General features: G+C 51.0%; 60 protein-coding genes across 60 annotated transcripts; 39 read left to right on the top strand and 21 right to left on the bottom strand.

Moving 5' to 3' along the window:
• Window positions 1-3,439: 3,439 nt before the first annotated feature.
• On the top strand, window positions 3,440-4,447 carry CGCS363_v014478 (uncharacterized protein; the record flags this gene model as incomplete). Its single annotated transcript, XM_036646327.1, has 1 exon — window positions 3,440-4,447. The coding sequence occupies one exon, from the start codon at window positions 3,440-3,442 to the stop codon at window positions 4,445-4,447; it is 1,008 nt and encodes a 335-aa protein (XP_036488723.1).
• A 626-nt stretch (window positions 4,448-5,073) lies between these two features.
• On the top strand, window positions 5,074-6,594 carry laeA-2 (Secondary metabolism regulator laeA; the record flags this gene model as incomplete). The annotated part of the gene is made up of 4 exons (XM_036646326.1): window positions 5,074-5,509; window positions 5,722-5,751; window positions 5,861-6,071; window positions 6,123-6,594. The coding sequence occupies 4 exons, from the start codon at window positions 5,074-5,076 to the stop codon at window positions 6,592-6,594; spliced, it is 1,149 nt and encodes a 382-aa protein (XP_036488728.1).
• A 10,645-nt stretch (window positions 6,595-17,239) lies between these two features.
• On the top strand, window positions 17,240-24,782 carry CGCS363_v014476 (Cell wall alpha-1,3-glucan synthase mok13; the record flags this gene model as incomplete). The annotated part of the gene is made up of 8 exons (XM_036646325.1): window positions 17,240-17,737; window positions 17,806-18,209; window positions 18,268-21,162; window positions 21,216-21,457; window positions 21,512-21,849; window positions 21,901-22,245; window positions 22,301-23,430; window positions 23,480-24,782. The coding sequence occupies 8 exons, from the start codon at window positions 17,240-17,242 to the stop codon at window positions 24,780-24,782; spliced, it is 7,155 nt and encodes a 2,384-aa protein (XP_036488727.1).
• Window positions 24,783-25,013: 231 nt separating this feature from the next.
• Window positions 25,014-26,375, bottom strand: psiD-0 (L-tryptophan decarboxylase; the record flags this gene model as incomplete). The annotated part of the gene is made up of 1 exon (XM_036646324.1): window positions 25,014-26,375. One exon carries the CDS (start codon window positions 26,373-26,375, stop codon window positions 25,014-25,016), a length of 1,362 nt encoding a protein of 453 aa, XP_036488237.1.
• A 926-nt stretch (window positions 26,376-27,301) lies between these two features.
• On the bottom strand, window positions 27,302-28,772 carry hmgA-0 (Homogentisate 1,2-dioxygenase; the record flags this gene model as incomplete). The annotated part of the gene is made up of 2 exons (XM_036646323.1): window positions 27,302-28,628; window positions 28,705-28,772. The coding sequence occupies 2 exons, from the start codon at window positions 28,770-28,772 to the stop codon at window positions 27,302-27,304; spliced, it is 1,395 nt and encodes a 464-aa protein (XP_036488729.1).
• Window positions 28,773-30,090: 1,318 nt separating this feature from the next.
• Window positions 30,091-30,824, bottom strand: CGCS363_v014473 (uncharacterized protein; the record flags this gene model as incomplete). Its single annotated transcript, XM_036646322.1, has 4 exons — window positions 30,091-30,243; window positions 30,299-30,482; window positions 30,560-30,611; window positions 30,704-30,824. The coding sequence occupies 4 exons, from the start codon at window positions 30,822-30,824 to the stop codon at window positions 30,091-30,093; spliced, it is 510 nt and encodes a 169-aa protein (XP_036488724.1).
• An 8,061-nt stretch (window positions 30,825-38,885) lies between these two features.
• On the bottom strand, window positions 38,886-40,090 carry CGCS363_v014472 (Kelch repeat-containing protein; the record flags this gene model as incomplete). The annotated part of the gene is made up of 4 exons (XM_036646321.1): window positions 38,886-39,005; window positions 39,130-39,292; window positions 39,343-39,672; window positions 39,738-40,090. The coding sequence occupies 4 exons, from the start codon at window positions 40,088-40,090 to the stop codon at window positions 38,886-38,888; spliced, it is 966 nt and encodes a 321-aa protein (XP_036488945.1).
• A 2,165-nt stretch (window positions 40,091-42,255) lies between these two features.
• On the bottom strand, window positions 42,256-42,813 carry CGCS363_v014471 (uncharacterized protein; the record flags this gene model as incomplete). The annotated part of the gene is made up of 1 exon (XM_036646320.1): window positions 42,256-42,813. The coding sequence occupies one exon, from the start codon at window positions 42,811-42,813 to the stop codon at window positions 42,256-42,258; it is 558 nt and encodes a 185-aa protein (XP_036488726.1).
• Window positions 42,814-43,834: 1,021 nt separating this feature from the next.
• Window positions 43,835-44,764, bottom strand: CGCS363_v014470 (uncharacterized protein; the record flags this gene model as incomplete). The annotated part of the gene is made up of 1 exon (XM_036646319.1): window positions 43,835-44,764. One exon carries the CDS (start codon window positions 44,762-44,764, stop codon window positions 43,835-43,837), a length of 930 nt encoding a protein of 309 aa, XP_036488471.1.
• Window positions 44,765-47,548: 2,784 nt separating this feature from the next.
• Window positions 47,549-48,845, bottom strand: tea3 (Tip elongation aberrant protein 3; the record flags this gene model as incomplete). The annotated part of the gene is made up of 2 exons (XM_036646318.1): window positions 47,549-48,647; window positions 48,697-48,845. The coding sequence occupies 2 exons, from the start codon at window positions 48,843-48,845 to the stop codon at window positions 47,549-47,551; spliced, it is 1,248 nt and encodes a 415-aa protein (XP_036488773.1).
• A 1,320-nt stretch (window positions 48,846-50,165) lies between these two features.
• On the top strand, window positions 50,166-51,971 carry CGCS363_v014468 (uncharacterized protein; the record flags this gene model as incomplete). The annotated part of the gene is made up of 1 exon (XM_036646317.1): window positions 50,166-51,971. The coding sequence occupies one exon, from the start codon at window positions 50,166-50,168 to the stop codon at window positions 51,969-51,971; it is 1,806 nt and encodes a 601-aa protein (XP_036488434.1).
• Window positions 51,972-52,580: 609 nt separating this feature from the next.
• CGCS363_v014467 (Vegetative incompatibility protein HET-E-1) lies at window positions 52,581-55,826 on the bottom strand (the record flags this gene model as incomplete). Its single annotated transcript, XM_036646316.1, has 6 exons — window positions 52,581-52,600; window positions 53,101-53,784; window positions 54,917-55,217; window positions 55,288-55,360; window positions 55,415-55,562; window positions 55,631-55,826. 6 exons carry the CDS (start codon window positions 55,824-55,826, stop codon window positions 52,581-52,583), a joined length of 1,422 nt encoding a protein of 473 aa, XP_036488175.1.
• A 1,542-nt stretch (window positions 55,827-57,368) lies between these two features.
• On the top strand, window positions 57,369-58,625 carry JLP1-1 (Alpha-ketoglutarate-dependent sulfonate dioxygenase; the record flags this gene model as incomplete). The annotated part of the gene is made up of 3 exons (XM_036646315.1): window positions 57,369-57,536; window positions 57,593-58,328; window positions 58,378-58,625. 3 exons carry the CDS (start codon window positions 57,369-57,371, stop codon window positions 58,623-58,625), a joined length of 1,152 nt encoding a protein of 383 aa, XP_036488176.1.
• Window positions 58,626-60,006: 1,381 nt separating this feature from the next.
• On the top strand, window positions 60,007-61,964 carry CGCS363_v014465 (putative transporter; the record flags this gene model as incomplete). The annotated part of the gene is made up of 6 exons (XM_036646314.1): window positions 60,007-60,282; window positions 60,353-60,445; window positions 60,503-60,550; window positions 60,604-60,797; window positions 60,850-61,014; window positions 61,067-61,964. The coding sequence occupies 6 exons, from the start codon at window positions 60,007-60,009 to the stop codon at window positions 61,962-61,964; spliced, it is 1,674 nt and encodes a 557-aa protein (XP_036488373.1).
• Window positions 61,965-70,916: 8,952 nt separating this feature from the next.
• CGCS363_v014464 (uncharacterized protein) lies at window positions 70,917-72,295 on the top strand (the record flags this gene model as incomplete). Its single annotated transcript, XM_036646313.1, has 3 exons — window positions 70,917-71,237; window positions 71,288-72,110; window positions 72,162-72,295. The coding sequence occupies 3 exons, from the start codon at window positions 70,917-70,919 to the stop codon at window positions 72,293-72,295; spliced, it is 1,278 nt and encodes a 425-aa protein (XP_036488374.1).
• Window positions 72,296-72,785: 490 nt separating this feature from the next.
• Window positions 72,786-73,968, top strand: CGCS363_v014463 (uncharacterized protein; the record flags this gene model as incomplete). Its single annotated transcript, XM_036646312.1, has 3 exons — window positions 72,786-72,959; window positions 73,284-73,641; window positions 73,709-73,968. 3 exons carry the CDS (start codon window positions 72,786-72,788, stop codon window positions 73,966-73,968), a joined length of 792 nt encoding a protein of 263 aa, XP_036488179.1.
• Window positions 73,969-75,126: 1,158 nt separating this feature from the next.
• Window positions 75,127-76,564, top strand: FUB8-4 (Oxidase FUB9; the record flags this gene model as incomplete). Its single annotated transcript, XM_036646311.1, has 6 exons — window positions 75,127-75,220; window positions 75,276-75,309; window positions 75,360-75,697; window positions 75,758-76,290; window positions 76,357-76,433; window positions 76,489-76,564. The coding sequence occupies 6 exons, from the start codon at window positions 75,127-75,129 to the stop codon at window positions 76,562-76,564; spliced, it is 1,152 nt and encodes a 383-aa protein (XP_036488180.1).
• An 852-nt stretch (window positions 76,565-77,416) lies between these two features.
• Window positions 77,417-78,316, top strand: dapA-1 (4-hydroxy-tetrahydrodipicolinate synthase; the record flags this gene model as incomplete). Its single annotated transcript, XM_036646310.1, has 1 exon — window positions 77,417-78,316. One exon carries the CDS (start codon window positions 77,417-77,419, stop codon window positions 78,314-78,316), a length of 900 nt encoding a protein of 299 aa, XP_036488177.1.
• A 279-nt stretch (window positions 78,317-78,595) lies between these two features.
• On the bottom strand, window positions 78,596-80,445 carry CGCS363_v014460 (Arginine metabolism regulation protein II; the record flags this gene model as incomplete). Its single annotated transcript, XM_036646309.1, has 2 exons — window positions 78,596-79,567; window positions 79,624-80,445. The coding sequence occupies 2 exons, from the start codon at window positions 80,443-80,445 to the stop codon at window positions 78,596-78,598; spliced, it is 1,794 nt and encodes a 597-aa protein (XP_036488178.1).
• A 1,248-nt stretch (window positions 80,446-81,693) lies between these two features.
• On the top strand, window positions 81,694-83,317 carry CGCS363_v014459 (putative aldehyde dehydrogenase-like protein; the record flags this gene model as incomplete). Its single annotated transcript, XM_036646308.1, has 3 exons — window positions 81,694-81,824; window positions 81,881-82,080; window positions 82,134-83,317. 3 exons carry the CDS (start codon window positions 81,694-81,696, stop codon window positions 83,315-83,317), a joined length of 1,515 nt encoding a protein of 504 aa, XP_036488671.1.
• A 917-nt stretch (window positions 83,318-84,234) lies between these two features.
• Window positions 84,235-85,140, top strand: CGCS363_v014458 (Meiotically up-regulated gene 14 protein; the record flags this gene model as incomplete). The annotated part of the gene is made up of 1 exon (XM_036646307.1): window positions 84,235-85,140. The coding sequence occupies one exon, from the start codon at window positions 84,235-84,237 to the stop codon at window positions 85,138-85,140; it is 906 nt and encodes a 301-aa protein (XP_036488670.1).
• A 1,023-nt stretch (window positions 85,141-86,163) lies between these two features.
• Window positions 86,164-87,828, top strand: prnB-2 (Proline-specific permease; the record flags this gene model as incomplete). The annotated part of the gene is made up of 1 exon (XM_036646306.1): window positions 86,164-87,828. The coding sequence occupies one exon, from the start codon at window positions 86,164-86,166 to the stop codon at window positions 87,826-87,828; it is 1,665 nt and encodes a 554-aa protein (XP_036488253.1).
• A 1,853-nt stretch (window positions 87,829-89,681) lies between these two features.
• Window positions 89,682-90,556, top strand: SID5-1 (putative acyltransferase SID5; the record flags this gene model as incomplete). The annotated part of the gene is made up of 2 exons (XM_036646305.1): window positions 89,682-90,081; window positions 90,144-90,556. 2 exons carry the CDS (start codon window positions 89,682-89,684, stop codon window positions 90,554-90,556), a joined length of 813 nt encoding a protein of 270 aa, XP_036488669.1.
• Window positions 90,557-91,645: 1,089 nt separating this feature from the next.
• Window positions 91,646-93,103, top strand: fer8-1 (Fe-regulated protein 8; the record flags this gene model as incomplete). The annotated part of the gene is made up of 3 exons (XM_036646304.1): window positions 91,646-92,491; window positions 92,549-92,851; window positions 92,906-93,103. The coding sequence occupies 3 exons, from the start codon at window positions 91,646-91,648 to the stop codon at window positions 93,101-93,103; spliced, it is 1,347 nt and encodes a 448-aa protein (XP_036488668.1).
• A 5,120-nt stretch (window positions 93,104-98,223) lies between these two features.
• On the top strand, window positions 98,224-99,096 carry faeB-0 (Feruloyl esterase B; the record flags this gene model as incomplete). Its single annotated transcript, XM_036646303.1, has 1 exon — window positions 98,224-99,096. One exon carries the CDS (start codon window positions 98,224-98,226, stop codon window positions 99,094-99,096), a length of 873 nt encoding a protein of 290 aa, XP_036488667.1.
• A 165-nt stretch (window positions 99,097-99,261) lies between these two features.
• CGCS363_v014453 (putative transcriptional regulatory protein) lies at window positions 99,262-101,311 on the bottom strand (the record flags this gene model as incomplete). The annotated part of the gene is made up of 3 exons (XM_036646302.1): window positions 99,262-99,987; window positions 100,043-100,309; window positions 100,358-101,311. 3 exons carry the CDS (start codon window positions 101,309-101,311, stop codon window positions 99,262-99,264), a joined length of 1,947 nt encoding a protein of 648 aa, XP_036488252.1.
• A 5,237-nt stretch (window positions 101,312-106,548) lies between these two features.
• CGCS363_v014452 (uncharacterized protein) lies at window positions 106,549-107,320 on the top strand (the record flags this gene model as incomplete). Its single annotated transcript, XM_036646301.1, has 2 exons — window positions 106,549-107,040; window positions 107,093-107,320. The coding sequence occupies 2 exons, from the start codon at window positions 106,549-106,551 to the stop codon at window positions 107,318-107,320; spliced, it is 720 nt and encodes a 239-aa protein (XP_036488666.1).
• A 355-nt stretch (window positions 107,321-107,675) lies between these two features.
• BFR2 lies at window positions 107,676-109,549 on the top strand (the record flags this gene model as incomplete). Its single annotated transcript, XM_036646300.1, has 3 exons — window positions 107,676-107,724; window positions 107,777-107,879; window positions 107,938-109,549. 3 exons carry the CDS (start codon window positions 107,676-107,678, stop codon window positions 109,547-109,549), a joined length of 1,764 nt encoding a protein of 587 aa, XP_036488665.1.
• A 3,466-nt stretch (window positions 109,550-113,015) lies between these two features.
• THS3 (Stilbene synthase 3) lies at window positions 113,016-114,461 on the top strand (the record flags this gene model as incomplete). The annotated part of the gene is made up of 3 exons (XM_036646299.1): window positions 113,016-113,149; window positions 113,206-113,840; window positions 113,896-114,461. 3 exons carry the CDS (start codon window positions 113,016-113,018, stop codon window positions 114,459-114,461), a joined length of 1,335 nt encoding a protein of 444 aa, XP_036488664.1.
• Window positions 114,462-116,543: 2,082 nt separating this feature from the next.
• On the top strand, window positions 116,544-118,087 carry fba (Fructose-bisphosphate aldolase; the record flags this gene model as incomplete). Its single annotated transcript, XM_036646298.1, has 8 exons — window positions 116,544-116,657; window positions 116,779-116,849; window positions 116,906-117,064; window positions 117,126-117,232; window positions 117,285-117,371; window positions 117,425-117,590; window positions 117,650-117,889; window positions 117,943-118,087. 8 exons carry the CDS (start codon window positions 116,544-116,546, stop codon window positions 118,085-118,087), a joined length of 1,089 nt encoding a protein of 362 aa, XP_036488141.1.
• A 509-nt stretch (window positions 118,088-118,596) lies between these two features.
• Window positions 118,597-119,875, top strand: CGCS363_v014448 (D-xylose 1-dehydrogenase (NADP(+)) 2; the record flags this gene model as incomplete). Its single annotated transcript, XM_036646297.1, has 2 exons — window positions 118,597-118,709; window positions 118,759-119,875. 2 exons carry the CDS (start codon window positions 118,597-118,599, stop codon window positions 119,873-119,875), a joined length of 1,230 nt encoding a protein of 409 aa, XP_036488142.1.
• A 207-nt stretch (window positions 119,876-120,082) lies between these two features.
• CDC31 (Cell division control protein 31) lies at window positions 120,083-120,693 on the bottom strand (the record flags this gene model as incomplete). The annotated part of the gene is made up of 2 exons (XM_036646296.1): window positions 120,083-120,535; window positions 120,604-120,693. 2 exons carry the CDS (start codon window positions 120,691-120,693, stop codon window positions 120,083-120,085), a joined length of 543 nt encoding a protein of 180 aa, XP_036488137.1.
• Window positions 120,694-121,431: 738 nt separating this feature from the next.
• Window positions 121,432-122,547, top strand: IND1 (Iron-sulfur protein IND1; the record flags this gene model as incomplete). The annotated part of the gene is made up of 5 exons (XM_036646295.1): window positions 121,432-121,497; window positions 121,551-121,677; window positions 121,739-121,858; window positions 121,908-122,132; window positions 122,192-122,547. The coding sequence occupies 5 exons, from the start codon at window positions 121,432-121,434 to the stop codon at window positions 122,545-122,547; spliced, it is 894 nt and encodes a 297-aa protein (XP_036488138.1).
• A 343-nt stretch (window positions 122,548-122,890) lies between these two features.
• spf30 (Splicing factor spf30) lies at window positions 122,891-123,886 on the bottom strand (the record flags this gene model as incomplete). The annotated part of the gene is made up of 3 exons (XM_036646294.1): window positions 122,891-122,976; window positions 123,029-123,773; window positions 123,833-123,886. 3 exons carry the CDS (start codon window positions 123,884-123,886, stop codon window positions 122,891-122,893), a joined length of 885 nt encoding a protein of 294 aa, XP_036488139.1.
• A 1,020-nt stretch (window positions 123,887-124,906) lies between these two features.
• On the top strand, window positions 124,907-126,670 carry CGCS363_v014444 (uncharacterized protein; the record flags this gene model as incomplete). Its single annotated transcript, XM_036646293.1, has 1 exon — window positions 124,907-126,670. One exon carries the CDS (start codon window positions 124,907-124,909, stop codon window positions 126,668-126,670), a length of 1,764 nt encoding a protein of 587 aa, XP_036488140.1.
• Window positions 126,671-127,745: 1,075 nt separating this feature from the next.
• PAN2 (PAN2-PAN3 deadenylation complex catalytic subunit PAN2) lies at window positions 127,746-131,850 on the top strand (the record flags this gene model as incomplete). Its single annotated transcript, XM_036646292.1, has 11 exons — window positions 127,746-127,766; window positions 127,926-128,033; window positions 128,087-128,262; window positions 128,317-128,443; window positions 128,493-129,079; window positions 129,133-129,549; window positions 129,600-129,990; window positions 130,039-130,146; window positions 130,284-130,686; window positions 130,738-130,951; window positions 131,007-131,850. The coding sequence occupies 11 exons, from the start codon at window positions 127,746-127,748 to the stop codon at window positions 131,848-131,850; spliced, it is 3,396 nt and encodes a 1,131-aa protein (XP_036488133.1).
• A 1,891-nt stretch (window positions 131,851-133,741) lies between these two features.
• On the top strand, window positions 133,742-134,512 carry CGCS363_v014442 (uncharacterized protein; the record flags this gene model as incomplete). Its single annotated transcript, XM_036646291.1, has 1 exon — window positions 133,742-134,512. One exon carries the CDS (start codon window positions 133,742-133,744, stop codon window positions 134,510-134,512), a length of 771 nt encoding a protein of 256 aa, XP_036488134.1.
• Window positions 134,513-141,828: 7,316 nt separating this feature from the next.
• Window positions 141,829-142,879, top strand: mic-33 (putative mitochondrial 2-oxoglutarate/malate carrier protein; the record flags this gene model as incomplete). Its single annotated transcript, XM_036646290.1, has 2 exons — window positions 141,829-142,772; window positions 142,831-142,879. 2 exons carry the CDS (start codon window positions 141,829-141,831, stop codon window positions 142,877-142,879), a joined length of 993 nt encoding a protein of 330 aa, XP_036488135.1.
• A 754-nt stretch (window positions 142,880-143,633) lies between these two features.
• On the bottom strand, window positions 143,634-144,649 carry SAT3-0 (Short-chain dehydrogenase/reductase SAT3; the record flags this gene model as incomplete). The annotated part of the gene is made up of 3 exons (XM_036646289.1): window positions 143,634-143,851; window positions 143,917-144,489; window positions 144,547-144,649. 3 exons carry the CDS (start codon window positions 144,647-144,649, stop codon window positions 143,634-143,636), a joined length of 894 nt encoding a protein of 297 aa, XP_036488136.1.
• Window positions 144,650-145,038: 389 nt separating this feature from the next.
• bud22 lies at window positions 145,039-146,548 on the top strand (the record flags this gene model as incomplete). The annotated part of the gene is made up of 2 exons (XM_036646288.1): window positions 145,039-145,227; window positions 145,292-146,548. 2 exons carry the CDS (start codon window positions 145,039-145,041, stop codon window positions 146,546-146,548), a joined length of 1,446 nt encoding a protein of 481 aa, XP_036488633.1.
• Window positions 146,549-147,235: 687 nt separating this feature from the next.
• Window positions 147,236-149,709, bottom strand: CGCS363_v014438 (uncharacterized protein; the record flags this gene model as incomplete). Its single annotated transcript, XM_036646287.1, has 3 exons — window positions 147,236-147,334; window positions 147,405-149,060; window positions 149,119-149,709. 3 exons carry the CDS (start codon window positions 149,707-149,709, stop codon window positions 147,236-147,238), a joined length of 2,346 nt encoding a protein of 781 aa, XP_036488632.1.
• Window positions 149,710-150,823: 1,114 nt separating this feature from the next.
• Window positions 150,824-152,024, bottom strand: CGCS363_v014437 (putative mitochondrial 2-oxodicarboxylate carrier; the record flags this gene model as incomplete). The annotated part of the gene is made up of 6 exons (XM_036646286.1): window positions 150,824-151,532; window positions 151,592-151,672; window positions 151,724-151,753; window positions 151,809-151,819; window positions 151,888-151,910; window positions 151,979-152,024. The coding sequence occupies 6 exons, from the start codon at window positions 152,022-152,024 to the stop codon at window positions 150,824-150,826; spliced, it is 900 nt and encodes a 299-aa protein (XP_036488625.1).
• A 2,160-nt stretch (window positions 152,025-154,184) lies between these two features.
• Window positions 154,185-158,969, top strand: btb1 (BTB/POZ domain-containing protein 1; the record flags this gene model as incomplete). Its single annotated transcript, XM_036646285.1, has 1 exon — window positions 154,185-158,969. The coding sequence occupies one exon, from the start codon at window positions 154,185-154,187 to the stop codon at window positions 158,967-158,969; it is 4,785 nt and encodes a 1,594-aa protein (XP_036488624.1).
• A 3,833-nt stretch (window positions 158,970-162,802) lies between these two features.
• ATG13 (Autophagy-related protein 13) lies at window positions 162,803-165,718 on the top strand (the record flags this gene model as incomplete). The annotated part of the gene is made up of 3 exons (XM_036646284.1): window positions 162,803-163,033; window positions 163,088-163,189; window positions 163,253-165,718. The coding sequence occupies 3 exons, from the start codon at window positions 162,803-162,805 to the stop codon at window positions 165,716-165,718; spliced, it is 2,799 nt and encodes a 932-aa protein (XP_036488627.1).
• A 2,248-nt stretch (window positions 165,719-167,966) lies between these two features.
• On the top strand, window positions 167,967-170,358 carry hse1 (Class E vacuolar protein-sorting machinery protein hse1; the record flags this gene model as incomplete). Its single annotated transcript, XM_036646283.1, has 6 exons — window positions 167,967-168,009; window positions 168,070-168,230; window positions 168,307-169,080; window positions 169,143-169,215; window positions 169,267-169,491; window positions 169,547-170,358. 6 exons carry the CDS (start codon window positions 167,967-167,969, stop codon window positions 170,356-170,358), a joined length of 2,088 nt encoding a protein of 695 aa, XP_036488626.1.
• A 739-nt stretch (window positions 170,359-171,097) lies between these two features.
• On the bottom strand, window positions 171,098-174,482 carry CGCS363_v014433 (putative ATP-dependent helicase; the record flags this gene model as incomplete). The annotated part of the gene is made up of 2 exons (XM_036646282.1): window positions 171,098-171,478; window positions 171,549-174,482. The coding sequence occupies 2 exons, from the start codon at window positions 174,480-174,482 to the stop codon at window positions 171,098-171,100; spliced, it is 3,315 nt and encodes a 1,104-aa protein (XP_036488629.1).
• A 3,907-nt stretch (window positions 174,483-178,389) lies between these two features.
• SUP35 (Eukaryotic peptide chain release factor GTP-binding subunit) lies at window positions 178,390-180,636 on the top strand (the record flags this gene model as incomplete). Its single annotated transcript, XM_036646281.1, has 3 exons — window positions 178,390-178,699; window positions 178,771-180,518; window positions 180,580-180,636. The coding sequence occupies 3 exons, from the start codon at window positions 178,390-178,392 to the stop codon at window positions 180,634-180,636; spliced, it is 2,115 nt and encodes a 704-aa protein (XP_036488628.1).
• A 7,466-nt stretch (window positions 180,637-188,102) lies between these two features.
• CGCS363_v014431 (Phosphoenolpyruvate carboxykinase) lies at window positions 188,103-190,937 on the top strand (the record flags this gene model as incomplete). The annotated part of the gene is made up of 7 exons (XM_036646280.1): window positions 188,103-188,167; window positions 188,229-188,254; window positions 188,338-188,387; window positions 188,440-188,481; window positions 188,541-188,665; window positions 188,773-188,806; window positions 189,594-190,937. The coding sequence occupies 7 exons, from the start codon at window positions 188,103-188,105 to the stop codon at window positions 190,935-190,937; spliced, it is 1,686 nt and encodes a 561-aa protein (XP_036488631.1).
• Window positions 190,938-191,500: 563 nt separating this feature from the next.
• Window positions 191,501-192,445, bottom strand: CGCS363_v014430 (uncharacterized protein; the record flags this gene model as incomplete). The annotated part of the gene is made up of 2 exons (XM_036646279.1): window positions 191,501-192,326; window positions 192,393-192,445. 2 exons carry the CDS (start codon window positions 192,443-192,445, stop codon window positions 191,501-191,503), a joined length of 879 nt encoding a protein of 292 aa, XP_036488630.1.
• A 1,103-nt stretch (window positions 192,446-193,548) lies between these two features.
• CYP94A1 (Cytochrome P450 94A1) lies at window positions 193,549-195,303 on the top strand (the record flags this gene model as incomplete). The annotated part of the gene is made up of 4 exons (XM_036646278.1): window positions 193,549-193,655; window positions 193,751-193,995; window positions 194,050-194,279; window positions 194,350-195,303. 4 exons carry the CDS (start codon window positions 193,549-193,551, stop codon window positions 195,301-195,303), a joined length of 1,536 nt encoding a protein of 511 aa, XP_036488089.1.
• Window positions 195,304-195,900: 597 nt separating this feature from the next.
• On the bottom strand, window positions 195,901-196,953 carry JMJ30 (Lysine-specific demethylase JMJ30; the record flags this gene model as incomplete). The annotated part of the gene is made up of 1 exon (XM_036646277.1): window positions 195,901-196,953. The coding sequence occupies one exon, from the start codon at window positions 196,951-196,953 to the stop codon at window positions 195,901-195,903; it is 1,053 nt and encodes a 350-aa protein (XP_036488090.1).
• Window positions 196,954-197,648: 695 nt separating this feature from the next.
• Window positions 197,649-198,777, top strand: ckb-1 (Casein kinase II subunit beta-1; the record flags this gene model as incomplete). The annotated part of the gene is made up of 2 exons (XM_036646276.1): window positions 197,649-197,807; window positions 197,905-198,777. 2 exons carry the CDS (start codon window positions 197,649-197,651, stop codon window positions 198,775-198,777), a joined length of 1,032 nt encoding a protein of 343 aa, XP_036488097.1.
• A 1,963-nt stretch (window positions 198,778-200,740) lies between these two features.
• Window positions 200,741-201,794, top strand: CGCS363_v014426 (Non-reducing end alpha-L-arabinofuranosidase BoGH43A; the record flags this gene model as incomplete). The annotated part of the gene is made up of 7 exons (XM_036646275.1): window positions 200,741-200,943; window positions 201,004-201,088; window positions 201,145-201,226; window positions 201,254-201,367; window positions 201,439-201,487; window positions 201,533-201,712; window positions 201,791-201,794. The coding sequence occupies 7 exons, from the start codon at window positions 200,741-200,743 to the stop codon at window positions 201,792-201,794; spliced, it is 717 nt and encodes a 238-aa protein (XP_036488098.1).
• Window positions 201,795-203,315: 1,521 nt separating this feature from the next.
• Window positions 203,316-204,211, top strand: trt5-2 (Methyltransferase trt5; the record flags this gene model as incomplete). The annotated part of the gene is made up of 2 exons (XM_036646274.1): window positions 203,316-203,471; window positions 203,522-204,211. 2 exons carry the CDS (start codon window positions 203,316-203,318, stop codon window positions 204,209-204,211), a joined length of 846 nt encoding a protein of 281 aa, XP_036488095.1.
• Window positions 204,212-204,582: 371 nt separating this feature from the next.
• Window positions 204,583-205,234, top strand: Y212 (putative 21.2 kDa protein; the record flags this gene model as incomplete). The annotated part of the gene is made up of 3 exons (XM_036646273.1): window positions 204,583-204,764; window positions 204,819-204,901; window positions 204,966-205,234. The coding sequence occupies 3 exons, from the start codon at window positions 204,583-204,585 to the stop codon at window positions 205,232-205,234; spliced, it is 534 nt and encodes a 177-aa protein (XP_036488096.1).
• Window positions 205,235-205,694: 460 nt separating this feature from the next.
• Window positions 205,695-208,572, top strand: rhp41 (DNA repair protein rhp41; the record flags this gene model as incomplete). The annotated part of the gene is made up of 2 exons (XM_036646272.1): window positions 205,695-206,453; window positions 206,512-208,572. The coding sequence occupies 2 exons, from the start codon at window positions 205,695-205,697 to the stop codon at window positions 208,570-208,572; spliced, it is 2,820 nt and encodes a 939-aa protein (XP_036488093.1).
• An 8,060-nt stretch (window positions 208,573-216,632) lies between these two features.
• ABCA3 (ATP-binding cassette sub-family A member 3) lies at window positions 216,633-221,528 on the top strand (the record flags this gene model as incomplete). Its single annotated transcript, XM_036646271.1, has 1 exon — window positions 216,633-221,528. One exon carries the CDS (start codon window positions 216,633-216,635, stop codon window positions 221,526-221,528), a length of 4,896 nt encoding a protein of 1,631 aa, XP_036488094.1.
• A 360-nt stretch (window positions 221,529-221,888) lies between these two features.
• CGCS363_v014421 (Satratoxin biosynthesis SC1 cluster protein 4) lies at window positions 221,889-223,329 on the bottom strand (the record flags this gene model as incomplete). Its single annotated transcript, XM_036646270.1, has 5 exons — window positions 221,889-222,417; window positions 222,483-222,856; window positions 222,931-222,998; window positions 223,065-223,101; window positions 223,162-223,329. The coding sequence occupies 5 exons, from the start codon at window positions 223,327-223,329 to the stop codon at window positions 221,889-221,891; spliced, it is 1,176 nt and encodes a 391-aa protein (XP_036488091.1).
• A 2,824-nt stretch (window positions 223,330-226,153) lies between these two features.
• bphB (Cyanobacterial phytochrome B) lies at window positions 226,154-230,710 on the bottom strand (the record flags this gene model as incomplete). Its single annotated transcript, XM_036646269.1, has 2 exons — window positions 226,154-226,570; window positions 226,631-230,710. The coding sequence occupies 2 exons, from the start codon at window positions 230,708-230,710 to the stop codon at window positions 226,154-226,156; spliced, it is 4,497 nt and encodes a 1,498-aa protein (XP_036488092.1).
• A 5,306-nt stretch (window positions 230,711-236,016) lies between these two features.
• CGCS363_v014419 (Uncharacterized protein) lies at window positions 236,017-237,236 on the bottom strand (the record flags this gene model as incomplete). The annotated part of the gene is made up of 3 exons (XM_036646268.1): window positions 236,017-236,988; window positions 237,045-237,111; window positions 237,205-237,236. 3 exons carry the CDS (start codon window positions 237,234-237,236, stop codon window positions 236,017-236,019), a joined length of 1,071 nt encoding a protein of 356 aa, XP_036488601.1.
• Between the last annotated feature and the right edge of the window lie 4,417 nt (window positions 237,237-241,653).

Below are 241,653 nucleotides of genomic sequence, written 5' to 3'. Positions count from 1 at the left end.
GTGCGTGCGTTCTGTCTGTCTGTCTGTCGCCTGTCGCGTCGTGTGTGACGGTGTCCTGTCCTGTCCTGTCCTGTCGGCCGCCTGTTGCAGGTTCACGCTTCATAGCGGTCCATCCCGGCAGCTTGGGTCGAGACAGAATAGAGTTTTCATAGAGCATTCGACCCTGCCCTGTCCTTCCGCGCCCTCATGTCGTGGTTTGCTTCGCGCCCCAATAGTTCGCAGGCGTTTGATGATGGAATGGGGCCAGCTTGGGTTAAGTTGAAGCATGAAGCCAGTCGGGTCTGCGGTCTGGATCGTCGTCGCTCGCCCGGTCTACGGATAGGGTAAATACCTAGACAGCAGGCAGAAGAACGGCGCAGAGGTTGTTTGATAAACGGACGAGACGTCGTGGGGAAATCGTCCGTTCCAGGCAGACTTCGGTGTTTGAACGAGACGTGGAATCTGTGTCCGTAAGGTACCTACCGTCCAGCCAAAGTGGAGAAACGGAGGAACCTGACGGATTAGATAAGCACCCAGACCCAAGACGGTCGGGGTTGCTTACGGAATACGGTGAAGTACTGCATACAAGCACAAGTACAAGCACAAGCAAGTACCCTGCCTGCCGGAAGAGCATGCAGGAGTACCTTACCTTACCTACCTACACCCTGCTGATGAGCTGAGGCACCTTCCTGTCCCAGGCTCTCTCTCTCTCTCTCTTTCTCTCCTCCTCACTGTGTGTCTCTGAGAAGGTACATCCTTCATTTACAGGGCGCATAGCAGGCCCAACACGGACACACAACAAGCCCGCTGGAAGTGGAAGCGCAGTGCAGGGCGGGCAGTTGCAGGTGCGGTTGCAACTCCAGGGCATGGCTGGGTCGAAACAGGGCTCTATCCTGCTGCTGCTGCTGCTGCTGCTGCTGGATGAACTCACGCTTTCCCACTCAGTTGGGACCGGCCGGAACACTAAGTGGAATCATCAGCAACCACTGACAGCGAGATGGACTGCTTTGAGTCCCGATATCCCCGAGGAAGCCCCAAATTACTGCTGGGGGGCCCTCCTTCAGTGGCAGGTAACTCCCTCTAGGCTCTCTTTCCCTGCAGAGAATGGTCAATGGATGGTCCTCCGTGATGCCCTGCGGCGGGTAAGTGTTCACTTCATCCATCTTTCCGTACCTACATCCATACATCCATCCACTTACATGATACATACCTCTTTCTCTCCTCCATGACAGGCTCTGCTAGTCATTTCTCCTTTTCCGCTCATCGGATTCCAGTCCGGCAACTGTGCATCCCGCCCCGGTGTCCACCTTCTCTGCAACTCATTGAATCACTAAAGGCTGGTTATCCTGACTCTCCCATCTTCTCTCTCCTCTCTTTCCCTAGGCCCTGTACAGAGCACGCATACAGCCCATCATTTTGCCCCCCTTCAAGGTGATATGCGCGCATATGATAGTCGCTGCAGAAGCGGGCTCCTGACTGATTGACTGACAGACTGAGGCTCCAGTCTCTGTTGATTACGCACTCTTCTTCTTGGCTCGTCGCAATCTCTTCACATACCCAGCACCTCAAGACGTCAACGCAAACCAAACATCTCCACCAGCATCCTTCTTGAAGCCACCTGCGCAACACAGAAACGACGTCTGTCTGTCTGTCTTTCGCGGTTCGCCACGCCTTAGCGCACTTACTTATCCTGCACTTACAGTCGCTTGTCTCATCCAGGGTCTTGACAGCTCCTGACTCGCCCTGCCATGGCCCATGGTCGCAGCCCTAAGGCAAGCCATGTCTGCCAGCTCATCGGCGTCCAGCCCTCTCAGACCGCATCGCATCGCATCGCATTTCGGGCAACAATGGACTTGAGGCCAAGGATGCTTCTTTGCAAGACATCCCGTCGTTGTCCATTGCTTCACTTCACTTCCTACCTCAGTACCAACCTAGGGCTTGCTTTCCTGCGGCCATCCTCCGTACCTTACTGCACAGTACCACGGCCAAGGTATCCATCCGCAAGGTAAGAGGAAGGCATATGATTCTGGCCTTACCTACTGCATAGGTACATAGCTAAACCGGCACTCTCCACTCCAGCTGCAACTCTGCAGTATCCCACCTTCCCCCTCCAACCCCTCCTTTGAGTCTCTCTTGACTCCTCAACTCCCGTCGCCTGCTTGCTTGCTTGAGTGTGCTTGTCGTCTCCTCTCCCCCGCCCGCCTCATATCTCTCCCGGCTTCATTCCTGCTTTTTGCCATCTCCTTCTCCGCCTTCGGGGCAGAAAATCGACGATACGAACAGATGACACAGCCGTGACTGAGAGCCAGACGAACAGGGCTTTCCCTTCTCCTTCATTCACACTCACTAACCGCACACACCCCTTCCTCTGGCTCCCAAAGTACGGATACTTGGACGCAGGCAGGACGAGGTACGTTTGTGCCGTGTGCCACCTCTGGCGCAAAGCAGAGCACACGGCCCCTGGGTCTACCCAATGATGAGGCGGCATCGACGCCTTCGTTCCTCTCTCCCGGGTCCCCACCAACCCACGTCGTCAGGTTTGACCCGGCAGAGCGGGCGAAGGATTCCTCCCCCTCCCCTCCGACGCCGACGCCCTTGCCCTCTCCCGCTGCCCGCACCACTGATGTGCGCAGCCACCCCACTGACGCTGGACGGTCAGCGACTAGCATACCTAGGAGGTATCCGTACTTGCAGTGCCTTCGCCCTGTCTTGCTTGCCGTTTCTTTCCCGTGTACTGCGTAGTAGTGTACTCTGGTACATACTGCGGTACGGTCTGCGCTGGATCTGGATCCAGGGGCAGCAGGCCCATAGGCACCATGATGAGCCAGTGAGCTCAGCCAGCGAACACAGTCCAGGAGCCCTTCTCACGTCTCTGCACCAATACCCTCCCATCACATCGCGGACTTGCCTCCGTGATGATCTGCCTGCGCATAGAAATGTTCTAGGACGAAGGGCCATCTCCACAGTGGAAACAACCCACCATCTGACTTCCTCTTCCAGATCACCAGCAGCAGACACAAAGCCCTCTCGCCATTTTGCTCGTGGAAAGACAGCGGCACTATCAGTTGTGATGCATGTATCCGTCCACATATCCGTACTCTTGCCTGATAACTGGTCTGTCCCATCTATCGAAAAGTGTGATATGGGCAGAAAGATATGCGAGACGCCTCATTAAGCCTCGAGCGCTGGCTGGCTCCCATCCATCTGTAGGTGCTCTCTTGGACCGGGCTGGCGCCATGTATCCGCGCTACCTAGCCCATGGGCAGTCATGTACCTTGACTACCTTACTTGCCTACGGTCTACCTACTGACTGAGGAGGTGCTTCTTAAGTTCTTAGGTTCTCGTCCACGCTAGAGAGGGCCACAGCGACCCGTGCAGGACAGGGACTCGGGGGGCATAAGGCACCATGACCTTGCCATTCATTCATCCATCCACATCCCATCCATCTCCATCTCCATCCATGCCTTTCACATTCTGCTGCCCGTCTCCCTTCCCCTTGCTACAACCCTCTTCACTTATCGTCGCCGCTGCCGCCGTGCTTGTTGTTGTCGTTGTCGTTGTCGTCGTCGTCGTTGATCAACGTCCTCATCATCGTCGTCGCAAAACGAACGTCACTGCCCTGCCTGCCCCGCGGGCTCAGCCAAAGTTCCCTCCCTCAGCGTGCTGCGCCCCAGCTCTGCGTCGCTTGCGCGCGTTGCCGCTTCGGTCCCCTGTCACCAACGACCGTCGGAATCACCACCTTGCGACACCGTCGCCGAGAGATAGAGACAACTCTTTGAGAGCAAAGCGTCTTCTCCCCGCACAGGTCACCCGCCGAACAGGACGGTTTCTCTCACGCTACAACCTGAGCTTCATCCTTTTGTCAGCAACATCTTTTCTAGTATCTTCACCTTCCAGGAGCTGGAGACGAAGACGAAGACGAAGCTCTACTACGTCGGAATCTGGTTCCGCTGCACTTGACAGACAATCGGTCGTCCACAATTACGCCATACTTGACAGACGCCGGCAGCGTTACACAAGCAACCTCACCTCACTCTCTTCTCCTCGATACCAGACAGTCAAACTTGGATCAGACTCGGACGACTTGCCAGTGTGCCTACCTTGCCTACTACCATTCCTCGCCGTGGCCAGGTCCCCGGTGGTCCCCAATTATCCAGCCGGTACGTATCCTCTGCGACGTTCTTCAACTTTGCTCTACACATCCCTTCCCCAACCCTTGTTCTTCTTGATATCCTTAGTCTTTCGTGGTGGTGGTGTGCCTTCACAGCCACCAAGCGGCGGCGGCGACGGCGTCCAGACACCACCATCAGACACAACCACAACCCTTTCATCCTTCATAACATGGGCTAGCCCCCCGTCACGACGCATGCCAGAGATCCCCCAAAGGAAGTTGAATCGAACTCTGATCCGCTTCTTCGAGGCTTCTTTTGGCCGCTCGCGGTCGCGACTCTCTGCCCATCCCGATTAAAGCACTCTGCACTGCCCAGACATCCTCCACCAAATAAACCCTCGCCGTTGTCTCGGGTCCCTCCTTGTCGCCCGCTCCAGTTTATTTTTTTTTTCTCTTCATTCTCCCTCCCGTCTTCTCCAAATCTCCAAGACACACGGCGGACACACTTTGTTCTGCGCCCTCCGTCATTCGTTCTCGCCTCCCCTTCCCACCCCTCCAGATCGACGTTTTCGTCCAACTTTTTCCTTATTCAGCCTGTCTCTTACCCACAAGCGGCTCGCCCGCTTCCCGTGCCGCTTCGGGACTTTTATTTTCTGACGGTTGGGATCAGAAGCGCGATTGCCAATCAGGGACGTCATCGCCGGCATTTTGGTCTTGGTGGAGGGGTCCCTGATTTGATTTTTTCGCTCTCTCTACCCCCCTCGACGCCCCCTCCGAACGTTGGGGAGCCAAGACTTGAAATCGCCTCGCATTGCCCTTGCGCATCACAACACCCTTTGCGCCCAACTTTGAATATCGCCGACATACTTGCTCATCCCCGACTCCGAAGCTCGACTCCCCCCGGCTTTGAATCCCCATCTGGTAATACACTCACATGTGTTCGCCGGTCACGCCTCAACTTTGCCTGTAACTATTAGCTCACGATGAACTCGCCTCCGAACTCATTCCACCAAGTATCACCTGAACATCTTACAACGCATCTCACCTCAGTCTTTAGCGACCCCTTAGATCACCAAAATCCCGGAAAGAGGCGCAAAGTCGACGGTCCTCCTTCGCCGGAAGACTATGCCCCTGCAGCCATGTCACCACCCAGCTCAACCGATACTGCCATCACCGTCGGATCTCACAATGACGAGGGGCGCGAAACCGAGAGCTTGTCCGAGAGCGTGCTAGAACACATGTATGAACATAGACTGCGATACCATGCATACCGCGCTGGAAAATACGCCTTTCCCAACGATTTGGTCGAACAGGACCGCGACTTCATGAAGCATCTCATCAGCAACCTTCTTTGTGACAGATGGTATCTGTCACCTGTGGACGACGTATTAGCAAGAGGTGGCGAAGTGCTTGACCTTGGTATGTCTGCGATATCAAATAAGTGAGGAGGTGTCGGGGTTGGACGTGCTACCGCTGCTGGCATTTGCTGAACTTCCTCGCTTGGGACGTACCATGAGATTTGCCATGGCTAGTTCCAAACGGCGGGAAGCATCGTTGTGATGCCGGCAGTGGATCAGCACCGTCGCAATCAGCCTCGATTTGGGGTTGTTGACTGACCGTATGGATTGCAGGTACCGGTCCTGGTCATTGGGTTCTTGAAGGTGAGCATTGTTCGGCTCTTCTGCGCAGGCCTTGTTCATCACGCACGCAGCTGCTGCTGGATATGTGATGCGCCATCATGTTGAAGCATACTGACAAAGCTTGGCACAGTCGCGGAGTGGTTTCCTGACTCAACGTTCCTCGGTATCGACCTGTCACCTATTCAGCCCTCGGAGGTGCCTCCCAACGTTCATTTCATGGTGGATGACTTTGAGCACGAGAACGGATGGGCACTGGACGAAGAGTTTTACGACTTTATTCACCTCCGTCACACACTTCACTCAGTGCGAGATCGCATGGAGCTCATGAATCGAGCCTACCGGTGAGTCATGGCAAATCAATATGACTGTACAACATGCTGAATGCCATTCAGACACCTCAAGCCCGGTGGCTGGTTCGAGATTCAAGAACTCGAGTTCTCCCCCCTCTGCGACGACGGCACAACACCCGAGGGTGATGGCTACGGCTTCCGTGTTTTCACTAATTACTTGGAGGCGGGAATGAGAGCATTGGGATCGGAAATGCACGGTATCCGATACGCCGCCGACGAAATGCGATTGTCGGGCTTCGAAAGCGTCCACGAGGACAGACGAAAGTGTCCGATCGGCGACTGGGCCGCTAAGCCTGAATTACGTGAGGCTGGCGGTTTAATGCGGAGGACAATCGAGGACGGCCTGAAAGGTCTGGCGACACGGCCTTTCAGAGCTCTACAGTGGACGGAGGTGCAGATCGAAATTTTCCTCATGAACGTGAGGCCACACGTTGCCAACAAGGGATTCCACGCTTACCTCAACCACCGAACTGTATACGGACGAAAGCCGCTGAACGCACCGAGACGAGCCTGAGTCTAACGGACGATGAGGGGATGAAAGATGGTACAAAAGGACGACGTTTTTGGTGATGGGACATGGCGTGCCCGCGAGGGTGACGCAGAGTCGCGTACTGGGGCTTTCTATCATCTTTTTCCCGGGATTGGACGCTTCCTCTCCCATTCTGTACTTGCTTTGCACACGGGTGTATCAGGGGCATTGCATCAGGGGTCCAGCTGGCGGGCTGGCAATATCATCATCACAAAGGGCACTGCATCGGCCAAGGAGGGATGTCTCAGCGGAACGGCGGGCGGCGGGCGGCAGCTTCGGCTTTTGCATTCCTTGGATTCAAATCGCAGCGGGGCGATGGTGGAGTTTTTTGATATTTTCTTTTCCCAGCAGAGGTCATGAGATTATGAGGACTATGGCGGCTTATCACGTCTGCATGGCTCGGTCCGAGCTACTTCAAGTGCTTAACTTTCCAGTACGTCTTGCCGACGCAGAAGTCCTCTCGTACCGGATGGACGATGCCTGGCAGGGCTCGTATGAGGAGGATGGGGTTCATAGGAGAATGCCACACCCAACCTACTCGGTTGATCATGTTCTCCAATGTTGGTCTTCTAATGATCATGACTGTTGCTCTACGCTAGCTCGGTGCGGCTCCTAATATGGACACATGGACCTCGCCCTCGTGATGGCAGCTTCTGACCGCCTATTAGCTAGCGACCACCGTAGCACAACATGTCATCATCGAAAGCTCACGCCTCGGCCCTACCTCCGATTCGTCCCATGTCATCCCACACCCCCTAAACCTCGGTGCCTCGGGATGCAAGCCCCCTTATTCAGACGATTAAGGTTTTCAACCGGACCCGATCGTTCATCGCATGGCTATTTTAGGCCGAACGCATCACCGCGCGCTAGTCCTAACATACAATCGTGCAATCGCCCAAACACAGCAAAAGAGAAGAATGGGGCAAAAGATTTGACCAGCCTGGGGGTCGAACCCAGAATCTCCTGATTGCACGATGAATCGTAGTCAGACGCCTTGCCATTGGGCCAACCGGCCAGGTTGTTTTTCCGCAGAAGCGGAAGTGGTGATGGGGACGAACGGAGGTGGAGTGGGATAACTAGCGCTGGTAGGAAGGGGGACCGGGACCCCCCATCGTGTGAAAATTCTGCGCGGGGATGGGGCTGGTCATTGGTGTCTGGGTTGAAGCCCAACAAGATTTGTGTAACTTTGATGGAAGTATGTTTGCGTTCAGAATCTTGGAGAAGATTAGTGGTAGTTGGACTTATGGGATAGTGGTGTGATTTACTCTTCTAGGCTGTAGTTGCGGGAACCATTAGGGATTTGCGTCGATGATCCGTGAACACACATCATATTACAACAGGTGATTCGTTTCTAAAGCCACCAGATGCAGGTCTCTTTGACAACGTTGAGTTACCGCTGGAGGTTTGTCTTCTCCTCAAGCACTGAACCCTGCGTCTGAGGTCAGGTATGTCGCGACGTTTCGAGGGCACCACTAACTACATGAGACAAGCGAGCAGAAATTCAAAGGGCAGCAGGAGACCTTCGAGTCTCGGGGCATTGTTCCACGCATATCTGGAGTTTGAGAGGTTCAATTACAGAATACCTCCAAATCGCACAAACTCGACCTTGTAGGACGTCGAGGGTTGATTGGTCTGAGTAAATTATGGACGTGGATGTGTCCAGCTGTAGATATAGCGGTGGAGGCTTCAACGAAATTGTGTTTGCTCCAAATCTGAGGGGCGTGACGATGGGCTGCTCCAAGATTCTGCGGGTGGTCTCGGGTTGGGAGTTTCCAAGCGCGTGGGTGGAAGAGTGATGACATTTGCAACACCATGAATGAAAGCTCGTTGGAATATACATGTCCCTGTTATGTAGGTAACATGCTTGTGCTACCTTCGGCGAAGTGCCACAAATAGCAAGGTAATAGGATAGCCAAAAGTCATGCTGCAGGGGAAAGAGGGACGATTCCAAGTCCTCTTTTGAGGTTCTGTAATAGTAATCAAGTCTCAGCTTGTTGACATGAAATCGGGTAGGATGATGAGGAACGCTCAGAACCTCTGCCTATTAGCACATTCCGAGAGCATCGGTCCTCGATCGTTGCGCCTCGTAGTTCTCAGTTATCAAGCATCACTCTTTACGTAGCCTCGCAACGGCAGGTTCGACAGAAATATCAAGGACGGCTAAGAAGACTTGTGTGTGCCCGCCGATGGCACCCGCAGGCTTCGCAAGCCTTACCGTTGCGGCTTGGTGGTAATTATTCATCAAACCCTAGGTGGACTTATATCAATGTAGCAAAGATTGGAGGATGTAAGACGGCATTTCATTTGGTGTATTTGTATTTTTTTGTGTCACGTTTCCTTATTGTCAGAAGACTCATATAAGCCGGGTGCATTTTTGACAGATAGTGTAGGCATTTTGGGTGAACTCGGGAAGAATCTCCTGTGTGTTTACGTTGATAATCATTCACTATCGCTGAAGGCTAGTACTATGATCAAGGCCATACTTACAACGATAGCGTTTGTGAGGCAATGAAATTATGGGTTAGATAAAGCATCGAGAAGATGTACTTATTCCACTGGCATGCTACATGTACAACGGGACAGTTCTGAAATGCAACTTTACCTTATTCAAAACTCAAAGTCAGAGGCTTTTCAGAAATGACTACCCACGACAGACAGTGTAATAGCCATTAATATCTTTCTATTTCCATTCACCTCGGAGAAACCCAGTCGTTTGCGCGTCAGATGCCAAAGAAGAGTTTTCTCCACCGTAGAGATTTCGTTCCCAAGCAGAACCAGTTGGTGTCAGCTCTAGCGTTTCCCACGAACAGCTTTTAGGCCCAGCGATGAGTGCGGCTTGTTACCTTCAAGGTATGAAGTCGTACGAAATCTCCGAGACAAGAAAGTTCAACGCTCGTGATCATACAGCAGGTCAATAGACAGCTCCGTGAGTATGCGTTGAGCTCGCTCATTGGACCTTCGAGTTCCGCCGCTCTCACTGAGAGGCGGTGTCATTGGGGATGTTAGATCACAATTTTTGTCAAAGATTCAAGTGCAAATTCAAACACATGATATGAATAAGGAACACAACGTGAATGGAGACTCAGTGTATGAAAGAGGCTGTCTGCGAGATAGCATGGCTCTTGTTCATAGGAGATAAACGGATATCAACTCCGTACGTAATTCATTTGTGATCAGTACGTTTTTCATGATCTGTACTCATGCTCAATCAATTACAGACATCGGAGGCTGTGGCACTTGAGTGAGCATATAGCTTACGGTGGAATTTCGCTCCCGTAACATCTGCATCGGGGGATTCGCAGAGCCCACTCGCAGAGCCCACTCGCAGAGCTCAAGCGGCTACTCTAGGCTGTGTGGACTCAAGAACAATCTATGCAATAAGCGCAGTGAAGCTGACTAGCCTTCACTCTGAACACCACTCTCTAGATTCACTAGCGATCATAGTTCCATTTCTGCCGAACTACAAAGTGCCTTGGGCATGTCTCAGGCCTGTTACGCAACGTCTTTTTAATCAACATCAGAGAATTGATACCACAATTAGCCATTGGTAGTAGAGAAAGCCAAAAAGGCAACGAGAGCTTCTGGTTGAGTATTCGACATACCTAGATAGTTATGTTACCTAAAATATGTTGAAAAAGTCTGTTATCAACCCTCGTTCAATATGATGGAGATATTAGCAGAGACATTAAACATACTTGACAGAGGTTGCCTTCACTTATGCAAAGTAATTGATGTTCACAATACCATATACACCAGGCGTACACTTGCTGTTGGTATGGCTTTCGAGCTACAATATGATTCATGTCGATCGTCAGAACGCACCATAGGAACCTGACTTTCTTTTTCCTAAAATCCTTTAGCGCACGACACGTGGTGCTTTTCAGCTCATCTTGGCTTTGTGGCAGAGTCGAACGAGCTGGAATCCTATTTCACTAGCCTGTCCTCGTTTATATGACTGAGTTGATGAGAGCTGACCAAGCTAGGTTTTGAGTTGACTCTCAACCGAGACACAATCCTACAAATAGCACTGCAATCACGGCATTTTCAAATGAAACTATTCCAATCGCAAAATCGCGGCATGTCTGTTGCAACAGTCATCTATCCATCAGTCAGGGCTAAGATATGTTGTCTGCTTGAAGTGTCGTTGAGTTGTGTGGGACTAGTACCTGAAGCTAGACGTTTTCAGCCAGCCTCCATACCAGCGATCGTGAGCTTGTTCCCGTTGATCGACGCTACGGAGCTGTCTCACAGCTAAACAGCGGTGCTGGGAATTTTCCTTTGTCCTCCACGAGATCATGAGGGGCGTTGCGAGGCTGTTCGGAAACCGCATGAATCCAGTTTTGTTTCTGCCGCCTTCCCCTGATTGCATGCAGAATTTCGCAACGTTTTTCTCCGCCATCCCTTTTCAGCTGTGTCATTTAGGAACACCGACTCAGATACCCCAAGAAATCACTCATACACGCAAGATGCTTACGCAGGCGTGAGCCCATATTCAATAGTGAGCCGCCTAGTCAGCGCCGCTTGCTCATGCTTACGAGTAACTACTTTGAGGTGATGCATCGCGGGTCTCTATTGGCTGCCTTCACCGAATCCTCTGCAGGGTTTAGTGGCGCAGCTCCGTCGGCGGGAACGAAACACGCCTCAGGAATTTGAGCCGCGCGGGAAGGAGTCGAAGGATTATTGAAATTGCCCGTAAGCAATAAGACGACATCTCATCGTTAGTCGTTCGTCGTTCGCCCATTGCGGAAAAGAAGGGAAATAACAACGTCCAAAAAGATAACGACGAGACATCCCGAAAAGGATGTGGTGCCTGCCAAGAACAGCAATCGAGGTGCAAAGACCCCGGTCGGTCGGGTCGCGGCCCAGATACAAAGGTAACATCTTCACCTGAGACTCCCGCCCTCACCGTACGGTCATCACAGTGCAGGTGACGAAACAATCAATCATCACTATCGAAGAAAACCGCCCATTGGATCCCGTTACGCAGCAAACAAATCAGCAACCGGCCGATGACGCCCGCTAAGCCGCAGATGCTTGCGCGGTCCGCCGTCCGGGTCGTTTTTTGACACGAAACGGGGATAATTAGGATGGGTTTGAGCAGGATTGATGGGATGGGGATGGGGATGGGGATATGGATAGGGGTTGGAGCTGCGGATAAGAAGAAAAATCGAACGGTACGCGCCCACTCACACACATCAATCACTTTGCGCGGTACTTTGAGACGGCGCCGGGCCATGAGTTGGGCTTGGCCGCCACCATGAAAGGGCCAAGCCATCAAGCCAAACCCGCGTGTCCGTCCGCGCGCCGCCCGCCCGCGGAAGGCCAATTGATGAAGGGAAGACCCCCACTTCGCTTCGTTGCGAAAAAAAAAAAAAAGAGAGAAGGGGACGGGGGACGTGGGCTGGGCTCTGCCGTGACTCGTCCCGTCGGGGATAAAGGCCCGCCGATTCAGTTGCTTTGTCTGTGTGTGCCCTGCCAGTCTCCAGTCTCCAGAGAGAGCGAGAGTGAGTTGAGTCCTGACTCCGTTGTCTCTGCTGAGTAAGGACCCACGCTTCGTTCGATCCAGCCCGCCTCCTTTGTCCCAGGTGTCTGCGATAAGTGGAGGTATCTCCATCGGGTCCATTGCGAACATTGCGGAGAACTCGGCTGGGGGTGTGTGGTGGTGGTGGTGGTGGTTGCGCGGTGGCTGGGGAATTTTTGCGTGTTATCTTCCAGGCAGCATCTCTCAAAATGACCAAGTGGCTTTTATCAATGCTGTGATAGAGGGGGAACATGCCGTTAAATGTGGAAGGACGTTGAAAAAGGCCCGAGAAACATGTGCACCGTCTGGGCTTTTGGGTTAGTTCGGAATGCAATATCTCGTCCGTTAAGAACAGGTTCAGCAAACAGACTGGACCGACGCATCGGACGGCAGGCAAGGCTTGGCGAGTCGCGGCGACGACACTTTGACATTCTGGAGACTTTCTCGTCTGTGATGGGTATTACCTTGACGGCCGCGGTTGGCTTTGGTTTACTATGTACCTAGGTTCGGCGCAGTTAGTGGCGGTCCCAGAGGACCGGGTTTGACTCGACCCTGAAAAAAGGTTAGGGAAATGAAGAAAATTCCAGAAGGAATATACATGCAGTTTAAAGTGCGGAACATAACGAGATGCGGCCAATATTGCAACACTCGTTGACAATATTGACAATAAACGGTCGCCAAAATGTCCGACCGCGGATGGGAAACCCCATCATCTGTGCATCGTCGTGGAGACTGCCAAATCTCCCGCACAGTTATGCCGCGGCATCTCTCCATCCAAGTCCTGCACAAAGCCACAAACTGTGATAGAGACAACTGGATAGGAGAAATAGGGGCAGAAACTCTGGGCACTCGAGGCCATTTTATTTACCACATCAATTTGCTTCTGCTACTTCGCCTAACGCATCCGCACGGGTTGGCGGTATCAGATTGATCGGGATCCGTCTTCCTGGGAAAGATGTGAGGTTTCGCTGCGGAACGGGAACATGGGCAAGAAACCGCCGCCGTGTCCCGACTTCAGCTCCCAGCAGCTCCAGTCCCAGTTCCCAGCTCAAGCTCCAGCTTCTCCTCCCAGGCTCCCAGGGCCAGCATCACCCGGAGTGGCACCATGTCAATGCCCACCACGGAGACATGGGGAGGTTGTTTGGACTTTTGGAGCAAATCCAGTTTTCCCCCCTCCCGGCGGCCTGTCTGCTCCGCTCTCAGTGCCTCGTAAAGCGCGCCACACCGAGATTGAAGATGGGGATTGTCTGGAGATGAAGGCACAGTCACTGAGCCACACGCACAACCTGAAGCCTCCGTATCGCATCACGCCCGCGGAACGACTGGAAGGATAAAAAAGTTGGCAGAGGGGGATCTCGGGAGCGCACCAATGGGCGACGATCCAAATGGCAACGACGGTTCCTTGTTGAGCGTCACCCAATACTAGAGATAAATATAGCAACGATCACCACAGGGGGGGCCAACGGATCTTAGGTTGGAGCTACGGCAGAATACCACTGCTTCGGTCTCGGGCAAAAAATGACGAGATTTTCGGGCTTCGTTACCAGAGACATGACATCCCACGGGCAGGACGGCACCTACGGGCAGCGCGGACGGCACCCAACCGATGGGATTTCTCAGCCTTCTTTTCCAGTTGCCTAGTGTGCTACCTCAGCTACTAGTATAGCGTACCGCGTACCGCCAGTACGGGCTGTGAATCAACAGGGCCGCATTTTGGTTCACTCTGCGCCCTAATGCCTTTCCGCTTCGGGTAGGCCGGAAGTCAATAGTTCACCGAAGGTTGGCCAATGAAGGAGGCATCCCCCATGGGTGTTGGCCAGCACCTCCGGGCTGATTAGTGGGCAGCGGACATGCCGATACGGCGATATTCTTCTAGACCGATTAGACGGGAGTTGGATCGATAATCGGTGAAGGAGCCTGCACTGTTCAGGGCTGAGGGCAGGCTGAAGCACAGAGCACAGAGCAGGATACGAACGGTGGGAATAAGAAAAGAAATATGAGTGCTGCTCGAACGTTGTGCTTTCTTCTCGGGGCTCGGGGTGGCTTGTTACCGGGAGATAGCTATGCACATGTGCCTATGCATGCAAACCGCTGCTGGCCTGTTTGGCCTGTGCCTGTGTGTTTGGCATGTTGGCACTGCAGGAACACCAGTCGGTGGCTGTGTGTGTCTGTGTATGCACAAAGTCGCTCCACCAGGGCACCGTATTTTCTCTCATAGCCGCGTCATGCAAACCCATGATAGGGGGTGACTAAACAAGCTTCGGCATGCCTTGGCGAATTCATCGCGAAAGCAAGACGGGCCCTGCTAACAGGAACTCCTGAATCTCCACTACGGGAGTTATTACAAGTGAACTTCCATACGGGATGAGGTTGAAGACATGTCGATTCATGTTGCTGTACACTACATAGTACATATGTGTGTCTGTTAGATTTGAGAACAAAAGAGCTGGCTACTGACTGGTGCGTTTGAGCAGAAATGAGGCTTGAGTTCAAACGAACCGAGACCAGCCTCCTTTGGCCAGTTTTTTGAGTTTCAGCTTGCAAGGACAGCACTTGCGCAGTTCCGCCAGCTGTTCGGACGAATACGAACATCAGACGAGCGAGGAACACTTGACAAGCACTGGACACCGCCCGCCGTTTGATTTCCTCTGTGCACTAGCCGCTGCGGCCTCTGTGCACTGGTTGACATGCACTAGAAACTTACTACGAAGTACCTAGTGTAGCGCTGGCCGGCTGCCTGTCTGTCTTGATTGCTAGCGCGGGATGCTCCATGTTCGGTTCCCTGGAAGCGAAGCGCCTTCGTGTTGCAGATTTGGATGATGGACGTGGCTGACGGTAAAATGAGCAGAGCAGCAGAAGAAGGCTGATTGATGGATGTATGGAAGAGGACGGGCGTTGAAAGATAAGAGATGTTGGTTGATGATGATCCGACCTGGGCCTGATGCGTGGCATTGGACGGGAAAAAAGGAAGGTTGCAGTGCAACTCTGTAGCTCAATTGAGCGTTCTGCGCCGACGAAACACGCAAAAACAGGCAAAAACAGGACAAGCAGATTGCCCGAATCAACTGAGACTCTGCCCGCTCCGCGTTGAGTTTACCTAGAGTACTTACCTGCACCGTTGCAAATCCAACGTCCGTCCTGTCCGTCCGTTTGTTTGCCACTTCGGCTCTGCAGTCTCTGCAGTCTGTAGTCGGCACCAAGCAAGCAAGCAAGCAAGCCTAAGCCTGTGAGGGGGAGGGCGGCCGGCACATCTGCCACTTTATTAGTGCACAAACCGTTCGAGCCGGGCTAATGCCGTGACGTCAAAAACGATGCGCTGTCCGTCACTTTCTACCGAGTCCTAGCAGCAGAAGAAGAAGAGCCCACAATCACGCTCAGTCCGTGACCCGTTCCATCATCCCTCCTCATCCCAACCCATCCCATCCCATCCCATCACCATGATCCCATCCCGTCCCATCCCATCCTGAGCCGTGTGCTGTGTCCGTGTGTGGTGGACCCCTCTCCTGACTCGCTTGTCTCCTTATCGAAGTCTTCCCGAAAATTCTTCCCACACTTTTTTCTGCTGCGTACATCCACACACACATGGATCCATGTAGCGCGTATATGCTAAGCCTAGGCAAAGACACTGCAAAAACAGCGAACAATGAGACAGACAATCGAAAAAAGGGGACCATGTCGCCAACGCGACCAACCAACGCAGGTTGCTTACCGTGCCATAAGACGCCATATGGTGTCGGCGGCTGGCAGCGGGCACAACACGAGAAATATGCAATGCAATGCACGAATGGCCTTGTCCACCGCCCCAGGCCACCGCAGGCAAGCGAGCCAAACCCCCAACCTCACCCCCAAGAATAGGCTCTCTAGCCGCGTTCTGGACCTCGCTTCTGCCTCTCGTGACTGGAACATGCTGATTGTTTCCATCAGTTCTATGCAGCACCTACGGCGATGCCCACTCGCCATCGTTGAAGCTTTTGCTCGGCAGGCTTAATGCTGTCTTGGGATTTGCTTGAAGCTGGCTCTGGCGTGCCCGAGCACAAGCCAAAATCATCCCCCCCCAAGCACCCAAGCCCAACCATCCTGGACCAGTATCCCTGGAGGATCCAGGATCGATTGGCTTCCCGGGAACCACCCTGGTCGGAAAATGTCCAACTTGTCGACTTTTGAGGCTCCACTCCCCTTGCCCGGGTCCGCTTCTTCCAAGCCGGGCACAACGAGCCTCGAACAGTGGCCCGCCGGCGTCAAGGCCCTCAAGGCAAAAAGCCAGACGAAGGACCGCCTTCTGGCCCTCCGAGGCCTCAGAACCTGGACTTGGGCCCCAAGTCCCGAAGATCTGCATTGTTGGCCAGTCCACCGCGGCGGACTGGGGGGGCCCCTTTAGCACCTTAGGAAGGAGGATATTCATAGTACCCAATCGGCCAGCCTCCGGAACCCTGCTCTTTTCGACAGCCGAACGAAGGCCACCCGAGGGAAGAACGAGCAGGAGGGAAAGAAAAGGTCACCGCTATGATGCAGACATGAGTAAACCTCGAGCTCGTATCCTAGAATGGTGGGCTCCGCTGTCGACGGGCATGACGGGCTTTGGTGACCCTTTTCGTGAGGCGATGCCTGGTATACCTGCGGGTCTGCGTCTCTTTACCATGTATCCCATGTATCGATTCCCGCCCCCTTAGTTCAAAGATTTCTGTCTCCATCAAAGGATGTAGATGTCCCTCCCTCCCACCCCCCCTCTGACGTATCTTGGTCCTGGTTTTCTTGCTCTAGCTTCTGCTCTGCGTGTTTGTGTGGGAACTGGAGATCTTTACAATCGCTCAAGCCTCCTTTCCATACTTTCGTCTTTCGTTCAATCAAGCAAAACTGGCATCACTCGCTTTTGGCCGGTTTATGAGTATTGTTACATCGCTTTTCACTTTCGTTATCTGATTTTTATCGGTTTTTAGCCCCCCGTATCCCTCTGATTGTGTGTGTGTGTGGTCTCTCTGGCGTCATATCATCAGTTGGCTTGGATATTCACTCCCATACAACCAGAAGCAGTGGTCGGTCGCTTCAACCCACGCTCGCTTCGAGGAGCTCTCGGGCGTCCCTCACAACACCACATACCAAGCAGCCAAGATGTGGTTTGGGAGTTCGCTCCTATTACTGGGTTGCTTAACCCATAATGTTAATGGCTACAAGTACGACCCGGACTATGTCGACTTCAACCTCAACACAAATAAGGATGCGCAAGATCCTATACAATATGACGGAAAATGGGAGAACCACGACTTCCACCCGTCACCAGACAACTGGCGGTTTCCCTTTTACACTATCATGCTCGACCGCTTCGTAAATGGCGACCCAGCAAACGATAACGCAAACGGAACCGTCCTCGAGCAGGATATCACGGGTACGCAGCTGCGATTTGGTGGTGACATCGCCGGCTTGGTGGACACACTGGATTACCTCCAGGGAATGGGCATCGAGGGATTGTATTTCGGAGGATCTATGCTCATCAACGCGCCCTGGAACTACGATAACTACTCTCCTTTGGATCACACCCTTCTGGATTTCCACTTTGGCAACATCACGATATGGAGAACCGCGATCGAGGAAATCCACAAGCGTGGAATGGTAAGTTTCTACGATGATGGAGGAAGATTCCGGATGGGACATGTTGTAAGCTGACCTGTCGGACTTAGTACATCGTCTTCGACAACACGGTCGCGACACTGGGTGACTTGATCGGTTACAAGGAATACCTCAACACCACGGCGCCGTTCGAGCCCCACGAGATGGAGGCCATCTACAAGACCGACCGACACTACTTGGATTGGACTTTCCCGACCGGATACAACAAGACTTGCGAAAACTTCCCGAGACTGTACTACGAGTCCGGTTACGAGGTCGGCGAGGAGGTTTACGGCATGTTCGAGGGCTGCTACGATGGTGACTTCGACCAGTTCGGTGACACAGAGGCTTTCGGCGTTTACCCCGATTACCGTCGTCAGTTGACCAAATTCGCTTCCGTCCAGGACAGATTGAGAGAATGGGTCCCCGCCGTCAACCAGAAGCTCGGTCACTTCTCCTGCATGCTGATCAAGATGTGAGTTCGAGAAATCCTCGCGAGGAAACTTGGCAGAAAACTGACAAATGCCCTGCAGGTTGGACATTGATGGCTTCAGATACGACAAGGCGCTGCAAGTTACGGTCGATGCCCAGGGTGAATTCTCCAAGATGATGCGTGACTGCGCCAGCGACCTTGGCAAGAAAAACTTCTTCCTTCCTGGTGAGATTACAGGTGGTAACACCATGGGTTCCATCTACATCGGTCGCGGACGCCACCCGGAGCAGTGGTTCAAGGACATCAACACCGCCTACAGCACGAACGAAACCGTCGCGGAGGATCAGGACATTTTCATCCGCGACAAGGGCCACCAGGCCTTGGATTCGGCCGCCTTCCACTACTCCTTCTACCGTTTCCTGGTCATCTTCATGGGTATGGACGGTACTGGTGTCGCCGGATACGATGTGCCCAGTAACTTCGTCGAGGCCTGGAACGAGGTCCTCCGAGCCAACGATCTGATCAATGCCAACACCGGCGAAGTCGACCCTCGTCACATGTACGGCGCCATGAACCAGGATACCTTCCGCTGGCCCGCCATCGAACTCGGCCACGAGCGCAGTCTGATGGGTCTTTTCGTCACGACGCTTCACCTGCCCGGAATTCCCATGCTCACCTGGGGCGAGGAACAGGGCTACTACGTGCTCGACAACACCGCGCAGAACTACATGTTCGGTCGTCAACCTCTGTCTTCCGCTCCCGCCTGGCAGCAGCACGGATGCTACTCCATGCCTGCTACCCTCTACTTCCAGATGCCTCTGTCAAACGCGCGCGAGGGATGCCGTGACGACACTGTTTCCTGGGATCACCGCGACCCCGCTCACCCCATGAGACTCGTCCTCAAGCACATGTACACCATGAGAAAGGAGTACCCTGTTCTCCAGGACGGCATGTGGCTCGTTCAGCTGTCAAACCACACCGAGGAGCTCTTCTACCCCGGTAACTCCGGAATGGCCACTGTGACCGGTCTTTTCAGCGTCATGCGCTACCAGCTCGGTGTCCAAGATATGGGTGAAGACCTCGTTCCCGTCTGGTTCCTGTACAACAACTGGAACGTCACCAAGTCGTGGACCTTCGACTGCACCAACGAGGACGAGGCTCTCATCTCTCCCTTCGAGGATGGAACCACTGTCAAGAACTTGTTCTTCCCCCACGACGAGATCAAGCTCGAGGCCTCCCCCAAGAAGCTCGGCTACGCCGGCAACACGGGCTTCAACGGCTGCACCAAGAACATCACCATGGCTCCCTTCGAGTTCCGCGCCTACGTCCCCAAGGCCGACTTCAAGAACCCCCCCGTCATGCTCACCAAGTTCAGCCCCGGCCACGACTACCGCATCCTGGCCAACGACACGAGCAGCACCGTTCCCATCGAGTTCCAGTCCAACGCCGAGCTGAACTGCGAAAAGTTCAAGGACTTTGTCACCTTCAGGGCTCACACCGACGACAACAGCGTTCCATCCATTGACGAGAGCTCCATCAAGTGCTCCAACATTTCCGAGCGCCCGCAAGAGTGGACCGGTGTTTTGCCCTCAGTCTGGTCGTGGAAGGCTAACCTCATCAACGTCAAGCACGGTGTCCACGAGGTGACTGTCTCCAACGCCACTACCGCTACTGGAAACTCAACCACCGGCGCAACTGACCACTTCTTCTTCCGCATCGGCGCGGCCGAGAACCCGATTGTGTTCCCCGCGACCGCCAACTACTCCACCACCCTACTCTCTCAGGACGACGACGGCACCCTCAGAATCAAGCACAGCGCCGCCGGTGCCTCCAAGTTCCGCTACTCGACCAACTTCGAGTCCTCCTGGAGCGACTGGGTCAACTACGAGACTGAGACGAAGGTTGTGAAGCAGGAGTGGAACGGAACCAAGGAGCAAGAGTGGGACGGAGAGCACATCATCGTCCAGTACTGGTCCCAGATCCTCGGAACCAGCGCCTACAAGGTCCACGCCGATCTCGACTACGACATCCCCCGCCGCATCCCGCACATGTTCGCCGTCGGCAAGTTCAACCAGTTCGGTTACGACAGCGGTCTGACCAAGTCCCTGTCGCACAAGGCGGAGTCGCTTTGGCAGTGGCACTACATGGACGAGTGGCCCAACTACTTCAAGTTCAGCATCTGGGGCATGAACCCTGACAAGATGCCCGATCAGTCGTTCGTCTACGGTGACGTCGACGGCGACAGCGTCGTTGAACGTCTGCCTCCCTCCTCGCTGTTCGAGAACGCCGTCAACATCACTTCCGCGCCGCCCAAGCCGTACCTCGCGTACAAGGTCATCCTCAACGACGCCACGCTGCAGTACCAGCTCATCCCTGTTGGCAGCATGTGGGTGCAGTTCTTCCTGTGGCTGTTCCTCTTCATCCTCCCCATCGTTGGTGGTCTCGCTGCCGTCCAAGCCTTCAAGCGCTCTTTCTACCAGGTCAAGTTCAACGAGACCGGTGTTGGTGCCCAGTCCAAGTTTGGCCAGATTGTCGAGAAGACCCGCAACGTTTTCATCGGCGCGGCTGGTGCCATTCCTCTGAAGATGAACAGCTCGACCGACCTCGTTTCTGCCGCTGCGGCTGCCACCACTGCCAACAAGCGCCGCAGAGTGCTGATTGCCACCATGGAGTACAACATCGATGACTGGAACATCAAGATCAAGATTGGTGGTCTGGGTGTCATGGCCCAGTTGATGGGCAAGGCGCTCAAGCACCAGGACCTCGTTTGGGTCGTTCCCTGCGTCGGTGATGTCGAGTATCCCGAGGACCAGCCTGCCCCCAGCATGTTCGTCAAGATTATGGACCAGATGTACGAGATCAAGGTTCAGTACCACATTGTCGATAACATCACCTATGTTCTGCTGGACGCTCCTGTTTTCCGCAAGCAGACCAAGTCTGAGCCCTACCCCCCTCGCATGGACGACTTGGAGTCTGCCATCTACTACTCTGCCTGGTAAGTTGAAGACCTCATTCAATCTCTTTCAACACGTGCTGACATACATCCAGGAACCAATGTATTGCTGAAGCAACCAACCGTTTCCCTATCGACCTTTACCACATTAACGATTACCACGGAACCATCGCCCCGCTCTACCTGCTCCCCAAGACTATCCCCGTCGCTGTCTCCCTCCACAATGCTGAGTTCCAGGGTCTCTGGCCCATGCGCACACCTGAGGAGAGCAAGGAGGTTTCTAAGGCGTACAACTTGGATCTTGAGATCATCAAGAAGTACGTCCAGTACGGTTCAGGTAAGCATGCATTCGCCCCCGCGGATCGCCGATCAGACTCCTAACATCACGCAGTTTTCAACCTTCTCCACGCTTCCGCTAGTTACCTCCGCATCCACCAGAACGGCTTCGGCGCTGTCGGTGTCTCCAAGAAGTACGGTGACCGTTCGTTCGCCCGTTACCCTATCTTCTGGGGTCTCTCCAAGATCGGCCAGCTGCCCAACCCCGACCCCACGGATACCGCCGACTGGGACAAGGAGGATTTCATGAAGCAGAAGAAGCCCGAGGTCGATCCCGCGTGGGAAGCCAGCCGTGGTGATCTCCGTAGACAGGCTCAGGAATGGGCCGGCCTGAAGGTCGACCCTGAAGCCGAGCTTTTCGTCTTCGTCGGTCGTTGGTCTCTGCAAAAGGGCGTAAGTCATGAATCGGTCTACTGGCTCGAAAACGTTGCTGACATTTTCTAGGTTGATCTTATTGCCGATGTGTTCCCCTCTGTCCTCGAAACCAACCCCAAGGTTCAACTGATTACCATCGGTCCCGTTATTGATCTCTACGGCAAGTTCGCCGCCTTGAAGTTGAGCAAGCTCATGGAACTCTACCCCGGACGTGTTTTCTCCAAGCCTGAGTTTACCGCTCTCCCGCCCTACATCTTCAGTGGTGCCGAGTTCGCTTTGATCCCCTCTAGAGATGAGCCCTTCGGTTTGGTCGCTGTCGAGTTCGGAAGAAAGGGAGCCCTGGGTGTCGGTGCCCGTGTCGGTGGTCTCGGTCAAATGCCCGGATGGTGGTTCACGGTCGAATCGACCAAGGCTGTAAGTCACGGATACTTCTTTCTATTCACCCACAAGCCGCTAACAAACTTCACAGGCCCATCTTACCAAGCAGTTCAGACACGCCATCCAGTCCGCTCTCAAGGCCGATACCAAGACTCGTGCCGAGATGCGTGCCTACTCCGCCAAGCAACGTTTCCCTGTCGCCGAGTGGCTCGAGAAGCTCGAAAAGCTCCAGGCTGGCTGCATCAAGTCTCACGCCAAGTACGGTAAGAAGGGTCTCGGCAAGGGTAACGTCCTCGTCAAGCGCAGCCGCGCCAGCTCCAACGTTGGCCTCCGCGAGGAGGTCGAGCTCGTCGACCGCTCCCCCGCCTGGATGAGACAAGTCTCCGACTACGACGATGATGCCACCACTCTCAACACCGGACGCAACACCCCCGCTGGCATGCAGACTCCTCACGGTTACTACTCTAGCACCCCCGGATCGCCCATCATCTCGCCTTCTCCCGCCTATGTCGACTCTCCCGGTGGCTCTCGCGCTGCTTCTCCCGGACCTCACAGCCGCAACATCTCCGGCAACGAGCTTACCCACTCCCGCAACTACTCTGGTTTCTCCACTCACGATGTCAACAACCACAGCCGCAACGTCTCCGGTTTCTCCATGGCCGACACGCTTCCTCTGCCTCCCCCAGGTGGTGCTCTGGGTATCCACGACAACTCCTCCCGTGCTTCCATGCTTAGTGTCGAGGATGTCGTCGGTGACCGCCATGACTACAAGCTCCAACAAGTCGACCCTTTCTTCACCGACCAAAAGGGCGAGTTCTACCAGGAATTCGAGGAGAGACTCAAGAACCTCAACGCGCAAAACTCCATTTCTGATCTCTGTATTGAGGACTACCTGATGAAGAGTGAAAAGGAGTGGTTCGACATGTACCTCGACGCCAGGCTGGGTCGTCCTTCGCGCCCTTCGTCTCCCTCCGGCTCCGGACGACGATCCATGTCTAGAACCCGCTCCCCGTCCAGATCTCCTCTCGGCATGCTCAAGAACCTGTCCAGCTCCAAGCTCAGCTTGCCCATGGAGCGCGGCCGCGCTGCCAGACGTTCCAACCTGATGAACAGCACCAACGCAGATGGCTACGGTGACCAGACTCCTCCCGACTCCCCCGGCTATGACCGCGCCCAGTTCGCCCTTCCCGACGACTACGTTCCCCCCACTGGTGTCAAGAAGTAGGTCCTCATCTTTTGGCTCACCTGTATCAGAACTAACATCACCTAGGTACCTCCAGTACAAGGTCGGCGATTGGCCCGTCTACGCGATGCTCCTGGCTCTCAACCAGGTTATCGCCACCAACTCCTACCAGGTCACCCTTCTTACCGGCGAGGTCGGCCAGACGGCTTCCAAGCTCTATGTCATCGCCTCCATCTACCTCTTTGGCTCTCTCGTCTGGTACACGCTGTCCCGCACCGTGCCTCTTCTGTACCCGCTCTCGGTGCCTTACATCGTCTACGGTATCGCCTTCCTGATCCTCGGCTGCTCCCCCTTCGCCGCGGACAACAACACACAGGTCTGGCTTCAGAACGCCGCCACCGGCATCTATGCCTTCGCCTCCGCCTCCGGATCTCTCGCGTTCGCCTTCAACTTCGGTACCGACGGTGGCTCTACCGTCCCCAAGTGGATCCAGCGTCTTGCCATCATCCAGGGCTTGACCCAGCTGTACACTCTCGGTCTCTGGGCCTGGGGTTCTCTCGTCTCCGATGCCGAGGCCAACTCTCAGCCCAAGCCCACTCTCGCCGGCTCCCCCGCCCTCCTCGGCATCTGTCTCCCCGTGTGCCTGCTCCTGTGGGCCATCGGCGTGCTCCTCTACCTTGGTCTCCCCGATTTCTACCGCGAGTCCCCGGGTCCCGTGCCCAAGTTGTGGGCGTCCCTCGTCAGGCGCAAGACCATCGCCTGGTACCTCCTCGCCGTCGCCATCCAGAACTACTTCCTGTCCCCGCTCTTCGGCCGCAACTGGTTCTTCCTCTTCTCGTCCCAGCACGTGCCCGTCTGGAGCATGGTCATCCTCGCCCTCTTCTTCTTCATCTTCGTCTGGGCCTTCGTCCTCTGGGGCCTGGCCAAGGCCAGTGCCAGCCATCCCTGGCTGTTCCCCATGTTCGCCGTCGGTCTCGGTGCTCCTCGCTGGGCCCAGATCTGGTGGGGTACTTCCCGCATTGGTGTCTGGATGCCTTGGGCCGGCGGCGCCGTCGCAGGTGCCGTCCTCAGCCGCATCCTCTGGCTCTGGCTCGGTGTCCTCGACGGTCTCCAGGGCGCGGGTATCGGTATGATTCTCATGCTGACGCTCACCCGTGTCCACGTCGCGGCCGCCTGTGCCGCGGCGCAGGTCGTCGGATCAATCTTCACCATGCTCGCGCGTGCGACGGCGCCCAACAACGTCGGTCCCGGGCCCGTCTTCCCCGACGTCAGCGAGGGTGTTGGCGTGGCGCTTGCGAGCGCGTGGTTCTGGGTGGTTCTTTTGTTGAACCTGTTTATCTGCATTGGTTACTTCAAGTTCTTTAGAAAGGAACAGGTTAGCAAGCCTTAAAGGGAAAGGGATATATACCACAAGGCTATGATTGTGCTTTTCTGGGATTAGACATGGATAGAAAGTTTTTGTTTGTTTTGGGTAGCATATGATCCTCAGTAATGACCACACACTTACTACTGTTAATAGAGATAATGAACAATTAGATATCTCTCAATATGTTTCCTCCGTCTCAGTAAAAGTGAACCCTGCCCTCATGTAACAACTCAATACCATCCTAGCAGCAACTGCCTAACAATTCGATGGGTTGACTGTAGCAAGCCTACTCAAAACATGAATAGGAGAGCCTGGATTCTGCACGCCTGGATTAGGGATCGCATCTAGGTTGAAGGACAGCTTGACGTTGGGTCCAAAGATGAGGCAGTGAGTTGAGCCTCCGAAGTGGAAGCGCCCAATCTTGTCTCCCTTCTTGAAGCCGTCTGGCTTATCAAAAAAGTCAACGGAGGAAACCTCAGCCATACCAATCATGACTACAGCCATGAGACCGATGTCAGGGTTGTCTGCCTGGATGTAAGCAACACCGCGCTTAGCGACTGCGGAGATGTAGCTTTGTGACAATTCGTCGGCACCAATGTCTGGATGTGCTATTCCCTTGTCCGGACTGAAACCCCACATGAGAGGCTCTGAGTAATATGCGCCGTTGATGATCTTGGGGCGTTCCGTATAGGAGCCAGAGACCGGAGCGTGCCAGTTGTGGTAGCTATCCGCGCTCAGAAATGCCTGATAAACAGTGCCTCCGACGAATTGCCGGGCCTTTTCCTCGTCGCCGAGCATATCCGCGAGGCTGTAGTTTGATCGGCCGTCGGGGTTCTTCACCCAAAAGGTGTCTCGAAGCTGGACGTTTCTTCGGATGTAGAAAGGAGTTGATTCGGTGGCACTGACAATGACATTGTCATCGTGAGGACATGCGAGCGGTCGGAGGCCATGCTTGAAGTCGCGCGTGAAGAATTGGTCCCAGGAAGTGAAGCCGTAATGAATCGGGTCTTTGGGATCAGGAACGATGTACGTATCCAAAAAGTTGCTTAGCCCAGCCTCCTGGATCTGAGCATCTCGCGATAGCCAACCTCCTGCATCGGTCGTCACGGGCTGAACTGACTCCCGCGTTTTGAGATAGTGGCCCCAGTATTCCAGCATATGTTTGAATACCTCGTTAACATCGTCCCGAATGAATGCGGCAAAACCAGCCTTCGTAGCCATAGGCCAGTCTAATATGGCGTTGATAGGGGTGCCGATCTGAGGGGAGTCGTTATACAAGATTGGATGTTGAATTTGGTAGTTCAGTGCTTGTATGAGTGTCTCAAGGTCTCTGATTTCTGGGCCGCCACCCGGGATGGTGTTGTACGGAGGCCTTGTCGGCACCTCAGTCAACATCTCTGTCAAGAGCATGAAGACATTGGGGTTCTTTCCAAGAAGTTCCCGAAGCTCTTTGATGGGCGGGGCATCGGGCAAATTTGCATTCTTCGCCCGTCTAAGGATTTTCTTAACATGACCTTGAACCGATTTAGGATCATGGGGCAACCATCCACCGATTCGGTGTGCTAGAGACGGACTGGGAACGCGTCCAACTCTCGCTTCTTTCGACTGAATAGCCATGATGATAGGATCTGATGAAAAGGGTGAAGAGAATGAACTGGCTTCAGGTGTTTGAGATAATCTGGAAAGCAGGCATCATGTACCGGGGGCAAGAATTCTCACTTTTATATGCCAGGGGTCAGCCATTATTGAGCCAACAACACTCTATGCTATCACATCATCGTCGTCGGTTTCGGTTGAGTTGATTCACACTGGTGGCCCGGTGTGGTAAGTTGGTCTGAGTCGAAAAGTGTGCAGAAGTAGCATGATACGACTGACCTTAGCCATACATGCCGTTTTCGGTCCAAGTGCACTAACAGCGCAAGCTTCCCCCCTCGCAACAGGCACTCCATCGTCTCAAAATCATACCCTCGAACGATTGAATGCCTCAAAGTAGAAGGGTTACCGTCTGCATTGCCCGACATTCGCGGGGTTGAAACTTCCAGCCGAGCCCAGAACGCGACAGGAGCGTGGCTTAGAATTCAACTGCCGGCAATCGGGGTGATACCGTTCTGCCAATATCGTTTTCGTCCACGTGGTTCTAGTTTGGTTGCTGAATGCGGCAGTCAAATATCAGCCGCACGCCACGCAGAACACCGGTAGTTAAGGTGCTGCAAGAGACTGTTCCGGCCCGACCCTAAACTGAAGGTTGAAGACATACCTCAACGCGGGCCAGAACCCGAACGGGTCCATCACATGGCCTTGCAAAAGCAGCAAGAGGGCTGGTTTCCTCTCATGCTCTATGAAATCAGGTAAGCCATGAGCATTGAGTGGGTTTCTTCTCTTTGGGCGACATCAAGTCTCGATCTACGCCGGTGAAGTGCCCAAAATCGCGTCAAGACACTTCTGCAAGAACCAACACGCGATGGTTGCATGTTAACGTCAATATATTTTGTCTCGAACCTTTGTACTGTTTTTCTCCAAGCCAAGACACTCATAATCTTCTCTCACTTCAACAAGTGCCCCTCCGTGTCGGCACCCTGCGGCCTCTTCCAATGCACCGGCAGCTCCCCCCAGCTCTCCTCATTATACTTCTCCTGCACCTTCTGACACGTCCTCAGCCCCCACTCCGTCACCCCGACCATGGCGCAGCTCTCAAACATGAACGCGCAGCTGCCGGCGCCCACCTTGGCCGGCTTCAGCTCCGCATTCCTTGCCCCCTCACCGCTCTCCGCGTCGGGACCGTGCCCGCTCATCGTGTTGTGCAGGCTCGCGCCGCCGGGCACGAACCCGCCGGAACCCCCGCGCTTCGCGTCGTACCCGCCCGTGATCAGCCCCATGAACTCCGACATGGTGTTGCGGTGGAAGTACGGCGGCCGGAACGTGTCCTCGGCCACCAGCCACCGCGGCGGGAAGATGACAAAGTCCGCGATCGCCGTGCCCGGCACCCCGCTCGGCGCCGACAGCACCGTGAAGATGGACGGGTCCGGGTGGTCGTACGAGATGGTCCCGATCGTGTTGAAGCGCCCCAGGTCGTACTTGTAGGGGTAGTAGTTGCCGTGCCACGCCACCACGTCGAACGGGCTGTGCGCCTGCTCCGTCTTGAAGAAGTCGTTGTTGAACTTGACTCGCACCTCGTACTTGCTGGGTCCCTCGTGCGCCGTTGCACCAAAGTCCTCGTCGAAGCACGCCACGGGAGCCTGGAAGTCCCGCGCATTCGCCAGCCCGTTAGTGCCGATGGGCCCCAGCTCCGGCAGCACAAAGTGGCCCTGGTACAGCTCCAGTGCGTACCCCCTCGCGGGGCCACTCGGCAGGTGGACCTGGTACTTGATCCCTCTCGGGATGACGGCGATCTCGAGCGGGCGGACGAGCAGCCAGCCCAGCTCGGTGCGGATATCTAGCACGCCCTCCTGCGGGACGATGAGCAGGTCGCCGTCGGCGGAGTAGAAGGCGCTCTTGGTATCCATGCTGCGCCCGGCGGCGTATACGTACATGCCGATGCCCTGCTTGAGGGTGGGGTCGCCGGCCCCGGCGACGAGCCGCATGCCCTCGACAAAGTCCCAGCTGCGCGCCTCATCGTGGTCGAAGGGGTCCCAGCGCAACTGATTGGGGATGTAGCGCAGCTTCGACGGCTCGGCCTTGGGTTCCGGGGTCGTGGTCGGCGCGTAGGGCGGGTGGGCGCACGAGGGCAGGATGCGGTAGAGCCAGGCCTGCTTCATGTCGTGGCGGGGCGCCGTGAAGGAGGTCCCGGAGAGCTTCTCGGCATAGAGGCCGTGGGGGGGCTTTTGCGGGGAGTTTTGGCCGATCGGGAGGGACCCGGGGACGGCTTCGGACCTGTGGGCGGAGAGAGGTTGCAGGTTAGTTACGGGGATGGCCTCTTGATTGGGTGTCAGGCGATGGGGATACGCACTCGAGGTGAGAGTCGAAGCCGACCTGGTACCGGTACTTCTCCTTGAAATCAAACGTTGTGACGGGCATTGTGACGAACGGCTTCAAAGCAGCTATGTGTCGAAGCTTATAGTGGCCGATGTGATGGATTGTCGAAACAAAGACGCTGCATGGAACGAAAATCGGTCCATGGCTTAAGTTCTATATCACATCCCCCAACAGCGGCGGCGGAATAGGGTTACTCGCTTTGGATGACGTTGGATGGAATTGCGTCCCTCCCAAAGCCGACAGCTTGTTCTCGATTCCGCGGTCGTCGCAAGGACCGTAAAGTCGGCGTCAAGCGGCGTCTGCCGACGTTAGCCGGGGCCGCCGGATGTGGTGCTTCTCACTAGGCCTTTCAATTCCGAATTTCCGCTGCCTTTGGGGTTTGGGGGTTCAATTGCTCCAAGAGGGGGCCGTGCGACCTGGCCCCGTCTCACCCCGCGGCGGAGGAGGAGCCTGAGGGGAAATCGGCAGTATCCGTTCAGATCCGAAATGGAGACATTGCTGACTGATGACGGGGGAGATTGAGGGGTGCAGACGTTCAAGGTTTCGGACGAGGGAGACGGTCTATGCCGTAGACTGAGGCCATGGCTTTCCGGAGCTTGGGATCTTTGAGGTCCGGCACGGATTGTTTGGCTTGGCTCAGACAACAGCTGGAAGGGTACCACACTAACAGCACTACACATAAAGTAAGTGAGACTATGTTAACACAGCATCAATTACCCCGCCATTTTCGTCACCATATGAGGGGTCGACGGTGAGTGATCACGGAAAGTCACAGCTGGGGCTGGATGCTCACGCAAATGTTAGAGTTGCAGAAGAAGCTGAGGTTTGGCCATTTGAAGCTTCGAGAATAGCATACTTAAGCATCTACAAACTATTCAACCTAAATAGATCAATCCACAGCCCGCTCGGACGGCAGACCCTAGTTCCCCGGGGAGTGGGTCACGATGCAGGACAGCCGGTGCACAGCTCCCTCATATCCACCCACCATTGACGACATGCCTTTCTCGACGCTGACGAGATCAGGGGGAGATGATCTCTTTGCAATAACTCAGGATTCAGACATACATACACCAAAGTCACAAGCGAATGAGAATGTCATGACTGTCAACGTGTCTATTCAAGCGACCCAAGGCTGTTACCACCTCGAGCCCGCCGAAGCACCGTCAACGTCCCGGGATTTCCTAGCTAATACACCTCGAGGCTCCGAGCCTGAGAGAAGAGATCCGAACCGATGAACCCATCCGACGATATCTATCGCAATATCCCATTGCGCCAAGTCGCCATACGAGCCAGAGCGAAGCAAGCCAGTGTTGTGATCAGGAAGTATTGGACAAGATACGGGAAAGTGGCGTGAGATTCATTACTCCTCGTCCTTCTTGTTCTTCTTCTTCTTGCCGCCGCTGGACATTGCCTGTGTCGAGTTGGGTGACAGGTGGACGACGAGGCGGGTCCATGACTCCTCCTTGTCCCACTCGAAGCCCATCAGGTAGGGCTTGTCAAGCTCATCGTCGGACTGTGGGTAATGTCAGTGGTGTTGGTCAAAGGGATGCTGCGGGGTAATGGCTCACCCTCTTCTTGTATGCCTTGTGGATGGCGTCCATGGCGTCCTTGATTGTGACGCCCTTCAGGTTCCTTGCTGTTACTTCCATGCCGAGAGGGAAGTGCAGGTCAATTCTCTTGACTGGGGGTTCTGTCAGGTGCTTCTTGAGGATCTCCTTCTCCTCTATTGTTGAGGGGGAGGTGTTGATCTTCCTGTTCGGGTACTATCAGCCATTGTTGCAGGCGTAGTTGTCTACGTGAGAGACACGATTATGATAGGGGTGACTTACCATCCTGTCTTCTGTGTCTCGATAGCTATTTGAAGATCAATGCCTTCTGCCTCTGTATAGGAACATGACAAGTTAGCAGTGCTCCGAGGTACCCGAGCGAGTGCGGGGTCATGGGAGAGTGGTGGTTTCGGGGCAATGACATACCAAGGTCGTTGACGTTCTTGACGCCAGGAGCGGCGGCAGAGCTCTGTCTGCGCTTCTCCTTGGGAGGGGAGGTGGCGAGGCCCTGGACGGCAGAGTCGACTTTGGAAAGTGGTTCCGACATGATGGTGTTGTGTTTGTGGTGTGACTAGATCTAGATGATCGAGTGATTGTATCTGGCAACAGGTTTCAAGTAAGCTCCTGAGCTGTGTATCTCGCGTGACAGGTTAAGCTCGTGTGCAGGACGGGAGCTCTTGACTGTCCAAGGAGGGGGAGGAAGGGGTACCTTTGGAAGCTGGTTGGGTTAATGGATGGATGGTTGGTTGATGAGTGGGATGAGGGCGAGAATAAGAAGGAAAGGAAGATGAGGGGGAGGGACGAGGTAGATAGATGTCGATCGGGACGGGGCGCCTGACCTGACCTGGCCTGGCTGTGCCCTGGATGAGACTGGCCGTGCTTGAGCTGGTGCTTGGAGCAGGAGCTGGCGTGAGGAGAGGGGAAACATCCATTGTCCAGGGCTGGTCCCGTCTGGTAAGGTGAGGTAAGGTGCCTTGGTTGGAGGAGCAGTGGGCAATGGCCAATGGTCAATGGTCTGTCACTCCAGTGCGTGAGTGCGTAGTCGGTCCATGTTCCCCCATGGACGAGTCGGGTGTCGAGGCAGAGAGCTCCCTGCATCGGCCGTCGCCTGGCTGAATGGCTGGTGCAGATACATTGGGAGTAGGCGATGTGTGCAAGAGAAGAGAGGTACCGCAGCTAGCAGCTAAGATTGATGATGCATTACGGTTTCGTCAGACCGGGCGGGGTAACTGCCCATCAATGGCGCCGCCAGACGATCGCGTGACTGGGAAGCTCATGAGATGCGCGGGCGACCTGAGGCGAGGGGAGAGGGCGGGCCACCCGTCACCTGCCACCACAGCTGCAGGGGAAGAAGTGACATTCCACCTACCTAGGTAGGTATTACTAAGGTAAGGTTCCGTATCTATCTTAGGTGCCTTAGGAAAGGAGGAAAGCAGAAGGAAGGAGCTACCGAAGCTGCCAGGGAAAGTACCTGCCTCTGCCAATGTTGCTGTTGCAGCAGGAGCACAGGAGCAGGAGCAGGAGCAGCAAAAGCAGGAGCAGCAGGAGCAATGACTGATTATCCTCTGCTACTGCCGTAGACAGGAGACATGGAAGAGTGGTCTGGTTGGCTGATCATCCGAAACGGGCATGGCGCGTCAGGGAGCAGAGGACCCTCTTGCCCAGGCGTGGTCACTGCAGCTGCTCCTCTCGTGTGGAAAGTGGAAAGAGGGGACCGGGAAGCTGCGATGGGCGCAGGGGCGGCAGTCGGCGTGGGATGTGTGTGAGCTGGTACAGGTACAGGTGCAGGTGCAGGTGCAGGCACCGCCTGGCGCCATCGTCCAAGGTCCACGGGTCGACGATGAATCGGCTTTAGTGCGGTCTCCGACACGGGAGAAGAGTCTGGGGTAAAAATCTGGGGAAGCAGCAGGAGCCCCACCCTGACGGCCCTATGACGGACGCTATGCCGTTTGCTGGCTGAACTGCTGTTGCCCGTCATGTCAGTCTTGACACTTGAGTTTACTGAGCTGGAGGTGTGTGTGCTTGTGTGGGAGGGCAGAGGATGGGGGAGGGGAGGGGAGGGGGAGAGGAAGCATCTCGAGATCCATCTTGGTGTCTCTTTCTTGGAAGATTCGAATGCAAGATCTCGCTCCCGACCGAGAAACAGCTCTGCACAGCTCAGCTCAGGGGGTATGGAAGGTATGGAAGGTCGGCGTTTGTCACTGCCCATCGGTGCAGCGAGCCCTGAATCGGTTTCCGCAGCGCAATACGGATAGTGGAGCTGCACCTGGCGACCGCAACACTGAACGGGTCACGCCGTGCCAGTGGAACCACAAAACAGCAGACGGGCTCGCACCTCACCTGATGCCTCCTCCCGATTGAGACACCAGACAACCACACAAATTGGACCACTGCAATAAGGAAACTGCGGTGCGCATAACGTGATTTCTCGTCCAGCATCCCTCATCACTCTCCCTCCCCGTAGTGTCGTCGCACCAATGCTCAACCATGTCTGATCTGCCGAGCCACCAGAGTGTCACTACTGGAGTTTGTTTGCGAGGGATGGCCCGGATGAGCAACTGATTGGCGATCCGCCTGAAGCCCCTCACTCAGCGCGCAAATCAGCCCAAAGCCACCTCAGACACACCACAGTGACCACACGCAGGCCACTTCTGATCGACCACCACCAGAGAAGCTCACACCACCCCGTCCCTCGTCCGACTCCATATAAGCCACGCGGATCCCTACTCATCTTCTCGGCCTCCCGTCTCGCGACAATCCTCAGCGGAGCTCTTCGAAAATGATTTCCAGCATCTCGCCTTGATTTCGTTTGTCTTGTTCAAACATCGCCCGTCTGTCCACGATGCATCGCGCACACACGCCCGTCCACCACCCCAACCGCCATCACGAACCGCCCCCCAGATGAAGCCACCTCGGCATGCACCTCGTTGACGAAGTCGTTACACCTCTCCCCCGGCTGCAGCAACACGCCAAACACCACACAAACATGCCATGCCATGTCGCCACGTCCCCACATTCCCGCCGTAATTAGTGCCAGCACCAGTACCAGTACCAGTACCAGCAGTCCAGCACCCAGCACCTCCAGTTCCGTCTCGTCCCTCGCGCGCCCTGTCGGCATTCGCATTCCACCTCCCCGCTTTCGCTTCCGATGTGTCCGCTTCGCCTGCGCCTGTCCCGCATGTCCCGTCCGTTTCTGCGTTTGTCTCTACGCTACGCCTGTCCCTACGCCACGCCAGTGATTCCCGTCCGGCATGGGTCATGAAAGAAATGCGTCTTCGAGCTACCGATCGATTTCCTGTTCTAGCCTGCGTCCAACGTGATAGAGTCCAAGTCTCTCAATTATCTGCGTTGCGTTCTTGCTTTTGATCGATTGCACACTTGCTGAAAGGTAAGTCTGGTGGAAATCCTCCGCTAATGGCTCAGTTGGACCCTCAACGTCCCGGCCAAACCGGTCTCAACGCATGAATACGCACGCGACACGGCGATTAATCGAAGTACGGCATGATCCACCCGGATTCTCGGCGACCTGCGCATTGCACCCCCCGCCCCTCCCGTCAGCCCACGCCACTCACCTAAGCGATCCGCTGGGATTCCCTACGCTATTGAAGCATCTCTTGAAGAAGCCAGACATGCCGCGGAGTTGACTTGTTACGTGAGGTGCTCGTCGTCCTGAACTGCTGAGTCTGGCTGACAGCTGTGTCCAGAAGCAACTCCCGTCACCGACTGTCGACTTTGCGATCGAACGAAGGAAGCTTTGATGCATGGATGGTCAATGGGCTGTAATATGTAAATCGAGAGCGCGCAGTATGGGGTTAGCAAGGGCGATAAAGCATGGCGAGCATGGCAGTGGTCTTGACGATGAAGAGTGAAATCTGCCGGTCGGTCTGTCTGTTGTTGCTGGAGCTGGTGCACGGATTGGCGGGGTACGCGCGGGGTCAACGCCAGGGACGATCAATTCACCTCCGCGGATTGGCGCTAAAGTACACCGAAGCTTCGAATAACCATCCGCATTCGTCAACCATTAATGGGCTCCAACACTGACAAGACGTCTCATTGCTCGCATTGATAACGGTGATAAGGGAGCAACGATTGCCCATAAACCCTAGCTGTTTCTCGTGAATGCACAAGTCTGATTGTGCATACGGGAGACGTAAAACCCCCAGACAACAGTCATCTATCTACCGGCATCAATCACAGCCCTTGTTCGGCCAGATTGTAGGTAGATTGTCAAAATCGTATGTCTGACCATCATCATCCGTGAAAACAACCTCTTCCATGACCCCAACCGCAGTTAGTACCGATGCGCAGTGTTCCTTGAAATCTTTGGGCTGAGGGTTTTGGGGAAGGCCATGCACCCCAGCAGCCTTGCTGAGAAGGCAGTCTGCAGAGCAGTGGCAGTTCCCATTGGTTGTCTGCTCACCTACGAGGGCCTCGTCGTTACAAATTTCCCATAGGATGATTTCAATATCGTTGCACTTGCATCCCGAGTCCGCAGATGAATGTCGGAACCAGAAAACATCATCGATGACTCCCATCAGACGAGCGGACTGTTCGTGAGACACCGCAACAACTCCCGAACGGACGGGACCATAAATGGCCAGAACCTGCCCAAAGGGGGCGGCGGATTTGACAGCGGCGACGTTGACCAGAGACTGCAATGTTTCAACACTTTCCGAACATGCTAGGATAGGTATGTGGCGTTTGACAAAATCTATCAGGCGTTGAATGATGACATCTCCTCGAAGGTAAAAGATGACCATCTTTTGCACTGAAGTGTTCGTATGCAACGGAATATAACTTGTGAGATTGACGACCAAAAGGTGCTTCGGCTCCGAAAGCTTCGCCAACCTGAAGAAAATGTTCTGTGATAGGTTTGCGCCTCTTCTGACGAATACACATATGGTTTCGAGAATATGTTCGTAAAGTTGGTGCTCAGCTTGGGCGAGGGTTTGCCCCTCCAACCTGCCGATATTCGAAGGCAATCGCGTCGGTAGCGATGCTATAGAACCTAACAAAATGCTAAAGGATGTTGTAGTGAGGAAACGTGGTTTGAAGCGATGTCCGCCCCAGCACATGCCTTTCAAGTTGACATCGATTGAACCATAGGTGTCCAATGCTGCTCTTACCTCTTGTAGTATGTGCGTTTGGCGAATCCGCCAGATGGCGAAGTCTTCACCAGATTCAGAATTGAGAGGCACACCGGAAAGGTATACCAGGCAACGGGAGAGAAGTATGCCGGATAATTCCTCAACGTGTGTATCGGTGCCGTGAAGCTTATATATAGCTTCGAGACTCAGATAACGCCCGCAATACTCTAGGAACTCTCTTCTGCTACTTGCCCCAGAGACCCTTCGCGAGAATTCATTCTTGAGTTCTCCAGATACTGAAAGCATTTCGCAGCTTCCCAACATTGCTGTCATGCTAGGTGGCAGTTCTGCGCTATCATTGTTTACGTCGGAAATCATTTCCAAGAATTCATCGACCTCATTCCATAGTAAGTACCGGTATCTTGAGGCCGTAAACCCCCGTTCGTTTCCGTATTCTGCAGCAAGTTGAAATCTGTTTGCAAGGCGAGCCGCGGCTAAGGAGCCGGAGATGAGGCGGACTGAAAGCTCGATATCAAACGTCGCTTCGAGACCAAGAATGTCCCGGCCTTCGACAGTGTCTAGCAAGAAGTCCCGAGCGCTACGATGAATGAAGCGTACTGTCCTGTCCCGATCGACGTATCGCTGCAGCTGAAACCGATAGTCGCCGGTCTCGCCTGCACTTTGCGCATGATCGGTGCGAGACACTTCAAGTAGACCAGCACATCCGAGTAGCAAGCACCTCTCTGTTTCTTTGCAGGCTTCTAACAACGTCTGTGGATCGACGATTCCAGGACCCTCGTTCAAGATCCGCTCTCCCCATTCCGTTGCTGAGAGCATGATGTTGACTACGGTATCGGTGTTGAGGTTATGGTTCGCCGTCGAGCTTGCCAAGACAAGTTTGAAATACAAAGCCGCCATCCCGCTGTAGCCAGTCGTATCCTGCATGGCTCGATGCCACATGTCTTTGTAAAGATGATGGATACCTCTTGGTAGGTTATCGACTCTCACACTTATTTGAGGAAGAGAATCGCCTTGTTCAATTCCTCGTATGACGCTGCTGATTGATAAGGCTAGCCAGAGGAAGACGCCCTCCGCTTTGTGAACAAGCTGAACAGCAAACTGCGCGCAAGCCTCGAGGTTGCTTGTGAAGCCAGGCTCTACAGTAATGAAACAAGAGGCCAGTAGATCTACCGTGTATCGTCGAAGGTCTCTTTTAGTGAGGTCTTGTAGGCGAAGATGTGGCAGAGCACCCAGTCGTTTCGACAGCAGTGCCTCAGGTCGACTTGTCAGCAGCATCTTTACTTTGTACTGTGAGCGAAGTCTTTGCAGCAATGCAAGTAGATCGAGGACGCCGTCGTCTGGATGAACTTCGTCGAGCCCATCAAGGACAATCAGAACTGGCCACTGAGAGTGCGATAAGGCCCGCATCAAGGTCTTTTCGATTTCGTTTGGTGACCAATCGCTACAAACACCATCGTGTCTCTTTGATTCCGGATTGTCCGTCGCTAACATGATGGCCCCTAGACAGGAAGAATCCTTTTGTAAGAGCTGCCGAAGAATCGAACATAGCATTCCCTTGATGTTTTGCTGCATTGGACTCCCGGGACGCCAGAAAAAGTGCGATACCAGAATCACATTCGGGCGCCAGATTTGGAGAAGACTCTTTGTCTTTGGATTGTCCAGTATAAATTTGGTCAGCGTAGTTTTTCCAGACCCGGGTTTCCCACTGATCCAATATGCAGGTTCGTTGGACCGAAGCCAGTCTGCGAAGTTGTCCCATGGTTGCTTGTCTGACTCGATTTCAGAAAAGATCCACTCAGAGGTGCCGCTATGAGAGTCGCAAGCCTGGTTTCGCCGCTCATTCATCCCGTGGTATGAGAGACTCTCAATGAAACGATTCCTCCGTTCTGATGTCTCTCTCTCTGATTGCTGAGTGTCTAAGTGCAAGGTGACTTGTGCAGCTGAAGCTTGACCGACCCGGTCAACACGACTGGAGAGTGTTGAATGAGATCTCTCGGTATATTCGACGATCTCGCGGCGGAGCTTCAAACCCTCCTGAGAAATATGCTGTCGCGTCTCGACTCCATCTTGAAGAATGAGATCTGACGCCTGCGTCTTCCCGGATTGGAATTGCTGCAGCAGATGTCGGACGTCTTGAGACAACGTTTCTTGGACGGTTTGTGCGATGTCCATTTTGTCACTACGTGAGATCTTAGTACAAGTTGGGGCTAAGCAAAAACATTGACAAACTTACCAAAGACGAGCAAGAAGCCCACTCTGCATTTGTTTCTCAAGGTCCCTCAGCTGCTTCTCAAACCTATCAAGGCGTCGCCTTCTCCACGTCGTCTTAGCCACCGTCTTCAGCGTCTTGATCAAGTCTCCCTTGGCCTTTTCTGCTAAGAGAAAGTTGATCTCCTCACCAAGATCTCTGGCAACTGCATGACATTTTGCCGCGTTGTCTCTGAGCTGGACTTCGTGCTTTCGTGGTTTTTCTGGCATTTCGATGGCATTGATATGAGTCGCTACATCTCTCAGAGTCACAGCGTACTCAGACAAAGGCGCTTCGATGGATCCTTTCCCATACACATCTCGTACGAGGTTTATCGTGTCGAGGCCGAAGCTGATGACTTGGAAAACGTTGCAGGCTAGACCCAAGGCTGCGGTTGATTCCATGATGACCAAAAAAGGCGGTAGAACAACAAAAAACCTCCGACAAAGAGAACAAAAGGGTTCGACCGAGTTCTTCGAGTTGCCGTCGAGTGAGGTCGGTGAAGACGTGACAGGTACGGATCCGACTAAAAATGGGGTGGCGATAAGTAGAACCAAAATGTCAGCCGACATATCAGACAAATACTACATACAGTCTACAGGTCAGATGCATGCCTGTCACCAGCCTGACTGGCATGCCAAACTCCACACCACGTAAGCCAACCGCCCAGTCAACGCCACAGATGTTACTTTACCATGCAACAGGCAAAGCGTTAGGATACGGTCATATAAACACAGAAAAGACAGTAAAACGGCTTCGGGTTCAGGTCATTAAATCGTTGCAAATGAACGAGCCGTTGCCAGTCTGCATTTATTGTTCAGTCTTGCTCGCCGCTCAACATTTCCTCAGTATTGAGCCTTCAAATACATTGATTAGTCAACTTCGCAGCCATTTTCTCGCGGCGAAAGCTGATGGTTTAGAAACTGTAACGGCGAGGCCCAAAATTGGACGGGCCCTATGAGCAAGCGACGTGATGCGAACCTAGTAGGTATGCGAACCTAGTAGGTATTTCGTCGTGCTGAGGACTAACGTGGTTCGCCATGCTTGATTTTATGACGGTCCAGCGGGCAGTAAAGATGGGAGGACTGTCGAAACTTCACCAATGAGGAAGCTTTTGTCATATTCCTTGACGAAATGGCCAGCCGTTTGGTGATCGATAGGCGTCTGTTTTCTTAGCTTATCTCTGTGTCCTGCTCTGGCCCCTCTCGCAATCTCTTCTCAGCGGTACATCTTCTTTCAATTGCTTCAACCTCTACCGCGCACTGGTGAGGGTCTTGAGAGTCCATCTCGACTTTACTTTGATCTCCGTGGAGCTCCGTAATATCATAAAGAGGGTCTCTCCCATGTAGTTCAAGAGGCCTTTGCCCAGCCGCTAGCTCTGGGCAGTCAGGTTCCGTAGCAGGCTGTTTTCTAGACTGGCGTTTTCTCGTTCGCCGCCTCATGAGCAGAAAGATGACTGCACCGGCTACAGCGGCCGCTAGAATGCTACCACCAACTATACCGCCCATCGCAGCAGGATATAATGAGTTCTGGTGATCTCCCATGCTAGTACTGTTACCGTCGCCACCAGCTCCGTTCCCAAGACCCGGGAGTTCAAGACTGAAAGAAGAACTCATTAAGTCCTCCACGCCCGTGTCGTATTGTACGGATGCAAGATTTCTGCTACCATGTGAGGACTGCTATGACCACAAGCTTTACTAAGAACTTACCCCTCGTTGTACCAAGACTTGACTACGTCTGAAGATTCATACGCAGCCGCCGATGAGTCGTACTCATCTTTCCATTCAAGACTTGTCAAGTCGAGAACTCCTATGCCTTGATTGAATGTATCGGGGTTCTCCATCAGCTTTCCCTGTAAAGAACGCGGTTCAACGCCCCCGACAGTGATCATCTGACGCCTCCCGGCGACAACGCAAGACATGTAAGCCCGGGGTGCCTGCTGCTTGGTATCCGCCTGTATCCAAACAAAACCTGGCAGACTCAGAATCCAGACATCACCGAAACCCACCCGGTTATTGGTCAAACCGCCAAAAAGAAAACTTCACATCATACCTATCAGCTGAAGCCTGAAGAAGGGCTCTCCGTGAAGTCTTCAGACACTTACATATCGTACGTGTTGTCTAGACTCTGCACACCAACTACACAAGCCCACCTGCGTGGCTGAGGCGCTTCCCCGATCGTCTTCTGTGAATACCACCTCTTTGTGACAGGGTCGATAAACCAGACATCTTCCATACTAAGGTTTCCAGGCTCCTGATTCGTAGAATTGTACTCAGCGCCTGCTAATATCATGACCAAACCCTGTGACCCATACCTAGGGATGTAGTGGGCAGTTGCTGCGTAGAGTGTGCCAGATGGGGAGTATGGTGTATCCGTACGGTTCGTCCACGCTGGTAGCCCCGTTGGTGTTGTGTAGTTGAACTGAAGATAGCCCGGGACATACCCGCCAAGTGGCATCTTGGGGTCAATATTAGTCTTCGTTTCCTCGAAGCCTCCAAAATAAAACCCCGAGTCTGGCGTGCTGGCGAATGCTCCACCGTGAGATCGACGAAGGCTGGACAATTCTTGGGAGTATTTATCCTCGACGCTCCAAACCCCGCTGCCATTGCCATCGGCGGTGAATCTCCACAACTGGGTTGGGGATCGAGTGGCGTTGGGAACAAAACCTCCCCAAGTGAAAAATGAATTGGAGTCATATTCCCTGAAGTAATTTTGATTCTTTATTTTCGGGGCATCTTTCCGAATTTCCATCATTTCCACATCAATCGACCTCCACGAATGAGATAGGTCCAGAGATAAGGTGCTGTTAACTGGATTGACTCGATATTAGCCTTTTAGTATGAAGTGCCCCGCTGAGAAGAGTCGACGAACCCCTGCTATTCTGAAATTCGCCTTGATAACGTTGAGATATCTCACCACTATCAATGTATAAATGATTCCCAACAATAAACGCTAAGATAATATCATCATGTCAGTGCTTTGTGACAAACGGGTAAAGGTAGTCCGACAAAATTGTGTTTTTTAGGCAAGACATACATCGGTTTCCGAGTCTTCGGATGAAATTGCTAGGTGCAGGCGCATCAGGCATATCAACTTCCTCGTCTGCATGGCAGAGGATGGCCATGTACCCAACAGCCAACATGGGCGCCTTCCACAGTGACAACGTCATCGTCGGAGGCGGCTATATTGTGAAGGTGGCGATCGATTTTCGTTCGTTCAAAACAGTGATTTGGAGTACGGGCGCGAAGAAGCCAATATCTGCGAGGATGTAACGGAAGCCATGTGGATGGAGTGATTGACACCAATAAGATGCCAGAACCAAGGAAGGAGATACAGGCTTGAAGGCGATATTTATCTTTTGAGTTGCGAAGCGACCAGGTTGGATCTACAAAAGCCATGCCCAAAGAGGTTGAGAGACATATGCTCGAAGTGAGACAGCGTGGCCGTCACCTTTCTTCTCTGAAATTCTTACCCTCGCAGCCGAGGCATTCTGTCTTGCGGATATTGCCTGAAGCTTGGAACTGTGAGTTGGCGAAAGGGAGGTGGCTAGGCCCACAGCGTTAGCTAGAAAGTAGTCAAGTGCTGCATTCCCGGGGCTGGGAAAAAGCCACCCACCTGAGTCACGTAACACACGAAGTCTTCGATTTATCGAAGGTTTTGTGTGTGTCGCCGAGCTCGTAAAACGTGGCCAATGGCATCTGGCCACCATCGGCAACGTATCTGTTCCTTCTTTATAACATCAAGGAGGGAGAGGAAGTAGGATCAAAAAGAGAAAGTCCTGAAGATTATAGCAAGATTTTCTGGGACGCAGAGATGGCAGGCCGTGTCCGCACGCTGCCACATGTATTGAAGTCTTTCCTCAAAACCGGCCTCTGAATGCTTTCTACAAAAGGCGAAACACTTAAGGCACTACGTATATTGATTCGGTATCACCCAGGTGGCTGCAGTAACAGCTGAGGATTGGTCTCATGGGTAGTCGGTATGGTAATCAGCCTTGCCCGCTACACTTGCGCAACATGCGATTATTATTGTTGTGGCAATTGGGCATTGTTAAGCCTTGTTTGTGTGTGCAAATATGGCAGCAAGTTGCCCAGCGTCTCACTGAATTCGGAGGGCGACTGAGACAGATGATCGCGCCCAGGCGCGTTAGTGAAACAAAAGGAAAAGCTGCCAACGCCTTGGCTTTGAATGAACCTCCGAGCAAACCAGATCTCGTTAGTCGCAGCTGTTTCTGCTGCTGATATCGAAATGAATCGGCGCTTTCAGATGTTAGTGCTATTCTTGATTATTGAAGTCTCATCTGTGCCTATTGAGAGTCTCAATTGATTATGACGTCGGCTGAGAAATTGAGAAAGCGCAGAGTTGCGACGAAGAACATTATGGCTCAAAGTTCGGCATCTTGACAGTTGAATTTGTTAAGTGCCAAAGTGCTTAATTCAAGAGGCATGTATCCGTTCCACCTAGCCACTGTAGTTCACCGTAGTGCTGACGAACAGCTGTTCGCACAAAACATGTCACGTCGCAGTAATCGCGTGTACGAAAAGTCTTTTTACATGGAGGAGTTATAAGGACAATGTTTATGAAGGATCCTAGTGACACGCCGCGTGGAGCATTACACGGTGTTACCTCTTACCCTCCAACCCAGGAATCGGCATATCCTCCTTGAGTTTCTTCCCGTTGACAACCGGCATATCCGCAGTTGTAACCACAATGAATAACCTCGCAGTCACTCCGTCGCTTCTATTTCTCCAACCGTGAAGCGTGCCGCGCTGCACAATAACATCCCCACGCTTCAGAATCTGAGTCTCCCCACTATCGAGGAAAAGTTCCAGCTCTCCCTCCACCAGGACACCAGTGTCGATGCTTTCGGTTCGGTGAAGCGGCGCCTCCTGTCCGGGCAAGAAGTCGATGAATCGTGTGGTGAGGCCTCCAGGGTATGCGATACCCACGTTGTTAGGAAGTCTGGACTTGTAGAACTCCATATCGCTACCGTCGGCGAGAGGTGCAGGCAGGGAGGGCGTGGCGTAAGCGAGCCACAGGTCGGCACCCGGGCCGGCGGTCTTTTTGAGCTCTTGCGGGACACTCTTGTCGATCACTGCCTGGCCGGAGGCATTGTGGGTTGTGACGATCCGCCGAGGGGCGGGGAGGGGTTCGTAGGATGGGGCCGCGTCGGAAGACATGTCTTGTTCTGGGTGGACTGGGCAAGGAAAGGACACTGAGATGTGAAGCTGCGACTTTCTTTTTTCAACGACGGACGAGGTTCCCCTTTATACTGGCATGTCGGTAATGACTAGATCTACAGGAGCTATGATTACCAGGGATTCCCGTAGGATGTGCGCTTTCGTTGGGGTTTTGGGGTCTGGGTCCCACGATTTCAAGATTACGTGGGTACTCGGCTGCGGGTTTCGGCCAGGATGTCATGCATCTAGTGCCATTGAGGAATGGTTCTTCGAATTGCATTTTCCGAACGTGCGAATCACGGCCGAATATTGCTGACCTGTTCTCATCTCGGCCCGACAGGATGGTAAAGGCGGTGCGTTTGCAGATTGCAAATGTTCATCTTCAACCTGTCAGCTTACCGCATCGTGAGATGTAGTTAAATCAGAAGAAATGGGATTAACAAGCAGCTGTCAGCTTGACGTTGTGAGAGGAGCATGACTGAGCAACGTTTTATTTTGCGAGCCTGGCAAATAATGAGAAGACACAGTTCCGTGCCATGGCATTTCCTGTATGTTCTGAGCATCACGGATTTGTCTTGAAGCTCAGGCGTGCGGCTGTGGCTATCTTAGCGTTGAGATCGTCTCGGGCCCCGGGGGCCAATAATAGCCTCATGCCGATGCAAGTGCACGGCCTTTGATGTCCGAAGAATACTTATTCAGACATGCGTCAGTGTCAGCATCTGATATCATCATAGCCGGGGCCTAGATCTAGATCCGAAGTTGCTAGAGCACGCGTAACACCCAAGATATCGATCAGTGACAACACGGCCAAACTATTTGTTCTGCTCCAACAGAAGGGGTAAGGCGTAAGACTGTAACGATTTGAAACGGTAGCTTCAGCTTTCTGATTGGACGATTCAAGATTAACGCTACAAGTGATTGATGATTTGAGCAACCAGGGTCTCACATGTCGGGTTGCCGCTGCAGTCTTCTCCTCTGCACCACCTGCTGACAAACTCCGTCTCCAACCAGAGCGATAGGCCTATTCTGTGGGCACAAAGGGGGCCGGGCGAGGATAGAGGTATGTAAAACCGGGCTGTGGTTGGGGCTGCCACCCGGGTCGCAACAACGGGGGGACTCCATTATAAGCTTCGAATGGGTACGGATTTCCCATTCCTTTTTGATTCATGTCGTCGTTGGCTCTAGGCGTTCCCGCAGGAATTGATGGGTGAATTCGCTTCTCTTTGGGCCACGGCCAGATACCCTCAAGTGGCACGTCTTCATAAATCGTGTTGAAATTGTCTTTCGGATTGAATAGACTGTATCCATAGACATGAAACCCCTCTGGGTTGTAGGCCCAGCTGAAGACAAGCTTAGAAGGCTTCAGATCCGTAAGGCGGAATCGAGCGAGTTCGGCCATCTGGCTGGCGCAAACGTGGAGATGAGCAGTCCACTTCATGTCGGGGTCCTTGAAAATGTAGTGGCGTGTATGCTTCCAATCTCCATAGTTAGGCTCCCCGGGACAGACATTCTGCGCGATGCAGCCCGTGCCTTTGATCTCTTGATCCGTGGAGAGATAGAAGCCTTCATGCATGAGCTGGCCAACATCTCGCGCTTGTACATACAGGTTTGCCTCCCACAGTAACGACTTTTGGGTCTCTGCCCATGATTCTTCAACTTGATTGACCCAGAGAAATCGTACGTTGAACTCGGGAATCATTGCGTAGTTCGCGTGTGTGATTCTCAGGCTCTGGTTGACTGGAGGCCTTCCACAGTCATCATCCTTGTTGTTCTGATTGAGGGAACTGTCCATGCAAGCATCTTCGTCTTCTTTAGTGTTCGTGGGGTTATGGCTGGAAAAGAAAGTGCTATCAGGGTGAAAGTAAATGTCGGTCATATTGCTTGGTGAAGTCGGTGTGATCATGCCGGTGGAATAGGACGATTCGTTCATTTCTTGCGACGAGATTGACATGGTAAGAAGAGTAGTGGGAGTTAGGGATGATGTAAAAGAAAAACTAAGCCACATAACGTAGGTGTTCTTCTGTGAGTTTTATAAATCCTCGCTTGAGGGCTAACACTGATATAATTAGAGAGAACCGCAAATTGGTCTGCTTGCCCACAAGGTTGCGCGACCGTTGGAGTGGACTATGAGCTACACAAGGGAAGTTCCTACATAGATTGGCCCACAACGAATTCACGCATCTCTTCCTCCATCAGAATGAGTCCTCGATGCGACGCGTTGCCAGTTCCTTAGTACGCTGCCGATGTTTAAATACCAGGGGGGAGGACATGTCTAGTTGTTTCACTATTAGCCATGTTTTTCGCAATCAAGTGACATTATCATTCTTTCTATCCAGGTGACTACACAGAGTTTCGTGTGACGCCAAAGTCGTAAGCATCCGCAAACTTTTCATCTTTCTCCACATGGAAATGGAATGGCTACCAGCCTGCACTATCAACCGAATCGACGTGGAAAGTTTCGGCTGCTTCCACTTTGTGCACGGTGGGAAGATGCAAATTCGACCCCGTCGGAACCCCTGCGGTCTGGCTTGTGATCCTGAACCAAGACCACAAACTGCTGCGCCGCTGGTCCTCTTGGATCGTCTGGAAGTTCCCCTCTGAGTAAAATGCGTTGTATCTGTAAACGAGCAGGCTCTCACTGTTCATCATAATGCAGTGCGCTATGCGGGCTGTTGTTAAATCAGAGAGAAGAAATTCCGACAAAGGTCGAATGGACCGCGCCATGACGAAAAGATGGGCAGTCCACGCATGCTCTCCGCGAGAATGGCGGAAAATATAGCGCCGTGTATGACGGACTTGGCGATGTTTAAAGGATTCGGGAAACTTGTTCTCAAGCATCACCCCGGTATTGTTAACTTCGGTGATTGGGGAGATGCGAATGCCGTCTCGCATGAGGCGAGACATGCTTTGCGTCTGAATGTACAGCTCCGCGCTCCATTCGACATCTCCCCACGGGAGCCCCTTTGCAGACTCACAGTCGCTGTAGAACGAAATGCGGACGTTGTGAGGCGGGATCTCTGTAGCGCTTGACCTGGCGATTTTCTCTGGCTGTGACTCGCATGAAAGCTGTGACTTGCTGGGATGATTGCCCATTTTGTAGATCTCTTATACAGTCAAAGTTATGCTGATCGGGAAAGGAACGAAAAGTGTAGCGTCAAATCGTAACAAAATAGAGAATTCCGGCTGCCGTGACCTCTGGGCATATATAACACAGAGGGAAATGCTGTGTTATTCGAGGCATCTCTGCAACTTGGCGTCTTACGAATCGCCATTTTCTATCAAGGTACTCGCAATCGATCATCCGTCCTCTGAGTCATATACAAAGTCCTACTTTTCGTTTTGCATAACAATATTGATAGCCACAACTGCGGAGATGACAATAGCCGAAGTAAAGAGAATGAAAACAATCACAACGATATCTGATAGAGTACGATGACATGTATAATAGGTAGCACGTTGGCCAGATAACGACCTTCTTGCTTTCGAAAAGATCCTTGGCTCATTTGACTACCTATGAGCGAGAGGAGACTGGAAGAGCGACTCTGCCCAGCACAGTGCAGTCTCAAATTTACCAGCAAATCGACAAATGCCGTCGAGGGACATACTGCAGTTTTCATCAACGCGATTGTGTGTTGGAGGCTAGCAGTGAAAACGAGAAAGCTAATCGCAACCATGCCAACCTATGCCCGATCCTTGGTGTTCCCTGTGAGCCGTCTTCTGCTCTCTCTGTTTCTCCACCTATTGTATTTGCTCTCGATCCAACTGGGAGTAATCTGGAAGACAGGTATCATACTCCGTCGAATCTGGAGTTAAACGTCCAGAGGCCTCTCCTTCCGAGTGGTCGTCGATGGTTTCTTTGCTGCTCGCCATATCTTCGTTGTCATCCTGCCCACTCTCTCTACATTCTGCGCTTTTGGGCCAAGGCCACAACCCCTCTAGAGGCATGTCCTCAAGCAGCGTATTGAAATTCTCTTCAGGTTTGAAAGCGTCATAGTTGTAGACCGTAAGCCACTCCGGGTTCCAAGCGTAGCCGTGGGCTATGCGATCGGTCGTAAGGCTCTTCAGGCGAAACTCGGCCAGAGCCTCCATCTCATTTGATCCAACAAACACGTGAGCTGTCCATCCAGCTTCCCAATCTGCTAGAATGTAGCGACGGAGATGTTTCCAAGAGTGATCCCCAAAAGCTTGATGGGGTTGGCAGTTCCGGATGATGCAGCCTGATTGTGGCAGCTCGTTTGCTGGAGAGAGGTGGAACCCCTTCTTCATGAGGCTTGAAACTCGGGAGGCTAGCACGACCAAGCGCGCCTCCCATCGCAAGTTTTCCATAGACTCGTAAGATTCGCCTATTTTGTCGTGGAAGATGAAATAAACATTGTACGGTGGTGTTGTAGTTGCATTTTCCTTAGTGACCGTCTCGGTCTGGACGCTGACGGAACAACCCATGTTGAAGTTGCGGTTAAGGCTTCTGCAAGTGGCTAGCGGCTGGAGGGTGATGCGTAGATGTTGAAGGATGAATGCTCGGTAGAGCCTCGATTTTATCTCTACGTGCCTAGTTTGGTGCCTCCGCCCCTCGGCTATTTGAGTTTTACCTCTGCGACTGAACACGGCACGCCCAGTGAGTGTCAAGTGACAGAGAACGAGTTTAAGCCACATAAAATTGCCTAAATTTTAATCCTTGTGATTGGAAGTTCTGCTCTACTTATTTTGAGTATTCGTCGCCCTCGACTTCCATCTCTCACTGTACCTGAAGAAGCCAGCCATCACCTTCCTTACCCTTCGCGCTGTCACCGCCCCAGAAGATGAGACTCTTCCCGCTTGCGGAGCCAGCGCCGAAGAAACCACGCGGACCCGGATGGGCCTTTCCCTCTGTCTTTACTTCCTCCGTTGGCACGAGCTCCACCTCGGCCCAGCTGAACTCGCCCGACTCTACGCGAGGCAGCTTGTCGCGGATCGCGTCCTTCACAGCTGCCGCGGTAAAGCCGTGGGTTGGAAGTTGCACTGCCCAAATATCGCTGTGGTAGTCCTTCTCGCCCGATCTTTCTTCCTTGCCAAACATGTAGATGAGATAGTGGCGGCCAACTCCGGTGTCGATAGGCAGCAGTGCGCCACCTTCACGGGGGCGAGGTCCAGGGACCAGAGGGTTGGTGGGGAAGTTGACCGTCTTCCAGACCAATGCCTCCGGCTTCTCGCGGTCCGTGGCGTTGGACTTGAGGTCCATGTAGTGAATAGCTCCACTCATATCGGAATCCGTGCCGATGGTGTACAGGACATTGTCCACAAAGGCAGCTGCAGTAGGTGCTTCCGGGGCAGCTGGCAATTCCGTCCAAGCCAGTGTGTCGAAGTTGTACAGCCAGGTCTCCGTGCTGGCCTTCTGATTCGCGGCAGTACGCCCACCGTGGAGGACCAGAATATCTTGGGCGTGATCGAAGAAAATGTGATGATCAAATCTGGGTGTGAGCGTCTTGCCGATCTGGCTCGCTCCCTGGATTTTGGTCCACTTCAAGCTCTCCGAGTCCCATAGCCACAAGCAGGTCTCCTCAATGGGCTTTCCGTTGGCATCAGCACCGCCGTGAATGATTGCAAATTGACCGCGAGCACATGCCGCGTGTTTCGTCCGTGGGGCAGGGATGTAAGTCTTGCCAGTCTCTACATCCTGCATGGCAAAGGCGGGGTAGCAGGCGTACGCCGCCACGGGCTCGCCGTTGGTCACGGCTGGAAGAGACAAGACGTGAAAATCGGTAGTGCACAATTGGCCATCGGCCGTCTCTCCGCCGAATATACAGGCCTTGTGATTGATGACGGTGACTGAGTGATGAGAGCGTGCCAGAGAGAGGCTGTGTTGTTTGTTAGGAGTGGTTATAACAATGGCAATGCTGAACTTACGAGGCATCATCGGTGGGGGTGGTGGCGATCTGAGAAAGAGAAACCTTCAAAGGCTGCGTCGGACGCGCGACGGCAACAGCAGCTCCTGCCTCGAGGCTGGTTGAGACGACCTGCTCAGCGACAACCGCCCCAGCTACTGCCTCTGCCATGGCTGTTGTATGTCGTGGTGGATTGAGTGGGTGAGTATTGGTGAATGTTTGGGGTTTCGGATGTTGTTTGTAGGTGATGAAGGCGGCTGAATTGAAAGTGAAGATTACGAATTCGGCAAGAATAAGGTAGGTAGATGTTGTCAGCAGATGAAGTCGGACCAGTTTTGGCAGTGGGTGAGGCTGGGATGATCTGCGTCTGATTGTCAGGAACGACGGGCGAGAACGTTGAATGACGTAGCTCTGTCGGCGTAATTATGGTATGACGTCACGTGTCTGGGCCCAACACTCCTCCCTTGCGAGAAAAGAGCCCTCCTTTTGCGCGATTGTTTTTGAAAATCACAAAGAAAACGGTGGGATTCATCACTAAAGCGTTCAATTCAACCGTCGTTAGCCAACAGACGAACTCCGACAAGGATGGAGGCCGTCGCGGGCCGAAGCGTGGTGTGTTGGCTGGCTAGTCAGTTGCCCACCAATATGGCCAGGCTTTTGGGACGCTGCTCTGAGCCCTCAACCTGTAGGCAACTGAAAGCTCAGGCATTCAACAACATTTACAAGTTTTCAGCGTCCTCCTCTTTGCGGCGCTCATGCATTCAGTGCCATCTTAAGAACGTCAACCTCTAGCTGGCCCTGGGCCCCGCTCGAAACTCAATCGAGTAGGCGTCTAGATCCCGTTGCAAAGGTCATCAAGAACGGGAATTCGAAGGCACCTGTCGTTTCCGGAAACGTCGTTGGTAGAGGAGAAGCGGCGTCAGTTCGCATCATTGGGCACATTCGCCGGACTGCCACGGTCGACCGGAGCTCGCCAACTGGCTAAAGCGGGCGGGGCCCACACGTTTCGGGCAAGCCCCGGCCTCGGCCCCGGCCCCGATTGGGGTCCGGGGCTAGCTTGCGAACAAGAAAGAGGATGGCACACCAGATCCAGGGGCCTTATCTGAAGGCCAGGCTGAGACCCAAAGCTGAACAGAATCGTCGGCTGTTGCATCCATAGTTAATTGCGATGCTCCTTTAACAGGGGGGGCAAGCAGAAGGCTGCGACCCCTGCGCGCTAAAAGACGAACTCCGATTGGCCTATCACGGTCAACAGCTAGGTTGCGTGCACCAACAAAGCAGCAGATTCCTGCAACTCCATGGGGCTGAGACTGGGTTTTCCAGGATGAAGAGCAGCTGTGCCGCAATTTGGTGGCTATAGTCCCATCTCTGCAGCTCTGCCGCATTCTTCGGCTCTCTTGAACATATTTTGACACAACGCCCGCCTGTTCTGAGGTTTCTGCACTTCAGACAATTCCCCTCTTGCATTGCTAGAAAAAGCAACACCCCGCGATGCGGCAGACCATCCACGAGTCCGAGGCCAGCATGACCGTCTCTACGGCCGGGTCACCGAAAGAAGTGGGCTTCTGGGAGAAGTGGATCATCCCGCTCTATCTGATCATCACCACCGCTTTGAGTTCTGTCTTGATCGTTGCCCACTCTCTGAAGTGGACGGTCAACGGATCTTGGTACGAATCCTCCTTCGCGACGATCACATCTAAGCGCGCAGTCATTCAGTCTGGGATTCAGCTCCTTGCGGCGCTTCTTGCTCTCATTCACACCTCAACAGTCGCCGTCCTCATTCAGCATGGCTCCAGACTGGCCTTCTTCAACTCGGGTGGTTCAACGACACAAAACCTGAAAGGATGGATGAACTTGGGAATTCCACGCTTACGATGGGATCTACGGCTTCGATTTCTCCTACCAATAATTGCATTTTCCGGCCTCGGTCTGATATCCTCAGCTCTGTGGGTTGGCGCAATGACGCCTGTTAGCAGCACTATCGTGGAGCAGGAGATCCTGCGAGTCCCTTCGTTCAAAAACACCACCCTCATCAAAGAATACCCGTCCGAAATTTCACGCGCAGGCCCATCGACCACAACAAAGCAAGGACTTTTCACTTACTCTGTTGGAGTCAAACTGCTGGGTAGTCTCATTGCTTCAGGGTCGTCAGCAACAACCTCCGATGGATCAGTCCGTAGACACGCGAAAATCGACAACACCCAGTACATTTATGAAGGTCGCTCCTACGGTGTTGGATCATCAGTAGGCATTCAAGATACTGCCATCACCAACAGGACCTCGGCGGTAAATTACTCATTTCATGAGGACGGCTACTTGCCGCAAGTCCAGTGCTCCTACAACCGAAGCATGGACTTCGTCATCGGCCGAGAATTCCCTTCCAGGATATTCGGGGTTTCAGGATGGCTTCCCGACAGCGTCGGAAGTCAACAGTACTCCGAGTACGTCGGACACAGCACCGATGCCATCGTCGCGGTTGGTGTGGCACATAGCCCTGAGTCAATTCGTCGCTACGTTTCCATTGCAGCAGGCAAAAGCTACCTCGCCCTGAACGCTACCCAGTGCACCGTTGACTTCACACCTACTCGGTTTAACGTCTCTGTCGGCATTCGCGGCCGAAACATCACAGTCATTCCAGAAGGCCAGATCGACGACTTCGATTCGCAGCGCAACCTCACGCGGACTGTTGTTCGTCAATTCGAGCTCATTTCGAATGACTTGACAAACTTCTATGAGTCCATCCTAGGCAACGCATTCCTATCGAGTATCACCGCATGGAACATATCCTCCAACGAGAACGGCACTGTCCCAGAAGCCGAAGCAACGCTACGTGGACTGGAAAACGCCGTTACTGCAATGACAGAGTCGATGTTTGCTGCATACGGAGCAGCGCAGCTGATGGTCGGGAATTTCTCCGAAGAAAGGGAAGCAAACGTAACAATTGGAGTGTTTGTTATCGGAGAAATTGTCTACGTGGTTGCGATCGCCATTCTCAACGCACTTGTGCTCTTGGCTGTTGTGGTAGAGACCATCCGGACCAGGGGATGGAAGGGCCTGCCGCCTTTTGACTTTTCCGACCCTGAATGGTTGATCACAGCGTCATTCCGAGGTGGCGAGCTGTCTCACACATGGAACCGAGATGCTGAAGGAATCTTGGTGGCTCAAAGCCCTATAAAGGGACCTGTTTCATTTTACACGCCCATAGATCAACGCGGCGACGAAGATCAACATCATGTTGAAGTGATTTCGGAAGGAGAAGGCGGGCGCAGAGTTGCTTTGATGCTGCAAAGTCGCTGATTTGTACAAGCTATGTACTTCGTCCATTAGATTATCTACTTCCAACTAGCTTGTTCAGCAGCAGCATGCAATACCGATTATATATGTCTAATGTTGAACCTAACAGAAAACTCTTTGACATCGTATCCCTTAAGCTTGACAGTTCTTACGTCGACTAAAACCGAAATCCGGTATCGTTGGGTTCCGAGCCCTGCTGTGATAGAGTCATCAAACGAATCAGCTTTGAAACCCTCTGAGATCATGGCATGCCAGTGATCTTCCTCCTCTTCACGATTAATATGACGAAGGAATGCTTGAATCCCAATATCCGTTGTGTCTGATCTTGATGGGGATGCATCCAGTAGCAAGATTCTAGGCCTCCCACTGCTTTGGATATGTCTCCGGTCGCAGAGCATCCATAGCTCAAGTTGAGTCGGCTGAAGATTTACAACCAACTTCAAAGCCTGGACCTGTGTCGAAAATCGAGGGGCGAAAAGAAGCCGACTACAAATATCCCACGATGTCCTTGGTAGAATACGACTGATCTTGATACGCTTATCTATAGGTACGTGCACACTTTTGTGTCTCCCCCAAAGCGTGCTGTCGGGCCTGCGGTACGAAAGTTGGTCCTCAACTATAATGAATGAGGGCTGGTACTCTGTCAGATGGTCGAGCTTGTATGACATCAAAGCCATGGGCAAATTGCAATCTCGCCGAAAAAGGTCCGGCTGGACCTTTTCGAGAAAGATGCCGCAACGGTGAGTTGAAGTGCCAATATCCAGGCGGAGAACGTATCGAATAATTGCTCCGTTATCCTCTTCTGGTAGCAATATAGGTTTGGGTACAATGGCGAGGCCTAAAATACCATGGGGACAAGGTCTCTGGATATCTTTGTCTGACGGGATCGCAACCATGCAAAGATTCCTTCCCATAAAGCGAGGGCCTCTGCTGGTCAGTTCCATCCCAACATCATAATTTCGAAAGCGTGTAATTGCTTGCGTTTTTTCATGACCGGCGAAGTCCGCTGGAGATGACGCGAATGCCACTGAAGTTCGGGAGTGGAGGGGTCTGCGAGAATCCCATGCAAGTAATGAGGTATCGTCGTCCTTTTTGCAAATCTCCTCCTGTAGTCGTCGAAATGCTTTCGGACCTTCTCCGTAGAGCATTGGCATGTTGATGTCGAAGATTCCTAATAACGAATATGCCACATCCTCCTTTCGTCTCGTGCTTCTTGTAGCCGCCCAAGCCATCCGCGTCGCTACGGGGATGTCCCACAGGGGTGTCTTGCCAAGCAGCACGTCGCAGAGAATTCCCGTGATGTCTGAGATGATCTCGACCAAGGATTCTTTCGTACCCAACAGATTCCAGTCCTGATCATAAAACCGCACTTCAGCGGGAGCGAGCAATTCCTGAAGTGTCCAGCCTCTGGTAAACCATCGGCAGTTACGAAGGTGCTTCTCCAAGGATCGTGTGCGGGGCATGTCTGCCAAGTATGCGTAGCAGGCTTGCGCATCATGGTAATATCTGAACATGGAATTGATCGATTCCGAAAGGTCCGCGCTGCTCGTTTTGTCAATGCAGCAGGTGTCTACCCAAGCATAGTCAACTCCACGAGCTCGAGCTAGGCGACATATTTCCTCGATTTTCTCGAACCCCTTCATGTTCTGGGCGACATCGATGTCTTGAAAGTCTTGAAAGCTGACTTCCTCCTCATCCCAAGTATGAGATAGGATGACATAGTTGGGGATCTCTTCGTCAAAGACCTCTTCTATTTTCAGTGTTCTCACATCGATCAGCTTCATCATCGACGTTGACCATTGATGAAGAGCTGCAGCTGGAATCTAATTAGTACGCGTCAACAAGATCCTGGAGGTTGAAAGAGGCTGGAATTAATTTTGGGCCCCAAAATTGGAGATAAGAAATAGCCTAACCTCTTAGTCTGACTATTCTTACTGCATGTGTGAGCTGGCGTGCATGAAGTGCCGCATGACCACCACAAGGAAAGCCGGAGATAAGCCGAGATCCTTACCAAAACTAGTACTGCAATTTTATTCGTTCATTATTTAATACTGCTAGACACCGTCTTTGAGGGTATGCTTTTGCTGAGGCCCAATTTGATCCTGCAGCAAAGCCAGATATCAGATCTCATTCTGCCGCGTTCTTATGTACTGCCCCAGTTCAACCTGCCAGCCGATTGCCGTAATTCTTCGGCCACAGGTAGTCACAATACAGGTATGTAGCTGAAAAACGCCGCCATCGAGAAAGCCCAATAAAAACAAAACTCGACTTGGTATTTATCGGGATGGAGACGATATGTCTTGATGTTGCTCCAATGTTGCTCCTTCATGTAGCTACCTCAGTCTTGCCTCTTGTGACACAACGGCTCAACTACAACGCTTCTACTTCAATTTGCACCCCGGCTGTTCTTAGACGATCAGCCAGAGGCTGTCCCAACGTTGCTGGCGTCAGAATCCCGCCTCCCAATTTGTGTGCGACACAATCCTCCCCAGAGTCGAGTAAAATCATAGCTGCCTCAACCGCCATCATGCCCGAAAACACGTAGGAGTCGCCGTTGTATCTCAACCTCGCCTGCACTCCTCTTTGGAGAAGAGGATTCCTTTGGAAATCCTGCGCATCTTCTTTCAGGTCTGCGATGGCAACGCCGCGATACTCAATGAAATTCTTCTGTCTTTCTTGCTCACTCGGTCCAGAGCCTGGAGGTACGAGCAGCTTTATCAACCATTTCACGGGCGGAAGAATGGCCGGGAGAATGGTCATAACCCAAACAAGAACCCAAAAAGCCCAACCGTGCACTACAGACGGGTATCGCTGAACGCTCCTGAAGTCGAAATTCGGACCGTATGATGTGGATGTAAGGCCGCTATGTTCTGCCTGCTGCAGCAAACCCCATGTTCGTTGAACAATTGCTTGGTCATGCGTTCCCGTCATACCAAATCCGAGCGTACCAAGTTTAAGTCGCTCGATAATGTCTTTGCTGACGTTTCTGCTCTCATCAGCTTGGGGTCTCGCAGAACGGATAGGCGATAATGCCCAAGGCTTTCCGGCTTTCAGAATGTTTCTTAAGCCGTATGATGAGACAGAAGTTACTAAGCCATTCAATGTGCCACCGCTTGCTTGTACTCTCGAGTCATGGACTGATATTAGACCAGCCGATGTTGGGCAGTCGAATGTCTCCTTGACCTTTTCAACCATGAGGCACGTGAGAAGGTCGGCAGGCAGACTGCCGACTCCACATGAAGGTATCATCTTTGAACCGGCCATCAGTATTTAGGCATCTTATCTGAGTGCGTGTCATAATTCTAGAGGAAGGTCTTACCATGGCCCCCGTTGACTTGGCAGTGTCTTCATAGGCTTTGATCATTTCCAGTACGGAAGGAGTCTCGCCGTTACTGGTATGATGTTAGAGAATATTGGTTTAAGGCCATAAAATGTTCTGAACTCACATATCAACATAATGAGTCCCGTTCTCCGCACAGCTTTTGAACACCCAGACACCATGCTGGGGAAAAGGGCCCACCGTCGCAACCAAACATCGGGTCTGCCTAGCCAGAGCGTCAAGCGATTGGGTCGTGAATTCGACGGGAATGACGTCTTCAAGATTCAGGGATCAGCGTGAGTTCACGCCAAAAGAATTAATTTGGCGAATTGACGGTTCTAACCTGGGTTCTGAGAAGTCTTCAGTCTCAGTTCTTCGGCCAACTTAGTCAATTTCGCCCCAGAACGACCTGCGATGGCCCACTTCAGATCACGATCATTTTCCGCGAGGTGCATCGCAGCGAAGCGACCTGTAAATCCTGTTGCTCCGAGAAGAACAACGTCGTACTCGCGATCTGAATTCTTGGTAAAACGAGCCATGATGCCGGCATCGATCGAGTTCATTACTCCATCTATGCAAAAGCGTTCGGAGGTCGTCTATACGATGGGTTGGCAGTATTTAAACGCATGAAGAAGAGCCACGTCTAGAAACAGACAGTTCCTCCGCAGACCGATTATCCTTTGAAATCGTCGCACTCGGAGATATATAGCAATAGTAATTCATTGGTATTCAGTCGGACGAATTCATGGCCCAGATCTGACTCCACAACTTTTCTCTGAGTCTGCTTCTGTGAAGTTCATCTGTCTGTCAAGATGGCGGCGGCGGACAGACAGAGAGGGCCGTCCAAAGTACCTCCGCTCGTCTTTCCTTTTTGTTGGACTAGAAACCGTCGGACATTGAGCCAAATTCCGCTTATGGCGCGTTTCATTCGTCAAAAGTACCGAAGGATTTCCGTCGGTGCAACTGGTTCATCCGCCCATCCGTACGAAAGTGAACGCCCTTCAAACGAGTATTCGCAGCTGAAATAGACTACCAGAAGTCTGTAGGTGAGTAGATGGCATTGTGCACGAAGCGACGGCAATGACCATGACGATGGAATGGTGCAGCGATACAGACTTTTGAACAAAAAGCTCATAAAGTATAAGTCCCGGAGACAACTCCCTATGATAGCACGAATGAGTACAGCATGGTTCTGTCGCATGATGAAACCCTCGGAGTCGTCTCTGCTTTGCCGGCCGATGCCGGAAGCTCTCCGATAAAAACCCCGACGCCGGAACCGGATGAGATGGAGACCACGGCGATGCAACCAAGTGGCGTCACTCCGTTTGAGCTGAGAATCCGACTGCCGAGCCGACTGCCAGATCAGCACCGCTGAGACACACTGCGGAAGACACGGGGGCCGTGGCCTCTTTTGCAAGCCAGATTTCCGGACATTCTCTCCGGTTACCATCGAAGTCGCTTCGGAATCACCATTGCCACTCTCAGGCAAAGTCAATTCCGTTCTCATACTCTTTAAACCTGTCAGACGTATCAAGATAAGATCGGACCAAATAAACGTGAAGCGCTTAAAATTTCCCGGAGGCGAAACGATCATGTGCAGATTGCGGGGTCCCATCTCCAACCAAGTCGTATCCAAGAATTGCGTGCTTAACCCCCAAGATAGCAACATCGCGCAGCCACCATTTCTAATCAGCACCGTCCTTGAGGCCGCTTCATGCCACCATTCGAGTTGCTGACTTCGATATGAATGGCGTCATTTCCCCTCCATCCACAGGACCCGATACCTCCATCTTTCGTCTCATGTACCCCAAGAAGCCAATGGACTGTAGTTTTGTAGCCATAGATCGGGGCCGCGTCGGCTGAATATTGTTTTCTTTGGACGGTCGGGCAGACAACGCAATCCAATCCCTGCCAGCATGCAATTCTTCTGGTTTAGTGCCCCTCATCGGATGAGCTCCGACAGTCATGCCTTTTGGAGGAGTAATCTATATAAGAGCAATCGGACACTTTCCATCAAGCCGCCCTTCTCATAGACAGTACAGCGTTGAGAACAAGTGCAATCATACGCATAATCAGACAAAATGGCACCTTCAGCAACATCGACGTCCACCGTGACGGACCCGGCTAACTTGCCGGTGAACAACCTCCGCTTGTACGCTGACGGCTCTGGCGACTACAAGGAGCTGTCTCCTGTTGTTTACGACAAGGAGGCCGAGTCCAAGGGAGGAGATGGCCATGAGGGCGCCAAGGTTCGTTCTTTCGAGGACCCCATTTCAGCATTCAGCGACTGATCTGTATGATGTAGTATCCTCACTACCTCCCCACGTGGAACCCCGAGCAGAAATACCCCCCTCTGCAACCATTCCAGCATGTAGAACACGGAAAGAACGCAGACCCCAGTTTCCCCAACCTTCTCCCCAAGAGTGAGGCTCAGGTCACTGACCTGACGCCCACCATCGGTTCTGAGGTCAGGGGCATCCAGCTGAGCAAGCTCAGCGACGCCGGAAAGGACGAGTTGGCTCGCTACGTTGCCGAGCGCAAGGTCGTTGCTTTCCGCGGCCAGGACTTTGCCGACCTTCCCATCGACAAGGCCCTCGAGTTCGGCGGTTACTTCGGTCGCCATCACATCCACCCTACCTCTGGATCTCCTGAGGGCTTCCCTGAGATTCACCTGGTTCACCGCGCGGCAGGTGACCGATCAGCGGAGCAGTTCTTCGCCACCAGAACCAGCTCCATTGCCTGGCACTCCGATGTCTCTTATGAGGCCCAGCCTCCCGGTACCACCTTCCTGTACATCCTCGACAAGCCCGAGACTGGAGGCGACACTCTCTTCTGCGACGCCGTTGAGGCCTACAGGCGTCTGAGCCCGCTGTTCCAAGAGAGACTACACGGCCTGCAGGCGGTGCACTCCGGTATCGAGCAGGTCGCTGCCTCTGTGAAGAAGGGCAGCATCAAGCGCCGCGAGCCTGTTGCCAACACCCACCCTCTTGTCCGCACACATCCGGCTACTGGCGAGAAGGCGCTCTACATCAACCCTCAGTGTAAGTCGATACTGAAGACGCCAAAATGCATATGCTGATTCAAAAATAGTCACCCGAGAGATCGTCGGTTTGAAGAAGGAAGAGTCCGACGCTCTTCTTAAGTTTTTGTACGAGCACATTGCTTGGGGCGCAGACTTCCACGCCCGTGTCAAGTGGGAGGAAGGCACCGTTGTCGTTTGGGACAACAGAGTCACTCAGCACTCTGCGCTCGTTGACTGGAACAATGGCTCCCGAAGGCACCTTGCCAGAATCACTCCTCAGGCCGAGAGGCCATACGAGACCCCATTCAAGGGTTAGGTTTTGAGGATGAGTGAGGCTGCGTAAATAACAAGACCAGCGAGGTCATCAAGGGACCATCTGAACCAAGAATGGTGGTGTGTCCGCAGTAAAACACTGCAACAATTATTATGGAGAGACCTGAATCATGATGAATGCCAATTTTACGATTTCTGATAATCTGACCCCCGACTTTTAATCTCTTGATTTCACCTGAGGAGTGTTTTCGTTCCTATTTTGCCACAACAGGCTCAACGATCTCAAGTTGAGAGAGTCACGGTGAAAGGGGTAATTCGAAGACCCTTTCCCATGCAGTCGGGTCGTCTGTCAGTGGCACAGGCCATGTTGCATACCCATTCCCCTGGGAACGACTGTTTCCAACATCGGAATAGCTTACTCTACACGACTTGCCGAACTGAAGCTATTTTAGAACTTTGTCTCCCTGCGCAAGCCACTGATAAGATCCAGACTTGCATCGAACCTTCGGTGACATGGGCAGAAGACAAAGACTAAAGGCTAAGATAAGCCTGAGATAGTAGCAGCGTAGGCTGGACTTCGAGACGTCCGCGCTGCGCCAGGGTGGGCTGTCCATTTGGCTGTTGTCTGATTGGTCGGTTCTTCGACATCGCGCATATTTCTCTGTCGCAATCCCATGGCTAAGATCACGCAATGCCGTTCCCATCCCTTTTTCGTTAACAAAACGTGCCGGCTTGCATGCAACCCACATCAAATGCGAAGAGCCAAGAGTTTGGGTCTGGATTATCCTCGTCTTTCGACGAACTATCCACAGGAGGCAATTCATTCGCCATCTTACCAAGACAGCACTAGCAGAATTTCCCCAGTCGGCATATGCGCCGTCCCACGAATGAGCCCCCCAATGGTCCCAGACGGGATTCCTTCCGCTTAACTGAGCCCTTCGTAAGCTTGTTTGTTAGTCTTCGGCTGCTCCATTACCTGTCACTGATCATTCCCGAAAGCTGGAACCACTCCGGATCCTACTCGACCCCCCCACGGGCCCGTTACGAGTCGTTGACCATTGATGCACAGCGCAATTCCGTGAAGCAATTGCACCATAGATAAGACGGCTCATTCGCTGAACAACTCGAATCGCTTATGGTGCGATCGCCCTGGATCATCGCGACACTGCGGCCTGTATTTTCTCCTCTGCACCCCTGCCATCCGACGTCAAGCCGGAGAGTTGAGATGAATTACGCGTAGAGACCAATGCCCAGATTGCCGGGTTCATGGAGGGCATCTATAAAGGTTCTTGCATCTCCGCGGAACCATACCAAACTGCCGGGATTGCGAGGTTGTGATGCATCTGTCGAGGCTCTAATAACATCTGCAAGGACTGACACAACTGTAACAATTCCCGTTGTTCAGAGTTGCCGGTCATTCAGCCATGGCTTCTACCAACACTGGAGGGCCCTTCAAGGACCATCCCGAGGAGACCAAAGACGTTAGCACCTCCCAGTCGCAGGCCACGGACGCGTCAGTGTCATCGGTGAGGGAAGTGTCCGACAATGCGTACGGCTCAACGGATGAGCATGTTTTCTCCGACCCCAGTATCGCTGAATACTGGCGCAAGGTGTACGAGAAGGCTCAGTACGAGAACCGACACCGTTTCGATCCGAGCTACCAATGGTCGGCAGAGGAAGAGAAGAAGCTGGTCAGAAAGGTACGGTTGACTCACCTGTTGATTACGGGACAAAATGGATTCGAATTGATGCTAACTCGAATGTGTGTAGATCGACAAGCGCATCATGGTTTGGGCTTGGGTCATGTTTTGCGCCCTGGATCTCCATCGTCGTAATATCAACCGAGCGATTTCTGACAACATGGTATGTATGCCCATGGGAAGAGAATTGGATACGAATGCCAACTAACCTGTTCAAAAGCTTCCGGAACTCGGCATGAACACGAACGATTACAACTATGGCCAGACGGTTAGTTCACCCAAAACATTCTGGAACACAATTAGACTCACACTCGGGGGTAGATTTTCCTTCTGACGTTCCTCTCCGCGGAGTTGCCCAGTGGGCTCATCAGCAAGAAGCTCGGTGCCGACAGGTGGATCCCAACCATTATGGTGGGTTGGTCTATCACGGCTGGCTGCCAGGCTTTCTTGTCGAGTCGCGCTGGCTTCTATGCCATCAAAGCCCTTCTTGGCCTGTTGATGGGCGGTTTCATCCCGTGAGTGGCCGTTCGATATCGAGGATTGTTGGACATTGCTAACTCATCTTAGTGACATTGTCCTTTGGCTCACCTACTACTACAAGTCGAACGAACTCCCGCTCAGACTCGCCTGGTTCTGGACGGCGCTCAGCACCGTCAACATTGTGGGATCCTTGCTTGCCGCAGGTGTTCTCCAGATGCGAGGAATCGCAGGATGGTCTGGTTGGAGATGGCTGTATGTAAACCCATCATGCATGATGTGAATTCTCTGACTAACGGTGCAAAAGGTTCCTCTTGGAGGGAATTGTGACCCTGATCATCGGCATCTTTTCGTGGGGTCTCATGCCCCCTGGCCCCTGCCAAACTAAAAACTGGTTCCGGGGTAAGAATGGATGGTTTTCCGACCACGAAGAGTACATCATGGTCAACCGCCTGCTGCGGGACGACCCGAGCAAGGGTGACATGCACAACCGAGAAGCAGTCGGCCCTTCTCAGCTGTTCAAGGTCGTCAAGGACTGGGAGCAGTGGCCTCTATACCTAATCGGCTTGACCACATATATCCCGCCTTCCCCGCCGAGCAACTACCTCTCCTACATCCTTCGCAAGCTGGGATTCTCTGTTTTCCAAGCAAATCTTCTCGCTATTCCCTCGCAATTCCTGTTCGCCGTCAACCTACTCATTATCTCATGGGTCTCTGGAAAGTTCAAGGAGCGAGCCATTGTCTCGTCCATCTCTAACATTTGGATCTTCCCATGGCTCGTGGCGCTCGTGGCTCTACCTGCAAGCTCGAGCACCTGGATCAGATATGCTCTGTTGACTGGTCTGCTAAGTTACCCTTACTGCCACGCCATCTTGGTTGGATGGAACGCGAAGAACAGCAATGCGGTGCGAACGAGAGCTGTTAGCGCGGCGCTGTACAACATGTTCGTGCAAGCGGGCAACATTGCTGCATCCAACATCTACCGAGATGACGATCAACCTTTGTACCGCCGCGGAAACAAGATTCTTCTCGGAATCTGCTGCTTCAACATTGTGCTGTTCTACCTCGTCAAGGCATTTTACATCTGGCGGAACAAGGTTCGCGATCGCGCATGGAATGCTTTGACGAAGGCGCAACAAGAGGACTACACCCTCAACACAACAGACGAGGGCCAGCAAAGACTCGATTTCAGATTCGCGCACTGATAATTGTTTGTTGTGGAGTTAGCCAGGCCAACCGGTTGTTAGGATGAGGCTCGACGACCTGTGGCTGTCAATATGGAGCGCATGAGTAGCGGCTATGGACCTGAACAAGATCGCATATGAGCTTAGAATGGATGAAACTAGACGTCAATATTTGATATGACAACGACCAATTCATTACCATAGACTCGGGGCAACTGGTGATAGGACGTCGATTTCATATTTCGTGAGAAAGGCCAGTTCAAGGAACCAACAGAGACATACATCGTGGACAAAAACGCTCAAACCCCATAAGAGCCCGTGCATATCTTATGCAGGGGTTCCCTCTGAGGTGACACAAAGACCGATAGACGCTTTTAGTGATCGATCAAAAGCTTTTCCTTACCAGCACGCACTTATGATCTATGTGATGCACCTAATTTGGCTGCTCATAAGCAGTATAGCAGCTGTGTAGGTTTCCATCATCATTAGAAACATTGCTGATAATCTGTTTAATTCGCTTAAAGTTGCATATTAGCGATCAGATTCTTATATAGCGCCTCAAACGCAATTAAAAGCTAAGCTTATTAGGAATCAGAGTGCTGCTATTAGATTGCAGGGGTTAAAATAGCGCTTCTTAGCTACTAGGGGGCGGCCTAAATAAATAGATAATCCGCTTAATAAGAGCGATAAGCCTTATAAAAACTACGTATAGAGTTTTTACTTATACTTAGGGATATATAGTTAATATATATCTAAGTAAATTTATTAATTAATAGTCTAATTTATATTAACTAATATACTAATAAGCTATTTATAGTATAAAAGAATAACTTATAAGTATATAATAATACCTCTAAATAGTAAAAAGATCTTTTTAAAAAGTATAAAAGATTAAATTTTTTAAATTAACTAAGTTTAAGCTTTTTATTACTCTTATTAGTTATAATATATTATAAACCTTAAGAAGTTCTCTAAGAGTACTACTTAAGCTTATAAGTCTACTTTTTAGAAGCTTATAGTATTTCTAAAACTCCCCTATATCTCTAACTACTTAGTATAAAGAAATATAACTATAATAATTCTCTATAAGAATAATATAAAAACTCCTTAAATAATAAGACTTATAAATCTCTTTTAAATAAACTATACTCTTTATAATAAACTTAAAATAAACTATAATTTCCTCAAAAAAGAGTAAAATAATATAATAAAAGGTATATAAGAGGTTTAGTAGTTTATAAAAGAGATAATATCTATAAAGTTTCTATAATATTACTATATTACTAATATAAGTATTAATAAGTAGCTCTATAAGCTAAAAACTTATATTAATTATAATAAGGGAGAATAAAAGATTTAAATAATCTCTAAATATATAATAATAATTATAGCTCTTAGTTAAAAGTTCCTCTTAATAAAAAAGGATATAAAAGTATAGATCTCTTAATAAGAAAATATAATCTATAAAGAGTAAAGCTATAAAGTTCTAAATAACTTAAACTCTTTAATTTAGTTTCCTAAATATATTAATATACTTACTTAGAACTACTTTAATATATAAATATCTACTTACTATATAACTAAGCTCTTCTTAGTAACTTAATAAAGCTTTATAGTTAGTAAAATTATCTCTAATACTTAAATATATTTTATATACCTTAAAACTACTCTATAGAAGTTTAAAGTAAGTAGAAGTATATTTAGCTTTATAGTTTAAGATAGAGAATTTTAACTAAATAAATTTAAATAACTTAATAAAATAACTAACTATAGAATAAACTATAGAAGAAGCCCCTAAAGAGAATAAAACTTAAAGTAACTCTTAGTAATAATAAGAACTTACTAAAAGTAAGAAGAATCTCCTTTAAATACTTAAAATATAAAGAAACTATATTATAAGCTATATTATAATATATATACTCTCTCTAAATACTTTTATATTAATACTATAATTTAACTAAAAATATAAGTACTCTAAATAGTTATTTAATATATTTTTAATAGAAGAATAGAGAATAATAAAACTTTTATAAAGTATATCTATAAAGTAATAAAGTATACCTTAAAATTAATATAACTTTATAAAAGAGCTAAAAAGTATACTAAAGTAGTATTTATAATATTAAGAGAATACTCTTTTATAAGATCTATAATATTAAACTTAAGCTTTATAATATATATATTTAATTATATAAAATAGTTTATTACTTTATAAAGCGCTCTAATAGGAGATTTCCTATAAACTAGAATATATAGAGTTCTTATTAAGGTATATAATATAACTAAAATCTTAGTAAGAAATATAAATAATATAATAAAACTATAACTATTTAATATAGCTTTATATTTTAAACTTATTAGTAACTTAGTATTTCTATAAAAGTTATACTAAAGAGGGATATAATAAGATATAAGCTTTAGTAATAACTATTTATAGAAATTAAACTATATATTCTTATACTTACTTAAGAATATTAATAATTAATATATTCTTAATTATAGATTTCTTAGTAAAATAACTTTTATTATAATTATACTTTTATTAACCTCTATATAAAATAAAGCTTTAAAACTAAAAAGAAGATATAACTATATAACTTTAATATATTATAAACTTATTAAAGGATTAATAAAGCTTTAATATTAAAAGTTTAGATACTTAAAGCTAAAAGTCCTCTAATATCTATCTAACTTTATAAGAGAGGTCTAGATATTAAATAAGTACTTAAGAATCTTAACTACTAATTATAATATATATAAGTAAGAGAAGTTATATTACTAAGTATAATATATACTAAGAGAAGTAGTTATATAAACTTTTCTAAGTAAGAGAATTACTCTAAACTTCTATAACTATAAAGAAAAATATAAAAGTTATACTTTAAATATAATTATTATTAATAGAGCTTTAAGCTTAGCTTAAGACTTCTATTTAAGAAATAAGAAGATAGATTTACTCCTTAATACTTTAAATAAGTTCCTAAACTACTTTTAAACTATATTTAGTATTTAAGTTAAAGAAATTAAAATAAATAATAAAATATTAAAGTATAAATAAGTTAGAGAAGAACTATATATAAGAGGTATTAAGATTAAGTTATCCTCTCTATATATATAAGTATAAAATAGAGGGGTAGAAAGAATAGCTATAGCTATTAAGTAGTATATAAGAGTAATAGTAATAAGTGTAAAGTTATTAGATATACTCTAGCTAGAAATTAGTAAAATAGCTATATATATATATAATTATATATTAATAGTAAGTTAAGAATAGAAAACCTTATATAAGCTCTTCTATAGTTACTTTTAGTTATAAGAAAACTTATATTTAGTATAGTTAGACTTCTTATATCTTTAAGTATATAAATACTATATATATATAATAACTAGAGATATTTAACTTAGAAGAAATAAACGCTAGAAACTTATACTAAGAGCGTTTATTAGTTTTCTTCTAAGCTATATATTAAGTAATTCCTTTTATATATAGAACTTATTAAAAAGTAAAGTATTTACTATATAAAATATAATATTTAATAAGAAGAAGTTCTATAGTAAAAATCTAATATATATAGTAGAAGAGTTTTATTATATAAACTTTAAAGTAATCTAAGAATATATTACCTAGCTTATTAAAATATCTTATAGTACTTTTATAAAATAGAAAGCTAATAAAGAAGTAAATAAAATCCTTAATTATATTAAAACTACTATAAGAGAAGAGATTAACTAAAAATAGCTAGAGAAGATAGTATTATATATAAATATATAGTTTAAGCTTTAGTTAATACTACCTCTCTCTCTAAAACTAATAAGCTTATTTATAATATTTAGTAAAGCTTTTTAAGGAGTTTTTAATATAAAGGGATAAGAAATAAACTTATTAATAATAAAAGTAACTCTTAAAACCTTATTTAAAGCTATATTCTTAATAAGAAGTAATCTATATAAGAATCCTTATACTTTTTAGAGACTAAATAGCTTAAGTAGCTTATATATATAGTTTAGTTAGCTTTATATAGTTATAAAGGAAGATTAATCTATAAATATAATAAAAAAGCTATAAAATAAAGAAATAGAGATTAAAAGCTTAAAAGCTTCTAAAAAAGGTTTAGAGAAGTATAAAATACTTTCTAAAAGCTCCTTTTTATTAAGAGTAGCTTAATCTATATATTTATATTTTATAAGTACTTATTAATAAGAGTTACTTCTCCTCTTAATATTATATTAATAACTCCTAAGTTAAGAAGAATAACTAAACTATAAAAAGAAATATAATCTCTTAAAACTTAACTACTACTTTTTAATAGAAAGTTTCTTATAAATAGAGAAATTTTACTTATAAAATTATAAGAAGTCTAAATTATAAGAAGAAATTATAAAAAACATTTTAAGAAATTAGTAAGTCTTTAGATATTATTAAGTATATACTTATAAGCTTAATAAATATAGTAAATTTATAAAACTAAAAGTTTATTTAGTAATTTAAAGAGATTAATAAGTAAAAAATACTTAAAATACTTATATTATAACTCTTATAGAAATATTATTTTAAACTCTAATAGCTATAGTAAACTACTTTAACTTAAAGCTTCTCTAGTATAATATAATAAATATATTTATATATACTAAGCTTAATAAAATAGTATATATAAAGTTCCTACTTAGTTATAAGAAGCTTAAAAAGGTATTTAAGCTTAGAAAAACTTTATATAAACTTTATTAATCTCCTCTCTTATAATAGTATTATTTTAAAAAAGGACTAAAAGAGTTAAACTTCTTATAAATAATAAAAGAGGATTACTATTAGAGAAAAAGTTAAGTATACTTTTTCTTCTATATAAATAATTATATACTTACTTACTTAATAGTTTTTTAAAAAAAAACTAAAGAAGTAGTTAAGAAACTTTAGAAGAAATACTACTTTAAAAGTAGTAAAAGCTTATAATAGTTTCTTAGTATTAAGGTTCTTTATAATTAAAAAACAAAGAAACTTTAGCTTTTATAATTAGTTTATATAGAAAAAATAAGAAAACTCCTCTTATTAAGATATTCTCTAAAGATATAAAATAGAACCTTTATAAAGTATATTAAGCTACTTCTATATAAAAAAGAAGTTTTAAATAATAAAGTTAATCTCTATTAGAAAAAAATAAGAATTATCTTATATATAGTAATAATAATAAAACTAGATCTTATATTTATAATAAGTTATCTAACTTACTTTAACTAAAATTTTAGATTAAAATACTAATAAGCTATAGATTAAGCTTTATAGTATCTCTATAAAATATACTATTTATATATTAAGTATAGAGCTAAAGCTAAAAGCTTATATAATACTCTTAAAGTAGCTTCTAATATAAGTTTTAGTAATAATACCTTAAATTAAAAAAGCTCTTAAAGATTTATAATAAAACTTTTTAGAAGTATTATTATATAGAAAATAAGTAAATAAATAACTATAATAACTTTAACTATAAAAATAAAGCTCCTCTTATTCTTATTTATAGTTTAAGAAGTAATATTTATAAACTACTTTATAATATCTCTTTAAGTATAACTCCTTAGAGAGATAAAATAAGAAGTATCCCTTTAATTTATAAAAAGTACTCCTATAATAATATAAATCTAATATAATAACTAGTAAATAGTTAAACTAGTTATTAAGAAGCTTATCTATCTCTAAATAAAGTTATACTATATTAATATCTATAACTATTAGCTTTATTAAGAAATTTATAAAAAGTATATATTAGTAATATATACTCTTTTTATATAACTAATAGTAAATAGTTTTATAAAATCCCTCTTATAATAAGCTTTTAAGAACTTCTAAGTATAGCTAGGAATAGCTAATTAAAAAGAAACCCTTAAAAGAAACTATACTTCTAAGCTTAAAAGAGATAAAAAGAGCTAGAAGAAAGAAATAAAAAAAGAAAATATTTAAAATAACTTTATATAATAAGTATAGAGAGTTATAGAGATAAAGAGTAGAAAGTATAAAAAAACTTCTATTTAAAGTAGAAAACTACTAAAGAGACTAAATATCTATAAACTTATAGCTTAAAAGTAGAACTATTTTAAGCTAAAACTTTTAAAATACTAAGAAACTATAAAATAAAAATATTTAAATACTTTTAGGAGTAAGAATAAAAAGAATAGTTTTATAAGAAGTAGCTAGAGAGATAGCTAATTTAAAAGCGTTAAACTAGTTATAAAACTCCTTAAAATTAATATAGCTAGATTTAGAAGTATAGAGGAGAGTATAATTAAGGTTATAATAAGTAGCTATAATAGTATTTTAAGTATAACTTAAAGTAGAGTAAGAACTAGAGAAAATACTTAAAAAAGTAAGAGAAATATAGACTAAAGTCTCTAAATAAAGAAGAAATAAGCTAAAAAGAAATATAATAATAAGAAATATAAAAACTAAAATAAAGTAGTAAATATATAAAATATATTTAAGAGGGGTAATATTTTACTTCTTAGTAGCTTTATAAGCTATAATAACTTTATAAGTAGTATTCTAAAGATCTTTTTAAGTAATATTAATTCTCTATAAAAGAATTAATAACTATATAGAAATATTTAATAGGGGATAATTTATACTTTAGCTAAAATAGACTTACTACTTTTAGTATACTTTTTTATTTTATAAAGCTTATAATAGAGAGTAATAATCTCTTTAATACTTATAAAATAACTACTACTTTTTATATAATAGTAATAATAAATATTCTTATTAGAGAAGTAGTAGCTAAAATATAAATAGCTTCTATTAAAAGAGAGAGAGTAACTAAAATAAAGCTTATTTTCTAATTTAAAAGAGAAATCTATAGAGTTAAAAAGGTTATTAGTATTTATAATAACTTTACTCTCTTCTTCCTCCTCCTCTTTATTAATAGTAGTAATAATAATAATCTCTATATTAATATAAATAACTTAAAAAGTAGTTTCCTCTTTCTCTTATTTCTTCTTTTTAATAGTAATATACTTAGTGAGGTATTTAGTAATATAATCTTTCTTTTTCTATTTAATAAAAAAGAAAGTAAGAGCTTTAGCTTCTTTAATCTCCTTCTTCTTTTTAGTTTCTTTTTTAGCTTAGTGTTAGATATTAGAGGGGTAGCTATACTTCTTTTTAATAAAAGTCTCTTTAACTTAACTATTATTAAAGTTCTCCTCCTTAATAAACTAAGTAGTAAAACGCTTAGTATAACTAAAAAAATAAATAAATAAAATAAGAATAGAAGTTATAAAAAGAGGATTAATAATAAAAAATACTTATAAAAGGAGTATAAACTAATAGCTAGAACTAATAAGAAAAGCTAGCTTATCCTCCTTAAAGTTATTAGAGAGGCTAAAGAAGAAGTAAGCTAAATAATAGTACTTAGGGGTTTTAAGTATATATATATAGCTAGTATAAGAAGTAGTAAAATAAACCTTATATTTAGTATTAAAAGTATTATAAGAAGATATTATAAAATATTTAATCTATTTAAAGTAAATATTAATATAATAGTAAAAAAGTAATATAAAAATAATATATAATTTATAAAATCTTAAAAACTAAAGAAAAAAAAAAAGAAAAATAATAAGAAATATAAATAGTAAAAAATTATTTACTTACTTTCTTATTTTTAAGGAGAGCTAAAGTAATTAGTAAAACTATAACTAATTAGAAACTTTAAACTAATTAAGTAAAATAGAAAATATTTTATTCTACTATTTTAACTACTTATAATAAAAAAAACTATTATTTTATAACTTATAAAACTATTAAAACTATAATAATAAGAAGTAATTAAAGCTATTTAGAAACGCTTAATTAAGCTATAGGGATAACTATATAATTATACTAATTATCCCTAAGGGGGTATATTAGATTATAAGGGTTAAAATAGCACTTCTTAGCTACTAAGGAGTAGCTTAGATAAATAGATAATCTGCTTAATAAGAGCGATAAGCTTTGCGAAAACCACGTATAGAGTTTTTGCCTATACCTAGGGATATATAGTTAATATATATCTAAGTAAATTTATTAGCTGCTCGCTTAGGGGTCTATAGACTTCTAAGGGGGGCGTAGGGGAACTTCAGCCCTCTATTATATATATATAAAGGGCCTATACAGTATAAAGTCTAGTATATACTTAGTATATGCTCTAGCTTTAATATAGCCCTCTATATATAAGCTTTTTAGTATATATGCTTAGTATATACCCTCTAAGCCTTAGGGGCTTTAGGGGCCCTACTCTCTAAGCTTTAGAGGTTATACCTAGTATATGCTTAGTATAGGCCCTACTTTAAAGGCCCTACCTTAGGGGCCCTACTTTATAAGCCCTACCTTAGGGGCCCTGCCTTAAGGGCCCTGCCTTAGGGGCCCTACCTTAGGGGCCCTACCTTAGGGGCCCTACCTTAGGGGCCCTAAGGGCGCGTATATGCTAAGCATATGCGCAATTATCAATCCATTTTCCCCTTATATAAACTTTAGGGCATTTAGAGAGCTTTTTTAAATTTCACTGTGTAACTTGCATTTTTTTATATAAGTGTGTGGCGCTTGCACGGCCACAGCCCCCTAGGAAGTCTGTAGACCCCCCTGCGAGGTGTACACCCATCAGGAATAGAGTCAATTGAAGGCAGGGTCCCTGGTGCCAGTAGCCTATCAAAACACGGTCTGAGAGACACTACCATTTCGGCACTGCAGGCGACACCATTCCGGGCGCTATCTCCCACTGTCGGAGGGATTGTGATCCTGGCGCGGTATGTAAAATGATCTGAATCCTCTCAGGGGCTTGGCCGCACCAAGGCACCAGTATTTGAAGTTTTCTCTGCTGATGCACTTTTCCGCCGCCATGTCGTCAACATTGCGACTCTGAACATCACAACGAATAGTGGTTCAGGACTCTTACAGCCACGGCTGACACACAGAATCGACAAACAGCATCGCATTCACCCCGCCTACCCGTGACAGCAATGGGCAGCGTTCCTTGGGGAGGGCCAGCTTGGGCTGAGCTTGAAGTTACCCGAGACTGCACCGCGTTCGGCGCCTACGCTGCTTGGGTCACGACAGACGACAACGAGCCGCCGTTTCCCACTGTCGCGAGCTTCTGGCGTGCTGTTGTTCCCGAGGTCAATTCAACGCAGCCAAACAATGCGCAAATCATCGATTGGCATGAGTGGGTTCGCTTGAACAGGACTACTCTGGCCCGTCAGGTGGCAGATATCTCGTCATGTCGGCCGGAGTTGTGCCAGGCCTTTGGCTCCGAGATTGACGGCGGCCTCGCTGGCTTTGGGGTGAGCACTTCACATTTGCCTCTTATGTTGATCATGCTAAACAGTAGCAGCTTCTCGCCTCCTACGGTCTCGAAACCGTATTGTTGACCATCTACTGCACATTTGCCCTGCTGCGGTATTTCAACAACCGAAAGCATAGGGCCAGCTCGCCCAACGGAACCCAGGAATCGCCTGAAGCTGTCAAGCCTGGCGTCGTCAGTCGCGTTAATGAGGCTTTGAGAGGTACAACATACGACCTCTTTACCGCCGCTGCATTCCTCTCCCTCGGGATCCAGGCTACTGTCATCTACAGCCAAGTCTCTCCAATTGCCTATCGTTATAACTCCTCCTTGCAGCTCATCGTGTCCGCCTTTGCGTTCTATCCGTTGGCAACGATACTTCCGCTCATCCTCAACTCTGTTCGTCGGAGTTGGCTTAAGGGCGCCGTCCTCGTCGGGTTGTTCGTCATCCACACCGCAGCTTGGGTGTTGTGCACAAATAGCGCCCAAGTCGACTATTACCACAACTCCAACGTCATTGGTCTTTGCCCCCAAAACCATCCATCACAGGCTGTTGTATCAGCGGCCATGTTCACCATGGCAGCCATGGTATGGATGCCCCCGCTCTTTGGGCTGTGCCTCAGCGTCGTCCTATCCTTCTACAGATGCAACAATCGTAAGATGTGGCAGGCAAATTGGCTCAAAAAGGCTGCTAAGGGGGCTATGATTATGTACGCGTCCTTCAACTTCATTTGCATGTGGGGCGCTTGGATCATTCTCGTCGCGTTCTTCAGCGGCGCGTCATGGAAGTCAGAGGATGCTTGGAGTTTAGGGCAGGCACTTGCTCTCACGCCATGGGTTCCAGTGCTGGTCGAACTCGTGTCCATCTTGTTTCGTAAGTTCAACTCTCTTGCAGTTCCACAGTCCTCGAGCTAACATGAGGTAGTTGGCACCGAGGTTGGCTTCGTTGGTCGTTTACCCCTGGAGTTCAAGGTCATCCGCAGTGAGAAGGCTTTGCATCGCCAAGAAGGGGATTCTTTCTTAGACGAAGCTGAGGTCCATGGCGGTAATGGGGCTTAATGTTCCTTGAAGCTAAAGGAAGTTCATAGAGCCCTCTTTCTAACACTTACAATCTGATTCCTCGATGTTGCAAGAACGGAAAAGTCTCACTTGTGTATACTTGGTGTCCTTTCGAGACCCGATTGATGAAGCTTGAACACAGATTCAACTGCGGTAACAGCTGAGATCAGTAGTTGTTTCCAACCGAATCACCTCAGCTACGTGCGCCAAACCAGCGCCAGTGGCGTCCAATGTCTCAATGGGTGGGCAAGTAACCGCATATCAAGTTCCTGAACCTTGAGTCATGGCCCTATCAGATTTCTTGCTTGGTTTTGTTCATGAAATACTGTAGCGCAGGCTGGTTGGTTGAGTGGGTGTCACCCAAGAGTCGTTTTTATTACCACTAGAGTCGACTCAGATCAAGGAACACATTGCCGAACACCTTGAGCAACTAGCTTTGAGATTCGTTTGTGGCGATGAATCGACCGAAGATGATGAAAACGACGAAATCATGTCGCAAAGCGCTAGCGACAACATGTTTGAGCGTGGGTATAAAGTGCGCTTCTTGCAGGCTTTTGCCGATGAACAAATCGTCAATCTTGGTCAGACTCCGCAGCCACCGGAAATCACTGATCAGGATGATCTTCGTGATGCGTCTGAGGATGAGCCGTCAGGGCACGGATCGGTCAGAGCTTCTGGACCCGGTGAATCAGCACGCGAATAGCGTGTGCAGAAGCTGACGAGGTCGAATGTCACGCCCAATCACCATCACATCTTTGATTCCGGCTCACGTAACGGAAGAGGACGCTCAGGCACTGACCCAACTTTGAGATTTCCTGTCATTGAAACGAGAATGTTCCCCAAGGATGACAGCTTCAAAGGTCGCGAGAAGGATCTTGCGAACCTGTATTAGATCCTCTCCGAGCCGGGTTGCGTGTATGTTCTCAGCGCGGAAGGTGGGATGGGAAAGACAGCTCTGACAGTCTGATTCATGTACCAATACGAGCAGTCATTCGAGTACATCTTTTGGGTTCAAGCTGAGGCACTAATTAGTGCCTCCGAGACGTTCAATCAGATTGCCATGAGCCTCGCGTCGGCGGCCTCTGGAACGGATCAAGAGACCCTCACGAGGTTAGGACGGGAGTTTCTGAAGTCAACCAAAGCCCGGTGGCTGATGATTCTCGACAACGTGGATAAGTGGTATCATGCCGAACCTTTCGTACCAATGAAGACTTCTGTAACGATGGGAAGCATCCTAATCACAACCAGACACCAAGGCCTCACGGCGCCTTCTCGTCCTATTGACTATTACCGCCAGAACCTTGAGGAGCTTACAGATAGCGAGGGAAGGGACCTATTACTTCACGGTATTGCACAAGAACTATATCGAAATGGCTCCGATCATGTTTCTAATTCATTCCACGCTGAAACTAGGCAGTGCACTGAGGAAGGACGCCGCCGTCGCGCGGTCAAAATTCCATCTTTCCATAATACTGACTGCACAAAACGGTGGAAAGCCTCCTGAAGAGGCACAAGCTCTGGCACGTGAGAGTAGAGACGTAATCTCGAGGCTTCTCGTCTACGACGACATTCAGGGCGTTAGAGAAGAAGACGCAAGTGCCCTGTTTGATCATCTTCAGCCGGTCTTTGGCGGACGCTGGACTGAAACCCGTCTGTTAAAGTACGTCCCTTAGAGGCCAGAATGAGGAACCATGGGCAGTTATCATAACTTTCAATTGATTTTCAAACAAGCTACTTTTCATTTCTCCTGCATCCCATTTCCCTTTGGATGAGTCTTGCCGTCAATCGCAGTGATCGCCTAGATACAAAGCCGTCAAGCTCCTGCGACACCTCATAGTAAACATCACCTCCACCAGTTGCCAACATCTGATGTAACCTGACACAAATAATTATCATCCGTCCGTACCTATTGAAAACGGCAGGCTTCTGAGCTCTGAGACACCCGTTCAGCATGGGTATCGGGGAACATGGATGCCTGCATTTACCCCGCAAGATAGCTCTCAATAACCTACTTCTTTTGAACGTTGCGGCCTATCTAGGACTAGGGGGTTTATCTCCCGTAAAATCCGCCAGGCAGCGGGAACATTCCACGTCTTCATGCATCCGCCTGCATCGGGCTTATCTACCAACTTTCCGGGGTAGCCGTTAAGTGGGCAAACTTCGCCAGTTCTTGTCCCCGCCCCCAGGTTTCATTGCATTCATCATCCCGAGATTCTAGTCGTAGGAAGGACCGGCGTTCAGCTTTGTACATATTTCAGAATACGTTTTGAGCGGCCCCGACCAACCTCGTCGGTATCTGCGTGGCAATGCATGATTTGGCGCAGATACCGCCAGGGTTCTTTTCAGGAGATGCGTGTGACAGAGGAGAGATGATGGGACTGTATCGGGATAATCTGATGCCGGAGGCTTGATGATTTCTGCCGAGAACATCTTGTTTTGTCAGGTATCGACGGCCTTCGAGAGGCAACTCCGTCACTAAGACCAGAACAGTCGACCCTAATCCAGCCAGCTCCGCTTTCTTTCGAAGTAATTCATTGAGGAGCGCTGTTCATTGCAGGGCTTCTGTTCCAATGGGTACTACTCGTCCTGGGGCTTGTCTGAAGCTCGGGGCCATGCATGTGTCTTTCAATTTGATGTGTCGGAGCCTTTGCTGATCAAAGTAGGCACGGTCATTGGCTGAGTTGGATTGGGGAATGCTCGCAGTTACGTACTACTTGAACCCTCAGTCTCCAACTCAAAATTTCCATTTGCAGCTGTCGATTGAATCTTAATGCTATCAACATTGCCTGTCGTGGTTCTACCTGACGAAAAGCAACATCTCTCAGCGCGATATGGCGAATAGAGGAGTTTCTTGGGACACCTTGGTCCACAGCATTCAAGATCTGAAGGACCATGGAAGCCGAAGACTCCCAAAGATGTATCGAGGTACGCATATCCTGTCGTGTGGCTTATGCAGTCATCTGCTAACATTAGTTGTGAGATTACTTCAACGAGGGCGCTATGGATCTACTCACGTACGCCTTCCACATGAAGCTTTCTGGCTAATGAATATTAACATCCCTAGTGTGAAGGAGAATGAGGAGGCTTATGACTACTACAAGATCCAACCTCGTGTCCTTGTCAATGTCGATAATGTCGATATATCCGGTGAGATTTTCGGTTTCAAAACAGCGTTGCCCTTGGGCTTCAGCCCTGCAGCCATGCATGGTCTAGCTCATCCAGACGGCGAGATTGCAACTTCGAGAGCTGCAGCAAAGATGGGAATCTGTATGGGTCTATCATCGTATGCAACCGCATCACTGGAGGATGTTATTTCTCAAGGTGCTGGGAATCCCTACGTAATGCAGCTGTGCATTTTGAAGGATCGGTCGATTACCCTCCAAATCCTCCAACGGGCAGAAGGTGTGTATCTAAAGTCCTTCTCTGTTCGACACTCGTACAAGCTAATACAGTGACCACCAGCTGCTGGATACAAGGCGATTTTCCTTTCCGCCGACACTCCCTGCTTAGGCCGACGTTTGAACGAGTATCGAAACAACTTCAGTCTCCCGGACGAGATGTCCTGGCCAAACCTACTCTCTGATGGGAAAAGCGAGCTCCGTGCCTCCAGCGATCAGATTGGGAAAAGCGACGAGGTGCCCGCGGAGCCTAGCAAGCATGACTATGACCCGTCGGTTGACTGGGACAGTTTGATCCCTTGGCTGCGCCAGCACACGAAGCTGCAAATATGGGTCAAAGGAATATACGGGCCTGATGACGTCCGAGCTGTCATTAAGCATGGATTAGATGGCGTGGTCATCTCTAACCACGGTGGTCGACAGCTGGATGGAGTTCCGGCCTCAATTGACATTTTAAGACAGTGTGCCCCTGTGGCGCGAGGAAAGATTCCAATCACTGTGGATGGGGGTATTCGCCGAGGTACCGACATCTTCAAGGCACTCGCTCTGGGTGCCTCGCACTGTTTCGTGGGCAGGATCCCCATATGGGGCCTTGCGGTTCGTGATCCATCAAATACCTTACACACAGCAGTACGAAAACGTTCCTAACAGTTCATTTTCCAGTACGACGGCCAGCAGGGCGTCGAGTTAGCGCTGAAAATTCTCATGTACGAGTTCAAGGTGGCTATGTTGCTGGCCGGGTGAGTCGAAGCGTGTATGAGGGAAGCTGAAGACAGATGCTGACCGTTTCCGCAGTTGCAAAAGCGTCAAGGACATCACTCAAGATCACCTTGTGTACAAGAAGGCGGACGGGATATTGGCAAAGCTGTGAATGTCTGATTTTGCGGCAATGTGTAGTTCATTCCATTAGTTTTATTGTAAAGCATCATTCCATCATTCATTATACACCTGCTTTGATGGCTTAGCCACGGAATAACCCAATGGTTTTCATCGTGGTATGAATTCGAATCTCGGTGTTCCTCTGGTCCTACGTAATACACCTGGCATTGCGCGGTGTGTGACAAGGCCCAGATCCTCTTTCTGTCCTCCCAGCCAGTGCTGACAGGCAGCATCCAAAACAACAAAAGGTGCAACGAAATAGCCCACAGTCTTTCATATCCAATCCGGTACTTGATGAGATATGCTGTTGTTTTGAGAAACGCATGTGTCAAATAACGATGCAACTGCGCTTTCCAAGAAGCGGGCGCATCGGGATGTCGGAGTGAATGTCCTGGCTTTTGCGGGGAAACGGGTCCACACCCCGGACGTGGAGGCTTGCCTGTTCGGGCACCCAAAGAGTTTCGTTGTGCATTGCCAGATGAGACTACCGTTCTGGCCATGTTTTGAATGTTTGTCGCAGGAAAGGATCGGAAAGTGCTCAGTCTGGGTATTGCCCTTCCCATTGAGGAGGTGCTTGGAATCCAGTAGATTTCGTCGAGGACTCTATCCGCTTTCATTGCGCTCCACCAGAGAACCCGTTGAACTTTTCCCTTCACGATCTCTGAGAACATTTAATGTTGTTTTTGAATATAGACAGGACAGCATATATAATAGCCAGTCATTCTTAGGTTTATCACTTTGTTCAATCAAGCAGCAACCTCCTCATCCTCACAGAGTTCGAAACTTCAAGTCTATTGCCATCATAACATCCCTCATCTCTATATCGTGGAACCCAACATTCACCATGCTCGCCCCTAAGCACAACGACATCACGGGTATTCTCGTTGCCCTCATCACACCTTTCAAGCCTGATGGGTTCGTCGACGAGACTGCCCTTGCAGAGCATGTGAACCGACAAATCGAAGCCGGCGTTCACGGCCTTGTCCCAGGGGGTAGTACCGGAGAATTTACCGCCCTTACGGTTCAGGAACGTAAGACCGTCATCGAGGTCTGTGTTAAAGCGGCTGCTGGTCGCGTTCCTGTTATTGCTGGAGCTGGCGACTTGACCACTACCGGCGCAATCGACCACGCAGTTCATGCTGCAAAGGTTGGCGCTAAGGCCGTCATGGTTGTGCCCCCTTTCTACGACCCTCCCAACCTCCAGCAGCTTCGCGGTCTGCTTCAGGAAATCCATAGCGCTAGTGGTCTCCCTATTGTGTACTACAATATCCCATCTGCCAGTGGTGTCAACCTTTCGGTGGAGGAAATTGCCGGCCTCTCGGAGGTTGGTGTTAAGTACATGAAGGACACCTCCGGCAATGCTCCGGCCCTCACCGAGCTTCTTCTCACTACCGGAGATCGCATTACGACTTTTAACGGCTGGGACACCCTGACATTCTACGGATTGGCGGCCGGAGCTACCGGATCTGTGTGGGGTGCGACCAACATCATTCCCGAGCTCTCTGTCGAGCTCTGGAATGCTCTTGCAGTTGAAAATGATATTCAAAAGGGTCGAGAGGTTTGGGCTAAGATTTGGCCCATTACCAAATTCCTTGAGTCACACCATTACTCATCGGCTGTTAAGACGGGCATGGAAGTGCGCGGTTGGAAGACGGGTGGGGTCAGGAAGCCGTTTGCTCTCCTGGAAGATAACCACAAGGCAGAGCTAGCTGCTCTGCTCAAGAAGGCTGGCGTTCCTTTTTAACTAGAATAGTCTGCATTGATGTCGAATAATGAGTATTAGGAAGCATCAGTTATAGGCAGAACACACAAAACCTCATCACCTTTTCTTCATACAATAACTTACCATGTGATCAAATCAGGGAGTCCTTCCCGTGAACTCGGCATCCAGCTTGTTTTCCCCCGCCGATGTTTTCGATCAACGATATTTGTAACGATCAATTTCTGGATTTTTCAAGCTTATAGCTACCATAGTTCACAAGACAAAGTTCTGAAGAAAGCACATCATACATCCAATTATTATTTATACAGAACATGGAATATCGGAGGCTTGCACACTACCTCCGAGGTCAATGCCTCCAATAGCTTGCCGCTTCGCCCACAGCGATGAGATGACCTCCATGGCTGGTCTCGACGTAAAGTAAACACCTCGGCCGTCTGTGATGGTAATGATGTGTCTAGCTCTATCCTGAAGGTCCGGCGAGATTGCCTCGCGAGCGCAGATGAATGCCGCCCACGCAAGACTCAAAGCAAAGTCATCGCTGTTGATCATTTCACAGATGCATGATTCTAGTTGTTCCATAGCTTGCCGTACAACGTCCTGGAGTATCATAGCACTGACATCGTGTACCTGACGGTAGAAGTAGATAATCAATGCTCGATGAATCGCCGAAATCATCGCCTGGTTCCGAGGATGGCAAACAAGGTTGGGACCTTTGGTACAGAATGACACGTCGCCGGTGAGAATCATCGATACTTCGGAGGACGAAGACCAAGTCCAGATTCTTTCCTCCAAAGTCTTGATGTGGTGTTTCAAGTCTGCCGCCAGCTTCGGGTCGCACCTAGCACGAGTCTCCAGACGGTTCTTTTCGTTTGCAAGAGATATCGTTTGCGATAATAATGTCATGAGTGACTCCGGAATGCCATGGATTCGAGAATGCAGAGTCTCCTTCCAGCGCCCTTGTACTTGGAGATGGATGTCACCATATCCAACTTTCGAGTTCTTCTCGACACCAGGGTCGAGTCCAATGTTTAGCAGATCCTCGCTGATCCGAAATGAACCAGATTCAGGAACCTGGGGGAAAGTCTCAGCTTGTTCGGAATCAATCGAGCCATCATCTAGAGCATATATTCCCTCCGCAATGACGCGAAGGTATGTGTACACGTGATGAAGTACGCGAATGAGTTCGGGGTTCTCCTCTGCCAAGCCTCGGACCCTGATCAGCCTCTCTGCATCAAGCAGAAAGATTCTTGCGGTTCGATTTCCTTGGTAGATCTTTCCAGCTGGTCAGCGTAAACCTCGAATTAGTCAGTCCACTGACATCTACTTACCGATATCATTGCCATTGCTATGAAGGCCATCAACAATTCTTTATACTTGGTCTGCTCTGAGTCGCTTGCCTCAGTCTCGACGGCGCTTCTCAGATGTTTCTGGGCTCTGTCCCTATGCTTGACTCCTAGATTATTCCAATAGTCCGATTGCGAATTTGAGTCAGACTTGTGAAGTTGAAAGGCGCTATGAGACAGAAGTGCGCAGAGGATTGCTGACCGAGTATGCGATGTGCCGCCGAGAAGAGACAGTTCTGCAAATGTCTCGAATGCGCACGGAAGAAAGAGGAGCTTCCATGGTGATTTCCACCTGCTGGATTGGATGCATGTTGGTGCGGACTCTATGTGAGTCTTGTAATAACGCAATAGCGCCTGGGCTTGTTCGGGCATATCTGACCTTGCGTCGAGATTGATTGACAGAAGAGGTGATGGGACTGTGTCCCCGACTGCAGCTTGATTGGTAACATCAGTGTCCCTCCTAAGTGTGGACATGTCCTTTTCGGGGACGACCCCTTCCTCTGCAAGATAAAAATCCGAAATGGCCTCCAAATCAGTTGGGATGTCAGCCAAAAGATCAGAGATCGAGCCTGTAAAGGCTTCGGTAGAGCTAAGGACATCGTCCTGGCCCATGGAAAGGTCCATATTGTCAAGGATAGACTGGAAGTCTAGATCCTGGTCTGGTGGTGACCAGTTAAACTCGATGAGATCACCAGGAAGCCCGATGGACTCCTCCGTTCCCTTGTCATCTGTGTCAGAGGCCGTATGATGTGTTGACCCAGATGAAGATGAACGGCTGGCAATTGAAGTCATATCACTCTCATCCATGCGAAATACTCCGAACGGGCCTTGAGCAACACTAAAATCGCTGTTGGTGTCACTTCTTTTGGAGGCCGAGTCTAAGTCGGCCAGAATGCTTCCTGCGGATTTCGAGCCAAGACTCCTGGACAGCCTGGCACACATTGCACGACGTTCCGCATCTAGAAAATGCGAATCAGAGTCAGCGGCATATAGGTACGAAGAGTGAACTGGCCAGACGTACCGGAAAAAAGCGCATAGCGGTAATCAGATGTTTCTGGGTCCCGAGGCTCCAATCTTCCGGTGGCGTCACCGTCTGCGATCCAGGACAAGCTTGGAGTATAGCCACCGCAGGTGACCCCTAGACGTATGCAGGCATTGCATTCTGGTTTGCCCTCGTCACATTTGGCATGACGGGCCCGGCAAGATCGGCATCCAGTAAATGTCCGAGTGTGCTCGGCCCGGTATCTGACTGGTTTAGGCATCTTTTGACAGTCTTCAGGGGTTCCGACTTTGTGGGCTTAGGGAACAAACTCCTCGCAGTGCGAATGGAATTATGCTTAGCTGAATCAGGCGCTACCACGTATCCGCGCGCAGATGAAATTGCACAATGGTGTCAATCGGGCGTGACGAAGTTCAGAGTTGACAAGAGCAGATTGCTCAGTTATAGGCATGTCTCCACGGGCTAGATTAATCGGTGGCGTCCTGAGAACCCCGCAGCGCCAAAAGTAGTGAGGCAGGGGAGTTGTGAGCAACGTCTTCCCAACAACAGATCAGGAAGGTTTCCACGGCATTGTTTTCGGAAACCCACACCACCGGGCAAAAGTCTTGGATAACGCCTGATAGCCTACTAAGCTCGATTGCAACAGCTTGCTAGAGAAGATCAAGCTGCATATCGAATCATGTTCCCTTCCCATGCAGGGCTGTTGATACAACAGTTCCAGAAACAGAAGGGCACAATCGCGGGGTAACCCCGCGACTGAGACGCGATGCACCCACGATAGTAGAAATCGTCATTTTGATCAAGAGTGCGATTTAAAGTGATCAGCTCGCTGACTACATGAGCTCTCAAATGAGAAAGCGTTCACGATCTTGATCGAGTTTACCCGAGTGTCCATTTCTATGTAAGCTTCAAAGATAGCTTCCGAAGCCAATACAAATGAGCTTATCCCCCAAGGCTCAGATTCGTGCCACTGTCAGCTGCCTTTTGCAAAGAACATTTCGTGCCTCTTTTTTTACTTCTATGTGCTGCGTAGACTACTTTCGCAATCGCCCAATATGTCTCCGACCCTATCTCTCGACTTGCAAGCCCCCAATGGGGTGAAGTACACTCAGCCCACGGGTCTGTTCATCAACAATGAATTTGTCGCATACTCTAGCGGCCAGAGTATTGTCTCAATTGACCCTGCGTGAGCTCCACCATGCCGAAAGAAGACTCCGGTCATCACTGCTGATATCCAAATAGGACTGAGAAAGAAATTGCCAAGGTTGAGGCCGCGGACACGACCGACGTGGACAAAGCTGTCAGAGCGGCCTCGGCGGTCATGAAAAATGATTCTTGGAAGAAGCTATCTGCTTCCGACCGTGGTCTAAAGATGTCACGTCTTGCCGACCTCATCGAGCAAAAGCGAGAGCTCTTCGCTACTATTGATGCATGGGATAACGGTATGCCACATTCTCTTTCGATACGACGAGTGTACATACTCATACGCAGACAGGAAAGTCGTACAAGGAGGCGATCGAGGGTGACCTGGTTGAAGCCGTTGGTGTGGTACGCTACTACGCTGGCTGGGCAGACAAGTCGTTTGGCCAGACGATCAGCACTACCCACGAAAAGTTCGCGTACACCATCCGTCAGCCTATTGGTGTGGTAGCCCAGATCATCCCCTGGAACTACCCACTATGCATGGCCATCTGGAAGTTAGGCCCGGCCCTGGCTTGTGGTAATGCGATCGTCCTTAAGCCCGCCGACCAGACTCCTCTGAGTGCTTTGGTTCTGGCTGAGCTTGTTAAGGAAGCTGGTTTCCCTCCAGGTGTCTTCAATGTTATCAACGGTGGAAGAGAGACTGGAACAGCCCTTGTTCAGCACCCTCTCGTTGATAAGGTTGCATTTACAGGCTCTACGGCTACTGCTGTGGATATTATGGGCAATGCGGCAAAAACGCTAAAGAACATTACCCTCGAGACAGGAGGCAAGTCACCTCTTCTTGTGTTTGAAGATGCTGAGTTGGACCAAGCCGTCAAATGGTCTCATTTCGGTATCATGTCCAACCAGGGACAGATTTGTACTGCGACTTCCCGTATTCTTGTTCAGGATGGAATTTACGACAAGTTCATCAAGAGCTTCTTGGACACAACAAAGACCGTGAGCAAACTGGGCAACCAGTGGGACACATCGACATACCAGGGCCCCTTAGTGTCTAAAGCTCAATACGACCGCGTTCTCCAATATATCGACATCGGAAAGAAGGAGGGTGCCACTGTTGCTACTGGCGGGGAGCCCACCACCGTCGCCGGCGATAAGAGCGGAAAGGGCTTCTGGGTGGCACCCACAGTGTTCACCGATGTGAAGCCTTCCATGCGCATCTTTCGGGAGGAAATCTTTGGCCTGGTTGTGGTTGTTCTTCGTTTTAAAACAGAAGAAGAGGCTATTGCTTTGGCTAACGACACTATATACGGTCTCGGCGCTGCTGCATTTACGACCGACCTCGAGCGAGCCCACCGCGTTGCCCAGGAAATCGAAGCTGGTATGGTTTGGATCAATAGTAGTCAGGACTGTGACCCTAGGGTACCATTTGGAGGTGTTAAGCAGAGCGGTATTGGCAGGGAATTGGGGGAGGCCGGATTGGAAGCATACACGAACATCAAGGCTGTTCATGTGAATATGGGAAACAAGCTCTGATCGCTGCCATACACCTACATAGTAAAGCTTGTTAGTCTTTCGCATAAATCATTATCATCTACAAGCAGTCGGTTTCAAACAGTTTCGAGTCATTCCTCGTGAATCTGGTAAGAAACCATTGATGTAGACATCCACTTTCTTTTCCAAAACTTATGGTCATTTACGTACGTTTTCAGATAGATAAGTTCATAAGTTCTAATGAATGCCTCATCTTGTGGCTGAGTGCTGAGTAAAATGCCAGTCTTATGTGGAATCAGTCGAAGGGTTTGCTTGTCAGAGCAATGCAGGGTTCATTCCTCTGCGCAAGTGACTAGCACGGTATTGTACACCCGTATTTGGCCTGGTTACCTAGAATGAAAGCAATTCCCCAATACTCCAACGTTTACCTGATTTAAGTGTGATGGAAAATACCTAGTACTATGCAGTGGCTGTACTGTTTTCATCGAGAATGGCAGACCCTTGCCCAGCTTTCTGGTAGAGATCTAACTTCGAGAAGGCTTAATGGGCACGATTCTGATTTGTTTACGTGTACCCACACTCTTCAATCTACTATCTCAACGTTCTTCTCGCGATGTCCTGCTTGAAAAGCTTCCCAATCAGAGGGCCTGTGGGAGGATCTGACGTGGTATGTGACGCAAGTGGCATAGGAGAGAGACTAATGGAAACCTGGTCGAACTATCCGAGCGCTCTCCCTTTCCGGGGAAGCTTGCTTGTTTGAGCGATTTTGGACGTGAGACGTGCTATGCCACTTACACTTCTGGGAGGTCAAAGATCATTTAAATGGAATCTGAACCAAGACAACGTGTGGAATGTCTAAGCAAGGTGGCTAAATCATCCCGGAGCTGACAGACACATTTCGTCTTTTCGACCGATCCAAAAACAACTTCTCCAGTTACTTTTCTCGCCATTCCGCAACAATGAGCTCAACCACTGTCACTTCTACGACGATGCATATCCCCAGCATCAAGCCAAAAGAGGATTCGCACACCAAACATGGGCACGAACTCAAGAACAAAACTCCTCTTCAAGCCATGTCCCACGGAGACGTGGTTCTTGCTGGAATCCCACGACACCCTAATTTCCAGTCGCATCGGCAGTGGCAGCTTGAGCACATGGCAGCTGCCTTCAGGCACTGGTACCGAGAAGGCTACATTGAGGGCATGAGTGGTCATATCTCCGTTCGTGATCCAGAATTTCCCAACGCTTTTTGGACCAACCCGTTGGGCCGACACTTCGGTCTCCTGAAGGTCAGCGATATGATTCTTGTTGGTCTCGACGGGGCTGTCCTTGGAGGTAGTCGAGCACCGCCGAATACAGCCGGCTTCCTCATTCACGCCTCAGTGCATAAGGCCCGGCCGGACGCCCATGCTGTCTGCCATTCTCACAGTGCCCATGGAAAAGCTTGGTCCGTTTTTGGCAGACGACTCGAAATGCTGACCCAGGACGCTTGTAAGTTCCGCCGGGACGCACACAGCGTTTACAACAGCTACGGCGGGGTTGTACTGGGTAGCGAAGAGGGCGATCGTATCGCGGCTGCTCTAGGGCCGAATGGAAAAGGGTGCATTTTGAGAAATCATGGCATCCTGACAGTAGGGCAGACGGTTGACGAAGCCGCTTTTCTATTCACATCTATGGAGAGGTCTTGCCAGGTCCAACTTTTAGCAGAAGCAGCAGCGGCAAATGGCCTACCGAAGGTTCTGATTACGGATGAAGAAGCCGACTTCAACTTCGATGTAGAGAGCGACCCAGAGAGTTGCTACTGCGAGTTCCAGGTGTACTATGACCTGGAGGAGGAGTTATCCAAGGGAGATTTCAAGAAATAATTTTGGCCTTTTCGAATTCCTTGTGTGGGCAGAACGAGGCATGCAGGTTGCTATTTAGCATAAATTGACACAGCAATGGAATCTCTTCTTTCTTTCGTGAACAACCATTCCGATACAAGCCTATCATGAATTAGTAATTACAATTTAGTCTGTGTCTGTTGCCTTTGTCGTGGTTGTCATGTAACGGCACGGCTGTTGTTGCTCGGTCCTGTAAGCTCGAAGGACGCGGTTATCTGAAGAAGAATCAAGTTCTCCCTCAACACTTGACAGTCACGAACACTTTCCTGGGCATATGACCAATGTTTCCGCGCGTTGTGATATCTTAAGACACTCTACGGCGATTCGAAGCAATGTTCCATGAGCAGGGCAGCTAGTTCTCAAGGGGTGCGAGGCCGCAGGCGCGCTTGAAACGTCATCGGGATATCGGAATATTGGCGGACTTCCAGTTTAGAATGATACCAGCCCCCAGCCTTGTTAACATAAATTCAAATGCCCGTCATCGCATTGGCTGTGTGCTGGGCTTAAGCTATGTGAATGACAGGAGAGCTTGGTGAGCGGTGCTGGTACCCATGCTTATCTCTTGACTCGTAACCCCTAGCTCTTGCAGGAGGGCCATTACCCCCCGTTGACCCCAGTCCTCACCGGCAATCCTTATCCATGTCGCCCCATGGGGAAGTCTACTACGTGTGTGTAATCGAAGGTAGTAGTGAGCATTATCATCATCAGCTGATAGCACCGCCCAACACCCTGGCTCACCGTTATCTGATATCCATCCCCCTCTCTCCAGCTCGGTCTTCTAAGCTCACCGACATAGAAAGATCCACGGACGCGTCTTGTCCAATCATTTGCCAATGGTCTGTACGGATGATTAGCTTCGCAAGTAGAAAAGGTTGCCTATTGGGCCCCTCATCGAAATGTAGAGGCTCAGACTTTTCTGCATTGCTGCAGCGCAGAATTTCTACATCCAATTGTCCTTGTCCTCGTGTCTCCAGACCTTGTCTTGTTACTGTTGGAATCTCAAAAATGCCATTACCTTCGGAGTCCTCGGATAAGAGAGATGTCGGCAAAATCGACGTTCCAGTGGACAACGAGGTGACCCGGGTCACCTCAGTAGCTCATGGAGAAGTAGACGAAGAGCCAGGTCGTATTGTGGAAACGCAGCGCGGTCTCAAGTCACGTCATGCCCAAATGATAGCCCTCGGAGGCACCATCGGCACTGGTCTCTTTGTAGGGTCAGGGCAGGTTCTCCAAATGGGCGGGCCCTTGTTCCTATTGCTCGCGTATTCGACGATCACGATTCTTCTATACGGTGTTGCAACGGCAACTGGCGAGATGTCAAGTTATCTGCCTGTCCCAGGTTGCTCTGTGGTATACTATGGAAACAGGTTTGTTTCCAAGAGCCTGGGCTTTACACTGGGATGGGTTTATTGGTACATCTTCGCAATCACCGTCCCGGCTGAAATCAACGTCACCGCTCTCATTATCGAATACTGGAACCCCCCGGTCCATACCGCAGTTTGGCTTGTGCTTGTAGGCGGTGTAATTATTCTTTGCAACTGCCTACCTGTACGAGTCTATGGAGAGACCGAGTTTTGGTTTGCATCGACCAAAGTCATCGGAATTCTAGGCCTTCTCATTATGACCGTGGTGCTATTCTTCGGTGGAGGACCTGCAGAGCCCCTATACTTTAAGCACTGGCGCAACCCGGGGCCTATAAACGCATACCTCGTTGAAGGACCTGTTGGACATCTTTGCGCTTTCATCAGTTGCACCACGTTTTCCGTTTACGCCTTCGGCTTCGCTCCAGAATTGATGGTCATCACAGGCGGAGAGATGGAAAGTCCTAGAACCAACATTCCAAAGGCAACCATTCGCTACTTCTACAGACTTATCACCTTCTACATATTGGGCGCATTTGCGATTGGAATTCTTGTCCCCAGTACTCACAAGCAGTTGTTATCTGCTGGGTCCGGCGCTGCGGCGTCTCCTTGGGCCATTGGTGCCCGTGACGCTGGCATTAGAGGTCTCGATTCCGTCATCAATGCAATGATCGTCCTTTCCGCATGGTCGGCCGGCAACTCGTACTTGTACCTTGCAAGTCGAGCTCTTTACTCTCTAGCGAAAGCTGGCAACGCTCCGGCCATCTTCGCCCGCTGTACAAAGTCGGGTATCCCATATTATGCAACCGGCTTCAGCTCACTCTTTAGCCTTCTTGCATTCCTCAATATCTCCAGAGGCGGTTCGGCAGCAGCAGTCTTCAACTGGTTTGCCAATCTCATCAGCACGGGCGCGTTTCAAAGTTGGATTTGCTGCTGCGTCATATATATGCGATTCCGGAAGGCCGCCGACCATCAAGGGATCGCAAACATGCCATTTCGATCCCGTTTCCAGCCCTACTCCTCATGGGTTAGTGCTTGCGGTTTTAGCATTCTGCTGCTTCTGAATGGTTACAAGGTTTTTGTGAGGGGCTATTGGGATATAAGCACATTCATCACCTCATATGTCGGGATCCTAATTTTTGCGTGCCTTTACTTGGGCCACAAGTTCACTGTCGGACGTTGCGACAAGCTAGCTCTGTCCCCCTCAGAGGTTGACTTGGTCTCTGGTATTGACGAAATCTTGGCCGAAGTCAACACTCCTGTCAAGCCTGAGAAGTGGTATTTCAAGTGGAAGCTTCTCTTTGAGTGAATACACTTCATGAGCATAGGTGGTAGACGAGGCTGCTGCCTGCCGTGCTTGCGTACATGTACCCAATGATAGCAACTCGCTTACTTATCAGCGTCATGGAATGAGAACGGAGTTTCCAAGTGAAATTTGCCCGATGGTAGCGCCTCTCAGTGTGGCGAAGACTTACCCAACTTTGATAGACCACTACCATTGGGAGGTTCTCAGAGGATTGTCGCAGGAACATGCAACTCTGGGCGTCGTCAAAAGACTCAGTGTACTTCACACACGTGGTTTATTTCGTTTTCATCACCCAGCTTCCTCTTCTTTCCTTAATTTTCTTTCTCGGTGTTGTAGAAAAAGGTAATTCTTCCTACAGGGTACCAACAGATATTGCTTGTCCTTTCAAGATCATAGCTCACAGAGAACCTTGACGGAAACAGAACGGATTGGCTTGGGGCAGGTGCGCTCCGTTCCAACCTGATGCGGTGGCTGCCGACCAACAACAATGTTGCAAGGAAATCATTGTATTGGCAAGCCTGGTGCACACACTGGCAGGGCGCAAACTCCACCATAGTGTGGGCGCAAATGCACGATCAGGCCATCTTGGCATGGATGTCATTTCTCCTTGAACACCCCAGTTCCAACATGAGACGAAAGCATTTCCCCATTTGAAGAGTGAGTCTCTTGCTGAAAAAAGAAGGCGCCAAGCAAGCTGCCAAATGCAACGAACTTTTTGAATCTCAGTCTGGCCCTTCGCTTAGACAAATGCAACCTCAACGAACCACAACCCTGTCATACAGAGCACCGCTAGTCCCGATTTTATCCATGCTCCGGGAGGGAGGCTAACTTAGGGTCATTGAGGCCGGAAGCCGAGTCAAACTGATGGATCAGATAACGGCATGATCGGAAGCGAGACGGATCAGATAACTTGACTTGGCACGCCAGCTGAGAGTTAGCGTTAATTCCAACATCAACGTCTTCTGGTGGCGTCAACGCCACCAAATGAGAGGCGATGCGTGATATGTCTTGCTCGCTTACACAATTCTTGGCGCTCCATATATCTAAGCTGCACCTGTGAGCAACTGTTGGCGTCTTTCATGGTCGAGAAGGCTGTTGGTGCGGTGGGTGTCCCTTATGCCCCCGCTGTTGGTCGAGACAAAAAGTTCACAACATGGTGGAGGTTCGGGCTTAGCAAATAGATAACTAGGGCATTCGCGGATTGATGCCGATTTGCCTGCCCATTTAACTAATTCACGCCAGGGATGCGGCCGTTCCGGTCGCTTGGGAGAGCGGTATCGACTCATGCTGTTCGCGTAGCAAAATCTGCAGCTACTCCGTGAAGACATTGCCACAAAAGAGCCAAGACCAGGACTAGGGTGTGGTAAAGCGGGGGGAACACGAGGTCGTGGGAAAAAAGCTTTTGATTGCTAGAAATGCGGATCTGATAACTTTAAACGGGTCTAGACAAGGGACCGGGACAGCGCCGCAAAACAGACTCAGGCGGGATCATGTCGCATGGGACGAGGCGCTAGCGGGCTGGGTATCTTGGATGCCTCTTGAGTGTTGTGTCCACGGAGCTGACCACTTTCCCCGTAGAGTAGATGGCCAGACCAACAGAAGGACCTGATGAGGGCCTGATGGAATCAAGATCCTTTGAAAGAGTTGACCGGTTCGGCATCGGCGGGGCTTTCGGATGCCGTTTGCTTCCATGAAGTCCCAGAAGTGTGCAGTATATATGAAGGGAGTTTGTCATGGGAATCTTACTTTGTTCACCTCTTGATTTACCATCTTCCTGGATCATCTCTGCACTCCAGCTCCATTTTTGACGGACTACTATCCTCCAACTGTCTTCTGGTTTGTACATTCTGTTCATCATGGGCTACGCCATCCTCCCCGCCTTGATTCAGGACATCGAGAAGGTCTTCGATGTCTACTTCAACGCCTTCAAGCACGATGAGATGGGTGAGATCATGGTAGAGATTCTTTTCCCAGGCGGCACAGACTCTGAAGAGTTTCGCAAAGCGCACAAAGAAGGCACTTTGGCCTGGTGGCATCACTGCGACTACCAGTACACCTACAAGTGCGTCGATACTGAGACAGGAGAGATCGTTGGCATGGCCCTTGGCGACATCTATCTCAAGGAGCGCAGCGAGGAGGAGCGCAGAAACCACGGTGCCACCTGGCTCGAAGGCAAGCAAAGGGAGCGGGCCGAGGCTATTCTCAACCCCCTGCACGATGTGAGAGAGAAGCTCTTCGGTGGACGCCGTTACATCTGTGAGTCGCAACAACCTTAATGGTGATCTCTCTTGGCAATAAGCTGACCCTAAGGATCACAGATAGCCACATTATCGCCGTCGACCCCAAACACCAGGGCAGGAAGGTCGGTGCGCTCTGGTGTAAGTGGGGAATGGAACTTAGTGACAGCCTGGGAATCCCCCTGTACTTCGAATCATCACCTTCGACATACAAGCTTTACGAAAAGATGGGGTACGAGACCTTAGACGAGAAGGTCGTTCACAAGCCCGAGGTAACGGGGGCATCTGAGGACCATGTTGTGCCCCTGATGGCCAAGATGCCAGCTTGCGCTGGCGGCATGACGTTCAAGGAGTGGCGCGCGGCGGGCTACCCTCCTTTCAGTGAAGTGAAGAGGCTGCCCGCCACGCCCGTCGTAGATGCTGTAACGGCTGAGAAGAAGCCTGGAAGCGGCACTGTGGCCATCGAGGTGCAGGTGCAGGAGGTGCAGGTCTAGTTCTCACGTGTTAGTTATGGCGTTCTTGTTTTGGGCAACAGTACATGTACATGCGATTCGGACCTCGGATAGTTCCCCTGTAGCTACTATTTGCGACTAGCACTATGCTTCTTTCCAAAAGTCCCTTTCCCCGGTGTTCTGGAGAATGAAAGAAAAGACACGTCTGGTTCTGTTCGCGGTCGGTTGGTTCAATGACTCGCCACGCTTATGGCCCATTTCGGTGCTCGGCACGACAATTAAGGTGAGCTCCAGGGTCCAGGACAGGGGCTTCAGGTCGCCAAGCTGTTCGGTTGACGGAACTCTCGGTTACCGCTGGTTGGTGGCCTGGTTCATCACGCCCCGTTGCGCCGATTACAGGTCCAGAAATGCTTGTGAAAGGTGACTTACCTTTCGCTCATATTATGGCCTAAGTGACCGTGTACAACTTTCTACTGAACCAAGCTGAGCGGAAAGACACAATCTTTGCATGGGCCGAGGAATGAGTGCTCTGTACGTAATCGAGATGAGAGACATCAGACATACTGACGGAGTCCTACTCGTATTATGCGCTAGTCCGCATCATGGCACTGGAATCCCGTCCAGCTCAATCAGCTGGGTCCCTCCCAGTTCTTCTCCATTTTGCTCACCCTGTGAAAATTTACGAGGTTTCTTTTTCGACCGAAAGATCCCGCGATGATCCCACACAGCGTGAAGAGACGTGATGCTCGTTCTTGCAGGGATTAACCCGAGGCCGAAGCGAAGCGGTCGAAATTCCGGGATCTAAAGCCGTTCAGGGCGACTCGCTCAGCGCTAGCAATATACGGCCATCAGAGACCCTTCGGCCGAAGCGGTATCGGTCAATTCGACACCGAATCTACCACCGTCGGACAGTGCCTTTCATGGTACGTTCTTCGGGGTCTTATCAGATCCATCTGATAAGTTTTAGTGATTTCCGTCCCATCGGCTGCTTGCTGTCATGCCCTCCCATTCTTCATTCTCTTTCGCGCTTCGTCCTCGTCCACCGGAAATTAGCTCATTGGCCGTAAATCCCAACTGCAACTGCCGCTAACTTCAAAAGATATTTACTTTCTCAAAATTGCAACCGCGCAAATGCCCGCAATTTACAAGAAGGCGAAGAAAGTCCTTCTTTTCGTGAGACTAATCGGCTACTCCCTGCGCCTCTTTGCGGATTTCTTTGCGCGTGCCTACACGACTAAGAAGATCGCCTCCAACACAGCATCCAAGGATGCAACCACGGAAACAATCAACATCGTTATTGTCGGTGCATCATTCGCAGGATATCATGCCGCCCGGCTCATTGCATCGTCGCTCCCAACGGATGGCCCTTATCGCCTGATCATCATTGAGCCAAACAGCCACTGGCAGTTCACGTGGACTCTGCCACGATTCTGCGTAGTCGAGGGCCATGAGGCAAAGACTTTTATTCCCTACGGCCCCTATCTCCCTGCCGAATCTTCCTCGATTGTGCGATGGATTCATGACCGGGTATCAACCATCAGTGAGAAGATAGTCACGATACAAGGAACCGGCGAGGAGATTCCTTACCATCACATGGTTATTGCTACCGGGTCAGGGGTCGGCATGTCATTGCCTTCAAGAGTTGGTTCGACGGATAAAAGCCAAGGCGTCAAGCTTTTGCAAGAGTTCCAGCAGCGCATCAAGACTGCAAAGCATCTGGTCGTGGTTGGTGGCGGTGCTGCCGGCGTTGAACTTGCTACAGACGCAAAGGATCAATACCCTGAGAAGAGCGTGACTCTGGTTCATTCAAGGGATGCTGTCATGAACCGTTTTGGCCCTGAACTTCAGGCCGGGGCTCGCAAAGGTCTGGAAGATCTCGGTGTTCAAGTCATCCTAGGCGAGCGCACAACCACTGATGCCCCAGTCGATGGGTTCGTTACCCTTCGATCTGGTCGAAAGCTCGAGTGTGACTTCTTGGTAAGTTCCGCCACCGAGAGCTACCTGGGCTGTAGCCATTTTTCTGACGTTTCTTAGGTCAACGCCATTGGCCAGCAACCATCCTCTCACTTGGTGAGGGAGCTCGCGCCCGATGCCATCGCCAAATCAGGGCGCATCAAGGTCAAGCCGACAATGCAGATTAACGTAGACTCACTTCCCAACATCTATGTCTGTGGTGATGTTGCTGAAACAGGAGTCACGAACCCGAACGCCCGTTCAGCTATGAAGCAGGCCATGTTTGCCGCGGATAATCTTGTACTTTCTCTTCAAGGGAAGAAACCATCATATCTCTATCAGCCTGCTTGGGCTGATGCAGTGATCAAGTTGACCTTAGGCCTGGTACGTTTTGATAGCTACAAGCATACCAATGCTTCACCGCTGACCCAAACAAAGCACAAATCCATTACCGCTTTCGGCAGCAGTGACACTGAACTATTGATCAATGGAAAGGAGAAGGAAGTAACCTTGATGATCAAACGAACGTGGCAACATATGGGGGCTACCCCATACGAAGACAAGGAAAGCAATCCGAGTCGTGCAAAGGAGCCCGCTGCGGACAAAGCTTTGGAACTGAAGAATGAAGTTGTCTAGGCTATCTGCGTGCAGAGCTCGTGCTTTGAAGGGAATCTAGACCGGCACAGCGAAGAAAAAAGTCAACACGATTAAATCACCATAAGTTCCATTTGTAAGTGTCTGGTGATACAACTTTCCCCAGTTTCCGAATAGAAAGGTTACTCCCATGTCGTGGCCCCGGTGCATCATCTTGTCCGTCTCCGCCTTACAGCGGGGGGCACTCGAGCTCGTTGATCTCCATGCCGCTTGATCTTGGAGTTAGACCATCTGCTCTATGGAGAAACTAGGGGTTGAATAAGCCTACTTTAACTTCGTTTCGTTGGATTTGGACGTGTAAGAGTGCCTTGTTGTCATATCCATGGATGGCTCCCTTGATCTCAGTAAGCAGCCGTTTCCGTGTATTTACATCCTGAAGCCAGATCCGACACTCCGCCGCGTTCGCTTCGGGCTTGTTTCGGGCCAATGAACTTACATCTCGGCTAGCGGAATCAAAATTGTAGATCTAATTGCGTCAATACAAGCTCCGCTTATTTACCAATGCAACCGTACCTTTCCTTGCAACGTCCGCCAGCGTGACAGCGTTCATATGCCGAACATGACCAGGATCATACACTTGCGTGAGCTTCCAAATATTGACTGTAAATAAGTCTCATCGCGCATTTAAAGAACTTGGACGCTTGGATACGAGAAGAAAGCATCCGACGGAGGGTGCTAACGGCCTGGGTGTCCTGTGGGACTTACGCACGAATCCCTCAAACAAAGGTAGAACAGCCCGGGCGAAAGCGCGCGTTCTGAAATTGATATTCACAACAACAGAAGTTTCTCTATGGTAAACAAAGTCAGGAGCTGAACGGCAGACAGCATGTATGCCAAGGCCCAGACTTGAGGTTACGATCAAGGACTGGGACAAAGACATGAGTTTATCAATAACCGAAGGTGCCGAAGAACTAGGAATCATTATCAAGGCCACACCATCTGGTTTGACACCTTTGGAAGATGGATTAGTTAGTGACAGAGTAATACTGGTAGAGCTATCAATAGCTCTTCGGTGGGTATGCGGTGTTCTCGTAAGCGTTTGCGTAATGACAACGTCTTCAGACTAACGACCCCTAAGATCCTTTGCATCGTCTGTTACTTCGTCAGCTCATGACTAGGACGCCAACTCGCTATCTATCGAACCAATGCTTCGTTTCAATCAAAACTTTTCTTTTGAAGCCTCAACGGTGCTGACTTTTGTCAAGGTTCTTATACAACACGGGCAAACGATCTATCCAGGTGACTTGCCCACTTTCGGCTTCGGAGATAGCATCGTCAACCTGATATAAAGTTCCTACATGGATTCGCCTTTGAACACCTTATGAACGTTTTCCATGTCCTGCATTTTACACTCGAGGTGTGTCCCTCGGTAAACTCTACCCTTGCTCTATCAAAGTCGCCCTTTCCACTTTTCCAAGCCATATGGCGCGTCTCGAGGATCTCCCGTACGAGCTTTGGTTGATCATTATGAAAGGACTAGATCCTTTGTCGACCATCCATTTCGCTCAAGTGTGCCCACGAGGCTATGCAGTGCTGTGCGGATTACCCCAGAAACAGCGATATGATGAAATCGCACGAAAGATTGGCCACAAGAACATGGGTCTTATTCAGGCCCAAGATGCATGCGAAGATACCGTCGGTAGATCATTCAAATACACAGGAAAAGAAACACGCGACGAACGCGACGAACGCGACGAACGCGACGAAAGCATTCAGCTGGCATTATCACAATTGAGGTCGTGTATCGCCGGGGGGGTTCCACGCCACGGCAAAGGATGGTTACTGGCCTACTTGGAGGACTCAAAGAAGGTGGACAATTTCAATGCCACTATCACGGGGTGCAACTCCTTCATTAAACTTGTAGATCGGCGACTACTTGCGTTAGGGAAGCAATCTGTTCCGTGTGCACTTCGGAAAAGATTTCTTGTTGCCCTGGTGGTTTTGAGAAGCCTCAACGTCGCTCAATGTGAGCTAATGGCCCAGCTAACCGAAGAGTTTGGTATCTGGGCATGCGAAGGGTTCAAGTACCTGGTCTACGCTTATCCGAGTCGGCAAGCTGCCTTGACGCAACTTTTTCGCTTCATGGGTCTCCGGTATGGTCACCTTACGTCCGAAGAATACTGTCTTCCATGTTCCAGTCTCATGAACGGTGCCGGTGAGCCGGCTATGGACGCAAACTGAGACTGCGCGCAGTTCAATCTTCTCTGGTGTGGTCCCCAGCAGACAGGTTTACAGTGGGATCCGCTTATGTTCACCTCGCCGACCTTGTCCCCCATCGACTTTCTACCTCTAAGCTTTTCTGCAAGACGATCGGCAAACTTGGAAAATAGGACGGTCTTTTATCTTTCCATGTTGGAGCAGCTGCGATAACCATGCGGTGACATATACTGTCCAAATTGTAACGGGATCGTGGAGGAGGGTTAGGGACGGACAGCAATGAACAGACAAAATATGAATCACTGCCTCGTACTCGCAATGAATGGATTTCTTCCTACATACAAGTAGCAGACACGGATGTGTTCAACTCCAACCACTTATCTTCAGGCAGCTGCAGGACAAGTCGTGATGGTGTAGGAGAAACGCGTTCTCCAGACGCGCACGAGCAGAATTCCTTGTTAAAATGGTTGTCGCTCGTTTCACAGCCGAGAGCTGGGAACGTACAGCCTGGCTTCTCAATACCGTGGGCAGCGCGTTAATCTAAGAAAACGTCTGCGAGATAAACTTAGCTGTGATCATCGATACACAACTGCTCCATACAATTGCAGCATGGCTTGCCCCTCTCTTTCAAGCAAGAGCACCTGTCGCAAACCTCGTGGAGGTTGAATTCTCGCAAAGCTTCCTTCCCTTGTTCCGTATTGTAGAGAAAGTCCACGCAGGCGTCACATCGCATCTTCCAGAATGTAGAAGGGTTGGTCTTCCAGAGCATATGCTGCTTGTCGGGGAACTTGTGACGCGGCTTGACAGTAAAGCAGGCATAGCACGCAAACCTCGGGATGGAGGAAGGATCGAAATCAGCGTCTACGCGAAACCAGTCGACTCCGGGTTCCCGCCGCCTGACGAATTGAAAGCGCTTGTGAAGAGGTACCCACTTTGACTTTATGGTGTTATTCATATAACGATTGGTCTGAAGAAGGTGTATCGCGTCGATCATGTCGATGTTTTGGACAACCAACTCGAGCACGTCGGCGGGAAGTCTTTGGATAGGCGGACAGGAAGAGTTGGAGGCATCGGTACAGACCGTGGACTCTATGACTTCACCAGGAACTCTTGCTGACTGGTCGATCTCCTCCGTGGACTTCGTTACGTCTGGTTTGCCGGTTGTCGTAAGCGGGTAGACTTCATGTTGGAGACGGCATCGCATCGATTCAGTTTGCATACGACCACATTTGTGGCAGAGACAGAAGAACTCTCCATCTTTTCTGACTGGTTGAAGGTGCTCATATAGCCTTCCTTCGATGGCGCATGTCCAACATCGCCGCAGGCCCAAGCGGCTCATCTTGGCTCCCCTCTTGTCTTGCTTGCTCTTGCGCATTCGGTCTCCAAAGGCCTCTTTCGGGAGAAATTGCTGACAGCCAAAGCATGCCCATTTTTTGGTCTTGCCAACATAGAGACCCAGGTCAACTTCTCCGATGAACCTGTTCTGGACCGACCGGGGCAACAGGGTTCTGGGGTTGAGGTTTTGGTGGAAGAACTTGTTGGTGACGGACATTCTCAGGACGTCTCGGTATTGAAGGTGGGAGGATATGAGGCAATGAATATCGTGTGGCAAGTCCTGAAGTTGGCAGGACGGAGCTTCGTTATTGCAGCCGTCGTCGAGGTCCTTCCCTTCCGCTTCCATTCGTCGATACACATCTATCGATGGGTTGGATACAATACCTACCATGATGACAATTGTTGGAAATGACCTGATTCGATATTCTTGCTGTCTTCGTTTCTGGGAGACACCGGGTTCTGTCGATCTACCAATGGCGCATCCAGATACTAAGATGTCGAGGACTCAAGGGCGTTGTGCAGCAGCCATCCGAACAACAATTGCTAAATCTTTGGCTGCCAGTAGTCCTATGTATTTTGATGCAGGTTGATTTCAACTCAAATATGACTAGAACCTTCCATGAGTCAAATCTTACGCGCCCTGGCATGCACATCTCGGCACTGCACCAACTCCCCTCGCTTCTGCCTATTCGTCCCACCTTTCTTGACCGTTCTCATTTGAGGAGAGCGGCCGGGCGTCGGGCGAAGTCTGAATGCAATGTCCATTTGAGGTGCAAGTCAATTGGCTAAAAATACGGTTCCTCCTCTGAATCAGTCATCCAAGAAGGGGCACATCAAACTACCGACCGCACGACCGACGAATCAGCCCCACCCGGCGCCGGCAACCGATCAAGAGCGGGCCCAACTGTTCCGGCAAGACTCCCGAGGCTCTCGGTCCCTCGGAGCTCTGACCTCGTTCCTTTCTTTTGCTGTCAATCCCTCACAAACACGTCCCGGGATGCAACGCTGAATTGAATACCCCAAGCCTCGGCAGCCCCTGACGGCGCATTGCGGGGTCACGGCCTCCCACCTTCCCCGTAAACCAGATTTCCCCAAAACAGTCGACACCAATATCTCCTTCCTTTTCAAACCTAGACATATACCACCAATCGTCTGTCATAAGTAATCTATCCTTCGCAAAGCCAAGAATCAGCCGCCAGCCTCAACTACCGACCACCGTTGCCGACAATCAGGGACGGGTGGCACCCACCAGCAAATCGCAACGTTCGCCCTAAATAGCCGTGCAGCCACTGGGATGCTATACAACGCCAACTTTGATGTGCCCCTCTTCATTTGCGTCCGAATCCGCGTACTGTGTATCCTCGTCTTGGAAAGTGACGATGGCCGAATATCAGGGCACATCTAGACCTTCCAATCTCGTTTCTTCAGTTGAGCCGAGGCCGGTGATTTGGCTAATTCGGCGTTGATCCTCCGTGACAACTTGGCAAATCTTCAAGGAGAATACTCGTCTATAAAAGACTCCTGACTATCCTTCGTACTGGAGAGTACAAGCAGGCACTGCCAGTAGAGTCAAACATCTAAGCAAACGCCGAATTCACACAATTCACGCAATGCTGTCCTCCGCCGTGCTCTTCGCCTCCTTCATGGGCGCAACCAATGCAGCCCTTCAGCGCGTCACAGACTTCGGCTCCAATCCAACTGGCCTAACGATGGATATATCCGTACCACCGAACCTGTCCTCTTCGCCTGGCATCGTTCTCGCACTCCACGGTTGCGGCGGCTCGGGCTCGGCCTACTCCCGTCAAGCCGAATACATCCCTCTGTCTGACTCAAAGGGAACTTTCGTCGTGATCTACCCCTCCTCCACCAAAGACTTCAACTGCTGGGACGTTGCATCGACCAAGAGCCTCACTCGCGATGGCGGCGGCGACTCGAACGGCCTGGCCAACATGATCCGCTACACCATCAGCAAGTACTCCGCCGACCCCACAAAGGTCTTCGTGACGGGAAGCTCGTCGGGCTGCATGATGACAAACGTCCTGTCGGCCACGTACCCGGATCTCTTCGCCGCGGCGTCTTGCTACTCCGGTGTTGCGGCTGGGTGCCTTGCTGGTTCTCCTGGATCAAGCCCCATCAGCGCCGACCCGCGTTGCGCAAACGGGCAGATCATCAAGACGGGCGCGGAGTGGGCTGCTCAGGTACGCGCCATGTATCCCGGGTACAACGGTAGCTACCCGCGTATGCAAACGTTCCACGGCACGGCTGATACTCTGGTGACGTACCCCAATCTGGCGGAGCAGCTGAAAGAGTGGTCTACAATACACGGAGTGAGCTTTACCAAGAACAATACGAACACACCTCTGAGCGGATATACGCAGATTGTCTATGGAGACGGGACCAAGCTTGTAGGAATTTCTGCCCAGGGTGTTGGGCACACTGTACCTGTACAAGAAGATCAGGATCTAAAGTGGTTTGGCTTATGAACAGCGCGTTGGTAGATTTGGATGAAGATTGGTACACATTAGTCTGCTTTTCTTGAAATGCATGACAATACGAACAGCATTTACAGCAAGTAGTAGGAATGCAAGAACTCTGCCTTGAATGGCAGCCGCTATCAATACAGAAATGGGATGCTTGGCCGATAGCGGTTAGAACATCTCCCGGAAATGGTAGAAGACATTGTCAACATAAGGGTTCGGCATGCCAGTTGTCGTTGGGGTCAACTCCGCGCTGGATACTCCTCCAAAGCTGTCATCCCCTGTAGAGTAGCCGTTTAGTCCCATATAGCCTTCAAAGATCCTGCTCATCTCGGTTTGGATACGCGTCCCGTTGCTTGGTGATGGAATGCCATCCATGTTGGACGTTGCCTGCGGTTGTGGCATCGCAGGTGCCGCCGATGCCATTGAGCGGCCATATGGTGCGATTGGTCCTGGGTCTGTTGACAGGCGGCCGGTCGCAAGCCCAGCCATAGCGAGCGCTGCAGAATTATGCGGGTCTTCGTCAGCCTGATTGCGGAGGCCGATACTTGGGGCGACTTCTTTGAGAGAAGAAATGGTGCGCCACAGACGCTGGGATACCCAACTCTTCGCAGATAGATCCTTGACGAGTTCTAGAGCCATATAAAACTCTTCACGGACACTGGCACTAAACTTGACCGGGGCGTGAACGGCAGCCAGGAAGAGGACAGAGATGGCCGAGGTAAGAAATTGATGGTAGAAAACCTGGATTTTGCGGTACATATTTGTGGTGTTGTTTAGATGGTTGAGTAATCGAATCGTATCTTTCGCCAAGTCAACAACGCGTTGGGCCTGGACAGTGTGGCCCATGATGCTAGTAGCGCTATGCAAGATCGGGGTGTAAAGCCAAGTGCGGATCTGAAGTTAGGTCAGTCATCACCCGTCAGCAGCGAGTCTTTCAGAGCAAACATACCTGGTTGAATCGAAGATAGGTCCAAACCCGAAGCCTTTGCAGATTGTAAGACGGGGTCATTGTCAACTTCTTGTCCTTGTCCCAGTTGCGCATCCTAACCTCCTCAGGCACAGTCTCGTACCAGGACAGAATTTCCTGGTCCAACCGCTCCATGTCCTCATGGTGGAGTTCTCGGGCAAGAACAGGGCCAAAATGTGCCACTTGACGCCAAACCTTGGCACCCAGTCTTGAATAGGTGACCATGGCAGCCAGAAACGGAAATTGCTCCTGATAAACATTAGTTCATGCGTCATTCTGGGGTACAAGACAACTTACAGGCAGCGGCAAGTCCGGATCGATTTCCTCGTCCGGGACAACAAATGGCAGACCCGTTGCGAAAGCCCACCTTCTGTCGAGAACGTAGGCCGACCAAAAACTGCTGAGGGCAGTCTTTCGCTCTTCCTCATCCTTGATAGCCATGAGGCCTTGTTGGCGATGAATGCCCATCTCCAAACACAGTCTGGTAACTTGACCCATGACGCGCCATGCTGCGATCTCTTCGTTGGCCAAGAACTTGTAGCCGGCGAGCAGACAGAGCGCTGGCAGGCTGGTGAAGTCGACAGGATCCACCATCAGCTTGCGGTTGACAACGGCGTCCATGCTGTCGATCAGCTTGATGGCCTTTTCGCTGTGTCCGTGCTCCTCCACCACGAGAGCACAACACATGACAATCTTGAGCTGAAGAGTCTTGTCATCATTGATCAGCGGCATGGCGCCTTGCTTCCTTGCCGACTCCATGTAAGACCAAAGGTTGCGAACATGCTCGATGACAGACGGAATGTTGATGACAGGGTACATGATGCCAACCTCCTCCTCGTGAAGACGACACAAACGAATCATCTCATCCTGGGTGAAGTTCCATAAGGGATCAGTGGGGTTCTCCTGGGGTCCAAGGCGAAAAGGGCTGTCCTCGGGCATGGCAAACGGAGCATTCTGGTCCTCGGAATCCCCGATGCCTTTGTAGCCCATGTTGTGGATGGTGTTGTTTGCAACGTCCATGTTGAAGGCCATGCTGGTAGGGCCACGGAAGGGTGCCTGCTTTGGTTTGGTCAACTCGGGCCGGTGGACGGAAGACAGCGAGCTGGCTGGTGACGCCTGGACGGTGCTCGAAGGGAAAGGTAATACTTTGTCTTGGATGGGCGCAAGACGCAGCGTTTCGGAACGGAGGGCATTCATGCTTTGGTAGAGATTGTCAACCTGCTCCTGTAGCCGGACCATCTGAGTCGTCATGCTCTTGAACTCATCCGAGTCCTTGAAGTTGTTGGAGCAACAGTTGGGGGCGTACAGGCACGCCAAGTTGAGGTTGCCACATCTTTGGCAAGGAGTTTCGCCATTGCACTTGATTTTGCGTCTCTTGCATTCGTTGCTGCGAGGGGAGGAAGCGTGTTAGTTATTCGGAGTTCGTGCCATGACCCATCGAGATAATCGCCGTGTAGACTAGGTATAAGTAGAGCTAGGCGGTCGCATTGCGCCGACGGATTGCTCCAGCGATGGATGATTCCGGCAACGATATGGCACTCGAGAGGTACGAAGAAACTGGAGGAAACCTTACCAGGCTATCGAAATATACTGTCACAACCGCAATCAGCGTCCCGAAGTTCCACAAAGTTTACAGAAGGGGGGTGGGCATGGCACGGGGAGGGAGAGAGTGTGTACGAGAGGACGTGACGGGAAGAGTCCGCGTCGGTCTGGAGGGGACGTGGGTGGAGGCATGGCAGACGACAAACAGCCGACCATGCGCACCAACTCCAAGAGGACGGCAACAAGATGGAAAGACAACGCACCCTATTCCGTTTGCTTCGCTGCTGCTTGGCTGCAGCACCTTCGTCTTCAGACTTTCTTTTATTGCCTCCCGAGACGGAGGGAGTACCGCCAGAGGGACCTATCGAGGCGCGGGCTCCCCCTGCTGAGTTCGCGGAATTGTCTCCGGGGGTCGCGGAAAGAGGAGAATGGGCTTGTTGATTGTGTGGAGAATAAGCAGAGGCAGCGCGGTCGGGTGGCAGAGGAACGGCTGCTTGGGTCAAATAGTGCAGGTCGCTAACCTGCGACTCGATCTGGTCCATTGCATTGCGAGGCACCCGCGGCCGGTTTCCTCTGGTCTGCTATGCTTTTCGTGAGCCGACAGTCGAGTCGCGATCCAGGAGATGGAGACAAGCGAGTAATGGTGATTTTTTGCCTGCGCCCCCCCTTGCCCGCCCAGTCCAGCCCAGGTTCAGTCAGCCAGGTGCCTCCTCCAGCGGGCTTAGCGGTAGCCTCACTGATTCCGCTGCGACGGTGCACGTGACCGGCCCGGATCCCGGCCCCCCGTCGCATCCGGCCCAGCACTTGGCTGGGAGAGCCCACTGTAATTGATATCGTCGGCGACTGATTGGGCGCTATTCTTGATATCCCGGTCAAGTCGCGATGCGTGTCGCACTGTGACAAACACCACCTACGGTTTGCGATTAGCCATCGCACGCCGCAAAGCTTGCACACTGTACACTGCAGATCTTGAAGACGGCATTGACATCATCTTTGGACTCTGGGTCTGTGACTGAGTCAAGACGAGGAAGCGCGCAGAATTGCGCGATGTGATTATTACCTGACCCAAGGGTGTGATCTTCTCCCCAGTACCAGCACGCGTACTGGAGATTTCGGGGCAAAAGTGACCTCCGACGATGACTAACGGCCTTATGCAATTTTGGATTAATGACAGAAGTACCCTTTTTACCACCGAGTCAGCATCTTAACCCAATCCAGCGAGGGATACACTCACCGCCTTCGTAGCCAGGGTCCCTAGACGGGGCTACTGCTGTGCCTTACTAGATTGCTGCAAACTTTGCCTATATCATAGCCCTCTCCATACGACGAAAAAGCCCCAAGTCAGACCCTCTCGCGATGACCCTAAGTACCTCTACCAATGACTAGCAGGCCGACGAGGGCTTGAAAGTTTGGGATGGCATTATGGTTGCGATGCCCGTTGTCGACGAGAGTTCCGAATCCGATGAAGAAGAAATCCAGGAGATCGAGCCAGCGCCTGTCGAGCTACCTAAACCAAGATCGAGGAAGAGGAAGAGAACATCTGTTGCCGACGACGACGACCCTCTGCCCATAACCAAGTCTGAGAGATCAAAAAGTAAGGGCTTGTAGATACACTAGTTAATTTATTAAACAGCAGTATTTATACAGGAACTCCTGTACGCATACTAGGACAAGAAGCTGAATATCGATAAGCCTCAAGCCCTGAAGCCAGTGTGGGTAGAGATCGCAAGGAACCTCACTAACAGCAGCATCTTCAACTATACCATGACGCCAGATCAGGTGTATAACAAGTTCTGTACTAAAAAAAAGAGGTTCTCTCTATGGGCGTAAGTGGCGCTGAGGTCGGGCAATACCTTCGACGAGGCTACCAGTGTGGCGTACTGCAATAATGATAAAAAGAGGTCTTTTTTAGCTGATAACCCCAAGTTGGCGTGGATCTGGAACGTCAGGTTAGGTCAGCCTCAGCCGTACTTAGAGATATGGAACAGAGGCCTAGGGACTAGCAATAATATACATACCACAGCAGAGATTATGCAGGCGAGGGACTCTAACGCAGAGGACAACGTCGTCGAGAGTAGCGAGAGTAGTTATGAGGAGGAAGTTAACGACTTGGGCGAGGAGGAGTACAACGTCGTTAATAGTACGCCTAGCCTGCCCGCCTCGTCAACGCCGCAAAGTAACCGCCTCGCGTTAAGTACGCTATCTCGCGCGCCCTCACTTCGACGTTCAATATCCCAAACGCCGCTGCGCTCGTTCGATATATCAAGACCGCAAAAACGCAGCAAGATCATCACGAACGCCAAGAGCCAGGTTTATATGGGTCAAAGTATTCAACTAGCGAGAGAGAGAAGGCAGATGAAGTCGGAGGAGACGGTGGAGGGCGAGCTGGCGATCGATATAGCCCTCGCCGACCTCAAAGCGAATTTTCGCAGCGAGTTGACGGCGGCGCAGTACGTGGCGGTCATGAGGGAGCTGTCGTCAAAGCCGCAAAACTCTGTGATATCGCCAGCAGTACTATGGAATAAAATGGAAGGCGACGACAAGCTCAAAAGATCATATATTGACCAGATGCTAGAGAAGTAGAAGGAGGCGTTTTTTTTGATATTATTTTTGCATATATACCACATAGCGTTAGCGTTAAAAAAAAGAGTGTTTTTGCTACATACAACTACGTCAACCCATCTCCAACGTTGACGTTAACTTGCCCACCGCCTAACCCGCCGCCTTGCCTACCGCCTCTTTTTTTGCTGTAGCCACTTCGACCACATCTCTGCCGCTGCAAAATCACAAATTTCTGCTACCAACTTGCCTGCGCAGCGATCGTCTGCCTGTTGCCGCAATATATCGATATCGACGTCGTTTTAACCCTCTCCTTCTACCAGCTTCAACTTCTCCAGCAGGTAGATTATCAGAAAGTTATGGAGCGCCGTCACTGCGTATATCACAGCCATCTATTGCTCTAAGCTGTATTCTAGCGCCAAATTTCGAATAATGCAGAACTTCTTCTTAAGGCGACCAAAAGCCTGCTCCACGATTACTCAAAGTCGGCTATGCCTCAGATTATACAGCTCCTAGGCAGTAACTAGCGGTAAGTCTACATCCCTCCAATCCTGCAGATGGTAACAAGTTTTATAGTACGGAATACTGAGGCCACTTCTGCCTCCAAATCCAGCGTCAGCAAGGAAATATCTCCCCTCTAGCACAGCAAACCCTCGATTATACGCAAACGTTGCCAGCCTCAAGTCGTGGATCAACCCCTCAGCGCCGGCGAGTACGTACGAGAAGCTGCCGTCAAACCTCACTGCCGCGAAGACGTTCTGGCTGACGTGGCCCTTCCAACAACACCAAGTCTTCTACTTTTTTTCTGATATAAAAGCATGGATCAGAGTACCGTCGACGGCGCCTACGCAGCCCGAAAAAGCCTCTCTTTTGGGGTCACCCTCAATCTCCAATGAGATCTCTCCTTCTGCCACAGGTCGAACATACGCCATGTGCAGCTTAACGCAAGCAGTAAGTAGGAAGTTAACGTGCCGTGACACTGCACTTTGGCTAACTCTGAACGTGTGGGCAGCAGTGCGCTGAGAGCAGCCCTGGCCCATAATATACAGGAAAATCAACAATTTTTGCTCTGCGTTCATATATCGAGAATCCTGCAAGCTAGCGTACTCGCTCAGCCATCGAACGAGTATATTAAACTGCCGCTTGTTCATCCGGAACATCTCGAAGAAGTGGCGAGGTGACCCTGCCAGCAATCCTCTGGCATACTCGCGTGCTGCCGCAGGGCCACCCTCGTTGATTACTCTTCGATAATTAGTCGATAATTGCTCTCGTTAGGTCGAAGCAATATAGGTGCTCTATATGGCCACTTCGACAGCCTTGTCGACAGCCTTGTCGTCGTTAAAAAGCATGGTGGAGGGGTTGATTCTGCTGTCTGAGGGGTCTGACCGCTCCTAGTACTGGCCTCTAGTACACGGAGAGGGTCAGAAACGACCCTCTCTGCGTACTGGCGTTTTTGTATGGCGAGAAGGGGTCGAACGGCAGAAAACTCTAGCATGCGTACTGGAGGGAGGGGGTACATTGCCATCTTTTGCATAACTCTGCCGCCGAGGCTTCATGACAGGGTCCCCTTGCCAGCAGCAATAAACCAGTGCCCAGAATGGTTAAGCGCATGAAATTGGGGTTTTTCCGGCCCTCCGTTTATGTCAGAGGATCCATCTGTACTGGCAAACGCCAGTACGCGTGCTGGTACTGGGGAGAAGATCACACCCCAAGGCGCTCTTTCGTAGTCAAGGCTGAGCAGTGCGATAGAGTCAACCCGCTCCTACACCGGGTATCTCATCTCTTGGCAGCAACGATATCCAGATTGCGCTTATGCGCGTCTGATCAAGCTGAGTACCCTTCTGGCATCTCGGGCATCTTTTTTGCCTTTTTGCTTCAATTCAGCTCGGCAGCCTCAACCATAATGGCCCGCTGTAATTGGGCCAACGGCTTTGCCGCGAAGACACCATGATTCAATTCGTCAGTTCTGCGTGTGGCTGCTGATGTCCGCCTTTTACGTCGTGAAGGTGTGTCCAGATTAGGACAGCTGCAATGTGAAAGAGTCTAGTTCTCACCTCGCGCAAACAGGACATGAGACTATGCGTTCGATCATGAGCTTCAACGGGTTGCGTGGCCTACCTAGGTTATGATTGTGTGGCCTTGAAGCTGTATAAGACCCGGTGATTTATTCACTAGAATCATGAAGAGCTCCTGGCTTCAGCAAGTCAAGATATCAAGCATCGCCTCTTGTTTCTGACCATTGTTGTATCATCGCCGTCTGATCTGCGCAATGGCTCCCATTTACGCCGACCATCCATTCCCTTTGGTGTCGACACCAATTTCGCAGCTTCCAAAAGATGTGAAGGCAAGTCATGTCTGGCAGCACATCACACAGAAGAGAAACTAATATGGCGAAACAGCCGACGATGTTCCACAGGATGGCGTCTGAAATGGCGCTGGTTCACAACTGCATTCTCCGAGGTCTCAACGCCATCTACCTGCAAGCTCCCCATATTAAGCCCGAAGACGAGTTCAGCTTCGCGAATTATATGCACCAGTGGTATCGCATGATTCACGCGCACCATAGCGGAGAAGAGCGCCTTTTTTTTCCGGCAGTAGAGAGACTCACAGGCATCGTTGGGTTTATGGACGTCAACATCGAACAGCACAAAAGCTTCCACAACGGCCTGGAGTCCTTCGCCCGGTACATCAAGGCTCTCATCGCGCGGGAAGTAGCCTACGACGGCAACAAGGTTGTTTCTCTAATCGACCGCTTCGGGAAGGATTTGTGTCTTCATCTCGAGGAGGAGATTCCCACCATCATAAGTTTAGAAAAGTTCGGTACTGAAAAAATGGCGCCAGTCGAGAAAATCTTCGCACAAGAAGCCCAAGAGGTCATGGTATGCCAACTACTGATTTACCGCCTCCTGTGCAACAGCTGACATGGAGTAGCAAGAAATGGGTTTTCTAGATGGCTTGCCTTGGGCTCTGACTACCATGGACAGCGCATTTGAGGGAGGTCTGTGGGCAGACGTCCCGCCGGACCCTGTCGGCAGATTGATTCTCAAGATTGTTCGATATGTTACCTGGTGGCTCCATCGCGACTGGTGGCAATTTGGCGCGTGTGATGGGAACGGGAATATGCAGCCATTGTATGCTTTGAGAGAAGGCAAGCAGTAAAGTTGGCGTGTCGCAGTGTGCGTCGCTTGCAAAATGCGTGAGGAATGGCGATGTGTTCTGATTTAGATGTTTATTCGAAAGTATTATTATGTGGAATAGGATTGGTTCTGGGCTGCAAAGCCTTTCTTCCTAGATGAAAGTGCCGTACGGATACCATGAAGCATGTCGAAGACAATGTGTCGGAGCCAATGAGATCTTCAGACGATGTCCCGCAGATTCCTTATGTAATCCAGCGTGTGGTGGGGTTCCTAATTCTGCCGCGCCTCACCGTCAAAAAGTTTCTTGAAGCCCAGAAATTTCGCCTGTTGAATTCTGCCGTAATCGCCATACAACTGGACTTGCGACGGACGACAAAATGGCTGCCCGTCGAAGAGCATCTGACTGGGAAGAGCAGCTGCCCAAGGGTATGCAGTCCGGTCGACTTCACATCCATCATTGACTGATTTAAATGCGCAGATCTTGATCCCGAGGCCGAGCCCGTCGACGAGAGTGAGAACGAGAGCGGCAGTGGTGAGAGTGAAGATGAGAACGTCGGCACGGAGCATTATGTTACTGTCGGGTACGTCATCGAGTAACAATGACACGGGCTTGAGAATCAATACTGACGGGTGCTGCAGAAAGAGCAAGCTCCGCGAAAAGGAGGGAGTCTCACTCGGTCCTCAGTACCGCGGCGCGCGCGTCAGCCGAGATGCCTTGAACGACGAAAGCGACGGCAGCGATGTTTTTGAGGATGCACAGGAGCAATTCGACTCTAACGACGAAGAATACGACGATCCCGAGAACGCTGATTTGGCTGCGGACGAGGCGGCCGCCGGCGACGAAGATTTTGAAATCGCGAGCGACAATGCCCTTGGCGAAAGCGACGACGAGAAGCTCGACGAGTTCGTTTTCCGTGGCAGCTCACAGCCGAAAGATAATAAGAAGGGTGGTCGCAGCAAGAGACCTACTGCCGCTGACTTCATTTCCGACGAGGAAGAGGGGGAGCTGGAGGATAACGAGGACGAGGAGGATGAGGAAGATGACGACGAGGAGGGCGGCATGGATCTCGGCGACGAGGAAGATGATGACGATGACGAGGACGAGGATGGGTTTGAAGGCAGCGAAGATGACCTGCTGGCCGACCTCGAAGGCTCCGAAGACGATGAGGACGATGACGATGACGAAGACGGCGACGAAGATTCGGAGGAAGACTCTGACGACTCCGACGAAGACTCCAAGCCTCGCCGCAAGTCCAACAAGGCCGATGCCAGAGCCGAACAGCGCAAGCTGATGAGCGAAGGCCAAAAGGCCCTCTCAGCAACCCTCTCCGCCGCGGCGCAACAAGACGCGCAGAAGGGTGTCGCCGTCCGCGAGCAGCGCAAGACCTTTGACGGTCTGCTCAACATCCGCATCCGCCTCCAAAAGGCCATCGTCGCCAGCAACTCGTTCTCCGTCGTCGACACCGACGACTTTGAGCAGAACTCGGAACCTTACGAGGCCGCTGAGGAGGCCGCCCTCAAGCTCCTCAACACCCTCGACAGCTTCCGCGCAAGCCTTCTCCCTGCGGGGCTTGCCCAGGCTGGAGAAAAGCGCAAGCGCAGCGAAGTCGACGCGTCAACCTCTAGCGAGGACATCTGGGAAGGCATCCAGGAGACCGAGCAGCGTGCGCTTAAGTACCGCAAGAAGGTTCTCGAGACATGGTCCACCAAGACCCGCAGCACGACCGTCGAGGTCAAGAGCCGCAACCTCATCTCCCAGCAATCCATCATCGCCTCTCTGGAGGAGCAGCTCCTCAACACCGACCGTTTGATCAAGCGCACGCGAACCCCCCGTTCTTGCGCGCCGGCGCAGGTCACAAAGAAGCTCAACGAGGACCCCGAAATCTACGACGATGCCGACTTTTACCAGCTCATGCTCAAGCAGCTCGTCGAGCAGCGCACCAATGACAACGGCTCGACCGGCGCCGCCGCGCAGCCGACGGTCAGGTGGGCGGCCATGAAGGAGGCCAAGACGAAGAAGCACGTCGACAGGAGAGCGAGCAAGGGCCGCAAGATGCGCTTCAACATCCACGAGAAGCTGCAGAACTTTATGGCGCCCGAAGACCGCAGAATGTGGGAGCAGGATGCTGTCGATAGACTGTTCGGCACCCTGTTTGGACAGAGGATGGGGCTTGGCGAGGAGGCTTCCGATGAGGAGATGGACGATGATGTTAATGCCGAGGAGGAGGGTCTCAGGCTGTTCAGGAATTAGGGAACGGAAAAGTTTTGTCTGTATTAAAATGAAGATATCCCAATAGAAAGGAGGCGCCTGTAGATTACGCCACCTGCCTGCAACGAACACCGGTGTTCTTTTGAGACCATCCCATTGGACGGCGTGAAACTGCAAAACCCATGACAAACGTTTGTTGGCGAGCTTTCTTGGACATCTGAGGCCGTGGAGCCAGTTTTTCAGGGCGCCAGTGCACCATCAACTTAACTTCGGCCAATGCTGAACTGCGTCGCAAAGGCCTCACCAATCATCGCAATGTATTTGGCAAGAGAGGTATAACTGATGACCTTCGCCTCATCGGATTGGAACACTAGTCGAAAACTGCAAACCGTGATAATCACTCTCCCTCATTTATCCTATGATAGCAGCACCAACAAATGCCAGGAACAACACAGCATGCGCTCCAAGATGCACCGCAGGCCCTCCCAAAGTCTTCACCTGGCCGCTGCCTGTGCCGTCCACCCGGGAATCTGCCAATCGCATATAGGCGCGATAGCACGGCCAAACATGCCAAAACGACAATGAAGCCGCCACCAGCCTGCTCGTGTCATCGAAGTCTGGTCGCCACAAAAACACTAGGCAAATCAGATTCGTGCTCAAGAGCAGGCCACCAAATGACTGCAGCACGAGTTGCGCGGCAGCGGAGGGCTTGGGCAGCTGGCTTTGCGGCTTCAAGATGAACGACGATGCCCCCGCGGTCTCAACCAGTGCGTGCAGAAGAAAAGGGATCTTGGAGAAGAGCATGGTTGATAGCTGAAGAGCAAACTACAGTAGCTCGTATTCGTTTGGTCGGCCGGAAGGTTAGAGGCTGTACGTGACCGAGTCAACGCCGTGAATTGATGACCGGTCGCCGAGGGAAAGGTCCGGAGAGTCCGGGTCGGCGCCGGCGAGACACAAACGTCGGCGTGGAGCAACTCAACTGCCCGAGCGGAGAGATTGCCGGGGATAGCGTCGCCTTCCGAGTTCAAAGCTTCTCGGTGTCAAATGGAGGCGGGCAGATGTCAAGAAAATTGAGTGTCGGCGGGAGTTAGCCTCGGGAAGTTTAAACCTTGACTGGACACGTTCCAGAAGACGGCTGGGCGGCAAGGGAGCGGCTTTCTTGGGCAAACATCAGCGAACTGACTGTGAAGTGAGCAGATGTCGCTTCGTCGGCTCCCGTGATTGCTGGTCAGCTCCATTCTAGGGCGTCTGACTGGCTGTTGGGGCGTGGTATTCTGGAGTCATGCGCAAGAGTACCGCAGCAGGGTGTTTGATTACGCCTCCATGACCGCTTTGTGATTTATGCTGACGTTCTCTCGCTATCCATTACGTTTGGGGAAAATAACGACCGATTCGCAATGTCGGCGAATCCCACAGGCCTGGGTACTTGGGTTGAACTCTCTCGTCAGAGCTTCAATGCCATGCAGGGGAGCTCCCGCAGTGGCCCAGCCACCTGCCGCAACGGGCACGCGAGCTAGGAGCTAAACCATGAATCATGACGCGTGCTGCCCACAAGGAGGCGCGCGACCCTTTTTGGGGGAGGGGGCATCATCTGAGAGAGACCTGTCGATCACAGCTCGCGGGCCAAGGCCGTGAGTCCTCGTGGGAAACAGAAGGCAATTGCAACGACAGAGGCCAAAACGACTTGTTGAAGTGTTTTGCTCTTTGAGGTTGGTTCAGATGGAGGAATGCATCGGATGAGGCTTGCGGGAGGAGCTGGTTCTGCCGCCTGTCATACGTAATGAGACGAAATGCTCTGTGCAAGAAAAAGCCAGAGCTTCAACGACCTCACACTCCAACCAACCACCTACCCGTCCTCCGTCAGGCAAAGTCAATGGCAACTCCCGCTCGCAATTTTGCATTGTCACACGCAAGCAAACACTCACACATTCCAACCTCCTTGATGCTCTTACTGCATGATGAGTTGATCTTGTCAGGGATGGTTGATGGGTAGAGGAAGACCCACGTTCTTCCTCCTATATAATCTCTCACACAGTGAGTTATCTACAGGCTATTGAGGTTATTGATAATATTCTTGCGAACCTGGACCGAAGCTTTCCTAGTTATTATGAACAGTATTACGATACTTGGTAGGTATTTATTAAAGTATAAACAGAATTTTCATAGTGTGGCGGAAACCTCCACAAATTGGATGTGGCTGGGCTCAAAGGGTAGAAGATGATGCTCTTACTGCATAATAGTACACACCATCACGACTGTTTAGCACCAGCCCCAGACGACACGAGCTTCCCAACCAACGTACCTAGCAGGGGTGCAAGCTAAAGGTAAAGCGTGATAAGGGCTTCCAGGTTCCTCTAACAGAGAGGTCTCCACTCGCGTAAACCGGCTCTGAAGACTGGATTCAGACCTGTTTCAGTCAAGGGTCCCTTTTCCGCACCGTCACGGTCTGTTGGAGGCTTGGAGCTCTCTGTTGGAACCACAAGACACGACGATATGAGAGACAGCCCACAGCACGGCAACCGCCAACCGCGGCGCAAGGCAAAAGCTGCAGCTCAATTCCAGGATGAGGCAGAGCCCCGAAGTTCGTGCCCAGGGGTGGCAGGGCGGGCTGGCTGGCCAGGGTTCAGGTCCTGGAGGCTACCTTACTTTGCTCAGAACCACACAGCTGATTGCCTGTGACGAGGACAAGGTAGGCGGCGGGGGAACCTTGCGAAACGAAACGGTGCAACAACATCTCCGTCCCTTATTTTTCCTTTTCGCCACGAGGAAACACGCGTTGCTGCTTGCATGGTTCCAGCCCCCGGCACAAAGGCCTCCCTCCTTCCCTCCCCTCTTCTCTCAGTCAGTGACAGTGTCGTTTCCCAAGTGAGGTGGAGGGCAAGCAAGGTACGGATGGCCAGCTACTAGCTGTCCTCTGCCGCGGTTGCTCCCAACCCGTCTCGTCTCGGCTGGGTCGTCCTTTTTTTTTTTTTGTTGAGGGGAGACGACTGGCTCGACTGGACTGGATGCGCTCATGCGCCAGAGGATGGCAACCAAAAAAAGAGACGGCGCGTGTTTCCTTACATATCCTCTACCCACCCCCCATGCCATGCCGCCGTCGCCAACATGTTTCTCCCATGCATGAGGTCCGTCTTCCCTTGACTTTCAACTTGACTGACCGACTTTTCGCCTCTTGCTCGCTGGAAGCCTGCCGAGTTGTGCCCTTTTGTTTGTCTCTGTTTCCATCTTGCCGCCGTCGACAGCAAGCAGCGCACACAAAACCGTTTGTCGTGTTGCCCTGATTCGGGTAAACTGTGTAGCATCGTTGTTGTGATATCACCACTCCAGGCCAAGCGCCCAGCCTTTTTTGCGCCTTGCGACCAACTCTGTCTACCTATCTTCATAGGCCATTAAGAAGCATTCTTTTGGCTTTTCCAAGCGCCAATTCTTCATCGCCTCGCTATTGATCGGTTTATACTTGTGAGCAGCCGACTAGAAGCTACCCCTCCCCCGCATTACACCATTCACAATGGCCGCCACCAACGATGGCTTCGGGGACCTGGGTCTCGACATCATCGGAGTCGGCACTCAGTACCCACCTCATTCGCTGGAGGCCAATTCGATAGACTACCTCAGCGAGATGTATTACCCTGAGTCTCCTGCGTACGTAACGGCTCCTCCGCGATCATTGCGATCCTGCTAATACCTGGTGATACCAGGATGAAGAAGATCCTCTCCATCAACAGATTCACCGGCATCGAGTACCGTTCGTCCATCGGCACACCAGAGCATCCAATCGTAAACCAGAAGAACCCTCCGTCAATCACCGATCTTCACAATGTGTTCATGAGCGATGGTGTCCCATTGGCCGTCAGCGCCTCCCGCAAGGCCATCGAAGAAGCAGATATCGATCTCAGCGAGATCACCCATATCGTCGCGACGACCTGCACCGACAGCGCAAACCCAGGGTTTGACCACTACGTTATCAAGGGGCTCGGGATGACACACCAGGTCGAGAAGGTCCTCTTGCACGGGGTGGGCTGCAGCGGAGGTCTCGCCTCGCTGAGAACCGCGGCGAATCTGGCGTTGGGCCACAAGTTTCGAGGGAAGCCTGCTCGGATTCTCTGCGTCGCGCTCGAAGTTAGCACGACACTGGTACGCAGCGAGCTGGACAGCATCAACGAGACGCAGGAGACGAGGATCGGCGTCGCATTGTTCTCGGATTGCGCCAGTGCTGTGGTGCTCAGTAACGGCATCGGGCAGCCTGCGACGCCTGTGTACTCCTTGCTGGGGTGGGAGCATAAGATTATCCCAGATACCGAAGGCGACCTGGGTTTCGATGTTGATCCTGTTGGTAAGTTTGACACTGGCTGGCTATTGTGTTCGACACACGCTGACACGAACAAAAGGTTGGAAGGTGGTTCTCTCGCCACGAGTCCCGAAACTCGCCTCGGCGGCCGTACCCACAACCTTTTCAGAGCTCATGTCTTCGATTCCCCCACTGGGGCCGCGTTACCAGAAGGCGGACGACTTCGACTGGGCTATGCACCCAGGAGGTGCCACGATTCTGACTGAGGCAGAGAAGGCAATGAATATTTCATCATTCCACATGCGGGCGAGCTATGACACATACATGAAGCACGGGAACTCGAGTTCGGCGACGATATTCAGCGTGATGGACCGGCTGCGTTCCAAAGACATGGATGATATCGCTCCGGAGGGCCGGGCACGCGACTACGTAGTGGGGTGCGCGTTCGGGCCCGGGATTGCGGTGGAGATGTGCATGCTCAAGCGGAACCTGGGGGCTCGGGGCATTACGGGCCTGGAGACGCCGCCGGAAACAGAAAGCGAGGGCAGCAGCAGAAGCGAAGCTGGGGACGACGGTGGAGCGCAGATGGAGGGGCACACGTCTTCGGGACGGGACGGGGGTCAATCCTTTGTGGCGGAGGCACTAGAGAATCTGGAGTTGGACTGAAGAGGGACATGGCGGCGGAACGGGGCCCGGGAGAGGAGACAGGAGACGGTATATAGTGGGAGGCGGCGAAGGACGGATGCATACCCCTGACACGACGGCGTTGTTATGAGGACACGAAGTGCCTCGGTTTGTCAGTCTCATTCGGCTGAGCCCTGGATTTGATAGTTGGCAGTAATCGAAATAGAAGCATGACTTGCTTGACCAGTTGAAGAAGCTCCAGAGGCCGCCGCGATTGGCCGAGTGTTTGCAAGGTATTGGAAAGGCATGACATGGCATATGCAAGCTCGCGGTTCGAAGCCGAGATGTAGGTCGGGTTCAAAGCCGTCAGGTGGGAAGGCGAACTCTTGGAAGTGGAGGCCACGATATCAGAGACACGAGATGAGCCGAGAGGTGTGGAATTTCTCCGGCAATGGAGGAGGGCATCGCGGGATGGTCGACGGTTGGCCGAGGAAGACAAGGTATCGAGGTGCCGATGTGTGGTTGTTGGATGCTCGGTTTTCGGCGGACAAAGGGTCGAAGGCTGTCACGATCCCGCATCTTCCCGGGCTTCGGCAATGGATAAGGCGTCAAGGCTGGGGTGGGACGGCGCAGCTGGTAAGGATGAGTTCATGGCCGGGGATGGCATCGTCATGAAGCGGCGCGATTGGTCGTTGGTTTCCGGGGCCCGGCTGCGTGAGGTAAGGAAATTGGGGGAAGCAGATCCGATGGTGCATCTTTGGGGCCGGGATGGGGGTTGCAATGCGACGGAGATTTGTTGTTGCGGTTGTGGTGTGTGTCGGGTCGGGTCCGGAGGTTCACGATGCTTCACAAGGCGGGCATCAGCTTCGGATCCCAGAATATAGATGTTTTATTTTTACACACCTTTCGACACACCGAGATGCTCGGTGAAACCACCACCCTGGCCGTCAGAGCAGCCCCGTTATGGAGAATCGAGTCATTGATATCCACGGGCTGGACAATAAATATCTCAACAAGAAGAAGTAAGGCCGAGAAGTCTGGAGAGGGAAAAGTCAAATGCCATGACAGTCAGCAGGCTCGACAGCGGTCTCGGTGGCCGGAGCGGTAGGTGCACGGGCCAGAGAGGCGCTGACACGGCTGGGCACAGCAGCTGGGCCCTCTACAAGCCCCGCCATTCCAGCGCCATCGCAGTGCCCCTCGTCTCCCAACCGGGAAAAGCACAGGGCAGCGAGTGATTGGATCCCTGCAATAAGTGGTGCGCCAGCAATATTTTGACGTCAATTGGACGGTGGGTGGGGGGAGGGGTTAATCGCGTTTGACGTGGTAAGAGGGGCTCTGTGATTCGACGGTCCGATGCTAAGGTACTTGCGCAGTAGTACTGTTTTTTCCCCCTTCCCTTTCCTTCCTCAACAAGTCCTCCAGGTTGAGACACTGCAACGAGAGGGAGAGAAAGAGAGAGAGAGAGAAAGTGAGAGAGACAGTCTCCCACTGTTGGCGGCGCTCTCGGCGAGGAGAGGAGCCTGGTGATGAATGAGATACCTACCTAGGTAGCGAGAAGTGGCACAGGGAAATCCGAATGAAATTGAACCAGCCGTTAGGTACCCACGTTGGCTGCTGGAGGTGAATCGCGGTAGCAAGCAGCAGCTATGCAGTATGCCCCTCGGTAGGTACTTTGCCTTCCCACATTCAATGTACCGCCTGCCGTTGGACTGGCGTAAGAAATAGCAACCTGGACAGGGAAGAGGAGCTCCTCATGTACCTCACCTCTCGCAGGCAGTGTCCCTTCCCAGTCGAGCCCAGGCCCAGCACCGCACCTCACCTCATGCAACCGCGACCCAGCAAAGGGCACCCGTCACTGGAGCGATGGACTGAACGTGGGACATGGACCGGGTTCTGCTGCTCAGCCCGAGTAAAATCCCGCTCGTGGGTGTGAGCAACCAAACATAGTTAACCCGTCCACTTCCACCTATTCCAAACTTTCTTTCTGAATCTTTTCCTCCTCCAATTCCTACATCGCAAATCAGCCTTTTGGTCCGTTCGTCTCTGGCCCGTCGCAACAGACACACCTCTCACTACACAACCCCGAATACCACACAGACAGATACAGATACCCCGCCATCCATCATGGGTCTGCTGGAAGAGCTCAACATCAAGCCCGGTGTCATCTACGGCGATGACGTCCTGAAGCTGTTCACCTACGCCAAGGAGAAGGGCTTTGCCATTCCCGCTTGCAACGTCGTATGTTGTTGTTCCCTTCCGCCCTGCTCGTCGTGTTCCGCCGTCGTCGGTTGCCGGAGATCAGACCGAATGACACGGAAAAGAGGGGTGTTGACAATCGGCTAACAACCCCGCCTCCCAGACCTCTTCTTCCACCGCCGTTGCTGCCCTCGAGGCTGCCCGCGAGGCCAAGTCCCCCATTGTCCTCCAGACGTACGTCCTTTCGACCTACCAACGACTTGATTGTTCTCGGCTCTGACAAGTCCCAGTTCCCAGGGCGGTGCCGCCTACTTCGCCGGCAAGGCCATCCCCAACTCTGCCGACAAGCAGGAGGCTTCCGTCGCCGGTGCCATTGCTGCCGCCCACTACATCCGCTCCATTGCCCCCGTCTACGGCGTTCCCGTCGTCCTCCACTCCGACCACTGCGCGTGAGTTTGCCCCTGATGCCAACATCTGCGTTGCCCGCACAGGAATTGACAGTCTCTGCAGCAAGAAGCTCCTGCCTTGGCTCGATGGCATGATCTCCGCCGATGAGGAGGAGTTCAAGCGCTCCGGTCACCCCCTCTTCTCCTCCCACATGATTGACCTTTCCGAGGGTTCGTGCCGGCCCCGATACCTTCTGCACACAACGAGACTGACATGCAACAGAGGAGGTCGCCTACAACATCGAGACCACCGCCAAGTACCTCAAGCGCTCTGCTCCCATGAAGCTGTGGCTCGAGATGGAGATCGGAAGTAAGAGGCACGACTGAATCATGCCCTGAATGCCGTAACTAACAATCACACAGTCACTGGTGGTGAGGAGGATGGTGTCAACAACGAGGATGTCGACAACAACTCTCTGTACACCCAGCCTGAGGACATCTACGCCATCTACCAGGCTCTGTCCCCCATCTCCCCCTACTTCTCCATCGCTGCCGGTTTCGGTAACGTCCACGGTGTCTACAAGCCCGGGTAAGCAATCAGCAATCAACCAGCAACCTTGACAATGCTCCGGTCTGACCTCTTCGCAGCAACGTCAAGCTCCACCCCGAGCTGCTCGGAAAGCACCAGGAGTTCGTCGCTGCCAAGCTTGGCAACGGCGACAAGAAGCCCGTCTTCTTCGTCTTCCACGGTGGCTCCGGCTCTGCTGTCGAGGAGTTCCAGAAGGCCATCTCCTTCGGTGTCGTCAAGGTCAACATTGACACTGACCTCCAGTGGGCTTACCTGTCCGGTATCCGTGACTACGTTACCAAGAACATTGACTACCTGAAGTAAGTGCCCTTGATTATCAGCTGTCAGACGACGGCCTCTAACGCCCGAATAGGACCCAGGTCGGCAACCCCGAGGGTGATGACAAGCCCAACAAGAAGAAGTACGACCCCAGAGTCTGGGTCCGTGAGGGTGAGAAGGTCATGAAGGACCGTGTCAAGCAGGCCCTGTTTGACTTCAAGGCCGACAACGTTTTGTAAAGGATGGATAATGGGTGATACCTCTGCAGAGACTGGACCGAGATGTGGGGTCACAGGCTCTGTTCCGTAGGATGAAGCTGTCAAAAGACGCCTACCTACATAAAATTCAAATTGAAGTAAAAGATCAAAAAAATGCCCTCCTGTGCCACAAGATGCTCCATTGAGAAACATTGCAGCTTGGCGACATAACTCCTTAATCACAGGCAGGCACTCGAAGCCAGCTCGGTCACACGTACAGTCGCTATGCGTGGTCTATCATTGTGCAAGACGCGCTCTATTACATCCCGTACCATTTGCACAGTACCCCTGACGGCTGCCTGCACCCTGGTTGTCTGTGCCATGTCTCGACGTCACCTCGGTCCTGCATCATCCCATGTTCAGCCATCACCCCACCTCATTCCTCATGTCTCTCATTTGTAAGCTCATTATCCCACTCTAACCCAACGTGATTCACAACGGCGCTGTCTGACTTGGCTCGAACTCCACCTACGTTCTGATATCAATTCAAAATGGCTTCAATCTGGGGTCTCCTCCGGCGCAACTATTATATCTTCAATCCGCCGGTCGCGCCACGGCAAGATGGGGCTCTCCGCTTCGGTATTCTTGGTGCGGCCAACATTGCGTGAGCCAATACGATGATCCCAAAATCCACAATACTAACACCAATCCAGACCCATGGCCTTAATCAACCCGGCCAGATCCCATCCAGAGGTTGTCATCCAAGCAGTCGCTGCCCGCGACCCAAAGAAGGCCGCCGCGTTTGCGGCGAAGCACGGCATCCCAGACGTAAAGCCAGACTATCAGTCCATCATCGACGACCCCTCAATTGACTGCATCTACATCCCACTCCCTAATGGCTTGCACTATGAATGGACCGTTAAGGCACTTGAGGCGGGCAAGCACGTCCTCCTCGAGAAGCCGTCTGTCGCCAATGCTCGAGAGGCGGAGGCGCTTTTCCGACTGCCACTACTCAAGGAGGCGAAGGCCCCCGTCCTACTCGAGGCATTCCATTACCGGTTCCAGCCCAGCTGGCAGTACTATCTGACCCTGGTCGACGCACCGAACGTCGAGCATGTGAAGGCTAGCGCACACATTCCGTGGTTCATTATTGGGAACGACGATATTCGGTGGGAATACGATCTTGCCGGCGGTGCTCTGATGGACCTTGGGACGTACACCATCAGTGCGATTCGCCAGACTTACGGCATCGAGCCTGACGAATGTCTGGAGGCCAAGTTCGACACCATGCCTCCCCCCAAGGACACGGCTGACCACTCGTGGAACGTCACTTGGCGGATGAAGAACGGCGGGACCGCAGAGGCAGAGGGAACGCTGCGGGCCGGGCTCGCTGCCATCGGAGTGCCGAAGCTGATTGTCACGCACAAGGAGACCGTCGTCGAGGACGCCAAGCTGCCGGTCGGGCAGGAGAAGACGCGCAAGCGCAAGATTGACTTTGCCAACTTCATGTTTGGCGGCATATGGCATCGAATCGACGTCAGTGACGAGTTCGTCATCAAGAACAAGAGCAACGGGGCGGTGGTGAAGAGGTGGACGGAGAAGCAGTCGAAGAAGGCGTACACCTTCCAGGAGGTGGGCATTCAGGCCGCCAGCGAGGAGCACTGGATCACGTACCGACACCAGCTGGAGCAGTTTGTCAACCGCGTCAAGGGGCGCGAGACGCCGTTTTGGGTGGACGGGGAGGACAGCATCAACCAGATGAGGATGATTGATATGGCGTACGAGAAGGCGGGCTTGCCGCTACGCCACTCGCCTGGCGTCACGATTTGATGATATCACGCACGGCCCAGAATGCTTTTTCTTTTCATCATGGCTTGCTTGGAAACCGCTCCCGGTTGCTTATTTCTAATGTAGTTGTAAAATCCAACTCGCGAATGCCATGATGCTCCCAATAAGATGCATCCCCGTGATCACTCTCCCGATGACGTATAAAAACAATAACAGCCGCCCGCTCCTCCATCGAAATGTGCTGCTGTGCTAGCCCCGACTGAACCCACCCTTTGCGACTTCGATGAACTCGTCCTTGCTCACCCACCCCTTGCCCGAGATGTCTGCCATCTCAATCATCCTCCGCATGTCCGACTCGCTCAGCGTGCTGTTCACCTCGGAACACACCGCGCGCAGGCTCTCCAACGTGATGCGCCCCGTGCCGCGCGGGTCGAACATCTTCCACGCATCCTCGGCCTCCTCCTGCGGGTCGCGGCGCATCAGCATCCACGCGGCGATGGCGGAGAAGTGCTCCTGCGGCATGCGCAGACGCGACGGGCTGCAGGGGCCCCGCGCCGGGTCGTGGTCGTGGGGCGGCACGCCGTGAGCGAGCAGTAGGGCGTACGTTTCTGTGCGGGCGAGGTCGAAGCCGATGGCGCGTAGTGCAAACGGCCATTCGCGCGCGTTGAGGGAGCCCAGGCCTTGTTGGTCTACCACCTCCCACTATGTTTTCCCGGCTGGTGTGAGCGGGCGATGAATTGGTGCTTGGAGGTTGGGTGGGTGAGACTTACAGCTTCTCTAATGTTGTTTTGCCAGTCCGTCGGCAGCGCGGCTAGGTCGCGACGGCCTTGGTTCATGTCGAACAGTGACGCGGTCGTCATCTTGGCGGTGTTTGTGTTGTAGTGGAATCGGCGTTCCGGGTATCTTCAGTGTTGGTTGCTCCCCTAATCCGGCAGAGAGCCGGGTCAAGCAAGGTAGGTCGAGTCGAGAGCCTCAGTTTGAGACCAGACTCGGAGGCTGGTGGTCGAGGGTCGAGCAAGATGGAAAAATGCGATCGGGGTATCTGGAAACGCGAGCGTGATTGAAACGTCCCCTATATGCTGCTTCTTTGAATTCCTTCAGGTCCCATGCTCGTTCTCCGGCAATTGGTATGGTTGGATTGCTTGTTTACTGCGCTTCACTGCTCATTCATCTCATCGCGAACTGGAGGCGCGGTGAGAAGGTACGTATCTGACCTGGAAAGCTCGACTGTGGGGCATTGTGGCTGGGACAGATCACGTGGGCAACGGTCGAGGCTGCACCAACACGCCTTGGAACGCTCGTTCCATTCAATTCTTCGCGAGAAGGGAGTCTTAGAATACTGGATGGTTTTTGCATCAATGACAAGGAATCTGCTTGATTTTTGATAATTTCGGTATGATCGATGGCGGCGACCTGAACTCACCTCTTCTCCGCCGAAGAAACTCCGCGCTGGAGACCGGTTCGGAGAGCGACCAATCATTTTCAGCTTGAACCGTTCACCTTCATCCAAGAGGCGTCAGTAGTCTTCCATCATCCATCGTGACTGTGTTTGCATTGCGGTGTTCGGGTGTTGCTAGTCGCTCAAGATCCTTTTCACAATGAGACCAACGTTATGCCGCCCGTTTCAGTCCACTTTCCGAGTGTTAGGTCATGAGAACCCTCTGGTACAGTGCCCTTCTTACTGAACCGGAGAAACAAGGCACTGACATGAGCCCAGGGCCTCCCGAAATCCGGCACGCCACCGCATTGGCCGCGAAAACCGGTTCGGCGCAAGATCACCGGAGTGGACAAGGTCATTGCCGTCTCGTCTGCCAAAGGAGGTGTTGGCAAGAGCACAGTTGCGGGTGAGAAGGATAATCAGAACATTAGTGAACAGAAAGAACGCGTTGTATTGACTTCCAGAAGCAAATCTATCTCTGGCTTTTGCGCGGCTAGGATATCGCGCTGGCATTCTCGACACAGACATCTTTGGGCCGTCCGTCCCTACCCTGTTCAACCTTTCAGGGGAGCCAAGATTGTCGCAAAGTGAGTCAAATCTCTCACTCGGCTGGGACTCATGCTGATGACCGCCCAGATAACCAACTGGTGCCAATGACAAATTATGGTGTCAAGACCATGTCGATGGGATATCTCGTGCCGGAGAACGATGCTGTGGTTTGGAGGGGCCCGATGGTCATGAAGGCTATTCAACAACTGCTTCACGAGGTTGACTGGGGTAATCTCGATGTCCTGGTCTTGGACTTGCCCCCTGGAACGGGAGACACGCAACTGACCATCACCCAACAAATCATTCTCGATGGTTAGTATACCCCCAGCCGAGAGTAGTCTGACGCGGTACATGTCACTGATCATTGTCAGGATCCATCATCGTCACGACACCTCACACACTCGCCGTGAAGGACGCCGTCAAGGGCGTCAACATGTTCAACAAGGTCAACACTAATATCCTGGGCCTGGTTCAAAACATGTCACTGTTCAAATGTCCTCACTGCCATGGAGATACTCATGTGTTCGGATCGAACGACAGAGTCGAGCGCATGTGCAAAGAGCACAATATCAGCTTCCTGGGCGACATACCACTCCACCCGTCAATTGGAGACGACGCGGACCTCGGCAAACCGACTGTGGTGTCCGAACCGACAAGTGAGCGAGCAGGGATATTCCTCAAGATCGCCCAGAACATCGCTCCCAGGATCGACCTCCGTTCACCGTAAATTTCTCGGAGGGCTGAGCTTCAAATTGGCGTGATGAGTGTAGGATACCCTGTGTAAGCAAACGTTTAGTCAACGGGACCTCGAGCAGGGGTATTGCGGGCATCTCATGTATTTGTGTCAACAGTCCCTTTGCGCTCCTAGCAGCACCCAGATTGGGGAGCAGCCCCTTCGCATCTGGAGGGAAGAAAAATCGTGTGTACAAACCGTTAGCCTATGTAACACGGAAACAAGACACATTACCAGGAATGGAACGAGACTGCCAAACCACCCTTAAACGCCATCCAGCCCTCGGGCTTCCTTTTGTCGAGAGGATCATTCCCATACATAGAAATCAGACTGTAGGTTAGTCTAGCTCGTCGTTTTGCTGGTATACGTGACGGCTGCGGGTAGGATCTTTGCGCATGGCTTGGCCGGAGCCCGTAAAGCCAACTGTGACAACGTCAGTAAAAGACCCAGACTTGATAATGAGGGGTTGGCATACCTCGGCCATGTACACCGTCGGGCGTGCGGAACATGCTGTCCTTCTTCTGCTTTCCAAACTTGGACTTGGCGTTGAACTCCTGCCACTTGCTCTTGCCCTTCTCCAGCTCCTTGGTGGCCTTGATCTTCTTGGCCTTGGGAGGCTTGGTAGCTGCATCGGCGTTCTTCTCTGCATCAAGCTTGGCTTGTTGTTCCGGGTACAGGCTAGCAGCAGCGGATGTGACGACACCGTTCGACGGGCCGGATGTCTTGGGCGGCGCAGGCTGTGCAGCCTGTTGTGCGGTGCTGGGTCCGGACGCTGGTGTTCCGTCAGCCTTGCGTTTGTTGGACATGGGTCGGATGTCCTTGGCCCGCAATGTGTCGGTCTCATCGTAGCTCTTGAACTTGACAACATAGATTGGCGCCGTTGATGAGCCGGTGATAGAGGTGATGCGCGCAGGGTAGAATCCCCTGTCGCCTGAGACCCATTTGGCCATGACAGTGTCGTTCACACGGTAGACAACAGGGGCATCATCCTTCTCTTCGACGGCTGGGGCGGCCTTTTTGAAGGCAGGATGGTTCTCCTTGGACCACTTCTCGGGGGGCGGGCTGGGGGCTTTGAGAGGTGCGGGCTTGGGTGCCTGCTTCGGCTGCAGCTCAGCAAGAGACTCGTTTAGGAGGGAAATCATGTCATTCAACTCCGCCTGCAGACTTTCGAGTTCGGGGTTTCCGGGGTCATCCTTCAGACCGGCGTGGACGACGTCGAGCTGGCGAGGCAAGGTTAGCAAGCGCTCGTTTGGGAAGGTTCAGGCGGGATGGCGCGTACCTGCTCCTGGTACTGTTTGCGATCCGCCTCCAGGGCCGCGATTTCAGCGGACATTTTGGCTGTTGGATTGAAGAGATGCTGTGGAAAATATGAATACGGAGGTGACGAATGGCGGGATGCGAGTAGTTGGGCTCGAGTGGTTTGCGAAGGGTGGGTTAGCGGCAAACACACGAGATGTCGCGGTGGTAGTGATGGTCAGGCCTGCGACGGACTGCGGCGGAAGTAGAGCCGCTGATGCACTTGGGTTCACTTCCAGATTCCGTTGCAGCAGAGCTTATCCAGAATCACGTGCTGATAAGAGCACATGGGAATGCATGCAACGCCCCAGGATGACCTCAAGTGAGACAGAATCTGGAGGTGCAGGCCAATGAGAGCTTACCTGATTGGGGTCCCCAGAGTGCTGGAGTGCCGCCTGTGGGTTTTAGGAATCGGGATTACAGGGGTGGGAAGAGGCGGTTGAAGCCGGGTCCTGGCGCAGACGCGGGCACTTTAGCTGGTGTGCTGGCCGTACCACAGCCTGCCCAGGTACCTACCTAGGTAAGTAAGCCGGCCGTAATCCAGGCACTGGCACTGGCGGCACTGGCTGACGATACCTCTCTGGGGGTGTATGGTCGGTCGGTGGGTGCTGTGCTGTTTGCGGTTGCGGTTGCGGTTTAGGTGCGGGCGTGCGCGGGTGCGAATTCGGTCTCGGGTACCTTGACACCTTGACAAGCTCGTCTTTCATTCTCTCCCGCAAAACTAATTAATCTCGACCTCTCCCTCTCGCAACACCAACTACATTTCTTGCGCACATCGCATCGACACAGAAGCATCATCAGCCTCGTTCTTATCGTCCAATTGGTCGCCCCCCCGGTCGCTTCGCGCCGTACCGCGCCCCGGACACATCTTAACAGGCATTAGGTCATTGAAACAAGTCGGCAGCCACCGCGGCCGCATCCATCGGCCCTCCGGACAGGACGCCCACCAGCAATAGCAGCAGCAGCGCATCAGAACTCACCCGCGCCTTACTACCTACCATCCCGACACCCCAACCGGCATATGTCATACACCTATCCAGGGGGCAAATAAGCAATCATGGTTCGAGACAGAGACGGCGACGAATCCTCGTCTGCCAGCCAATCAAAACGCCCTGCCCTCAATCATCAGGAGAGCGACTCGACCAACAGCGACAACGCCGTCAGAGAACATCATCATCAGCACCGCTCCAAGCCTCAGAAGCACGTTGTTGGTGCCGGTCGCTTGCATGCACGCGTTCCATCCTCCAAAGCATTACACAAACATCATGGATCAACCGCCTCCAAGCTGAATCACCGACGCATAGCATCCCCTTCCCCCGAGCGCAAGCCCACCTTCGCAGCCACCCATCGCCGCGTTCAGTCCGACGCGAAGCTCTCTCACGACAGCTCTTCCACGAACCTGAGCAAAAATACCTCTTCAACAAGCCTGCGCCGTAACAAGTCCCACGGCGAAGTGAACAAGAAGTCAAAGTCTTCCGACAAGCTAAAGAGGACCAACTCGAACCCCGCCGTCAACAAGGTCAAGCCGCAAAAGTCGCAGGTACACTTCGACTTGGGTAACGACGGCCAGGACGACGAATGGGTGGACGCCAGCACATCTGCCTCACCATACCTGTCGAGAAGAGGCTCCCTGGCCAGCGCCCAATCCTCAGCGAAGCCCGACGACGGCAGTGCAAACAACAGCGCGAATAACAGCGCATACAATTCTAGAACCGAAACTCCCGCAGCGCAACCGTCCCCTCCTGCCTCGTCCACCCCCGATCGCGAGACCGTTCAACACAAAGAATACTTGACATCGAGGTTGCTCCAGCGCACCCCCTCGCACGGCGCGCCGCCCAAGATGACTGCAGACACCGTTTCCGTCTCGCGCCGGGGTCAATCTCAGTCCCCCGACTCCATCAGCCGCGTTTCCACCCTCGCCGACTCGCACAATATCAACACTCTGCCAGGAACAAGCTCCGGCGATGAACTGATTTCCAGATTTGTTGGCGCTGGAAGCTCCGGTGCAGCTCGCGAAGGGTCGTTTTACAACCTTCAGAGGAGACCAGACAGCCGAAGGTCCGAGGACATCCCGCAGCAAAGGCCACAGTCTTCCGCGAGCTCTGGGCGACCGTCGCGACGAGAATCCGGATTGTCAGATGATGAGGATGGCACTGCGCTTGCTCCGCGATCGGCCAGACGGTCCGCCCCCCCGGCCGAGAAATCACGAACTCAACAAAAGCTTAACTTGCAGCGAGCGAGCTCAGTGATCGAACCGGGACAGGCTGTTGGAGGTGGTGTTGGTGCAGTAGGCGCAAGCCCGCTGGTGGGGATCGGAGGCCCGGGTTACGATGGCGGCGCGAGCCGCGACCCACGTGTAGCGAAGCAGCTGGAGAAGACGGGGATGGAGTACCTCAGTGTTCGCCGGTTCCAGAACCCCGTCGCGCGGTCTTTAGATCGCTTAGCGCAGGCCAATCGCCAGAACAAGAACCAGCGCATACCTCGCAATGGCACTGCCAGTCTCAATGGAAAGGCGGCGTCAATGCGGAGTGGCATTGTGTCGGGCCAGCACACGCGAGCTTCCAGCATCAACGAGAGCAGTGCTGCCGCTGCGAGAAGGCCAATGACACCCCGCGCCCAGTCAATCAGGACGAATGGTGCCGGATCAAGCTTCGAGGCCGATGTTGACGACCACCAGAGCAGCCGGGCTCTACACGAGGGAGCCGGAACTCAAGGACTTAGTGGATCCAGTCTTGTTGGCGGAGAGGAAGATGAGGGTGTAACGGCCATCCTGCGGAACCTCTGGGAGAAGAGCCTAGACCTCAGTGCCAGCCAGGACTAGGAGGATTTGCCTAGCGGTGAGGACTTGGATCTCATCCCGAAGGAATAGAGTGGGGAGAGCAGACAGCACACACAAAGGCGCGACTTGTCTGGGAGTTCATTGCTGCAGTGGCTTCTTCGTTGTTCAGGCATGCCTTTGCTCTCCCAGCAGTTCACATGCATCACTGGATGTTCCCGGTTTAGTAATGCGCTTCAGTTCTTTCAGACTTGGAAAGCGCTTGTTTTAACAATAAAGGTGTACTATGAATGGTATATTTGGGCGGGCAGGCAAGGATGAGCTTTTTGGTCGCCAAGCACTTCGGATAGACAGTCGTAATTGGCAGGAAATACAAAAGTAATAATTGATGGCGAGCCATGTACACAGAGGCAGTCGATTGCTGCTTTGCTGTCTGCACTTGTTGTTGTCATGTCCGCAACATCATGAACGAAACGATTTGGAAGTTGAAGAAGTATAGAACGATGGACTACTCATGGGGGAAAACATCGGCGTGCAATACGCCCGGGCTTGATTTGACCACCGCGAGGTTTATGTGATTGTTTATTCCCGAATTTAAACTGAAAACTAAGCACCAACACCTTGCGTTCAAATCCTACTTGCCTTAAACAGATCTTCTCTCGGCACTTTCTGGAGAACTCTTACTGAAGGGATTGGGGTGGGTAATATCAGACCGACGCTCACCGGAGCGGAGCCGTTGGTTTGGCCAATGAGCTCTCGGTGAAGGCGTTGGTGGAAATTGGTCTCACCTCAGATCTGGTTTCGGAAATATTCCGGATTCCTCAGAGAGTTCGGCGATAGAGCGAGAGACTCGAGCCAAACCCAGCCTCCCCCACACTCAACCTCCCTACCCTGTCCGCCTCATGCAAGTGGCTTAGCTCCGTTGGGCGCGACACCTTGTCTCTGCTGCCACTTGCTCGAGCTGCGCGAAGCTGCGGGGGTCGCGATCCGGTACCTTATTTGTGCACTTCTCTTTTTTTGAGGTATTGGAGCGACCGGCTGCGACCCGTTTGCCGGCTTTCTTGGTATCGCATTACTCATTTAGAACTATGGTCATTTGGGCGAGGAAGCGAAGACCAAAATGGACGGAGATTGGGACGAGGTGAGTAGCAATCCGGGCCCCTCTTCGCCTGTGGTGTTGCGGCTCGAGTTCCATTGGGCGAGCCTCACCATACCTACCTCCGCGCGTCGCGGCTGTATTGCACCTTTTACAATGATGGGCGCTTTGATCTGAGCTTCGTTGACAAAGTCCGCCGTCCAGGTCGCCCGCATCCCCTTTCCGCCTCCGGGCGTCCACGCCATGGCCACGCCCGTAACGACAATGGCATTCGATACGGCGCAAGAGCTGCTCTGGACGGGCAACGAATATGTAAGATTCCGATTGACGGCTGTCCGAAGCTGTCCGAGTCTGACCAGCTGCAGGGAAGAGTCACGTCATTCTACGGTAGCGAGCTCCAACGATACACTTCTTTCAAAGCGCACACCACAACCGATGGACCCGTCCGACAGATCTTAGTGAACGACAAGGGCGTCGTGGTGTTGGGGTCGAGAGATATACACATGGCCTCGCGCAAAGGCCCTCCCATATGGCACATAAGGTGCGTAGCGACACACGCGGCTGAGCAGGACGGATCTGACTGACGTCAGTGTAGACATGATGACATGAAGGACTTACGATGCATGAGTTTTACGTCCAAGGGGACGTCAGAGATCCTTGTTGCCGGTTTTCAGGACACCATGTTTGTGATTGATCTCGCTAAGGGTGAGGTGGTCAAGCAGGTATGCTTTTCGCCCTCGTCCAGTCGCAGAGCTTCGCTGACAAGATCAGGTGCCGACGGCGCATTCGTATAAAGTTATGAAGAAAAGCAGGTATATCTGCGCTGCTACTAAAGAGGGCACGGTCAACCTGATCGATGCGGCCAATTTTACTGTCGTCAAAAGCTGGAACGCTCACTCGGCTCTCATTAGCGACATGGACGCCCAGCACGACTTCATCGTCACTTGCGGCTATTCACTGCGCCAAGGCCAGAACTACATGTTAGATCCCTTTCTGAATGTCTTCGATATCAAGAAGATGTCGTCGATGTCGCCGATTCCATTCCCTGCTGGCGCCGCCTTTGTCAGGATGCACCCGCGAATGTCGACCACCAGCATAGTCATGTCTCAAAGCGGCCAGATGCACGTCGTCGATCTAATGAATCCGAACACTAGCAATGTACGGCAGGCTAACACAATGACGTATTTGACTATGTTCGAGATCGCGCCATCTGGTGAGGCCGTTGCTCTTGCGGATGCCGAGTTCAACATCCACATCTGGGGCTCTCCATCTAAGCTTCGATTTGTTGACTTCGCATCGCAAACTGAATTTGCAACGCCCGAAGAACCCCTTCCAAGTATCGAGTGGACTGCCGACACGTAAGTGCATGGAGATCCTAAAATACTCTACCGCTTTGCTGACTTGCTTGTAGACCTCTGAACTCTATCGGCACGCCCTACTACCGAGATGTATTGCTGTCGGCTTGGCCAGATCTTGTGTCTGATGTTGGAGCTCCTCCCACCAAGCTGGATCCGCAGTTTCTGTCTGGCCTCAAGGCGACGGACTTTGGAATGTATGGACGTAATACAAGAGGGTTCCGAAGAAACCAGGTGGAAGACACCCGCAATCTGGACAAAGCCAACGCGTCAGGTATTCTGGCGCCCAAGTTCCTCAGCGAAAAAGCCAGGGAGTTTGCCAAGACTCCCGATAACGACGATGAAAAGGTCGATGATGTTGCAAACGCGCTGATGCGCATGGACATTGATCCTCTAAAGGCAGAGTGTCCGCCAATGTACCGGAATGTGGAGATCAAGTACAGCAAATTTGGCGTTGATGATTTTGACTTTGGGTATGTCAGCTCGTCGTTTCTGGCAATGGAAGCCCACTCACGATCGACAGGTTCTACAATAGGACGCAGTACTCCGGTCTTGAAATCCACATCGCCAACTCTTACGCCAACTCCCTGCTTCAGGTGTTGCATTTCACGCCCCTTCTTCGGAACATAGCGCTCCAACATGCGGCGACCGCTTGCGTCGAAGACACATGTCTTTTGTGCGAAATGGGTTTCTTGTTTGACATGCTGCAAAAGGCCGAGGGCTCAATCTGTCAGGCAACCAACATGCTGAAGACTCTCAGTCATCATCCTCAGGCCGGTCCTCTTGGGCTTCTTGAGGAAGACCCTAATGGCTCCAGTCTGACCGTAATGCTTCAAGGCTTGGTCAGATTTCTCACTGAGAAAATCGTGGTAGATTTCAAGTCAATCCAGCCGGGTTCAGGCTTGATGGATCAGGTGTGTTGACTGTCCCTTTTTCTTGGGAGCTCAGCTAAATCTTTCCAGATGCTGTCGACCTCAGCGACAAGTTTCATTAGGTGTATGAACTGTAGGAGCGAGTATACTCGACCGGGCTCTGGCTTCTTCCAAGAACTGATGTATCCGCAACAAAGTGTAAGTATTTCCTCTGTGCTATGCCTGTACTTGGCGGCGCATTCTGACCTGGTTTGGCATCACACCTTCCATTTGGGCTTGGCTGTTCCGGGATGCTCCTCCTTAGCACCGTAGTGCAAATCGCTGACTGTTTACAGAAGAGCATGGTGCGGAACCAGAAGGCTCCCAAGGTAACCTTCTCCCAAATACTCAAGTCGAGCGTCGAGAGAGAGACCACTTCCAAAGGCTGGTGTAGCAGATGCCAGCGGTACCAGAACATTGCAGCTAGAAAGACCATTCACAGCATCCCTGCCGTCTTTGTCATCAACACTCTTATCAACAGTCCGGAGCATAGGCGCTTTTGGTCAACACCAGGGTTCCTGCCTGAGGAGATTGGCGTCATAGTAGACCATGGCCAATTTTTCTGCTACGAAGGCGAGGATCTCAAACTTCATCTACAGCGCGGTATTCACAACATAACTGTGTATTCCCTCGTCGGCATGGCCGTGAATATCGACCCAGGTGCAGGGCAAAAGCCTCACCTGGTCGCCATGGTGAATGGTACGTTTCCTCGATGTGCATTGAAGAGCACCGGGACTAACTTTCGGTCAGTCGCCCACGCGCAGCCCCAGGTGCCTCAAACAAGCCAGTGGCATCTTTTCAACGACTTCCTCGTGCGGCCCGTTGCAATCGAGGAGGCACTCGCGTTCCATCCTGCATGGAAGATGCCATCAGTTGTCGTTTTCCAGCTCAAGGAGGCGAACAACAAGATAGACATGGACTGGAAGAAGAACATCGATACCTCTTTGCTGTACCAGGACACCAAGTAAGCTCCGTCTCGGCAACCTTTTGCACACCATACCCCTACTGACCCTTACCAGCCCGCATGTGGACGGCAAGACTTACCGCGCCCTGGATTTGGCCACCGAACAGCCTGGGCCGGAAAGCATTGTCGCTCTGGATACCGAGTTCGTTGCTGTCCGTCAGCCCGAGATCGAGATGAATTCGGACGGCGAGAGAGAGACGATCCGGCCAATAGTGTACGCTCTTGCGAGAGCTTCCGTCGTTCGAGGTCAGGGAGAGGACGAAGGGGTTCCGTTTATCGATGACTACATCTCCATCAGGGAGCCCATCGTGGATTACCTGACCTCGTATTCCGGCATTACTCACGAAGACCTGGACCCGCGGGTGTCCAAGCATAACCTTGTGTCCCTCAAGGTCGCGTACAAGAAGCTCTGGATACTCCTGAATCTGGGCTGTAAGTTTCTAGGCCATGGTCTCAAACAGGACTTCCGGGTGATCAATATCCATATTCCCAAATCCCAGGTCGTTGACACCATTGACCTTTTCTTCCTCAAGTCTCGCCTGCGAAAGCTGTCTCTGGCCTTCCTGGCATGGTATCTGCTGAAGGAGGACATCCAGCTAGAAACACACGATTCGATTGAGGACGCTAGGACGGCGCTGAAGCTGTATCGCAAGTATCTGGAATTCGATGATGCCGGCGTGCTGGAGCCCATGCTTCAGGACATTTATCGCGCAGGTAGAGAGAACAATTTCAAGCCGCCAAAGAGAGGTCTGGACGTCCAAAGAGCTCTGACGCCTCCTCCGCTTGCAAGCGAGGCAGCGGCTGCCCCTACGACGCCATCTGCCGTCGAGCAGGTGTCGGGCAATGGGTTCGGCGCAGGTGCGACGTGGACGCCAGGCAAGGGCTCCCCCTTGCGATGAGAGCAAAGGCAGTCACAACATAACGCCCGGGCCCTGGTCGATTGTCGACGGGAAAACTGGCAGATAGAATAAGATAGAAACCCCGAACAATACTACGCGCTCGGATACCTCTTTCTGTTTCCCCTTTTGGCTCGCTTTTCCTTCCATCGTCTCTATCGTCTCGGTGTCGTCTCTGTCGTTTCGGTGTCTTCTTCGTCTCGGTGTCGTCTCCATCGTGGTGTCGTCTCCATCGTGGTGCCGTCTCCATTGTCTTCGTCATTTTTCCACCCCCTCACACAGGTTCTTTATCGCCTTCGTCGTCGTCACATTCCTATCCCCCGGGTTCTTCATCGGACGCACGCCCCCCGGCGTGTCGCTTCAGACCCGGCCATACACTCTCCAAGACCGGTTTAGCGGAGTTCCATCCAGGTCCATTCGTAGGGCTGACATGGACCCCGATGATCTTGAAAGTCAAATCCGGAGAGGTTCCCCGGATGCTCTGGCCAATGGAATAACAGGATCACAACGACTGATTGTTTTACGGTCCAACAGACTTCCTGAGCTGATGTAATTACTGATCGTGGGACAGATACCAGCCATGCGGAATATCTTTATATATCCCGCGTCGGCCCCCAACTTCGCTTCTTCTTCTTCTTCTTTTCTTCTTCATGACTTGTCATCGACTTCTTAGCTTGCTATGGATTTCTTTCGTCTCGTCTGCGCCGCCCTGACCGAAGCACGGTTCGTCAGGGCCTGGGTTCATGTCCCAGTCGACAATACTTGCTCCTGCCTGCTCGTTACATGCGTCGGCCTCGGTGGGGTTTACCTCGCCAGGTCCTGGGTTAATGTCCCTGTTTTCTCCGCCCTCCTCGTTCCTCTTCTCGCCTTTGCCGCCTTCGTCCACCGGCCCTCTCGTAGGGCGTCTGGAGGTGTTGGTTCAGCTTTGGTGGGTGTGTCAGGTTCGTCTTCTATCTCTATTCATCCCCCTCTTACTCCCTCGGCTGTGGCCATGCCGGTTCGCGCTTTTCTGCGCTCTCTTCCCCCCTCTCCAGTCCCCCCCTCTACTGTCGTTACTGCTACTCCTCTCCCAGCCCAATCCTCTCCGGTGTTTGAACCTGAGTTTGAGCACCATACCGCCCACATTGGTAAGATTATCGATCCTGGTTCGCCTTTTGGGCCCAGATCACCCCCATTCATTCATCACACCATGGCTGTGCACTTCAGTCCTCCACGCGCTGCCCCTGCCCCTCCCCCTGCCCCTTCTCTTGCTTCTCTCCCAGCCCAATCCTCTCCCCTGTTTGTGCCCGAGTTCGAGCACCATACCGCACACATTGGCAAGCTTATCGATCCTGGTTCGCCTTTTGGGCCCAGATCACCCCCTTTCATTCACCATACCATGGCGATGCACTTCAGTCCCCCTCCCCCTGCCCCCCCCTCTGCCCCTGCCCCTTCCCCTCCACCACCCTCTTTTGATGCACTTATGGCTTGTGTAGATTATCAGCAACGCTGTCTTCGCCAGATCGGAGTCGGCCAGATCTCGTCTTCCCCGCCTCGCACCCCTCGTCGTCTTCTCTTTCCTCCTCGCTCTCCCACTCTCGACTCCTTCATCTCTTCTGATCAGGCTGGTCAGTCTCTTACCGATCCCTTCATCTCTTCTCCCCGTCCTGCTTCTCCCTCCGTTACCGTCTCTTCTCCTGTTCCTTCCTTCGATGCACTCATGTCCCGCGTCGAGGATCAGCAGCGCGCTCTACATGAACGAGGTTTGATTTCTCGTCCCAATCCGTCTCCTTCCCCTGCTCCCTCTCCCTCTCCCTCTCCCTCTCCTTCTCCCTCTCCTTCTCCCTCTCCTTCCTCTTGTTCTGCCCACCCCCCTCCACGCAGCCCTGACACCATCGATCGTAACATGGCAGCTATGTTCGCAAAGGCAGCCGAGAGCGATCGCCTTGTGGCAATCAAACTCGCTCAGCTGAAGGAGTTGGCGGCCGGCATGACGTTTCGACCCGCGACCCCCAAGAATCCCACGACCCCGGAGAAGTCATACGACTACTCAGAATGGAGCCCTACGCCTATTACCATCTCAATCGACTTCGAACCGACTGTCTTCGCTTCGGACGCTTCCTTCTCTTACACTCGTTCACCTACGCACTCACCTGTGCTGGCCCTTCCTTCTGCCGTTGCTGAGTGGGACCATCCTGATTCTGCTTCTGCTTCTGCTTCTGCTTCTACATCCTCTCTTTCTGCTGTTGCTGAGTCGGATCCTCCTTCTTCTGCTTCTGCGTCCTCTCCTTCTCCTGCTTCTCCTTCTCTCCGAGACGAGGACATCAAGGCCTTGCAAAGGTTTGCTCGCAACGTTCAAACTAACATTCTCTCCAAGTCTGGCAAGTCCCTCCCTCCTTCGTGGGAACCACCTTCTTTCAGAGGTCCCTACCTCGCCCCTGACTCACCGCGTCCTCCTTCGCCTCCTCTCCGCGACGAGGACATTGAAGTTCTGCAACGGTTTGCTCGGAACGTTCAATCCAATATTCTTTCCAAGTCAGGCAAGTCACTCCCTCCTTCATGGGAACCTCCCTCTTTCACAGGTCCCTACCTCGCTCCTTCTTCACCGCGTCCTCCGTCTCCTCCTCCCCCTCGTCCTAAGCGAGTTGTTCGAATCAATCGGCGTACGAACCGTCTCCTCCGCTGAAGCCTTTGCCTCGACGCACTTCATTCAGCTTTCTGTTCGGGAGTCACCGCAGTGCATTGCATCGACTCTCGAGCTTCATTTTTATCTAGATGTTCTGGTTTGGGAAGTCATTGGGCTTCTTTGAACTACTTTGGTATCTCCTCTCGACGTGTCATCTTCCTCGCCTCATTGAAAAAGGTAAGTCATCTCTCCCTCTCCTCTTCGTGTGACATGATATGTGTGTGCTAACTTAGATCGCCACTTCGACTGTGATCTCACAACAAAAGGTAAGATATTTCCCCCTTCCATTTCTTTTTTTTTCCCTTTGGATATTGGCTAACCACTTGTGCATTTTCACACTCACAATGAGGCTTCTCGACATTCCAAGAAGGTAAGGGATCTCTCTTTCCCTCGTGTGACATGACATGCTTGTACTAACCCAGACCGCCAACTCGACTGCGATCAAAAAGAAGAAAAGGTAAGATACTTTCCCATTCCATTTTCTTTTGACATCGACTAACCACTTGACTGCTCACACACTCGGGGCAAATCATGCATCTCAAAAGGTGAGCAATTATCTCTTTCCAATCTTGCTCTTCCTTGACCTGGACTAACTACTCGACTGTCCATCATCCTGACTTTGACACGATTCAAATCAAAAGGTAAGATACCCCGCACTCTCAATATGATCTGACAATGACTGACTACTTGGCTGCACGCCATCCTGTCTTTGTGATGCATGATGCAACCAAAAAGGTGAGCAAGTCTATCTTTCCCCCTCCGTCCTTCCTTGACATTGGCTAACATCTTGGTCTCCACGTAAACAAATGTTTCCTGTGATGTCTCTGTCATAAGAAGTAATGTTGTGTGCATCGTTGTGACTGTCTTCCATGTTTCCCTGGTGACATGTCAGTCTTTGGCAAAGTGTTCCTCCTGCCAGGCACAATTGTCCTCCACGCGCCTTGCCGCTGGGCTTGCCGGTGTGACGTCCTACTGGTGCTGCAAGTGAGGATGTCATTTCAGGCTATGCTTCCGCCACGTCGTTTCCACTGCTCAATGCTAAGCAAAGGCTACACACTCACAAGCCACGGTTGACGGGTTTGATATTCTGGCTTAGCTTCAGCATGCATCTACATGGCAGGGCGACCCTTCTTGGTCATTGTAGAAGACATGGCTCGAAGGGTGTGCCCATAATGCTCAATCGCGTCCACTTGAGCCAGGGGCTTGTCGTGCGTTAGCATATGCAATGTCGTCATCTCCCAACTTCTGATCATCCTCCCAAGAGACCGAGCACCAGCGTATTGTGATCACGTATCAGCATTAATGCCCTGCGTTTCTGTAGCTGGATTTGTTTGCTGAGATGGCACGCTGAAGAAACGAATCCTCAGGGTTAAGGTGTGTCTGACGGGTGGCAGGTCAAGTCAACTAAAAAGCCATTGCACACAAAGCGATGGCAGTGGGATCAGTATTCCAAGGCGAATCCTCGGCATGAGCAGTGGTATGTCAGATAGCCCTGACAGGTCTACAAACGTAAGGCCGGGATCGAGAGAGACGTCGACTTCTGAAAGACGAATGCTGTGTGCTGCGAGAAGCGTATAGAACCCCATACCAACACCTGTAGGAAGTTGATAGGAGTCATGCTGCGAAGTCGTGTGACAAACATATCAAGCGATAGCCCACATTCACTCCATCAAGGCGCTTGGCCGTGGGAGTTGAACTCGCAGAGCCATGTATGCCACCACGTGCTCTCCCTCACTTATGAATACCGACGCGATATCCGCGCAACCACCGTGTTCGCGTGTAACTTACGTTAGTCGGCAACAAAAGTGCGTCCCGCGAGGCCGAGATCCGGGGGGTTTCGTGGCCTGTCGGCTTTGTTAAGCGGAAACCCAGTCGCCGTCCATCCACCGGAAGGGAAGCATCCGCCTAGCGATCTATTCCTTGCCGTCCTTGGTGGTGAGCGAGTTTCGCGACTTCGCGAGAATACGGTGTGGCATTGCCGAGATCCTTGACAGCGTTCAACGAGCAAGGGTGAAGAAGGGCTTCTCCGGTTGTGGAAAAGCCCGCATCAGGTCGTGACGGTGTTTCTCGTCGCAAGGTGAAGCCGGAATGCGGGCCAGCCACCGGGGAGCACAGGAGAGGCTTCTCGGCTCAGGTTCCCAAAGGCGCGGGAGCATCCGGGTTGGTGGGTGGGTCAGATAGAGAGAGAGAGGAAGTCTGATTAGGGTGTCGCGATTGGGCTTCCTGACAACCTGGTCCTCTTGGAGCCCGATCTGGGAGTCATCCCATGGGTCGTCGAGGTCAGACGGCAGGGGTCTGCGTGGGCTGTGATAACCGAGCTGTTGTCTAGACTGTCTTGCAGCCGGCTTCTCGGGGACGAGTAGCCGGAAAACGGGTGATGTTTGTGTTGAGTTCGACGACGAGCCGCACCACGTCAGTTTCTTCGATCCAAGCTCAAGGGGACCCTCCGAGACAGGGATGTGTGGAAATGTAGCTGGACCGCCACGATGGACGGTGGACGGTGGACGTTTCCATGACCAATCCCAGCGCAGCCTTCTTTAAGACGGACAAGCGTCATCCCGCGGGATGGGGCACAGGCGCAGGTTCGGGCTAGGTTCCTGGCTTGACAGGCCAGTGACACAATTGTAGGAAGGGAGGAAAAGACCGAGGTGCATAGTAAATTTCCAGGTGAGGCCTTGAGTATTTCCGGAATGAGCTGGGCGCGGAACCGGATTCGCCAGAGACAATTCCGGGGAGTAGACGATTAGCAAACATGGATTTTGGGAGTTGAGGATTTGTCGTTTTTCCACCAGTGGCTTTGCGCGAACCGAGCTCCCGGGAATTTTACGCAGCACCCTGGCTACCTACGGTCTACCCACCTACCCTTGATGCAAGGTCCTGGTCGGTGACATGACGCACGGGTGATGATGAGGCTATTGCCAGCAGCTCGCGTCTTCGCTTTTACGGCGAAAATGTTGAAGACGCCGACATGAGGTTGACAGCCAAGGTTTAGCAATGTCTTTTTGGGGAGATGAGATGTGTTGGACCCTTGCTGTGTTTGGTGTTGTTCACAGAGACATGGTGTCTTGGGCCGCGAGTTCCCGCGGCGGTACCGGGGGGAGGGTGGCTGAATGATTGGAAGAGGAGGCCTCAATTGTTGATTCTCGTCTCTTGATAGCCGAAGATTATCGTTGATGGACGGAATAGAGTTTGGGGAGTCTGCAAGGGGATGCGTACACCTATGGAGTGGAAGCATGCAATGCGTGGTGGTTCAGTGTTCCCGCGGTGGTCCCGACGGCCGCAACATTGCCGTGGTTGAGGGCCGAGATTAGCTCACCGACCCAAGACGGCTTCGGTTCGTTGGGGCCGCAAAGGCCGGTAGGGCTACTGAGTACTCCCAGGTGGCTCAACAGGTTCACAGGCTGCATGCCAGTGACGAGAGGCGTTGAAGATATCGCGTATGGGCCGGGAATAGCGCGGGTGTTGGGGGCCAAAGAGACAACAACACACACACAAAGGGTCGGATCGTCTCCCAATAATTTCAACGGGCCGCCGTTCGGTGAGACACGATGAGCGAGGTGTGCGAGGTGTGCGAGGTGAGCGGCAAATTCAACGGGACGCGGGCGTTGGAAACATGTCACCTTGGACGTCCTCGGTGAGCCAAGGTCAGTGGAGGTGTGGTGGCCGAGGATGTCCAATCGTTACGTGCTTAGTAGGTGTGCATGCGGAATTGGTGGTAAAGACAATATGATGGTGGTGAGTGGTCAGCTGTTAAGGCAGAGGGGCCGGCCACCTCAGGGTCTGGGCTTGGACTGCACGGAACACTTCGGCAGCAGAGCGGGTGTTTTCGTTTTATCGATAGGCGGCTCTCTTAGCGTGGGTGTACGTAAGCGAGATAGTGGGTCTCGATGGCATGTGTGCCACTACCCCGCATTCTCGCAGCAGATGGCAGGCAGGCGGTTCCCGGCCTAGGTACTGCGTAGGGCAGCCGTTCCCAGTCCAGTCCAGTCCAGTCCAGTCCAGTCCGGTCCAGCAGGGCACTTACAGCGCAACCCGCCCCAGTGCTGCACACCTACCTTACCTTGGCCAGATCCAATCCCAAGCCGTCCAATGTCATTCATTGTACCAACCTAACCAAAGTGGCCGCCCGCCTTAACCTCCCTCCCGTCGTGTTATTCATGCTTAACGCGCCCATCTACTGCATAGTGGAGCGAGACCAGAAAGGCACCTCAGCTTCTGAACGCGACCGTGCTGGCCAACAGCTGCCTACCCCAACTTTCAAAGCACCTGGTGATCTATTCCAACGGCTTGATCGGCATCGTCGGGGCTTTCTCGTCTCTTCTCGGGAGGACCAAGGGGGAGAGCCCAAGAACACCAAGGGAAGAGCTGCGCGTTGGGGATGCACCCGTCGCACCTCGCACCTCGCACCTCGCACATGGCATCCCGTTTCCATGTCTCTCCACAAAGGCCGATCAACAAGACATGCACCCAACTCCAGTTATCCAGCAGTGGACTTTCGACGTCCGTAACCAAGAAAACAACGAAACACCCGCCCAAGTCTCGTCCGCGGACAAGACATTGGCCGTGTCGGCGGGAGGCGGAGCAATCCAATCGCATGGAATCGCCAGCGCCAACCACCAAGCGATCCAACTAGGTACTGCCTAAGTCAGCTCAGCCAGCGATCGACATCCGTTTCATTGCTGTTGCTCTTTTTTGCCGTCCTCGCAGGGGGTGCATTCATCCTCAGACGGTGCAAGCCTGCCGCCCACCGTCTTGGGGGAGAGCAGCTGTGGCCGTCGTCCGTTCGTCTGCCCCAATGCTGGCATTATCAGGAGATTTCCTCTCTCAATGGCACCGGTGACGTTGTCCTGCCGGCCCATCAGCTACCGTCCGCTGTCCCCAACCCTCCATCGATACTCCCTCGATCTGCACACGCAGAAACGGGTCAAGCTCGTCGTTCGTTGTCGACGACGGGCTGTTGCTGCTGCTGTTCCCCGAGATTCGAGCGATTCCCCCAGGTATCCATCCATTCGACCCTGTAACCCTTCCCGTCTTCGATCCCTCCCTTGATCCATCCATTCATCCAGCCAGCCAGCCAGCTCCCAGCAAACCCCCTCTTCCACCCTCCGTCACGTTGATGAATGAGGTGTGCCGAAACCCATACCCCGCATCCGGACGGCACCAAAGCGACGCGACACACAATGCGCCTGGCTTCGCATCCACGTCTTCCCGCTGGAAATCCCATGATCCTCATTGGCGCGCTCGACGTGGCCAGGGACAGCGGCGTCTGGATGGGAGGGTGGGAAGCTTTTCCCCTACCCCCAGATTGTGAAAACACCTTCGGGGCTGGGGGAGGCTTGGGGGGCTTTCAAGCTTGGAGCTGGCTTGTTCTTGCTGGGCCTGCTCGGCTTCTCTGGCTCTCTGACTGTGTGAAGCGCCAATCATTTGACATCGGATACCGAGCCAAAGGTACATGTCGCCCTCATCACCGCCGTGTATCAACCCAATGTACACTTGCACTCGGAGACATGGCATGGTCAAGGTACCACCATTATGTGGCACATCAAGGCATGTGTCTCTCTCATAAATATCACTACCACGGCTGCCTCAACTCCGCACGCCGTGTCCAACCTTCGCACACCCATCTCCCCCGTGACGAGTGCTGCCTTAATTCCACCACCAGCTTTTGCATTGTCCGTCGTCTGTTGAAGACGGTGTCTACCTTGAACGAGTCGAGCCTCGGTCCTCCTCCTCCTCCTCCAGCACCTACATTCTTCAGTCTACTCCAAACCCCAAGTAAGGCTACTGCTTGGTGATCAACGGCCTCTACCCGACTTCTCATACTAGACTCATCTGGGGTTGCTACTGCCGAACCTTGATCGTCCCGAGAGCACCTGACATCTCCATCTAAGCTACCGACCGTTCCCGAAAGAGGCGCCCCTACGAAGAAAAGGCAAAGGCAACTACGTTGTTTCCAACATTCCGGCTTTTTCGTCTTCACAAGCTCACTGTTGTCGACTTACCGCACCGCAACTTGCTCTTATTTGCCTGACTGTCCGGTGGCTTGCTGGATCAGCTTTTCCCCTCCTTCTCCTCTTCCTCCAGCTGCCAGCTCCAAACATCCTTAAACCCCGCCTTCCTCGCTTTCATTGCTTCCCTAGAGGCACGCGACCTATACCAACCACACTCCATCCATATCCAGTTGCGGCGACACCCACAGTCAGTGTTATTGACGGTGTCGAACTCTGCGTCGAAACTGTTGCTTACAAGACGCAGTTACCTACCTCTGTAAGTCAGGCGAAGCTACCGTTTCTCTCAATGTCTCAATGTCTTGCGCAACTTTTATTGGGGACGCGAGGCGTTCAACAAGGGCGCCGAGCTAGTCCCAATCGCATCCTCTCTCTCTCTCTCTCACACACACACACACTCACACACACTTGTCCTGGCTGTTCTTCCCCCCAACCCCACCCCCGCTGCGGCTTGTCTCTTTGCAGGCCGGCCGGCAGTCTGCTGTGCGTAGCGCGCAATCCCCGTCACCAATCCTGGTCCATCCGTCTCAGCTCTCTCACTCGCTCTCTCGTTCTAGGTCTCTTTCTCTCATTCCCTGACTCCCCAATCCACATTGCCTAGTTGGTGTCTAGTCGCTCACTGCAATCCCAAATCCCCACCCTCCTCACTCGATATTGTCGCCGGCCGGATGTGGAGCCCGCCCTATTGAACGTCCCCGAGGACTTACATGGGACGGGCTACCTTAACCACGGCCCAAATACACACACCCGTCCCTATCTTTCCCGATGACATACCCCCCCGCCCCCACCGCCTCGTCAACGTCGAGGCCGATGCGACCCGGACCGTCGCCTCGGTCGCGGCATCGCGTTCGGCCTGGATCACGTCCACGCTACAGCTACAGACGCCTGCATCTCTGAAATCTACTACACCACATAGCTGTGTACCTTGCCCACCTGTGCGCCCGTTCTCATGCATGTGGGGTCCTGCCGCCGTCAAGACGTGGAATTGCGTCTTTGCGTCCCGTCTCATGCTTTTGTTGGACCCCCACCACTTCTGGCATTCGATGCCGGGGGCGTGTCTAACACAAGGCACTGACAGGCACGGAGGGAGGATGCGAGCTCTTGTTCTATAAAGCTACCTTTGATACCTCCTTGGTCCGGACTTGGGCTGACTAGTTGCCTCTCTCTTTCTCATCCGTAGCTCTCCTGCCATCCTAACTTGACAACACTTGGCTGTCCCGAAGCAGTCAGTACACGGCGCCTCCTACAACAACCACCGAATCGAACACTGCAAGCCCTCGTGCTGCAGTAACATACATCTCGACCACCATGAGCTCTAGCACCTTCAAGCAGGCAGCTGAGGCAGCTAGAACCCGCGGGTCCGAAGTCATGAAGTCCGACTCCGTCGCCGTCGCCAACGACTTCCTCCACACCCCGTTGATGCGGGCGGCTTTGCCCTTCATCAACGGCGGTATCAGTGGCATGGTCGCCACCACCGTCATCCAGCCCGTCGACATGATCAAGGTCCGCATCCAGCTTGCCGGCGAGGGTGTCGCCGGCGGCCCGAAGCCCACTCCCTTGTCCGTCACAAGAGAAATTCTTGCTAGCGGCAAGGCACTCGACCTCTATACCGGCTTGTCCGCTGGTCTCCTCCGTCAGGCTGTCTACACCACGGCCCGCTTGGGCTTCTTCGACACCTTCATGGGCAAGCTCGGCACCCGCGCCAAGGAGCAGGGTAAGTCCATTGGCTTCAAGGAACGTGCCACCGCCGGCCTCGCTGCCGGAGGTCTGGCCGCCATGCTTGGCAACCCGGCCGACTTGGCCCTGATCCGCATGCAGAGCGATGGCCTCAAGCCCCTGGCTGAGCGCAAGAACTACAAGAGCGTCATTGACGCCCTCACCAGTATCGCAAAGTCGGAGGGTGTCACCGCCCTCTGGGCCGGCGCCGCCCCCACGGTCGTCCGTGCCATGGCTCTCAACTTCGGTCAGCTCGCCTTCTTCAGCGAGGCCAAGTCCCAGCTCAAGCAAAACACCCAAATGTCTGCCCAGGCCCAGACCCTGACTGCCTCTGCCATTGCTGGCTTCTTCGCCTCGTTCTTCTCTCTGCCATTCGACTTCGTCAAGACTCGCCTTCAGAAGCAGTCCAAGGGCCCCGACGGCAAGCTCCCGTACAAGTCCATGGCGGACTGCTTCACCAAGGTTGCTAAGCAGGAGGGCGTCATGCGCTTCTACCGCGGTTTCGGCACATACTATGTCCGCATTGCTCCCCATGCGTAAGTGGACTTTATCAACCCCGTCAGAATCCCTGTGTGCTAACAGTGCGTCCCACAGCATGGTAACGCTGATCGTCGCCGACTACCTTGGCTTCATCACCAAATAAATGTTTGATGCACGACACGACGTTCGCTCGGAATGGACAACAACCTCCCCTTCCCATTGGGGAATATTTCTCTTATCAGTGATCTTTTCCTTTTTTTGGAGAGCAGCAACAGAAGCAAGCCGTCCCCGATCATCCTTTTTCCTCTCGGGCGCTCTGCCTTCTGTTAATCAGTCTCTCTCCCACACGGCGCTATGGGCGTAATGCTGGCATTTTCATGGGGGAGGCAAAGAGTATTATTTGCTTGGGTTTATACCATTTGAACAGACAGACGTACATACATCGTCAAACAAACGCACGGGGGTTGTAAACCCCCACGCGAAATTGAACAAACAAGTGTCAAGACTTATTATGTGTGCGCCTCTTGAGTTGTGGTGGTGAGGACTGTGCGCAGCTCAACAATGTCTGTGGGTGCAGGTGAGCGTTGACTTTTGGTAAGGTGAGATTTCGGGGCGGTGAAATTTAAGAGTAAAGCGAATTTGACAAACGCCGGTATGTATCCTTGCATCGGCGAGAGTGGGGTTCACCGGTCACCAAGACATTCACCGAATGATGAGACAATTGTTTCTCGAGGCGTTGACTCAAGGAGAGAGCGAAGCTGACATCCTAGACAGTATTTCTCCTGGTATTCTTATGGCACGCCTAACATCTCATCTGCGGACTGACTTTGGTCATTCTCGTCATTCACACTGATTTCTTTACTGCCCGTTGGTAAACAGCGTCAAGCGTTTTACTCTACAAAGCTGATTGTTTCCGTCTAGGCATGCCACGTCGTGGGGAAGTTTCCAAGTCTACCGCCGTCAACAGTGATGACCGATCCGTTGCAATAAGCACCCGCTCTAGAAGCAAGATAGAGCATAACGCCAGCCATGTCCTGGGTGTCTCCCATCCTCTGCATGGGAACCATCTCCTTTGGCACGCTTCCGTCTGCGCTGTAAAGCTTGGCGATGGGAGCTGACATCTCGCTTGGGAACACTAGAGAACAGGGGTCGTCAGCTTTCGTAGAAAACGTCAAAGAGGGCTTCGTTCCAATGTCTTACATCCAGGGGCAATGCAATTGGCGCGAATGTTCCATTGAGGCAGGTTGCTCGACAAATGCTTGATGAGCAACGTCGCCGCCGCCTTGGACTGGCCATACGCCCAACCGCCCGGCGCTTTCTTGTTGAAAGCACCGATGGAGCTGGTCGAGACGACCTGGGAGCTCTGGAAGAGATTGCCCTTCTTGTTTCCCAAGTCAAGCAGGCTCAGGAACGCCATCGTGGTATACCAGACAGAAGTCACGTTCACATCGAAGACGCGCGAGTAGTCGGCCGTGTCATGAGCCAGGTGCTGCTCGGCCCACTCGGCAGCAGTCATCTCCGCCGGAGCAGCCTTGACCTGAGGTCCGCCGACGCCGGCGTTGCAGACGAGAAGGTTGAGGAAGCCGGACTCCTTCTCTATCGCAGCCGCAGCCGCGCGCAAGCTGTCCTTTGAAGTCACGTCGCAGACCAAAGGCACGACGTTAGGTCCAACAGACGCTGCAGCCTCTTCGAGAACCTCCTTGCGCCTGCCGAGGATGTAGATCTTCTCTGCGCCGTTGGCAGCGAGGGCTTTGGCCATCATGAGTCCGATACCTGCACAATTTGTCAGCTTTGATAAGAGGTTTGGAAGACTTGGCTAGGCAAGCTCACCAGAGCCGCCGCCGGTGATGGCGGCAACCATGCCATTGACACCGAAAAGGGTGCCGGCACCCAGGGTCGCAAGGTCATCTTTCGTGTGACTCGAGCCCGACATGTTTACGGCTTTTTCTTGTAAGATGTTTGGTTGAAAAGGTGAATGACTTACACAAGCGCGAACCTCATATGTACAGCTCGCTGCACCAGAACCCGAAGGCCGCGGGGTGGGTGCTACAGGACGACCCCTCCAAGAACGTCATCCATGCTGATAGGAAGCATTTTAGCCAATGAAATGCTTACAATGCGCGGAATCGGAATTACGGCCAATGGCACTGCACCAAACTCCAGCTCCACGCGGCGCTCGAGCCCGGAAGCTTTCCGCGCGTTATCCGGTGGACCTTATCGCGCAGGTGGACCACAATTTTTTTGCTCTGCACCGTCCCATTCCATCGCAACTGTTCCAGCAGACGCATTACTTAGTAGCCGACAGGCATTGCAACCGCAACGATGGTCAAACGAAAGAGGTCACGTCAGAGCGATCTCGAGCAGAAGCTCACGGAAGCGAGAACGGAGATTTTCCGCGCCCTGAAAGGCGCCAAAGGCCTCGAGCGCCAGAGGTACAGCAAGCGCTTGCGCGACGACAAGTCTACGCCAGACAAGATCAAGAGATTGGAGCGTGAGGTGCTAGTTCTCAAGGTATTTTACACTTGAGTCCGCTTCCTTTAGCATCCCATTACAAACGCTGACCTTTCGCCCGCAGTCTCTCGACCTACAACAAACCGCCGACACCCACCTCAACTCCGCCCTCCTCAAAATCAAGCAACTCGCCGAGCACCCCTCGCTACCCGAAACCGTCAAGCAAGGCATTCCAAAACCCGAATTATCGGAAGATGAGAAGGCGGCGCTGCACAATGTCACCAGCGGCTTGTTCAACCGCATTCATGTGAAAGAAGCCGTCGACAAAGCCGTGCGAGCGGTGTGCTTGGTCCTCAACGTGCCCATACCGGACAGGAAGAAGAAGGGCAAGAAGGGCGCTGAAAATGAGTCCAAGGCGGTAGAGAAGGACGACGAGCCCAGAGAGGCGAAGAGGGCCAAGACGGACGCAGCGGAGGATGTCTCTGACACGAAAGCCCATTCTAAGGCTGAGAAGGAGGAGGAGACAAACCCCTTCGACGAAATGGACGACGAGATCCCGACCGATAGTGATGCCGAGGATGCCGAGATCGAAGGAGATGGCGATGATGTCGACGAGGAGGATGAGGAGAAGGCGCTCGAGAAGATGGAGGCTATGCTTGGTGGCTCAGACGAGGAAGAGAGCGGGGATGAGGATCTGAGGGCTAAGTACCAGGCGCTCCTCGGCGAGGTTGGTGACGGAGACACAGCAGACGATGAAAGCAACCCCGACGAGGAGGACGAAGAGATGGAGGATCGGGACGACGACGAGGGCAACGACTCGGATCGGCAGAGAAGAATCAACGCGGCCAACGTGTCCCTCTCCCCGTCACCCCCGCCAGAAAGCCACAGGAAGAAGGAGGCTAGGGCCAAGAAGCCGACAGGCAAGCCCGGAGCGACGACCTTCCTGCCTTCGCTGATGGGCGGCTACATCTCGAATTCCGAATCGGAGGCGTCGGATATCGACATCGCCCCCCCAAAGAAGCGTTTAGGCCAGAAGCAGCGCCAGGCTATCTGGGAGAAGAAGTACGGCGCCAAGGCAAATCACGTCAAGAAGCAGTCGCAGCAGCAGAATGGCAAGCGCCGGGACGACGGCTGGGACATGAGGAAGGGAGCCGTCGAGGCCGATGATGGCAAGGGCGGCAAGCCTTGGAAGAAGGGTGTGTCTAACCCTCTTGGCAGGCAGGGGCAAGGCAGAGACGACCAGAGACCTCAGTCTTTCGAAAAGAAGCCGCCTCCTAAAAAGGATAACGAGGGGCCACTTCACCCCAGTTGGGAAGCGAGGAAGAAAGCCAAGGAGGCGCAAGCTACGGTTTCGTTCACGGGCACAAAAATCACGTTTTAGGCCACCTTTTGAGATACCAGCAGTAAAAGAAACCAATCGCTATTCGTCTGTCTGTCTGGCTATGAAGTGAGGAGATGATCCCACGGTCGATGACTTGCCCACTCGCGCCAGGCCACCTGCACATGTTCCATACCTTTGTGCCTTGAACGTCTGCTGTAACTCCATGTCGAGATGTTCCAAATCGCAATACGCTCCGTCCTAAAGTATGCTTTGAGTAACATGCAATCGCTGCTTCAAAACGAATCGAAAAGAAAAAAAAAAAAAAAAAAAGCAAAACCAAAGTAGATCAAGCTGAGAGGACAGGCATCGTGGTTGATTGTCCCTGAAAGCACAACTTGTCGTGAAATCCGATATGTGCTCAAATAAGCGGAAAGATGAGCGGAAAGAAAGAGCGAAAGTTGGTTGTTGGTGCCAAAATAGCGGTTTTTGGCTAGTTTTGCTTCTGTTTTTTATTGCCCTGTTTCTTGCTGAAGGGGCAAAAGTCCGTCTCAGACTCTGAAGACATTCTGCCCATACCGAAATGGACATCTGGATTGGAAGAGATGAATGAGTTGGTGTTGGATGGTCGGATGCGTTGAGAGCCGCTTTGGGAAGACGCTGGGCAGGGAATGCTCCAGTCTAGGCCGCCCTGATCGTTTTCGTCTGCATCGTATGGTCTTTTCTTTGGATTCTCACCATCGGGCGCGCCTAGAGCTTGTACTCTGGGATAAGCAGGACCGCGTTGGGGCGGCGAGTACGATGGGAGGAAGAGCCCGCTTGTATCGAGACTTGCTGACGGTTCTCGACCTACCGATGGCGTCGGGGAAGGAATGCGGCTGGTGCTTGACCAAGCCCGTCGGGCCACACCGCGACTGACAGAGCGGCCGTCAAAGGATTCCTGCCGTACAAAAAGACCAGTACTTGCCGTGGAGTTCTCGCGCAGTCTCCTCCTCGGCTCGAAGCTGTCAATATCAATAGGATTGCCAACGTTCGATCCGGCGGATGAAAGTTCGCTAGCATCGCGAGAAAACCGTGAGTCAGTCGTGATAGACCGAGAGTTCGTAGCCGTAGCTCTTGAAGTTGAGTCGGCGTCGCTCAAGGTTCTTGTGCTTTCCGTGTCAGAAGCATCATTGCGTTTTTGCCTGGCTGTCTGCTGAGATCGAATGACGGTTTTGTGTTCGGAGACTTCAGCAGTGTTCCCCGAGCTGTGCTCTGTGCTAGGTAGGCAAGCTCTGGCGTAACGAGTCTCAGGTATTTGGTAGCCTTCTGTGTCGAACGCAGAACTTGTGTTGTAGAGCTCTTCGATCATTTTCCAGTGACCTTCTTCAGCTACAAATCCCCGCGAAATTGGTTTCAGATTCCGCAGCTCTGCGGCCTGTGAGACAGCATGGGGCTTAGGAAGAGTAGTCACTGTCTCGACGTCTCTACCAAAGGTCCAATCACGGATGTCGTGGCGGCCCCCGAGCTTGAGATGTTTCTCGAAGTCCAGAAACCGGATGACTTGCATGCCTCGAAGCTGGTGAATGTAGTCAAGTCCTTGCAGAGTCCTTAGGGATCTTGCAAAGCGGAAATTGGGCTGGCCAGCGGTCTTGGACGCCATGAAATCTTTGACAGTTGAGGGCTCATGCTTGCGGCGGATGTATTGGCTGCCCGTCTCGTTGATGTGTACCGTGAGGCTTTTCAGTCGCGGTAAATCACACAGCAACGAAGAATCCCAAGTCCGTCGAGACGTGTATTTCTTCTTGTTGCCCTCCAGCTGAAATGGTAAGGTTCTGTATTGATTGCCAATCCACAGCAATTCGACGTGTTGGATTCTCTGGCTACGAGCTTTGCCGATACCGCGAAAGAAGCGGGCAAACTCTCCGATGCTTGAGAATGCGAAGGTGTTGAGACCGTAAAATGCATGCGCACCGAGGAAGTACCATTCCTTGCATACCAAGAATAGAGCAAGATGCTCGTTAGGCTTGATGGCGTACGTAACACTGCACGAAGAACCAGACACGTGAAATCGATTCAAGAGGCCGGTTCTCCTTGAACTTGGCTGGACTGGTTCTTCTGGAGCCAAGAAGGGGTCGAGACGAGAGATGCAGTGCATGAGTTTGTGGTCTTGAACGAAAACGAACGTGAGAATCTTGGCTCGAACTTCAGATGGCAGCTTTTTGAAGGGGAAACCGCTCATCGTCGATGGACTCTCAGCTTCCTTTTCTGTGGACAATGACGCAATGCCTTCAGGGGGCTCACTGTCCCGAACGAACAACTCCTCCGATGCGTTGGATAGGCTGCGAGCTCGGACTACTGTCGTGTCTGATTTGTTTCCGTCATCCGATTCAATATCGAGCTGTGCTGTTGAAATCTCCGTTTCGATCTCTTTCTGAACGTCTCTGGCTGTCGGGTGGCGCAGTCGTAGATTAGGATGGATCAGGTCCACCCGAGAGCTCATGTTCTCCTCTTTACAGCAGAGGTTGTAGATCTTCTTGTAATCCATCGCTTCCGGATCGTTTGCCTGAAGCCGCCGAAGTTCATGGGGCCACGTCTGCAGTGGAATGTCAGCAGTCAAGTCTGAAGAGAAGTTCAAGACAACAGCAACTTACCCTTTTCGTCTTTCGCTGCCGGTGTACGGGCTTTCCTCTGAGTCTCTCGATCTCTTTATTCTTCCCCTCGATCTGTCGATCCTTCTCGCCACTTTGGAGAGTCAGAGAGCGAATCTGATCCTGGAGATCAGATACCTGCTGTTCGAGGGTACCAAAGGCGGCTCGAAACTGGTGTCGACAGTCATCGGTGCAAGCGATACGATCAAGGTCGACGGATGGTTGCCGGAACGACTCGTTCTCATTATCATCGAAATTGTGATTCGAGGCCCCATCGTCATCTTCAGTCTCGCCTTCGCTGTCCATCGCGTCTGATCCTTCTTCTTCTTGGTCTACTCGGCCGAGCTCAACCGGGTCGCCGATTGAGTCGGAATCTTCCGAGTCAGACTCATCAGTTGATAGCACCTTCTCTGGAGAAATAGGCGATTTCCGAGCCGGTTTCCCGCTCTTTTCTCTCTTCGCTGGCTTGAGCGTTACAGGCGACGGAGTGGAACCGTCTGAGCCATCTCCATCTATGGAGTCGACTTCGTCCTTGTCTGAGTCATAGTGATGCTGATTGTTGTATTTCAAGAGTTCCATCAATCCTGTTTCCATAGCGTAAGGCGAAGAGGAACTGTGTGGTGAATCGTCGCGTGGCATCTGGGCAGGAGAATCCAACCCTTCAGCTGGAAGGGCCGAACCTTCCTGACTCGGAGGAGTTGAAGACATTTCCAAGGCGTCAGGTGCTGACCGAAAGACTTCTAGCTTTTGTTTAGTGATGGCACATGCTGACGGCGTGTTTGGAAAGAAGAGTGAAGACGTGAGAAACGTAGCAGACGGGTTGGGGTTGCAGAAGAGGGGGAGTGAAGCTCTCAACGTATTTTTCGGAGAGGTATAAATAGTCGAAAAGGAGCTCGCCTGGTAATGTTCTGGGCAAGGACATCGGAATCTGGAAGGTCCACTCACCTCGTTGGGAAGCTCCTTCCTAGCGGAAGACCACGATCAGTTGACCATAGAGAAGAAGAGTGCGTAGGCTATGCTGACGTTGGATTAGGCGATTCGAGTGACTGGATGTGCTGAAGTTGGGTTGGCGAGTATCATATGCACTCGAAAGGCAGTAGATACCAGCCTCCAGAGAAGCCAGGCCCGAGGTGCCTCAGCGAAAAAGGAAGCTGCTACTGAAGTTCGCTCGAGACGACGCTTGATACTGCGTATCGTGAGAAGTTGCGAAATGGGGAAGAGAAATATGCGTAAATCTTCAGTGGTAAGAAGTCTCCGAGGGTGGGTGAGATGTGTGGTTGAAAGAGATAGCAAGTGCGAGGGCGAGCGATAAAGAAACAAGCAGCTCGCATGGAAGTACGTTTAATCGTGAAGGCAGCAGGAGCGATAGAGAGCGTTTGCAGTTAATATCTGTGACCAAGAGAGAAGCTGGGATGATGGACGGAACGATCGTTGACAATGCACTGAATTTGTGTTGACAAAGATGTGTCAATATCAGTGAAACCCCACCTCAAGAATTCAAGCTCGAGGAAGGCGCGATCGTCTTTAAAATGAATGAAGGGGGCTGTCACGTTGATTTGGTGAGAACTCGAGATCATTGCCGAACAGAAGTTTGCATTGTTGAGCGCCATAAATCGAAGCCCCCGGTGATGGTATCTGCCTGTATAAGATGTACAATCCAGGTCCTCTTGTCTTTTGTTAATTCATCTATAATTTGTTGCCAGTGCTTTTAAGCGTTCGCCTTCATGTTGCGGAAGAAGTCCATAACACCGGTGAAAACAACGAGCAAGATACCGCCTCCGGGACCGAGACGCAGGACCTTGGGCAAGAAACCCTTGTACAAGGCAGCGAAGCCCTCTTCCTTTGCAACGGTGCCGACGGCAGGCCAGGCCCAGTTGTACTTGGGCGTCTGACCGGCAACCTTGGGGCTGTTCTGAATTCTCGACTTGACGACGTCCATAGGGGTGTTGAGGATCGTGCCGACGGTACCGCCAACAGCACCGGAGATCAAATCGTTCGTGACCTGGCCGGTCTTGGTCTCGGCCTTGGGGAGAAGCTGGCGAACCTGGAAAATGCAGCCGAAGTAACCGGCGTTCCAGAGAACGTGACGCCACATGGTGCTCTCGAGACCGTTGTACATGGCCAAAACACCCTCAGCCTGGATGGTTTTACGGACAACATCAAGCATGCCGTTGTACTTTCCGGCGGAAGCCTTGTCCTGGAGACGGATCTTGACGAGCTCGAAGGGAACGACGACGAAAGACTCGGTAGCACCGGCGCTAGCACCGGTCAAAACAGACAGGGACTGGTTCATCTTGTCGACGCCGAACATCTTGCGGTAGACCTTTCCCCACTCGTCGTTGGCGGCAAACTTGGTGGCACGCTTGGGAGCCTCCATGAGAATGGGGGCGGTGATTCCACGGTATAGCCTCGAGGCGCTGGCGATTGTAAGCTTTTGGAGTTCATCGCCGGGCGCTAGGTGGGACGGGCTGCGTACCCCTCATTCTTGATGATCTTGCGGAAGCAGTCAAGCATGCCATTGTAGGAGTCGGCACCGCCCGTTCCGGTTTGAAGTTGCCTGAGCTGGTCAGTCGGGTTGCGATTGAGCAGACAACCAGGCGAAGCTCACACTCTCGTCTTCACGACGTCCAAAGGGTACCTGAGTATGGTCAGCGGCGGGGCACGTGAGGTTGTCGCAAAGCTGTTCGACTCACATAACCAGAATCTAAACATGATGAAGGGTAAGCGCTTCCATCACTTTATCGCTGGGGGTTCATCTGGCGGTTTACTGACCTCCGAGACACCGGCAATGGCGCCTATATGGATTGGTCAGTGGTCGGGGTCCGATATCGCGAGGGTGGGGACGGGGATTTCGTGGACGAACCTGCGGCGAACTGGTATGCGAAGGGAAGAGGCTTTTCGGTCGACATTTTGGCGGCGGAAGAAACTTGTGACAGGACAGGTCAGCGGGCGCAAGGGGTGGTATTTGGCAATTGGGACCTACCGAGAAGCGCAAGAAGAGGAGGACGGGCGGGCTTGGTGCGTTGGTGGGAGTTTGGGAGGAAGCGAAAATCGAACGACGACAGTTGAAATTAGCGGGAACTGGAGTCTTATCGCAAGGGCCGGACGTCCCTTATCGGCTTTGCAGCAAGTTACCGAGCCGCGCCGGACTCCACCAGGACGGGCATTACAGAGTTTGGTCATCGTCCCTCACACACCAGAGGTCTCTCATTGGCCTGTTCTCGGTGTACAGGGCGGGATTTCGGTGAAGAAGCTAACGGGATTACGTATTGGCAATAGTCCGGCTCTGGCTTTTGGGGGACTCCCGCCTAGGCCTGCCGGGGTAAAGATAGATCCCCCAGGGACCCCAGGGCTCGGGCCATGTTTGCTGCTGTTCCCGTCTACGTATTGTGGTCATCGCCTTGCGGCTGCACCAAGATCCAATGCACCTCCTCAGACTGCCGTCCATTGCCGAGATTCGGGCGACAATTCCGACGCAACTGCGGCTGGGCCAGTGGTGCGAGTCCGCTCCAATCACTTTGAGGAGCTGTTTTGTTGCTCAGGGCTGGTTTAGAGTCTCTAATCCAGCTGGCAGCTCAACAAAGAATCTCACAAAGCCGTTGCGGTGCACTCATCTACTTTTCCTTCCTGCCGTTCCTGTTCGGGATGAAATGCCCAAATACATCTAGGGGTAAGGTATCTTTCGCATCTTAAGGTACCTCATGCTCTAACAAAGAACTGGACATCGGCATTAGTTGCCAAATTTCCCAAAGCCGGATGCAGTGGCAACTCGATCCAACCCGACTGTTACTGGCCCATGCCCCTGACTGTTCATTATATCCAACCTAAGACGCCAAAAGCAGCAAGAAATGCAGGCAAATGAGAGGCGCGCATGTGGCCGCCCGAATGCGATCCAGTCGCTTCAACATGATAGAAGCCCGCGCAAGGTGTAGGCGGGGTACAGGAGCTGGCGGGGGTAGCTCCCCACAGAAGAAGGTACCCAAGGCACCTCCAGGGCCACCGATAAGGCACGGATAAGGCAGGCAATGTCGCAGTCTTCCTCAGTCTGTATCTCCCGCCAGTAAGGTACGCGCATGTGCGAATAAGTTGCCCAAAGCCAACCCGGCAGGTATCCGCGAAATGTTTCGAGCGTCTAATTCTTGGAAAGAAACACCGCACTATGTATAACCTTGCCGCAGAACTGCTGCAACCGAGGCACTGCAGATGGACCAAGCGACTTTCATCTCTTCGCATGATAGATGATGTGGCTTAAGGCAGCACGTGTTGTCGTTCTTCATCATGGCCGCAGCACCACCGCCGTTTGATTCGGATGATCCAAAGCCGTACGGATACACTCAGGCACCTGTGTCCAAGTACAGCGACTCCACTGGAACCGGTCTTCAGGTACCTTCACCCCCACCTCGCACCGGGATGTGTCCAGCTGCTTCAGCACATCCAGGGCTTCGACATGTAACTGTACAGCACGCTAACCTCCTGGAGTGAAGCTTGTCTGGCCTGCAACCAGAGCACAAGCTCGAGGACGGGGGTCCGATTGGCTGCGCGACACCAGACGAAAGCACCCGCGGGACCGGGAATTCGCGGCGCGGCGCCCTTCGTGGTTCTGACGCGCACACAACTCGCTGAACAGTCAATTCACAATGCCCTCAATTTCCTCGACATCCAACCCCACCCCCCGCGACCGTCACTGCCTTCAACCCTCGACATCACCCCGCCCAGTCATTCGAATCCATCTTCCCAACCATCCGAATCGAAGCCCTTGCTCTCGCGACACCGAATATTCTATCAAAAACATCGCATCTCCTCTCGACGCTGCATCAAATCCTCAACAAGCTAGAGCCTCACCAGCCAGGTGGCAACATCGATAAACCGCTCCCTATCCTCCTTTAGGGCTTCGTGACATCGCAGATTTTCGGGCTCTTCCATCGATCGATACCGACCTCTTCCTCTTGATTCTCCAACATTCCGCTCTTCTCGCGCTCGGAACTGCACCTTTAAACAAGCCGTGATCCTAGAGACTCACAGCGAGGTGCCATCCAAGTGCTTGAAGGGTTCCTTGCCTGCCCCTGCCCATGAGTCATCTACTTTGGAAATATTACTGGGAAAACGATGTCGACAGGTTTCGGCGTCTGCTGGCCCCGGCCGCTCACTCGACGCAGGCGGCGACCAGGAGCCCGGGCATAGGCGCGGGGCCCCTCGGGGGCAGTCCCGGAGGATACGGGACTTCTCCCCGCAATGTCAAAACTCGCAAGTCTTCCGCCGTGGGCATCAACTCAGGCTCATCCAAGAACTCGAATTCGACTTTGGGTAGGCTCGAGATCAATAGCCGTGACCATGCTGGTCTTACCGTCCTCCTCCGTGCCGCCTCATCGACTACCTCGGACGCCATCCTCTTCATCCAGGCGTTGCTCGACCATCCCGCAATAGACTTGTATGTGCAAGACCCGGAAAGCGGTTGGAATGCCCTTCACAGGGCTCTGTACACGGGAAATGTAGCGATCGCGCGCCTGCTGCTCGAGCGAGAGCGCAAGATATTGACGGAACAGACCCTGGGCACCTCTGTATCCAAGGTTGGCCAGCTCATCAAGATGAAAGATCGCGAAGGCAACAGTCCCTTCGATCTCTACAATTCGACCATTGCCATTAGAACGATTGGGGATGCTACAGATTCGGATGATTCAGACATGGACTCGGATGACGGCAGCTCGGACGGAGGCCAAGCGTTGATGAGATCCGTTGCCGCACTCGACGGTGCCACCGATGGAGAAGAGCTCTTCGTTTTTGGAAGCAATAGAAACCTATCTCTCGGTGTAGGTGATGAAGACGATCGCCAGTTCCCTGAGAGAATTACGCTCAAGCGACCGGACCAACTTGTGCGGAGATTTTATCAGGAATATCTCACAAAGACGAGGAATGAGGCTGATCACGGGGCAAACGTCTCGGTTGATGCAATGGACATGGAGGAGATTCCGGCCCTAATCAGAAATCGGCCTTTGCGCATTCAAGATGCAATCCTTTCCAAGTTGCACACGGCAATTCTCACAACCGACCCAGCCTCCAACCTATACATCTGCGGCGTTGGACGCGGCGGGCGTCTCGGTTTGGGCGACGAAAACACGCAGTTCCGCTTCGTTCCTGTCCAGGGAGGTCTGTCCGATAGGAAGGTAGTGCAAGTGGCACTTGGCCAGAATCACAGCATGGCAGTCACTGACGCAGGCGAGCTCTGGACTTGGGGCTCCAACAGCAACTCCCAGCTCGGATACAGCTTACCGCCGCCAGTCAGACAAGACGAGGAGCCCATGAGCACCACCCCACGACAAGTGTTTGGGACACTCAAGAAAGAGGCCATCGTCGGCGTGGCAGCTTCAACTTATCACTCTGTGGCACACACATCCACGTCCCTGTTCTGCTGGGGCAAAAACCTCGGTCAGTTGGCTCTCATGGACGCCGACTCGAGGTCCCTGGAAGTCCAACAAATCCCAAGAAAGGTTGCTGCCTCTCTCTTTTCTTCCCCCATCGTCGCTGTATCGGCCATCGACAAAGCGACAACTTGTCTCTTAGCCGACAGCAGTGTCTGTGTCTTCACCAGCTACGGCTACAATTTCGTCAAGTTTCCGTCCCCGGACGTCTTTGTAAACCAACAGTTCACGACATCCATGTCGGCGCGGTACAACTCGGCTAGAAATCAGGTTAGCCGCATTACCTCGGGAGGGGAGACGATCGCCGCGGTCACTACGAGGGGAGACCTATTTACCATGGCTCTGAACCACAAAGCGGATGCGACTCCTTCGGCAACATCGACAACAAACCCATCCAAGATCAAGGGTGCAGTCACCACGCCCCAGTGCATCTGGAACGCCCGGAAGGATGGCGTCAAGTCGGTCAGCGTAGGCGAGCACGGCGCCGTCATCATCTGCACGGAATCCGGCGCAGTCTGGAGGCGCATCAAGCGTACCAAAGCGAAGGACGCCGCAATCCCTGGATCGGCTGACATCAAGCGGAAAGACTTCAAGTTCCAGAGAGTACCCAGTGTCACAAACGCTGTCGCCGTGAGGAGCTCTACGTTTGGCGCTTTCGCGGCAATTCGAAAGGACTGCCATGTGATGAAGGAGCAGGTCAATGTCAACGAGCAGTCGCTGTGGGAAGACATTGCGTCTCTTCTTGTTCTACGCGATTTCGAAGCTTCAGCGCCAGGTCCCGGTGACAAGGACACGCTCGGGTTCTGGAAATCAGAGGACTTGAAATACCGAATTGGGTTGCTGCCGTACGAGGTTCTGAAATCCACAGATCTGGAGCGCGATCTATGCCACTTTCTTTCGATGGCTTCCGACTTTGAATTTGATTTGGAACTGCGTACTTCCTCGAGTCCAGATATCAAGGTGCCAGTACATGCCTGGCTTCTTACCGCAAGGAGCCCCGTTCTACGAAAAGCACTCAGTGAGTATCGAAACGGTGGCGATCGCGAAATACCTCAAATTCTCCGGATTGGAGAAGACGACGGGAAAACGATTATCACCTTCGACGCTATTGATCTACTCTCTTTGCTAAACCTAGTTGTTTACTGCTATGATGACACCGTCATTCCAGCTTGGAACCACACACGTCAAGCGCCGTCCTTGGCGCATAGGTATCGTCAGGTTCGCAACGAACTGATGAAGCTGGCCACGAAGCTGGATATGATGAAGCTAGAAGCAGCTGCGCGCCTACAGACGACGGCCGAGAAGTCTTTGGACAAGGACTTCGCCAAAGCAATCCAAGATCCGAGATACTTCGAGGATGCCGATGCATTGGTCGAGCTGGACGGGGAGGAGGTGCCAATACACAGTCAACTTATGCGCCAGCGATGCGAGTTCTTTGAAGGACTGTTCCATGGCCGAGCGAGGGGCATGTGGCTTGCAGGCCGACGTGACGAACTCGACGAAGAAGAACTGATACGAGTCGACCTCAGCCACTGCGACCCAGAAGCATTTCAGTACGTGCTGCGCTACCTCTACGCAGACGTCGGGAAGGAGCTATTTGATGAAACAAGCGCTGTCAACATCGATGAGTTTTCCGAGCTGGTCATGGGCGTGATGAGCACTGCGAACGAGCTCATGCTGGATCGGCTATCGCAGATCTGCCAGTTCATTATTGCGCGTTTCGTTACGACTCGTAACATTGCCCTTCTACTGAACGAGATCAGCCCCTGCTCAGTTACGGAGTTCAAGGATGCGGGTCTGGAATACATCTGCCTGCAAATGGAGTCCATGCTCGAGAACCATTTGCTGGATGATTTGGAGGAAGAACTATTGGAGGACCTGGACAACATTGTTCGGGAGAACCAGCTTGCTCGGTACCCCTTTGCCCGAAGTGGCCGGGCGGAGCTGTTGCTGTTGGAGAAGGATCCGGACCTCGCTCTCGACGTTGACGAAGAACGTCGTCGCAGGGTGCGAGAGATGGCATTCAAATCAACGCAGAGAGACGACGACAAGAAGATTTCCTCCTCGTTCAAGACAAAGTTTGGAAGTCTTGATGACGGCGTTGGCTTTGCCTCTCCCAGCGCTGACAAAGGCCGGCGCAAGTCAAAGGCCAGTCGCAATGAACCTTTCAGTCCCAGTTTGAGGCCTAAGGAATCCCATGCCGATCTGATGTTCGATATGGACGAGGAGAGTCCGTCCGTGGCTAGCCCTCTCATGTCGCCCTCGCAACAAGCTGCAAGTACGAAGAGCAAGAGATCGGAGCTGGAGCAGCTACCATCCCTCCCAGGGCCATGGAAAGATATCAAGCAACAGTCTGTGGCCGGGTCGCCCCAATTTCAGGTTGTCAGCCCTCCATTGGGCAGGTCTGCACAGTTCGGTGTTAGCCCTTCGCGGTCGCCTCAAGATATCGGTGGTAGCAACGCTTCAAAGTCTGGTAATCCATGGGCTTCATCCGGATTTCAGATGGAAAGGATGGACTTGCGACAGGTTTTGACCGAGACTCCAATAAAATCTGCTTTATCAGCTGGAATCGCCGCCCAGAAGAGCAAGGAAGCCTCGCCCAAACCAGTTCAACCAAAGATGTCGCAGAAGGAGCGTAAAAAGCAGCAGCAGGCTCAAGCTGCAGCTCAGGCTGTGCTGGAAGCCGATGCTCAACAGCCCAAAGTGGCCTGGGACAAAGAATCCGGCGCGGGCAAGACGGCGCCGTGGAAGTCGGTGCAGAGCCGCCCCAAGACGTCTCTCAGAGACACCATGGTCAAGGACTCCCCGAAGCCGACACCTCCCGCCAAGTCATCCTTACTTGGAGTGGAATCCCCAGGCAAGGCAAGCCCTAGACGCGCAGCATCGCCCGACACGCGATTCCCGGGCCAGTCTCGCGGCAGCAGCTCTCCAGTCGTCCCTGGCACCTCGAGCCAACCCCCCGCGAAGCCGCTCGTTCCACACTCCAAATCGTACATCACCCCAGCACCCAAGGCGGAGCCCACCTTGGGGCTGAGTATGGCAGACATTATCGGGCAACAAAAGCGCGAGCAAGAGATTGTGCGCGAGGCCGTTGCGAAGAGGTCAATGCAGGAGATTCAACAGGAGCAGGAGTTCCAGGAGTGGTGGGATCAGGAGACGAGGCGTGTGCAAGAAGAAGAGGCCAGGCGAGAGGCCAAGGGGAAGGCCAAGGGCGAGAGGAGCTCGAAGGACAGCAAAAGAGGCAGGCGAGGCCGGGGAGGAGGTAAGGGGAAAGGGGCCGGGCCGCCGGGGGCCTCAGGCGACGGCGCTGGGAACGCGGAGGCGCTTGGTTCGCCGAAGCCAACGGCGGGCGGGCCAGCGTCCAACAACTCCCGAGGACGGAGCTATAGAGGACGTGGTAGGGGTGGTAAAGCACCGACATCAGCATCGGCATCTTGATTTGCGTGGTTTATAGGCGTCTATGGGAGGGAGGAGTTCACGGGGCCAAACCAGAAGACTTGGGCAGTTATGGATGGTTTCAACATGAGTTTTGTGCGCGGACTTGTTCAAAAACTGAAACGTCCCCATGGGCTAATAGAAGACACGAGAGAGAATAGAAAAACTTCACTCGCACACAGGAGTGCACATGCCGTCTGAACAGGCAGTGTTCGTGATGGTGGTGCTAGTGGAGACGAGAAGAATCCGCAACGCTAACATGGGGAATGTGACGGGCCTCGAAAGTCATGTTGGAAGACCGTTTGCGCCATGTGACGAGAAACATTGCCAAGAAAGGCTACCCCGAATCGTAAGCTTCATCGGCGGGCTCTCTTAGAAGTACCATGCCGTCCGTATTGATGGGGGCGGCTGGATGGGGGCGGCGGGTGCTGCGTAACCGTAGGTAGGAAATAGCATATTGTGCACACTACGCGGTACAACACACTAAGGCACCTTGGGTGGTTGTAGGCAGTGGGCAGGTAGGTACGGATAAGACAAATGGCATCGGGACTGGGTCCGATCTGCGGAGGCGAGAAGCGAGGAAAGTCACCTCACCTGCTGCAGCAGGGTCGGGTGCCGCAAGTGGGTTCACGATTGGTTGGTTCGCGTTGTGTTGGCCGTTGGAGCGGAGTGGACGTGGAGTCGGGTGGGCTGGGGGTTGCTCACCTTATCGTTATCGGGGAGGCGGGCGGCTCCATGAGGTGTACGGGGCGGTTTTGATAAGGAATGACGGAAGGGAGGGGAAAGAAGGAGGAGGAGCCTGGAGGAGGTTGACGTGCTGGTTGGTGCTGTTAGTTCATTGAGGATGACTCGGTCGCTTGGCTGCTTGATTTGGACTGCCGCAGATGGCGCAGGCGCTACATGAAGTAGGTGATGGATGGGTCGCAAGACAGATAGATGGCGCTTCTTTTTTTGGGGGGACCGTACAGTCTGAGGAAGGGAAGCTGGAGGAGAGAGAGATAAGGCATGTTGGGGTAATGGAGGCGGGCGTTGCCAGGACGCTCCCACCTCAAAGTGTCAGTGCCAGTGCCAGGTAGAGAGCCGATTTCCGGGATCAACCGAGGGCCGGCGGGCGGTGGTATCGTTTAGGCCAGAGATGGCGTCTGAGGCGAGTCGTATCAACAGCCTTCTTGGACCCTGCGTGCTGCCTGACGTTTTTGTGGCTGTTCTTGTTGTTGCTGATGATGGTCAATGGTGGACTGTGGACGACGACGACCTTGCTGGCCGTCATGTCACAGGGGTCGAGGCAAGTCAGCCGCAGAGAACGGGGCTATCAGGGGAAAGTGGAAGAAGCAGGACATCAAGGCATGAGGCAAGGGTGCCGATGTCCTCAAAGATGGGCCGAGATACGTTGGAGTACGTTGCCGTGGATAACCCTGTCCGGTATCGTCGTGCAGGTTGTCAGCTGGCAGTCGAGGATGCGGTACCCAACTACGGATACCTTGGCTTGCTTGGGGAGGCTCGCCTCAGAGTGCATGCATGAAGTATTAAGTATTACTGCGGGTTCGGTGGTGAGGTAAGATACTGTGTAGGGAGCAGCGGAGCATTGCGTGTTGTGCGCCGTGCCATGCGGCGATGAGGTGCGGCTCAGGCTCAGGCTCAGGCTCAGGCTCCACGCTGGGGTTGAGAACTTGAGGGCGAGGCCATTGTGAGGTCCGGGGTGGTCCAAGACACACTGTCAGTGTCCCCCGGTCTGGTCTCCCCCTTGCCTCGGACGCATAGCGGAAGCAATCAGCGGCAAGCCAAACAAGGTGGATTTGGGGCGGCCGTATCGGGGATCGTGGATGGCATGACAGTGACCGCAGGTGTTGCCGATGGTGAGTCTTGTTGATTAGGCTTGCAGGATGACTCCAAAGGGCACGTCAACCTCGCAGTCTTGGCCTGGTGTTGCGAAACTCATACCGGCAGAGAGAGAGAGAGAAAGATGAGAGTGAGTGAGGATAGAAGGACAGAAGGACAGAGGGACAGGAAGATAGAGACAGTGCAACCCCTGTCTGCCTGGCACCCTCCCGTCTCCATCGCCGTCCCATCTCATCGCTAGGTAAGGTAGGTAGGTACCTGCCTGCCTCGCCTCTGCCTGCACCTGCACCTGCACCTGCACCTTCACGGTTCACCTCCACCACGCCCTCACAGCCGGCGCTGGCTGTGGACCGGGACTCACACCAACACTGAACTGGACCACGACGTGGAGGCTCGTCCCCTTCCCCGTCTCCACACCTGCCTCGGTGCATGGTCCGTGGCCCACGGATGCTTGTTAGAGCACCAGTGCAGCAGCAACAAACCCCCCCCCCTCACTCCCCCGTCACAGTCGCAGTCGCAGTCCCGGTCCCCAGGTTCCTTAGGTAGGTAGGTAGACACCTTGGAGGGAGAGGCACGCACGCATTCGCTCATCACCACCTCTCTCGTCGTCGCGCCGTGCTGCTGCTGCTGGCTTGCTTGCTCGTCTAGTCCAACTGAACCTTGTCAAGCTCCAAGCCAGGAACCCAGAGACATCCATGTCATCCGTCTTGCCTCTCCTTCACTTTGGCTCCCCATCTCTTCTTGACCTTCTCTCTCTCTTCCCCGTCTGCTCTCTGCTGTCTGTTCTGTCTACCGGCTTCTGCATCACTCAGCCAAAAAAAAACAAACCCTTTGTTTTGCCTGTTCCCCTTCATTCCGTCGCTCTGCATCATCAATTCCGATTCCCGTGCCCTTCTGGTCACGCCTTGTTGTTTTTGGTTTTTTTTTGTTGACTTGGTCTCCCAGTTTTGACCGTCTCTCTGCTCAACTCCTTGCCCAGTCGTGTAGTACTTCGCTACCTCTCGCCCTCTCTTCCTCATCCTCACTCTCAGAGTCTCTCTCTCTGCTCGAGCTAGCATATACCGTCTGATCTTTGCCTGTTTCTTGTTTGCTCATCCTTTGCATTTTCGGGCTCATTACGAACCTATATCAAGTACACCGCTCTCACTTGATCTTGAGTACTCGCTTGAACCCCCCAGCCCCAGCAGGTGACTCGATGACGGAACGGTACCTGTCCACGATCACGAGGCTCACCACTACTCCCAACCATTGAGCGTATGACACCTGCACCGATAGACTCCGTCTCGACAACCACTGCGTCGTCAGCTCTCTGCATATCGACCCTCACTATTCTTTAACAACCTGCTTGCGAAAGTCACCGTCCATCCCATCTGTGCGACGTTCGCTTGCTTGTTGTCGTTGTTGTTGGAGGACGTGCTTGGGAGGAGGTCCCCGGTTTCTGCAGAGCCGTCGAAGCTTACCTCAGGCAACCGAAAGCCATGGTCGAAGCCACGGCCGCCTAACATAGCTCGTCTCTGTCCATTTCGCCCTGCAGCTCTGCCTGCTACCCCTTGGTCTGCTCGTGCGGCAACCCAACAACAACCCCGGCGTCTAATCCTTCGTCTCGATCTACTTCGAGTCCCCACGTTCACGTCGCCCTGCTCGCCGTTGCCTGCCTCGCCGCGCCGCGCCCGCCCTCTCCAAGGGTTCCGCTGGAGCCCTTTCGCCGCATCGCAGCTCGCTCCCTCGACTCGCCCCTCTCCCCCCCGCCGACTCCTTCGAAATTGAGGCTTCTCGAGACATCCAACGACGTTAAGCTGTGATGAAGGATGGATGAGCAGGTCCAGTACCGCCTCCACGTCGACACCAAGAACACCCTTCCACTCCTCGTCTAGAACCACCTCGCGCACCTGTATCGCGCTTCCAGCATTGCGTCGACAACCACCCAGGTGTCTGTCGGCTTCACAGATCATTATCCACCCTTCCTTGCCCTTTGGGGGCGCACAACCCCAAGCAAAATGCATCAACAAGCTCGACCCGCCCCGCGGGTCTCCTCCCCCGCTTCCTCTCCTCAAACGAACCCGTCCCGAACGAACAACCCGAGAGAAGCAATACTAGGTGCTCGCGCAAGAGCATCGTCCGAAACCTCTGGCCGAGAATCTGCCGTTGCCAGCTCCTCGACCGCCGAAACTCCTCCGGGTGCTGGTCCTCCGGCCGACGCCGTCAAGAAATTGGACCAGATCATCCAGGTAGGCAGGGCGCGGGGAGACAGTGGCCTATGCAAGGAAGCTAACTTTGGGTAGAACTTCCACACCAAGGCCGCTTCAGTCGTCCTCCAATCGCGTATAGATCTGAAGCCAGCATACCACACTCGCGGGCCTGGGAGCAAGAAGCTGAATAAATGGGTGAGTCACTGTGGTCATACGTTTGTCATGGGTGAAGACATGCTGATTTCGTGTTTCTCGCAGTTTCAAATTGAGACCGAAGAGTTCGACGACTTCAAAGACGAGCTGCGCATCTGGAGGAATTGCGGCGGCTTCGAGAATACACCACCGCCTCTGATTATTGAGACATACCTCGACACTTCGCGCCTGACCCCTAGCCAGAGTCTGGTTATTGTCGACGAAAATGGGAAGAGATCGGATGTTATGGAGGCTTTAAATTCGTCCGACTCAAGTGACGATGGTCGTCCCACGCCTGCCAAGAGGAATACAGAAGTTATCTTGGAGAGATGGCGCATCGAGTTGAAAACGATACCCACCAACGATATTGATGATTTCGGTCCAACGTTACCTACCATTTATAAGAAGAGCATTGTCTTCTTCCGTTCGCTCTACGCTGCGGCAAGAATTCTTCCAGTTTGGAAATTCTCGCAACACTCGCTAGGCAAAGGCGTTCACCCGTCGCTAGAGCCGCGGTGTCGCATTCGAACCGGCGAGCCAGAGAGTGATGGCATCGACCGGCTTCGGCATCCGCTGTATGACGGCCGCCCGGATGTCGTGACCGACTACGTGTTCGGCGACTTGGAAATTCCCGTGGGCCGCTTCTATGCTTCAGTAACATACAGGAATGAGTGCAACTTCCGGGTGGATGATTCCGAGTCGCTTTTGAGCTCTCGCTTCATGGGTGTGGATGAGAACTTCTTTAAGCCGTCGCTACCTCAAAGGAGAGAAAGCAGAAGAATCGACCCTGAAATTGGGTCCCTTCCATCGCATCGTCGCAGCCGGAACCTGTCAGACATCCACCAGACATATGGCAGTCTTTCAACCTTTCACGGCGATGGTCCTTTGGGCACCAGCCCCATATCAGCCTTGAAAGCCGTGCGAGCTCCTGGGTCCGACACAAGTTCACCGCCAGAATCCACCACTCCAAATATCGAGCCAAATCCACCAAGCTCCTTACCTGTCTCCGGTTTGGCAGCAAGACCATCCATCAAGGGCTTCAGCAGCACTGGCCGCCGACCATCTGTTTCATTTCAGCCTTTCAAAGCAGGTTCCCTCTCCGGGTCGCCTGTGCCCCGTACGTTGGATTCCGAGTCACCAGCATCCCCAGCATCCCGAGCTGCTGCTCTGAACGCGCTCAACCAACCTCGCAACCGCAGATCACTGACAGTAGGTATGCCTGCTTCTCTGCGCGGCGGCCCTCAACCCGGCGATGCCCCGGTCCTGGGCTCTCCTCGACCGTCATCGACGAGTCGTTACAGCAGCAGCTTCACCCATCGCAAGGGGAAGTTATCCTACGGCGGTCCCAGCAGGACAGGCGATGACGAGCAAAGCAGCAGTGGCCGCCAAAGCCTCTCGTCGTCCGTGGCCCAGCCTGGCTCTGGTCTTCTTGCTGAAACAGGAGCGGGCGGTAGCTCCGGATCACTCCAAACAGACGACGACCAGATCTCTGAATTCTTGAAGGCGTTGGACAGCAAGAAGACGCTGAAAAGTTTCGAGCCCAGCAAGAAGGGCGAATGGGCAACAAACCGGACTGTTGCTCAGCTGTCCAGGTTCCACATGATGAAGGAGTCCAACAACGCGCTCACAGATTCGATGACGTCTTCAATGCAGATGCATCGATCATCAAGCTCTTCTAGCCGGCAATTGTCGAATGTGCCGAGCATGGCCGCGCCGGCGTCAGTTTCAGTATCGTCCTCCCCAGGAAAGCCTCTTTCCCCCCACACGCCGCACACCCCAGCCGTACCTTCCCGTTTGAGTGAAAACTCGATCATCAACTACAACACCAGCCAGCCCCGCAGCGAGCGTGGAAATACTAGTGGCGACACAACGCAGATGCCCAGGGAAGACACCGTCACTCAAGATGGCACCACTGCAATTGACATCCCTATCTCTCCGAGGATCGGCATACACCCGAGACGTTCGAGCTCTGTCGCGCAGCAAAATCGGGCATTAGCAGATGACGACGATGGCGATCTCGCGTTTGCGGCCAACCGCAGCATCAGCTTAGGTGCAGAAGACCGTGAGCCACCGACGCTCAGCATGCTCCTGGGCAGGCAAACAGAGGCGGAATCGTCTTCTCGCCGAGAGGGGGCATCTTTGCAGCCAACCGGCGACATACAGTCTTCAGGCTCGGCGGACATGATCAGACAAGGCTCCTCTGAAGGATCCAAGCCACCAGGCGGTCTGATGGCTGTTGCACCGTCCAGCTCGCCCTTTGGCAGACGCCGGTATGCCGGTATGGGATCAACAGGCGGCCGCGGGCAAACACCTCCTCAGTCATCACGAGGTAGTTTTACGGGATCCAGCGGGCGGTACGGGCGTGGCGAACATGACCTTATGGACGAAGAGCCTCTGCTTTTCGATATGTCGGAAATGGACGCGCAGTCACGTCGAAGTTTGGAGGAAGGCCGGGGTGGAGGCAACGTGGGATCTGGCTCGGGAAGCCGCGGCGATTTTGAACCTCGTGGCATCAGCCGAAGAGGATGGTAGACGGTACGTTTTTGTTGGGCCAAAGAACTGTATCACTGGCAATCGAGAGTACGGAGACGCAGAGCGCTATGGACACTTAGCAGCTCAGTGCAATCTCCCTAGCCCCCGGTGATGGGAACTGCCAACCGGGACGGCATGACAGCAAGAACAGAAGCTTGCCAGGAATGAATGCGCCATTACATATACATCATGATTGGGCAGTACGGTACTCAGGCGTTTGGTTGGTTGGTTGGTTTGCACGCTGGCCAAGGGTTTAACATGGCAGCAGAGAAGACAGGAGTAAGGGGGGGTTAAGGACTACAGAATTGATAGAGAATGTATAAAGACTGAGATGTACACATATGGGGCAGGGTATCCAATATCGCCACTTTGCACAGCACCAAAATCGAAAGAAGTAAGCTTAAGCTTGTGTAGTAACTTAGGCATAATGGAACAAGACGACGGTGAATGATGAAGATATCCTTCCAATTGGGTGGTTTGGTTTGAGGATCACACGCTGATGACGATGGGCTTCGTCAGAGGTTGGCGTAGACACAGGCTAGTCTAGGCAGAGAGGTGTCTTCATCTTGCAGTGCTTATCGTCATTGGCAAACCAGAAACGTCCACCTTTTCCTAGAATTTCGCCAAGCCATTCGTCGTCACTGCATGCGCACACAAGTCCCGCCGAAGGCAAGCATGTCGAAAAGGGCCATGCTCCGCGGTGCCCCCTGGTGTCTGTTGGCTACCTTCTCTGCCGCCTTCTCTGTCGTTGTCTCGACTGCTAGAAAACAGGCAGGCTGACCGACAGGCTAGTAGTTGAAAGGTTCAAGAACTTGTTTCGATCGAGGATAGTTGCGGATTCCGGTAATTAGAAACAGTAAAGAAGGGGACGGCGACGGCGAAGAGTATCGAGTGACAGAAGCGAGCAACTGCCCAGGGTGGAGGTCGCGGATGTGGCTTGAAGTCTCCCCCCGTGTGTGTGGCGCACGTACGGCGCAGTACTGCGTATGGTTGAGGTCGCTTGGGCGTTCTTCTTCGTTTCCCTCGAGAAACAAAAACCAAGACCTGACCTGCTATTTTAGGTTGATGGGCCACAATGTTCAACAAGCTATGGAAGTCGGCAACGGGAGGCAGGGTTCCTTAAGAACCATAAGTAAATTAAAACTAGCCAGCAAGCACCGGTTCGAGCAACAAATAAAATGAGGAACATCGTATTGGCACGACTTTGATTAAACGACAGTTCTAGCGTTTCTGTTCAAGGGCGTTGCGGACGGGATCTGGGTTGACGAATGCACGGAATCTTGTGGAGGCGACGACTTGGAACCAGTCCACAGATGTGGCGGTGCGGCGTCGCGGCGCAGTCGCAGTCGCAGTCCGCGTAATTCGTGGGCGAAACACCACTCAGCCCCCCTCCGGGTGCCCAACGCCAGATAGGTATTACCTAGTGTGCGGGTTGATGATGACGACGGGCCCAGCGTGAAGGTGAGGTGCCTCAGGTAGTGGGCCTGCGGAGAACCTGTCCGCGTTTGGCTGCGATGCGGTGGAGCACAGGTCACTGTCCTCGCATTTAGCAGCTAAAAAGTACCTCCCACAGGCACCTGCCCACTTCATGCTACGTTAAGCCCAGGTAGGCATGGAAGGTTCCTGCTGCCCGCTGTCTGCTGCCTTACCTCATGGACCGTGGCACCTGCTTCAATGTCCATGTCTGTCGTCGGTCCGCCCGCCCCCCATACCTTACCTCACCTTACCTACCTACCAGCCTACGAATACCTTGCCTGCTTTAACCTGCGGCTACCCTACCTGAGCGTAAACCTGCCTCCTCGTTCGCCCTACAACAATACCCAACGGCACCGCAAACGACCTTGCGTACCCATTACTGAATACATGCCTTCGCATTGACGGTGACCAATTCTACGTTACCTGTCGCCTTCCTCGCCGCGCCTTGTGGAGTACGGGACGGATATCAACCGACAAACAATCCCAGCGAGGCTGTTCGACCGGCCAGACGTCCGACCAGGCCCTAATACCTTTCAGACTACCTCGCTTGGCTGAACCTCTCTCCCACCCAACATCAACACCACCGACCTAGCCCCTGCCTTTCGCCGTGTGTCACCACTGCTCACTACTACTTCGAGACGCTTCATCGCTGTTGCCTCGTCGCAGACCTTCTTGGCACTAAGCATCGAATACCCAACTGCCTGTCACGACACATCTTCCAACTTAATCACAAGTACAGACCACTTGCGGCGGCTCATAGCTTCTGCCCAAAATGTTCCGAGCAGCAGCTGCTGGTCCCTTCGACGAGGGCGTCGGTATGTGGCACCGGTATCGTGATTGCTGCCTCACCTCGCTAACCTGTGTCTTCCGTCTAGCCAAGGCGACCGACGAGAACCTTACCTCGGAAGACTGGGGAGCCATTATCGAGGTTTGCGACCGTGTCGGCAGCGACCAAAATGGCCCCAAGGAGGTTGTACAAGCCATGATCAAGCGTCTGGCCCATCGCAACGCCAACGTCCAGCTGTATACTCTCGAGGTAAGTTTCCCCGCTTCCCATCATCGTCATTTCCAGCCCATGGAGCCGACCGCTGACCTCATCGCCACTACACCAGCTCGCAAACGCCCTTAGCCAGAACTGTGGCAAGAACATGCACCGAGAGCTCTCCAGCCGAGCATTCACCGATGCCATGCTAAAACTCGCAAACGACCGCAACACCCATAATCAAGTCAAGGCCAAGATACTTGAGCGCATGAAGGAATGGTCCGACATGTTCAGCAAAGACGCAGACCTTGGCATCATGTACGACGCCTACTTCCGACTGAAGCAGAGCAATCCAACCCTGCAAGCCCCCTCGGCCCCCCAGAAGACAGGCTTGACCGATCTAGATCGCCAGAAGGAGGAGGACGAGCTGCAGATGGCTCTGAAGTTGTCGCTGCAGGATGAGGAGCGCAAGAAGAAGGCTGCCGAGCCCGTTGCTTCTTCTTCATCTGCTGCACCAGGATCTTCCTCCCAGCCCCAGCCTCAGCCCCAAAGTCAACCCACACCTGTGCCCGCGGGCACGACAGCAGCTACCGTATCAAGGGTCCGCGCGCTATACGACTTCGTTCCGTCGGAGCCCGGTGAGTTGGAGTTCAAAAAGGGCGACGTCATCGCGGTGCTAGAGTCCGTCTACAAGGATTGGTGGCGGGGTTCGCTCAAAGGCAAGACGGGTATTTTCCCTCTCAACTACGTCGAGAAGCTCACAGATCCCACCCCCGACGAGTTGGCCCGCGAGGCTCAGATGGAGGCCGAGGTTTTTGCCGAGATCAAGAACGTCGAGAAGCTACTGACGCTGCTGAGCACATCCAACACGGCGCCGCGAGAGGAGGATAACGAGGAAATTTCTGTAAGTTGAAGGCCGGCCTTCAGGCGGAGGGCACATACAGTTGACTAACAGCACCTCCGCAGAAACTCTACCACCAGACCTTAGCTATCCGGCCCAAGCTGATCAAGCTTATTGAGAAGTATTCTCAGAAGAAGGGTGAATGCCCTCCTCCATCCGTCGTACGCACCCAAAGCTGACACTGAACAGATGACTTCACGCAGTTGAACGAGAAGTTCATCAAGGCTCGCCGTGACTACGAGTCCCTGCTGGAATCCTCCATGTCACACCCTCCTCAGCCCAGCTACCATCAATACGCCATGAGGCCAGGCCCTGGCGGGTATCCAGGCCCAGCCGGGCCAGCGGCCGGGTATCCTGCTCAGGGTCCTCCCCAACAGCAGCAGGAGCAGAGATTCTACACTCCCGCGCCCCAAGGTGAACTACCTTGAATGCCACTTGAAGTGCATCGAGTTTGACTAGTTGTATATAGAGCAACCACAATACCCCCAGTCTACGCCCTCGCCGAATTTTCAGCGTCCGGCGCAAGCGACACCCGCTCCTTTCTACGTAGCCGGTGCCGAGGTGCCCTCAGCAGGTGGTCCGCCTCCCGCGCAAAACCATCCGTATCCCCAGCGTGAACACAACCCCCGCCTTCCGTCCACGGGGAAAGCCCCGGCACCAATTAACACATCGCCTCCTCCTACAGCCAACGCTTACACTGCTTACTCGCAGCCTCCTAACCAGCGACCCCAGAGCACATACGGTGCTCAGGAGCTGGCCACCTCTGTTTACGATTCGCCCATCGCGGCCCACAACCCGAGCTCAGCCGCGACGTACACATCCTCGGTCTACTCTCAGGATGATCCGTACAACAGCAACAACACCTCTAGTCCAGCCGTCGGAAACACCACCGTACCCGCGCCGCCGCCGTCTTCCTTCCAACCATCAGCGTCGACGGCGCAACCATCCCAACCATCCCAACCATCTGCCCCGCAACAACCACAGTATCAAAGTTACCAGCCCCCAGGGACTCAGGGCCAGGACAACTACAACAACGCCCCGACACAAGCCCCCCCTCCGGTGCCGACCGGAGCGGCACCGCCGATTCCGGGCCCTGCTCGATCTGAAGTCCTGACACCGCCACCCCTGCAGCCCGGCGGAGCTGCCTATGACGCCAGACAGAGCCTGCCAAGCCAGGGAGCACAGCCGCAGTACAGAGCATACGTTCCTCCTGGTGCTGCGGCAGATGGTCCGAGTGCTCCTCCTGCCCACGATTACTATCGCCAAAGCGGTGTTTATTAGAGCAGGAACGAGTCGAAACGGAGCCTGCCACGCACTGAGAGATTGAGTTTAGAAGGAAGGACCAAGTTGGTTTGATGACGACATTCATTTTGGTACGCTAGCGAAGTTTTCCACCATCTTCTATGGGAGGTCTTTTGACAGTGATGTTTTCGAACGCTTTGGCTCAAGGAGCGCGAATGACAGTGCAAGGGGGGAAACGAATGTATCCCGCTAGGTCCCTAGAGCCTCACTCATACCCACAACTAGCAATTTGTCGACTGGACATCAAGAAAGAAAGGCATGACGGGGAAGGGGGCTGATCAGAACGTAATTAGGATCTGTACCATACTTGACATCAAAAATATGTTCCACGTATCTGCTTCGTCACCCTTGGTGCATAGAGTTTGGAAGAGTTTTGGGCAGCTCTCTGGGATGGAGCCGGCCGGGTCTTCTGTCTGGCACAACTTGCCCTGCAGGTCGTCACTATTGTTCCTTCCCTGCGTGCAATGATTCTTGTCTTCATTTCATAATAAATCACGGGCTAATAGGAACACCGTAAAACACCATAACGCCACGCAGGGCTGCTACTCTGCAGATGCCTCCCTCCCCTTATCATGGTACGCCTGAATGCTGTGATGGGATGAATCTCAGCGACAAGGCCTCTCCGTCTCTGCACCGTCTATGTTCCGCCATCATCACCGAATTCATCATCTAAGCATGAAAAATAGGAGACAAAAGGTACGGCCGAGTCTTGTCTCGCCTACCATCGGCGACCGAACATCTCGTGTTCCGCCTTCTTCGGCGCCTTGCGGGCCTTTTGTAGCATTCCGATCTCGGGGGAGCCTTGTCTACTGGTTCGCGCCGAGGTGCTGCGCGACTGGTCGACATAGTTGTCGTGGTTTTCGGCACCGGCACCGTGAGAGTCATCGCGGCGGAACAGATCCATGATCTCCTTGAAGCCGAGCTTGAACGCGTCCTTCTTCATGCCTCCCTCGATGGCCGTCTCAGCGAGCAGACGCTTCTTCTCTTGCAGCTGGAGGATACGCTCCTCCACCGTCTTCTCGACGGTGAGCTTGTAGACGACGACGTCGACTGTCTGTGTGAGGCGGTGAACTCGGTCAATGGCCTGCTCCTCAACAAACTGGGGGGAAGGACTACATGTTAGCAACCTAGGCTACAGACAAAGCGTGTCTATCGGTCCAACAACTTACAGGGTTCCAGAAGGGTTCGAGAATGATGACTCGGGTGGCTGCAGTGAGGTTGAGACCCAAGCTGCCACACTTGAGACTGCAAAGCAGGATGCGCGTGTTCTTGTCGTTGCGCAGGCGGTGCAAGCTAGCCTCGCGCTCGTCATTCTTCATGCTGCCGTCATAGCGTGTGAATTTGAGGCCCTCCTTGCGGAAGAAAGGTTCCACAAGGTCCATCATTGAGGTGAACTGCGAGAATACAATGAACTTGTGCTCGTCGGTCTCCTTGTGCAGTAGCTGCATCATTTGGCGGATCTTGGCGGACGCGAGAATCTGCGATACCTGGCCGTTAGGTTTGTAGCGTGAGTCTCGGTCAGAGTATACTTCCGACTCGTCGACCCCGGTATCTTCTTCCGAGTCAGACTCGAAGTCAGCCTCGGAGGACTTGGATGACCTATACTTCTCATCGAGCTGCGATGCTATCGCTGCTATCGAGGGAAGGCTGTCGTCTGAAGCAAGACTATCATCCACGTCCTCGGGCTTGACCCCATCATCCTTGACAACGAAGCTGTCGAGGTTGCTGCCGTCGTCTTCATCTTCAGACCCGTGTCTCGAGTCTTCAGATCCGATCCAGTCTCCGCCACCCTCTGCATTTTCATCTTCTTCACCTCCGGCCTTGCCCATGCGGAGCTGGACTTGCTGGTCTTCGGGAACGAGCCAGTCACCTTCCGCCTCCTCGTCGTCGCTATCCATGACAACATTGCGTTTCCTAGGCCGCCGAGACTTGGGCTTCTGTGGGCTCTCGTCCTCATCATCGGCAACCAAACTCTGCTCTACAATCTTCTTCACCTTGCCTAGCTTGCCCTTTTTATACTTGGGCTTCTTTCTTCTTGGCGTCTCATGCTCTTTGAAGTATGCAAGATCATCGTAACATTCTTGACAAGTATCCTGCCCGCTCTTGGCAATATCTTTGGGCAGATCCCGGCCACAAATGCCGCAGGTCTTTGTGACGATGCCCATGCCACCGAACATGTCGGCGAGGGCGTCGATGTCTGCCGATACGTTCTTTTGGCCCGCGTCGGTCGAGAGTGCGTCCTTGTCCTTGTCAAGCTTTCCCTCGACCAGCTTCGGGTGGTTGCAAGCTTGCCTAAGTCTCAGGAGCAGGACTAAAGCATTAGCATAGTCCACCTTGCCCTTCAACATGCGCTCGATGCTCTCATCAGCTCGAGCCTCCAGTCTGTCGTAGAAGCGGCGCTCCGCGGGGGAAAATGCGGTGGCAACCGTCACAACCTTGCGCTCGGTGACCTTGAAGCCGGTACCAGACTTTTCACCCTCTTTGGTTGGCTTGCCACCAGGATTGAGGGCGCCGTCTTCCTTAAGAATTTCCTTCGTGCGACGCTTCATGAAGCACCGAAGCAGGCTGTGGAGACGACGAATAGCGACATGACCCTTGCCATTCTTGAGCGGCTTCTCAATCTGCTCCTTCCACTCTTTGAGGTCATCGTAGGGCTTGATTCTGAGAAATTTGATCAGAGACTGCAACTCTTCAAGGTTGTTTTGCATTGGTGTTCCAGATAAACACCAACGGTATTCCGACCGCAAAGCATAGCAAGCTTTTGTCGACTTTGCGTTGCGGTTCTTGATGGTGTGGGCCTCATCAAGGACCACACGCCACCAGTGAAGACCAAAACATCCTGCCTTCACACCGTTCTCGTCTTCTGACGAGTGGCCCCATTCGGAGACAAGCACTTGATAGGTGGTTACGACAACGTCGTACAGCGCGAGATCCTTGAAGCGCTTAGTGCGCTGGGGCCCGTGGTGAACGCATACCTTTAATCCGTGCGATTTCACCACCTTCTCCTTGATCTCTGATTCCCATTGCCTGATCAGGGCCAGAGGTGCCACAACCAATGTTGTCTTCTCAATGCCATCGAAATGCTTTTTGTAGCCCTTCTCGCCCTTGGAAGGCTTCTGATTGCTCAGGATGAGAGCGATTGTTTGGAGAGTTTTGCCAAGACCCATGTCATCTGCCAGGATACCACCCTTGGGAACCTTGCCTCTCTTGACGGGTCCAAGTTCACGGCCCTTCATCCACTCGACACCCTCGACTTGATGAGGCAGGAGTTTCACCTTGAGACCTTCCATACTGCCATCTTTGCCGTCTTTTTCTGTATCCTGTTTCTCCTGATCCTCCTCCTCGTCATCTTCCATGCCACCCTCCAGGAGTGCTTTCAAGTCCGCAGAAGCCTTGGCTGGATCGGTGTAGAAATCGGCATCGCCAAAGTTGCCGGTCGGTCGATATGTGGAAGGGTTTGCATCGGGTCCGATAGAGCTGTAGAGAGTGAGAGGCGCAGGTTTTTGGTCTTGATACAGTGGTACGGCAGGTACAGACACCTGCTGAGCTCTGTGATGCTCGGGTCGAGATGTCCGCTCGTTGAAGATGCCTGCCGCCTTTTGCTTAAGAGACGACACTATCTTCGTCGGGTGGCCAAACACGGGCCGTGGGGACGAAGAAGGATGGAAGGGGTCGTGCCGCTTGGTGTCTGAAAAGAATGACTCTAGGGCCTCAGAGTGCAGCATCGATTGCTCGTATTGACTAGGTTGGCTTTCCTTGGAGCTTGGTCTTGACGATGATGGTTGCTTGAAATCGACGCTGGTGATTTCAACGACGTCGGGGCTGTCTGACTGTTGTGGAGGTGGCATGCGGCGAGCAGACATGTTAGTAGCATTTGGCGGCTTGCCCTTGGGCGTGGTTGACACACGCATAGCGTCGAATCTGGAGGATAGCGAAGCAGGATCTAAGGCGGCTGTGCCACGGCTCTGGGGCCTTGCAGAGCTACTCTGAATGCCATGAGCCTGTTTGCTAGGTGTTGATGTCTTCGGCACAGAGGAGTGCGAGTCGTCGTTGGGGTTGATTGGGCGCAAAGGGCCCTTGACGGGATGGCGTTGATTGACCATGATTGTTTTGTATGAACACCGCGACTGGTCCTCGCCTATAGGGATAGATAGCGGTGGCTGCTTGCAAGGTGACCTGGAGATGTTGGCTCGCTCTTCGAGAGTTATGTTGCTTCTTGGGCGAAAGCAAAAGTCGGCGCCAGGCTTTCTGTTATGTTCGAGGAGGGGTCAGTGACACCGAGCTTCGTTGGGATGTTTCCCAAAAGAACAAAAAAAAACAAGCAATTGTGGGCTGAACCTACTTCATAAGAGACTCATAAATAGCGAATTTGACCTGGAATGCTCAAAGCTTGGTCTCCAAAGTCTGTGGGCTTTTTGGCTATCGCGAGCTCTCTCGTCACGTCCAGAAAAGGTGCGTATATGGGTGCAGGATTGGGGGGTAATTGTGCGTGGGTATGTACCAGAGTGAATGCACGAAGTACCACCCACCACGTTTAACAATGACATAATATCTCTCCCCAGCAACGGATGGGCAACGGGTCGACGCCACGCCACAACACAACCGTGTGAACGGAGATAACTAGGGTCCCTGTGGCGGTGCTAAGCGTGGCTGACTAAGGCAGTGTGCTGAGATATCCATCCTCGTGCCTTCTGCCTCATCTACCTAGTCTGGGCAGTGGGCATACACCTATGGATGAGTCCCGCTGAACGTAAAGGCTGACTTTCTTTTTACCACAATCTGTGGAGGTCTAAAGAATAGGGGGCGTGGTCCATTTCTCACGATTAGCTTTCCCGTGCTATAGTTCGTGTGTGCCCGCTATTGTCGTCGTCGCCTCTAATCGCATGTATCCTGATCCCTATCGCTACTATCGTTGTCTTCAATATCGTTATCGACGACGTCGTCGTCTTCTTCGTCATGACTATCGTGCGATATGAATGGGTCGCCAACACTCTATACTGATCGTTACGATGTAAAGCAGAGGACATTAGCCTTATGCTCATGTCAATTGCGTCAATTCTATCATCTAGATGGGGTATCAGTGTATGGATCAAAACCAACACGCCGCTTCGCTTCCGTTCTAGCCCGTAGCTGTTCCTCTCCTCTTAACCCGGTCGTCGATGTCTCTTCAAGGAAAAATGTCAGGATGTGGTCGTGAATTGTTAGATGTGACGCTTGCTGGAATTCTTGCAAACTTGTAAGCCTGATGAGCATTTCCATCAGGGACAACGATGTGGTCACCGCGCCGAAAGGCGAGCGCTGCACAAAAGAATCCGTATTGTCCATTGTACGATGCGCCAATTCCTGAGTGTAGGGATGCGGGGGCGTGCGCACGTCTCTAACTGGAGACGACGATTGCATAGACATGTTTTGAATCTGGGCTACGAGCCTCGAGTCTAACGAGGATCTTGCTCTCCGGGAGTTGGCAGCAGGCGGTGTAGCAGCAGACGTTGTCGGTGACACTCCGAGAAACTTTCCTCCCTCTTCCAAAAATTCTTCGTCTTCCGTCTCACTGCTCTCTGCCTCGTCTTCTTCAAAAACCTCCAATGCAATCCATTCAGGATCCAAATGGCTGGGAAATTGCCTCCTGAGTGGAGTCATTGGCGACTTAGGTAGTTCATCCAGGGTGTCAAGCGCAGCGCTCTCTTCACGGAGTTGCCGATCAATGTCATCCTGTTCATCTTGGTCACCAAGACTGCTTCCAGTCTCGGACGCCGTCCTAGATGCAGGATCGTCGCTATATGCCATCATCTCTTCCTGGACCTGTGACGGTGGCTTTGCAAGTATGTCCCGTTTCAGGAGAAGAACCGGGTTATTATCCAGGCCATCGCTACCAATGTTTAGAATCCTGCCCGTGTCGGCATAGAATAATTTTGCAATTTGGTGAATTGGTATGGATTCCCGTATACCTGCGCAGCTGATATCGTCGTAGGCGGCCACATGGGCATCCAATTCGTCATGGACACGGCCGTCGTCCAGGTCCTCGATAATCTCCAAGTGGTACGCGTACTCATTGTGCTGCCCCATGGGACGAGACGGACCAAAGGGGTGAGATTCACCGAAGGTCTGGCCCCTTGTACGCCCCGCTCGAAAACCTTTGTTGGCATCAAAAACGTGGTCCATAGGCGTCCGGCACAGTCGTACTCTGGCTTTGTGGATGACTTCCTGCCACACTGGTTTCCTGTCGCCCTCTTCGAACCCATATGCCTCCGTCGACACTCCAAGAGGGCTGCGCGGCGATTTTTGAGGTGTGCTCGGATGGGTTTCCAATTTCTCCAGTCGGTCTTTGGGATGTGGTGCAGCGTGGCCGATGAACAGCATGTAAAGGGACAAAGTGAAAGCCGGACCTATCTGTACCGGCCGGGATGGGTCGGCAGCATATTGAGTGTCTCCAAATGTCAGAAACATGCCGGCTTGCAACAGTCTAGACGGAGATATGCTGGGAGACATTGACGAGTTTAGACTCTCACCTGACGCAGTGATAGCCATGTGCAAGAGCGGTATATCTCTGTCGATACGGGCGAGGAGATCTTTCATGTCGTTGATGATGGCCTTTAGTTCGGCAAGTTGCTGCTCTCCATCGATGCTGCGCCGAACGGCGGCATGAGGCGCTTCTCCTGCTTCAGCAGCCTGCTCTACGCGACGGCCGAGCGCGATGATGTCCTGATGAAGGCCCTTGGCCAGGGGTAAAGCGGACTCCAAGAAGGCATTGCCTCTTCCAGACCTGGAAAGAGCTTAGCGGCTTGTGTCAGCTTGATGTTGCTCGAGGAGTTCTTACTTGAATTCAATAAGATCAATGGCTGGAGAGACGACCTAGAGGCGTGTTAGTCACACCGCTCTGATAGCCTCCATGGCAAACACCCACCTTAATCTTGGTGTCGAGGGTTTTCTGGAGTTTCTTCAGCTCCGAACGGACAGCTCTGTCATCCACCGTCTTCATCAGGCGTGAACACTGGGAAAAAGCGTAGGTCGAGGTCAGAGCTATACCTGACCGTATGGCCATGTTCATGGCCTGGGCTCCCAGTTTTGCGAGTAAGGCGTCCATGGCTGCTGCTGCTGCTGCTGCGACTCAGCAACTGTCATGCTGTTCCAAAAAGCCGGTAGGGTGCAACAACAAGTAAGATCCTGGCCCGCAGATTGAGATTGCGGAGCGAAGAATAAGTGTCGGGCGACAAACTCTTGGTCATTGAAGAAAAGCGAGAAATCAGAATCACTTGCACCTGGCCGTGACCGGGATCCTGAGGCAGGGCAAGGTACCTCAGGTTGCCATAGGTGAGAGAAATAGGCCAGTGACGATGCAAGCAAGCGCAGGTGCCCGATTAGGGTGGAGGGGTCCAGTGCGCACGACAGTGTGTGAGTCCATACCTCTCACGTGCCTCAGCGAGGGGCACTGTGGATGCAGGCGGCACAACTACCCCTCAATCGCTTGGATACAGTGCGACGTCACTCAAGCCGTCCAGGTAGGTAGGTAAGGCAGCACCCCGCCTTGGGGTGGATCAGGTCTCGACTCTGCAAAACTTGACCATTAGGTAGTGTACCAGATTTCCTACAGCCAGCGCAGGAGAAAGGGGAAAAAAAAGAAGGTTCATCGTAAAAGAAAGGCTGGACTCCGTCCAGCACTGTTTCCTTGGAATAGCACCTTGGTGTATTGGCCTCCAACCCAAGAGTGAGTCATTCCAGCCCGATTGCCGTCACTGGGTTCTTTCATTTGCCTCCCTCGAGGTGAGGTATCCGGTGTGCTCTGTGTCCTGTGTCCCGGCGTACCCTTTTGCCTGCTGGAAAAATTAACCCTCCAGCCCCTCTTTAAATCTTTCTTGGGCGCATCTCGTTAACGTCCCATCCCACTTCCAGTTCTGACCGCATCTCCCCGAATCCGCTCACCACCTCACCTTAACCTCCAACCCCTCTAAACCCCCGACATCGACATTCGCCCGCATCGATACATCGACCGCCCCGCCGCAGATTATCAACATGTCGAACCTCAACTCGTGGGAAGACGATCCGGCTGCCCAGGACGACAACCTGTCGCGCCAGGCTCAGCAGCAGCTTAACCTCAACCAACACAACCCCCAGGCTGGCTCCTTCCGTCCAGGCGCATCCTCCTTCACCCCTGGAGCTCAGTCCTTCCAGCCCGGTCAGCAGTACGGTGGCTACGCCCCTCAATACCAGCAGTATTATGGTCAAGGCTACGGCGGCGGCGGCTACCCTCAATATGGCGGCCAACAGGGATACAACTCACAGTACGGACAGCAAGGCTACAGTGGCTACCAGCAACAATATGGTATGTAAATCATCTCTGTCCGTTTCCAATACAGACATCTTGACCATTTGACCTCTGCTGACAACTCGTAGGCCAAGGTCAAGGATATCCGCAATATGCCCAGCAACAACAGCCTCAGGCTCAGGCTCAGCAGCCTGCTCCCACCATCGCCAAGCGCCCGGCTGATGCTCCCGCTGCCGCCGCGCCGGCACCTCAGCCGACAGTGAAGAAGGAAGGCGGTGCCAAGGTCTTGAGCATCGGCGGCGACGCTCCTAAGCCCAAGGCCAAGGTCCTCTCTATCGGCGGTACCGCCGCTCCTGCTAAGGATGAGAAGAAGGAGGCTCCCAAGGAGGAGGCTAAGAAGGACACCAACCCAGCTGCTGAGGCTGGGGCCAAGGCGACAGCGACAAAGGCTATTGAGAAGACGGGTGCTTCGACCACTAAGTCTGGCAAGACCTCTCCCTCTCCCTCATCTGGCCGTTCCAGCCCGTCCGGTGGTGCCAGCAAGGGTCCTGTTCGCGAGGCCGATGCTGTCCAGAAAGAGCAGACAGCCGACGTTGACGAAGAGACTCTCAAGGAAATCTACGGCAAGGAGCATGTCAACATTATTTTCATCGGTCACGTCGATGCTGGAAAGTCGACCCTTGGTGGTTCAATTCTTTATGCTACCGGCATGGTCGACGAGCGAACGATGGACAAATACAAGCGCGAGGCCAAGGAGCTTGGAAACCCTTCATGGTACCTCTCATGGGTCATGGATCTGACCAAGGAGGAACGATCTAAGGGAAAGACCGTCGAAGTTGGCAGAGGCTTCTTCGAGACGGAGAAGCGCCGCTACAGTATCCTGGACGCACCCGGCCACAAGACCTACGTCCCCAACATGATCGGTGGTGCTTCTCAGGCCGATGTTGGTATCCTCGTTATTTCCGCCCGCAAGGGTGAATACGAGACCGGTTTCGAGCGAGGTGGCCAGACCAGAGAGCACGCTATGCTTGCCAAGACCCAGGGTGTTAACAAGCTGATTGTCGCCATTAACAAGATGGACGATCCTACTGTTGAGTGGTCCGAGGAGCGCTATAAGGAGTGCACGACCAAGCTGTCCCAATTCCTTAAGGGCACTGGTTATAACTTGAAGACTGACGTCTACTTCTTGCCTGTGGCCGCCCAGCAATCCATGAACATCAAGGAAAGAATCCCTAAGGGTGTCGCTCCTTGGTGGGAAGGACCCTCCTTGCTCGAGTACCTCGACAACATGAAGGCTCTTGAGCGCAAGGTCAATGCACCCTTCATGATGGCCGTTGCCGGAAAGTACCGAGATCTCGGAACCATGATCGAGGGCAAAATAGAGGCCGGTGTTATCAAGAAGGGCATGTCCCTCGTTATGATGCCGAACAAGCAGAGCGTGGACGTTGCCGCCGTATACGGCGAGACCGAAGAAGAAACCCAGGTTGCGCAGTGCGGTGACCAGGTTCGTATTCGCCTCAGGGGCATCGAGGAAGAAGACATTCTCCCCGGATTCGTGCTGTGCTCGCCCAAGCGCTTGGTGCACAACGTTGCCACGTTCGAGGCTCAGATCCGTATCCTCGAGCTCAAGAGCATCTTGACTGCTGGTTTCAACTGCGTACTGCACGTGCACGCTGCCATTGAAGAAGTGACATTCGCAGCGCTGCTTCACAAGCTCCAGAAGGGCACCAACCGAAAGAGCAAGCTGCCGCCGTCTCACGCCAAGAAGGGCGACAGCATCATCGCCCGCATGCAGGTTATCGGTGGTGCTGGATCGGTATGCATTGAGAAGTTCGAGGACTACCCGCAGATGGGTCGCTTCACCTTGAGAGACCAGGTTCGTATGATTGGTTCGCATGGATTATTGAACGTCTGATGGCTGACATGTTGGGACATAGGGACAAACCATTGCCATTGGCAAGATCACGAAGCTGATTACGGATGAAACGGCTTAAATTCTGAACGAATGAAATGAAACTAGAGGTCGACTTCGGTTGAGAGGAGCTGGCTGAATTGAGTTCCCCTTTTGGAATGGCAGGCTCGCGAAGCAAGCGCAGAAAGAGTGCAGAAAAGTTCTGGGCCATGGCCAATATGCATAGAGATTGACCTGAGATGGTGTAAAACGAGGACAGAGCGACGTCATGGAGGGCGGTAATGCCGTGGCGGCAATACGGACGGGCCGCAACGGGAGGGCTCCGCATGATAGAGACGTAGCATTCTGAGAATAGTAAGGGATGGGTAGGGGAGGTAGAACTAACAAAAAAAAAAATCAATCTCAAACCCTTCAAAGTAGGCGCATGACGATGGCTTCACGTTTTGACTCTCTTGGCCGAAGCAGGATTTAGGAATCACATTTTCCGAGGTGACAACCTTGAACTGTTGGCGTCCCGAGTAATCCCGATGATAGAGGATTTCTGCGGACCCGATGATGAAAGGTCAGGGGACGATAAGGATGCCCCTAGCGGTGTCGGAGAACCCGAGTTATTCTCGTGTCAGAGTGGGTTTAGAAACACCCAATGGTAGGGGTGCAATATCCGGGCAGGAATCAATGGAGCCGGGCTACGGCAATCGGCGGGCGGGGCGGCGGAGCCGAGGGGGGTCCCCGGCCTAACGGAGGCGTCCCAGCGTACGGATACTGAGGTACAGTTGCCTGTGTTCTTGAGGCGCTCTATTCGGCACCCCCATGTCCCCTATTCGGCACCAACTTAAGCCTTTTTCGGCAGTTTATAGGTATTATAGCTATAGAAGGTGCCCACCACTTTATAGCTACCTAAACCATCCTTATACTAGATATTTTATGTAATAGTCGTATAAATACTAGTAGTCTACTTAGAACGTATAAATTTATTATTTTATTAATAATTAACTCTCTATATATAATCTAAATACTATAGTACTAATATTCTTACTAAAATTATCTATTTTTATATTACTACTATATTATAACTATAAATCTTAAAGTATAAAGTTTTAATAACTTTATTAAAGTAGTTTATTAATACTAAAAGACCTATAGGTATAGTATAATTAAAGCTTAATTATATTTAAATGTATATAGCGAGAAGGTTTAATAAAAGCTTAATTATAACTATAGAGGACGCCCTAAAAAGACTATAATAATATAGTAAGACTTAAAGATTAATAAAACTAATTATAAGTAATTAGTATAACTTTTATTAGTTCTTAGAGGGTAAGTAATAACTATACTTAATAATTAATATAACTATCTACTTATTACTAAGGAGTTAAAGTTATAGAGTTAAGCTTTTTATAAGATAACTATTATTAAGGTAGTTAGTAGTAAAGAAGTAAAATATACTTATATAGAGGCTCTCTTAAAGTTAGGTAAATTAATAGTATAAAATATTATAATATAAATAAATAAGGAGGTAGGTGTTAAGTATATATAGTTAAAAGATATATATAATATATAGTAGTAGCTATATTATAAGAAGTATAGCTCTCTCTTAACTACTTAGATATTTATATAAGAACTTAGGTAAAACTAAGATATTAGGTATCTAAGTTTTCACTATAATAAGAGGTTAGGTAAGATTAATATAGTATTCTAGATATATATATAGTATTTTAACTAATAGAGGTTAAACCTTAAGCTTTTATTAATAGATATTATATATAAAGTTAGTTCTAAGTATAATAAGAAGAGGGAAATAGCTTATAAATAATCTAGGTTAATTACTTTAATATACTACTTTTTGAGGTTAATAATATAACCTTAATATACTTAACTTTTAATGCTACTTTCTACTTTATCTTAAATAAAAGTAGTATAATATATAAGTAGGTACTTAAGTAACTAAAGGCTATGATTATTACTAAAAAAATCGTACTACTAAAAGTAGTAATAACTAATTTTAATAAAGCATTTAAAAAGGTAGTAAGAGTAGTATTTCTAAGTATATAGTAGTAGTTATATATTTAGTATATACTTAAAAATATAGTGTTAAATATAAAAAATAAGTAGGATAGTATATTTAAGTTAGAGCTAGATAACTAAGTTAAAAACTAGCTTTCTATTAGACTTAGAATTACTAATAATCTTAGTATACTCTATATTAAGAATACTTTTAATTCACTTAATTTAACTATAAGTAGGTTTAAGGAAACTTTAGTTAATTCTACTAGCTAGAATTTTATAGCTAATATTACTAAGGACTTTAATAACTTAGCTACTAGCTATAAGGCTGAAAATCTTATGCTTACTACTAATTTCCTTCTATTTAATAGTAATATTTATATTATTAACCCTCTAACTATTACCTAAAAACCTATTATTTTAATAACTTCTAACTTAGAGAAAATTAAGTAGTCCCCTAATAGTATTTTATAAGTTTAAAAGGTGTATATCTATATATTAACTAAAGCTTTTTTTTTAAAGTAATAATAGGTATTTAAAAATATATTTAAGGAGACCTAGCTTTAAATTATTAACTATTTTATTACTACTTACTTTCTGTTTTACCTCTAGTTTGCTAACTTTATTATTAAAGAGTACTATAACTATAGCTTTAAAGCTACTTCTTATATTAAGTCTACTTATGCTAAGTTAAAGTCCTACCTCTATAACTACTTCTCTAACCTACTTAGCCTCTTTAATATAATTAGTAAGATAATTAAGACTAAAAAGGATGCTTTTTATATATATATTAGTAATAAAAAATACTACTATAAGGTAGTATATATAAAAGAAGAGATATTATATTAGTTAGTTTAGAGTATCTCCTTTAAAGGTCTTAATATAGTATATTAGTAGTAATAAGCTATAAATACTATATATATTAATAACTCTTAAAGTAAGAAACTTAGTATTTATATAGGCTTATTTACTTACTAATAAGGCTTACTTTACTACTATAATATTCTTAACTATCTTAAGGTAGTAAATTTTAATTACTATATTAAAAAAGAGGATTATAACTATTATTAGTAGCTTAATTAAACCTTAATAAGTACTCTAACTCTCTATTTACTAAGATATACTTTTAATATATATTTTATAGCTAAAGATTATAGCTCTATAAGTAGTAATATAAAAGCTTAACTTTAATATTATTATACTTAAATATAACTACTAATAAGATTACTTTTTATTTAATAATAGTAATATGCTTACTATTAACCTTCTATAGTATTAATCTATTATACTAATGCTCTTCCCTTATACTAATAATATATCTATAAAGTGTAAACCCTCTATATTTAAAGTAGCTTATACTAATATATTTATTATACCTATTTAGCTATTACTATTACTGCTTATATAGCTAAAAAAGAAGAAAAAGTCTGCTATTAAAAAATAGGCTGAAAAAAGCAAGGAGTATATAAAGGATATAGTTAATTAGTAATTCTACTAGATAAGCTAGTAGTTAGCCTAAACCCTCTAGAATTTTATATTAAACTAATACTTATTATTTTTACTACTATTACTAGCTCTAACTTTAATGTTTTTTAAGCTTAACTAGCTTCTTATATACTTATAGGTTTTTTTGCTATTTATATAGCTTCACTTTAAGCCTTTATTATTTCCCTCTAACTAGTAATAGTTTAAGTAGTTTTTAAGTTAACTAAGGTAGTAATATAAGTAGTAGTATAAGTAGTATAAGTAGTATAAGTAATATAGGTAGCTTTAGTGTTAGATTAATACGTTAATATATAAATTTTCGCTCTATATTTTATAAAACTATATATTACTATGTATAATGAATCTTTTAGTAGCTTATAGGGCTAGAGATTTACTTCGCTATATATAGTGTAGTACTAACGTAATGATTTACTGAAAAAGGCTTAAGTTGGTGCTAAATAAGGGATATGGGGGTGCTAAATAGAGCGCCTCGTGTTCTTGCGCCGTTCTCTCGGGAAACATCGATCGTGGGGTTAGGTGCTGCGTCTGCCGCATGCACACATCTACACTCAGTCCGTTCGGCCAGAAGAGTTCACGGAGAATTGCAATCTCGTTTCTTGTTTCCCCGGGAACGTGTCAGGTCAAGTGATGCACAACCCCTTGATTGAGGGCGGTCTGCGCCTGAGAAGCTGACTCCTATTTCTTGAAAATTCGGCGGTCACGAGGGCTCGTGAAAGCGGGCATGTACGTAATAGCAACGTTCGTCAAAGCGAAAAAGACCCTAGGTGCAAAGGCGGCAATGGATTAACATTCAGCCAAGTGGCTACGTCTACATAGTAAAGCCCCCTGCTCTGTACGTACTGTTACGTTGCTGCGCTCTCATACTTTTCTAATCTTTGGGGGACCCTAACTGATATTCCAGGACGTGCTATCGTAGAAGTTAGGCGGCGGCGTCAAGGGGGGGCAACAGCAGTGGAAGTTGGTATTGCTTGCCGGAGAATGTCGGAACGAATAGCTGAAGGTAAGCCTCTCTGCATGAAGACGGAGGATGATTGGCCATGGGGAACGGGGCGCGGGGTAACTTGCACTAGATGCTCGGCTACTTGGAGGGTGCAAGGTGGGATTGCGGCGGGGCCAAGCGGCTCTCGAGCAGCAGCCAAACGTCATCCTTTGCAATGTTTGGGGCTCGTTTTGGGGCTGTTAATGACTGCTGCGGTGCTCGTTTCCGTGATGCTCCGATGGAGAATCAGGAATACGACAATGAAGCTAGGTATGCCAACTTGGACGAGATAAGGGGGGCGTGCGGTTGGGAAAACGGTCTTGTCAGTGGGATGGGATTTTGCTTCTCGCATTGCATTGCCGCCGCCCGCCGGTGGACACAGCCACGGGTGACAAGCAAAGGTGTTCCTAAGTATTTTCGTGGACGCCGTTTCAGCTTTTCCTCGACACATGCCGCTGAGAAGTGAGAGACGGAGAGATGCAACTACCACGCACGTCGAACCCGAACAGAAGACATGGGGAAGGGACAGGCGGACGGCAGCCATGTGCCGGTCACAGAGAGCAGACGAGACACGCGCGGAAGGGAGAGGAACACCGGAAGACTGGAACAAAGGACTCTGAGAAACGGGCATGAGAGGGCTGATGGAGCAAAAATGATGTTTAGACTTTCCGCGTTAGCGGCCCCGGCTTTGAGATGCGGCAAGATTCGAGAGCAGACGAGCGACCCAGCACAGCAGCAAGCAGGGCCCAGTCAGGAGTCATCAACGCTGGGAATGGCAAGGTAGCATAGCTGTAGGGCGAGCAGGGCCAGCAGATCAGACCAAAGGACCAAAACGGGAACGCCAACGCCAACGTTGGTGACCCCATGAAGGCTTGGCCTGTTGGTGGGCGGGTTCGGGGGCGGGGGGGAGGAGAAGGCGGGAAATGGGAGATGGGAGATGCCATGGCTGGGGGAGATTGAGATTGGGTAGTAGACTGCCCTGGACACGGAGGCTTGCGCAGCGGCAAGGCACGCCTGCCACATTGGACAGCAGCACATGCGCGGAGGTCTGCTGTGGGAGTTTACGTACCCTTACCCAGGAACATCGGCCTCGCATGCGCCAGCTCAGCGCTAGGGACCTTACTCGAGTGCCTGATACAAGTAGCACATTTACGAATAGGTAGGTACCTTACAGAGCAGACCGCCCACCTCACCTTGCAAAATCTGGAAACCTTCAGAGACAAGGTGCCTGTGCCAGTGGCAGCTTAAAGATGCCTTTATCCGAGCGAAGCGGTCTGTTTGATACTGACTCGATCATGCACTTTGACAAAGGAAAAGCAACGAGGAACCAAAGACAGGTATGGAGGATGGCATTGTGTGTTTGAACTAGAGTCCCCGCAAGCAGTTCCGTTCCGTTGCCCACCTCACCCAAAGATGCGTTTGGATAATAATTATCCGGGCGGCGGGTGGGATAATCGATCATCAAGCCAAGGGCCGTCCAATCGTGCTTGAGCTAAGGTAAGGTAATGTACGGCGTAAGGTAGGTAGGTAGGTAGGTACCTGAGGTACCTCAAGGGGAGGGATGTATCTTACGTGGCTGAGGTGGCATGCATGCGTGCCTCTAGAGCTAAGGTAGTGTTGGTATTGCCAGTGCCACAGGTACGTGTTCGTTCGGGCTGTCATTCTCAGCCTGAAGAACAGGTTCCGGAGGCCGCCCGAACTCTGGAGTTCAATCACAGATGCAAACCTCGAAATCTCGAAAAGCAGCCACGGGACGGGTTAGCCAGGATTCGGGAGCCCCAAGCCGACGCAACGGAGACGTACGGGAGCAGACTGCAGACTGTGGAGAAGCTGGCCCACAACTCTCCGTGACACACCACACTGCACCTGCACACCCGCGTTGTGTTGCCCCTCCCCCCTCTCCCCTCCAAGTTCCACGCCTTCCAGTCCATCCTTGGTCCTTGGTTCGCAGGCAGCGTATTGGATATCAATTACTCTTCCCTTGCAAATACATACATGGCTTGGCCCTTTCTCCCTCTGACCGCAAACTCGTCCAACCAGCGGACCAACCAAGCTACCGCCTACCTACGGATACACTACCTAGGTAGTCAACTGCCAACTAATAAACTGCTTCCAATTATCTATTCCAGGCCCACCTTGAATGCTCACTCCACCCAAGGCAACTAGCGTCCCGTCTTTCAGCTACGAGATGCTCCGGCCCCCCGCGATAACATGGCCCGAACAAAACACAACTGACAGGGTCGGGCCTCGTTATCTTAGGACGATGAGGCAATCCAAGATGCTCTGCACCTTACCATCTGCCATTTCTGACCCGTCCTGCACCACCGACCCCAACTTCCCACTCATGTCCAGCTAAACAGACACCCTTCCCGCACCCCTCCTTGACACCCCCCCAATTCAAGTACACCCCGGTTCTCTCCCTATTCCTCCTCTATCCCGAACCCGCACAAGGGTCTTCTCCCGTTCATCGAACCCGAGATAATATCGTGAAGCGCGCAGCAACGGCAAACCAACCACTGTCATTGCTGCCCTCGCCCCCGCGACTCCACAGGCCGCGCCCGTTCTTATAAGTGGAGGACCCCGTTCGGGCCCTTCTATCCTCGGTTCCGGCCTGAGCAAGCCACGAAGCAGCCTTGTCTACATCACCCTACCTACACGCTCACACTCCTCCAAGTGGATACGATTCCTTTTTGGATCCCTGAAAGCGGAAGAGAACACAAGCCTCCAAGCCTTTCCAAGCCTTCAACACCCGACTTCTTTCATCCCTCAGAATCTTTTATAACCATGAAGGATCCCGTCCAACGCAGTGCCTCTCCCTACACTGATCCAGCAGTAAAGGGCCCAAAGTCACAGATTCTCGCAGAAGGATACCAGGCAGATTTACGCAAAAGTTCGTCTCCTCTTCCTCGCCTCCTCGTCTAGTCACCTCCCCCAACCCTCCACCCGACTTCTTCCACTTAGACGCAAACCTTGTTTGCGTCTCGGACCTGAGCACCTTGATATATCCCATCGCTGCCTCCCGTTCACAGCTCATTCCTACCAAATTACCACCAATTAACATGTCGAACCTCACAGTGATTGTCAGCAACGTCAACAAGACTCCTCTCCACCCCGGTGGTGTTGCGTATGTTTGTCCTTGATACCCGCACAACCAAGAGACCAATCCAACTAACGTCCTTTCACAGCCCCCACCACGAGCACACTGAGCTCGGTATGACCAATTCCCCTTCTCGAGCCGACCCTCCTCAATGGCATACTTGCACGGCAACGAGCCTAGCTAACATGTTGGAACAGAGGAGGAGCTCCACGAGACTGCCCACATCGACTATGACCGCGTCGCTATTGTAAGATGATCGCCTCAGACATGTCGTATAAGGCACTGACACAATTCATCAGATTCCCAACCCCTCCGTTCCCGCTCTGTACGAAGATGCGCTGGTGAGTACATGCTCCAAGCAACCAGGTGGTTGCGCATTCCAGCTAACAAAGAATCGTAGGTGTACGAGACTGGTTCCGCCATCACCTCAAGTGGAGCTCTCACTGCCTACTCCGGAAAGAAGACTGGTCGCTCCCCTCTGGACAAGCGCATTGTCGAGGAGGACAGCTCCAAGAACGACATTTGGTAAGCTTGCTCCTGAACGCTTTCCGTAACGACACATTCGGTGCCCGGCAGTTTGGCTGGCGCTGACCATTCAGTGCGTAACCATTTGCTAACACGGCATTTTCCAGGTGGGGCCCTGTGAACAAGCCCATGTCACCCGAGGTAAGAGAAACCCCAAGTCGAGTCAGGATGCAGACGCAAGCTCCCAAGCAGCTGCTGCGGTTCCAGTCGGCTTCCTTTGTCCTGCCCTCAGCCCAGCCAAACCCGTCTCGACCAGCCTAGCCCTAGCTCGTTGCCTGTGCATTCCTCAGACACACGCATGCCCGCACACAGGTGCAGAACACACGTCTGGTCACACGACCATCTGTTGGCCAGCAAGACCCAGCAAAAATCACCATGGCGTCTCTTTGCAGCTTGGTTCAAATCCGAGTCAGCACGGCAGATTTCCCGCAAAGTCTTTGTGGTTGACGGATACGTCATGTTTCAGATCGACGCTGCATCTAGCAGCCGTGTTTCCACTCCCTTTGGCCCATTTTGCGCAAATATGATGCGCATTGATTGGCACGTGTGGTGGAGGGTCTCAATCGAGATGCTTTCGTCCGATGTGCGCGGGTCGGCAGCAAGCTGGAGCTGGTTGGCTGGTGTGGGCTTCGAGTTGGGCGTGCCGTTCTTGCGACGACATGGTCTCGTGCCGTGTGCGCTGTGTCGTCATAGGCTGCCGGCGCCGCCCCTCCTGTCTGCCCCTTTCGCTTTCCCCCTTCGACCCAGGAAGTGCAGGTGCAGAATGCCGGCCCCGCATTTTGGATGCAGGCCGAGCTAAACTCTACCGCCCCCTGTTGTCCTCCCCCGCAATGCTGCAGATCCACACTCCTGCTTTTCCCGGCCCTGGGCCCACATATGCACCGAGTCGACCAGTCACCGAACGAGCGCTGACATGTGAGAATTCTAGGTCTGGAAGATCAACCGTGAGCGTGCCATCGACTACCTCAACACGAGGAATCGCATCTACGTCGTCGACGGTTACGCCGGTTGGGACGAGAAGTACCGCATTCGTGTCCGCGTTATCTGCGCCCGCGCCTACCATGCTTTGTTCATGAGGAACATGCTCATTCGCCCTCCTCGCGAGGAGCTGGAGCACTTCCACCCCGACTATACCATCTACAATGCCGGCTCTTTCCCCGCCAACCGATACACCGAGGGTATGACCTCCGGCACCTCGGTTGCCATCAACTTCGCTGAGAAGGAGATGGTCATTCTCGGCACCGAGTACGCCGGTGAGATGAAGAAGGGTGTTTTCACCGTCCTCTTCTACGAGATGCCCATCAAGCACAACGTCCTCACCCTCCACTCTTCTGCCAACGAGGGCAAGAACGGCGATGTTACCCTCTTCTTCGGTCTTTCGGGTACCGGCAAGACCACTCTGTCCGCGGACCCCCAGCGTGCCCTCATCGGTGACGACGAGCACTGCTGGTCCGACCGTGGTGTCTTCAACATCGAGGGCGGATGCTACGCCAAGACCATCGGCCTGTCTGCCGAGAAGGAGCCTGATATTTTTGGCGCTATCCGCTTCGGCTCCGTCCTTGAGAACGTCGTTTTCGACCCCGAGACTCGTGTCGTCGACTATGATGATTGCACCCTCACCGAGAACACTCGATGCGCCTACCCCATTGAGTACATCAACAACGCCAAGATTCCCTGCAAGTCGGACTCTCACCCCTCCAACATCGTCCTCCTCACTTGCGACGCCCGTGGTGTCTTGCCCCCCATCTCCAAGCTGGACAGTGCCCAGACCATGTTCCACTTCATCTCTGGCTACACTTCCAAGATGGCTGGTACCGAGGATGGTGTGACCGAGCCCCAGGCCACCTTCTCCTCCTGCTTTGCCCAACCCTTCTTGGCCCTGCACCCCATGCGCTACGCCAAGATGCTTGCGGACAAGATCGAGCATCACAACGCGAACGCTTGGCTCCTCAACACCGGTTGGGTTGGTGCTGGTGCTGCCCAGGGCGGCAAGCGCTGCCCTCTCAAGTACACTCGCGCCATTCTCGACGCTATCCACTCTGGCGAGCTTGCCAAGGTCGAGTATGAGACCTACGACACCTTCAACCTGCAGGTCCCCAAGACTTGCCCTGGTGTTCCTTCAGAACTGCTCAACCCCAAGGCCGCCTGGACCGCGGGTGGCGACAGCTTCAACACGGAGGTCAAGAAGCTTGGTGTTCTCTTCAACGAGAACTTCAAGAAGTACGCGAGCGAGGCGACAGAAGATGTCGTCAAGGCTGGCCCCGTTGTTTAAGCACAGAGCGTACCTATGTTAGCGTTGCTTATTTGACGGGTGGCATGTGACGGGCTATGACAAAGTTTCTTCTTTTAATCACCATGGGTTCCGGGAAATTGGGATGTCGATGAGGAGCTCTCGACACATCGCGATGCCGCTGATGGGATCGCGGCCTTGAGGTTTTATCTACTATTAAAACAGGAGTTATGTGTTCTGGGCTTCATTTGATAGAATGAAAATGAAAGCAAATTTGAAGCAAAACAGTTGAACTGTACTAAAAGTGACGCGTACGGCATAACGCCTTGGGACATTTGATCACCTATTCACGGTTTCGAAGTCAAGATATATGACTCGACTATCAATTGGGCACCATTGTGCAAGAGGTATTTAATGTGCGGACCGCAACGATGAGGAACTATCTGGTTGTAGTGGGTTGTGCGTGTTTTTGTCGTAAGTTGGTTAGTCAAATGGCTACCGCTTTTGGGTACAAGTCATGCATTATCACATGTCCTCAATCATACCCCACGTGCCCGCAGGCAATATTTTCCCAGGTTCCACGTCTCTCCAACCGGTGTGCTTCCTCACCAGTCTCGAGATGATATCTTCTCCGCGACGATCCAGTTTACATAGCCAAGACCACGAATGTGTGCGTCTTTGCCATTTCTTACTTCCCAGCCTTCCATCCTGGCTCCGCACGATCTCATCAGCGCCTCAACCTCGTCGGGCGTTCTTGTCCTTAGCGCTGAGATGTATCCGTCGAAAACCAGGACGAACGGCAGGATAGGGACAAGGTATGTGAATATGAGCGCGTTGAGCGAACCCAACTTCCACGCATGAAGGGGAGCCAGGAGGAACACGCCAATGCCAAGGATGGCGGGTAAAATGATGGAATAGAGGTCGCGACCTTGAAGCTCGAAAATGGCGAAACCGTCCGAGGTCTCGAGCGTGTTTTTCAAGATTGCCTTGGCCAATGGGTCATCGAAATGATGGAAGGCGAGGTTGAACAAGCGGAAGATCTTCTTGTCCTTGCCGCGGTACCCAGCGAGCAGATCACGGGGCGCATTTGCGGCGTCGACGCTCTTCGGTTCGTAGCCAATGTGCTCGCTCTTGGCAGCGGCGCGCGCCCAGCTCTCAGGGTTCGGCCACAGGTCGGTCAGGACGAAGTCGACGTTGGGTTGCTTCTGAGCGGTAAGATGGCGGTTCACGGCCCGCTCGATGGCTGGGGTGGGGCCTCCCGAGCCGGCGCAAAAGTCGATGAAAGTGTAGGAGGAGAGTCGTGGACCAAGGGTTCGCTGGAGGATTTGGGCGGCGATGTGCGCGGGCGAGGCGGTTTGGAGGACGGGGAACTTGTTGACCCAGGTCGCGTGGAGGCCTTCTTGGACAAGAGCGCGGAGGAAGGACGGGAACCTGAAGGTGCGTGGGTTGTCAGCTCTTGATGGCGGAGAACGCAGGCGCACTGGTCTTTATACACACCATGGCTGGTCGTCAATCTCGAACAAGTGGAAGCGAGGGACGAGAGGGGCCATCGTGATGACGTCGGTATTCGGCCGGTTGGTGTTGCGGTACAGTTGGCAGGAAAGCTGCAAAATGCTAAGCAGCAGGTGACAGAGGATATATCGTCAAACCCTTGCAGGTGAGAGTTTCGGCATCAACGCGGCATGTGACGCGTCCGAGGCTGGACCTCAATGCACTGAGAAGCCAAACAGTGCCCGCGATCGCAAGCAACGCAGCAGATTGGACGACGTCTTGTTGAGGGTAAATCAAACAAGTGTTGGGTTCCTTGCACAGTTCGTGCCGAAGCTCCAGCAGGGACGGAAGCTATCGCACTCGCTACGGGCCCTTAACTGCCAATTGAGACAGGGACAGCTCCAGGACAGGGGTCCAGAGCCCCCGGTTCAGGGCATCAAACTCCAAATGTTCCCTTGTGGCACCCCGCCGCCAGGTCAGGTCGGATCCAATCTCCATTCCATCGTCGCATGTGAAGCAGAAGCATAATATCTACCTTAGGTAGGTACGCAGTAGGCACCTTACCTACCCAGGTGCCAGTGGCAACTCAGCCTCCCCAGCGGATTTATTAGGTACCTAGGTACCTAAGGTGAGATGGTACATGCTTGCAATGGAACCTAGGAGGTACGCAGTGGAGGTCTTGAAAGGGCCACCTCAGAGTGGAGGGGCTGGGAAGCTCCCCCCTCCCCACTGAAGCTGTGGTCCGGACCTGCGGGAACCTGTCGGGAATGACTGCCTAGGTTTCTGGCAAAGCCCCAACAGAGGCAGTCAGTTCCAACCACTTCGCTCTCACTGGACAATTCCGACACTTGAGACTCCAACCCCCGCGACCTCCGTGATCTTGCTGCCGCGTTCACTGTGTGTTCAAGGCTCAGACCATTCGGCCGTGCCTCTTAGAGCCAGTCCCCTTTGACCAGACTAAGGCGAGCCTCGGCGGGCATTTGTGAGTGCGAATGATACTCGAGGTTGATGCAACTTCTTCGACCCTGTGCCCGCATCCTCCTTCGTGCCATAGACTCGTCTGACGTGGATACGAGGCTCGACGAGCTTCAGCATCATCAGATCTCTGGAGTTAGATCGATATCAATTGGCAATCTTCTCTGTCGATAAAGAGTATCACAGCATGGGCTACCTCAACATCCCAACGGTACTCGTGGCCGGAGCAGTCGCCCTCTTTTTGTATGTCGTATTTGGACAACCCAAGCTGAGACGGAATGGCGTCCCGTTGAGGTAAGCTATAAGCCACATTTCAAATGACACGCGATTCCCGGACAAGAAGGGCGTGGAGTATCTGGACATACAAAGCCATGCTGACTGGTTTTGAGACGCCCACCTGACACATTACCGCTGGCTGGGAATGGCATCAACTTTCTGAGAGACCGCCAGAAGCTATTTGACTGGTTCACCAAGTGTGAACAGCTTCATGGCTACGAAACATTGCAGATCTCGGTTCCGAGCTTGCCGCCTGGGGTCATCATCAGTGACCCTAAGAACCTCGAATACGTGTTCAAGCATGAAGGCATCTTTGCTAAAGGCGAGTTTTTCAAGGGACGGTCGCGGGATCTGTTTGGTGAGTGCTGAGACACGGATCTGGCGGGAATCTCGGTGAGCTCATTCATCTCAGGAAATGGCATCATCAATGTAGACGGTGATTTGTGGAAGGTCCAGCGGAAAGCTGGGCTAAACTTCCTCAATACATCCAACCTGGGGGTTCTCACAGACGTTGCCTTGCCGCGGTATCTGTCCCAAAGCGTAGCTTTGTTACAAGAAAGGGCTTCGAGTGGTGTCTCGGTCGATTTACAGGGCGTATTTCACGAAATCACAACTCAGCTCATGGGAAAGATGGCTTATAACGTATGTTCATCTCGTGACCTGACACCAACGAATCTGCGATGGAGTCTGACGGTGGCTAATGAGCGTTCAGATGGAAATGCACGCCGAAGACGAGTTTGGCTTGGCCTTCGACTACGCGTCTGGCGCAACAGCCGAGAGATTTCAGAATCCTCTCTGGTTTATCACGGAAATTGTCACTGGAAGGCGATTTCGAGAATCAATCTCCATCGTCAAGTCATTTGGTCAAAGGATCGTATCAAGTGCGACGGGTGACAGTGAAAAGTGTGCTGGAAAGCCGGTCGATACGGTCTCGGCGGAAGAGGCCGTTGACAGACTGAATGATATCTCAGGGAGCCTGATCCAGTCCTTGTTGGACGCCATTGGCGATGAGCAGCTAGTTGCGGACGCCGCGCTGAACTACCTCTCTGCAGGCAGAGACACCACAGCGCAAGCCCTCACATGGACCTTTTACCTCTTGATGAAACACCCCGACGTTGTGGTAAAGATCAGAGACGAAGTCGACAACCTCACAGCAGGCAGCGAGAAAAGCTTTGAGAAGACCATTTCCGAACGATGCAATCCGACGTCAACGCCATACACATTCGCAGTTTTCTGTGAAGCTTTGCGCATCTTCCCGCCCATTCCTTTCGAGATCAAGCAGGCTGTTCAAGCCACGACACTTCCAGACGGAACATTTCTACCGCAAAACTCCGTCATCGTTTGGTGCACTTGGGCAATGAACCGTTCTCGGGTTACTTGGGGCCCAGATGCAGACCAGTTCCGCCCTGAGCGCTGGCTGGTTGATGGCAAGGTCCTCAACAAGACTACATCCGAGTTCCCGGTGTTCAATGGCGGACCTAGAACTTGCTTAGGCAAGAAAATGGCTGAGATTATAGCCGTCCAAGTCATTGCCACTGTGGCCGGGCTTTTCGAATGCGTCAGAGTTGACGCCTTTGAAAGAGTTAGCAAGAGTAGCCTCACACTGCCCATGAAGGACGGCCTGCCTTGCATGGTGCAAACCAGGCACGACGTGTGCAGCAAATGACGAAGTTTGCGGCACCCTCGCGATGTAGTCCCCTCGCTGAATACTTGGCATGTCATAATAAGCGATACCCTGAGCCTTACATTGGCATTATGAACATTTAAGCCAGAGCACATATTCTGTCGGTCATTTGACCAACCAAATTGAGGAGGCGGGAGTAGAGTTCCAACGTGACAAACCGACGCAAAACTTGCAGAGCACATAGAGCAAGAGGGCGACAAAAAAACAAAAAGAAAGCCGATAGCACAACCTGGTTTCGATCCAGGGACCTCTGGGTTATGAGCCCAGCGCTCTACCCCTGAGCTATTGTGCTTACTGAGGAGTTGCGTTGGCTTGTTTGCAGCGGCAAACCCATTGAGAATGTGTCACACTCGGTGGAGTACCTTCGGCCACACGCTCGGGAAACAGTGAGCGTCAAGCCTGGGGCTACGTGGAATTCCCTTTTTTTTTTTTTTTTTTTTTTTTTTTCCTTTTTTCCCCCCCTGTTTAACGCATTTTTGAGCTTCTTGAAGCTCAACTTCGGCCTGAAACACGATATCATTGACGTCAATCCAATCATCGTCCACTGAGTGCCCGCAGATCACTGCATGATCAGATTTATTATCGGAACCACCAGTTCACAGATGCATTGAGCCGCCCGTCATGATGCCCACTCTTGACGCTATGCCACCAACCCTTGGGAATGAATAAGGCGTCGCCAGGATCCAGTTTCGCTTCGACAAGGTCTTCAGGGCCTTCCGTACCCCAAACGGCCGTGTTCAAAACCACCCTCTCTCGACCCTCCATCATCTCAGACGTTCGAATCCGACTATTACCAGAATGCTGAATCTGCGTCTGCACTCGTCGATACAACCGATCTCCTGAGGAAGGCGGCAATAGTCTGATGGTTTTCTTGCCAACCAACTGGCAAAAGAGATTGGGGTTCGGGTCGCGATGCAGCGGTGTATAAGTTGGTTCCAAGCCGAGCCATATGCTTGAGTTGTAGACATCACCCTTACCAGCGTCTGTGACTATGCAAGGCACTGGAAGATCTTCCTGCAGTTCTATTGGTAGGTCTGGTAGCTGGGCCTGAGCGACGTAAAGTTGTTTAAGCTTCTTCTCGTGCAGCTTATTGAACTCGGCTGCTTTGAGCAACAGCAGCAATGGAGCGCTGAACGAGGAGAACCTTGGCTCTGAGGCGTCTGGGTAAGCGGCGGCGTGCACGATGCCGGCTAGCACGGTACCCAAGGGGTCTGAACCTGACGCAAGCCAACTTAGGAATTGGCTTGTGGTGTTGACAACCAAGCCTGTGTCCTCGGACAGCTGTGGGCTCATGAATTCGTATGGAAGCATATGATGAGCGAATCGGTCCATGTAAGGCGCAAAGCTCATGGGACGTTCTCCGTGATATGATGGCGATAGGCTGGTTTCATCTTGCGTGAACCACTTCGTCGACGCTGGGAAGGATGGGCGTTTTGGAATCGTATTTGGTTGCTTGAACGCCAGAGGCTTTCCCGCCTCAAAAGCCAAGCTTCTGAACTCAGGGACACCGACAGAGGCAAATGGCTCTTCGATAACGTTGAGGGTCTTGATCGCCGAGAAACATCGATGTGAGTGGAATGCTGGTTTCTCCCGGCCGAATCGCAAGCCGCATCTTATGGAGCGAGGTTGCATGGTGTCTGCCTCGGCTATCGAGCTCCCCTCCCAGAGGCTCAAACAATGCGCAGAGGGAAAAAGAGACCGAGAGAAGGTGGCTGCAATAACGGAGGAGAGCAAATTGACATCACGTGGTTCGACGGAAGAGACATTGTGATCTCGGTGAGGCCACCGCTCACCTTCGGTAAGATGCAGCGGAACAAATGTCAGGCCGCTTACCGAGCGTATCTGGTGCACAGACCACACCGATGATTGGCCGCAATCTCCTTCTCTAAGCGGGCTGGGCGTCGTCGTGAGGCACCACCGTCCACAGCCCACCAAGTTCAGCAAAAGCTGAGAGGCTCCCCAAAATCCAACCTCGTTCTCCCTCAGCAAAAAGAGGCCCGAAAAAAAGTATATCTCGACTCCAACCTTGGCTGCGCGCGGAACGTCCGATCTCTTGCGAAACCAACGTCGATTTTCGATTTCATCACTGCCGCCGACCTTGCTGTGCTTTGCGCTCGACATGCGCCGCGTCTGACCTCTTGACGCCCACCTACCCCGCCATCTTCGCGCCGCTGCTGTTGGCTGCTGGGTTATCACACACACTCAACTCGTACGGATAGAAGCGACTTCAATCCCATCCGTCGGATAACGCGTGTTCGCTCACGCGACAACTGCCTTGCTCTACCCGACACCCCCTCAATACCTTCACCTTGGATTACCTCGACGACATGTCCACCTCTTCGGGGGCCCCGGAGTCTTGGATATCTTCCTTCTGTTCCCTACTCGGCCATGAGTACTTTGCTGAGGTCTCGGAGGAGTTCATTGAAGATGACTTCAACCTCACGGGTTTGCAGAATCAAGTTGCGATGTACAAGGAGGCACTCGAGGTACGCATAACCATCCATCAGCTTCTCCTGGATCTCCCAATTTGCCACCCCCGCAGCACCCCAAGCATCTTCTTACGCTAACTTTTCTTTTGTGCAGATGATTCTGGACGTGGAACCCGAGGAGGATGATGAGGAGGAGGAAGAAGACGAGGAGGACGAGGAAGAAAACGACTCGGGAGACCAAGACCGGCTCGGGCCCAGGCATGACCGAAGACAGCACAGCCGGATGGCCAGCGACCTCAGCGTGATCGAGTCCTCCTCCGAGATGCTCTATGGTCTGATTCACCAGCGCTTTATCTGCTCGAGAGCAGGCATACAGCAAATGAGCGAGAAGTACGAGTTGGGACACTTCGGCTGCTGCCCACGCACGAACTGCGACCAAGCTAGGACACTTCCTGTTGGCCTCTCCGACATTCCAGGCGAAGACACTGTCAAGCTGTTCTGTCCTTCCTGCCTCGATGTTTACGTTCCCCCCAACAGCAGGTTTCAGACCGTGGACGGTGCCTTCTTCGGCCGCACTTTTGGTGCTCTGTTTCTTCTCACATTCCCTGAGTACGACTTAACCAAGCGTGGAGCCGAAGTACTCAGCAGCGGCGGTGCGCGCATCAATGACGACTCGCTCGAGGCGGTCAACGGAATGTACTCCAAGAACATTGCCCCCGGCTTGGGAGCGGGCCGGATATATGAGCCTCGCATTTACGGTTTCCGCGTCTCAGAGATTGCCAAATCTGGACCTCGGATGCAATGGCTCAGAGACCGACCGGATGATATGACGGAGTTGGACGAGGCGCGGCTATATGCTGACGAGCATCCCGATTCGGACGAGGAGGACGAAAACATGAATGGCAATGGAAGACCTGCCCCCAGACGCCGTGCCCTGCGTGGAAACGCGCGTCTTCGCCAGCAGCGGCAAGCACAGAACGGGAGCCCGATGAACGTTGAGACGAACGGTGCTGAATCTGAGCTCTGAAAGACGAGACGTTTTCAGATGATGCCAGCCTCGCAGTAGCCACACGGCTTGTTGGGACCTGGGACGAATAACGTTCGAGAAAGAGGACGCTGAAGGAAGAAGAGAGGTCCCACGACGGAGGAGAACTGCAGAGATGGAGGTGCTGCGTTCGAAGTGGATGCCCTGCATAAGGTAGAAGGCGTTTTGGAGGCAGTCCCCCGCCTAACCTCTAAAAAAGGGGTGCGGCGTTTGCTGAGGAAGGTGCATAACGGAAGTAAAGACTCTCACGCCGTCAACGAGTTCGGAATTCGATTCTCTTCGCAGGCAATAGTGCCTGCTGTATAGGCTTAATGCGACGGCCGCTGCATTTCTGGGCCCTTGGAGACAGAACATAGACTGCATGTAATTCGTCGGTCGATTCAAAGACTACTACTAACTTGGTTTTGCCCCTCCGCTTCATGGCCCGCATTGCGTTGTTTCGACCGTGGGGATTAATTACTATCATCAGCAACCCACTGATCTTCCCTCTGGATGACTCGCGGTTCCCATCATAGAGGCGAGAACCAGCTGATCACACCTCTCTAGAGCTGGCGAGGGAACATCTGAGTTCTGCAGGTGAGAGGAAATGTCACGTGAATGAATACAATGACGTCCATCGCTCCAGCAAGCCAGATGTCCAAATCCGCCCTATCTCAGGTCAACTTGCTTCTAGCGTGACAATGAACCAACATACGCAACCAAGAAACCCCGCCATTGACCGGGATTAATACTCAGTCCCCGCGTCTCCATCATGGCGGGGAACAGGTCAGCCTACAAACATAAGCTGTGACAGTACAGGCAGGGACCAATCGAATGGAGCTTCCAAGCCTGCACCCCTATCCCATTGGTCTAAGTGATCTCATCCAAGTATTAATGACAGAGGGATCAGCCGAGGCAGGGAGCGACGGTAATCGAAGGACACAGCTCTTGCGGTCTTCTGTCTGGTATTCTACGATGACCGCGGTGAAGGCTGTCATACCCTGTTTCCTCGGCGTGTAGGTAATGATTCGATCTCTCGCCCCAGTATGTAGCGTGCGAGTACGGTATCTGCTCTTTTTGAGCTTCAGCGTTCCCAAGCCCCCAGCCGGCAACAGCAGCAGCTTCCTCCACGGCTTCCCGGTCATCTTCGACTCTACTAATTTCTAGAGAAGGGGCGAAATAACAACGCAAAAAATCTCAGTTGAGTAAAGATTTCCAGCGAAACTTTTCCGAAAGCTCAAATCCTGCAGTGACTGTTTATCCGGTGATGTCACCCGGAACGAACGACTGCGGGGTGATGCATCTGCACTGGATAAAAGCACTTAGCGTTCCTCCTCATGCACCACAAATTGACAAACGATCGACCAGGCTGGTATAAGTTTAAATCATATCCTCGTTACTTGGTGATTGAAGAATTTTTGTATTATTTTAGAGGAGCGGTTGTATGTGCAACATGAGTTCTCTATCAACATGTATTCGGTGGCTAGTTGCGACGTGGTGTATCTTTCTTACTCCAAGTGAGACGGCCTTGACTTCTAATTCAACCTTCTATAACCCTGCCATTCCTGGATTTCACCCGGACCCAAGTTGTGCATTTGTCCCGGAATGGGACAACACCTTTTTCTGCGCCTCCTCGAGTTTCAACGCGTTTCCGGGCATTCCCCTCCATGCTAGTAAAGACTTGCAGAACTGGAAGCTAATAGGTATGTCCCAAGCAGCTCGTCTCAATAATCCGTGCTCATGGGACGCAGGGCATGCTCTTAATCGAGAGCATCAGCTTCCACGTCTGGTCGAGACCAATCGTTCGACTAGGTCAGTCGTCCGCCATTAACGTACGTGGCTGCTGGTGTTCACTAAGTCAGTGGCATTTGGGCACCAACATTGCGTTTTCACGACGAGACCTTCTGGCTAGTGACGACCCTCGTCGACGATGATAGACCAGCAGATGACGCTTCCAGGTGGGATAATGTCCGTCCACTCCCCCCTGTCTTTGGTCCTGGAGGCTTTTATGCTCAGTTTATCGCAGATAATTTTTAAGAGCAACAATCCATATGAAGCTTCTTCGTGGTCGAATGCAACCCATTTTGAGTTTGTGGGCTACGACACGGAGCCGTTCTGGGACAAAGACGGGAGGACGTACATCAACGGGGCACATGCCTGGAAGATTGGGTAGTTCTCATGCGTGAGCCAAAAGATTGAATTGCGTGCAGTGTGACTAACAGTAGCAAGTCCTTGGCTACAGCAAGCTGAAGCAAACCTCGATACTGGCGAAGTTGGAGAATGGAGAACAATTTGGAATGGCACGGGTGGCATGGTGACTTCACACAGACTCATGAACATCGAGGCACTTGACAGTTAACCCTGTTGTAGGCGCCTGAAGGACCACACATATACTTGAAAGATGGTCTCTACTACCTATTAGCTGCAGAAGGCAATGGCTCCAAATTCATGCGTATGAATCAGCGCTGACATAGACCAGGCGGTACTGGTGTCGACCACATGGTCACGATAGCTCGTTCGGAGAATGTTGGGGGTCCATATGAGTCGAATCCGGCCAACCCAATTCTCACCAATGCAAACACAACCTCCTACTGTAAGTTTCCGCGGGCTGTACTACGTTGCTTCTCTCTCTAGCAGCCTGAATGGCATACCAACACTCATCAGTCCAGACTGTCGGACATGCCGACCTCTTCCACGATGATTCAGGGAATTGGTAAGTCGTTTGAGTATTGTGGATGCCTATGTTAACAAGAATAAGGTGGGGTGTCGCTCTATCGACTAGATCTGGCCCTGAGTGGGTTTACTATCCCATGGGACGCGAGACAGTCCTGACCGCCGTGACCTGGCGAGAGGGAGAATGGCCGCAAATGTCAGCCATTCAGGGCAAGATGAGTGGCTGGCCCATGCCACCAGCGAATCTAGATGTTGAGGGCCCTGGGTAAGCAGACATTTGGCTCTTGTCTCTGGTATTTGGCTGACGTGTTCAGCCACTGGGTCATGTCGGGCGAAGTTGCAGCTGATAGTGTTGAGTTCGAGGCTGGTTCAGCACTGCCAGCTCATTTCACACACTGGCGTTATCCCGTCGAAAGCTCATATACAGTATCACCACCTGAACGTTCCAACAGCCTACGTCTCATGCCGTCAAAGCTCAACTTGACAGCCCACAATGGCAATTACGCCGGTCCTGGTGGGCAAACGTTCGTGGGTAGGCGGCAGCAGGATACACTCTTCACTTATGGCGTGACAATAGACTTTTCACCCACGCTAGAAGAGGAAGAGGCCGGCATCTCTGTCTTCCTAACGCAAAATCATCATCTCGACTTGAGTTTGGCTTTACTGCGAGCAAAGGGAACCACGCGGGCGCTTCCGGGGTATAACTTGACTACGGGGGATGATTCCGAAAATCTGGAATTACATTTAAGATTTCGGGGCGAGTCATATGTTCCCGTTCCAGACGAAATCACAGCTCCAGTGCCGGAAGAATGGGTAGCCTCGCCAATCAGGCTGGAGGTGAAGGCCGCGAACCTGACGCACTATTCTTTTTCGGCCGGCCCAGCCAATGCAGCTTCTCGAATGAAGACACTGGTATATGCGTCGAATGATGCTCTCAGCTGGGGCTTTACAGGTACTTGATCTAGGTCTGTGATTGAAATCTCTGCTAATGTGATGTAGGCGTCTTTGTCGGAGTGTATTGCACAAGTAATGGAGGGCTTGGCTCAACGCCAGCATACATATCAGACTGGACTTACATCCCTCAAGGCCAATTCAGAGCCTAGGAGGCTCGCATCGAGTTCTATCTTCAACTGCAGCCATCAACTGAAAAGACCATGCCTGGCCCATCTGTTGGAATAGTTGGTGACCGTTACGGGGGTCCATCATCTTCTAGGGATGGAGGGACTCGAGTATCCGTACTGGCTGCATCTGCAGTCACTTGTTGATGGAAACAGAAAAAGGACACTATGCCTAATCGGAAAAAAAACACATATTCTCCACCATACCTGTCCCCAATATCCCCTTGTCTTTGCGATTGTATTTGCTCTTTTTGTATGTAACCCCGCTCGGTTGCTAACATGAGATATTCCCAGACTTCGGGAGGCAACATGTTTAATGTTGATTAGATGGGGCTGAATGTGACGCCCTATCACTTGAACATGCCAATGACCAATAGTATCTTAAGCCCTATGTAAGCTTCGGTACCTGAATGAGGACTTGCATATCAGCAAGGTTGGAGGCGATGTGCTCTTCCCATCACGCTTGGACTACGTGAGTAAGCACATGTTGTGCGTGCAGATCTGGACCGGCATGTCGTAGCTCATGACTTCCAGCAAGCTGCGCATGTCGAGATTGCTAGTGCATGTCTTGCTGGATAGAATTGTTAACGCAAAGAGGGGAAGTGCGGCTCATCGGCAGCGGTCGCCGGTTTCGCACCGAGCATCGCCAGTGAAACAAGCCATGTCAGATGGGCATCAGCAAGATAAAGTCGGCCAAGCGCCCTCGTTTAAAACACACGACTGCGATCTCCAACGAGCCAGAGTCCTCAAATGACAAACGAATTCTTTGAAAGTGCGGACGTGCCCGCAGAGCAAACATGGATGTACGAGAAAGAGCTGCCTGAGGGGTATGAAGCGTCCCGCGCTCTTCTCCGAGACTACAGTGGCATTCCCGCAGGGGAGATGGACAACCACATACGAAGGATCGTAGGTCGATGGCGCGATCATAGGATGAGACCGAAAGCTGATGAAGAAAGCGCGACTCGCTGTGGAAGGTTTTCCACTACCCGTGCATCGGGCGCTGGCGGTTTCTCCTGCTGGCCGACCCACAGGATGCGTTGTATCAAAAAGTCCTAGGCCGACTAACTCAAGCGGACTCGGGAGACACGCTGCTGGACCTGGGCACTTGCGTCGGGCAAGCTCTACGGCAACTCGCACACGACGGTGTTGATAGCTCCCGGCTTTACGGAGCGGATGTGCAACGCGAGTTTCTGGACATCGGCTACGATCTGTTCCGGGACAAGGGCCGGTTCCGGGGTACGCTTGTGGCGGGTGACATCTTGGACCCGGCCGACACGGGTCTCTCTGTGCTTAACGGACAAATCAGCATCATCTGGGCCAATGCCTTCTTCCACTTGTTCGACTGGAAGCAGCAGGTAATGGCAGCGGAACGCATCATCAAGTTCCTCAAGCCGGGACTTCAAGACGGGCTTGTCTTCGGACGGCATCTGGGGACTACGGAGCCGAAGGAAAGCGACAACAGGGGGCGGCGGATGTATCTGCACGATCAAGCCAGCTTCCAGCGCTTATGGGACGAAGTGGGGGCGAAGACGGGAACAAAGTGGAAAGTATGGTGGGAGCATGTGGCCGCGGTGGACTCGCTCCCAGGGTTCGGAGACACGGCCAGGATGAGTCGGTACGCCGTCTACCAAGTGAGGAGGGACTGACGCTTTTCTGCGCGCGCGGCTGCTTAGAAATTAGTATGCTTACCAAAGATGCATGGCGTCAGTGCATAAGGTAATAAAATGGACACGTCCAGAATGACCAGTGAGAGTGAGGTACGGTTGGCTGGCCCAAAACCTCAGCAGTAATTACCAAATGGCACAGATAATAAAGCAGCTGCTTGCCTTCTCTTGAACCCCACGAGTACCTACCTAGTAGTATATATGACAGTCGGCAACCCCTCATGGATGATGAGCAAGCAGTCTTGCCAATAAGATTAAGTAAGTATCCTTGTCGTGGAACTCCGACTGAACCAACCAACCACTGCAACCTCCAAAGCTAAAAGCCACCACACAGACTAATATCATCTCTTGAAATGGCCACCAATCCCCCGCGTTACACCTTCGTGTCGCCATCCGAGGGCTACGAAAATGCACCTCCTCTACCCAGCGATCTCAACGAAGATGGCAAAAGCTTTAGAAATCCCCCACGTGAAGGGCTGAGCGAGGCGTACGAGTCGTTCCCGGCTCCGCTTTCGAATGGGCGTCGAGGAGGCTTGTAAGCGGCATTGAGCTTCGACCGTCCTTACCCGTAGGACTAACATCAATACAGTGACATCCATATCTACCATTTCCAGAACAACCCGGACCAGGTCAAGCATGCCAAGGACTTGTGGGAGCGCATTCGACGAGAGTGTAAGTCGGATCAAGGACCGAGTAGAAATAGCTCTCACTGACGACTGGATGATTACTATCTTAGTCCCTGAGCTGAGAATTTACCGATTCTGGGAGAAGCCCGTCGGCCCGCACCCTGTCGCCATGTTCGAGGTCAATCTCTTCACGCCTGCACAGTTCGGTGCCTTTATCCCGTGGCTAGCCATCTACAGAGGGCCCCTGTCAGTACTCGTCCATCCCAACACAGACGAAGAGGGCAACCACAATGCCATTGAGCTGCGCAACCACACACAACGCGCCATCTGGATGGGCGAGAGAATACCTCTGGACACGACTCTCTTCTATCGCGACTGATCCTGCACCGGACGCGGATAGCAGCTGTTCATTTGAAGACCTACGTATCCGCAAGATGTGTCGGGTATCGTTCCAAGATCAGGAACCCACGTTGATACTACGTCGGAAGCAGTTTGGCGCCGATGTGCGGACGGGACACTTGGAGGAGGGCCCTAGGCCTGAAGTACGTACCCAAGTATAAGAGTCACATTTATTGCTGTATTATGTATGCCATGCGCGCGCGATAATGGCCCGTGCGCTCATGACGTTGTGCGCCCAGTGTCCAGTGTCAGCCTAGCAGGAGCGACCGCGACGAGTCAAGAAGTCAAGCTTTGCCTGTCTTTCACCAACGACTTTCTGTGAACATCGCCTCCAGTCATGCAGTCTTTCGAAGACCTATCGACACTTTCATAGCATATGCAAATTCTTCTGCAATTGCCGCCGTCCAGTTGAAGTCTTCCCTTCCTGGTCGATTGCCATGATGGCTGGCCGCAAAAGAACCAGGGCATCTCGGTCGCAGCCCGCTACCCCCGGCCTGCCAAATGTCTACCAAGAGATGCTGCTTGAGGCAGGCGCTGGTACTGGTCCTTCCACTCCAGCTCCCTCCGAGCCGCCGTTGAAGAAGCTTAAGCGACCTGGAGAGAAGACTGCCCGAGTCGATCCGCCCAAGGCCCCAGAGCCGGACGAAGACGAAGATGATGAAGATATTGAATTTGAAGACGTAGCTCTCCCCCCACCTATTTTCCAGACCATGGAAAGAGATTCAGACGAGGAAGAATCCGAAGATGACATCGAATTCGAGGATGTCGATTTGGGCGCCGTACACCCGGATGTGGAGGTCACAGAGGAACCGAAAAGGCTTACACTCAATCTATCAGCCCATACGCCGACAACACCTGCAACCAAGAAGGGCGCCCATAGAAGAAAGCCAATCTCGAAAGAGGAGAGGGAACGCCGCATAACAGTACACCGGACACATCTGCTCTGCCTGATGCTGCACTGCGCTTTAAGAAATCGATGGTGCGACGATGGAGAAGTACAGAAATCAATGCGTTCTCTTTTGACCAAGAAGATCGTCAATTATCTGAACCCATCATCTGATCTGCCACAATTTGGTCAAACACAATCTCTCAAAACTGGTCTTGAACAAGCTGGGTCCATTTTCAAGGCCAAGTTTCATATCACAGAAAAGGGATTGCGCCGGGCTCTTTGGGCTGAGGACCCCGAGCACATCTCCAAGGTACGTAGGCCGCTTCCACACGGTCTCGAGACACATCATGGCTGACTCACCTTGCAAGTACGAACCACCGAGCAATATGGACTCATGCTTGGAAAGATCTGATTTCAGGGAGGCTGCCAGAAAGCTACAAGGCTCTCGAGATGTTGGTGCTCAGCTATTCTGTGCCCTGCTGCGATCTGCTGGGATCCGCGCCCGCTTGGTTTGCTCTCTGCAGCCACTCTCTTTCGCCTCAGGTGGTCCAACGCTCCCCAAACCCCGCAGCCTGAAGACACCATCAAAGCCTACAAGAGCAGAACAGATTCAGGCACAGGTAGCCAAGTATTCAATGGCTGGAGAAGGATCATCGTCGTCAGATATGAGCAAAGCTTCGCCTCTGCGATGGCTTGGCCACCCAAAGGCCGCGGCTTACCACTTACCGTCGATACCAGCATCACCCCCGAAAGGTCGACAGCTGCAAGAGACTCCGATTAATATCCGCGAGTCGCCATTTCCGGTTTACTGGGTAGAAGTTCTTGATACTGCTCATCAGAAATGGCAGCCTGTGGATCCGCTGGTTACAAATTCGATGTGGAAACCTCGTGCCATTGAGCCACCGGCCTCCGACCGAGAAAATTGCATGACCTATGTGGTTGCCTTTGAATCTGACGGTACTGCGCGAGACGTGACCAGGAGGTACGCCAAGGCATATGCGGCAAAGACAAGAAGATTGCGTGTCGAAACTGCTGTTGAGCGAGGCGACCGGTGGTGGCGCAAGGCTCTCAAACCGTTCACTCGACGTCCAAAAACCGATCTTGATCAGATTGAAGACAACGAACTGATGGCTGTCGAAGGCCGTGAACCTATGCCAAGAAACGTGGCAGACTTCAAGGACCACCCCGTATTTGCGCTGGAAAGGCATTTGCGGCGCAATGAAGTTCTTATACCAGAAGCGCAGCCCGCCGGGACGGTCTCGGCGGGAAGCAAAGCGCCGTTGGAGAAGGTCTACCGGCGTAGGGACGTGCGGATTGCGCGTAGTAGGGACAAATGGTACCGCAGCTACGGACGCGAAGTCAAGCCTATGGAAGTTCCGGTCAAATTTCTTCCTCGAAGATCCAACGCCAGGCCAGGCGAGTTTGTTGACGATGGATACGGCGGAGATGAGAGAGACGCGGCAGGTATGCCGGTATTTACCGAAGAGCAGACAGAGCTTTACCATGCCCCGCCAGTCGTCAATGGTCGTGTGCCGAAGAACAAGTTTGGCAACATTGATTTATACGTGGCGAGCATGGTGCCGCAAGGTGGAGTTCACGTCACGGACGAATTCGACGCTGCTGCGCGCGCCGCTTACATACTAGGGATTGACTACGCGCCGGCGTTGACAGGGTTTAATTTCAAGGGAAAGCATGGTACAGCTGTGCTGAATGGCGTAGTAGTAGCACGAGAGCATGAAGAAGCCGTTCGGGCTGTGATGGAGGGATTGGGAGATATGGAAGCACAACTAGAGCGGAGCAAGAGGTCTTTGGCTGCGATCCGAATGTGGAAGAGGTTTCTTACGGCACTCCGGATCCGGGAGCGCGTATGGGCCGGAGTGGACCCCGAGGAGAGAGCCGAAGAGGAGAGGGAAATGGTTGGGGAAATCACGGAAATGTCAGAGCATGAGGAAAGTATGGCGACAGGCGGCTTCATGGTTGAGGGTGACAATCAAGGTAGGGGATGTCTTGCCCAGGACGAGGCATTTGGGGGAGGCTTTATAGTTGAAGAAGATGCGAGTCAAGGCAGACCTGGAGGTTTCATGGTTGATAACGAGAGCAAACATGGCGGTGGGGGTTTCGTGGCTGAAGAAGTGGAAGTGGAAGAGGAAGAGGGCGGTGGCGGAGGCTTCGTTGCTGGGGATGAGGATGTCGACAGCGACCGCGGTGTAGGCTTCGCCGCTCAGGACGTGGATGTGGGAGAAAGCGGAGGTTTTGCAGCTAACGAGGAGGGAGAGAACAACGAAAGGGATGGCGACATGGGGTTACAAGACCTTTCAGTTCTCGGGGCGGAGAAAGACGAAGACGAAGACGAAGATGCACCGAGCGACGTTACAGAGGAGTATGACATGGAGGAGGAGGACGGTGGAGGAGGATTCCTAGTGGAGTAGATGACGATCACCTACACTATCGCAGGGCGAGTCAAGGGAGCCGATGACAGAGAAGATGATGAGTCTAGATACCCCAGGGCAGCAGCAATTTTGAACAACGGCGAGGCAGAACTTGGCACTTCTGGGGAGACAGTGCGATGTGATTGGTGGGTTGGTATAATTGATGGATTCAAGACATTCTTGACCGTTCTGGACCGACGTCAACGATATTTGGCGCGGCTTGGCCCGAAGCCACACCGAGCTTCGACCAAGTCCGATCCCGCCCAACGTCGGGGGCCAAGAAACATGAAGGATTGAAGTAGCCACTGCAACGATCAACGCCCGAGACACAAACGGCTGTCTGATTAGCGAAGGAGGCTGTGCTGGATCCCGTTTCGTTGGCGAGATTCTGCCCAACAACAGTGCAAGTGGGTAGCCAGCCGTAAGACTGCACTCATTTGCGTTTGCCTTACCCGAAACCCCTGTTAGTGCGCGATTTATTACCCCTCTACGCCACTTTTGCTTATTCGTACGTGCTAACGCTAAAAATATATTAATTAACGCTAATTATTATGAATTATTATATAAATTAATCGTTAATAGCTTTAGAAGAGCTTTCTTTTATTAGAATCTATAAGCTAATGTTTTATTTATCCTTATAGGGTTAACTCTTTTTAAGTATATATCTTAGGGTATTAAGGTAAGTAAAACTATTACTAAATATATTAATTTAGGGCTTATAATATTATTATCTATTTTATTAGTATTATTAATAAATTAATATATATTATTATAAAATTTAGGTATAAATTAACTATTAGTATTATTAATAAACCTCTTTTTATAGTATAATATTTATATAACTATATTCTATCTCTTAGTAGTAGAGTATTTTAACTATATTAATACTAGAAATCTTATTATTAAACTTATTTAGGAATATAAAATATATATAATATAGCCCTCTTATTATCTATCCTCTTTATTAGTATTATATTTAATTAAAATTATACTAATATTATAGAGTAAATAACATTAAAGCTATTAAGTAGTAAGTAATAAGTTTAGCTAAAAAAGTTACTATTTATCTATTACTTTAATAATAAAGCGATTATAGAACTTATTAAGTGTAATATTATAATAGTTTAGATCTATTATTAATAATAAGAGGTATTTAGAGATATATTAAAACTATATTAACTAATAGGTTCTAAGTATTATAAGATATTACTAATCTATAAAGAAGTAATTTTTAAGTTTTTATATAATAAAACTAATTACTATTTTAATAAAGTTTAGGTTTTTCTTATAGAAGAGTTTAATTTATTTATATTTATATTAATAATCTCTTACTATTTTAAAAAGATTTAGTAGAAGAAGAAAAAGATTTAATATATTACTTAGTAATAAAACTAAACTATATAAGAAGTATATATTATATTAATCTATAACTATACTACTAATATATTTATTTTTATTAATAAGAGTAGTATTAATTATTAAAGTAATACTAGATATATAAGCTAAGTACTAAAAAGTATAAAGCTATTAAAGTAGAGCGTTCTAAAAAGAAGTATATAGTACTATATCTTACTAGCTTTTATTATTAATAGTTTTTTTAATTATATTATTTATTTTAGATATATAGATATTAATAGCTTTTTATTTTAGATTAAGAACTTTATATTACTAAAGATAGGGGTGTTTTTTAGCCTAAAGTTAGTATTAGTTATAGATAACGTAGTATAGTATAATAAGAGACTATTAGAGGAGGCTTACTAATAGTATAATATTAAGTTATTATACTTATCTATATATTTATTAGATTTTAACCTTATTAAGGTGTTTTTTAGGGATTTTAAAAGTTACTTATAGAAGTGATTTATATAATTTAAATAATTTAAGGTAATAAATACTTTCTTTACTAATTTCTTTTATGATTATACTTTTAAAGTAGCTAATAATACTAATACTATTTTAAATTACTTTTATTACTATAGTATTTATATTAAAATAGTTAAAGATATTAATAGAGAGGAGAGCTTACTATAAAGTTAATTTTATAGTTATAGTTATATTTAATTTTAATATTATTAAGGGCCTCTTTTATTTAAAATAATATAATATTAATATAAAAAAAATAATCTAATCTTAATAGTTAGTTAGCTTTATAACGTTTTAATTATAGTGTGTTTCTCTTTAACTATAGTATTAGAGGTATATCTTATTTATTAGATAAATTACTACTAGTTATTAAAGTTAAGATCTTTATATTATTATAAAGAAATAGGAAAAAACTTTATTCTATTTATTAAAACTTACTATTATTATTATTATTAAGTAATTAAGTAAGAGATATAGTAAGAGAGTAAATATAATTAGTTATTTTAATAAGAGGATCTTATTTAGTAAGAGAATCTTATTTAGTAGTACTAATAAGAAGTATTATGTTTTCTACTTAAAAATTAATTAGCTTTTAATAATATAAAGTAGTAAGTATAAACTATTTTCTACTATTAAATCTATAATATACTGCTTAAGTAGGAACTATTTAATTTAGCTTTTAATTACTTCTATAATACTTATAGGGATATTATTCTTTTTAAACTAATTTATTAATACTTTTTAGAGAGATTTAAGTTAAAAATAAGCTTATAGGATAATATTAAGAGTAATATAGAGATTAGTATTTTATTTATTATTTCTTATCTCTTTTATTCTCTATAGATATTATAAATATTTATAGAGAAGTTATAATATAAGCTTAATCTAAAGAATAAATAGTAAGGAGGATAAAATTAGTAAATCCTACTTTTTAGCTTATAGTAGTATTAATAGTAGCCTTATTAGTAGTAATATTAATAATAATAACTAAGTAGAAGTATAGTTATAGAAGGGAAAATTTAATAGTATGTAGTTATAGTATAGTAGTAATAATAGGATATTTACTTAGTTTATAATATTTAAGTGAGGGGGTAGATTAAACTTATTAATATTATTTCTATTATTTTTACTACTTCTATTACTTTTTAACTTTAATATAACCTCACTTTATAGCTTAGATTTAGTCTTAATAAAGTATTTATTATAATATAAAGTTATATTTATAATAATCTCTTTTAGAGCTTTATTAATAGTTATTAATCCTTTAGCTATAGCTTCTACTTAAGCTATAAAGTATATTTTATTAATCTAAAAATATAATAGTAGCCTTATTAAGGTAAAAAGTTAAGATATATAATAATTATTAGTAATATTATTATAGTTATTAATATACTTAACTCTTAACTTATATCTATATATAGCTTAGATTACTTAATAGGTATCTTAAGTTAGCTTCTACTTTAACTTATTAGTTAATAATAAGTTACTTTATTACCTCTATTAATATAATAGCTTATTAATATTACTAAGCTTAATAGGAAGAAGCTTAATAAAGTTATTATTCTACTATAAAGTTTATAAGGTAATACTTAGTTATAAAAGCGTTTTAATAGAGTTTTAAATTAGTATTACTCTAATAGAGAGGTTTATTTAAATAAAACTTATATTAAATAGTACTAGAGATAACTACTAAGACTTATAATAGTAACTTATAGAGATTAATATATATTAGTTAAGTTTTTTTATTATAGTATTAATAAGAATCTTAATTTATAATAACTTATTCTTTCTATTATTATTAGAGATAGTATTAGTAAGCTATTACTAATAATTAAATAGCTATAATTATAATACTCTAATATTTTTTAGGTTTATATAGAATATCTCTTTTAAGAATACTATTTAATAGTTTAATTTAGAAGTAAAAAAGACTTAAGTAAAGAGAAACTTAAAGGAGTAGTTATTATACTATAACTTATATTTATAGTTAAAGTTTTAGATTATATTATATATAATATAGTTAACTACTAAGTAGAAGTTACTTAGGTTTAACTCTCTAAGCTTAAGGTTTAGTTATATCTTAACTTTATTCTTAATAATCTTAATCTCTATATAAACTTAAATTTCTATAAGAAGTAGTAATAGTAGTAATAGTTATAATAGAAGTAGTAAAAAATATTTATTAAATAGGTTATCCTCTTTAGTAATAAGATTAATTAGTAGCTTAATAGAAGTCTTAACTATAGGTTTAATAATAGCTTTAATATTATTAACTTCTAGCTATTCTATAGGTATTTTTTTAACTTTATTAGTACTATCTTTTATTACTTTTAATATTAATAAGTTATATTATTTATCTATAAAGTTTATCTATAGCTAAGGTTATTAAGTAATAACTATAATTATAGGTTTATATATACTATTACTAGTATAAGACCTTTTTCTTCTTATATTTACTTTATTTTAAGAGTTCTAATTACTATTATACCCCCTATTAATTAGGCTAGCTTTATCTCTCTTAGGGTTAGTAGAGGATTTTACTGTTTTTTTTATAGTTAGCTAAGGGCTTTTTATTATAGCTATTTTATTAAAAGTAATGCGTTTTAGGTTAGATTAAAATTAATATAGTATAAGCTCTCTTTTATAATTTTCTTTTTAGAGAATTAAAGTAAATAGGAAGGATTTTTATATTACTAGTTTTATTAGTATAAATCTTAGTTTAGGGGAGATATTTTTACTTTTATATAATACTATTAGTTTTAATAATTATACTAGTTATATAGAAGTAGGATTATTATTATCCTGCTTTAGTATTATAATATTATACTTATATTACGCTCTGAATAGTATTAAAAAGCCTAAATTATATTAAAAAGTGTATTAATTAATATTAGTAGTATTATTATTAATAGTAAAAAGTGGCGTAGAGGGGTAATAAATTATATACTAATAGGGGTTTTAGGTAAGGCAAACGTAAATAAGTGTGTATATTATACTTACTGCCTTAAGTTGCAGCGATAATACTGCTGCTAAGTACCTATTATCACCTTATGTTTAGCAGAAGGATAGGATATGCATCTTGTTGCTACCTTAGGTAATTATGTACCTATCTGTGGCCTAGACGTCTTATATATAGGGATGCGATATGTATTGCGTTTTCTTAGCAATACGTTATATTAGTGGGCAAAAAACGCGTATTTTTAGCGGCAGTATAACGTAGGGGTGTTTTTATTACATAACGAGCTAATCTAAAACAGGCTATTATAGCTCCTCTATTATTACTTACTATAGTACCTCCTTAAAATGCTATAAGTCTAACTTAGATACTTCTTCTTAGTAAAATAAAGCTATTTCTAAACCTTTTAGTATATTTTATATATGCTTAATTACTTAAGTATTAATATATATAAATATTAGTTTATTAGTATACTTAAGTATTAATCTATTATATAAGTAGCTATAGAGAAAGTTTATTATTAAAAAAGACTTTTTAAAAAGTATAAAGTTAGTAATAATACTAAAAAGATATAAAGTAATTTTTATTAGTTTTAAACTTATACTTCTTACTACTTATTAAACCTTAAATAGCTTTAGATTAGTATATTAAAACTTAATATTAAGCTTAAAAATAGGATAGCTATAGTAAGCTTATATAGTATAAAGTTTATAAGATATATAATATACTTTATTAAATAATATTAGATTAATTAAAAAGTATTTAATATAGTTAAATATAAATATATCTAGCTCTTCTATTATTATAAATAGATTAAGTACTTATATAGCTTAGTTAGTATTATTAGTTTATTATAAGAAGTATAAGTTATAAAGTTTATAGATATAAAGCTAAATTTAGGCTTCTTAGAGGCTAATTAGAGTATTTAAAGCTTTAAGTACTTACTAAGTAGCTAGAACCTTATACTATTAAGGTAATATATACCTTAAGTAACTATAATCTACCTTAGAAAGTTATTAACCTTTTATAATAAGTTTAAAGAAAGCTTTTAATACTTTAAAATACTCTTAAAAGTTACTATTAATAATATACTTAATAACTTTTTTAACTTTTTTAGAGAAATTAGTTTTTAAGATATAAAGTAATCTAATATAATAAATAAGTACTTAGTAAGATTAATTAAGAGATTAAATTACTTAACTTTAACTACTTTAGTAAGTAATAATTAATATAATTAATAACTTCTTATAGCTAAAAAGATAATATTAATAACTATAGAAGTAAGTATACTATAGCTTAGAGGTATAAAAAGAGTTAATAATATAAAAAGCTTATTTAAATATCTTTTTAAAGTAAGGTATTTTAAGAAGGTTTTTAAGTAGGAGTTAGAGATTATAAGAGTTATAGAGTACTCTAAAAATAGAAAAGTTAAAGTAGTTTTCTAAGAGAGAGTAATAGCTTTTTATAATAGGGGCTATATTTATAGTAATAATATTAAATTAAGATAAGTTATAATTAGAAATAGCTTATAGTTTAAGCTAAATTAAATTAATAATAGTCTTAGTAGTATACTACTTTTTACTTATATTCTAAGTATATTAATAAAAAGTAGGGCTATTAAGAAGCTATATATATATATTAATAACTTAGTATAACACTATATTATTAGAACTATTAAATATAATATTAATATAACTTAAGTTAGTAATTAGTTTATAGACTTCTTTTTTAATATTATTATAGATTAGATTAAGAAAGTAGTAAGTAAAAGCTTTATAACTAAGTAGCTATTAAGTAAATAAGAATTAAGTAAAGAAAGCTTTAGTTTAGAGGTTTTTAAATATTATAAAGAGGTACTTACTATAAAAAATAGATAGAGTAGCTTTATATTTAAGCTTCTTAGAGGTTAACTACTTCTTCTTAAGTATTAAGGTAGTTAGAAAGGTTATAAAGGGTTATTACTACTTTTAGTATATTATAATTATTTAGTAGGGTAAGTAGGTATTAATATATTCTTAGAGATATATACTACTACTTATAAAGCTCTTTTAGTAGTACTTATATTTATAGTAAGTTAATTTATAGGTAAAATTAGGTAGTAAGTATTAAAATTAAGTATAGATAAGGGGATTATAAGAGTTACCTATACTAGTAGTAGTAATAGTAGTAATATAGCGTAATAAGTTAATAATAGAGACTTTTAGTATAGATAGGCTAACTTAACTAAAAGTAGCTAATAGAAGTATTAATAAATTAGATATAGTTAAATTTAGCTATAAAGTGGGGCCTTTTTAGACTAGAGGGGTTTTTCTAGCTAAAACTAGCCTAATTAGGATTAGTAGTATTGTATTATATTTGTTGTTTTTTAGGTATAATATAGATATGTTGTTTTTTATGAAAAATATGTATTTTACCTATCCCTACTCATATGTGCCAGGGTCCAGCCCGGGCGCGAGCATGGACGGGTCGGGTCAGTGCCGCCGCCCGGGATTCGGGCCAATTCCCGTCGTTTATTGCCTCCCTTACCTTGCCTACCTTATCATTAAGGTAAAGTACCTAAGGTAGGTAAGGTAGGTAGTGGATACCTCAGCTGTGAATTACGAAGACCTAACGCCCGGTGGAAGAGGCGAACCCCAGTTTGACTCCCACCTTGGCACGTCGCGCGTCGGCTGCCTTTTCAGTTCATTTCAGTTCAGTTCGGTGTACCTTGCCTAAGGTAGGTAAGCCACGCACGTACGGCTCGGCGCCAGGAGAAATCATTCTTCTCCGGTCCCTCATCGCTCGCGACGGCAGTCTGACCTAATCCCGAGGTGTCTTGCTCCAGGTCGACAGTTCATCCAGAGTGATCCATCACACCCCAAGACACTCCCAAGACACCGTGCCTAGGTACGCCGTGTCTTCAAGGGCCTTCCTCGTCCCAATGTTCGTCTCATCTATTTCGTCCTAATACGTACATCCATTTCATCGTCATTCTTCTCCCCTCCACCCCCCCCCCCCTTGTCGTGGCTCACACGCCGCCTCGAGAGGTCGTTGGAGTAACAAGAGAAGGTACGGCTTGGACTTGTAAAAATTCCACTCTCTTTTGCACATCTATCAGCCAGCCTTCATCACGAGCCTCTGCTTATCCTCAAACGCCCGCGAAATCGCATCCCCACGTCGGCACCGTCAACAACAAAATACGCGAATCGATACCAAGAACGGGAAACGACGGCGTAGCCGCCCGAGGCGACTCTCGCCCATGATGGCGCTTCTACGCCAGACTTGGACTTTGACTGTCAAAAACTGGAGGATAATAAGCCGCCACTCCATCGCGGCCATTTTCATTGCATTCATCCTCCCTATCGCCTTGACGACATTTTTCAGCTTCGCAAAGAATCTTTTCGTTCCCCCAGCCGTCTACGGCGTTTCCGACCCAAGGCAGATTCGTTCTCTACCGGATGCCCTCGATGCCGCAGCTAGCACCGGTAGACAGACCGTTGTCTTCGTGAACAACGGTCTCATCGGCGGGGACATTGACAAAGTCATCGACACGCTCACTCAATCCGTCGAGAGCGTCGGCAAGAAAGCCCTACGCCGGTCATCTACAGCTGACCTGGGTACAGACTGCCGCAGCAACCTTCGCGGCGTTTCCAGATGCTATGGCGCCGTTGTTTTCCAGTCTTCCCCCGCTGAGGGCACCGGCAATTACTGGAATTATACCTTGCGCAGCGATGGCGCACTGCGATCAATGGTCGTCGACGTCGACTCGGACAGGAATGATGCCCAGATCTACCTCTTACCTCTGCAACGTGCAGTTGATGCTGCCATCGCCAAAGTCGCCAGTTCCAACTCCTCCTCGCAAGTCCAGCAAGGCCCTCTGCCCAACACGGTGACCGAATATCCCTTTACGAGCATGACCCAGGAAGAACGTGCCATTCAGATTCGTGTCCGGTACCAGAGCGCCATTACCAACTGGATGGGCGTTGCCTTCATGACCAGCGTCTTGTTTGTTACTTACCATCTCACCGGATTCATCGCGACCGAGCGTGAGAGTGGCATGACCCGACTCCTCGATGCCATGATGCCTGTCAAGCAACGATGGCATGCCCAGGCAGCCCGCATCGTTTCCTATCATTTCGCATTTGTGCTCATCTACCTTCCTGGATGGATCATCGGTTCTCTGGTACTTCGAGCCGGTGTCTTTGCTCGCACGAGTGTGGCCACTGTTCTGGTCTATCATGTTCTCAACGGAATAGCCATGGCCTCTCTTTCCATCTTGGCCTCCTCTTTTTTCAAAAAGGCCCAAATCAGCGGCATCGCTGCTGTTCTGATCATTATCATACTTGGAATTCTCGCCCAATCCATTTCCTACCCTAGCACCGCCACTGTTGGTATTCTCAGCTTCCTATTCACGCCTTGTAATTATGTGTACTTTGTTACATACATGGCCCGTTACGAATCAGGCGACGCTCCGACGAATCTTACACAGGTTCCTCCGGGTAGCCCGTGGCAACTCACTGGAATCGTGTTATGGGTATTTCTGGTCATCCAGATATTTGGGTATCCCCTTCTTGGGGCAGTCATCGAGTCGAGACTGCACGGCACTACCACCCAGGGTAGAAACGTCGTGTTCGGCTCGGCCAATGACCCAGCAACCGAGGCGGCTGTCCGTATCGAGGGCTTCAGCAAAATTTATAAGCCCTCGGCACTGCGTCGCATGTTTTCCTTCATTTCGCGCCCTCGCGAACCTGTTGTCGCTGTCAACAACTTGACTCTGAACATCCGTCGAGGCCAAATCCTCGCCCTTTTGGGCGCCAATGGCAGTGGCAAATCTACAACCTTGGACTCCATTGCCGGCACCAACAAACTGACGAGCGGTGCTATCACCATTGATGGCACCGGCGGGCTGGGAATTGCGCCTCAGAAGAATGTCATGTGGGACGATCTCACTGTTGAGCAACATATCCAGATCTTTAATAGGCTCAAATCGCCGAAAGATCTTGCGTCGAAACAGGAAGTTCGCGACCTCATCAAATCGATTGACCTTGAGCTGAAGCGGAAAGCCATGTCCAAGACTCTGTCCGGGGGACAAAAGAGAAAGCTCCAGCTGGGCATGATGCTCACGGGAGGTAGTGCTGTCTGTTGTGTCGACGAAGTCAGCAGCGGCATCGACCCTCTCAGTCGGCGAAAACTCTGGGACATCCTCTTGGCCGAGCGAGGGCGCCGCACAATCGTCCTTACAACTCACTTCTTAGACGAAGCCGATCTGCTGGCTGACCACATCGCCATCTTGTCGAAAGGTACACTACGTGCTGATGGATCTTCCGTCGAACTGAAAGACCGTCTTGGCGGTGGATATCGCGTTCATGTTCATAAGGACACTGGCATTAAGAATGGCCCTGATGTCCACGGTGTTCAAAAGAAGATCTCGTTCGATCTTGTCAGTTATATCGCGCCATCCTCAACCCTGGCTGCTCAGGTTATCCGCACCTTAGAGGTCAACGACATCCATGAATACCGATTCTCTGGGCCTACAATTGAGGATGTATTCCTGCAACTGGCAGAGGAGGTCCGAGGAGAAGCAGGAGACTTCCCGTCCGCGTCTGACACGACGTCGGAATACAACGAGAAGAAAGTAGCATCAGACGAGGCTCATACTACTGGCGCCGCATCTCCGGGAGGGTTAAAACTTCTTGACGGCAATCGCATTGGTTATATGCAGCAAGCAGCCGTTCTCTTCCGGAAGCGCATCACCATCCTCAAGACCAACTGGATTCCGCACTTCGCCGCCTTCATTCTCCCCGTAGCAGCCGCCGGCCTCGTCACTTTGTTCATCAAAGGCCAAAACAAGCCGGGATGCGCACCCTCTGAAGAGCGTTCGCTCGACCAAACCCAGGGTTTCAGTCTCACAGACTTCACATGGAAACTGGTTCTTGGGCCATCTTCGAAGTTGGACTTCAACACCGCCGCAAGCGTTCTTCTGCCGGTTTTCAACGCAGCCTCTGGAAGCGGTGGCTTAGGATCCACTACGGGCACTGGACTAGGTTTTGCAAGGCAACTGCTTGAAGAGAATGCCACATTTACTGAAACATTCGACTCTTTCAAAAGCACTATTGTTGAGCGGCGGGTTGAAACACTGCCAGGTGGTCTTTGGTTTGGGGATGGCGGCATGGAACCTACCATCGCATATATGGCTAACTACAACGGTCTTATCAATCCGTTGCTGACCCAGAATCTCATGAATATGCTCCTCAGCAATGTCACACTCATGATCGCTTGGGCACCCTTCGCCACTCCTTGGGACCCTGACACCGGCAACTCCCTGCAATTCCTCGTTTACACCGGCATAGCTCTCTCGGCTTACCCCGGGTTCTTCGCCCTGTACCCGAGTCTGGAACGCCGGCGGATGGTTCGAGGCCTTCAATATTCCAATGGTGTTCGACCATTGCCTCTATGGCTTGCTTATCTCGCGTTCGACTTCATCGTTGTACTCGCCTCCACAGTACTGGTGACTATTCTCTGGGCGACCCTTTCAAACATCTGGTATCATGTCGGCTATATCTTCCTCGTATTCATGCTTTACGGGCTGACCGCTATCCTTCTGGCCTATGTCATCTCTCTTTTCTGTAAGACGCAGCTTTCTACATACGCTTGGGTTGCCGCAGGGCAAGCAGTCATGTTCCTTGTCTATCTGGTTGCATACCTCTGTACGGTAACGTTTGCGCCGGTGACTCGGGTTGACGATTATCTGCTTGTCGTCCACTTCGTCATCTCCGCCGTCGCGCCCATTGGCTCGGTTGTTCGAGCTATGTTCTTGACTCTGAACCTGTTCTCAACAGCCTGTGATGGTCGCCAGCTTGCGCCCAATCCGGGCGGAATGCTCCAATACGGTGGCCTCATATTGTACCTAGTCGTCCAGTCCATTCTTCTCTTTGGCATCTTGGTATGGGCTGACAGTGGTTCTGTTGGCTCGTCCATACGGCGACTTTGGCAACGTCGACATCCTGAACCTGAAGATCCTAGCTCGTCCGATGAGGAAGTGGCAAATGAGCTGAACAGAGTCACGACGACACAAAACAACGATGATGGGCTTAGAGTAATGCATCTAACGAAGACTTTCGGCAAAAACACTGCCGTTGATAATGTCACCTTTGGCATTCAGCGTGGAGAAGTCTTTGCTCTCCTAGGACCAAATGGAGCTGGCAAGTCGACGACTATTTCTCTGATTCGCGGAGATCTCAAATCAAGTCGTAATGGTGGCGACATACTGGTCGAGGATAAGTCTGTGATCCACGACTTGCCGGCTGCGCGGGCGCACCTTGGTGTCTGCCCTCAACACGATGCGATGGATCTAATGACAGTGCGCGAACACTTGGAATTTTACGCTCGCGTCCGCGGCATTCCCGATATCGACCACAATGTCAACGCCGTGATTCACGCAGTTGGGCTCCAGGCTTTTTCGACGCGCATGGCCCACGCGTTGTCGGGCGGTAACAAGCGCAAACTAAGCCTCGGTATCGCGTTGATGGGCAATCCGACCGTGGTATTGTTAGACGAGCCTTCTTCGGGTCTGGACGCCGCTGCGAAGCGTATCATGTGGAAGACGCTAGCGGCCACGGTTCCTGGGCGATCTCTCCTGTTGACGACACACAGCATGGAGGAGGCCGACGCCCTTGCGAGCCGGGCCGGGATCTTGGCGAAACGTATGCTGGCACTTGGCACGACAGACAGCCTTCGGCATCGCTTCGGAGATGCCCTTCACGTGCACCTGATCAGCAAGACGGCGCCACATACCACCCTGGAAGAAACAGAGAGGCTTCGTGACTGGGTTAAGAAAATCCTACCTGGGGCTGAAGTGGAGGAGAAGACTTACCACGGCCAAATGCGCTTCTCCGTGCCAGCGAGCGAAGTTCTGAGCGCGTTCAGTGGCCACAAAGTTGAAGAAATCAAGCGGGCGGACCAGGATGTATCTTCCAGCGCCGTTGGTCAGCTGGCTGTCATGTTGGAGGAGCAACGCGAGAACCTGGGTGTCATGCATTACAGCGTCAGTCCCACAACACTGGACCAGGTGTTCCTCACAATTGTTGGAAAGCACAATGTTCAGGAAGAAGGCTATAAAGAGCCGGAAAGGAGGTCCTGGTGGCGTGTTGGGCGATGAGCGGGTGAGAAACACCAAAAATGAAAGATCATGTGAGCACGTAGAACACAACTCAAGAGATACCCAAATGCGAGAGGCAGGGAGGCCTTGATAGATTATTACTTGATTATTAACCGGGGTATTAAAAAGTCGATAGATGCCATCCTGTATCCAAGACATCGAGAACTTCGTTTTTCAATCAAAAGTGGACGTTTTCCTCCCGTTCGGCACCCTCTGGCACACGTTATAGACGACAGCGGCATCTCGGAAGCCTCTTGACGATACATTATTCACTCTTCCGATTACCAGCCCAGATCCCATAGAAACTTTTTGCTGTTGAACGAGGATCACTCTCGAATCATGTCAGATCACAGAGCCATTTCAGCGTATCTCTCTTCGGCCCTGAGATCCTTTGCTGGAAGAAGGGGACCATGTCGGTCTGGGGCTCGTGGGGCTGAAGTTCGATTTGACGGGGGTGATTGCGTCCTCTCGTACACTTGCCAAACCAAAAATACTTTCGGTCGAAGCGGTCTGGTGCTGGTTTGAATAAGGCGACACGTGGGTGGCGGACTTGTCTTCCTTCGCGTGGCTCGACCGCGCGCTTGAGACAGCCGACTCCGTGGTGGCCATCTCCACGTCGGGCTTGACGATGGCTGGTGGATACGCACTCGTGGGGAATGTGCCACGGGTATCGCGGGTGCCACGAGTGTCTGAGTGCAAGGAGTAGTTCACCCTAGCCATCATCCTCGGGAACAGTTTGGTCATGAGGGGTCGCAGAGTCGGAAGGCAGGCGCAGGTAACGGCTGAAGAGATCTCTCCAAGCGACCAGAGAGAAGCTTCCACATTGGTCCAGGTGAAGTCCTGTTGAATGCTGAGATATTTGGTGCGGACAATAGAGACGGCCACAGTACTGGGAACTGTTAGAAAACCGACATGCTGCGTCGAACGATCGGGGACAAAATTGTAACCACTCACAAAAATCCGAGGCTGAATATCCCCATGAGGAGCAGCTTCTGCTTCCTGGGGAGACTAAGATGCCAAAATATGGGCAGAGGAAGTGCAAAGACGGCGACATCGGTGGCAATATTTCCCGCCGCATTCACATACCACTGTGGCTGGTTAGGGATGCAATATGCCTTGATGGCCTTGTCCCAGAACCCTTCGACGGGTATACAGGTGAAGGTAGCGATGAGAAGCTGGGAAACGGCCCATGCCCCAACCACGACGATTGCGACAGCGTAAATTCTCCTCATCTTCGGAACAGCCATGATTCGGTAATACTGGAACAGAAAAGACAATTTTATACAGAGAAGCGCAATGTTGTAGAAGACGATGGAGACAAAGAAGGTCTGGAGAGCCGTGTGAGCGAGCACCCAACAGATCAAATTTGAACATATCTGGTAGGGAAAGGGCCGAAACTCACGTGAAGGTACTCCGGGATCTCTGCTTTGTCCAGTGTTGAGATATGTCTCCCGAGGCCATGTTCAGTCACTGCCGTCCGCATTAGCCAACATGAACAGGACCCTCTTGTTCAAGGAGGTTTGTGACATGACATACTTGCTGCAATAGCAGTTCCACAGCCTATCAAAGCCAACTTTCCTCAGACCAGTCAGTCCTTCGTCTTTCCAGCCAGCACGTTGTTGGCATGACTCACAAGTCCAGCGATAGCAAGAACGTCATCAATGCCGAACAGTTCAATGACCTTTGTTCTCGTGTAAATCCGTAGACCCACCAGCGTGGTAGGAAACATGATACAGAAGACTACGGAGCCGATGACAACTCCTCTCTGGTCTTCGTACGAGTCTGCAGGAAGCTTTGCCATACTCGTCTTCGCTGGCGATCGGTAGTTTTGGCTAAGGCAAGATGAAGAATTGGAGAGCGTGAACATGCCAGCTTAAGCAGTTGTTGACTTGGCGGGCAGCACCTACTAAACAGGGTGATTACGGGGGAAAGAATGCGTTATTGAATAGAGCCAAACTAAAAGATGCACATCGCAGGCCCCCTCTTCCAAAAGACAAGTCATGAACCACTGCGAGCAGGGGCTCAAAATAGGATGACGGGAAGGGGAAGACAGAGTTCCGAACAGCATTCACGCGAAGGAAGTGTGTCTGCGGAGCACACCACCATTCTTCGCCATCATGACCGAGTCATTTTCGTCACACCAATAGGTTCGTAACGCCGAGACTCTGATCCCAGTTGGCGGCAAGAAAAGAGGAAACGAAAAAAGAAACAGGTCGACTGGGCCGTCCCTCGTTCAGATGAGCGAGTATCACGCACGGCGAAACGGAACCCGCAATCAGACTTACGAACTAGAGAGACTCGATTCACCAAAATCGCCAGATGGAACTAGGGATGAGCCCAGCTGGTCAACGACAAGTTGGCTGCCCGTCTGTCTGCCTTGGCCTTCTTGATGATGGCGAAGTAAAGTCCGTGCTTTTTCCCTGATTCTGAATTCACATCCATCTCGATGAAGGTTGGCCAAGGGAAGGGAGTAGCGAGGCAAGGCATGGAAGAGAGCCGCATGGGGTTCGCGGGAAAGTAGAGTTTGAACCAAATAGAAAGATTAAGCGCGGAAGAGGCGAAAGAGCGAGGAGGGTGAAGATGTTTAGCGTGTGAACTACTCTGGTGTTACTATGGATCGAGAAAGCAGACAGCGGGGGGCTTTGACTTTGACTTTCTTACTTCGCGGCACCTACATTTGTCCGCCCATTGAGCCGGGTAGACCATGCTCCAAGAGGTCCCCTCAGCTGCGAGTTCAAACCTCACCAGCTAGGGAAGGATACGAGCGGTGGACAGCAGCAAGAACCACGTCAATCAAGCTTTGAGTGTAAGAGAGAGAGCAGCGCACGGGTATCTCAACCCGCGATGGCAGCGGAGAACCTTGTTTGGCAGACAGGTGGTGTGCCGGGTCTGCGAATGAGAACACAAAGTCCGATGCTTGACTGAACGCTCAGTCCGCGTCCTCTCTCCTGAACTGATGGCCCGTCTAGCCTTTGTATTCTGTCTTCGAAATTGCGTTTTTCGTCATCTTATAGTCATCCGTCCAACCACCCACTCCTGGATTTTTTCCGCTGTCTCTGCCGTCCGGATCTTGCTATTTCCGGAAATCATTCGGAAGAGGATATTGTCACGAAACGGCATAGGAAAAGATGAGATATAGGGGGCCCAAACACGGGAGGAGGGTGTCGAGAAGCGACTTTGTATCATCAGTTGATTTACTGAACTTTATCGACTTTTCTGTCTTCATCACTATCGGTTGTCAATGGGTTACACCGGAAAACGCACGAGAACCAGGAGGTGGTCTTGCTTACAGCCAGCCGTAGTCGCGGCAACATCATCAGATGCGCCGTACTCGCCTAGCCCTGCCTGCTCTCTGAATGCGCTGATGCACTTCTCGGCCTATGGACGGAGCATGAGTCGCAAACATCGTTGATTCTGCAACTGAGAGTTGTATATTCGAGGGTAGCCGGTCCTGGATGAGCCAGTTCCCATCATGCGCCCGTTATTGAGCGGCCAGGTCCCGGAGCTTTGGTACCTAGGTAGGAACAGATTCCCAAACCTATGAAAGGGGCCCTGGGGTTGAGGGGAGGGGAGGCCCGTCTACTCCGTATGTTGTCCCATCCCTACCTTATCTGAGGCGCCATAATGCTTGGATCTACTCATGAGCAAGACGCACAGTCGCGGTGTTGTTGTCTCCCGCCTGTGCTCTATTGCCACTGATTGATCAAACTCGGATCCTGGCTCCTCCTCTGTCTTCCGCACATCGTCTGTGACAATTGGCAGTCGGCACGGTATGAGAAAATGTTTTGTACAAGCTTTAGGATGTTACATATGTGACGAACTCCAAAGTACACATCCACTGGAAGGCATGCCATATGAGCGAGACAGAGTCAAGATCCCTGCCTTCTCCTTCACTACTAACATCGCATGCTCCTGCTAATGGTGCAACTAGGGCTGTGCCATGGTGACGACAATTAGCTCAGAAGCATCTCTTTCTCGACAGGAATGGTGTATGTGCCACGTGGAATTCGAAATGGACAAGGTCGTCAGTACATTTCTCTTGTTACTACACGTTCTTCTGGTGTACATCTGCCACGGCCGTTAGCACTGTCGGGAGATCAGTTTGCTTGTGTACATTTGTTCTTCATGTGCCGTGAAGCTCTTTCCTTGTCTCGGCATGGCGAAGACCGTGCAGTGGTATATTGCCTCGAGGACAAAAAGCCGGGAGATATTTAATTTCGCAACCAAGAAAACGCCCACCATTGTCCGGCTTGTCGCTCCTACCCTTTCCATGCAATCCGTATGCTTTTGTCATGGTATATCCGTCCATTCCCTCCTTAGCTCTATATCGTCAAGTTTCAGCAAACCCTAGTCCGATTTTGAATCCAGTCCATCTCTTGAACTTCGCAGTGAACTCCGTAATCGCAAGACCCCATGGAGGCAGTTCGGCGCACGTTCTCTCGCCATCAAGTAGCACGGCACTCCTCCCCTTCGTAATACTGAGTGAAAACCAACACAGTCTGCTCTAGCTTTGCAAACCTTCACCATATCATCCTCATCAATCCGACCGCTCATCGAAGTTGTCCGAGCAGAGAAGCCTGAAATACAAACAACAGCCTCATGAGAAACAACAACGATGGACACAATCAAGCTGTGCTGTCTGCTTTTTTCGTGACTCCGTCTTGGCCTGTAGGTGTAGCCGATTCATCATCTGATGTTTCCTTGCCAAGGATCTTTTCTTCTTCACCAGAGCAGTCTCTGACATTGAACCACCCGCCGCGCTCCCACTGTCCTGGGGCATATAAACACGTTGCACGAGTGTCGTCCTCCACTATTCCCAAGAGTAAGGTATTGAGACGCCTGAAATCGATGGGCTTCAGAATCCATCCGTCGAAACCTGCACTGACGTATTTCTCTCTCTCACGCTCTATCAGGGATGCCGAAACAGCAAAAATGGGAATTCTGCCATTATGATTGGCGATGGAAGAGTGCCCACCGTGCTCACTAGAATTTTCGAAGGCTCGGATCATCTTGGTGCTCGTCAGACCATCAACTATCGGCATCTACGATGAGAAATTGGCTGTCAGCACAGGAATAACTAGGGACCGACCGGGAGCACATACCTGCATGTCCATCAAGACGACATCAAAGGCACTAGACTTTTCACGATAAACCGTCGCGCAGTCTTCGCCGTTTACAGCATGTGAAACTTGATGGCCTGATTTCTCCAGGCGCTTCCGCAGAATTCGTGAGTTGATGGGGTCATCCTCGGCGATAAGGACTTGCAACTTGGTAGTATCTGGCCCTGAGACGACACTTGTGGCCGTTCCAATTGTACCGCTTTCCGAGGCTGCACCATGCTTGTGTTTCTCTGATACTTCAAATAGCATTCGAGATGATGCGCTCTGAGGCAAAGAGGACGGTGGTTCCAAGTACTCGTCAGGAATTTTGACCGCCCTGATGGGAGTTTTCGTATCCTTCACGCTACTAAAGCCCACTTCAGTCCGTGATGAGGAGTCTATTGCAGGACCATTCTTCTGGCTTGTCCGCACCGAATTTGGCGATCCCGTGACGCTAACATTTGAAGAGTTGCCGTCTGAGGACTTTGGTCGATAGAGTGTTTCCCTGGAGAATTGGCGCTGAGCAACTGGTCGGCTCATGTCCACCTCTCCAATAGACAATGGCGTTTGAATGGCGTCTATCAAGCGATCCGCATCACTCCGAGAACTCTTGTCGCTAGCTCTGCTGGTCCCTGTGGCGACGCTCTTCTGACTCTCGAGACTTCTGGTTTCCGCTTTTGGACCCGAATCCACAGGCATCATTTTTTCAAACCCATCATTTTGTTCCGTTTGCTTGCTTCCGCGATCAATGAGCATGAGTTCGCCGTCGTTGTCAGGCATGACCGCAGTAGTCACGGATGCTACGCTGGAATCTGCAGCTGACTCCGAATGCCTTAGGCCTTCAACTGGTGCTGGCGCGTCATCCGGGATATCGAAAGGCAGCTGTATGATAAATCGTGATCCTGTACCTTGTTCTGACTTGAGGCGCAGCTGGCCATCCATATTCCGAACGATTCTGGCAACGACGGCCAATCCAAGGCCCAAGATTCTATCTTCTTTTCCGGCTGCGTCATCCTTGGAAGGCAAGGTCGTTTCATCTAATTCGACGCTGACTTGCTCCAGATCTCGGAAGAGAGTGTCCAACTGCCTGGCCGTCATTCCTTTGCCTGTGTCTTCGACCAGAATTTCGATGCGTACACGTCGGTCAAGAACTTCGCTAACGTATAGTTCGACCTTGACATACCCATTAGCGGTATTTTGCACGGCGTTGGCTGCGACGTTGGAAATGGCCTGTCTGAGACGTCGGCTATCACCACATACGTGACGAGGAAGGCCGGGGTGTTCGATGACTTGGTACTCAATGCCCTTCCTCTTAGCGTCGTTGACAAATGGCTCTGTTGCTTCCCGTATGCACATGCCAAAGTCAAACACTTCATCCTTGACTAGGTTCTGGCCTTCCTCTGTTTGGGTGAGATCGAGTAGGTCGTTAATGACGTAAATCAGCGACTTAGACGCAGAGTGAGATTTTGCCAGATTGTCGCGAGTCTCTTGGTCCAGAGAGCCTTCCAACGCGATTTCCAGGTAATTGATGATGGCGTTTAAGGGGGTGCGTACTTCGTGTGCCGAATTTGCGAGCAGAAGTCGTGTAAGACGGCTGCTCTGCAACGCAGCTTCTTTCTGTCTCCACACTTCGATAAATTTGCCATAGACAAGACACAGCACAGCCGATGTCTCAACCTGTTCTTCGGACCACTCTCGACACTTACCAAGCACCGTCTCGTGCCAGGTTTTGAAGCTTTTCCGGGGCTCCAGGTAGGCAGCTGTTCCTTCGCGCAAAGTCTTTTCGTACGGATTGCCGGCCCATTTGACCTCCTTGACCTGGCCCTTTCGGAAAAAAACGATGAAGTCATTGCCGCCCACACTCAACGGGACGTAGAGGAGGCCTGCGATGACGGTGAAGCCCAGAGGATAGCGCAAGTCTGGAAAATCCTCCCGAATATCCTGAGAGGTGACCACAGACGTGAGTTCGCGTAAGCGCAGGTATTCCAGCATCGCCAGAGCCTCCTGAGACTGCTCGATCTCGCCAAGAATCTTGGTTTCTCCCTTAATTGAAAGCATCCCAAAGTCTGCATCAAAAAGCTTCAGGAGATCGTCCGACGACGCGATGATGTACCCAGATGGATTTTTCTCCGTAGGTGCAGTGTTGATGAGTTTTCGAGCTTGAAGTCGGGTTGCGTACGATAATCTCTCGATGTTCCGTGACGCCGTATCCCCAACCAGGCGACACATTTTGCGGATAGGAAAAGATACCCGCATGCCTTTGCGGCCGTAAGAATGACACGCAATGAGGCCCCACAGCTCGTTGAAAGCATTGATGGAAACCGACATGGAGGATCGTACGGCCATATTGGCGAGATATTTGAGGTGAATAGGAGACATGGCTCGCAGATACGAGTGGCTGAGGTCTAGGGGCAGGTCGAGATCCTCCTTGGCTTTGCAGACCAATCTTGCGGTCTCGAGGTCGCGATCGTATAGAAGCCTCACCTTGTTCAACTTATACAAGTCGCGAGCTTGCCGTGGAATGTCGGAGGCCGGGAAATGAAGTCCCTTGTACAAATCCTTCGTATGCGTGGTATCAACCAACTCGGTGACGACCTTTCCGTTGTAGGAAGAGTCGAATTGGTAGATCATGACTCGGTGAAAGCCGGTGAGTTCTTTGACAATGCCCACCAATATTTTCAAGAATCCTTCCAGATTGGAAGCCGCAGCAAGCTGCTCTTGTACCTGGGACATGATGTCGAAAACTTGCATGGCCCCGGCGTCACCTCTACGCTTTCGCGCACTTCGTAAGACCCTCAAAGGCTTGCTCAAGATTTCGGTGCTTTCGGCCAGTTCTTCCATCGTTGGGTTGGACTGGAGTGTATCCTCTGGTGTGTTGGGAGTAGCCTCTTCTGGTGGGCGAAGTGGAAACTGATGATCATCATCTATCTCAAACTCGCAGATTATCAGGTCAGGATGCGCTGGATTTATGTGTATAGCGCACCAGAGCTTGACGCTCTTCCTCCTTGGTGGACGAATCGACAGGCTAAAGACCTCGGGTCCGTTGATGGCTGGGTCGGCATCCTCGTCACGGATGAAGTCAATGTGATCCAATAGGTTATCCTGCTGCTCTTCGGTTAGGATATCAAGAAAGCTATTCAGACGAAACAGCAGCTGAGGCGAGTAGCCCGTTAACCTCTCCGTATTCTCGCTGGCGTAACGAACAGAGAAGCGCCCGTCTGCCTCTTCCCGAATGGCCACCAGGGCACCGAATCCCTGAACGGCACCAGGAGTGTGGATAGGTTCGTCTTCGCATCGTTGCAAAACATTGTCGGTGCCGGTGATGACATGGTGACCTTCGTCTGTCATGACGTATTTGAAGCGCGTCGTGAAAAGACCATCATTACCGAGTTCGCTAAGCTGGCTTGTGGTGAGGGATGCTGGGCGCTGGGAGGAATCATCCCCTGGTACCGACTCATCTTCGCCGTCTGAGATGACGTCTTGAAATAGTTCGAGGGGCTTCGAATTCGCATGGCGCACGGCATCGGCCTGGACGCTTGATAACGGCCCGCTATCAGTGTTCTTTCTCCGGGTCAAGACAGGTTGTCGGTCGCTCGGCGAAGTTACTGTGGAGGGGCGAGAATGGGAGGTGGTGGCAGAGGCGGAATCACGGCGAAAGGCGGCGCCAAGGGCAGCGGTGTCGATTCGAGGGTCACCAGGCCGGGGTGCCGGATATTGACCGTGGTCGGGTAGTCGGGGAAAGTAGTCGTGTTCGCTTGATAATCTACCGGTGCGCTGGACACTCACGACGGAGCGGATGGGAAATACCCTATCTGAAGGGTCAGGGCTCGCACCGTGACCAAGCTGGCGATCGGAGCTGGCGCTCCATGATGAAGAGCAACTGGGGGTAGCAGCATTGGCGGAGACGGGTGCAGAAGATGCAGCAGAGGCGGCAGGGGCGTCAGATGTGGACGAGTCGTCGACTTGCGGCGCGGCGGGGTTTGAATGGGAGCTCGCGATGGGAGTTGCCTCAGACGAATCGTCCGTTGTAGACTGGTCGGCGAAAGTAACGGAAGGCCGGCGGGTGTCGGATTGGGCGTCCATACTTGACGATACGCGGCGAAAGACCTAAAAGTCTATGAAATCCCACAAGGATGCAAGCTCTGGACGCGACCTCGCCGGAGGCTCAGAGGTCCGCAATCAGTAAAGCTTAGCATGAGGCAACAAGACAAACAGAACACTCTCTCGTTGTTGTTGGTGTTGTTGTTGTTGTTTTGGTATGAGCCCCAAGATAGAGAGGAAACGGATTTGTGTCGAGGAAGACACAGCGTCGGCAAGGATAGGAGAAAGGAGGACTAGGCCCCCAGTGTCCTTGTCGGCGGACTGGCTGCGAGACGCTCTATTCGTCGATCATTCGGGTCCGGAGGGGCAGCCCTGATGGGAAAGTCGGGGGATGGGATGCGGTTTTGCGGTTTTGCGGTTTTGCGGTTCTTCGATTGTACGATTGTTCGGAGGCAAGTGAGCGAGCCGGGGGTTGGTTGGTTGGTTGTTGTGGACAGGGCCCTGCTGCTGTATTCGTACAGAGTAGAGTGGGCGCGCCGGGGGTAGCGGGCAGTGGTGGACAGTGGTTGTAGGAACACCTCGATGACTGTCAGACACGGAGATGGAGGTGCGAATGGGAATTGCAGCTCTCAGATTCCCTCGAACATTGGTAGATCGGTTTGTGGCGGCGGTGATTGAGGGGCTTGGGCTGCGGTAAATGGCAGGCGTTGTGGGTACCCCGTCGTGCGCGGTAAGTACGCATACAGCGACGTCAACGAAGCACCAGCTAGCTACCTAGGGCAGAGTAGGTATGTTAACCGAGAGGTTCCAATCGAAAGGCAAGCATGCGTGGCAACGAATGGCTTAAGGCAAGATCAGGGTGACGGCTATGTGTATGCGATCAACGTAGCGGTAGGTGATGCAAGAACGGAATTCTGTGGCGGTGGTCCAAGGTAGGGTCAGGGTAAGGTAGGTAGGTAGACTAACGTTTGAAAGGTAGGTAGGTAGGTAAGTAAGGTAGGCAGGCAGTATAGTGTATTGCTAGTAACAATGCGGCAGCAGGTGGTGGTCGCGTAATAGGTACCATGAAGGGGGGCAGAAATCCTAATCACAAGAGATCAAGAGTCGACCGGATGGCAAATGCAGCACCGTGCGGGTGGGTGTACGTTTACGGCGAATATCGAGGCCGCTGACGGAGGGAAGATTAATGTGTCAAGGGTGAGGGTCCAAGGCGGAGGAGAGAGGAGTAGGGAGAGAGTGTGGAAGAGAAAGAGTGTGTGAAGGAGGGAGAGCGGGAGGGAGAGGGAGAGGAAGCCACAGACACGGGCGTAGAGACTTCAACGAGGGTTTTCGCAAGTACCTGCCCCAGAGTGGCAACAATCAATCATCATCAACGAGGCAAGGCAAGTACACTAGAGATGAAGAGAAGACGGAGAAAAAGAGGGGAAGGAGGAAGGAAGGAAATGTGAATCTACAGCAAGGTGAGTGGCAGCCTTCATTGGCTTCATTGGCAGCCTTGAACAGGAAAGACATGGACGGACAGCAACCTGTCTAAGGTACATACACCAGTCTCTCTCGGGCTGGATTCTTCGTCCAGGGCTCTGGACTGCGGACTCTACTCAAGGCAGACTCTGGATTGGATTCCAGTCTGAATTATGGAGTCTACGGCGTACATACATAGAGACGAGACGGGACGAGGCGCTTGGAAACATCCAGGCAAAACGACGGCCAAGTTGACCCAGCCAACCAGCCCATGATGCAGTCGAACTGTAAGGTAAGGTAAGGTAAGGTAGGGTAAGGCAAGGTACGGACGCCTACCTACCTACATGCCTCCCTACCCAAAGCCCACAGCTCCCACGGGTGCGCCAGCTCTAGCAGCAACAGACCAGCATACGCACTGTGCCAGCAGCAGCAAGCAAGCAGCAGCAGACCCTCACTCAGGTGGCGGCTGTCGACCAGGGCAGCTCGAGTCCAGGAGTGGTGCGAGGGATCATGGATGTGCGGCCTAGGCTTTCTTAGCGTGTCGATCACTGGTCAAGTGGTCCCCATCGTGGATTAAGCCTGGCCATCAGTCTTTGCTCTCCTTTCTCAGGCATTACCCATGCTCATCTACACGGTAACGCTACTGCGTACTGCGTAGAGTCCGTCCTGCACCTCATCCGAGGCATGTACTGCGTACTTACTTTGAGTCCCGCCGTCGGGTAAGGTGCCTCTCGTGCGCTCCTTGTCGAGGGTACAAGCGTCATGACCGAGCACAACCCTTCCCACCAAGGTATTCAATCCGTCGCCTACCTTACGAATACGTACGCAGCAGCCAGCGCCTTCGCTGAGGTGAGAGGCACATGCGCGCCGCCAGAGACCCATACTGCCCACTGCGCTGCACTGCACTGTAGACATACGGACAGACATGGGACAATTGGAGACTTGGGCAGGGGCACCCTCGCACTGGAAATCGAGTGGACGTTTTGCTCCGAAGTCGACTGCTGCACTGGGCTGTTTTGCCGTGAAGGAAGGCACCGCACGTCACACGTCCAACAGGCATCTACATAGTATCCGTAGGCTCCAGGAGTTTGGTCTTCAAACTTCACCGACCTCACAGTCGGAGGTCGCACCAACAAGCCGGATTCGAGAAGCGGCACTTGCCGGAGGGCCACATAGGGCTCAGCTGACAGGAATTGCTGCAATGTCCCGAGCCCGGCAAAGCAAGCAAGCAACTTGATCCCAACCAGTCTGAAGAGATGAAGTGCATTCTTCTCCGTCGAGGTCGGGCTGAAGTGGGATTGGGCAGCCTGGAACGCAGCGGGTACACGTGCCGCTCGGGGCCTACGCAGTACCCGTACACTACTCTGTATTCCATTCCTGAATGCGTAAAGAGCAGGGTTTCCCGGAGACTCCCCATCTGCATGGCATGCTCCTGATCCCTCTGTTCTCCGTTGCAGTAGGGAGGACAAAGTCTTGTGCGAGTTGGAAATCTTCTCAGTGAGAATCTGCCGTTCCCAACCAAGGCATCCCGGGATTCTTCTGCGGGGGGAGGGGAGGGTCCCGAATGTCATGTCATTACGGGAACATTCGAGACCGGGTTTCTCCCATGGACTTTGCATGGCAAAATTGAGCGAGAGGGATGGGATTTCTGGCGGTGGAGAAAGGTCATCCGGATTTTCTACAACTACGCGCCCCATCCCTCCAGCGGCAATTGCCCGAAGCTACACCCCACAAAGCCGCTTTTACTTCTTCTTCTTCTTCCATGGAGTGTCTGCAGCCAGGCCAGGTCTACTTATGCTCAGTATGTACCTAGGCTATTGGCGCACTGGACTGGAGCAGCCGCGATAAACCAAGAGAAGAAAAGAACGAATGAGAAGATACAACAACAAGTATACAACATCATGGCAAAAAGAGTCTGTTCAATATAAACTGCAGAGCAAGCATATCTCAGCCGACAAGCGAGGCAAAAGCCAATGCCAAAGGTTCTCTTCCGCCCGGGGGGGCGTGCTCTACTGCGTCCAGTAAGCAGCGGGAGCTTGTTCCAAGGGAGATATCGTATCCGGCTGGCTGGGCTCCCTTATTTTTTTTTGTTTTTTGCTTTATTTGCCCTCTTTCTTTCGCCGCCCCCTCCCCCCTTCTTCTTCTTCTTTCTCGGTCTATCGGCTTCCACTGCAACTTCCCGATCCTCCCTCCACTTGGCGAGACGTAGTTCCATAGGATAGTAAGATGCCGGGGGGAGGGCGATTCAAGTGTCAAAAATGCCCACAAGGGGGAGAGAAGAGGGGTAGCAAGACCAAGAGCAAGAGAAGCATTGGAGGGGAACGAATGAGTGTGAGTGGGTGCTTGGGACGATCGGGATCCCACTGTAGCTAAACAAAGGCGGGAATCGTGGAACCTGCATCATGTCGGTGTTCTGTCGCCACCAGCGCCCATCGACCTTAGTGCCACCAATCCAGGCTCTTGCAATATGTTCTGCTGATATCTTTACCTTTGCGTCTTGATTTTTTTCATTGAAAAAAAAAAAAAAAAAAAAAAAAAAAAAAAAGCCTACTTCTTCGGTTCCGCCGCGTTTCCCCTGATCATTCGTCACGACTGTGCGCTGTTGCTCATTTGCCTGTGTGGGCGGAAACAGGCGGGTTCAGTAACGCCTTCAATCGTGATGATGCTCGTGTATCTCAGATCCGTTGTACTTACATACCTGGATACGGGCTACGATGGGAGAAATGAGGGAATGCTGCCCCAGGCCCGCTTGGTATAAAGTACACTACTGCTAGACTTGCATCGGTGATCTAGCGCAAAGCGTTAGCATCGGACCAGCAACAGTCAGTCGATGACAACGACATGGGCGGGATGAAGACCAAAGCGTTGACCGTCCCGTCCCCCCTCCCCTATCACCTAGCACCTCTCATCACCTCATCAATGATGTAGACGACCATTTTGCTGCTGCGTACTGCTTGATTGTGATAATTCGTAGTGATGGGTAGTACAGGCAAGCTGTACCTGATGTTCGCACACTGTGGAGGCTAAGCCACATAACACTACGCTACCTACTTTCTGTTGGCAAAGCAGAGAAGAGACGAGCAAATTTGGGATTGAGAGGAATGGGATTCTCAAAATGCCTATGCTTCAATGGGATCTGCGACTGTCGATCCCTGCTTACGACAGGGAATTCTCCCTGTGTCTGCATTTCAGTCGCAGGCATCCCGCCGTGCTGGAGCAAGCTGACGAGGTAGTATTTGTACCGCCGATGCAAGCAAAACAGGCTCCATCCAAGTTTTTTTCCGCCCATGGACAGGTCCAGCCCGGGCTTAATATGCCTCAGCCCTGGACCTGGATGCTACGACCTCGAGAGTTGCGGCTGGAACACGGTCGCAAAATCAAAGGGAAAGCTGCGTGGCTGCTCGGCCGTCTCTATCTTTCCCCAACTGCCGGCACCCTCCACCATTAGTTGTCCCTGGGTTGATGGCCATTTACGAATACATCCACGACTTCATTGGTTGCACTTCTGGTCGATAGGGCTGCCACAGCCCCTTCGGAGCTTGGGTGTACAACAGAACTCGAGCAATTCCCACTCCGTGCCTATCTTCCAAACGCCACCGCCACATTTGCCATGTTCAACACCGGCGCATGATGACGTCAAACATCATGACTGTGGCGTTCGCCAGGCGCTGCTGGCTCAAATATTCTTCTCGGTTGAACAAGTCCTCCGAAACAAGTGCCGATTACGCTCCGACGGCAGCTCAACCCCGGCCAATACCCCTTTGAAATATCTCTCACGTGCTTTCTGGGTAGCAATCGTCCTAGTGGAACCTCGACTGTTGCTGTCAAATGCATGCAAAGTTGACAGGTAATTGGATTCGGGTGTCACGGGATACCATCTACAGCATCTAAAGCTTTCCCTTGGCGCTCTTCTCCTCCCGGGTTTTCTGCGCACTCTTGAGTAGCGCATATAGGCTTTGTAGGCGCGGCATCTCTACCCCGTGAGCTCTCGCTATCCTCACCGGGTTGCCCAGGATTACCTCAAGCTCCAGAGGTCTGCCGGCCTCCCAGTCCAGCAGCATGCTCGGCCTGGCTCCCGTATTTCGCTCCGTGCTCTTGACAATCCGATCAGGCTTTGCCAGGTCGTCAGGAAACTCCCGGCCCAAGATCTTTGGCACCGCTTCCCTGATCTCATTCATGATACCGACAACATGCTCCCTCAACTCGGCGTCCATCACCATGTCCGCATTGCCTCTGCCGCCGCTAAGCACCGCACTGGGATTGAACGCCGCGTTAATGCAGAGCTTGTGCCATCGCACCGTCTGCAATCCGATCTCATCGTGAGGCTCAACATCTCGGATACCACCCCAGCTAGGCCCCCACCACCGGCCCAGTTGCTCGACTGCCTGCGTACCCAGGCGCTTAAGCTCTGCGTTGCCCGTACCGAGGCCGTTCGTGTGCGGGCCGATGCTAACGCGTGTCCACCGGTTCTGTCTGATGACGCCTGGGGATATTTGTTCGGCACTGATGACCGTCACAGCGCTCACAATGGGGTTGCGAGGGAATCGCTCGCGGTAGGGCTCCTCGACGCCCACGCCATTCTGGATCAATACGATGCAAGACGTAGGACCAATGAGCGGGGCAATCATGGCAGAGTCATCTGAGCGGTCTGGCAATGCCTTGGTCGTCACAAACACATAGTCCCATTGGACATTGGAACCTTCCTGCTTTGCAGACGCTGCTGCTTCGACGGATGGGAAGGCTGCATGTGGCTTGAATACGTAATCGCCGAAGGAGTGCGTTTCCAACTTGACTCCAGATTCATTGATCGCTTTGTAATTCGATCTTGCAACCAGTGATACGTGGACGTTGCGGTTGGGCTGTCGTTCTAGTCAGCACGATCCGAGCCTTCTCGCGGAGGTACATGCGGACGCACATGGTGCAGTCGCGAAGCATAGAAGCAGCCAACAGCACCGGCTCCTATGAATATGATGTTTACAGCGCTGTGTTTGATGCGTCAGCATTGTTCCTGGCATGAGTTGAGATGGTCATGCAGCCAAAGACACGGCAGCCATGATGCCGAGGTTAATACTTACCTGTCGCCAGACTTGGCTGTTGTCAGGTCCATTGTACCAGAAGATGGCCGAGACGCCTTTGGATACCCGTTTTTGTTTTATTTCTTGGCTCAATACCGCAGGTACATGGAGAGTTTCGGTGTACGTCGAATGCTTTGAATGCCCTCCGCATAAATCGAACTTGACCGAGGTGAAGGTGTCCATGTTCTGACGCGACAACATTGACGTGGAGTCGCGATACGTTGGCCCCACAATGGGATGTCGCCATCGAGGGCGCTTCACGGTTGCCATCAGCTGGCAACAGCTGGGCAGAAACTCTGGTGCTTCGTGACAAGACCACGAACATCAACGTCAAGGGAAGGGGAGGATGAAAGAAAAAAACCCCGTTGAAACCACAGCGTAGGCTTCAGTAACTCCCACCTTCTCCCAAAACATCCCATCAGCCTTTCCATTAATGGTGGTCAGTCTGCAAGAAGGCGGTCAACCCATCTCTTCACTGTGTCACAAGGCAAGCAATCCCTTTCCAGAGTGAGCCGAAATTGCTGGCATCTTTTTGTCAAAAACAATCATGGGGTTTCTGTGAATTTGTAGGCATATTGCGCATCTATTTCCATCTTCTTGGTCCATGTGTGGTCGGGCAACGGTTGGAAGCCTCGCTCATCGCCCTGCACGTTCGGGTTCCGGGCGGCTTAGTTCGATTTTCACTGCCTGCGCAGGTAGGGACGAAGAGGAGGCAGAAGACCATAAATACTAAGAGCGAGGAGGGTAGCCACGAAAAACAGTGTATCCGGGATGCTCTTGCCTCTTGGTAGCTAGTTAAAATTATGCGCCCAGATACGAAGCTCCTTGCTTCGCTTTGCCCGTCCCGCATCGGCTGTGATCAGAGCCGCTCGGGGGCTTGCTTCTGTTATGTCGCGTTCCTATCATCATGTGAACGGTACTTAGATGGTAAATCTGATGAGTGCGAAGTAACGCGGTGGTAAAATCATGTAGGCAATAAGTCAGAACACTTCCGCGGCCTTCTTCTGTGGTGCACAGAGGCGCATGATGCTACTCTTGATTCTGATTGATTCTTAGTCACAGCTCTCATTCTCGACTATTTACCTGTATGCAGCTTGGGCCTGGGAAGGGAAGGATGTCATAGCTACATTCGAATGACGAAGGCGCAACTGCATGTCACTATGCGACGTGATTCCTGGTCTCTTTGGCTCTTCATCGTCACCAATCTACAGATCAATCATTAGTACGTGCTGGTAACATACCTATAACGAACGCTAAGCTCATTCTCAGTACAGAAAAACTAGACCTGGATAGACCCTGAAGCAATTGGTCTGTTACGAAACTCGTAGAAAGCCATCAGAGTTCATAGGACTCAACAAGATGGGAATGTTACCGCATGTCGCGTAAGACTTGTGTATGAGGTAGAAAGCAACCAGGCCGCAGCCAGATTCTTCGTCATCACTGCTAGTCAGCGTATTACGCTGCTTGTATCTATCTATCACGGCATCTTCCACTCTATCTCTCCACTTGCATTTGTGCTGTTGTGCCGTCGGTCCTTGCTGCTTTTTTCTGCGGACTGCTCCTCGAGATTTTTTGTCGAAGTTGGACGTGCGGGTTGTAATATGTGAGAATGTTCGATCTTGGGATGAAATTACCAGGTAGACATCCCGTTATCATACACATGAAGAACAGCAGTACAGGCTCTCCGAACAAGACCCCGGGATCAGCCTCGGGCGATAGATACATCAATAGCAGCTGAAGGGGCACTGCAAAGATATGTAGATGTCCTGAGGCTCGCCGCCGTGGACCAATGGCAAAGACGTGACACCACGCATGCAGAGGATTTTCTCCGGGATAGTTTCCCATTCGGGAGATCGCCACGTGGACGGCAATCACCACGAGAGTTAATCAGGCGCCATGGCAAGCTGCCGTGTTTCTACGTCCTGCCAGATCAAAGACAACAAGTGCGCATGTTGCCTAGCCAGGAGACGCCGACAGACCGCATGAGAGTGGCCAAGTCGGAGTAGGTAGTCAAAGAAAGCCATGTTTCTAAGTCCATTTATCGCATGTATTTTTATCTGCTAGGTTATTCTGTAAGGGATATCTGTTTGGGGGAGTTCGCTTCGTCTATAATCGATGAGACAAACCATACCTTAAAAAACAGTTCGGACGCCAGTATTTCGTTATGCGGAAAGGCGTTGTTACTGAGCGACAACGTATGCCCACGACCCACTGCTACAAGCATACTCAGTTGGTGTTGTCAGTCCGATGTGGAATGAGCCTATTCACTTTCGTGCTATCTATCTGTTCGGTTTGATTTGTTCTACCGTCAAATCAAGCCGGAGATCACTGCGGTAGAAGCATTCTGTGCCAATACATGCACCCAAGGTAGGAAAAGGTCGGCACACCTATCTGGAGAGATAACAGGGCAAACACGACACCGAAGAGAGGCGTGTATGGCTGCATATTCAAGGTCACAAACGGATCGTCCAGTGGCAGAGTCAGCGTGACTCACATAGCAGCTGTGCGTCGGAGGTAAGTCCAGTCTTCTCATGTTGGGAAGCTTTCACCAGTTGACATTACGAATGCAAGAGACACAGTACCCAGACACCAAAAATACGACCCGAAGTTCTGAACAGCTAATTAATCCGGCTTTTAAACGAAGCAGGTCTCCAGTGACTCTCAACCGTGATCTCATAAGTGGCTCACGTTCACCACGGTGCGTAGTCAAACGTAGTTGGTATCTCCTCTCGCAGCGTCCACAAACAGAGCGTTCCCCGATGCCTAGACTCAACCGTAGTTAATGTCTCCGTTCGATATTCAAGCGTGCGGCATTTCACGACACAACCAACTTGGACCATCCGTCATTTGTAAGGGAGCCCAAATACTGACGCTGTCTTTCGTCAAATCTTCGTGAGGCTAGCACATGAGGGGTTACCTAAGTCAAAAGCAAAGAAAGTGGTGGCTATAATTCAGCCCATACCGAAGGCACCTACTGGATGTATGTATCACTTTATCTTAGAATATCTGAGATGTTATATGCTGCGGCGTGTCGTGAAGCGCGAATCAATAGTCAAGCGTTCTCGAAGCTTGTCATCTGCCTCTTGCTCCTCTGTTTGCTTTAGATCGATGATCATTGTTTTGACTCTCCAGGACCTTCAATAACCTCCAGGGCACATACTGCTCTTCACCAGCGGCTTCAACGTCGTCGCCATGAGGTCGGATTGGAGGGATCGGATCAAACGTGGATCTAGCGGTACTGCCTGTTTAGGAGTTGCCGGAGTGCGACTGGGGCTGAGCGCGAAAAACGGCAAAAGTGGGCGCCGTCGAAAAGCGTGTGGAGTAAGAAACCATCCAGCAGAACAGGCGGGGAGTGCGCTGGTCTGCATGCTCTGGGAACATTGTAGTCACCTTACGTAGTCCAAAGATTGGCAATACATAAGACCTTCCAAGCGCCCGGAGAAAAGGATCGACTGTAGCTTTAGCCATCGGATGAAGTTCGGTACTCGACGATGATCATGCACACAGATTCAGGCTCGGATGTCATGGACATCAGGGCCTCTCCCGCTGACTGTCGCCCCTGTTCTTGAGAGCCGCCCCCCCCTGTTTTCTTCTTAGGCGCGAGACCCTTTTGCTGGTGCTTTGAATGTCCGAGGATACATCCGTACAGTGACAGCATCGCTACCAGGCTGTGTGGGGAGTTGGAGTTCGTCCGAGGCGCATTGCTACATGTGCTTGGACCATTCAGACGTCTGGGGGATTACTTTGGCAGCATCAGCAATCGGGACCTTGCGGATGCGCGCGACACGACATCCTGTCCTGATCTGGCACGTTGCAGTACCCTGGGAGCCTGGTTTTGTGGCCCAAATGGTCACGTCGTCCAAGTGGCTTACCTGATGGACGTGTATTCTCGGTTCTGGCGGTTGGCAGAGCAAAGCGGGCATTTCAGCAGTACCACTCAGGTCAGCGATGCCCCAGTCGCATGCCCAGCCACCACCCCAAAGCGGACACCGAGAGCTGAGACTGCATGGTGGAAGCATATTACCCCGCGGACAACAGAGGTGGAATCGAGTCCTTGGATCCATAGACAGCGACCATGGGCAGAAGGGAAGCGGGAAGCGTAAGGTATCCATCCCGTCCGTACCTACTGCATGGTAAGTACCTTGCGGAAAGGAAAGTTCGTCACCGAAGAGCAGAGAGCATGGAAGGCGGTTCCGATAAATTGACGGACAGGCGGCAGCCAACGAAAATAAAACGAGCCATTGGGTTTTCGAGCACACCCTCCCGCCGGGTAGCCCGATCCAAGCGGCTTCCCTGCGTCCTTCTAGAACCCGATCCATCCAGCAAGCCGACCAATCAACAGCACACACTCGCCGCGCTGCAGTTGCAGTTGCAGTTGCAGTTGGGGCAGAGGAGAGGGAAGTGAGTGACTGCCCGCCCACGGCTGGCTTGGCGTGCAAGCGAACGGAA

This window comes from Colletotrichum siamense (assembly GCF_013390195.1).
Source record: "Colletotrichum siamense strain Cg363 chromosome Unknown KSG_Cg363_contig10, whole genome shotgun sequence".
In the NCBI taxonomy this organism is placed as follows: Eukaryota; Fungi; Ascomycota; class Sordariomycetes; order Glomerellales; family Glomerellaceae; genus Colletotrichum; species Colletotrichum siamense.
Note: the sequence above shows the minus strand (reverse complement) of the source record. Positions and strands in the feature narration are given on the sequence as shown.